The sequence below is a fragment of the Eubalaena glacialis genome, chromosome 4, assembly GCF_028564815.1.
Source record: "Eubalaena glacialis isolate mEubGla1 chromosome 4, mEubGla1.1.hap2.+ XY, whole genome shotgun sequence".
Taxonomy (NCBI): domain Eukaryota; kingdom Metazoa; phylum Chordata; class Mammalia; order Artiodactyla; family Balaenidae; genus Eubalaena; species Eubalaena glacialis.
Window position 1 is genome coordinate 174058876 of NC_083719.1, and position 270000 is coordinate 174328875.

At 54.8% G+C, this 270000-nt stretch overlaps 13 protein-coding genes across 30 annotated transcripts; 6 read left to right on the top strand and 7 right to left on the bottom strand.

Moving 5' to 3' along the window:
- The first annotated feature begins 13379 nt into the window (after positions 1-13379).
- JUND (JunD proto-oncogene, AP-1 transcription factor subunit) lies at positions 13380-15214 on the top strand. The gene has a single exon (XM_061190231.1). The coding sequence runs from the start codon at positions 13500-13502 to the stop codon at positions 14538-14540; it is 1041 nt and encodes a 346-aa protein (XP_061046214.1). The 5' UTR covers positions 13380-13499; the 3' UTR covers positions 14541-15214.
- On the top strand, positions 14558-36077 carry IQCN (IQ motif containing N). The gene is made up of 6 exons (XM_061189040.1): positions 14558-14818; positions 18264-18406; positions 19158-19251; positions 26009-27384; positions 27514-29533; positions 35159-36077. Exons 1-6 carry the CDS (start codon positions 14558-14560, stop codon positions 36074-36076), a joined length of 4812 nt encoding a protein of 1603 aa, XP_061045023.1. The 3' UTR covers position 36077.
- Positions 36078-36994: 917 nt separating this feature from the next.
- Positions 36995-41126, top strand: CIST1 (colon, intestine and stomach enriched 1). 2 transcript variants are annotated; one of them, XM_061188632.1, is made up of 4 exons: positions 36995-37171; positions 39259-39660; positions 40723-40868; positions 40986-41126. In XM_061188632.1, the coding sequence occupies exons 1-4, from the start codon at positions 37057-37059 to the stop codon at positions 41031-41033; spliced, it is 711 nt and encodes a 236-aa protein (XP_061044615.1). In that variant the 5' UTR covers positions 36995-37056; the 3' UTR covers positions 41034-41126. The 2 variants fall into 2 exon arrangements, with proteins under 2 accessions (XP_061044615.1, XP_061044616.1); XM_061188633.1 differs by having other exon boundaries at positions 37101-37181.
- A 1899-nt stretch (positions 41127-43025) lies between these two features.
- Positions 43026-69095, top strand: PDE4C (phosphodiesterase 4C). 6 transcript variants are annotated; one of them, XM_061190234.1, is made up of 17 exons: positions 43026-43156; positions 43549-43613; positions 48576-48781; positions 59733-59924; positions 60624-60660; positions 60746-60819; positions 61050-61102; positions 61398-61510; positions 61591-61684; positions 62222-62385; positions 62585-62683; positions 63115-63279; positions 63366-63465; positions 64100-64254; positions 65923-66045; positions 66302-66484; positions 67012-69095. In XM_061190234.1, the coding sequence occupies exons 2-17, from the start codon at positions 43572-43574 to the stop codon at positions 67399-67401; spliced, it is 2190 nt and encodes a 729-aa protein (XP_061046217.1). In that variant the 5' UTR covers positions 43026-43156; positions 43549-43571; the 3' UTR covers positions 67402-69095. The 6 variants fall into 6 exon arrangements, with proteins under 6 accessions (XP_061046217.1, XP_061046218.1, XP_061046215.1 ...); XM_061190235.1 differs by lacking the exon at positions 59733-59924; XM_061190232.1 differs by lacking the exons at positions 43026-43156; positions 43549-43613; positions 48576-48781 and adding an exon at positions 51180-51436.
- A 3670-nt stretch (positions 69096-72765) lies between these two features.
- RAB3A (RAB3A, member RAS oncogene family) lies at positions 72766-78415 on the top strand. The gene is made up of 5 exons (XM_061190239.1): positions 72766-72905; positions 74051-74278; positions 75425-75543; positions 76169-76293; positions 77548-78415. The coding sequence occupies exons 2-5, from the start codon at positions 74051-74053 to the stop codon at positions 77736-77738; spliced, it is 663 nt and encodes a 220-aa protein (XP_061046222.1). The 5' UTR covers positions 72766-72905; the 3' UTR covers positions 77739-78415.
- Positions 78416-78452: 37 nt separating this feature from the next.
- MPV17L2 (MPV17 mitochondrial inner membrane protein like 2) lies at positions 78453-81349 on the bottom strand. Its single transcript, XM_061190238.1, is given in 6 exon segments — positions 78453-78917; positions 78919-78966; positions 79286-79414; positions 79586-79662; positions 80319-80489; positions 81122-81349. Coding segments are annotated over 6 exon segments (723 nt in total). The 5' UTR covers positions 81309-81349; the 3' UTR covers positions 78453-78806.
- Positions 81350-92337: 10988 nt separating this feature from the next.
- Positions 92338-96123, bottom strand: IFI30 (IFI30 lysosomal thiol reductase). Its single transcript, XM_061190242.1, has 7 exons — positions 95946-96123; positions 94406-94588; positions 94241-94315; positions 93922-94014; positions 92950-93102; positions 92716-92769; positions 92338-92631 (listed from the first exon to the last, which is right to left on the bottom strand). Exons 1-7 carry the CDS (start codon positions 96057-96059, stop codon positions 92569-92571), a joined length of 735 nt encoding a protein of 244 aa, XP_061046225.1. The 5' UTR covers positions 96060-96123; the 3' UTR covers positions 92338-92568.
- Positions 96124-99020: 2897 nt separating this feature from the next.
- PIK3R2 (phosphoinositide-3-kinase regulatory subunit 2) lies at positions 99021-111461 on the bottom strand. Of its 2 annotated transcripts, XM_061190240.1 has the most exons (16): positions 111365-111461; positions 108815-109562; positions 105911-106003; positions 105524-105565; positions 105284-105415; positions 104984-105194; positions 104404-104489; positions 104145-104253; positions 103957-104055; positions 103628-103808; positions 103400-103525; positions 102221-102363; positions 101813-101989; positions 100913-100984; positions 100568-100738; positions 99021-100240 (listed from the first exon to the last, which is right to left on the bottom strand). In XM_061190240.1, the coding sequence occupies exons 2-16, from the start codon at positions 109134-109136 to the stop codon at positions 100033-100035; spliced, it is 2172 nt and encodes a 723-aa protein (XP_061046223.1). In that variant the 5' UTR covers positions 109137-109562; positions 111365-111461; the 3' UTR covers positions 99021-100032. The 2 variants fall into 2 exon arrangements, with proteins under 2 accessions (XP_061046223.1, XP_061046224.1); XM_061190241.1 differs by lacking the exons at positions 105911-106003; positions 108815-109562.
- Positions 111462-112913: 1452 nt separating this feature from the next.
- On the bottom strand, positions 112914-141855 carry MAST3 (microtubule associated serine/threonine kinase 3). 7 transcript variants are annotated; one of them, XM_061190249.1, is made up of 28 exons: positions 141675-141855; positions 141301-141390; positions 133246-133334; positions 133092-133164; positions 132882-132902; positions 132276-132354; positions 131654-131814; positions 131379-131454; positions 130875-131084; positions 130675-130776; positions 130268-130400; positions 128664-128728; positions 128155-128240; positions 127088-127296; positions 126303-126441; positions 124294-124426; positions 123969-124134; positions 123322-123423; positions 122489-122611; positions 121520-121629; positions 119737-119876; positions 118960-119204; positions 118299-118505; positions 117559-117785; positions 116998-117120; positions 116245-116381; positions 115951-116132; positions 112914-115005 (listed from the first exon to the last, which is right to left on the bottom strand). In XM_061190249.1, exons 1-28 carry the CDS (start codon positions 141719-141721, stop codon positions 114473-114475), a joined length of 4008 nt encoding a protein of 1335 aa, XP_061046232.1. In that variant the 5' UTR covers positions 141722-141855; the 3' UTR covers positions 112914-114472. The 7 variants fall into 7 exon arrangements, with proteins under 7 accessions (XP_061046232.1, XP_061046226.1, XP_061046228.1 ...); XM_061190243.1 differs by having other exon boundaries at positions 133092-133161; positions 141675-141760; XM_061190245.1 differs by lacking the exon at positions 132882-132902 and having other exon boundaries at positions 133092-133161; positions 141675-141760.
- A 13769-nt stretch (positions 141856-155624) lies between these two features.
- IL12RB1 (interleukin 12 receptor subunit beta 1) lies at positions 155625-173651 on the top strand. Its single transcript, XM_061188634.1, has 16 exons — positions 155625-155700; positions 156572-156634; positions 157547-157664; positions 158111-158280; positions 160238-160377; positions 162983-163016; positions 163491-163613; positions 164374-164456; positions 165300-165537; positions 168115-168282; positions 168959-169096; positions 169468-169623; positions 171009-171143; positions 172010-172157; positions 172469-172550; positions 173286-173651. Exons 1-16 carry the CDS (start codon positions 155640-155642, stop codon positions 173649-173651), a joined length of 2223 nt encoding a protein of 740 aa, XP_061044617.1. The 5' UTR covers positions 155625-155639.
- Positions 173652-205026: 31375 nt separating this feature from the next.
- Positions 205027-212275, bottom strand: ARRDC2 (arrestin domain containing 2). 2 transcript variants are annotated; one of them, XM_061190251.1, is made up of 8 exons: positions 211809-212275; positions 208572-208638; positions 208196-208343; positions 207565-207667; positions 207220-207476; positions 206912-207074; positions 206486-206643; positions 205027-206208 (listed from the first exon to the last, which is right to left on the bottom strand). In XM_061190251.1, the coding sequence occupies exons 1-8, from the start codon at positions 212065-212067 to the stop codon at positions 206155-206157; spliced, it is 1209 nt and encodes a 402-aa protein (XP_061046234.1). In that variant the 5' UTR covers positions 212068-212275; the 3' UTR covers positions 205027-206154. The 2 variants fall into 2 exon arrangements, with proteins under 2 accessions (XP_061046234.1, XP_061046233.1); XM_061190250.1 differs by lacking the exon at positions 211809-212275 and adding an exon at positions 208730-211770.
- A 1476-nt stretch (positions 212276-213751) lies between these two features.
- On the bottom strand, positions 213752-238219 carry KCNN1 (potassium calcium-activated channel subfamily N member 1). 3 transcript variants are annotated; one of them, XM_061188636.1, is made up of 11 exons: positions 238159-238195; positions 233240-233722; positions 232474-232569; positions 229767-230185; positions 229240-229248; positions 226633-226774; positions 222514-222624; positions 221815-221942; positions 217491-217499; positions 217181-217250; positions 213752-214314 (listed from the first exon to the last, which is right to left on the bottom strand). In XM_061188636.1, the coding sequence occupies exons 2-11, from the start codon at positions 233678-233680 to the stop codon at positions 214060-214062; spliced, it is 1680 nt and encodes a 559-aa protein (XP_061044619.1). In that variant the 5' UTR covers positions 233681-233722; positions 238159-238195; the 3' UTR covers positions 213752-214059. The 3 variants fall into 3 exon arrangements, with proteins under 3 accessions (XP_061044619.1, XP_061044618.1, XP_061044620.1); XM_061188635.1 differs by lacking the exons at positions 217491-217499; positions 229240-229248 and having other exon boundaries at positions 238159-238219; XM_061188637.1 differs by lacking the exons at positions 213752-214314; positions 217491-217499; positions 229240-229248 and having other exon boundaries at positions 217187-217250; positions 221840-221942.
- Positions 238220-252651: 14432 nt separating this feature from the next.
- CCDC124 (coiled-coil domain containing 124) lies at positions 252652-262888 on the bottom strand. 2 transcript variants are annotated; one of them, XM_061188641.1, is made up of 5 exons: positions 262847-262888; positions 257744-257913; positions 253875-254064; positions 253219-253333; positions 252652-253102 (listed from the first exon to the last, which is right to left on the bottom strand). In XM_061188641.1, the coding sequence occupies exons 2-5, from the start codon at positions 257900-257902 to the stop codon at positions 252895-252897; spliced, it is 672 nt and encodes a 223-aa protein (XP_061044624.1). In that variant the 5' UTR covers positions 257903-257913; positions 262847-262888; the 3' UTR covers positions 252652-252894. The 2 variants fall into 2 exon arrangements, with proteins under 2 accessions (XP_061044624.1, XP_061044623.1); XM_061188640.1 differs by lacking the exon at positions 262847-262888 and adding an exon at positions 262581-262787.
- Between the last annotated feature and the right edge of the window lie 7112 nt (positions 262889-270000).

Consider the following 270000-nt stretch of genomic DNA (forward strand, 5'->3'; position numbering starts at 1 on the left):
GCACGTCCCCCAGACTGCTGCCTCCCACGTCCTCCGGGCAGGCTTGATGGCCGGTGTCCTCCCCACCCATTCAACTGGACCCTGGGGTCCGCATGTCCTGGCATCAGCAGCATGTGGGCCCCTACTGGCTCAGCATGTGCTTTGCTGTCCTCTGACATCTCTCTGTGGACAAAGGGCTGCTTGGCCTGTGGGAAATGGTCTGATGTCCACTCAAACGATCTCAGTGGGAGAAGCTGCCTGCCACAAAGGGAGCAGAGGGCTGGCCGGGGGCGGAGGAACTGGGGCCACAGCTCCATCCCAGGCACTGGAGACTCAGCTGTGAATTAGGCAGAGAGTCCCCACCATGGTGGCCCTTACCTTCCATGGGGGTGAGCTGGCAACAAACAAGCCGAATGCATACATTCAGAGTAGAAAGCAAGGGTGGGGGAAAGAGGTGGTCCGGGCAGGCCAGGGGGTGTGAGAAAAGGGTTTGAGGGAGGCAAAGGAGCCAGCCATCTGGGGGAAGAGTGTTCATGACAGGGGAAACAGCCTGTGCAAAGGTCCTGTGCCAAGTGGTGACAGGAGCAAAGTGAGAGGACAGGAAATGGGGCGGGTGCAGGCCCTGAGCGAAATGGGAAGCCACAGAACGTTCTGGAACAGACTGAGGCAAGGGTGAAAGCCAAGAGACCAAGAGGAGGCAGTGCTGGGGGCTCAGCCCAAGGTAGAGGCCACAGAGGTGACAGGAGAAGGGGCAGGGGTGCCGTGAGGGCCCAGGCAGACAGGCTTGTTGTTCTGCAGGAAGCTTAGGATGCTGGGGTGGGTTCTTCCAAAGAGTAGAAGGGGGATGTGGTCAAACCAATTCCTGAACAACGAGAAGCCTCTGGCCTCGGAAAGAGAGCAGGGAACAACAGGTAGAGGGAACAGCAAGTGCAAATCCCCTGAGCTTCCATGGCCTGCTTGGGAAGGGCAGAGAGGATGAAGAGACCCAGGGCCGTGAACTAACAACAGTCTAGCATGTGCCAGGCAGTGCCCAGGCGCAGACACAGAGAGGGTGAGCGACCCTCCCCAGGACACACAGCCCCCAGGACACACCGCTCCAGAGCCTCCTCTGAGCTCCTCCCTCTGTCCCCTCCTTGAACTTGGAGGATCCATTTACCTTCTCTCCGGTCAGTTGTGTCAGGTGTAGAATTAGGAATGGGGGCAGGTGAAGTCGGCACCTGTTTTGTTTTTTTTTAAATATTTATTTATTATTTATTTTTGGCTGCACTGGGTCTTAGTTGCAGCACACGGGATCTTCGTTGCGGTGTGCGGGGTATTTAGTTGCGGCATGTGGACTTCTTAGTTGCGGCATGTGGACTTCTTAGTTGCGGCATGCATGTGGGATCTAGTTCCCCAACCAGGGATAGAACCCGTGCCCCCTGCAGTGGAAGCGCAGAGTCTTAACCACTGGCCCGCCAGGGAAGTCCCTCATACGTGCCTGAAAACATAGGAGAGGCGCTTCACCGAGCACCTGTGGAGTGTCTGAAACCTCACCCGGGACCCTCTTTATCTCCATAAGCCGTGAGGTCAACGTGATTGGCTTGCTGGGGACCTGGGCAGTGGTGCCACGCTACAGGGAATGGCCAGGCCACTGTCCTCTGTACCCTGGAGCCCAGCACCAGACGCCTGGCCCCAGGCCAGGGAGCCGTCACCTTACAGGCCCAAGGTCCTGCCCTGAGAGCCCCCTCCTGGTCTTTGCCCAGCCACCCAGCAGTGACTCACCCCCACTCTGCCCCCGCTGGGACCAGGCACCGAAATAGTCACCCAGCTCATCCTCTAGGAGTGGCCATGGAAATATTTCAGGGCTGCATTCAGTGCCTAAAAATACTTGGCGAGTTCTCATGCATCTTCCCCTCCCTCATTCCCTTCTCTGTTCCTTTGAAGACTGTCCCTGTAAGCACCCCCAGGACCTGTCCCTCCACGCTGCACCCCTCCAGCACGTTAAGCGTCCAAGGCCAGCAGGGCTGTGGGATGTCCCCAAGTGCCCAAGTCCGTGTGAAGTGTGGCGAGGTGGCCTCCCTCCCTCCCTGTTGCCATGGAGAGACTCGATAAGGTTCCCCAGAACTCTCTGGAAGGGCGAAGCCTTTTCCACAACCCCCAGAAGTCTCGGTTCCTGGATGGGGAGGCCCAGGCGCAGCAACACTGTCCAGGGAGATCTTCATTACTCAGCAGTTTTCCTTAAAAATTAGAAAATGGATCTTGTTGTTTGTGTTCATGAGGCTGCTAGAAGCAGGCCCCTAGGACAGGGCCCCCAGCTGGACTGAATTCCATTGCCTTCCCTGCCCACTTGCTTTGGGACCCCACATAGGTTACAGATCCTTCTCCCTCCCCCAGGGAAACAGAACGTTCCCTCCAAGGGACCCAAATATCTTTGATGTCATCCCAACCACTCAGCCTCCCGGGCACACTCCATCCTAACCACCAAGCCCCTTGACCTTTCTTGTGGCCACAGGAAGGTGAGGGAAGCAATTGGAGTCAGACTGTGCCTTGGCCCCCTGGGGTCTGATCCAGCTTCTCTGTCACTTGAAACCTCCAGCTAGAGGTAACAGCGGGCACAAAGGCCCTGGGGAAGATGCATGCTGGGTGTCTTGGAGACACAGCAGGTTGACCATTATTGCCTAAAGTCCACACTTTTTTTCAGATTTCCTTAGTTTTTACCTAATGTCCTTTAAAAAAAAAATGGAGGTAACATTCACTAACATAAAATCAACCATTTTAAAGTGAGCAATTCAGTGGCATTTAGTACATTCACAATGTTGTGCAACCACCACCTGTATCTAGTTCCAGAACATTTTCATCCCCCCAAAAAGAAACCCCACACCCACTCCCTCCTCCTCGGCCCCTGGCAACCACTAATCTGCTTTCTGTCTCTATGGATTTGCCTGTTCTGAACATTTCACATAAATGGAATCACATACCATGCAGCCTTTTGTGTCTGGCTTCTTTCACTCAGCGTAATATTTTTAGGGTTCATACATGTTGTAGTGTGTATCAGTGCTTCATTCCTTTATTTGGCTGAATAATATTCCGTTGTATGAATGGATCACATTTTGTTTATCCTTCATCAGCTCCTGGACATTTGAACTGTGTTGAGTTTTTACTCTGCGTTGGGCACAGTTCTAAGCACATAATCCCCACCCCCCACTATAAAGTCATACTGTGCTCACCATGCCAATTTCACAGTTGGAGAAGTGAAGGCATACCCTGGGGGGTAGACAGATAATTGGGAAACCAAGAATTAGAGAAGATAAATACACAGGTGAAGACCCTAAGGGTCTTTCAGGCAGGGAGAGCAGCATGTGCAAAGGCCCTGAGGTGGGAATGAGCTGGTGTGCTGGAGGAAAAGTGCAGAGGCTGGCGTGGCTGGAGTGGAATAAGTAAAGAGGGTGGAGGGAGGTGGGCAGCAGCTGTGGGGCCTGAGGGGTGTGGGGAAGGGTCCGGGCTGTACTTTGAGATGGAGAGACAGAGAGAGAGACTGAAAGATGCAGGAAGAGGGGGAGAGACTGAGAGCAGGAGGGAGAGAAGGGGGCCTCAGCATCTTGAGGCCTGGACCCAAGTGGCCGGGGGGTCTTCACCCACATCCTCCCAGCCCAGACCCCTCTCTGATACCTTGACTGCATGGGCATGAGGTAACTGCCCTGTGCTGAGAACGATGTGGGCACACAGGAGGTGGTCCATAAATGTTAGGCGGATGTATGAACGAGGGATGGACAGAGAGACAGACAGATGGGCAGGACAACAGGTGGATGGAGGGAGGGAGACCTGGTACCCAAGTCAGTGCAGTGAGAACATTGTCCCCCACCTTCCAGCAGGTGATTGGATGGGGGTTGTGGAGGAACTTATCCAGCTGCCACAGGGCCTCACCCACCCCTCTCTAGTCTCAGAAAATGAGTGGAGTGGAGTGGAGGCTACAGGGTGGGGGTTGGGGAGGGTGCTGTGAGTGCAGAGGCGGGCCGGCTGGGTACCAGATGCCGCTACCTGCCTCTGCCTCTGAGTCAGCATCACCATGGCAACACGGGCCCTGCCGGATGCTCCTCTGGGCACATCCCCCATCACTGCAGCCACCATCACTACCGCCTCCTCACAGGGGGCAGGGGCAGAGGGGACAGCTATTTTTACCCAGGTTCAAGGACCCTGATGCCCACCTTCTCCCATTTCTGTCAGCCTCTCTGTCTCCTAAGCCACCCCCTCCCTGCAGAGCTTGCAGCCAAACTGGGGGTGAGGAGGCTGAGTGAGGGGCCCAGTGGCGTTGGGGAGCCAGCCAAGGGAGAGTCTTTGGGCTCTGCTCGGTAGGGGAGCTGCAGTGTGTTTCCTGAGGTGGGCACTGGTGAGGGAACATCATGGGCAAGGGTTGGGTGGCTCGATGATAGCAGTGGGCAGAGAGCTAAGGGGTGGCAGGGAGATGGGCAGGGAGCCACAGAGAGTGTGAGGAGGCCAGGGTGGCACTCACAGAGGGCAGAAGATGGATCCCTGTGACCCTTGGCAGTCCCTATGCCCCCTGTACCTCCCCTGCATCCTCTGGAACATGGACACTGGTGGGGAAACAGAGGCAGGGAGGGTAGTCACGGGCTCTACCTGGGCTGGCAAGGACTCCAACTATCCCCCACTCCAGCTGCTGACAAGATGGATGCCCCTGTGATTCCCCCCCACCCTTACCTTCTCCCATCTCCCCTTTCCTCACCCCACTCCAGGCCTCTTCCTTGATTCTCTTCCAACACACCTTGCAGCCCTACCTCAGGGCCTTTGCACTTGCTGATCCAGCTTTCAGACACATCCTTCCCAGGTGCCTCCTCATGGCGCCCCCTTTGTCTGCAGGTGTCAAGGACCCTCTGTATTCACCACTCCCCTCCTCCCAGTGAGATTTCTTCATAGCTCTTGTCACTGCCAGATATTATATTATCTATGTTTTCACTTATTTCCACCCCAAGAATGTGGGCCCCTCTCAGAACCTCAGTTTACCCAGCTTGACAATGGCAGTAGCCAGTGTGCGGAGGGAAGGGGAAGCCAGGCAGTGAAATACCAGTGTCTGGGTCCTCTCCACCTGACCCAGAGCTGCAGGGGCATGGTGAGGACTTGGAGTGACCTACAGCTCCCTGGGCATTTCAGGCCACAAAGCCCTGTCAGAGGTCAATGAGCAGTGGGTGAGCCAGGCTGGGGCCAAAGACAGCATCAGGGATCCTGCCCTGTGAGCCTCCAGGACAGTTGGGGCCTCCAGCTCCCCAGGTGGCCTGTGAGTCCCTTATCACCACACATACTGATCATCCCTAGGAGACAGTCACTATATTTTCCTTGTACAGATTTATAATGTCACCTTCTCTTCATGCCAACGAGACAGAAGACTGGGTCCAGTCCCCAGCCAAGGGCCCTGCATCCCAGTGAAAAATGTGGCTTGATTTAAAAACAATCATTTGTCTCTTCCTGTGTCTCCTGCCTTCTCGAGCTGGTCTCTCTTCCCACCTCCTTTCTCTCTGGTCTCTGTCTCTGTGTTTCTCCACCAGACTTTGCTTCCCTCCCTCTCCCGCTCTCCCTCCCTCCATCTCTGCCTTTCTCCCTTTGTTTATTTCTCACTCACTATAATTTCCTTTTCCCTTCCACTATGTGCCCGCTCCAACCCCCCTATTAGGAGGCCCTGATAAATCCGGCCTTGCCCAGAACCTTGGGGCCGGCCCCTTAGCCTCTATCTACCCATTCATCAAATGGGCTTGTCCTAGGACCTGAAGTCCTGGGCGGAGGGGAGTTTGGCAGCGGACATGTCCCTCCCTCCCCGGCTGCAACAGCACTTCACGGCCCGGCAGGGAGGGGTTAACCGCGTGCCGTCCCCCTTCCCCCAGCCCTGCATTTAATTAGCGGCCCCGCGGGGCTGCCGAGCTGGGCGTGGGGCGAGGGGGGCCGGGCCGGGAAGGGAGGGAGGGAGGAGAGGAGGCGGGGAAGAAGTGGAGGGGAGAAGAAACGGAGGGAGAGGGACGAAAGGGGGCTGGAGGTAAGGAGTGGGGGCCGGGAGCCAGCCGGGGATTCGAATCCCGCCTGGCTAGTGTCCCCAGCTCGTACCTCAGGGCTCTCGGTTCCCTTCCCCGCCCCTCGGGGTGGGAATCCCCTCCCACCCCCCTCCAGAAGGCCGAGCCCGGCGCCCGCAGTAAATGTCAGCTCTCTTCCCATTGTCCGGTGGAGGAAACTGAGGCCCACGTAGATGTGGCGACTAACTAGGACACGGCTCGGGGCCGCCCAGCGTTTATCTGCGTTTGTCTGCGTGCTGGAGAACAAAACCAAAACACCAGTTCGTCCCAGCCAGGCGATCCCGGGGGCGGTCTCGGCTTGGGAGACGGTGACCCGGTGGGATAGAGGTGGGCTGGGGCAGAGGGGCGGGAACCTGGAGCCCAGAGGCCCAGGGTTTTCCCAGCTAGGCCACGCCCCGCGTGCCTCAGTTTCCCAGTCTATTTGCGCAACGTCGGGGAAACTGGCGGGCCGGGCCCTACCCACCACCACACCCACGGTCTCCCGCGCTACAGGGGCGCGGGCCGGGCGGCCAGAGCATCCGAGTCTACGCCGCTCCGCCTCGCCTTGACGTCGGTGCTGACGCCACCCGCCCCCTCGCCGCCACAGAGTCCGGTCGCCGCGCGGGGTTAACTCTTGCGCCGCCACCCGCCGCGCCGAGACACCCCCCCACCCAACCCAGTAACCTTTCTCTCCCCTACCCCCGCCAGAGGAGGGGCCAGGCTGCCCGGACCGACGTGGGACAGGTCCTGGGCAGCCCAGCCGCCAGGCGAGGCGAGAGGCCCCGATCGGCATCCAGGTCTTTGCCTGCGCCTGGAATGCGCCTCCCTCCCCAATCCAAGTCCTTGTTTACTGCGACATCCCTCCCTCCGGCCCGGCCCTGACCCCTCCAGGGCTGGGCGTGTCCTTGTCCGGCCGCGTCTCCACGCCCCGGGCGGGGGGCTCCTCAGGCCCGGGGCGGGGACCTGTCACCCAGCAATTCGCTGTTTCAAGGTCGAGTTTCTTATCCCCATTTTTAACATGAGAACCGTCGAAGCCTAGAGAACTTGTAAGTCACCCAGAGGTGGGCCGTGTAACCCTGGCCGAGCCCCAGCTCGTGCGGCTCCCCTGCCCCACCCCTGAGGGGGCGGGGGCTCGATTCCCTCGACGGGGGAGGGAACCCTGCAGGCCCCGCCCTGCCCCAGGGGAAGTGAGAATGGGGGGCCCTCCCCCGCATCCTCACCACTTCCTCCCGGGGAGAGGCGGTGGCGGAGGGGGCAGGGGGGAAGGGTGGGAGGCGACGGGCGAGGGAGTTCAGAGGAACGGCCTCAGGTTCAGAGTGGGGGGGTCTCCCTGCCCCCACGCCCAGGAAGGGCACGACTGGCGTTAATATATACCTCGCATGCAGCGCCCCCCCCGCAATCTGCTCCTTCCTCGGGGGCCCCTTCCCAAGCGACCCGGACTCTGCCTGCTCCTCCCCACCCTGGGGGCCCCCGCCGCCTCCTCCCTGCTCCCTCGGCCGCTTGCTTCACCCCCATTCGATCTACTCCCCTACAGGAGCCTGATCCTGTAGGGCTGCCGACCAGCTGCCGGCCCACAAGGTCCTTCCCCCCGCCCCCCGCAGGCTTGAGGTCCAGCCCCATTTTCTCTCTGCATCAGCCCAACTCCCTGAGCCTTGTCTGCCTGTAGAGATTCACCTGGATTCCAGTCTTCCCCCAAAGATTGGACCCATGCTTTGCTCAGAGCCTCAGTTTGTTCATGTGAAAAATGGGGACAGGTGTCACTCTTCGCGGTGCTGCTGTGGGGTTTTAAAGGAACAATGTCGAGAGTGGGTTTCCCATCTTGGCAGCATGGAAGCATCTGCTCATTACTTCACTAACTCATCCACTTATTCATTTAATTATTTATTAATGTATCCATTGATTCACACACACATCCTCCCCAATCCCAGGCAGCTTGGGAGCGACCTCAGGGGCCCACAGGACTGTGGGTGGGCATAGCCCCAGGGTCTTGAGGCAGAAATGGGAGCTTCCACTTAACCAACCTGAAGCCTCCTCAGAGAGGCCCCTGGGGTCCCACCCCCAAGAGGCCTCTGCCTGCCACTGCAGCCTCCACCTGTCCCCCCAAACAGGTCGGTACCTCTCAGGGCCTTGGGAGGATTCTGGCTGATGCAGGCAAACCCCACGTCATAGGTGCTCGTCACCAAGGCTGGGCACATTATTGAGCTCCTACTGCGTGCTGGGGTCCTCCCCTTGGGGACAGGAATGCCGGGTGGGTCCCTGTGGCCCCTCCTGCCCTCTGGACACACACGCCCCACTCTTGTTGGTTTGGGGCTTCCCTGCTTTTAATGCTTTCTGGATACTGGAACATTCGGGGTCCAGGACGGGCCCAGAGTGTCCCTGAGGAGTGAATGCCTGAGTTTTGCTCTCATTTCATCGTTTTTCGGTTTCTTTCTATTTATGGCAAGAGAAACTGGTTTTCCATTCCTGGTGGTGACTCGAAGCTTCCCTCTTGAAATGTATTTACTGAAGTAGAAACAGAAAAGGGGTCGACTTAAAGGAAAAAATTGTGACATTGACCTAAAGCAGGCTTCTATGTTATGGTGGTGGTTTCCCATCCCGGGTGAGAGTCTGGTCAGCTCAGAGGTGATGAGGGATGGCCCCAAACCCTCCCCCAGCACACAGGCCTGGGCATACAGCAGGTGTTCAATAGAGGGTGGTAGAATGGATGAATGATGGTGCTTGCACTTGACCAAAAGCAAAAAACAAAAACAAATCAGCTTCTGAAGCTGGTCTTGTGAAATCGAGCTCACCACCCTCTGACCCCCAAATCTTCTGGTTCCCCAACGTCGGCCTGTGAAGAGGCCTAACCTGGGTCTGGGCATACAGCAAGTGTACATAAAATGTGCACTGGATGAGTGCAGGAGTCCTGCCTGTCCTGGGGGGTGGAGGTCAGGGTAGCATAAGAAGTTATTTTCTTGTCCCATAGCCCTTCTGGACTCATTCAATCAATCAACAAGTGTTGGACCTAGTGACTCTTCTGAGCCTGCGGGAGCCTCGGGACACCACAACCTCGGGAAAGAGTCAACAGGGCCACCGGTCATAAAGCAGGCTCTGCCCGGTGTCCATCTGGTGCTGAAGGGGGCTGCCGGCGCATCAGCTTCCTCGTCTGTAAAATGGTCTTGTGAGACTGGAAAAAGCCAGAGGCAGGGGCTGAGTCCTCTCCCAGCGGCCTGACAAACACCTGCACTGGACGAGGGAGGAGGGCGGTTCCTGCTCCAGGCGAGGGCGGAGGCGGGACAGGAGGGGAAGGGCCGTCGCCTGCGCCTGTAACCCGATCCTCAGGAATGCGCCGGGGCCAGAAGCGCCCCCAGCCCGAGCCCGGCGCCCTTCCCCCGGCCCACCCGCGGGGTTCTGCCACCCGGGGACGGTCTCCGCAAGTTCCACCCCCACTAGACCTTGGGTCCTAAGCGCCGGGGGACTGTCCGCAGAAGCCCCATCCGGCTCCGCGGTGCTCTGAGCACCCCGGGACCATCCTTGGCAAGAGCCTCTGCCCCAGGACCCCTCCGCTTCACTCCCTTGGGCTTCCTGCTTAACTCTTTTTCTTTGGGACTTTCCGTTTTATTAAGTAGATTTTAGGTCTGTGGAGCTTCAAATAAAGACTAAACATTAAATCGAATTGCAGGTTGCTTTAAACAAGAAAGCAAATCTCTTCGCGCTGGGGAGAGGGCAGAGCTGCGGAGATTTCAACGCTGGCGAGGGGGCGTTATGTTCAGCCTCCATTTGGAAGGCTGGGGTGGGAATGGGGCTGAGGCCTTGGCTGTGTGACCCAGGGCAGGTCGCGCACCCTCTCTGGATGCTGCTCTGGGAAGTGGGATAACGTCCCAAGACTTAAGAAGCTGCAGGGAGAGTAAAGGCGAAAATGAAGAGTCCCGACCTAGCCCTGTTACCCTCTGGTCCCTCAATCCTATCCGCCACTTCTGCTGCCCTTGAGACAAATACCACCTAGGTTTCAGGGGAGGTACCTCCACGGCCCCCCCTTGCCTTCCTTCTCTCGCTCTGGCTCCCCTTGGCTCAGTGAATCCAGCCCCACTTGCCTCTCTACCCTCCATCGATGTGGCCAGCAGGTTCTGCCCCTGGGCCTTTGCACTTGCTGTTCTCACTGGGACACTGCCCTCAAATGAATTATCTCATGATTTGCTCCAGCTCCTCCTGTATTCAACATCACCTCTTGGGGTGACCCTCCCAGAGTACCCAACTCTAAAACACTACCCCCTTCATCCTCCATGAAGGAGGTACCATTTATTTTCCTTGAAGCTGTGCTTGTCAGGTTCCTCCTTCACACTGTGTGTCTGAGAGGTTGCTGGTGTTTGTGTCACCCATGTTGAGTCCCCATCACTAGGCTCACAGTAGGTGCTCAATCATTGTATATGGAATGAATGAATGGGAGTTTTCCCTAGTTCACTGCATGGGACTGTTGACGGATTTCAGGCCCCCCTTGACCTGCCTGAGAAGCCCCCTGTCTGGGAGTACTAAAGCTGGACACAGCTGCCCCCCAGCTCTGTGGGGTCAGCGCTGGTCCAAATGGAGGAGCAGGACTGGAGTGTCCCAGAGGGAGGAATGAGAGGATGGGGAAGGGCACTGGGTCACAGGGAACAGCAAGTGCACAGCAGAGGAGCCTGAGGGGGGTAGATATTGGAGAGTAGGGATGGCAGAGGCTGCCAAGGGCAGCTCCCCACACTTAGAGGCCAAGACAGGTCTTCCCCACCTAGCTCCAAGGACCCTCCTGGGGCAGAGAGAATCAAACACAGAGTGGACAGGGCTTAGTCAGATGGAAGGGTTTAGGGGAGTCCCTGGAGGCATGGTTAAGGAAGACTTCTTGGAGGAGGGAGTACTGGAGGTGGGTTTTGAAGGATGAGTAGGAGTTTGCCAGGAGGCTAAGGAAGGGCACTCCAGGCTGAGGGTACTCCAAAGAACTGCAGTTAAGTTTGGCCAAATGATAATAAAGTAAAACAATTATTATAGAGAACATTTATTGAGCCCTTACTATTTGTTCAAATACTTCCAATAAAAGTCACAATACTCCATGAAGTAGGTGGATTATTTGCTCCATTTTCATAAGCAGTAAACACACTCAGAGAGGTAACATGCCTTGGCCTTCCTGTGCCTCCATTTCCCAAAGCCTGTCTGTTGGGTGACCTCTCAGCTCAAGCTGGCCCTGCCCACAGCTTACCAGACCATCCTTACCTATCAAAGTCAAGGCCCAAGGTCAGGGTGGAGCCTCCCTAGGCCACCCACTCACCCTCCTGCCTTGGGGAGAAGCATGATCCCATCTCCTTCAGTTTAGCCCCACTGCACAGGTCCAGAGAAGGGTCCTAGGGCAGGGCTGGTTACAGGCTGGGGGCTGCATCCGCTCCATTTAGGGGTCCCTTTGCCCAGGCTGGTACCCAAGAGGACAGGTCTGGAGGGCACAGAGGCCCACATTCCTGGAAACACAGACACATACATCTACACACACACACAGGTACATAGATCCATATGCACGGATCCACACCGGCACAGACACCCACTCCCATGTGTGAACACATTTAGGTACACTGACCCACGCATGAACACACACAGGCACATGTGGGCACAAACAGACATTTGTGTGTATGTAGACACAAACCCATACCCCCAACCGTCTGCCAGCCAGGCCAGGCTTCTTGCTCGTGATGACAACCTCCCTCATGGCCTTCTTGCTCCACAGCCCAGTTAGGGGCAAGGCCAGGTGAGGAAGGGAAATAGAAGAACAGGTGCTCATGTCCATAGGCCAGTCAGACAAACTGAGGCCAGAAACTGCCACAGCAACCCCACCAGCCAGTGTTCTCCTTTAACACTGGCTATTGGATGCTAGGCCCCATGCAGGAAGCTGGGGACCCATCAGGCTCAAGATAGACAAGGTCCCTGCCCTCCTGGGACTTATGGTCCATCCCATCATTCTGGATGGTTCTGAGAATATAACGGAAACAAGGTGAGTGGGAGGGGCCTCTCTGAGGACAAGTGTAAGCATGGGGGGGGGGGAAGGGATCACCAGGCTGAGGGCATAGCACCTATCGATGAGGCAGCAATGAGTTGGGAAGACAAAGCTCAGAGAGGTTGAGGGTGATAGGTTAGAGGGGGTCACCCGAAGGAGCAAAGGAGCGTATGGGGCCTCCACCAACTGCTTATGGACTGGGCGCCATCCTGAGTGTGGTGAGAGCCATGGAGGGGTTCTGTGCAGGGGCTGTAGGTCAGATCCAGATGTCCCGAGGATCTCTTGGGAGTGTGGGGAAGGATCCCTCCCACCTCCCTCATATCCCATCGCCAGCCAGCCTTTATGGAGGCCCATTAAGCCTGACCTGACAGTCATGATAATAGTAATAAACAGGTAATAATTACCAGCTGGAATTCCTGCCTTAACAACCCAGTCCGGGAGTCACCGGGGTACCCACAGGAGGCCCTGGCAGACGCAGAGATAAAACGTAGGCGGCTGCCCAGGGGCACGGACGCCTGGGTTCTACCAGATGGATAAGAGCTCAGACCTGGTCACAGCTCTGGCCCCGAGGGCAGGTCACTCCACCTCGCAGAGCCTTAATTTCCCGTCTGTAAAGTCAGGAAGTCGGACTCCCGCGCTTTAGACCCCACCCAGTAAAGAGTAGCAGGATCAAAGCATTTCTAGCAACTTCTGGCTGAAACCTCCTCTCCCCTCCCCCGTCTTCCTGGGGCAAACACACCACCGGGGACTGGGGCGTGGGTGGGGGTGGCGTGGAGATAGACCTGGCCCACACCCCCGGCGAGCCACCCGGCACAGCTCCCTCAGGCCCGCACAAAGCCTAGGCAGAGGTGCGCTAAGGAAGGCACAGTCGGCACAGTCGGCACAGTGGAGCGGGAGGCGACAAGGAGTTATTTATCCATCCGGAGCCCCATCCCCCTCCGGTCTCCGGAGGTCGGCACCGCCCCCGCCCGGCCGGGGCCCCACGCGCGGACGCGGGGCGGGGCCGGGCCGCGGGGCGGGCGGGCGCCGGGTGGCCGGGCCCATCACGCCACCCGGAACGTGCCTTGGCGGGAGGTGGCGCTGGGGGCATTGGTCGTACACAGCACTCCTGGGGCGGAGTGACCGGGCCGGGCGCGCTGCTCGCCCCCATGACGTCAACCCATAAGGCAACGCGCTGTTGTGCCGTTTACCGCGCGTCACCCGGACAACGGCAGTCGGTGGGGGTTGAGGGGGGCGTCAGTGACTTGGCCCCGCCCCACCATGCAAATGAGCGACGTCACTCGTGCCCAATGGCGAGCAGGGACAGTGAGCTCATCGCGCCCGGCCGAGGCTATAAGGGGGCGCGCGGGACGCGCGGCTCAGGAGCCGCCGCCAGCGGAGGGCAGGGCGCAGCGGCCGCGGCGGGAGCAGGGCCGAGCGGACGGGGGGGCGCGGGCCCCCCGGGCGGCCGCGGCCACTCCTCCCCCCCCGGACCGGCGCGGCGGGGGAGGCGGAGGATGGAAACACCCTTCTACGGCGATGAGGCGCTGAGCGGCCTGGGCGGCGGCGGCAGTGGTAGTGACGGCAGCTTCGCGTCCCCGGGTCGTCTGTTTCCCGGGGCGCCCCCGACGGCGGCGGCCGGCAGCATGATGAAGAAGGACGCGCTGACGCTGAGCTTGAGCGAGCAGGTGGCGGCAGCGCTCAAGCCCGCGGCCGCGCCGCCCCCAGCCCCCCTGCGCACCGACGGCGCCCCTGGCGCGGCGCCCCAAGACGGTCTGCTTGCCTCGCCCGACCTGGGGCTGCTCAAGCTCGCTTCGCCTGAGCTCGAGCGCCTTATCATCCAGTCCAACGGGCTGGTCACCACCACGCCGACAAGCACGCAGTTTCTCTACCCCAAGGTGGCGGCCAGCGAGGAGCAGGAGTTCGCCGAGGGCTTCGTCAAGGCCCTAGAGGACTTACACAAGCAAAACCAGCTGGGCGCGGGCGCGGCCTCCGCTGCCGCCGCCGCCGCCGGGGGACCCTCTGGCATGGCTGCGGGCGCCGCGCCTCCCAGCGAGCTGGCCCCGGCAGCGGCCACGCCCGAGGCGCCCGTCTACGCGAACCTAAGCAGCTACGCGGGCGGTACCGGGGGTGCGGGGGGTGCTGCGACGGTCGCCTTCGCCGCGGAGCCCGTGCCCTTCCCGCCGCCGCCACCCCCAGGCGCGCTGGGGCCTCCGCGCCTGGCCGCGCTCAAGGATGAGCCGCAGACGGTGCCCGACGTGCCGAGCTTCGGCGAGAGCCCGCCGCTGTCGCCCATCGACATGGACACGCAGGAGCGCATTAAGGCGGAGCGCAAGCGGCTGCGCAACCGCATCGCTGCCTCCAAGTGCCGCAAGCGCAAGCTGGAGCGCATCTCGCGCCTCGAGGAGAAAGTGAAGACGCTCAAGAGTCAAAACACGGAGCTGGCGTCCACGGCGAGCCTGCTGCGCGAGCAGGTGGCGCAGCTCAAGCAGAAGGTCCTCAGCCACGTCAACAGCGGCTGCCAGCTGCTGCCCCAGCACCAGGTGCCCGCGTACTGAGCTCGCGTGCGGGGCGCATGCGCGGCCTCCTCCCAGAGAGGCGGGCTCGCGTGGTTGGGGGGGGCGTGGGCGCCCCGGACTCGCAGAGGGCGCGGCCCCTGGATCCCCCCCTTGAGGGTGCCAGGAGTCGGAGAGGGCGCCTCAGACTCGACAAGCTGGACCCCCTGCTGCCGGGGGGCGAGCGCATGACCCCCACCTCCCCCGCCCTCGCGCTGCCTCTGTCCCGGGCGCGCGGCCACCCAGTGTTGCACAAACCCGCGCGTCCTGGCCGCCCCTTTGTACACACCGCCGCCGAAGGAGGCTCCGAGGGGGCGCAGCCTCAAGCCCTGCGTTTTCTCTTCTTTTACTTTTTTTTTTTTTTTGACTTTGGAAGAGAGAAGAACAGAGTGTTCGATTCTGCCCTATTTATGTTTCTACTCGGGAACAAACGTTGGTTGTGTGTGTGTGTGTTTTCTTGTGTGGGTTTTTTAAAGAAATGGGAAGAAGAAAAAAAAAACTCCCTCCTTCCCTTTCCTCGCTCTCGCTTCCCTTCCCCTTCCATCCCTCCGACGCCCCCTCCTCCCGCCCTTTTTCTTCTGTTTGTTTTTTTGTTTCGTTTTGCTACGAGTCCACATTCCTGTTTGTAATCCTTGGTTCGTCCGGTGTTCCGTTTTGAGTAAAGTCTCGTTACGCCAGCTCGGCTCTTCGCCTCCTTCTTCTGCCGGGGCCTGACGAGGTGGGCGGGGCCTGGCCCGGTCCTCGTCCCCTCCTGCCTCCTTCGCCTCCTCCCTCCGCCCCTGCTCAGAGGAGGGAGTCGGCGTCCGGGAAGAACCTGCACATCTGGCGCTCAGCGAGCGCCATCTAGGAGCGCCTGGGCGCGGGGCCGACTCCTGTCCGGGTTGGGCGGGGGACATTGGGGTTTCCAACCTGAGTTTGGAACTAGCCAGCCCGCGGGTGTCCCCTTTGTCTCCCCTTTGCGGAGGAGGGACTGCGGGAGGGAAGGGGGACAACTTCAGCCCGAGGCAGGGAGGAAAAGGCAGAAACTAACTTTCCGAGCTTCTGTTTGCCTGTCTGTAAAATAGGCAGAGCAATGGTAAACTTGTTCTATAAAGTTGTGAGGATTAAGACAGTTCGTTTACAGAGCAGTTCTTGGCTTACAGGTGGTGCTCAATGTAAGCTTGTATTATCGTTTGTCGGATGATACGTGAATCTCAGGAACAGAAGGAAGGTTGGCACAGGTAGGATCTGACCCAGGCAGTCTGCCTCCGGGACTGGAGGTGTGGTTAGGTTCTGTGGGACCACTGACTTGGAATCCAGGATTTTTCAAGTACTGTCTGAAACACCCATCCCCCAAGATCGTATTCTCCCATTTTGAAGAAACTAAGGTTCAGAGAGGTTGAGTGATAGGCTTCAGGTCACACAGCCTTTTTTAGGAGACCGTGCAGGGACATTTGCATCTTGGGTTTCTCACTTCCACAGCCTTGACTGCCAGGTTACCCTCTTCCCCTGCCTGCTTTGGCCTTTGCTACTGTGGGGGCAAAAGACCCTGGACCTTGGGCTTCTGCCTCACTTCGGGCCCGAGGGACATGAGCATTGGTGGCCAAGGACACAGGGAAAGAGGGCAAGTGAGCTTTGAACTCCAATTGTGTACCCAACCCTGATAGGGAAGGTGGGCAAATCATGCCTGTTTTACAGATGAGGAAACTGAGGTGCAGAGAGGTGCAGAGAAGAAACGCCTTGTGCCCACAGTCCCTCAGCCATCGAAAGAGTGGGGCTTCACCACATACAAGTTCCCTCTTCCTCCGGATCACCCTGGCTGCCCACCTTTCAAGGCTTCAAGGGCTGCTTTGGGGTTTGTTTTTTTTAACTATGTGACCTCTCTTTGGTACCACCTTCAGGCAGATGTTTCAGGAGAGGGGTTTGAAGTGAAAAGAGGGCTGATGCTGAGTTTGGGGTGTCCACACAGAGGAGACCAAGAACCATGCTTGGGGATCAGAGCTTCACTCTTCAGGAGACTTGAGTCCCAACTTGGGTGCCAATTTGCCCAATTTGCCGCTGTAACCTCAGCCAAGTTCCCTCCCCGTTCTGGCCTTTATCTACTGTGCTGTGAAAAGGATATGTTTCCCGTGTCCAGGTAACATATCTCAGGTCAGAAGTTGGAAGTGCTTGGGAGATGAAAAGCAGTGAAATAGTATTCAGGCGAGGTGTACACTGTGCAGCCCCCAACCTATAGAGAAGGGGAGGCCCAGGGAGGTTACGAGATCTACCGGATACCCCCTGAAATGTTTTTACTCACAGCACTTCCGACACCAAATGAGTGGGTTTTTTTTTTCCCCACACTAACCAGTTCTCCAACTGCAGACATCAACTGGGTATCCTACAGTTCAATTCTGACACTCTCTGCCTGGAGTTAGCACGGACCACACAGGTGAAGAGTTCAAGACTGCCCCACTTCAGATGCCGATCACAGGTCCCAGGTTGCCACCTGTGCTTCTTTTTATTAAAAAAATTATTTATTTTTGGCCCTGGGCGGCATGGGCATGCAGGGATTAGTTCCCCCAGCAGGGATCGAACCCGTGACCCCTGCAGTGAAAGCGCTGAGTCTTAACCACTCCGCGGGAATTCCCCCCGCCACCTGTACTTCTTAAAGACCGGCTATAAACCCGAGGGTTCCCACCAACCCCTCCTTAGTTTCAATAATTTGCTAGAACCGCTCACAGAGCCCAGGAAAGCACTTGACTCACTCTTTCCAGTTTATTTTAAAGAATACAACTTAGGGACAACCAGATGGAAGAGATGCTTAGGGCAAGGTATGGGGGAAGGGCAAATGGGGGAAGGGCGAGGAACTTCCATGACCTCTCTGGGCACCTCATCTTCCCAGCACCCCATGAGTTCACCAATGCTTGTGCAGGATTGATGAAATCACTGGCGTTTGGTGATTAACTCAATATCCAGCCTGTCTCCCCTCCCAGGAGGTCTGGGAGGTGCGGCTGAAAGTTACAACCCTCTAATCATGCCTTGGTCTTTTTGGAGACCAGCCCCCATCCTGAAGCTATCTAAGGGCCCCGGCCACCGATCATCTCATTAGCATACAAAAGACACTTACCACTCCGGAGTTTACAAACGTTTTAGGAGCTGTGTGCTAGGAACCAGGGACAAAGATCCTGCTAAATGGCAGCACAGGGGCTCAAACCCAAGCCTTTTACCTGCCTAAAAGGAGCCTTGGGGCTAGGTGGAGGCCCTGTCTTTTCATTAGCATGTGACCTGAAGGGCTTTTTGGAAACCATAGATCTGGCCCCTACTTGCCACTTTTCTGGAAGAAAGGCCTTGACTGCACCTGGCCCTGGGCAGGTCAGTGTCTCTTTCCAGGCACTCCCCACCCGAACTATTTCCCTTCCTTCTGGCCTCGGGACCTTTGCACAGCTGCAAGCCTGATACACCTCTTCCCTCAGCCGCCCAGCTGAGCTTCACCTCTCAAGCTCTGCTGCAGATGCCCTTATTGGGCTCCATCAGTGCTCTGTGCTTCCACTATTATTGCCCTGATCACCCTGGATTTGTGTTTGGCTCACTCAGGTCATGGATGGGAACTGTCCTGGTCACTGCTGAAATGAAGGACATAAGTCTTGTCCAACTCCCATATCCCTGGTTTTGCCCAAAGCCACACCCACAGTGTGGAGAAGACAGGGGATCTTTGCAGAGGGAGGCTGGGCGTCCCTCTTGGCCTCTTGTTCTGATGCCCCCCAGTGGCTCCCCAGGGAGGCCAGGCAGAGGCCTCTGGGCCAGGCTGTGTGGCTTTGGCAGGACACGGCTGAGCTGAGGCCAGAGTGTGTGTCAGCCGTGGCCCAGCCAGCAGTGATTCACACCAGGCCTTGGCCCAGCCCCAGGAGGTGACCGGGGATGGTGGCCTCACTTCCCCTTCCAGGCCTGTGGCTCAGGGTCAGTGCCCACTTTTGCCAGGCAGTGGGAAGATCCCAAGGGGCCCGGGCCTGGCACTACCCTAAGGAGCCCCCATCCTCAAAGACAGACACTCTAGGCCCTTTAGGATGTAAGTCAGAGCACAAGAGCCATGGCTTACCCCTCACCTTCTCAACAAAACCCAAACTCCTATAGTCCTCTCTGAAGCCCTACCTATACAGTCACCCTCCCTTCCCTCTTCTCCCTCCCTCCAATGACTTTAGCCTCCTTCATGTTCCCTAAACATGCCCAGCTTGTTCCCACCGCAGGGCCTTTGCACATGCTCTGCTGTCCACCTGGGATGCCCTTCCCAGAGCACACCCCCAGCCAACTCTTTTTCTCTCTCTGTGGGGCTCAGCCCATCCCACCCCCGCTTTGGTTCCCTCGTAACAGTTTCACACCCCTAGATTATTTGAGTTGTTTGTGTCCCCAGGTCCAGATCAGATCCCAGCACAAATTAAGTGCTCAGCAAAGACCCAAGGTATGAGACTGAGGCCACCTCCAGACACATGGAGGGGGAGATTTTGGGGTCCCCTCTGTGCTCAGAGCCCTAACTTTCTACTCAGGATGGGCAGGCAAGATGTAGCAATCACCACGCCCTCAACCCTGACCCTGACCTGGGTCCTGCCCCCTCCCCCACCCCACTGAGTCAGCCTTCTAATACCCCCTCCCCCCACGAGATAGGATTGGCCAGAACCTGGCTGTGAGTCACAAAGCCACTGTGGCACCAGCGCCCCAAGGCCAGCCGTCGGGCTGGTGGGTTCAGCTTCAAGGGCAGGTGAGTGAGGGTGGTGGCAGGTTTGGTGGGGGGGCAGTACGTGGAGACCTGGTCATTCTCCCCTGGCCCCCAGTGCCTTCAGAGTCCTCCTGGGCCCTCCAGACTGCTTTGAGAGGTGGAACAGCTCCACAGCCTCTCACAGCAGGGGTGCTAGGGGCCCCCAGAGGCCTGATGGTGGGTTTGTCTGCCTTGGGGGCCCAGCCTGGAGAGCCTATCATGTCTTCTTGGGAAGCTGGGAAAGTGGTCTTAGCTCATGTGACACATTTGGAAGGCTCAGAGGGGTTTACTCAAAATTGCCTAGCTGGCCACTGAGCTTATGTGTCCGCGGCTCCTATTCCTTCTTTTCATTTCCTGCCATCCTGTTTCTCTCACTCTGTCCTTCCTTTGTCTCCTTATTCTGATTGAGTTTATCGAGAGGACTGAGCCATGTGGTTGAGAAAACCTCAGAACCTGGGATGGACCAATTTGGATCCTGAAGTGGCCGTCACCAAGTTCTGAATCCTGGGCCACATTCATCCATCCATCCATCGATCCATCCATTTATTTATCCTTCCTTTCATCCTTCCATTTATCCATAAAAATCTCTTGAGCACGTACTATGTGTACTGTTCTAGACACTGGGACAAGGGCAAACAAAGGGTCCTCCCTGGTGGGCAGCTCACAGTCTAACGGGGGAGGCAAATAAGAAACGATATAAAGAAGTAAGACACGGTATGTTGGCACTTCCCTGGTGGTCCAGTGGTTAAGACTCCGCGCTCCCAATGCAGGGGGCCTGGGTTCGATCCCTGGTCAGGGAACTAGATCCTGCATACCGCAAGTAAGAGCCTGCATGCTGCAACTAAGACCCGGCGCAGCCAAATAAATAAATAGATTTTTAAAAAAAGAAAAGAAAAAAGGACAGGCTGTGTAGCCTCAGGTTCCTCCTCTGACATGAGGACAGTGACCGTGCCCACCTCCGGGGGAGCCAGCTTCAGGCCAGTTTGCTGTTACGATTCAGTTCACATTGATGCCCATTGTGCCTGGGGTCTGGCCCATCTTGGGGCCAGATATTCTTTTTTTTTTTTTTTATAAATTTATTTATTTATTTATATTTATTTTTGGCTGTGTTGGGTCTTCGTTTCTGTGCGAGGGCTTTCTCCAGTTGTGGCAAGCGGGGGCCACTCTTCATCGCGGTGCGCGGGCCTCTCACTATCGCGGCCTCTCTTGTTGCGGAGCACAGGCTCCAGACGCGCAGGCTCAGTAGTTGTGGCTCATGGGCCCAGTTGCTCCGCGGCACGTGGGATCTTCCCAGACCAGGGCTCCAACCCGTGTCCCCTGCATTGGCAGGCAGATTCTCAACCACTGCGCCACCAGGGAAGCCCTGGGGCCAGATATTCTTGAAAACAAATCGACTGTGATCATCTCTGTCTTGAGATGTTTAGTCCATTATCATATCAATGATTAATATGATTGAATTTAAATCTACCATTTTACTAGTTTTCTTTCTGTGGTCTCCGAATTTTATTCCTCTGTTCCCCAACTTCTGCCTTCTTTTGGATTATTTGAATCTTTTTCAGAATTCTATTTTAAATTAACTACTGCCTTTTTTTTTTTTCCTTTTTAGGGGCTGCTCAAGGAACTGTAATCCTTAACGTATATCCTTGTCACAATTGACTTAGACTTACTATTGTTCTACTTCACCTAAAATGTAAAAATCTTCCAACTGTATAAGTCCTTTTACCCTCACCACTGTCCTTTATTCTCTTTGTCATACGAATGACATCTACCTAGATTATAAATGCCACAAGACAATGTTTTAATTTTTGCTTATACAGTTATATGTGTTCTTTAAAAGAGGAAAATAATAGTCTTTCCTCTTTATGAGGTATTTATCATCTCTTATGTGTTCTTCATTTCTCCCCAAAGATCTGTCTCCCTCACGTGTAAATCTCCTTCAGCTTGAAGAACTTTCTTAGTAGCATTTATTGTAATGCAGGTGTGCAGGTGACAAATTCTTTTAGTTTTCTTTTACCTGAAAATGTCTTTATTTATTTTTTTTTCAAAAAAGAATTTTTATTGACGTATAGTTGATGTACAATATTAAATAAGTTATAGGTATACAGTATAGTGATCCACAATTTTTAAAAGTTATGCTGCATGTATAGTTATTATAAAATATTGGCTATGTTCCCTGTGCTATATAATACATCCTTGTAGATTATTTTATACATAATAGTTTGTACCTCTTAATCCCCTACCCCTAGATTCTTAGGAAGCTAAAGGGACACACCTGAGAAGGTATGGTGGCATCAGACCCTCTAACTGATTAATAACAAGACACATCAACAAGCACTTACTCAACAAGCAATCTGTGTTGGTTGATTATGTGCCAAGCTGGCAATAGAGCTGGGGACACAGCAGTACAGCCCTTGCTCTCCAGTTAGCATGGTAATCATGGAGGTAATCACCCATGACTGCCGTCTGGGCACAAAGCATCTCTCAGGGCATAGGAGCTACACAAGCCACATAAACCAGGTTCTTTGCACATTTTGGACCAAGCAGAGATGACCAGTCACGTATCATCTTGCTTCTCTTTCTTTCTTTCTTTCTCTTTCTCTCTCCCTTTCTTTCTTTCTTTCTTATCCTTTGCGACTTTGCAGACATGACCTGGTGAAAATCTTTCTGTAGCCTTCTTGACTAAAAACCCAAAGCCCCCACGGTAGCCCACACACTCTGCAGGCCTTCTGTCCCCACCAGCAACTGGACTTCTGATGTGTGCTCATATCACCAGTTACTGATCACCTGTTCCTCCACGTGCACTTCAGGGGGTGGCCTTTTGCTTGCCTGGCAACTCCAGCTCTGCTTCAGTCTGGCCAAACCAGCAAATATCTCTGCCATCTGGTGGGTCAAACCACATCTTCTCCAAGGGGGTTTAACCTCTTCCAAATTTGCCTTTCCTTTGGGATACTCCCTCAGCCCTAGGAAACCACATTAGAGTTTCCTTTTGGCTGCGCTGGGTCTTCGTTGCTGTGCGCGGGCTTTCTCTAGTTGCGGTGAGCAGGGGCTACTCTTCGTTGCGGTGCGTGGGCTTCTCATTGCAGTGGCCTCTCTTGCTGCGGAGCATGGGCTCTAGGCGCGCAGGCTTCAGTAGTTGTGGCACGCTGGCTCAGTAGTTGTGGCTCGCAGGCTCTAGAGTGCAGGCTCAGTAGTTGTGGCTCACAGGCTTAGTTGCTCCACGGCATGTGGGATCTTCCTGGACCAGGGATTGAACCCGTGTCCCCTGCATTGGCAGGCGGATTCTTAACCACTGTGCCACCAGGGAAGTCCTGGGCTATTTTTTATTTTTTATTATTATTTTTAAAATTAATTAATTGATTAATTTAGGCTGCGTTGGGTCTTCGTTGCCGTGCGCAGGCTATCTCTAGTTGTGGCGAGTGGGAGCTACTCTTTGTTGTAGTGTGCGGGCTTCTTGTTGCGGTGCCTTCTCTTGTTGAGGAGCATGGGCTCTAGGTGCGTGGGCTTCAGTAGTTGTGGCACGTGGGCTCAGTAGTTGTGGCTCACGGGCTTAGTTGCTCTGCGGCATGTGGTATCTTCCCAGAGCAGGGCTCGAACCTGTGTCCCCTGTATTGGCAGGCAGATTCTTAACCACTGTGCCACCAGGGAAGTCCCCTGGGCTGTATTTTAAAAAGTCAAGTCCTATGGTGCCTGTGGTTTGCAACTTGCATTTTTCATTTAAGATTATGCTCTGATTATTTGCCTACCTCATTACATATTCCTCAACATCACTTAAGAGTATTTTGGCCTCTATATGAAGGTGATGCAGAGAGAAAAGACCCCAGGTCAGATTTTCACAATCTGAAGAAACCCACGTGACTGGTCTCCCAAGCCCCCTCATGTCCCCTCCCAGTCACCCCACCACAAGGGCAATCCCACTGTCCAGACTTTTAATAGCAGACCTTAATTTCTTCTGTTCCCTTTTAAATGTCGTATAATTGGAATAACCAATCTGTCCTCTTTTATGTTCAGCTTCTTTCACTCAAAACAATGTATGTGAGATTTCTCTATAGTGTTGACCTCATTCTCATTGATGTGTTGAACGGGTATAAATAAGTCAGTATTTCTATTTCTATTCGTTCATATTAATATATTGATGAATATACACTTGATATTCATTATTCTGTTGATGGGCATTTGGATGGTTTCTGGTTTGGGGTGAGTATAAACACTTGGACCTCTTGAGTATATTTGTCAGGGTGGAATTGTTGAGTTCCCTTCAAGATATGGATCGTTTCTGCAAGTGGTTGTGACATATTCACCTTTTAAATTTTAGCCATTCTTGTGGGTCTGGACACCATTTCTAATGGCTGGATAGCATACCACTGTATGAATGTTCAATTGATTAATTTAAACCACCATTTGGGTTGTTTTCAGTTTTGACTCTTCTAAAAAATATAGTGATGAACATCCTTGAGTACTTTTCTTTATGCGCTTGTAACTGCCCCCTAGCAATCACCTTTTTGGTTATTTCCAGTTTTGTTTTTAGGTACAAAATAACACTGGATATATGTAAAATAGATAACCAACAAGGGCCTACAGTATAGCACAGGGAACTATACTGAATACCTTGTAATAACCTATAATGGACGAGAATGTAAAAAAGAATATATATGCATATATATGTATACATGTATATATATTTATGTATGTATAACTGAATCACTTCTCTATACACCTGAAACTAAGACAGCATTGTAAATCAACTATATTTCAATAAAAATTAAAAAAAAAACAACACTGGAATAGACTTCCTTGCCCATTCATCTTTTCGTTTTTTTTTTAAATCCAAAAACATGTGTGTGGAGGAGATTCACTGACAATTGTAGCAGAAGTGCCAATTTTTAAAAAAATTAATTAAGTTATTTATTTTTGGCTGCATTGGGTCTTAGTTACTGCACGCGGGTTTTTCTCTAGTTGCAGCGAGCAGCGGGCAACTCTTCATTGCGGTGCGCAGGCTTCTCACTGAGATGGCTTCTCTTGTTGCGGAGCACGGGCTCTAGGCACACGGGCTTCAGTAGCTGTGGCACGCGGGCTCAGTAGTTGTGGCTCGCGGGCTCTAGAGTGCAGACTCAGTAGTTGTGGCGTACGGGCTTAGTTGCTCCGCGGCATGTGGGATCTTCCTGGACCAGGGCTCGAACCCATGTCTCCTGCATTGGCAGGCAGATTCTTAACCACTGCGCCACCAGGGAAGCCCAGGAGTGCCAATTTTTGATGGTGGCTTTATCCTACCCTTTTGCCTAACTGGTATTTCTGTAGTTTTACCTCTGAATGAGAGAGATTTGCAAAGAGAAAAAAAAAAAAGTTTGTTTTTTTTTTTTTAAGAGAATTTAGTTTTTTTGCTTTTAACATTTCTTTTCGTTTTGGTCTCGGGGACAGAGCCAGCCCAGGGCAGTGTTGCTGCACAATGCATGGGATGAAGGGCTGAAGGCTGCTTCTTCTTGCAAGTTGGCTTCTGAGATTGCACCTTCTCTTCCTGCTTTTCCTCCAGCTCTATGACCCTCCAAGGTATGAAGTCTGGCTGGTCCAGCCAGAAGGGGGTACTTCTGCAAAGTAAGTGTCTTATGCTCCAGGTTATACATCAGGGCTGCTTGACAGTGTCTGAACTCTCTCTGCATCAAGGTACTTCTGAAAGCCAGTCATCCCCTCATTCTTCCCTCTACCACCCTTCCATATGTCATTGATCTATCCATCATCTATGTTATCCCCCATTCATTCACTGATCCATCCAGCCATTCATCAATCCACCTTCTATTCATTGATCTCTTTACCAATTCCTTCAGCTTTCTTCATTCACACACACATTTATCTACTCCGATTTCATCCATCCTTCTGCCCACTCATCTATCTTCCCTCCCTCCATCTATCCATATATCCTGCCACCCACCCACCCATCCACACATCTATCCATCCACCCACCTACTCATCTATCCATCCATCCATTCCTCCAACCATCCATTCCTCCATCCACCCACACATCCATCCATTTATCTGTTTACTCACTCATCCATCCGTTCATCCATCCATCCATGTGTCCATTTCCTTATTTACTTATCTGTTCATCAATTCATTCATCAACTTCATTTACTCATCCATTTGCAACCCTACCCTTCATCCATTCCTCCAACCCATCCAGCATTCATTCATCCACTGATTTATCCATTCAGTATCTAGCCATGCGACCATCTATCCATCCAACTTCCAATCCACTCACCCACTCATTTACTGGTCAAGCTAGCCACCCAGCCAATACCTGTTCAAAACCTGGAGCCAAGCCCTGTGACTGAGATAGGGCCACAGAAGTGACTCAGACTTGGTTCCCGCCCTCTAGGAATTCACAGTCGATGGAGAGAAGCAAATAATAACACCAGGCTCACGCACACACAAACAGGATATTTCCAAAATACTGTGATCAGTGCTGTACTCACAGTATGTTCCAGATACAGAAGAAGGTCGAAAAGCAGATAGGTGGTCAGACATTCAGGTGAGAACGTGCCCTGTGTGCTGATGTTGAAGTAGCCACAGGATGATGAGGGAGACACGGGTACCAAAGGCCACCTGGGCATGTGGCTGGGAGAGAGAGGGCCTGCAAAGGAGAGGAGGAAGATTGCAAGGTGCCAGGAGCAAGAAGATGTAGGTTCGGGGATGAGTACCCGCCCCAGCCAGGAGGCCTCGTGTGTACATTATGCCGCTCCCTGACCATCTCCCTATAACCCCCCCACAGGCAGAGCTGAGCCACCTAGGAACCAAGACAATGCAGCAAGCAACACAGCTACAGGTGTCACCCAGTGGGCAGAGCTCCTATCAGCCCGTCTGCAATCTCCAAGGCAAAGCAGGGACACTGCGTCCACAGCTACAGGTGTCACCCAGTGGGAAGAGCTCCTATCAGCCCGTCCCCAATCTCCAAGACAAAGTGGGGACACCGCGTCCACAGCTACAGGTGTCACTCAGTGGACAGAGCTCCTATCAGCCTGTCCGCAATCTCCAAGGCAAAGCAGGGACACTGCGTCCACAGCCCCAGCATGAGCCACCTGCATCCAAGGAGACCCTTCTGCAACAGCCGGACAAGGACAAGATGGTGACTCATCGTATCCCACGCCTCCGGGCTGTGGTGGAGAGCCAGGCCTTCAAGAATGTCCTGGTGGATGAAATGGACATGATGCTGTCCCATGCAGCCACCCTCATCCAAGCCAAATGGAGGGGGTACCGGCTCCGGCAGAAGCTAATCTCTCAGATGCTGGCGGCCAAGGCCATCCAGGAGGCCTGGCGACGCTTCAACACCAGGTGCCTCCTCCAGTCTGGCAAGACGGTGGAGAAAAAAGCGAAGGTGGAGGAGGGGGACATCCCTTACCACCCGCCCCAGCAGGTGCGGTTCCAGCATCCAGAAGAGCGCAAGTCCCTTCTGGCCCAGCCCACCATGGTGAGCAAGGAGACCCAGTTTCCTTCCTCCAACAGCCTGGCCGCTTATACCCACCAGCTGGCCCTGCTGCAGTCCCAGGGCATGTCACAGCCGGGTACGTGCTCTGTCGGAGGCCCCAGCGTCGCCTTCCTTCCACACCAGACCGTTGCCATCAGACTTCCGTGTCCTGTGAGTCTAGAGGCGAAGTGCCGCCCATGCCTGCTGACAAGAACCGTCAGAAATGCCTGCCTTGTCCACGTAGAGGGGGACACGATGAAGACCAAGCAAGTAACTGCCAGAGCCAACAAGGCAGGAGCCCCAGGGCCACCACCACCCGGAAGGTGTGCCCAGGCAGTTCAAGTACAACTCAAGATCCAGACCCAGGCCCACATGGAAGCAGAGGTCCTCGAAGGGCCACCACAGACAGGCCCAGCACCTGTGATAATCAAGACCCCACCCCAGCCGGTGCCCACAATGACAACGACCAAGACCGCACTCCAGATGTACCCAGCAGCCCCGATGACCAAGAGCCCAGCCCAGACATGCCCGGCAGCCACAATGACCAAGACCCCACTCCAGCCGTGCCCAGGGACAACAGTGACAATAGCCAAGACCCCACCCCAGGTGCACCCTGCATCCCCAGTGACCAAGACCCCACCCCAGACGTGCCCACAAGCCACGGTGACCAAGACTCCACTCCAGTCATGCCTGGCGGCCATGATGAGCAAGATCCAATCCCAGCCGTGCCCAGTGCCCGTGATAACAATAACCAAAACCCCACCCCAGCCCTGCCCAGCGACCCCAGTGACCAAGACCTCAGCTCAAATGAGACCATCAGCCTCGATGACCAACACTTCACCCCAAACACGACCAGCAGCCATGATGGCCAAGATCCCACCCCAGTTATGCCTGTTGCCCTCGATGATCAAGTCTCCAACGCAGACACGCCCTGCAGCCACAATGACCAAGGCCCCGCCCCAGATGTGTGCAGTGCCCGTGACGGCCAAGACCCCGCCCCAGGTGCGCCCGGCAGCCACGATGACCAAGACCCCACTGCAGACGTGTCAGGTGGCCACGATGGCCAAGACCCCATCTCATCAGACACTCCAAGGCGTCTCGGTGACCAAAGCTCCTCCTACCCAGACACGCCTGGCGGCCATGGTAACCAAGACCCCAGCTCAGTTACGCTCAGTAGCCACCATCCTCAGGACCCTGTGCCTGCCCCCTCCAGCAGCTGGAAATCTCAAACCTTCATCTTCAGCAGCGGCCGCAGCTGGAATTCCCGACACCTCATCCCACACATGTCTAAGTGGACCGAAGGCCAAGGCTGTGGTGAACGCGAGGCAGGCAGCAGGGGTGACCAAGGTCTCATCCCACTCATACTTGACTGAGGGAAAAGTGAAATGCTTCCCCCCATCACATCTGGGGGCTGGGGATCCCAAGGCTCCAGCCAGGCCTCCTTCGGAAGGTGAGAAAATCAAGGCCTTCTCCCAGAAACGGGTGAAAACAGAAACAGCATCTAGCATCAGTGTGGCCATGGAAGTGCCCGTGGTTTCGTCCTGGGCAAAAGTGGCTGAGGACGGGAACAAGCAGGCACACCTGAGGACGGACGTCGTGAAGGCCCTACCCCAGGTATGTGAGCCTATAGAAACAGCTGTGGCACATCTGGGTACATGTCTGCCTCGGGCACAACCGGCCCCGTGTTCAACCACAGGCTCACCCCAGGCACATCTGCTGGCCGAGCTGACCAAGCCCCTGTCCCAGGCACATGTTTCTACCAAGGTGACCAAGGGCCCGTCCCAAGGACATCCACCCCCTGAGCTGGCCACAGCCCTAGCCCAATCACATCTGGGCATGTGTCTGTCCAAGGTGCGGTCCCAGGCACATCTGCCCACCAAGCTGACCCAGGCACAGTCCCAGGCACATCTGGCCACAGAAACAGCCAAGAGCCTCCACGCAGGCCGCCAGGCCGCTGAGCTCAGCAGCAAGACCCAGTCCCAACCGCTCCTAGTCGAGTTCAAGGCCTCCACCCAGCCCTGCCAGCATATCGGCGCTCTGCCCCGAGCCAAGCCAGAGGACAGACTGACCCAGCTCCTGTCCCACAGCTACGTGCAGGGCCAGGCCACCCAGGGCCCACGCCAGGGGGCCTCTGAGACCCAGAACGTGCTGGTGCCTCTGCTGGCCTCTGCTGGACACACCACATGCCATGTCGAATCCTGGGGGGACAGGGGGGCCGCCTGGGCCCAGCCGTCAACAACCAGCCCAGCCCCGCCCTGCCAGGAGGAGCTGGCAGCCTCCCAGCTCGCTTCCCTATGTGCCGAGCTGGCTGCCCTGCTGGGCTCCCAGGAGAACCTCCGCGCCCTGCTGGCCAAAGCCCTCTCCCAGGGGGAAGTGAGGGCGGCCCTGAACCAGGCCCTGTCCAAAGAGGTCTCGGGAGCCACAATGGCCAAGGCCCTGCCCCAGGGCATCCTGGGCACGGCGCTGGTGAAGGCGCTGTCCTGGGGCAAGCTGGCCACCAGCCTGTCCTGCGCCCTGTCCCGGGGTGAGCTGCGGGCGGAGCTCACTAAGGCCATTCAGGGCAGACTGGCGGACGTGCTCAGCAAGGCCCTGACGGAGGAGGAGCGGACCACCTTGAACCAGGCCCTGTGTCAGGGTGAGCTGGGCGCAGTCCTCAGCCAGTCTTTTTCTCAGGCGGCCCTGAGGTCTGGAGTCGTCCTCCCCAAGGCTGCCGTGAAAACGGCGGGAAGCAGGGTGACTGCGGTGCCGACCCCAGTGGAGGTGGACTGCAGGGGGAGCCCGTCGGCTGCATGGGGGCCCACCCTGGGCCCCATGAGACTACAGCACAGCAAGGTCAGGGTTCCCTGGGGTGGGGCCTGGGAGGGTTTCATCACAGGCTGGCCCTCCAGGCTCTTGGAAGAGGTGGGGGATGGGGCCATGCTCGGGGGGTCACCCTGCTCATCGGTGGTCTCTGTGGGCGCCTCTTGACTGCTGGACTCCTTGACCCCTTGACCATTCATCAGTATCCCCTGATTGCTGCCCTGGACCCCACTCTGTCACAGGAGATGGGACCCAGCAGAGACACCCTAAATCTGTACTTGACCCCCAAGGTCCGTGAGGCAAATGTGTGCCTGCACCCAAGGGCTAGTGAACTGGCATCAGATCTCAGTCCCATGGTGAGTGATGTGGACCCCAATTTGCCCAACTCGCCCCACCAGCAGCCGCCCCCCAGTCTATGGTAGCCACTCATTGCCAATGGCGTGGGCCCAAGCATGAGCCGGCCATCATTGGCCAGTGGCAGCACGACCCCAAGCGCCCACAATCCACACGAGGTCAGCAGGGTGGCCCCACGTCCATGGGCGGCGTTGGGGGAGGGCAGGGTGGTGGCACCGGGCAAGCTTCCCGGCACTATGGGTCATGGGAGGGGCATCCATTCTCACCAGTGTGCCGCCGCCTATGGGGGGTCGGCTTGCGGGTGTCAACCCTCCGGGGTCAGCAGGGTACCTCCTGGTGTGTGTCGACCCTCAGTGGCCAGAGGTCCGCAACAGCCATCTATGGTCCCTGAGGAGACCATGCAGAGAACTCGGTCCCCAAATCATAAACGAGCCTCCATGGGCACTAGGGAGATGACCAACAAGGTGACCCCAAGTCCACCACGTGCCTCCACGGTGAACAAAGCACAACCACAGGCCCCCAAGGCCTGTGTCATAACCCCAGATCTCTGGCCCGGCTCCATGGCTCCTGGTCATCACTGGGCACTCAAGACTCAGGTTGATCCCAGTCTGTTCCAAACGTCCCCAGGCAATAGGCTGGCGCCCACCCTTCCCCGGACCGCCATCCCTGGGCAGGAGAAAAATCAAACACGGGGTACCATTTCCAGTGTTCACTGCCCACAGGAGCTGATGACTAGCCATATACTTAATGAACTGGTGTCCACTTTGCCACAGGGTCCAGACAGTGACCTGGCCAGAAGCTTCTCCCAGGACTCCACAGACCACGGCCCCAATATGAGCAATTCCCAGAGCTCACTGAGCAACTGCAGTTCACTCAGCCTTTCCACCAAGTCTGTGGCCAGCGTGACCGCTGTTGACCTGGTGGAGGAGGAGTCCTGGGAAGCCAGCTTGGACAGGGACCTTCATCTAGATCCTCTCCTCTCTGGGGCGCCTGTGGAGAGGTCCCAGGAACCTGGGAATATGAAAGAGACTGAGAGAGCAGGCTATAGGCACATGACCCCAAACCTCCATGACCAGTCTTCTGCAGCCTCAGAACTGATCCCCATTCTGCATCACAGTTCAGTGGCCAGTCGCATGACCTTGAGTGTCCACTGGGGCTCAGATGATGAGGGAGATATGTCCTCAGGCCAAAGCTCCATGAATCTGAAGGAGAGCTTGTCCCAGAAACCCTATAGGACTGGGTTGACCAGAAGTCTGTCTTTGAGTAATGTGGTCCCTACGGTCTATTGGCGGCCATCTGTGGCCGGTAGGTTGACCCCATGCCTATCCCAGCCTACAGTAGCCAGTAAGGTCGCCCCAAACCCAGACCAGCTCTCTATGGCCAGTAAAGTGATCGCCAGCCTATCTGAGCCATCTGTGGCCAGTAAGATGACTCCCACCCTAAGCTTGCCATCTAAGGCCAGTAAGATAACCCCCAGCCTAAGCCAGACATCCGGGACCAATAGGGTAGCCCCTAGTCTAGCTCAGCCATTGGTGACTGATGGGGTGGTCCCCAGCTTTGCACAGCCATTGATGGCCTGTAGGGTGGCCCTCAGCCTAACCCAGCCATCCATGGCCAGTGTGGTGGCCCCCAGCTTAGCCCAACCACCTGTGACTGGTGGGGTGGCCCTGGGCCTAGCCCAGCCATCTATGACCACTGGGGTGGCCCCCAGCCTTGCCCAGCCACCTGTGAACAGTGGGGTGGTCCCTAGCTTAGCCCAGCCACCTGTGACTTGTAGGGGGACCCCCAGCCTAGCCCAGCCACGTGTGACCAGTGGGTGGCCCCCAGCCTTGCCCAGCCACCTGTGACCAGTGGGGTGGCCCTGAGCCTAGCCCAGCCATCTATGACCACCGGGGTGGCACCCAGCATTGCGCAGCCACCTGTGACCAGTGGGGTGGCCCCCAGCTTAGCCCAGCTGCCTTGGACTGGTGGCAGGGCCCCTAGCCCAAGCCAGCCACCTATGACTGATGGGATGACTCCCAGCCTAGGCCAGACATGTAGGGTTGGTGGGGTGGCCCCCAGTCTAGCCCAGTCATCTATGACCATTGGGGTGGCCCCTAGCCTAGGCCAACCATCTTTGACCATTGGGGTGGCCCCTAGCCTAGGCCAACCATCTATGACCATTGGAGTAAACCCCTGCCTAGCCCAGCCATCCTTCACCAATGGGATGGCTCCTAGCTTAGGCCAACCTCCTATGGCTTACGTGGTGGCCCCCAGCCTAGGCCAGCCATCTATGGCTGGTGCGGTGTTCTCCAGCCTAGCCCAGCCATCTGTGGCCAGTAAGGGGACGCCCAGCCTGGCCCAGCCATCTGTGATCAGTGGTATGGGTTGTGCACTCTGTCAGCCAAGTTGGGCCCGTAGGGTGGGTTCAAATCTACTGTCATCAAGGGTGAATGCAGTGGCTCCCAGTCAGTGTCATTCATCTTTTGCCATTGAAGTCACCTCATGTGCACCATATCCATCAGTGGCTAACAGCATGGGCCGGGGTCTGAGCCAGCCAACTGTGTCTACTAGGGTGGACCCATGTCAAGATCCTCTGATGGTTAGTGGGGTGACCCCAAATCCCCAGGCCCCTGAGTTCAGCAAGGTGGCCCTTGGGTTTCATCAGCCATCCAGTACCAGTGGGAGGCACCCAAGCATAACTGACCAATCTGCTATCACTGTTTCAGCTCCAAGTCTCTACCAGGCATCTGTGGCCAGTGGAGAGGACTCTTGTCTGGGCCAGGGAACCAGTATATCTCAGGGGATTCTGTTCAGGGGCATGGCTACAAGCATGTCCCAGGGCACCATGGCTGCTGGCATGCTCCCAAATGTGCCTCAGGGGACTTTGGCTGCTGGCATGTTCCTAAGTATGTCTCCGGTACCTATGTCCCCTGGCATGTCAGGGAGTATGGGGTGGAGAAGTGTGGTGACTGGTATGGGCCCAAGCCAATCTCAGGTGACCAGGGGCATGGCCCCCATTACATCCTGGGCCTCTGAGGCTGGTGCCCCCTTGATTCATGAACCAGTCTCAGAGGCGGGACCTGGCTTCTCTCCGGCTTCAGTGCCCGGTGGATTGGATGTGAGTTCATCCAAGTTTTCCCTCACCAATGTGGGCCCCGGCATATCTCAGGTCAATGTCGATCTCCCAATATCTTTGGACCAACAGTGTCCTTCTGTGTTTACAATCTCCAAATCCAGTTACCAACAAGCAGATGCTGTCAGCCAGGAGCCTGGGATGGGCATGGCCAGTGGTGTGGTGCCAGGTTCTGTAGCCAGTAGGATGACCACAACTGTGGCCCCAGGTACTATGGCCGGTGGCATGACCCCTAGTCTTTCCCCAGGGTCCGTGATCAGGGGTGTGGGCCAGAGCCTTCCTCAAGGGTCCATGATGAGTTGTGTGGCTCCCAGCCTTCCACCAGGTTATATGGTCAGTGGTGTGGTTCAGACCCTTCCCCCAGGGTCCGTGATCAGTGGCATGGGCCAGGGCCTTTCCCCAGGGTCCATGATCAGTGGCATGGGCCAGGGCCTTCCTCCAGGTTCTGGGGCCAGTGGCAAGGCCAGAACCCTGCCTCTGAGTTCTGTCACGACTGCAGTGTCCCCCAGTCTGATTGCAGCATCCATTGCTGGTGGGAAGAGGCAAGGTCTCTCTGTAAGACCCTCAGCTAGTCTAACTGCTCCAAGCCTGCTCCTAGGTTCAGCAGCAAGTGGGGTGGGCTCAAGTATCCCTCCTTGTCCTGTGGCCTCTAGTGTGGACCCAGCATCTATGCCTGGGGGACTGGATCAGAACCTAGTTCTGGAGTCCATGGCTAGTACAGCTGGCCCACCCTCCACAGTTGGAGGCGTGGCCCAGAGCCTTCCCCAGGGGCCCATGCTGATTGGGATCTCTCCTCGTCCATATCACGGACCCCTGGCAGGAGAAGCGTCCACAGCCTCCTTCCAGGCATCCCGTACCCCTGGCCTGGCTCAAGCTCATCTCCAGGAAGCTAATGGCACAGTCAAGGGAGTGTACCAAGTGCCTACGGTTCTTCAAAGAGCCTCACAGTTGAGCCAAGCTCTTGGGATGATGCGGTTTGAGACCACAGGCCACCAGACTGTGATGAAGCCAGAGGACCTGGACAAGACTTTGCCCCAGGGGTCCATATCCAAATGGGAGTCCGAGGTCCTTGAGGCAACCCCGTGGATGTCCCATAGTCCCCTGGCAACTGACATCGACCACAGTCAAGAATTCCCTGCAGAGGATGAGACTCTTCCCAAAGACCAAATTCCGCTCTTGGAGGAGGTGGCTCCCAGCCAAGCTATGTCTATGACCAGTGGCATGGCCTCTGTCCCTCCCCAGTCCCCGAGTTTTGCCAAGCACTCCATGGCCAGTGGTGGCACCCCAACTCTGCATCAGAGGTCAGCCAGCAATTGAGGGGCCCCCAGTTCCCACCCTGTGGCTGCTAGCGGGGTCCCCGGCGTGCAGACAGGGTCTGTCAAGGGCACTTTGGCTCAACAACAGACGTCAGTGTCTCACACTGTACCCCGGAGCCCCTCCGTGGTTTATGTTGTGCCCCGGAGCCCCTCGGCTTATCAAAAGGCTTTGGAGGCTCACATTATGCCCCAGAGCCCCTCGGTGGCTCACATGTCCCGGAGCCATTCCTGTGGGACGATGGCTTCTACTGTCATCTCAGGGTCACCCAAGCTGGCCCATGGCAGTACTATGGCAACCGGTTTACACCCAGGGTCTGTGGCTGGGATGGGGACCCCAAGCACTTCCCGGAAGTCAGGGGCCACCAGTGTGGTCTCACATGTGCCACTTCATCCACCCCTGGTTAGAAGGGTGGCATCCAAAGGGCTCCAGAAGGAAGCCATCCCCCGCGCGCTCCAGAAGCCAGTGTCTGGGGGTCTGATTCAGGATGGCCATGAGTCCCTTGGCCCTAGAAAATCCTTCAGGGCCATGCATGATGTCCCTTTCCCACAAATGCCAGACAATTCTGTGGCTGGGACTGTGCCCGCCCATCAGGAGCAGGATGCCCCCAGGTCCTCACAGGAAGTTCCTAAACATTCCACAGGTGCACCGCTGGCCATAACGCCAATAATCCACACTGGTGAGGTGGCACAAGGGACGGTCATCCCTAGGCTGAATCCGGGGTTTCGGAGGGTGTCTCTGGGCTATGAGTCTTCACCGAGTGGTTCCCGGCGGCCCCTTTTTAACCAGGAGTCGCCGCTGGTGTCTCGGAATTCCCTTAGCTCCGGGCTCCTGCAGACAGTCACGGGGCATCCCTGACTCCCGCTGTACTCCAGGGTCCTGAGGACGCTGGCGTGTCTGGCGGCCAAGCGTGGAACTCTGCCGTCCCCAGTGTAGCGGTCGGGCCCAGGAACAGCACTGCGGTCCCTGGCGGCGCGTGGGAGCCAGCCAGGAGCACTGTGCCGTGGGATGTCATGGCGGCGGTGGATCCCAGACAGCCGGGGGAGCTGGTGGCGTCGGTGCAGGCTGTGGAGAAGATAATCATCCATGCGGTGGGCATTATCCAGGCGTGTACACGTGGCTTCCTGGTGCGCCGTACCATCAAGGTGTGGCATCAGTGGGCCATCACCATCCAGGCTGCCTGGCGTGGCTACTGTGTACGGCGGAACCTGGCCCAGCTCTGCAGAGCTGCCACAATCATCCAGGCTGCGTGGCGAGGCTTCTGCATCCGCCGGAGCTGCACCCAGCAAACGCTTCTCCCAGGCATGTGGGCTGAGATGGGCAGCGGGGCCAGGACAACGTCTGACCACCGCTGCTTTCAGTCCTGCCGGCCACATGTCTGTAGTCTCTGCCAGTCACTGAGCTCCGGGCTGGGGAGCCCACCCAGCGTGGTGATGCTTGTGGGTTCCAGCTCCCGCACATGCCACATGTGCGGCCATACCCTGCCCACCCGGGTGGTGCATGGCACGGGCCAGGGTGCTGCAGGCCAGGCCGGCATGCCACGGGGCTGCATCACCCGGTCAAACCCCCAGAGCCCCCGGCAACCCCATCACCAGAACAAGGCAGCCACGGCCATCCAGTCAGCCTGGAGGGGCTTCACTGTACGCTGCCGGCTGAAGCAGCAGCAGTTAGCAGCCAAGATGCTTCAAGCCACCTGGCGCGGCCATTGCACCCGGGCCTCTCTCACCACGGATGCGCTCTTGGGACCAGCGGCGTGGGACAACTCACAGCACACGCAGTGGCCAGGTGTCTAGGACCTTGGCTTACCAGTGGGGGAACACCAGGGGAGGAGCCATGTGGCTCTCTGAGTCTAATGAATAAAGCCCTCCACAGTCTGGGTCTTGGTCTACCTGTGCTTACGGGGGTGTCTCCGGCATGGTGCGAGGGAAAATGAGAGGGATCTGGAACATCCTGGACAGGAGGGGCCCCAAACTTCCAACCATGCAGTTGGCACCTAGGGTCTGTGGCTGGGATGGGGACCCCAAGCCTTTCCCGGAGGTCAGGGCTGCCAGCGTGGCCTCATATGTACCATCATATTCATCCACGGCTAGCAGGGCAGCATCCAGTCGGTTCCAGATGGAAGTACTCCAGAAGCCAGTGTCTGGGAACCTGGCCTAGAATGGCCACCATGAGTCCCTTGGCCCTGGAAAATCCTACAGGTGCATGCATGGGTGCCTCATTCAGGAAATACTAGAGGGTTCCAGCTACATCCAGATTTGGGGGGATGCTAGGCCCACCCCCAAGGGGCCCCGATCTGGGTGAGAGAGAGCCGTACACAGACATCCCCAGCCGGTGGGATCAGGGACAGGGCAGAGAGGGAGAGAGGGGGCTCGGAGCCCCCAGAGGGGGCAGCCTGGCCAAGAGGAGGGGTAGGGGGGGTGACAGCGTGGGTTTGGGGCAGCCATAGAGGGGGCACAGAGTGATGGGGGTTCCAGGGGGAACTAGAAGGGGCAGAGGGTGTCCTGAGGGGATAGGCAGAGTGTAAAGACTTCAGGGTCATGAATCAGGAGGGTTTGTTAGGAGAGGTGGAGGGGTCCAAGTGGAGAGGGGGGGGTCAGGAATGTCGCCCCTGGTGAACCGCAGCGCCCCCCAGAGGCCCTGCGTCCGGAAGCCCTGCCTCCGCCTCGCCCCTGAGCAGCTCCGCGCGCCGCCAGCAGGGGGCGCACAGGTGTAAAGAACAGGCACCTGGCCACACACCTGTGCGGAGCCCGCAGTCCCCCCTCCCCACGCAGGAATGGCGGGCTCCCAGCTGCCGCAGCCGCTTCTGCGGCTCTGGTGCTGCTTGCTGGCTCTGGCGCTGCTACTGAAACCTGGTGGGAGTTCCGGAACTACCAGTGTCACCTCTACAGGTAAGAACAGGTAAGAAGGAGATCCAGCTTCCAGGAAGCTGGAGGGGGCATATGGCCTAGCCACACACCTGGCATCTGGACTCCTCCCTTAGGCCACGCTGCTCTGCCACTCCATCCCTCCCCCCAAAAGGGCTGCTCCTTCTCCCAGAAGCAAGGTGGGGAGGTCGTGAGAACAGTGGGAGCACCACCACCCTTCCACCCCCCGCCCCAGCCCTGAGGCTGCCAGTTCCGCCACCCCAGCATAACCTGAACCAGCGAGAGGCTGGTGAATGCCTCATACCCAGTTTGAGTTTCCGTTTCAAATCTCAGTTTTTCTTAGCCAGACCCCAAAGGGAGAAGTGTGAGGTCCCCAGAACCATGGGGGTGCGGGCGGGAGAAGGGCTCACTTCCTGGTCACTGAGCATCTATGGCTCCCAGGAGAAGTTCCTGGCGCCTGACTTAATTTCTTTTTGCTCCCCTATAAGACAGTTCCCAGGGTGGAGAAGTCATCGCTCTCTCTGACCCATGTCCCAGCCCCAAACCTGGAATATCAGAGTGGAGGCCACCACACGTGAGACTCTTATAGCAGACATAGGGCTTCACTCAGAAGGCACCACATTTATCCCCATTTCATAGCTCTGGAAACTGAGGCTCAGGCAAGCTGAGTCTCCCAGCCTGTCCCAGACCCAGATTAGAACCAGTTGACTTGGCTCATGCCAGTCTCCTGGTCTAGGAGTCTCTGGGCAAAGCAAACTCCTGGCACAGTGCATAGAAACAGCCCCATTTTACCTTCTGGTCAACTCTCCAGCAGCTCGTGAGTGCCTGCTCTGTGCCAGGCACTCAGTAGAGTTTATGTCCTCAACAACCTCCTCCTTGCAGGCCCACTGGTTTTCCTCAGTTTGCTTTAGAAGTTCAACTCCTCAGAGGTCTAGCTTGGCTTGGGGTCCACTGTGGCCCCTGAGTCATCTTCATTTCAGCAGAAACCTCTTGTCATCTGTATTCCTCCTCAAATAATGGTGGGAGGCATTTTGGGGAGGCTGAACTCTTAGTCCTTGACTCCTTGGAGGTCTTTGAGGGGCCTTCTTCACATTTTCCAGTCATCTGGGGCCAGACTCTCTACCATTCTGAGCCTCAGTTCCCCACCAGTAAAATGGGGATGAAGTCAGGCCAGTGCACCATGCCTCTTCTAGACTCATCTGTCATCCCCGCAGGGCCTGGGAAACTGGACAGAGAAACAGGGTCTGCATGTGGACCCTGCCCCCTCCTGGGGCCAGTGCCAGATATTATTTCCGCATTTCTGCTGCTTGGGGTGAGGCAGGGGAGGAAGCACAAAGATTGGTCCAGGGCAGAGTGGATGGGGTGGGGCAGGGAGTGGTTGATGAATGAACTTGCAAGCAGTTAAGGTGCCCAGCAGCCTGGAACTGGGAAGGAAGTAATTGTGGGGGGCAGCCCATGAAACCTTTACCCACCCTCAGCCTGGCCCCTGGGCTCCGTGTGTAGGATGGGGTAGAAGCTAGGCAGCAGCTGGAGCAAGGTAGTGGGGGTTCCAGAGTCTTAGAGCCCAGGCCTCTGTGCCCCCAATAAAACTCTGAGTTTAGCCATGGGGACCTTCCAGGTACCTGGGGAAGGAGATTAGGGCTGATCCTCCTTGGGAGCTCAGAGGTGGATCTCTGCCATCAAACATCACCTTGTACCAGACCTGCGTGAGCTCTCAGAGACTCTGACTTCCTGTGATGTCCATTTTACAGACAAGGAATCTGAGTCCCAGAAGGTTTAAAAGAGTTGCTCAGCATGCTGCTTGGGTTGCAGCCATTCCCTATATCCAGAGATTTCTAGACCCCTGAAGCAAGAGTAGGGGGCAGGGAGGGTCCACCCTGAACTGGAACCCTGGCTGTGGGAGTTCAGATAAGGAAATTCAGACAAGGGCACCTCAGTTTCCCACTGAGCACTCACGTGGTGCACTAAATCCTCCAAGTCTCCCTAAGTGCTGGGCGTCGTCTATCTGACATAATAGGGAAAGAGGCATCCAGAGGGGAGTCTGGGCCAGGGTCACAAGCCCTTGTTCCTAATCATCTCCTCCCTGCACCCCAATGGTGTTTTCTTTTCAGGTGTTACAATCTCAGAGATGGTGGACTTGGCTTCCAATCCTGTGACTTCTCCCTCCAGCCACCCCTCCCCTACTTCAGTGGAAAACCTCAACAGCCAAGAGAGCACAGAGAGAGGCTCCACCCCCCACCCTAGCACCCCTAGTTCAGAGGCAGATTCCATAACCCTCTCAAATTCAGAAGCAACCTCCACCATGCAGCCCACCTCCTCACAAGCAGAGACAGTCACCCACTCCAGCTCCGGCTCTCCCAGTTCAGAGCACACCCTCACCTCCCACTCTAGCCCCCTGAGTTCCATCTCCTTGACCACCCTGCATCGGAGCCCCACTCACCCCAATCCCAGCACGGTGCCTCCCTCCGTGTCCTCGGCCACCACTGACGGGACATCCGTGGCCTCTGACCTTGGTGAGTATTGGGACATTTGGGCAGATGGGGGATGGTTGTGGATACCAGGGTGCAGTTCTGAGATTGACCACCAGAGGGAGACACAGTCCTAAGAATATGCTGGGAAGGGCCTCTGCTCCCACCCCAGCATCACCTAAACCTCTTCAGACCTTCTTCATTCCAAGCACGTTTTATTAAGCACCTATCCTGTGTCGGGCCCTGTGAGACACAGTTATGTTGGGAGACAGGTTATAAGTAAATTACATATTTGTTTATAAAAGAACAAAGTAGAGCAGGATAAGGGGTTGGAATGTGAGTGCAAAGGATTTGAAATTTTTAAAGACTATTCAGCCAAGGTCTTGGTTTGAAGGAGGCGAAGGAGGGAGCCACACAGGTAGCTAGGGGGAGAACAGCCCAGGCAGTGAGCACAGCAAGTGCCAAAGCCATGAGGTAGGACTGTGCCTGGTGCATCTGAGGAAGAGTGAGATGGCTGGAATGGGGCGAGTGGGGGTACTAGTGGGGGGCAGTGAGGGTGGGGAAGTTGCAGGGTGTGATCATACAGGGCCCCAGGGGTCCAATAGAGGCCAAGCATTTTCAGAGGGTCTAGAAAAATCTGTCATTCAAAATAATACATTGTCTCCAAAACATGCAAAGAAGAGTGCAAACACGAAGCGTAATAACATTTTGCTTAAAGTCACAGGATATAAACCATCTTCATGAAGTGTCAAATTTTGCACGTATCCTCAGAAAGTCACTGCATTTGGGAACAGAGTTCTAGGCTGGATTATTTTTTTCACTTTGCAAGAACTCCCAGAAGTGGCCAACAATGGCTGTGGAAACACAGTGAACAAAATTGATTGCTTGTAGACAAATATATTCAAAAGAAAAAGAAAAAAGAAAAGAAAAGAAAAGAAAAACAAAAGTAAAAGGATAAAAATGTGCTTGAAAAAATGGTTACAGCAGAGACTGGAGAGGGAATTAAGCACAGCTTCCTGAGAGGGGACTTAAAAGGCACTGGGCCCTGGTGGGTATCTCAGCCTTAGAAGGGATGGGGTCTAGGGCTGACTCAGAGCTCCCCTCCAGGTGACACTGGGGCCCCCGAGTTGCACAGGAACCCAGGTGTGGTGGTGGCCGTGTGTCTGCTGGTGTCTGTTTTGCTCATCGGATGTGTGATAATGGCCGTGAGGTGCTGCCACACAGGCGTGTCTGAGTTCCAGAAGCTGGATGAGGTATCCATGGGGGTGGGGGGAGGCTAGGCTGGGGGGATTGCCCTCCCAAGCAGGGCAGGCCCCTGCTGCAAAGCCCACTGGTGCCTGAATAACCTCTTGTGTGTGTTCCTCCTTCAGGGGCTTGTGAGCCAAAGGTCATCCTCTGCCTATCACACACTGGAGTGATCCTCAAGAGGCTGGGATGGGGTGCTTGGATGGGGCTGGGGTGTCTGGAAAGGGGCAAGGCTTGTGGGAATAAAGCCCCTGCTGTTCCTCTGAGGCATCCTGAATCATGGATTCATTTGACAAACATTCTTGAGTGCGTACTATGTGCTGGGGTCACAGTGGGAACCATTTCTCCACCCTTATGGAGCCAACAGTCTCAAGGGGAAAGACTGACAACAGCCAGGGGATCAAGTGACATAATTTCAGATGGCTGAGGGCCAGAAAGTCACAGATTGGGGTTGTGGCTGGATCCCAGGGTCCCATGTGTCCAGGTTTGCAGAGAGGGTAGGGAGGTCTTTCTGGAAGGTGCACCACGTGGCTTGTGGGATCTTAGTTCCCTGACCAGGGATTGAACCCGGGCCTTCAACAGTGAGAGTGCAGAGTCCTAACCACTGGACCGCCCAGGGAAGTCCCTGGAAGGTGATATTTGTGCCAAGACCTGAAAGGGCGAAGGAGCCACCCTGGGGGAAACCAGGGAAGGTGTCCCAGGAAGCAGGCACAGCAAGTACAAAGGCCCTGAGGTAGGAAAAACTAGGGATGTTTGGGAAACAACAAAGAGGTGAGCAGGGTCAGAGCTGGGTGAGGGAGGGATCTGTGGGGCACCAGGTAGGCTATGGGAAGAAGTGTGTTTTAGCCAGAACACCATGGGGGAGTCTCCAGCCAGCAAGTTCCAGAATCTGACTGGTCTTCTTTCAAGTCTTTAGGAGGGCAGATCAGCAGGGGTAACCAGGAGGCAGGGACAGCCTGTGCAAAGGCTTAGACGCTGGAAAGGGCCAGAAGCATGCAGAGAACAGGGAGTCAAAATGCCCTCCCCTCCTCGACTCCCATTGTCTCAGTCCTGTTTCCCAGGGTCTGAGCATGGGCGTCCACTCTCTTCCCTCCCATTGTACAGGAGGGAAAACTGAGTTTGGGGAGGGGCAGGCCTGGGACTGGGGACCCTGGTGGGTCTGTGGGTTCTTCCTTCTACCCACTCCACCCACAGGGACTTTCCAGGCTTCTCTAGCAGATTGGGACACGGAGGCTCCAGGATGGGTCTCGACCGTGTGCCTTGGCCGTGACTCAGGCCTGGAGCTGCCCCCTCAAGGCTGAGTTTAACCCACAGTGAGATGGGTGGTCAGAGAGGCTGGGGGTCAAAGTCACCCAGCACATCGAGGTGAAGCCCGCCCAGGGGAGGGTCATGCTCTGATGATTCTTGGGGGCAGAGGGGACAGCAGGGCCTCCCAGGCAGGCAGCAGGTCTGGTGAAACATTAACTCATGGCAGCTTGGGAGGTGGCAATGCCACATGAACTCTTTTCCCCTGGCCACAGCCCTCCTCACCCCACAGCCTCTCCTGGGGGCCCCAGGTTCCTGCTGCAGCTCCAGCCCCCACTGTTTGTAGAGAGGGTGTTGACCAGAGGACCAGAGAGGGTCATCAATCTGCCTGGGGCAGCACAGCACGGTGGGCAACTTTCCCGGAGCCTCCAGGGACCTCCCGAAGGCCATCTTCAAACTCCTGAAGACATACCTCATGGGCTCTGGCTGTGAAGCCCATGTCCCAGACCCCAAGCTGGTAAAATCCTCCTATTCTGACCTCAAAACTGCACCTCTCTCTGCCTCTCTGTCTCTCTGCTCTCTTTCTCTGTCTCTGTCTCCATCTTTCTGTCTCTCTCCATCTCTCTCCCCGTCTCTCTCTCCTCTTCTCTCTCTGGCTCCCTCCCTCTCTCATAAGCAAACACAAGAACAATTCAACTTAACACCTGCCCACTCTGGGCCCGCCCCTCCCCCTCCCCCCCCCGCTCCCCCCACAAACACACGTGGTCACGCGCTCCTGGCCACTCTCTCTCACACCTTCTTGGTGACACCCTCACACCCTCCCAGTCGCTCTGCCCCCCACCTCCCGGCTGGGTCCTGAGGGTAGTATGTGGGTGTGTCCTGCTCAGGCCTGGCGCTCAGACAGTTAAGGGGCTCCACTTGGGCGGGGACCCTGGGCCGCCTCTTGGGCAGGCTAAGTCCTCCCCTCCCCCGCTCCCTGCGAGGTCACAGGACTCAGGCAGGACTCAGTGGTGGCAGTGAGCGTCAGGCCTGCCCAGGCCTCGCAGAGCTGGTATGAGTTTGGGGGGTTCTCAAGCAGTGGGCTGGGGTCCCTGCACCCTCCAGAGCTTGGCTGGGAGCTAAATGGATCTCGCATGGGGCCAGGGGACTTCTTCCTGAGGATCCTGATGTTCCAAAGCTGCTGACTTGGGCAGGGAGTTGGGAGGGGGCTTGGGGAGTATGTCTGGGCACCAAGCCCACTGACCTTAGACGGAGGCCCCTGCAGAGGGCCGGGTGGTTGCCGCACGCTGGTGCCTGTGGTCTGGCCCAGGTTACCTTGATTGAGTATCTGTGGGCTCCAAGAGAGGATGCAGGGTATGGGAGTGGGCTCCCTGTCTAGGGGGGGCTCTCACAGGAGTATAGCAGGGCTCTCAGAGCCCAGAGGTCTCACGTCCATCTCCCCAGGTTCAGAGACACCTCATGCTGCCATGAGGCGCAGCAGGACAGCGCTCTCCTTCCCGCTAAACGAGGTGAGCAGTGGGGAGCGGGCTGTGGCTGAAGTGGGGTGCCCTTGTCCAGGCCATGGGGGAGGGGGGGGTCCCAGTACTTGGAAACACCCAGAGCTGCCTGGAAACCCACTTACAGATGGGGGAACTGAGGCCCATAAAGGCCACTAAGACTCGATCCAAATATCCAGCCCAGGGCTGCAGCCATTGCTTTTGGGAGCAGGGGACCGGGGTGGGGGGCATGGGGGAGGGAGGGCACTAGGGACCCCTTGGGTCTGGATGCAAGGTTTTTGATTGCCCAAGGAAAGGGGGCCTGGATGCCCTCAGTCAAGGGTGGGGAGGGTGTGAGGCCAGACATTCGGGGCAGGGAAACTGAGGCAGGAGAATAAGACAGTAGTGAGTGGGGAACTGGTCAGAAGCTGGATTTGAATCCCAGGCTGATGCCTGAGTGGCTGGTAACTTCTCTGGGACTCTATATGCTTGTGTAAAAAAAGGGGGGGCTAAAATTTTGTGGCTGGAGAGAAGTCAGGATGAGGTGGTCCCCGGCAACGGGCAAGGTCCCACACGCTTTAACTCATTTAGCCACGCCCCAGCTGTCTGTGGGAGGAGGAGAAAGATAAGGGTAGCCCCAGTTTACAGATGAGGAAACTGAGGCCCAGAGAGGCTACCTCTCCCTTAAGGTGAATGGTTGAGCAATATTTGAACCTGAGTCTTTGGGACCCTTGTCTGTGCTCTGAACGCCTGCCATTGAGCTGAGCCCCCAACTGCTCCAACCGCCCAGGACAATCCCTGGCCCTCCTCTTTAATGTGGTGTGTGATCAGGCAGCCCCAGTGAACCCTGGCAGCTGGCTCCCTCTCCAAGTCGCACCTTCCTCCTCTGCAAAGTGGGGACCACATTATGCTCCCCCAAACACTCAGTTTACAGCATCAGTCATTCCACTTGCACGTGGAGCGCCTACTGTGCTGGGCCTGGGAACATGCAGGCTCACAGGCTGGGCAGACAGAAATTAAACCAAGATAACCTCTGGAGGTGGGTGAATGTGAGTGAGGCTGCCCAGGCTGGGCAGGGAGGGCTTCTCTGAGGAGGTGACTTTTGAGCTGAAGAATGGATGAAAACAAGCAGCCAGCCACGGGGAGAGCTGGGGGAAGGGAATTTCCTACAGAAGGCACAGCCTGTGCAAAGGCCCTGAGGCAGGTTTAAGGAGCAGCTACGACAAGGCTGGTGAGGCTGAGGCAGGTTGAGTGAGGGGAGAAGAGGAAGGTGAGAGGTGGTGGAGGGCAGGGGCTAGGGCACGTGGGGTCTTGGGGGCTGCGGTGAGGGGTGTGGATTGTGATCTAGGGGTGCTGGAGGCCACGGGAGGGTTAGGATCAGTCAAGGGACAGATTTAGGGTTTGTCTTAGAGGCAGGACTTGGGGTCGCAGCCAGAGCTAGCTCATATCAGGATTTCAGAGACAGGAGAGATGGACAAATCAAAAGACAGCTTCTCAGCCTCCCCGCAATCCCTTCCCCACCCAGGGCCTCCCGCCAGGCCCTCTGTCCCCACTTCAGACCCTCAAGGAGGAAAGCAATTAGTCTGGAGTGGCAGGTTGATTAACGCTGCAGCTGAGAGGCCCGGAGGACCCTCCCCTCCCCCACCTGCAGCTCTGAGAGCCCCCATCCTTACCTTACACCACCCCGGGGGAGGAGCAGCCGGGCTAGATCCTGGGAGTCGGGGCTTGCTGAAGAACCCACCACCCAACCCCCTGCAGATGCTGTCAACTGCTCCCCACAGGGCCTGTCTTTTCTGTTTCATCCCAAAACCAGCCAGGCCCCCCACAAGCCCAGACCCAAACATCAAGCTGCCTCCTCTGGCTCCCCCTGGGGGCCACGTGGAACCTGAATTCACCAGATCGTGGTGCTTCCTCCCAAATCTTCCCCATCTAGGTCATGGTGGCCCCACCCATCCAGAGAACTGTGTGACAAGTCACCCATCATAATCACGAGTTACCCTTGAATCTCCTTGAACACCCTATGGCCATGGCCCATCTCTCAGCCACCAAAACATGTCCCGCATCCACTCATGGGCCCCACCCTGGCCCACGTCCCACCCAGATGCTGCCCCAGCCTCTATCCTCCCCCAATGGTCCCTGATGCAGACACAGGAGGCTTCTTAAAATCATAAAGCAAGTGGTATCTCTTTTATTTTTAATTTTTAAAAACTCATCGGGGGCTTCCCTGGTGGCTCAGTGGTTAAGAATCCGCCTGCCAATGTAAGGCACACGGGTTCGAGCCCTGGTCTGGGAAGATCCCACATGCCATGGAGCAACTAAGCCCGTGCGCCACAACTACTGAGCCTGCGCTCTAGAGCCCGCGAGCCGCAACTGCTGAGCCCACATGCCACAACTACTGAAGCCCGCGTGCCTAGACCTCGTGCTCTGCAACAAGAGAAGAGAAGCCACCGCAATGAGAAGCCCGTGCACTGCAACAAAGAGTAGCCCCCGCTCGCCACAACTACAGAAAGCCCACGCACAGCAATGAAGACCCAACACAGCCAAAAAACAAATAAATAAAATAAATAAATTTATTTAAAAAAAAACTCATTGGTGTTTATTTATTTACTTACTTATTTTTGGCTGCGTTGGGTCTTCGTTGCTGCGTGCAGGCTTTCTCTAGTTGCGGCGACTGGGGGCTACTCTTCGTTATGGTGCGTGGGCTTCTCACTGCGGTGACTTCTCTTGTTCTCTTGTTGAGCACGGGCTCTAGGCGCGCGGGCTTCAGTAGTTGTGGCGCACGGGCTCAGTAGTAGTGGTTCGCGGGCTCTAGAGCGGAGGCTCAGTAGTTGTGGCACACGGGCTTAGTTGCTCCACGGCATGTGGGATCTTCCCGGACCAGGGATCGAACCCGTGTCCCCTGCATTGGCAGGCAGATTCTTAACCACTATGCCACCAAGAAAGTCCTGCAAGTGGCATCTCTTGAAAGCTCTCAATCCACTCCCAGAACCACCCCTGAGGCCCCACATCAATTCCCCACCAACCCACCTCCCCGCACTCCACTCCAGCTTCCCCTCACTGTTCATCAAACCACACCAGCTTGTTCCCACTTCGGGGCCTTTGCACATTCTGTTCCCTCTGCCAGGTATGCTATTTTCCTAATTCTCTCCTGGCCAGCTCCTTCTCCTCTTTCCAGTCTCAGCTCAAAGTCATCTCCTCAGAAGGGCCCCTAACTACACCTGAGCAATATTACTGGCCCCTCCCCCAATCACTCTCCAGGCCCTAACATGGTTTAATTTTCTTTTTAGCACCATACGAACTATCTTTTTGTACTGAATGAATAAATGAATGAATATAAATGTGGGCAAGTGGTTTTCCCATCTGGAACTCAGTTTCCTCAAGAAGAAAACAGACAGCTGACATCTCAGTGGGCCTCCTGTTCTGGGAGGGGCCCACTGTCTCCACACACCCCACCCTCAGCTTTCCCTGCACACCCTCCCAGCTGCCAGGAATCCTCCCCGGGGAGGCCTAGGATGGAACACTTGGATTTCTGCATTAGAATTCAGGCGCCCCTGGGAGAGGGTGGTGATGGTAGTGCTCAAATGGGGTGTGTGTCAGGAAAGAGTCAGGTATCCTAGGTCCTAGGAGGAGTAGATTCGTGCAAAGATCTGAAGGGAGATGGGGGAAATGAGCCGCCCCCAGCTGTGTGACCCTCAGCAGGTCATTTCCTCTCTGAGCTTTAACATCCTCCTGTGTGATATGGGAATAAGAAGATCCACCTCATAAGGAAGGAAATAAACATAGTAGACGTTCAACTGATGTCCCCTTCTCTCATCTTCTTCCCCACCCCCCTTACCCTGGCTCTTCCCTGATCAGCCTTGTGGTCTTGGACCTCAGTTTCCCCATCTGAATGTTGAGTTTGATGGTGGAGACGGACTCACTTTTGAGGTGCAGGGGCAGAGCAGGAGAAGGCTGGCTCTGAGCTCTGCCTCTCCCATGTTTGTTCCTTTGGCTCCCACTCCTACCCCCATGGCTGTGGGTTCCAGTTTTGGTGCCACTTCCTGGGGTCAGCACTGCGGACAGCTCCCAGCCTACGACTGGCACGTGCCGGCTGAATCCTTTTATTATCAACAACCCCAAGGAATCTGTTTGGATTTCATCACTGGTTCACAGATGGGGAAACTGAGGCATTCTTGGCCTAGACCACATGGCGTGGATTGAATCCAGATCTGTTGGGCTGGAGAGCACACACTCCCGACTCATCAACTCATCCCGATTCTGTTTGATTTTTAAATGTCCCAAGTGTTTACCCAGCACATGCTTGCAAACACTATCTCATTTAACTTTTCCTGTTAAGTCCTTCCTTCAAGAAATGAGTCACCAAAGCTCAGAATCCGGAATCCCATCTCCACCATTTACTTGCCAACTGCAACCTTGGGCAAGTTACTTAACTTCTGAGCCTCGGTTTTCTTGTTTGTACAATGAGGATAATCGTATAAAATGGCCTCATTGTGTTCTTGTGAGCTAACCCATGAGGGATCCTTAGAACACCACCTATGTGGAGTGAGTGTACAAGAAAGATTAGCTATTGGTACTGTCATTATTCACTTGTTTACTTATTGCATACCTTATTTTTATATTTTAATAAATAATATAATATGCTAGAATACAATTACAGTGCCTATTATTATAATAAATAGCAATATATTATATAATGTTATAAACAATGAATATACTGTGTATTAATTGATTGATAAATAAATATTTTTGCAAAGCCTACTGTGGGCCGGGCGCTATTCATATCCTGCAAAGTTGAGATCCACATCCCCATTTCATAGATGAGGAAACTGTGGCTCAGAGAAGGAAATTCACTCAGGGAATAAGTACGACTGAGACACAACTCTCCGGGTCAGTCCAGGAATCTGGGTGAGGGAGTCTCAGAGTCTTATGTTCCCCGGGGTCCCAGAGAGGCCCCAGGCCTGGGAACTTGCTCATATTTTGTCACTCTCTCCCCAGTCAGTCTGGGAGTCGGCGGATTCTGGCTTGGCCCCCATGAACCCCCTTGGCAGTGGTGTCATCCGGAGGTGCTTCTCAGGGACCCCATTGCTGCCACCACTGTCGAGCCGTCTCGGGACCACTGGAGACGTGGAGCCCAGTGCCTGTGTGGTGTTCAACATCGAGGCTGGAGGGAATGAGCAAAGCCGCAGCCTGGCCCCAGGCAGGTGAGGAGGCATGTGGGGATCAAGAGGGCCTGTCCCAGGAGAGGGAGAGTACTTTGTCTAGCTGAACCTTTCTTTAACTTGTTCAGCAAGCATTTATTAAGCACCTACTGTGAGCCAGGCCCTGTACTGGGAACACAGCCATGGGCAAGTAGGTGTTCACAGGGAGATGGTGGAGATAGACTCATACTAGCTGGAGAGATCAGGGCAATATGGAAACCCAGAGGAGGCTTCTGACCCAGCGCTGGGGGGTGGAGCGGGGGAGGAAGGGCTGGTTGGAAGAAGTGACATCTAGGCTTAGCCTAAAGGATGAAGAGAAGTCAGCCAGTAGGAGCACAGGGAAGTGTGTGCCAATTAGAAGAAACAGAATGTGCAAAGTCTTGGACTCAAGAGTATCAGACGCATGAGGAGTTGAACATGGGTCACTGTGGCTGGAGGGTAGGAGGGGAGCCTGGGGAGGTGGGCAGGGGCTTGACCACACAAGACTTCATGGGGTGTAATGGGGAGACATGGGTGGGTTTTCAGGGGAGTGAGACTGGCATTTTAAAAAATTCCCTGCGACTGCTGTAGGCAGAACGGTCAGGAGCAGGAATGGAAATAGCTGGAGCCCAACGAAGAGGCCTGGGCAGTTCTGGGCAGGAGAAAGTGGTGCCTGGACCAGGACAGGAGCCATGGGCTAGAGAGAAGTAGGTTATTTCTGAAGTAGACACATCAGGCATTGGTGGACACCAGCAGGGGGTAAGAGAGAGGAGGTACTGGTATGGGCAGCTCCTGGTCTTTGACCCTTCACATGTGACATTTCTTTTCATCCTTGCAACAATGCCAAGAGGTGGGAATACCATCATTATCCCCATTTTCTGGAATAGAAAACAGGTTTGTGGAGGGAAAGTGACAGCCAGCCAGTGACAGAGCCCACATCTCCCCCCACTGGACCAAGTTGTCTCCCACTGTCAGCTTTGGCGGGCAGGGGACTGAACCATATGTAATGGACAGAGAGAAGCAATTTGTTTTGCATCACCCAGCAAGGTGTGGTAGTACTGGGGCTGGAGCTCGGTCTGCTTGACTCCCTGGCCCAAGCATTTTCCATTCCTCCAACTTGGGGACATAACTGGGGTAGAGGGTAGACAGTCTTCATGGGAAATATCCTTGAGATGTCCTTGTGAGCTCTCTGAAAAGATCGGGGCTCTTCCTCTCCCAAATCTGCTGCACCAAATGGCTGCAAATGCTTCCCTTCCCCAGCCACACCCACCTTCTCAGCCCTGCTCTTGTCCATGTCTACTTCTGTCAACCGTGATGATAGAAAATATTCTCGCCCTCCCTTTGCCACTTCCCAGGAAATTACCCCTGAGATTAGAATGTCTTGTGGTCAGGGCCTTGAGTTTCTAGCACTGTGGAAGGTAGGGGCAGGCCTAGGATTTGAGGGCAGCAATTGTGACTGTGAGGTGGGACCCAGGGTGTCACAGGGCGAATGAGATCCTGCCATTTCTGCTGAGGATCTGGGTGTCGGTGTGGCTATAAAAGAGTGCCCCTCTCTACCCACCCCCACTGTTGGCAATCCCAACCAGAGGCAGCTTCTGTGTGCCCATCCCAGGCATTGGAGAGCCCTGCCACAGCCCTCCCCCATCTCTCTTTACTTCCCGGATTCCTGCCCTGCATGTATGGGGGTTTTAAGGTCCCAAAGAGACCCCATCTGGGGCTGAACCGCTAAGCCTACCTTCCTGAGCAGAGAGACTGCCATCTGTGCCTACCACTGAAGACCAGAGCCCTTGACTCTGCTTCCAGACTCGTCTTTGCTACAGTCATGGGGGAGGGTTGAGGACCCACCACTGCTTTCAGCACCTCCTGGGCTCTCGGCACCCTGGTCTGAAGGTTCTCCTGAACCCCTGTCTGTCTTCCTGCCCTGCCTTTCAGAACCGACAGGTCGCGGACAGCTCCTCTCTGTCTCAGCCACCCGGAGCTCCTGCATCTACTACCTTCTTTCCTTTCGGCATCAGGAGTCGGGGCAGTGCCTTGGTGTTGGGGGTCTCCAGAGCCCCTGTTTTCCCGCTCTCCATTCAGCAGCAACCGGGAGGATAATTTCTGTCTTCACTCCAAGTCCGTGTCTTGCCCCTATTTCGTTCAGCACTAGAGGGGACGTCAGGCCATTCTTGGCGCTGGGGATCTCCCCACACCCTGTCTTCAACCCTCACCCGCAAGTTCTTCTTCCCCTGCTATCTATCCTTCAGCACCATCTCAATGAGGACAGCTCCTTGATGTCAGCCCCACCTTGAGCCCCTGTTTCTACCTTCTCCCGCCTCAGCACCGCCGGCGCGGACAGCTCCTCCACCCCCGGCTCTGGCCGGACCCGGGCTCAGACACTTCGCTCCCGGGGACCGCTCCCGCGCCCTGCTCTCTGCCTGCTCCCCCTCTCGGTCGCATGGAGACCCCGGGGGTCCAAGAAGGGGTAGAGGCATCCCGCGAGCTGAACCGCGCTCGCGGCCGCCAAGGCATAGCCAGGGCTCCGAAGCACCTGTGGCGGCAGCCCCGGCACCCCATCCGCATCCAGCAGCGCTTCCACTCAAACCCGGACAAGTCTGTGGGCCGCAGGGAGCGGGACCTGAGCCCGCGGCCGGCGCTCGAGAAGTCGCGGCGCTCCTGGCCCTCCTCCTTCCACAGGCGGTAGGTGGGCGGGGGCAGGGCCCGCCCGCGGAGTGGGGGAGGGGCGCGCAGGGCCTGGCGGGAGTAGGGGAGGGTCTTTGCTTTTCCAGGGGCGGGGGTCTCTGCCTCTTGGCCGAGGCTGGCGCTTTAGAGGAGGGTGGAGGTGGGAGGTGGTAGTGCCATGATTGCTTATGGGTCTGTGTGACCTGGTGTGCCCAAGTGCCGTTGCATCCGAATGCGTGTGAGTCTGAGCAGTTGCGACCCCGTGTGTGCTATCTGTTGTGTGAGTGTCCACAGCTGGCTGTGTCTCTGTGGGTGATGGGATGTGTTCAGGTGTGTGTATACCAGTTACCTACGTGCTTGGGTGTTTCCCCTTGCGGTGCCCCTGTGTGTGTGGCTGGGCACGACTGCCCTCGCTCTGATCCAGTTGGGTGTCCAAGGGCCCTCCAGACCCTGGAGTGTCCTCGGGTGTTTGTGGGTTTGTGGCCACGGCAAGCATTTCAGGGGAGCTTGGGTTGGGTATATGAGAGGGCCAGGGCAGGCTGTCTGCTGTGCTGGGGGAGGAGCCTCCTCTGTGGCGTGTCCACACACACACACACACACACACATACACACACTCACGTGTCCGCTGATGTCAGAGGGAAGCCTCTTGGGGAGCCTGAGCACAAGATGTTTCTTCCACACAAGAATGAGGTGGAGAAGAGGGGAGCAGAGGTGGGGGAGGGGCTGCTCCCGTTTCATATAAACTGAGGGAAGGGGGCAGAATAAGACAAAGACAGAATAGAAACACAGAAAAACAGGGGCCTTAGTGGGGTCAGAGGGGCCTCAGTGCCACCAAAGAGCAGGGTCCAGGAGTCCCAGGCCCTCTTTGGATGGGAGGGGGAGCTAAATCAGGCCAGACCTAGAGCCCTGGGTTTGAGGCCAGGCTGAGTGACCTTGGGTGAGTCGCTTTCCTCTCTGGACTTTTCTCTTGCCTTGGTCCCTGGACCTCCAGGGGCCACAGGCTTCTTGATCAACAAGCCTGGCCTAACACCCCAGCCTGGCCCTCCAGCGGCCCTGGCTGGTGTCTGGGGCAGAAGGGCCCCACAGCCCAGAAGGGTTGGAGCTTTCCCAGGTGACCCAGCAGGCCCCTTGCCTCCACCCTCCAGCCCTCAGCTCCTCCTCGCCTCTCTCCCGGTGACTCATGATTTTCCATCTTCAAGAAAGAACAAACAGAGACTAGGTTTGGGCCCATCTCGGGGGAGAGCCACGTGGCTCTGGAAGGCAGGAGTGGTGGGTTGTGTGCCTGTGAGTGTGTGTGTGTGTCCCGCCTATGCATATACGTGCTGATGTGCTGGGAGAGGCTCAGCCTTCAGGGAAGCTGGGTTCAAGGCCAATGTTCTGTGCACTGCCAAGCAAGCGGTGGTGCTTCCCTGAGCCTCAGTGTCATCAGTGAGATGCAAACACAAACTCATAATTTCTGCATTCTGTTATGAACGTCCTGTGCCAGAGCATAGTCCTCAGCTGTGGCCCTCCTCCCCACTACCCCAGGTGGATCACATGGGTCTGGGAGGGTCTGAGCATCTTGTTCAGCAAGCATTTATTTAGCAGCTACCATGTGCCAGGCCCTGTACTGGGGCCACAGCCCAAGGGCAAGCAGGTGCTCATAGGCTAAAGGTAGAGACAGACTCATACCAGCTGGAGACAACACAGAGTGATCTGTGCTGTGATGGAGAGAGATCAGGGTGCCGTGGGGCCCAGAGGAGGCTTCTGACCCAGCTTTTGGAGGTAGGGGGTGAGGAAGGACTGCTCGGAAGAAGTGACATCTAAGCTTAGCCTGAAAGGTAAAGAGAAGTCAGCCTGGAGGAGTGCAGGGAAGGGTATGCCAAGCAGAAGGAAGAGAATGTGCAAAGCGTCAGACTCAAGAGGATCACATATATAAGGACATGAACACAGATCAGTGTGGCTGGAGGGTGGGAGGGGAGGCTCTTATTCATCTCACAAACATTTACTGAGCACCTACTGAGTGCTGGGCACTGAGGGCACAACTGGGAGCAAGGCAGACCTGGTCCTGCCCTCAAGGGGCTGGCAGGTGAGGCAGACACAGATCAAGTAATCAGGACAGTAAATGTGAAATTGTACCAATGAGAGGAGGGTGCTCTGAGAATATTTATTTACTTGGCTGGTCATGGAGGGCTTCCTGCAGGGGGTGATGCTTCAACTGTGACCTGAAAGACAAAAAAGTTAGCAGGGGGGACTTCCCTGGTGGCGCAGTGGTTAAGACTCCGCACTCCCAGTGCAGGGGGCCTGGGTTCGATCCCTGGTCAGGGAACTAGATCCCACATGCATGCCACAACTCAGAGTTCGCATGCCACAACTAAGGAGCCCATGAGCCACAACTAAGGACCCGGTGCAACCAAATAAATAAATTAAAAAAAAAAGTTAGCAGGGGAAGAGCCTTCAGGCAAGGGCATGGGATAAGAATGAGCCTGGATGCTTTGAAAAACAGCAAGCGGGGAGGGGATGATGAAGCTGAAGCAGAGTGAGCCAAGAGGAGTGTTCTGGGGAGGCAAGCAGGAGTGAGGCCACACAGGTGTCCTGGGAGGTGTGGATTCAGAAGTGAGGGCAATGGGGAGCCACAGGAGGATCTGGAGAAGAGGAGGGTGAGATCTGACCCATGTGATCATCTGCACATGTGACTCAGCCTCCACCCTCCTCTCTCTATCTAGATTCTTCAAAGGGAGACTTTCCTGGTTGTCCAGTGGTTAAGACTCTGCGCTTCTGATACAGGGGGTGCGGGTTTGATACGTGGTCAGGAAACTAAGATCCCACATGCCCTGGAGTGTGGCCAAAACTTTTTTTTTTAATTAGAAAAAAAAAAAAGATAACTAGATTCTTCAGGCGGACTTGGGCAAGTCATCTCTCCTCTCCAGACCCCTGTATACTTGTCCATAAAATGGGTGTAACAGCACCCACCTCCTGTCTCACGGGGGCCACCTGGTGGCAGAGGAGACAAGTGCTTGCCCAGGGAAGAGGCTCAAATAGGGGAAATTGAGACACCGAAGTGTTAAGGGCACTAGAGACTGCTGGGCACCTCCTCAGGTCACATAGCATGCAGGGACAAAGTTAGGGTGAGACAAAGTCATGTCAACCCCTCCTTTGGCCTCTGCCCCTTCCTGGGCGAAGCTTGGGGTCATCTCTCAGGGTCAGGCAGGCCAGGTTTTGAATGCTGAATCTTGGCTCTGTGGCTCAGTTTCTCCATCCAAAAAGCTACTGATAATGCATTACCGTTAAAACTGGTTATAAAGTATTTAAAGTTGAATCTATTAATGAAACATTAATATTAAAACCACTGATAAGGCATTAATGTCAGAGTAGCACCTGGGACTGCAGAGGCGATGGAGCCATTTAAGCATTAAGTGGGAGAGGCTGGGGAGGCTGCCAACCTAGGCTTGAATGACCTCAGGCAAGGAGCACACCTCTCTGTGCCTCGGTTTCCCCATCCACAAAATGGGAATAATAGTCCCCACTTTATAGAGTTACTCCGAAAATAAAATGACTTTTACATGCACAGCCCTTGGCTCAGCACCAGGAGAGCAAGGAGTGCTCAGTTCGTACCCATGTGTTTAGCCTTAACCTTCCATTTTATGTTTGTGAATTCAGGAGAAGGACTGCACCTCTCTGTGTCTCAGTCTCTCCTTGGGGATATGAGAACACTGTGAGTCTCCCCCATGGGGCTGAGGTGGTGTCAAGGCTCCTTGGACCCAGCCCCAGTCTCTCCACTGATCCTGGCAGCCTCTATCCCCTGGGGACCAGCTATAATTAGGTCTAGCCGCAGCAGCTACAGATGGTATTTTTGTCTTGGGGACAGAGAGTCTGATTCCCACCAGGTGTCCGGTTGCAGGGCCACGGGGACAGAAGGGGGTTCCCAGCCAGACCCTTGAGACTCTTTGTCCTCCTGGGCCCCAGTGTGACTCCTCTGTGAGCCTCCATTTTCTCATCTATACAACAGGGACCATAGTATGATTGAGATGTCAGGGGAGGGTCAGGGTCTCACCACTGAAGCCCTGATCTCCCGAAATAGTATCTCGCATCCCCCCAGGATTGCCAGAAACCTGGGTGGCATTTGTCTGGGGCTCCCAAAACTAGTGCAGTCCCCTGGGCCAAAGCCCAGGCAGGGGGCTTGTTATCCCACAGCAGGACACAGTCAGGCCCATAGCTTCTGTGTGGCCTCAGCTGGGAGGCCCAGCCTCCCTGGGCCTCGGTGGCTTCTGCCTGAGAGGTGGGTGTTCTGGGTCTTGTCTCCAAGTGTGACATTCTCCGAGACTTGGTTTCCTTTTCTGAAGAATGGGGCAAGACCACCCAACCCCAGCATTCTGAGGGTAGGCCAGCTGGTACAGACCCCTGAACAGCCCCCCTGATACCAGGGGCAAGGCTTCCCTTTCTAAGGGTCCTTCCTGGGGTGGGCGGTGGCAGCTGAAGCTTCACAGGACCGGAAGGCCTGGCAGGAGTAGAGTGCGGATGTTTGTCCAGTAGAGACAGCAGGAGAGGGGAAACGATCCAGAGACAGGGCCTGGGGAATGTCAGAGCAGGTGGAGGTCATGTGGGGACTTGTGGAGGGGGACAGGAAGAGGGGGAGCTGCCTTGCAGTGAAGACTTGCGACTGTTACCACTTTTCTCCAAGCCTCAGTTCCCCATCTGACAAAGGATTAAGGGTTTGTAGTTTCTGAGCAGCCCCTTGGTGGCTCAGTCCTCAGTTTCTCCATCTGGAAAATGGGTAGAGGGGTATTGCAAACACTGTGTGGGATCTGGGCAGCCCCTCAGCAAACTCTGTGTCTCGGTGACTCCCTGATAATGGAGAGCACTTACTTTTTTGACTTCCGTATCTCTCTTTTCAGCCGAGTTATCAGCTGAGCAAGCTGCACTACTGGGGGACATGGTGGCAGAGGGAAGTGGTATAAGATGCGGTTTCTGGGCTCCCCCAAAGGGGAAGCAGAGAGTGTCCCGTCTAGCTAAGGGCCTCGGTTTCTCCATTTGTCCCGGTGAGGGCGTCCCTGAGCGGTCCTGCGGCGAAGGCGGGGCGGGTGCGTCTCCTGCCCTCTCCCTGCCGGGCCCCGCCCCCGTGGTTGTCCAGAAAAGGTCCCGCGCAGCCTGTACTCCGTCCAGCCTCCACGCGGTCTTGGCGATGCAGGGCCCCCCTGCGCCCGCCCCGGCCCCTGTGCCCAGCTCCCCCCGGGGCTCCCCGCGCGGCTCCCCCGGGCTCTTCAGGAAGCTCCTGGTGAACCAGAGCATCCGCCTGCAGCGGCGCTTCACCGTGGCCCATCCGCTGTGGTGAGGCGAGACAGTGGGCCTCGCAGGGCTCATGGGAACCGCCGGGCTGGAGGTGGGAAGGGCAGAGTCAAGGACAGCTGGGGCCAGGTTGGGGGTCAGGGCATAAAGGCTCTGCCCCTTTGCCCTTTCTCGGTATCTCTCTCCCTCTGTCTTATCTCTGTCTCTTTTAGTTGATGACTGTCTCTCTCCATCTCTGTTTCCCTCCACCCACCGCCTGGACACACGCCCAGGGGACCAGCCGTCTGTCCCTCTCCAGCTGTGCGGCCTGGAGCAGGACGGGCTGAGGCTCACGTCTCCTTGTGACCCTCGCCAACCCGGGGCAGGCAGGCTGAGAGTCCTGGAGGTGGAGGGAAGAGGGTCACTCCTCTCCTCGGTCTGCCCCCGCCATCCGTTCTGGCGCCAGCAACGGGATGGCCTGGTGGCCTCACACTAAGCCCTCGATGTTCGCGGAGGAAGACGTGATGTGATGGAGGCCTTTGAGGCAGGGTGTTCGCGGTGTAAGAGAGCTTGTTGCGCACCCGTGCAGAGCGCCGCCTCTGCACAGCCCCACTCGGTTGCGTTCTCCAAGGACTCGTTCCACCGCTTTAGGTTTGAATTCCGGCCCTTTAGGAAGCGACTGTCACATCGTGGGTCGCAGGGCAGAGGCTGGGGTTGGAGGTGGGGCTGGTGGGCGCCGACTGGGTCTCGTACCTTGCGCTTGGCTCGTGCGGTTTTCGCACTTGGTAATTTGGTATCTTGCGGCTCAGAGACTAAAGGTCCCTTCTCCAAGGTCACACGGCCAGTGGCAGCTGGTGGAGAGGGGGGCAGTCGTGACCATGGTCCCTGATGGCGCCATTTCAGGCCGAGACTGGGGTCCCGGGTCCGGGAGAGCGCCCCCAGGGCACCAGAAGCTTGCGAAGAGCGGTCCCCGCCGAGGGCTCCGGAGTGAGCACAGGGGCGTCGAGGACGTCAAGGGCGTGAGGCTGGAAGAGGGCAGGTCTCTCCGAGGCCCCTGTGCTTCAGTTTACCTGTCTAACCGATGGACAGACGCGCTGTTCCCACAGTCGGTGCGAGCTCCTTCCCGCTGCCCGCGTCATGGAACCACGGCCTGACCCCGCAGCTCTCGGCTAAGTTTAGAGCAGAAAGAAAAACAGCTTCCCCCGCAGCGACAAAACCCCGGCTCAGCCCTTTACTCTCCGTGCTCGCTACTTGGATTCGAACCCAGCACGCTGTGGCCTCTCCTGGCCTCAGTTTCCCTATTCATCCATAGGTGTGCTTTTCCCAGACCTTTTGGGGAGATGAGAGGGAGGGGTAGGTGGTAGCCACTCCCAGGCCTCCCCCTCTGAGCACAGGTTTAGGGTATCCACCGCCACTAGCCCGACCCCAAGAGTGTCTCTCCTCCAGTCACCCGGCACACTTCGGAGGCCGGGTAAGCGCTAAGAAGTCCCGCCCCTCCGGGTGACGTCACGAAGCGGGAACTCAGAAACGCTGCTCTTTAGGGGCTTCTCCAGGAGCCCCAGAACCCGAACAGACCGAGAGTGGTCGGACATAGCCGAACACCCGACTGAGACCGGACTAAGCCGAATATGCCCGACCTGGCCCGAGCGCCACCCGGACTTTCTCGAAAACCTGGCGCTACCGAACACGCCGGAACGCATCCGAACCTACCCGAATGCGGTCGGTCGTAGCCGAATTCTACCGAACTCACCCGACAGAACTCAGGGGAAGAGGTCCAATCCTGTATGATCAGATCCAGCTTAGTCAAACCTGGCCGTACTTGACGGAGCCGGACCGAATCCAGCTGAACCGGACAGAATCCTGCCGAATTCCCCACCCCCAACCCAGTCTGAGCCGAATTCCCTGCTCGGAGTCTTCCGGCAGGCGCCGATCCCATCCGTGGACCGGGATGGGGTGACCTGGTGGGGGACCTGGTGTACACTGGCCCTCGGCCAGGAGAGGCGTGTCCAGGGGCGGCCCCTGGGGTCTTCCTGTCTCCGTCTTTCTTGCCCGCTCCCTTCTCAGAAACCTGTGACCCACTTGCAGCCCCTCTCCCTGGTTGCTAACTCCCCCTCCCACACTTCTGTTCTAGCCCCCTGCCCCCTGCCACTCTTTCTCTGACCTCTGACTCCAAGGGGGAGAGTCGTAGATCCCCCTTATTCCGTCAGGGTGTGGCTGGAGGGAGAGACGGGGCTGAGAGGTGGGAGGGGCGATTGGGGATTGCCTGGAACAGGAGGAGGACGGTGCTCTGGGGAGAGGACACATCCTGTGCAAAGGCCCAGAGGTGGAAGAGAACAGGCAGAGCGTTCAGGCCAAAAATAAAGCAGAAGAACTGGGGAGCTAAGGATAGGGCCAGAGCGAGCTGGAGGCGTGGTTGGTGAGATTGGGGCGGGGCCATATGGGCTGAGGGTGGGGGCCTGGAGCTGGGGTAAGGGGACAGGTGGTCCAGGGCGTAGCCAAAGCTGGCTGGGGATGGGGGCCTCTCCTGGCTGTGAGGAGCCTTCGCGTGTGCCCCGTCTACGCGGGACCCAGGTCCCCTCCAGAGAGGAAAGCCCAGGAAGTCGTTTCCAATCCCCATGAACTTACCCTGCGACCTGGACCTCAGTTTACTCCTTAGTAATACGGGAGCCCTGTCGCTCTCCTCAGGTGCTCGGTTGTAACTCCCTAAAAGCACCCTGGGGATGAAGTCTACCACACCCATATTAGAAACAAAGTTGTTGATGTCCATAGAAAAGCTGAGACCTACCCATGGTCACAACAGCCACTTGGAGACAGATCCGAAACTCATGTCCTGGAGTCCAGATTAGTCCCAGTGGAAAAGACTCTGGGGTACAGAGGTGGAGGTGGAGGCGTGAGGGGCGCGGTGTCCCTCAGTTGGGGTGTGACCGTGGGACAGATGGACAAGCTGCAGGCCACTCCTGCCCAGCCCACCGTGTGGCCCCAGGGAGGATGTGACAAAACTGATATAGGCCATGACCCAGCATCCATATGCCAGGACCCTCGGCTCTGACTATGACTCCTTTTCCTTCAGTTTGGACCTGGAAAATGGGCTCTCATGCAGAAGAAGCGCCCTGGACCCTCAGGCCGGGTCTGGCCTTGGCCGGGTCATCCAAGCCTCTGCCCAGCACAGCCAGAGGCGGGAGTCCTTCCTGTACCGCTCAGACAGTGACTATGAACTCTCATCCAAGACCATGTCCCGGAACTCCTCTGTGGCTAGCGACCTGTGAGTCTGAGGCTGGGGGATAATACCGCTTTCTACTTCCTTCCTTCCTTTATTCCTCCATTCGGCACACCTCCTTCAAATGACCGTTTGAGGTGGGCTTTAAAGTTTATGTAGGAGTTTGCCTATTTGCTTGTTCAGTCGGACATGCTGAGAATGATATCCAGTGATCCTCTGTGCTTCACTTTAGGCTGGGGTTGGGTGGCAATCCAGTGACATTAAGGCCAATTAACAGCAACCGAACAAACACTTTGATTTGAGCTTCCTGGTAGCCATAATTTCCTGCCTCTACTAAGACCCCTGTTGCCCCTGGGACTCAGATTCTCCATTTGTGAGATGGGGATAAAGTGAGTGGTTGGTCAGAGGGGCTGTGGCTGCTTTCAGAGAAGAGTCAGGTGAGGGGAGTCCAGGAACTACTAGGAAGACACCCAAAGGAGAGAGTCGGGACAGGAGGATGCACTCAGCTGAGGGCACAGTGTGGGTAAAAGCTGAAAGATGCGGGACTTCCCTGGCGGTCCAGTGCTTAAGACTCCGCGCTTCCACTGCAGGGGGCACGGGTTCAATAACTAAGATCCCGCATGCCGCGTGGCGCAAAAAAGAAGAAACAACAACAACAACAAAAAAACCCCACAAAAAACTGGAAGATGGGAACGTGTGGGAGGGCTCCTTCTGACCGCCCTTCTACGTCTGGTCTCCCCACAGACACGGAGAAGACGTGATTGTGACACCCTTTGCCCAGGTGGGTGCCCACCTCTTCCTTCTTCCGTGTGCCGGGCAGGTAGAGCCGACCCCTCCTTCCCAACGCTGACCGCTCCCCCTCGCAGGTCCTGGCCAGTCTGAGGACGGTTCGGAGCAACGTTGCGTCCCTTGCCTACCTGCAAGGCCGCGGGGCAGCCAAGTACGCAGGGGGCGGGGCGGGGGCGGGGCCTTGCGGAGGGAAGGGCAGGGCCTGGCGGAGAGAGGCGGGATCAGAAGACAAGGTGGGCGAAGCAGAGGCGGGGCACGGGCGGAAAGGGCGCGGCTGGCAATTCGGGGATGGGGGAAGGGGAGGAGGGGCCGGGGCCACGAGGTCTTGGGGGCGGGGCCCTATGGGTGGGGCAGGCCGCTCCTGAGCCGATTGTACTGCAGGCAGGCATGCGTCGGGAACACCCCATCTGGCAGTCAGCCCCCTCCACCAACAGGTAATGTGCCTGCTCCTATCCCCTCCTTCCACTGTGGGACAGCTGTGAACTTCCTCTCTATGGGGACCTCCCCAGCCCATGAATCCTTAGGCTGTGCTAATTGTAAACCTACCCCCCAACCCCCCCCCGCCACCCCCCCGCCCAAACACCCTTGGGGTTGCGGAGATCCTGGGGTCCTGAGTGGCCCCATTCTCATTGGGAAGGGATCCAGGGTCCAGATGCAGAGATGGGAGCAGGAGGGGCACAGGGTTCCCAAGTGGGGGTGGGGCAGGCCCCTGACCAGCTTGGCCCCCAGAGGACACTGGGCAGAAGCTGGCTTTGGAGACACTGGATGAGCTGGATTGGTGTTTGGATCAGCTGGAGACACTGCAGGCGCGGCACTCGGTGGGGGAGATGGCCTCCAACAAGGTTAGTAGGGCCAGATAACTGAGATCACTTGCCTATGTCCACAGTGCCCCCATCATCACTGACATCACCTTCCCCTGCAGTTCAAGTGGATGCTGAACCGGGAGTTGACTCACCTGTCTGAAGCCAGCCGCTCTGGGAACCAAGTGTCTGAGTACATATCCCAAACCTTCCTGGGTGAGCTATGGTGGGTCACTGACTAGGCCACATTACAGAGATAAGAAGAGGGAAGGGAAAGAAAGACTTCTGCTACAGACCTCAACTGAGGAAGATAGAACCAGACACGGACACCCCCAGCCCCATGAGACAGGGCTGGACCAGAGGGAGGGACAGGAGGATCTTCCAGGAGGAGGGGGACATTAAAGTTAGGGTTTTGAAGCATGAGTAGAAGTTTGCCAAGGAGGAGATAGAGGGAACCACAGAGCTGGGTCTCCAGCTTGGGAGATGGAAAGGACATTTGACTGTTTTGGGAAAAATACTAAGCTCCAGGTGCCCAGGGGCCATGTCCAGCAGAAGAGGTCACTGAGATCAACCTTGAACAGAGGAGAAGGGTATCTACAGGCCAGAAAAGACTTTACTCTGAGATTACTTTGGTCCAGGTAAAAAGGAAATAGGTTGATCTTGAGGCTTGGCAAGGTCCAGTACTTGAGGCCAAGCAGGCCAACCCTAGCAGGTGAATTGACTTCTCTGAGCCCTACCCTGCCCCATCTACAGACCAGCAGACTGAGGTGGAGTTGCCCAGGGTGACCCCCACGGAGCCCCCAAGTCCCATGTCCCAGATCAGCGGCCTGCGTGGACTCCCCCACAGTACCAGCCTTTCTGCAGCCACTGTCCCACGCTTTGGGGTCCAGACTGATCAGGAGGGGCAACTGGCCAAGGTGGGTTTACAATAGGAATGCTGAGACCCAGGTTTGAAACCTGGCTCTGTGTGGCTACCCTATTTTGGGCCTCAGTTTGCCCACCTATATACTGACCAGGTGGGGGTCAAAGTAGGACCTGAGGCCTGGGGATGGGGGTTGAGGCTCCAGAGTCCGGGGAAGTTGGGCTGCAGTTAAGCTCCAGTCCTTCACATTTTAGGAGCTGGAAGACACCAAGAAGTGGGGGCTTGATGTGTTCAAGGTGGCAGAGCTAAGTGAGAACCGGCCCCTCACAGCTATCATGTTCAGCATCTTTCAGGTACCTCCCCTGCCCTTGGCTTCTAATACCCTTGTGTTTCCTTCACTCCTTCCTACCTCCCGACCTCATGGGACACATATTCTTCAAATCCTCCCTAACATCCCTGAATGGGGTCATTTGAGCAGGGGCATTGAAGGATGGATAGGCATTTGTTAGGTTTAAAAGTTCACTGCTGATTGGCAACAAGACTCAAGCCTCAGCCTTGGGCCAGGCCTGAAGGGACCCAGTCTGTAGGGAACAACTGTGGGGTCAGAGATGAGCCAGAGGGGAAGGACAGAGACCAAGGGAGTTCAGATGGAGAGCAGGGAGGGCATCCTGGAAGAGAGGGCACTTGAGAGATGGATAGGGATTCAGAAGGAGAGAAGGCATAGGAATAGTGTGTGCTGCCACCCAGAGGCCGAGGCCCTGACTGGGGCCCTGTGATGGACCAGGAACGGGACCTGCTCAAGACATTTCGGATCCCAGCTGACACACTTGCCACCTACCTACTGACACTGGAGGGTCACTACCACAACGATGTGGCCTACCACAATAGCCTACACGCCGCTGACGTGGCCCAGTCTACACACGTGCTGCTGGCCACACCTGCGCTCGAGGTAGGGCCCTACAGCTGCAGGCAGCCCTGGTGCGTGCAGGGCACAGAGAGCCTACCCCTCACCTCTTATGCTCCGTGCCCACTCAGGCCGTGTTCACAGACCTGGAAGTCCTGGCTGCCATCTTTGCAAGCGCCATCCATGATGTGGATCATCCTGGGGTCTCCAATCAGTTTCTCATTAACACCAGTGAGTTGGGGGGGCTGGGCCCTGCCACCACCTGTCAATCAAGTGATGTTAGTTGGTCCCATTCCTGCTCTGAGTCTCCCTGTTTGTGAAATGACTGCCACAATCTTCCTTCCCTTAGGTGCTGAGAGCAGACCCAGATATACAGTAGACACTCAATAAATGAGAGAATAACAAATGTGGCAGAGCTGATTTGGGCCCACTGAGATTTTAAAGTTTAGGATCCTTTGTGGTGTCAGAAAAACTCAGTCAACAAGCAATTATTGGGTACCTCTTATATACATCCCTGAAGAGCTGGAGATAAGAGTGGAGCCCTCTCACTTGAGGATCCCAGGGTCTAATAAGACAAAGACTTGGTAGTTCATTCAACCAGCACTCAGCACTGTCTCCTGCCATGCCAAGTCCCCAACGAGTCACCAGTCTCAAGGAGGTAGAGCTGAACACAGATGCCGCCCCCCCCGCAGAGTCAGGGCAGGGCCATGGGGAGAGACAGGGTCCTAGAAGGCTTCCTGGAGGAGGGGGCATTGGAGTTGGGGCTTCAATGAATGGGTAGGAGTTTACTGAGAATTTACAGAACCGGCCTTTGGGTGGAGTGGGTTGGGCGGGCAGGTCTTGAGGTGCTCCACCTCCCCTACAGACTCAGAGCTTGCACTTATGTACAATGATACCTCCATGCTGGAGAACCACCACCTGGCTGTGGGCTTCAAGCTGCTGCAGGCAGAGAACTGTGACATCTTCCAGAACCTCACCATCAAGCAGCGGCTGAGTCTGCGCAGGATGGTCATTGACATGGTGAGACAACAACGATGGATGGGGTGGGGCGATCTTGGTATGGCTGGGGGTTCAGTTGGACCAGGGCATGTCCCCATTCTGAGTCCGAGCTTCCTGGTCTGTAAAATGGGGCAATGACTGTCCAAGCCTTGGGTAGGGGTGACTAGGCCCTTGGTCAGGCTAATCAGGTCTTGGATGTGATTCACGTGCAAATGATGTGGAAACTTTCTGGGGTTTCAGGTGCAACTTTTCTGACCCTTAAGTCTGTGCATTTGATATTTTTCAAGTTGGGAGACACCAGTACGTTTTGGGGTCTTATGCATCAATTCATTTATTTAACAAGCATTTATTGAGCATCTATTGTGCTTGTCCTGTGACAATGACCATTAGAATTCTGGCCTTTATGAAACTCACAGTCTGTGGGGGAGATGGGCACATAGGTGGGAGCCATGATGGGGGACCCACAGCAGAGCCATGATGGGGGACCTGTAGACAGAGCTGTGATGGAGAGATGCTCAAGGTTGAGGAGGGCTTCCCCAGGAGGGAACACTGAAGTCAGGGCCGGAAGAGTGTAGAGGACCATGGGGTGGGGAGGAGTGTTCCCAGCAGAGGGAACAGCATGTGGGGAGGGCTCAGAGGAAACCAGGCTCCAAGTGAAGAGGAACTAAAAGTTTGCTGAGGCAGAGTGGGGGCTCTGGGCAGTGGGCACTCCCAGTGGAAGCATCATTTGGGCCAGATGGGAGGTTTGGGGAGAAGTATTTTTTTTTAAATATTTATTTATTTATTTTTATTTATTTGGCTGTGCCGGGTCTTAGTTGCTGCACGAGGGATCTTCATTGCAGCGTGCAGGATCTTCGTTGCGGCGTGCAGGATCTTTAGTTGTGGCGTACAGGATCTTTAGCTGTGGCATGCGGGCTCTTAGTTGCGGCATGAGGGATCTAGTTCCCTGACCAGGGATCGAACCCGGGCCCCCTGCATTGGGAACATGGAGTCTTAACTGCTGGACCACCAGGGAAGTCCCCTGGGGAGAAGTTTTGAGACTTCTGTCTGGTTGTCAAAGAAGCCCGTGGGTCATCCCTGGGCTGGGTCCGCATGGGTCCAGCTAAATGATTTTTAAGCAGCTGTGCTCAGAGCTGAACTTCCTTTCCGGTGGCTGAAAACAGCCCTCCTGGCCACGCAGCAGCCACAGGAAGGTTTGGGGAGCACTGAGTCCACCTGTGGCTCCCACGGCCCTCTGGATAAATCCCCCACTCCTCCCTGAGGCCTTCCCCACTCTTGTCACCCTCACTTGCTCCCATGTTGCTCCTGCACTCGTTTGTTCTAGCCACAACTCTCTCCTCTATGTTCCTCAGCTTATTCAGCCTCAGGGCCTTTGCACTGGCCAAGTCATCTGCTGGGCTTCAGGCATGTTTCATGTCAACCCCCAGGTCTAATCTCCCTCCCTCATGCCCTGTCCCACACGTGGGATGCACCCCACAAGCCCAGCAACCTTGGAGAAGGGACTATTGACTCAGCTTCTCTTGTGAGCTGGGTTTACAGCAAATCTTGATACATGCCCCCATTTGACAGATGAGGACACTGAGGCTCAGAGGGCTGAGGATCCAAGTGGGTGTGGCATCTGGGAGGTGGGGAGTGGGGGTGGGGCAGGTGCTATCCTCATACCTGCCATCCTCCTTCACCTTCCCCCAGGTGCTGGCCACAGACATGTCCAAACACATGAACATCCTGGCTGACCTCAAGACCATGGTGGAGACCAAGAAGGTGACAAGCCTTGGAGTCTTGCTGCTAGACAACTACTCTGACCACATCCAGGTGTGTGGCTGGGCCAGCCCTAAGGTCTTGGTTTCCACACTCTCATTCAGCTGCATTTATGAAGTGCCAACTGCGTGCCCAACTTGAAGAAATGGAGGCACATACGGTTGCGTGGCTGTGCCTTAGCCACCCTTTCCCCTGCCCAGCCTCAGTTTCCCCACCTGTAAGATGGGTATGTCCATGGCGCCAGCCTCTGGGGCGGGTACCAGGCCTGGGGTGGCCTGGCCTGAGCCCTCCCGAGCCTCGGTCTCACCAGGTCTTGCAGAGCCTGGTGCACTGTGCCGACCTCAGCAACCCCACCAAGCCGCTGCCGCTCTACCGCCAGTGGACAGACCGCATCATGGCTGAGTTCTTCCAGCAGGGCGACCGTGAGCGCGAATCAGGCCTGGACATCAGCCCCATGTGTGATAAGCACACGGCCTCGGTGGAGAAGTCCCAGGTCTGAGGGTGACTGAGCCGAGCTGGTGGGCACTGGGGAGGTGGGAGGGAAAGGAGTGGCTGAGCTGACCCCACGAGTCCTGGCTTGACCCCTGGCTGGCAAATGAGGGGATGTGGCCTAAGGGTCTGCACTGGGCTGTGCAGAGTCAGGCCTGGGATGTATTCCCTCTGGGCTGCCGGAAGAGAGATCTTCACTCACTTGTGGAGTTTGGAAGTATCTGTTCTGAGTGACATAGGAGATTGTTGAGGTGCTCCCAGTCTGGGGGGACACATTCATCCAGCTCTGAGGAGTCAGGGCTGAGGTAGAGGGAAAGACTTAGGGGTTGGGGGAGCCCAAAAGGGGCAGAGGAGTCTTCCAAGAGGAGGGGTTATTTGAAGAGGGTTTCGAAGGATGTGTAGGAGTTGGGAAATGGCATCCCAGGCCGAGGGAACAACCTGGGCAAAGGTCTGGGGGCTGGACTGGGTCTAGGTTCCATGGTAACTCACCACCCAGCAACCTCTATCCCCCAACTCTGTATCACCCCACAGGTGGGTTTCATTGACTACATTGCCCACCCACTGTGGGAGACGTGGGCTGACCTGGTACACCCAGATGCACAGGACCTGCTGGACACTCTGGAGGACAACCGCGAGTGGTACCAGAGCAAGATCCCCCGCAGCCCTGTGGACCCCACCAGCCCCAAGCAGGGTGATCCCGACAGATTCCAGTTTCAGCTGACTCTGCAGGAGGCAGAAGAGGAGGAGGGAGAGGAGGAGGGAGCATTGGGTGGGAAGGCCTCAGAGTCACCTGACACTGAGCTCCTGTCCCCTGAGGCCAGCCCAGACCCTGGGGCCCTATACCTGGACAACCAGAGGACCATGGGCAAGCCCTGTGTGGACCATGAGGGCAATGTGATGGCTGAGCCTTTGGGCACCTAGTGGCCCCTGATGGGTGGGTGGACTTTCCAGGAAGAGGTCCCAAGTGGCCCCTGCTTTGCCTTCCGCACCCACTGAGGGAGACAATCAGGCTTTTAGCTACAGACAGTTCTCAGGGTTGAATTGGAGGCACCTGGCGGGGTCCACTCTAACCCTGAGCTCAGCTGAGAGAGCTCTCCAAGGAGCTGGGCTGGGAGCAGCCTCTTCCAGGGCCCTTGAGTTCTTCCTCCTGGACTTCAACCCCTGGTGTAGAAAGGGAGTATCTGCCAGGCCCCTTGTGTATCTTCTCCAGTGGTCACTCTTCAGCCACGTCCATCACTTTATTCTTTCATTCTTTATCCAATATTTACCGGGCACCTACTGTGTGCCAGGCCTGTGCCTGTTATGTGCCTCTGGGGTAGCCCTGCACAAGGAGGTGGGGAGTCAGCCTCAAGGAGATGCCCCCTCCCCTAGACACCTCCCCTTCATCTGCAAGGCAGCTCATTACAAGAGAACAAGAACTTGAATGGGAGAATTCTCAGCACCAAAGCTTCATCCAGACCCAATTCTGGCTCTGGAGCTCTGGTGGGGGGTGATAGGGGCCATGAAAGAGAGGGCTGTGTGTCAGGAACTGTCTCTGAAGACTGATTTAACCTTCATTGCTTGTGCACTGGCTGTTGCTTTAAGTTGCTGTGGTTTCTGTCTTCAGGTCTAAGGATCCTAATTCTCCCTGGTCCCAGGACCCCCTGCTGGCTCCCTTATACTTTCTCCCTCTCTAGAACAGCAACAAAAGCACAGACTTCTCCCCCACGGAAGTTCTCTCCATCTTCTGATTCTGAGGCTGTCTCAGATTCCCCGTAGGGAAAAGGAGGCCTCTGATGCTTTCTTGCAAGTCACAGCCCCTTCTGGGCCTCAGTGTCTCCCCTCCATGGCCTGATCCTTAGTACTTGGGTAAACTTTGGTTGGAGGGTGGTGTTTGTGACCTCCCTGAAATATCTTAGAAATATGGGGCATTCTCTGGGGTTAAATAAACTCTATCACCCATAATTAGTACCGTGCCCATTTCACGGATGGGGAAACAGGAGCGGAGAGGTCCTGTGGCCTGAGGGCTCAAGGCCCTGTAGGTGGGGGGCACACGTTAGCCAGCGGCGCCCTCTGGTGGCTGGAGGCGCAGCGGGGAGGCGGGGCGAATTCGGGGCCCTTCCTCGCTTTGCCAGAAGTCTCTCCCGCGCCCAGCTTGGTTGAGTTCACCCTGAGGGTGCGGGCCTGGCGCAGAGCAGGTGAGGCGGCTCTGTGCTCAAGTCTCAGATTCAATTCCCGCTTCCGGAGGCCTCAGTATCCCCCCATCCCACCACATCCCCCACCCCCTAGCCTCCCTCCCCGCGTGTCTGATGACTTATACATGGCACAAGTCATCACAGCAGCCCCTGGCTTCAAGAACAGCAGGCTTCATTCCTAAATAATTTCATTAATAATTTCATTCCATTGATGATTCATCGTCATCACAATTAATGATCAAATTCCACAGAGGGAGAATTAAAGGGCATCTGGATCATGAACTTGGTGCATTTCCTTCCACACGTTTAAAAGGCAGAGATTTATGGGATTTTTATTTATATATATTTTTTATCCTTTCCCCCTTGCAAGTAATACATGTCACTGTAGAGAATCCGAAAATAATGGAAACGTAAAGACGAAAATAAAATTCTGCTGTAACCTCACCCACAGATCATCTGCCTTCAGCATTTCACCTTATTTCCCTCTGTTTTTTTCTCTACCCATTCATAAGAACACTCATATGTCCCCCTTCATTTTGGGCCACAGGTATTCCTCCCTCTTACTGACTGCACACTACCCACACTGGTTTTTTAACACCCCAAGCACAGTCCCACCTCAGGCCCTTGGCACATGCTGTGCCCCCCTACCTGGAATACTTCTCTCCCTCATCCTCACCCTTTGGGTCTCAGCTCAGCATCTCCTTCTCCAGGAAGTCCTTCCTGACCCTCCCCCTCCCACCCCAGGCTGGCACTGGTGGAAGCTCTCTGGGAGTCTTTGCTTCGTGTCTACCACCCTCTCCAGACTGTGATTTTCAGAGTTCCCCAGAGATGGACTTTGACAACGTCAACAAATCTCTTAACCTCCCCGAGCCTTTGTCATTTCGTGGGTAAAATGTGCTCTTTGTGAGGCTCACAGAATTGTAACAACAGGTATTGTTTGAGGAAAGCATGTCCTGAGCTCTTTCTTCACACGTATAGAGACTGAGGCCCACAGAGGGTATGAGGAAGAAGTCACTCACATGCTCCAGGTCTCCCATTTTCTCCTGTTTAGGGTCCTTCCTGAGGGACATAGTCCTTGCCTTTGTGGCCCACTCTAGACCCAAAGAGGAGGGTGGGAGAAGATCTTTAGGGCCCCTGGGAACTTTCAGCCCTTGTGAACTCCTAGGGTGACTCGTAGGGCCTCAGTTTGCCCTCTGTTGAGGGGGAAAATGTTGCCTGGCCCCCCTTCCTCACAGAGCTGGAGAGGGGTTGTCCCTCGAGCTTGTTTAGTGAGTTCCAGCCTCAGGGCCTTTGCACTTGCTGTTCCTGCTGTCTGGAGCACTGTTCCCCCACTTCTCCCAGTGGCCAGCTCATTCTCCTCCTTCAGATTCCTGCTCAAATGTCACTTCCTCAGAGAGGTTGTCCCTAACCTCAGTGGCCAAAGTCACGCTCCTTCCAATCATTCATTTGTTCATTCATTCATGTCATACCATCACAGGGCACCTACTGTGTCCAAAGGTGTAGGTGCTGGGGACACCAATCCCCGCCTTTCAAAGCTCACAGCTGGCTATTGGATAAATAAGTCAACATGATCATTTCTAATGGGGATGTGTCAGGAAGGAGAACTATGGTGACACGATAGGAGGTGACATGGTGAAATCAGAACTTCTGGAGGGAGGTGGGTGTTGATTGGAGATCTGAAGGGGGTGAGAGAGCCAGGCACAGAAAGAGCTGGGGAAATACCTGGGGAAGAGGACACAGCAGGTGCAAAGGCCCTGAGGCAAGGTTGCACCTGGAAACTCGAAGAGGGAATGACTCACCTGAGGAGAAAGATGAGGTAGTGGGATGGGATCTGAGAGGGTTTGGGGCCCTTCTGCTACCCAGCTCTGTTGCTCGGACCACACAGGACACCTCCCCTCAAGTCTGTAGTCCCCACCTCCAATTCAACCATCCCTAATTCCAGAGCCTTATGCTGATTCTTAACAATAAATCCTTCCATTATTTTTATTTTAAAATACAAAATCCTGGGACTTCCCTGGTGGTGCAGTGGTTAAGAATCTGCCTGCCAATGCAGGGGACACGGGTTCGAGCCCTGGTCCGGGAAGATCCCACATGCCGCGGAGCAACTAAGCCCGTGCGCCACAACTACTGAGCCTGTGCTCTAGAGCCCACGAGCCACAACTACTGAGCCTGTGTGCCACAACTACTGAAGCCCGCGCGCCTAGAGCCCGTGCTCCGCAACAAGAGAAGCCACCGCAATGAGAAGCCCGCGCACAGCAACGAAGAGTAGCCCCTGCTCGCCGGAACTAGAGAAAGTACGTGTGCAGCAACGAAGACCCAACTCAGCCAAATAAATAAATGAATAAATACATAAATAAAATAAAATACAAAATCCTTTGTGCAGAAGCTGGTATACATTGGTGTGGGCTTTTACCCTTTGGGAAAAAAATAAGTGGGTGTTTCTGATCGACACCCACGTACAAAGCCGGAAGCATGCATTTGGGAGGTCAGGGAGCCTAGCTGCCTCGCACGCCCTCCCCACCACCTGGGCGGCGCCTGGAGCCCCCCCCCCAATCCCCCACCCCAAAGCGGGAACTCGACTGCTGGTCTTCCCGTGGGGAGAGATTGGAGGTGGATTTATATTTATTCATTATCTTTTTCTGAATCTTCCCAGTTCTCCGCAGTGGGTTTGTGATACTTTTATAGTCTGAGTGAAGAGGAGGGACAAAAATGTTATCCTTAGAAAAAAATAGATTTCCCAACTGCAAGGAGAGCTGGAGGGACGTCTCCGCACTTCCGGGGCGCTGGGGGCGGGGGTAGGGGGCGTGGGCGGCCGCCAGGCGCTAAGTTATTCTGGTTTCTAGGCGCCTCTGCAGCTGGCGAGCTCTTTATAAAAAAGACAAGCCCCGCCCCTCGTCTCCTGAGGAGGAATCAGGGAGATCAGAATTTTCCTGGGGCCACACGCCCCCTGCCGGGTGTGGGGACCGGAGCTGGGGCGGAGGGCAGAGACCTGGAATGGAGGCCAAGGTCTCGTTCTTCCTCCCCTCCCCCAATTCTGACTTTTTCACATGAAGACGGATGTGACGGGTCACCTTGGACCCCAAAGTCTCCATCTCTGAGTCTCATTTTGCCAGGATGGAGGAGGGAGGACTCTCTGTCCCTGTCTTTTTAAACTCAGGAACCAGGGAGGAGTAAAGCATCTTCCACCCCTTGTCTTTATTGTTGGGTCTTTGAACCTCGCTCGTATCCTCCCTGTTTCCCAGGTTTTTTACCGCAGACTTTGCGAGTTTAGGGGACAGGCCGTCTTTCTGCCCTACTTCCGCCATTTCGTTGAATTTTTCTCTGGAAAATGGGGAGCAGGAAGGAAAGGGGTTCCTGGAGCGTTCGTTAGCCCCTTCCTTTTTTCTGGAAATTGGTGGGGAAGGGTGACTCTCTTGATCCCAATTTCTTCTTTCTTCATCTCAGAAACAGGGTGGAGCATCTACTAGCCCGGCCTCTTTTGGGGGTCTTACAGCTGAAATTAGACGGAGTCTTTCTTGACCCCTATTTCCGCTTTTTCTTCTTTTCTACTTACGTTGAACCCAATAAATAGGAGACGTGGAGCATCTTCTCGAACCTCTGTTCCTCTTTTCTGAAATTGGGAATAGGGAGCGTTTAAGGAGAGGTCACAGCACCCTGGACTGAAAGGGGACCTGCTGAGTCTCCAACCTGGCTGCATGGGGACGGGGAAGGGGAACACCCCAAGAAGACCCAGGCTCAGCCCAGGCCTCAACCTCTCGCCCCTTCAACCGCTCGGGAACTGCCATTGGACAGGAGGAGGGAGTGACAATTGGCTACTTAGCCCGTCGCTCGAGGACTTAAGCCAATGAGAAAGCGCCGCGCAGCCCCGCCTCCCTAACGCTGAAGAGAGGCGGAGCCGGCAGGCGATTCCTCCCCTCCCGCACCGCTTCTGCTAGCTACTGGATGCGCTCTCTGGGCCCCGCCCCATTCTCGCGTCAATCTGCTTGGGAGCCCCGCCCCTCCCGGCTCTGCGTGCGACCGTGGACCACATCCCCATCTGTGGCTCCTCCCCAGAATGGCGTCACGACCGCATCTGCATGTGAAGCCCCGCCCCTCTCTTTGCAGGACGTCACCGCGGACTGCAGGGGCCTGAGCCGCTACCGTCGCCTCCGCTGCCACGCAGCCCCACATCAGCGCGCTGGGGGCCCTGTCACCGCCGCTGCCAAAAAAGTCGCTGCCGCTAGGGTCGCCGCCGCATCAGTGCAGGGCAAGGTGAGCTCCCGGACAGTCCGGTGCGCGCCCTCTCGGAGCACCTACATAACCTTCATTTGACTGATGGGCTGGGGTAGGGGGACGAAGTTGGCCGGCGTTAAATGAGGGGAAGGATGCGGCGGTCGCGAGCCTGGGGAGGGGTAGGGCCCCGGCTTCCTCTACCTGCCCTATCCTCACCCCCACCCCCATCCCTCCACCCCCGGCTCTGCGGCGGAGGGGGAGGGGAGACGAGACGAGTGCCTTGCGGGAAGCTGTGCGCGCGGGAGGCTCCGTGCGTGCGCGTGCGCGTGGTGTGCACACGCGTGTGTGCGCCCGCCTGTGCGGGCGGATCTGTGTGTACCCTTGCTTGTGTACCAGGGTATTCTCGTGTGACCCCTTGGAGGTCCCGATCCAAGTTTGTGCGTGTTGCAGGCATGTGGAGGGAGACGCGTGGACTGTGCGTGTGCGTGCACAGCAATGTGCATATATGCACGGAGATGCGTGCCCGTGTGGGTGACGTGTACTCGGCTGCATGGGTGGAGGACGCAGTGCGCACGGGTGGGTTTGCACATTTGTATATGCATGTCGGTGTGCAGACAGGCTCTGTCCCGTGCACCGAGTGTGTTCGACGCTCAGATATGCACGAGCGTGTCTGAGTGTGTGCCCTGCTGTGTGCACGTGAGCGTGTGCACGCCCCGCTCCTATCACGTGATGTAGCTGTCTCAGCCTGAGCTCTCCCAGCCTGGGAGTCTGGGAGGAGGACTGCGGACACGCGTCCCCGCGGTACCGTACACGCGTGTGCACGTGCGCCCGCGTGGCTCAGTTCTGAGGAACATGAATGATTGATGGGGGGCGGGGCCGGCCGTAGTCACCCCTCCAGGCGCAGCTGTAGTGCTTAGATTACAGCCGGACCTGGGGAGCAGGCCTGCTGGAGGGGCCTGCAGGGGTGTCTCCATCCCCTTCGCTCTGAGGTTCTCCGCTGAAACCTCGGGCCTTTCAAGGTCATGGCCCGCCCTCTGCCGTGGGCCGCACCGTTAGTACTGGGGCTCCTGATGGGATAAGGGTAATCTCCATCCCTCTCTGGGAGCTCTCCATCCTGAGCCTGGGCTTGGGTGTTTGGGGATGGAGGGAGACCCCTCACGCTCGCCTACGCCCCACACCCCCAGATGGCATCCGCCACAGACTCTCGCTATGGGCAGAAGGAGTCCTCGGACCAGAACTTCGACTACATGTTCAAGATCCTCATCATCGGAAATAGCAGCGTGGGCAAGACATCTTTCCTCTTCCGCTACGCAGACGACTCCTTCACGCCTGCCTTTGTCAGCACTGTAGGCATCGACTTCAAGGTCAAGACCATCTACCGAAACGATAAGAGGATCAAGCTGCAGATCTGGGTGGGTCCAGCTGGGGGGATTCTGGCTTCATCACTCTCCCTCCCGAGAATAGCAGCCCCAGCTTTGCCTATTTCTTTCCTGTCTAGATTCATTCATTACACACTGGGCATTTATCAAGCACTTACTGTGTACAAGGGGCTGGAGGCACTGAAGAGAGTGCCCCTGTTCTTCCATCAGTGCCTAATCAGTGCTCTTCAGGGGTGGGGAAGGAGCAAATGCTGGGTCCTCTCCTGAGCTTGACATCATCAGACGCATCATTTGCTTGGTGCCTCAGCTTCCCCATGTTCAAGTTCCTCCATGTGTGTCTGTATCAGGTTTCAGAGGGATCTTGACCCCCAACCTCATTCCCTGGGACAGGAGCAGGCTCCTCCGTCAGGGTCTTCTGGCCACTTCCCTCAACGCCTCCGAGGCCTGAGGAAGCCTGCTACATCCCAAGTCAGAACTGTTCGTTCCCTGCTCACAGTACTTCCACAGCTCCCACCTCACTCTGGGTAAAACCTGCACCCCTCCCCGCAGCCAGACCCTGCCTGGTCTGCCCCCGTTGATACCCCATCTCATCTGTCTCCTTCCATCTCTGTCTCAGCCTCTTCATTGTTCCTCAAACGTACCAAATGCAGTCCCACTTCAGGGCATTTGCCCGGGCTGTGCCTTCTGCCTGGGCTGTCCTTCCTCTGATCCCCACATGGCTCCCTCCCTCATCCTTCAAGTTTTAAAATTGAAGGCAGCCCACGCTGCCCATCCTTGTCGGGCTTTTTTCTCCTCAGTCCTCACCACCCTCTGACGATACATTTTCTACCTTTTCACAGGTTTATTGTCTGTTTCCTGCACTGGATTGTCAGTTTCACAAGGGCAGTGATTTTGGTCCATTTTGTTTACAGCTGTGTCCCCAGTGCCCAGCACAGGGTGTGGCACAGGTACACGTGTGTTGAATGAATGAGGGAACGATCCTGTAGGTACCTTAGGATGACTGGGTACCACATTCCCAGTGCAGGCAGCCAGCTCACTCTCCCTGACCCACTGTGCCTCTGGGCAAGCCCCTGCTCCTCTGGGCCTCGAGGGGGCTGGACTTGACCATCTCAGAGTTCATACCCACTCTGAAGAGTTTCCGTGTGTGTCCTCTCTGACACCCTGTCTCTTCTTCCCCAGGACACGGCGGGGCAAGAGCGGTACCGGACCATCACGACAGCCTACTACCGGGGCGCCATGGGCTTCATCCTCATGTACGACATCACCAACGAGGAGTCCTTCAATGCGGTGCAGGACTGGTGAGCGTGCCCCCACCTGCTCGCAGATGGTCTTCTGAGCTAGGCTTGGTGTAAAGCCTGGGGTACAGGCAGAGATCAGGGAGCCCCAGCCGCTTGGCAGAAATGTAAATAACAACATTGGGGTCCCAGCCCTGCTATCAATCTATAATCATTAAAACAGTGTGGCATCAGCTCAAAATAATGGTAAACAAGGTTTCAGGTGGAAAAATGAAACTGTAAACATATAGGAAAAAAAAAATCTGGGAGGGACAGAAAATATGAAGACAGTTTGCATAGGTTAGAGGATATAAACATTTACATTTTCTGACTAGAGTAATGATAAATTTTGAGAAAATGTCTGAATTTGTTTTAAGAGCGAGAATTCTTCTCTGGGGGTGGGGGGATCTGGGAAGGATGGGAAAGGCTGCTTGAAAGAGGACCTCCCAAGAGCAGTGAACTGTGGGAGCAGACACCTGCAGAGAGTGTTCCTGGCAGGACAAAGACAGGGAGGAGGACCGAGCCTGCCTCCCTCAAGAATTAATGGGAGGTGTGGGCTGGAGTGGGGTGAGGACAGGGAGAAGGGGGAGAGGGGGGCGGAGGTCAGATTCTCCAAGCCCTAACCCTCCTCTGTCACCACCTCCTCCAGGTCAACCCAGATCAAGACCTACTCATGGGACAATGCCCAGGTGCTGCTGGTGGGGAACAAGTGTGACATGGAGGATGAGCGGGTGGTGTCGTCGGAACGCGGTCGGCAGCTGGCTGACCACCTGGGTGAGTACCCAGCAAGGCTGGACACCCACAGGCTAGGAAAGGGACACTGAGGCCCTGAAAGGGGAGGAGACACACCCAAAGTCTCACAGCAAAGCCAGGATGGGGCGTGGATTCGAATCCAGATGATTCATACTTTCTGCAAGCTGGCCTTGATCCAGGGGCCATTTGAGGTGAGTCTTTTTTTTTTAAAATTAATTAATTTTATTTATTTATTTTTGGCTGTATTGGGTCTTCATTGCTGCGCACGGGCTTTCTCTAGTTGCAGCAAGTGGGGGCTACTCTTCGTTGCGGTGCGCGGGCTTCTCATTGCAGTGGCTTCTCTTGTTGCGGAGCACGGGCTCTAGGCACGCGGGCTTCAGTAGTTGTAGCACGTGGGCTCAGTAGTGGTGGCTTGTGGGCTCTAGAGCACAGGCTCAGTAGTTGTGGCGCACGGGCTTAGTTGCTCTGCGGCATGTGGGATCTTCCCTGACCAGGGCTCGAACCCGTGTCCCCTGCATTAGCAGGCGGATTCTTAACCACTGCGCTACCAGGGAAGCCCCTTGAGGTGAGTCTTGATGGATGCTTACGAGTTCACTCTGCAGGAAGTTTCTGATTCATTCTGATACTCTCAGTGCCCAGCCTTGTGCTGGGTGTTGCTGGGCCCCTGAGAGGCCTCCAGCTTTGTGAGAGAGGGAGGGACCTCAGCTGGGGGAGCCAGGCTCTGCCTGGCACAGGTAAGTCTTCCTGGAAGTGGGCCTTGGATCTGGTACTTGAAGAAAAAGGGTGGTCTTTCAGACAGAAGAAACAGTGTGGGCAAAGGCAAGACGTGGGAAAGATCCTTTTGGCAAACAGTTTTACGTGACTGGAACATGAGGGTCACTTGGAGGAAATATGGCTGATCTTGCAGGGCCTGAAGCACGAGCTGAGGAGCCAGACTTTTCAGAGGGCAATAGGGAGCCATGGAGAGTGTGTGAGCAGGGGAAGGCCTGGATCTGAATGTCAGATGCTGCCAGGGCCAGGGCTGGGCTGTATGGTGGAAGCAGCGAAGTGGGTCTTACCAGGGCTCTGGGGACAATGAGAGGGGACAGTTTTAGGGTGAAGAAAGGAGTGCAGGAAATAAAGGCTGACTCAGTCCAGTGTTGCTTCCCCAAGGGACCTGTCAGTGCCTTTAACATGCAGTTGGCACTGGGAATCTCCAGGTGTTACCTGCCCTCGGAAAAGTGTCTCTGGGCGTGGGGGGACCAGGGTCCTCACCCCTCCCTTCCCCGACCACAGGGTTCGAGTTCTTTGAGGCAAGCGCCAAGGACAACATTAATGTCAAGCAGACCTTTGAGCGGCTGGTGGATGTCATCTGCGAGAAGATGTCCGAATCATTGGACACAGCCGATCCTGCAGTCACGGGCACCAAGCAGGGCCCACAGCTCACGGACCAGCAGGCGCCCCCCCACCAGGACTGCGCCTGCTGAGAGCTGCCCCGCCCCATCCTGGCCCCGCCCCCTGCCCGCCCCCTGGGCCTGAGCCAGGGCCCCTACTGGCCATGGGCGTGAGTCCCCTGCCCTGATTTAGCCCATCACCCTATTTATTATCGTAGCTATTTATTTATTTATTTATTGGAGGTGTCCCCCAGGGGCTCGGGCACCCCACCTGCTCCGTGCCCCACCCTGTACATACAGCCCTGTTCCCGCTCTGCAGTGGCGTGTCGTGGCCCCGTGAACTCACCACTCACCCTTCTCTCCAGAGCCCACCTTTTTATAAATTCACCCCCATCAACAGTTAACAGTTTTGAATAGGGGGCCGGATGACACCCCAGGGCAGTCTGGTTGCGTGATGCAAGGTAGCCAGACCTGCCAGCCCCCTGGCTGTGACACGGTAGGTCCAGGTGGCTGCAGGCATCTCGACGTGGACCACGGGGTGGGTCAGAGCCAGGAAATGGCCCGCCTGGCTCCTCACCCCCAAGGTTGTACCTTTTTTTGGAGGGGGGCGGGGGCTGCTGTGGATATTCACCACCCTGGGACACCGCCTCCCACCTGACCTGTTCTGATGTCATGAGTGTCAAACATGCCCCCCAGTCCCCCCAGGAGATGTCATGACAACACTACACACACCCAATAAAGTGAATGGATGACACAGTGTCCCTATGAGCGCCGGCCTGCCAGTGCTGGCTTTGCTCATCCACAAGATTTTCAATTACAAAGAGAATTTAATTCTCTGTACTTCCATAGTCCACGAACAGAGGATGAGACTGGAGGCTACCCAGCCCCACCCAAGGCTCAAAATTCTGGGGGCCCTGCTCCAAGGGTATGGGCGATGTCCCCACCTTGGTCCCAGAGCCCAGCCCACAGGAGTGTTGAGGGCTTGGTACTAGCTGGCAGGCTGAGGCCCAGTGCTGAGGATGGAACATCTGTCACCAGTCACTTGAGGCTCTCCCAGAAGGGTTGGGGGATGACGGTCCATCTTCATGGTTGTGTTCCAGATGGAGAAACAGAGGCCCGGCAGTGGGCTTGGAAGGGGCAGCCCAACCAGATGCCTAGGAATCAGGGTGGGCCTAGGGCTGGGCCCAGCAGTCTGTTCCACTTCCTGCCGAGGCAGCTGGTCAGCTGAGGGTCAGTCTTGCCCTGTCTGGCATGTGGTGGCAGTGTGGGGCAGCTCAGTGCCCAGGGCCACACAGCCTGGGGGCGCTGGGGGGCCTGGGATCTGTCCACACAAGAGGATCTGGTTATAGGCACTATTCATCCCTCTGGACTCCTCACTGAACCCTCCTCCACCCGTCAGGGCTGGGGTCAGCCTTGCCGGACAGATGTGGCAGGGACCTGGCCGAGGTCACATCAGACAGAAGACGTGGGCTTGGTCTTCACCCCGCTGGTGATCAGCAACCCACCCACCCACCATGGGGTGTAGGTTGTCGTGGGCACAGGAGGCCCGCACCCTGGAGCTTAGTTGTACTGCCATTTGGGGCTCACACATGTGGCCCCCCAGGAGTCCCCTGGGTACTTGGTCTGCCCACTGCACTTACCCGGTATTTCAGATAGGAGAGGTATGTGTCCCAGCCCAGCGTCAGGCCGTTGATGTAGGTGACTCGGAACTGGGGGGGCACGAAGAGGAAATTCACCAGCTGCGCAGCGGGCCACACGCACCAGTCAGCCTACGGGGAGGGGTGGAATGCAGTGAGAGGCGGGGCCGGGAGGAACCTGGGTGGGGCCGGGTGGCTGTGAGAGGTGGGGCTTTGAAAGGGGGTGCCTGTGAAAGGGAGAGGAGGGACAGATGCAAGGGGGCGGAGATGAAGGACAGGCGGGGCCTGGGAGGGCACGCCCACCTTGTAGAATTCCCAGAACTTGTCCCGCAGCTCCTGGCGGCTCTCGCCCAGGGTCTGGCCCTCCAGGCAGCCAAGGCCTAGGAAGGAAACCAAGAAATCAGAGTGTCAGAGGCTGGGGAGTACGGAGTACGACGGTAGAGCGGGTGGGGTTGGACCCCTGAGGAACAGTGTCTCAGGCAGAGGAAACAGGACACTTAAAAGCCTTGCAGTGGGAAGGGCAGCACAGCAGGGTGGGTAGGGTGGGTAAACAACAGAACAAGTCGGAGAGAGGTGAGAGGAGAGAGGTCTGTCGTGAATAATCGCGTACCCTGACGGATGGGTACGCCACACACCCTTGTGGCTGGGGCTATTTTATTACCGGTCCTAGGATGATAGTGCCCTGTCACCATCAGTCTCAGCTCCCCCTCCTCCAGCCTCAGAGCCTTTGCATGGGCTGTTCCCCCTTCCTGCTGGCTCCTTCTTCAAGTCTCAGCTGAGTGTCTTCTCCTTTGGGAAGTTCTCCCAACCACTGTCCAGGGCAGCCCCATCAGACACTGTCTTCATCCTTCCTACATTTAGCATCATTGTCTGTAATTCTGCCATTCACACTTGCCTCCACTGGGTCTGCCTATCACCACTGTACCCCAGCCTTCAGGAGGTGCATCAGTAATGGGTCTCCACATCCTTAACACAAAGCTGGCTCTGTCCCTCCCGCCCTATGAGGGGCAAAGCCCAAGCTCACGGGGCTCCTTACCCAAGAAGTACCAGACGCCCAGCATGGGAGAAGCCACCAGTTGGTCGACGAGGACTTTCCTGAGGACGTTTGGGAGGCCACGGAAGCCAGATGCAGGGAGCAGGCGGTCCAGCCAGAGGTACCAGTAGTGCAGGAAAGGGCCCATGCTGCAGCCCACTGCAAACATGCTCGCTGTGGGCGGTCCAAGAGTCAGGGGGTGCATGTTAGGCCAGCAAAGCCCCCAATTCACTCTCTCCCTGTCTAAGACCTGGGTAAGCCTGACACCCTCCCGGAGCCCAACCCATTACTAGCCCCACTGCCACGTACCATTCCAAGAGCTGCGTTTGCATTTTCTTCCCTCATTCCCTCACCACCGTGGCAGAGGGTTCTACCATCGCCCCGCTTTCCAGAGGAGGAAACAGAGGCACAGCGGGTAGGGAAGTGTGGGACCAGGGCGCGATCCTAGGCTGGCTGGGGCCAGACGCTGCGCCCTTGACTACCCCGGGTGCAGCATCCTGTGCTCAACGCTAGGTCTCTCAGTGCAAGAGAGAGGGAAGCAGACCAGGGGTTGGGCGGGGACCTGACCCTCAGGATGGGAGCGAACAAAAACCCCACGTATGGTAGGGGATGAAGACCCCCGAGGGGGGAGGGGGCAGAGATCGGGGAGGGGCTGTCTAGGGTGCACGCTGAGGTCAAGGGTCTTGCCAGGGACTGAGGTCTCGGGTCATGGGTCACGGCACGCGGGCCCTGGTCACAGGTCTCCGAATTGAGGTTGGGGCCAAAGATCCTCTGGGGTCAAAGGCCAGCAGCACTCGCCCCCTCACCTGAGCGCCGCGGGTCAAACTTCTGGCCGGGCCGGGCGCGGATCTCCCAGGACTGGCGCGCTCCATCCCCTGCCGCCATGAGAGCGCCGCAGCCCAGCGTGTTGGTGACGAGCAACGCACGGCCTTGGAACAGGGGCTGCCCCGCGGCCCAAAGGCCGCGCAGCCAGCACCAGCCGCCGGACACCATCGCCTGCCGGGACCTAGGAACTGACACACCCAGCCGCCCTGCCCATGCCGGCCAATCTCCAGTCACCCCGCGTCCCGGATGCCCGCCTCGCGCCGTGCTACCCAATCGCACGCTGCCTTCGTGATTTGCATGCCGTCCCCAAGTCGCTGCAGCCAATCACCGACCGCTTATCTCTTCACTTTGCCCGCCCCGAGAGGTATTAGCCAATCAAAAGTCGGCATCCCGTCTAGAGGCTAATTGCCGAACGAAGCCGCACACCGCCTTCCGCGCCTTACGGGCCAATCGCAAATAGGCTTCGCGTCACACCGCGCATGCCAATTGCTGCCGTTCTAACCTCGTTTTCCCGCCCCTATCTGCTCTGGCCTATGGGTAACCGTCGCCACACCCTTATTTGCCTGCCCAGTACTGCACTGGCCAATTGGAGACCCTCGCTGACTATCGTTAGGCTGGCAAATCACTGACTGTCGTCCTGCCTCCCGCATTGAGATGGCCAATCTTGAACAACTCCACCGACTTCTCTCTTGTAGTTGCCCTCCAGATTTCCAGATTCTCCCGGAATTCCTGAAATGGAGATCGGACTGTGGCCATGACTACCGGGGCGGAAGTCCAATCCCGCAGAGACTCGAGAAAGTGGGGGCGGGGCTACAGTTCTGCGGCGCGCGCAGGCCGCTGGGATTCTTGTGTAGACGTTGACCTTGGTCCTGACTACTGCTGGGTATCTGACCTCAGTTCAAGAATAATATAATTAGGGCTTCCCTGGTGGCGCAGTGGTTGAGAATCTGCCTGCCAATTCAGGGGACACGGGTCCAACCAAGCCCTGGTCTGGGAAGATCCCACATGCCGCGGAGCAGCTAGGCCCGTGAGCCACAGTTACTGAGCCTGCGCTCCGCAACAAGAGAGGCCGCGATAGTGAGAGGCCCGCGCACCGCGATGAAGAGTGGCCCCCACTTGCCGCAATTAGAGAAAGCCCTCGCACAGAAACGAAGACCCAACACAGCCAAAAATTAAAAAAAAGAATAAAAAAAAAGAATAATTAAAACGTTAGGCACTGTTCTGGGCACATGATGTGCATTAAGATTTCACAGCAACTTTGTGTTGCTGCAGGGACAGTTTTATCACCATGTTATTTCCTGTGTTCCTGGAGGGGAAAATGTGAGTTTCAGTGGAAATCTATGCGTTACCTACAGGAGCAGGGTGTTGCAAACTGTCGCCTGTGGGCCAAATCCTGTCGGCGCCGGTTTTGGTGAGGCTCGCGAGCTAAGAATTCTCTTACCTTTTTTAATTGGTCGGTGAAAAAAATCCAAATAATATTCTGGGACATGTGAAAATTATATGAAATTCAAATTTCCGAATCCTTAAATAAAGCTATGTTGGAACACGGTCATGCCCATTTGTTTCTTTATTGTCTACTCTCATTACAATGAGCAGTTGCAACAAAGATTGTATGGTCTGCAAAAACTAAACTATTTACTATTTGACTCTTTACAAAAAAAATTTTTTTTCCTCTTTGTTAGAGGACACCCTTCAGGGTTTTCTGATTTTGATTCTATGGGAGATATTTTATAAACCCTGTGGTTATAACTGATAACAGGAAAAAATAATTCTTCCCTATAGACATGCAAATGAATTCTGCCGAGTGGAGAGATGCCCACCCCCAATTTTTTTGCCTTCATTTGCACATTCATTTTACTGTGCTTGTTTTGTCTGTTGTTTGGTTCTTCTTTGAAATGGGTTTAACGCCTGATCAGTTGCCTTTATTAACAACGAGTTAACAATTTTTAACACATGCTCATTTTTATTTCTGTATGAGAGTCGTGATTTTTACCTCTTTTGGGAAAATTATCCTTCAACACTTCCTATTGCTGTCAAGTAACTCAGCCTGGTATTCCAGGTTCCAGATTTTACTGCATTTTGGTGGAAAACCTCCAAAATGGTTAAAAAAGGGGGAAAAGTCAAATTATGATTCACGAAACAGAGTCAGGTAAACTTTTTCAGCAGAGAAGTGCATTTCATGGTGGCTGAAGCCCTGGCAACTTCAAGAGGTAAGAGAATCTTGCTGATTCTCTATTTTTCTCATCTGTGTTTTCCTCTCTCTAGATAGGTGCCTTGTTTTTGATGCTTTTATGATGGATAATGTCACCAGCATTAGAGGCATCAGGGACTGGGAATTTGTCTTTATGGTCTGACCATTTGGCAATCTCTATCAATGGATTACTGCTTTACTGGCTGAAAAGCAGTGGAGGATCCATTAAGAATTTAGTGCCCACCAGGAGGAACAGCTTTTGATGTCTAGACCTGTGATTTTGGGTGTTTCTGTTGAAGGAGTTTTCAGAACATGCCACCCCAAAATATGCTGCTCTGGCAGATTGATTATTTTGAGTTAAAGGCATTAATAAGACTGCAAGATGCAAGAAGGGCTCTTGGTCTTTCCTTTTTCTTACTGAAAGCAGGAAATAAAATTCCCATGGCAAAGGTGCCCTCCCTCTACTGGGAGGAAGAAACCCTCTTATCCCCAGAGACAGGGAGTCAAAGCTGAGAGAAATCTGTACAAACAGGTCTTGTTGAAATGACTCTTATCTTCCTTTAGTCTCCCTATGTATTTTAGTTGCTTTTCTGCAGGTGACGCTCTGTTCAACCTAGTAAATAACAAGTCTTTGGGTCTTAATTTTTCTTGCGAAGACTCCCACGTACATGTAAATAAATTTTTTATGCCTTTCCCCTGTTAATCTGTCTTGTGTGTCAGTCTCAGCCAGAGACTTGTGTGCCGAGAGCTTGGCTTGGCTTTCTGTCTGCTAGGGCATGCCGGTTTTGGTCCTACATGTCCATCAGGTGAGAGCCCTGAGAATATGTAGATGGCCAGAAAGAAATGTGGGTTGCACCCCATTTGTGGCTAGGGTCCTACCGACCACTGGACCACTGTTGCCAGCCTCTGAGGGGAATTGTCTAAGTCTTTCTCTCTTTTGGCCATCTTTGGGAGTGGCTCTGGACCTTGAGAGAGCTGCATTTTTTGCACCCTCTTTGGGGACCCCTCATGCATCCATGGTTTAGTCATAGAAGGCTGATTGGTTTTGGTTTTGAATCACTTGGAATAGGTATGCTTTTGGTTAAAAAAAAGAAGTTAAAAAATAAAAAGGGAGTTCAATACTGCCGGGAAAATTTACTGTTTGGGCTGAAACCTGATGATAAGATATGGAAAGGATTTTTTTTTTAAAGGAACTCTATGTCAGAAATTGGCTTTATTGGAGACATATTCAGAGCCTGATTGGAACTATTTTCAAGGCCTTCTTCTTTCCTAAGCTAAAATGGAACTATGTACTCAGAGGGCTATGTGGAAATACACCGGCAAGAAAAAAAGTTTAAAAAGGCTTCTTCACAAATATTAGTAACTTGTTCCATCTGCCAGAAACACACTTTGGATCCAACTTTTTTTTCTTCAATAATGAGTTTAAAATTCTTGTACCTGTCTCATGGCTAAAATTTAAAAATAAAAGTTATAAGATCTCTGTTTGCTTCTGTCTCTATGTTTATGTTTGTCTATATACATGTGATATTCTTCTACCTCTGGGAAGTATTGCTAAAAATTAACTTGTGAAAGAGCTCTATTTAATTGTCTTAAAAAAAAGTGCTTACGTAAGTTGATTAGTCAAACAAACTGGTTGTCTCTACTAGATGTTTAGATTATAAAACTGTAAATTCAAACTAAGAACAAAACAGACAATAAAAGTGAATTGCTTGATGTATATCAAGCACGACAGTAAATTTTAAAATAAAGGAGGTCATATATTTAACTTTTTACATTCTTTGCTTCTGTGATTTTTGATACTTGCTTGATTTATCAACAATAACAAGATTATGGCTAGCTATTTAATGACTCATGAAATTTTCATGAGTAATTTAAGCATAATTGTTAAAAACAAGTTAAGTAATAAACGTAAATGGGATAAAAGTTTATAAGTGAACTTCTCAACAATAATTTTGTTTTATAATGTCTCCTTAAAAATAGTTTCCAGAATCATTTTGGAAAATTGAAACCTTATACTAAGTTAAGTGAAATGGTGGATATTCATTGAATATGTAGACAATTTTCAAATATGAGAAAATACTAAAATATTAATCACTAAACATAAGTTTATCTTGTTGGCTTCTTAATTTTTACAAAGGGACTAATGATGTTTCCGTTAGTAAACACGTCCTTTGCCACATCAAAAAACTGTATTATAAGGAAGCATATGCCTCTAGAAATTATGAAATGATGTATTCATAAATTTGCTAATCTACTATAGAATGTTGGTATAAATGTTGGTATGGCCACAGGCAGTTTACAATTGCTTGCTTCCTAGTTTTCACTGGAACTTAGGGTTATGAATTATAATCAATGTAAGTAAATGAAACTGCTAGGAATAATAAAGGTACAGAAAAAAAACTCTGTATGTGAAGTGTGCAAGGAAAATAAGATGTGTTTCTGCAGGAAAAAGTATGAGGTATGAAGGATGCGCTCTTTTTTTTTTAATTAGCAAGTATTTAATTTATTTATTTTTGGCTGCATTGGGTCTTCGTTGCTGTGCATGGGCTTTCTCTAGTTGCGGCGAGCGGGGACTACTCTTCGTTGCGGTGCGCGGGCTTCTCATTGCGGTGGTTTCTCGTTGTGGAGCACAGGCTCTAGGCGCGTGGGCTTCAGTAGCTGTGGAGCACAGGCTCAGTAGTTGTGGCACTCGGGCTTAGTTGCTCCACGGCATGTGATATCTTCCCGGACCAGTGATTGAACCCTTGTCCCCTGCATTGGCAGGCGGATTCTTAACCACTGAGCCACCAGGGAAGACCAAGGATGCGTTCTTAGGAAGGAAAAAGAAGAGTAATTTTGTCCCTGTTTAAGGGTATTTAGTGATTGTTTCAAAATACAAAAGAGGAAAATAAAGGAGAAAAACCTAAATGGATTTAGAAAGTTGGAGAGGGAGAAAGAGGAAATCTTATCTTGTGTGGTCAAATTGGCAAAAATTAAATGGATTATTATAAGAATTTTAAAAATGAGCTTTATTTTAAAAAAAAATTTTATTGAAATATAGTTGATTTACAATGTTGCATTAGTTGCAGGTGTACAGCAAAGTGATTCAGTTATACATACATATATACATATATACCTATCTATTCTTTTTTAGATTCTTTTTCATTATAGGTTATTACAAGATATTGAGCATAGTTCCCTGTGCCGTACAGTAGGTCCTTGTTGGTTATCAACAATGAGCTTTTTTTTTTTTTTTTTTTTTTTTTTTAAAGGAACTAGAAGGGAAGGTGGGGAGGCTGGGGAAACTTTCACAATCTATCTTAGACCCTTCCATGTTATTTGAATTTTTTTTTTTTTTTTTTTTTTTATTTTTGGCTGTGTTGGGTCTTCGTTTCTGTGCGAGGGCTTTCTCTATTTGTGGCGAGTGGGGGCCACTCTTCATCGCGGTGCGCGGGCCTCTCACTGTCGTGGCCTCTCTTGTTGCGGAGCACAGGCTCCAGACGCGCAGGCTCAGTAGGTGTGGCGCACGGGTCTAGTTGCTCCGCGGCATGTGGGATCTTCCCAGACCAGGGCTCGAACCCGTGTCCCCTGCATTGGCAGGCAGATTCTCAACCACTGCGCCACCAGGGAAGGCCCAACAATGAGCTTTAATACCAATAATGTGACTATGCAAAACTAGAATTTGACTTTCTTTCTCTGTTAAAAGAATAACATTTTCTTGGATTATTGTAAAAGATTTTTCTTTACCTGTTAAGTAATTCATGTAGAAAACAAAGATTCTGTTTTATCCAAATGTTGTCTTTATCAAGTCTCTAATTAGGAAAACTGAATCGTCTCAAAATTAAAAGAGCTGGAGCTTTTTCTTTTATTATGTTACTGTATTTGCCTATAAAATCTTTTATTGTCACTTTGGTTAAATAGGTAACTAAGTATTGTTTCATAATAATTTGTGAGCTTATTTAACCTAGTGTTCAAATCTTTGACATTTTGGACAAACTTCCCAAAATCAAATTCTAAATTTTATTTCCCCTACACTGTGTTTCCTCTTGAACCATGGTTGAAATTTTAGAATTGGAGCCACTAAACTCTGTCTGCATACCTATAGGTCTGTAATTCAGAGAGGCCTTTACTTCTCACTATGTATGTTGTATTTTTCTACACCAGGAGGTGTGAGAGGCAGGATTCTAAGATATGGCCCCAAGATTTCTGCCTCAGATGTACATCAGTACATCCTCCTCAAGTGTAGGTAGAACTTGTGAATATGATAAAATGCAAATATGACGTTATGTTGTATTTTAGAAGGGATTTTTTAAAAACTTATTTTACTGAAGTATAGTTGATTTACAGTGTTGTGTTAATTTTTAGAAGGGATTTTGTAGGCATAAGTACCCTAGTCAGTTAATTAAAAAGGAGCTTGGTTAGTGCCCTCACTGTGATACATCTCTTTTTTTTAAATTGAAGTATAGTTGTATAATATTATATAAGTTATAGGTATACAGTATAGTGATTCACAACTTTTAAAGGTTATACTCCATTTGTAGTTATTATAAAATATTGGTGGGACTTCCCTGGCAGCTCAGTGGATAAGACTCCCTGCTCCCAATGCAGGGGGCCTGGGTTCGATCCCTGGTCAGGGAACTAGATCCCACATGCATGCCACATCTAAGAGTTTGCATGCCACAACTAAGGAGCCCACCTGCCACAACTAAGACCTGGTGCAACCAAATAAATAAATAAATATTTTTTTAAAAAAGGGCTTTCTTGGTGGCACAGTGGTTAAGAATCCGCCTGCCAATGCAGGTGACATGGGTTCGAGCCCTGGTCCGGGAAGATCCCACATGCCACGAAACAACTAAGCCGATGCGCCACAACTACTGAGCCTGTGCTCTAGAGCCCGCGAGCCACAACCACTGAGCCTGCATGCCACAACTACTGAAGCCCGCGCGCCTAGAGCCCGTGCTCCGCAACGAGGGAAGCCACCGCAATGAGAAGCCCGCGCACCGCAACGAAGAGCAGCCCCCGCTCGCCACAACCAGAGAAAAGCCCACGTGCAGCAACAAAGACCCAACGCAGCCAAAAATAAAATAAATAAAATTAAATTAAAAAAAATATTGGCTATAGTCCCCGTGTTGTAGAATATATCCTTGTAGCTTATTTTATACCTAATAGTCTGCACCTCTTAATCCCCTACCCCTATATTGCCCCTCTCCCCTCCCCCTCCCCACTGGTAACCACTAGCTTCTTCTCTATATCTGTGAGGTCTGCTTCTTTTTTTTTTTTAACATGTTTATTGGAGAATAATTGCTTTACAATTGTATGTCAGTTTCTGCTTCATAACAAAGTGAATCAGTTATACATATACATATATCCCCATATCTCCTCCCTCTTGCCTCTCCCTCCCACCCTCCCTATCCCACCCCTCTAGGTGGTCACAAAGCACGGAGCTGATCTCCCTGTGTTATGCGGCTGCTTCCCACTAGCTATCTATTTTACATTTGGTAGTGTATATATGTCCATGCCACTCTGTTTTTTTGTTACATTCACTAGTTGGTTGTATTTTTTAGCTCTGTGATACATTTCTTTAAAAAAATTTTTTTTAGTATTTATTTATTTGTTTATTTTATTTTTGGCTGCGTTTGGGTCTTAGTTGCAGCTCGTGGGATCTTTCGTTGTGGTGTGTGGGCTCCAGAGAGCGTGGGCTCAGTAGTTGTGCTGCGTGGGCTTAGTTGTCCTGCAGCATGTGGGATCTTAGTTCCCCGACCAGGGATCGAACTCCCAGCCCCTGAATTGGAAGGCAGATTCTTAAGCACTGGACCACCAGGGAAGTCCCTGTGATACAATTCTATTTGGCAGATTCCTGAAGGTGCATTGGCTGATGTTAGGGACCCACAGGACAGCATTATCAATCCTAATTCCAGTTATTCGTTCAAATGTGAACTTGGCCACGATCCCACCACATTGCGTTTAGTCATCCCCTCTCCTTAGGCTCCTCTGGTCTGTGATTCTTTCTGGGTTTTTTCTTGTTTTTCATGACCTTGACACTTTTGAAGAGGACCGGTGGGACATTTTGTAGAATGTCCCTCCATCTTGGTTCGGGTGCTGTTTTCTTGTGGTTAGACTGGGGTTCTGGGTCTTTGGGGAGAATCCCACAGAGGTGGTGTCCTCCTTGCATCAGATGGTGCGTGTGGTATCACATGATTTACCCCGGTGACGCTAACTCGTATCACATGATGTTAACCAGGATCACGTGAGGCTCACCTGGCTCACGTGATTAAGGGACGTCTGCCGGGTGTTTCTACTCCACTGTCAGGTTACCATTTCTCCCTTTCCCTACTCTTTGGAATTGAGTTCCAAAATCCAGTCCACTCTCAGGGCTAGAGTGAGGGGGTGGAATTAAGCTCCACCTCCTGGAAGACAGACTGTTTCCAGATACAATTTCACCAGCCATTTTCAAGAAACTAAGTTGGACTTTTGGGAGCCAGTGCTTACAAAACCCTCACAGGAAAACTGGCTTGTCCCTGGCTTGAGGGTCAGCCCTACAGGTCCAGCCTGGCCAACCAAGATCCTTGCCATACTTTGGGGACATCAAAGAAGAGAGAAATTCACCAAAAGGCACAGATGAAACTGCAGGTGAAACTCGAGTTATCTCCAGTTAACAAATGATAGAGGCTTTTAGAAGTCCACCCTGAGATTCTTTACAGAAACTTCCAGTAAAGCAAACTGAACTCCTGCTGCACCTGTGTAAAATAATCAGGGCAAATCCCATGAGACCTGTCAAGGAAGGACTTTCTTTGAGATTTTATTTTATTTTTTATTTTTATTTTTTTGGCTGAGTTGGGTCTTCGTTGCTGCACGTGGGGTTTCTCTAGTTGTGGAGAGCGGGGGCTACTCTTCACTGCGGTACGCCGTCTTCTCATTGTGGTGGCTTCTCTTGTTGAGGATCACGGGCTCTAGGGCATGTGGGCTTCAGTAGTTGTGGCCTGAGGGCTCAGTAGTTGTGGCGCACAGGCTTAGTTGCTCTGCGGTATGTGGGATCTTCCCGGACCAGGGCTCAAACCTGTGTCCCCTGCATTGGCAGGTGGATTCTTAACCATTGTGCCACCAGGGAAGTCCTGAGACTATTTTTAACAAAAGGCACAGCTCAAATATCATTCAGTCATTAAAAAAAAAAAGAAGGAAATCCTGCTACTTGTGGCACCATGGATGAACCTGGGGGGCGTTATGCTAAGTGAAATTAGACAGACAGTGAAAGACAAATTATGATTTAGTTTATATGTGGAATCTAAAATAGCCAAGCTCGGGCTTCCCTGGTGGCGCAGTGGTTAAGAATCTGCCTGCCAATGCAGGGGACATGGGTTCGAGGCCTGGTCTGGGAAGATCCCACATGCCGTGGAGCAACTGAGCCCGCGTGCCACAGCTACTGAAGCCCGCGTGCCTACTAGTCGTAGTTGAAGTTGAAGCCACCGCAATGAGAAGCCCGTGCACTGCAGCGAAGAGTAGCCCCTGCTCGCCGCAACTAGAGAAAGACCACGTGCAGCAATGAAGACCCAATGCAGCCAAAAATAAATAAATAAAATAAATTTATTAAAAAAATAAACATCCATTTTTATAAATAAATAAATAAATAAATAAAATAGCCAAGCTCATAGAAACAGAAGAACGTTGGTTTTCAGGGGCTGGTGGGGAGGGAAGGAATGGGGAGATGTTGGTCAAAGGGTACAACTTTCACCGTAAGATAGTAAGTCCTGAGGATCTAAGGTACAGCATGGTTACTATAGTTAAGAGCACTGTATTGTACACTTGAAAGTTACTAAGCAAATAGATCTTAAGCATTCTCACCACACACACCAACCATGGATCATGTAGGACTATAGTACATATTTAGTGAAAAAAATCCGTGTAGAAGTGGACCCATGCAGTTCAAACCCATGTTGTTCAAGGGTCAACTGTATTAAAATTAGAAAAACATAAAGCTGGGTGGGAAAAAAAAGGAAGAGCTCTCCCATCCCCTGCCCCTGTGAAAAAGTCGGTTTTGCACAATCATTTCAATATTCCTGACCTATAAATCTGTCTGTTCTTTGAACATCTGACCCATTTCCCTAATTAATCATGAATTAAATAAAATCTTTAACATGTATTCATTTTACATCAGTATGAGAATCACGATTTTTCCTTTCTTTGAAAATTATCCTATAGCATGCCCTGTCGTTCGCAGGTGCCTCAGCCTGGCATTCTTTTTTTTTTTTTTTTTTTCTTTGGCTGCATTGGATCTTCATTGCTGCGCATGGGCTTTCTCTAGTTGCAGTGAGCAGGGGCTACTCTTCGTTGCGGTGCATGGGCTTCTTATTGCGGTGGCTTCTGTTGTTACGAAGTACGGGCTCTAGGCACGTGGTCTTCAGTAGTTGTGGCTCACGGGCTCTAGAGCTCAGGCTCAGTAGTTGTGGCGCACGGGCTTAGTTGCTCTGTGGCATGTGGGATCTTCCCGGGTCGGGATCGAACCCTTGTCCCCTGCATTGGCAGGCAGATTCCCACTGTGCCACCAGGGAAGTCCCTCAGCCTGCCATTCTAACTCCGGATTTTGCTGCTGTCTGGGCCTTTTTACACTGGTTCCCCTTCCCTGAAACACCATGATTTCCCCCCAGTGAACATATTCTTTCACACTCCCCAGACAAGGTTCCTGCCCCATCCTCTGGCCTTGCCTGGCTCCAGTTACCATTCTCTGGCTTAACCCATAACACCCAATGTGAGGCAACAAAAAAGGGTAGCTAGGGATGTTTGCTGAATTAATAAATACATTTTCTGCCTAATGAACTCCTAGTCACCCTTCAAAACCCCAGTCCCAATGTCCCTCCTCCCTATGCAGAACGTTCACTCCTCCTCTGGGTTCTCTAGTGCTGGTGCCTCCCCCTCTAGCCCATCCCTGCCCCCATGGGACTAGGGATGTCTGTCTGGCTCTGCATCCCTTGGACAGGGGGCTTCTCAGGGGTTCCAGCATTGTGCAGATCCAGGAAAAGGGGATTTGCTGACTTATCAAATGAATCACAACATCCAGAAGTGTTTATTGAACTAGTTTCAGTGTAGCACCGTTCTCAGTGGGGCAAGATTCTTGATCTCAGGGCAGAATTTTGAGTCTCGGCTTCGTGGAATGTGTAGAAGTTATCTGGATGATAAGTGTTGGCTGCTGACTCAGGGATCAAAAAATGAGCGCAGGTGGGATCTTGTTCTTCCTGCATCAGTTCCCTCCCAGGGCACCGGCCATCACCTGAAGCAGACTTCCTTGTGGGAACTGGCTATGAGTTGGCAGACATCCGGCTTCTCGCCCTGGAGGAGATGGCCAGGAGTTGGGGTCCTGAAAGGAGACCCTGCCCCCACCAGCTGAATCCCTCTGTTCCCTGTCTAGCTTACCTGGTACAACTGGCAGATGAGGCGTAAGAGCTGGTCCTTCTCTTTCATGGGTTTCTGCACAAGCAAGACAGGAGGTCTTAAGTCCCACCTGCCCCAACCAACCCGTGCTTGGCCCAGAAGGGGCTGCAAATGGCCCCAAGTCTGGCCCCTGCCTCCTGCCTCCCAGCCCAGTGGTCACATCCATCAACCCGGTCCCTGCCTGGGGGATGACCTGAGGGCTGCAAGAGTTCTTACCCCATTGACGACGACCCAGGGCACATACTCGTGGGGTGGCTGCAGAGCGTCCGTGAGCTGGGCATTGATGTGCAAGAGCTGCATGCCACGGTCCCCTGTGGCACACTCCATGATGGAGTCAGGGGACACCTTTGGAGCATAGATCTGCAGGCACTGAGGGCAGAGGGGGAGCTGGCCAGCTGGGGTGCTGTCTCAGCTTCCTCCCTGTTATCTCCCCAGAGGTCCTCCCACTAGCACCACCCCACACCCCAAGCCAAGCTTTTGTTTCCTCACTAGCAACAGGAGACAGTTGGGTTCACAGGGATGCAGCAATGTCCATAAACAATGGGTGCTTAATACATGCCTGAGTGGAGGCCCCCAAGGTAGGGGCTCAGGCTGCTCCTGTCTCCCATAAGACCAGACCCGCAGCCCGACCCCTATAGTGTTTTATTTTCCTGAGAGCATCCATACTTGCTCTTCCCTCTGCCAGGAGGACTTTTCCTTCCCCTTCCCCTGAGTCTCCTGAGTGTTCCCTCATCCTCTGCACTCCATACTATGACTCTGCAGGGCCTGGAGGTGTCTCAGGGTGGCTCAGGACTCTTGGGTGCCCCAGATGTTTGATGAATGAATAAACAATCAGGGCAGATGGGTCACTCCTTTGGGAGTTCTTTTTCATAACCCCCCAGGGAGTTAAGTGGGCCTGTCCTGTCACCTCCTTACCCCAGAGAAGGATCACCATCTGTGTCCCTGCACATTCCTGTTCGTCCGAGCCCAGCTCGGAGGCATCTTGTCCAGGAAGCCCTCCCTGATCTACCCAACGTCCCCAGAAGATCTTCGTTCTCTCGATTCAGAGATCAAGGCTTCGAGAGGGAAGGCTGTTTTCCTGGGGCTGCACGGAGAGTGGTAGTCGTGGCCAGCACTTGAACCTGGGTCTGTCTGGATGCAGGAAGGCCAGGGCCCTCCAACCCAGGCTGAGTGAGGGGCATTGCTCACCGGCTTCAGATTTTTCTCCATGTCATCCATTTCTTCTAGGCAGACAATGGTCAGGAAGGCCGCGCTCCTCTCCAGCTGGTCCAACAGGCAGGCCTGGGGTAGGGGGAGCAGGCAAGGATGTGAGGGTGGCCCAGAGCACCCCAAGACCACTCCGGGAATAACCATGAGTGTCCACTAATAAAGCGGAGAATGAAGGCACACAGGCAAGGGACGGAGCTGGCTGCAGTCCATCCCTTCTGAGTCTTGATTTCATTTTCCTTATCGTGGGCAGTCTCCCCAGCCTCGCGTCCCCCACTCGGGAACTCTGGGGGCTGCTCACCTCCACCTTGTTAAGCTTGCACTCCTGCTCGCCGTGCTGGCACGTGAACTCCCACCTGCCGCTGATGTTCTGTTCCTGAGAAGCAGTGGGGTGAGTGCTGGCTGCCTCCCCGCCCAGACCCCCTTCCCCTGGCCACGGGCCTCAGTTTCACCTGTACCCACGCACCTGAGCGTTTCCGTAGGGCACCAGCGTGACATTGAGGATTTCCCAGACCATCAGCCACGTCGGGAAGAGCTCTCGGATCAGGAAGTACCGGCAGCCGGGGCACAGTGACTCATAATAGAGGCTCACATTGATGGGCGGAGGGTCAGACTTCCGGAGGGGCGCCTGCAGGCACAGCTCACCGGCCTGCATGGAAGGAAGGGGTGTGATTCAAATGCAGCTCTGCTTGGTTCTCTTGCAGGAAGGGAGCTGCAAACAGTAGGTGCGCCATCTCACACTCCTTCCGGACCTTGCCAGGTGGAATCCTGACTCTAAGGCTTTACGGCATTCCTAAATATTCCTAAATATCAGTCTGTCTGCAGAATGGATGTGACAAAGATTTGCAAACAGTAGGCAGTTAATGAATGCACAAGTCTTGCTTTCTTCCTCCAGGTGAGGTGAAACTCCTCACCCAGGGGCACGCCATGCAGTAAGAATTCAAGGCATGCACATTTCTGGTCTCTGCCGTCAATCCTGCCTTCTCAGTCCTGCCTTCTCGTGAGGCATACCACTAAGGCAGGCTCATTCGTTTCCACTTCATCCCTAGAGCCTTCGCCCTGAACTGAGCAAGGCCCTACATACCCGCTGACTCATTTATTCTTCCTCTCCACCGGCCCACTGAACCCCTCCCAAGGCTACTGCAGAGGCGGCGCCTAATAGGTGTTGACTTCCGACTACAGCTGAGGGGCGGCGGGCGGTCGCGTCTGTGAGCGAGTCGTTCAGCCTCCAGGGCATCTGCTTACTCCGCACCAGGAGCACGCGAGCTCTTCCCCGGCCGAAATGCACCCAATAAGGAGCCCCTAATGAATGCGGTGGCCACGCGCAGGCCGCTTAGCTAGTCTGGGCTTCCCCTGGCCTAAAAGAGGAGACTCTGATTCCTGCTCCAGATGTACACAGTAGGTGCTCAATGCACCCTGGGGGGGCGGGGGGTGTTGCGGGGGGATGGGGTGGGGGGACAGCTGAGCGACTCAGACTCCAGTTAGGGAAGCAAAAGGGAAAGGAGGGGCTTCCCTGGTGGCGCAGTGGTTGAGAATCTGCCTGCTAATGCAGGGGACACGGGTTCGAGCCCTGGTCTGGGAAGATCCCACATGCCGCGGAGCAACTAGGCCCGTGAGCCACAACTACTGAGCCTGCGCGTCTGGAGCCTGTGCTCCGCAACAAGAGAGGCCGCGATAGTGAGAGGCCCGCGCACCGCGATGAAGAGTGACCCCCGCTTGCCGCAACTAGAGAAAGCCCTCGCACAGAAACGAAGACCCAACATAACAATCAATCAATCAATAAATAAATCTTTAAAAAAAAAAAAAAAAGGGAAAGGAAAGTATGGCCAAAGTGTCAGGATTGAAGCGGGGGGTGGGGGGGTGGGGGGGGCGGCCGGCACCGACCCGGGCAGCGTCCCCTCCGGACCCCGGTCGTCCCCGTCGAAGTCTGGGGAGCGGGAGGAGCCGCGGGCACCTCGCCTGGGCGCTGGTCTCCGCCGACCCGCCCGCCGCGTCGCCTTCTCTACCTCGCAGGGGGCCGCCCCCTCGGGGAGTATTTCCAGCGGGGACGCCCGCGCCGCAGCGGCGACCTCCAGCAGCAGCAGGAGAGGCAGGAACAGCAGGAGAGGCGACGAGGCCATCACAGTGGGGGCGAACGTGCGACGGCGGAAGCAGCGTCCCGGGGAAGAAGCCGCCTTTAACCAGGCGGTGGCCCAGCCCCCAGGCCGGGCCCGCCTCCCGGTGCACACGCCTCTCGGGGGCCGGGGCTGACGTCTCTAGGGATCTCTACTTTTCTCTCTCTCTGGGTCTTTCTTTCCACCCCGACCCCACCCGCAACCCACAGCCCGCCAGGTGCTGGGCTCCCAATCACCTGGACAACGTGCTGCCCTTCGATCTTCCCCGACACTTCCCCGTAATCAGCCCCGTCCAGTCCTGTGAGGCTGGGGCTTGAGCACCTTGAGCGGAGGATAGGTGGGGGCTTAGAGACAGAGACACGGAGAGACCAAGAGATAGGAGGGTCTCTATGGGTCCACGGATCCCTCTGGGGGCCGCCAGGGTGCTCCAGGCCCCTGGTCCTAGCCCGGGGACCCCGCCTCCCCACACCATGCTCCGATGAGCGGTGATCCCTGGCCTGGGAGCGGGCAGGAGCTGAGCAGCCCGGGCCCTTTCCCCTAGCCTGGCCCGGACTCCCCTCATTCTCAACCTCCACTCCCTCCCCCTCTCAGGCTCCAGAGCCCAGACGCTCCAGATCCACCAGCGTGGTCCCGTGGGGCTGACTCAGGCTTGGCCACAGCTGGGCCAGAAAGCAGAAGCCAGTGCAGGGAGGGGCTCCCTTCTCCTGGCTCCCTCACCCCTGGCTGGGGGGTGGGGAGAGAAAAAAGCTGGTGTTCCTTCTTTCCACCGTCCAAAGGCTTGAGGAGGGGGGCATCCCTGCCCTCAGCCAGCGCCCTTGTCAGAAGAGAGGCCCGGGTTGGAGCAGTCATTATTACCTGAAGCCTGTACTCTGTACATGGAGCGGGGGCGGGGGATTGGCCCCATAGGACCCAAACCCACAGGAATCAGCCAAACCCACGTTTGCTCTGGGACAGTGTGGGCATCTCAAGTGATGAAGCCTCAACTCATTCTGTGAAACGGGAGAAGTGAGGTTTGGGGAATAAAGCTACCATGGAGGGCTCAGAGCAGAGGGAGAGTTGCCCCAGGCTGGGTGTGGAGGTGACACAGGTGAGCCTGGGGAGGTGTTGACGGGACAGCAGTGAGGGCAGGGAGAATAGCCCAGATAAGGGCTTGGCGGCTGGTAGTGTTGGGGGAAGTAACCGAGACGTTCAGACTTCAAGGCCTTGACACGACACAGATTCAGATCCCACCAGAGGAAATGCTCACCCGTGGTCCGGAAAACGGCCCAGTCCTCCGCTCCACAGCCCGTGTCCCGCTTCAGTTCTGGGGAAACCCTGGCCCGCGTGGCCACATTCATAGCAGCAGGTTTGGGAGCTGGGGTTCCCCTGAAGTCTCCACTGCTGGATGAACCCCCCACCCCATTCTTCTGAACCCTTAACAAAACCCACTTCCTTTGTGAAACCTCTGCAAGACTAAGCAACACAGCTTTGGGGAACTAGTGTGTGCTCGGTCCTGTACTGGGCAGGACAGAAAAAATAGCAATAAATATAACTGCTACTATTTTTCCGGTGGTTATTAAACACCAGCCCTATTGGAGGAATTCATAAATGTAACCTCACCCATTTGATTGTGGAACCCTCAGAGGTGTCCACTGGGGGCAGGGGTAGAAACTACTGACCCTACTTGGTAAGAGGAGACAGGATCAGAGAGGGGAGGCGACGTCTCTGAGAAAACACAGTTGACTGAGTGTGGGGACCGGCTAGAGGCTCTGTGGGCTGTTCTCTTGTGCCCCCAGGCTCCACCCGGCTGGACTCATGGGACTGAGAAGGTGAGCTTTACCCTGTGTCCACCCATGCAGTGGGTGAAGACCACAGTGGGGGCAGAGTCCGGGCTGGAGTTATTTATGGGGCGCCTCCTGACTGACCACTCAGCAGGGACAGTGCTTGGGAAGGACCAGAGCTCTGAGGCCAAGGGAAGCAAGCCCTGTCCCTCTGAGAGCCCAGTGGAGAGACGGGTCAGAGGCAGCCTGGTTCCTTCATCCACCTGGGGCTGCCTCAGGCGTGTTGGATCCTGACAGGTGCTGTGTGGGGAGAAGAAAGGTCAGAAGGTTCCCAGCCCTGGGGGTGTGAGAGGGGAGGGTAGAGTGACAGGGACCTTGGGGAGGGGGAAGATGGTGAACATGAATCTGCGTTAAAGACAGCATGAGGACCCAGCTCAGTGTCCCCTGGGACATGGCAGCTGGCGTCAGGGACAGGTGTGGAGAGGGGGTCAGTGGAAGGTCAGCAGGGAGGGGCTGGCACTGAAGACTCCTCTGGGTGTCACGGGAGGGGTTGTGACTATTGAGCCTGCCTGGCAATGAAGCTGCACATCAGAGGGGAGGTGACTTTCTGGAGGGTAGGGCTGGTAGCTGATTGCCGGAACTCCAACTCCAACTTGGGGGCCAGGGAGGAGCTGGGCCAGGGTCTGCCTGGGGTCCCCCCAGCAGGCCAGGGTGTGGGGCAGAGCTTGGGGTCTGAGCCTCTCTGCTGTGTGACGTTGGCGGGTCTCTCAACTTCTCTGGACGTGAGCATCTAAACTGGGGTTGGGGGACTTCCCTGGTGGCGCAGTGGTTAAGAATCCGCCTGCCGATGCAGGGGACACGGGTTTGAGCCTAGGTCCAGTAAGATCCCACATGCCGCGGAGCAACAAAGCCCGTGCGCCACAACTACTGAGCCTGTGCTCTGGAGCCCGCGAGTCACAACTACTGAAGCCCACACACCACAACGAAGAGCAGCCCCCACTCGCCGCAACTAGAAAAAGCCCGCGCGCAGCAACGAAGACCCAACGCAGGCAAAAAATAAATAAAATAAAATAAAAAATAAGTAAATAAAAAAAATAAACTGGGGTTGGGGGTGGAGGTGGGGAGGAAGCAGGGGTTGTCAGCCCTCATTTGGCAGCCCGGAGCTAAAGAAGCCTGTCACCAAAGACAGAAGCATCCATCAAGTTCAATGTTTTATATCCACATCAGTATCAACGTACCATACAAAACCCGCCTGCCAGCCTGGCCAGGCAGGCAGGAGGTGGGGTGGGATGGGGGTCCGTGGGCGGCGTAGAAAACCAGGGCTCTCGTCCCAAAAGAGGAGAGAAAAGAGGGCTTTACGTACAGTCGAGGAAAAATAAAATCAGAGCCCGACATGATTGAGAAGAAGCCTTGAGTCTGCGTCGCGTAGAGGTGCTGTGGGCAGCGCTGCGTGTCGGCTGCCCCAGAGGTGCTGGTGGCCTCAGTTCCTGGGAGGCCTGGGGTCAGCTCATGAGTTTATTTTTACTTATTTTCTTTTTGGGGGTTACTTCTTGGCAGCAGCCCCGTCATGGTGTTAACCGGGTTTCACTTCAGGATTTGAAGGGGAAGTTGGGGTCTGTGGGGCAGGTCCCGCCTGGCCCCAAATGTCATGGATGAGGTTCCTGGAAGTGGCCAAGCGAAGTTCCTTCCTGCCCTGATCCCAGGTCTATGGCTTAAAAATCGGGGTACCCAGGTCGGGGCCGCACAGCCCGGAGGCCTCTGTAAACATGGCAGGTGCAGCCAAGGTGGGGCTTTGGGGACCCCGGGGGCCTGTCAGGGGCAGGGCACAGGGGTGTGGGTGGCCAGAGCTGCAGGGAGGGCAGTGCTGGTGGGGGAAGGGGGATGGAGTGGGAGAGGCGGGACCCCCACCACAGATACATAGAGGGACAGAGACCAAGAGGGAAAGAGAGGACAGACAGATGAAGCTAGAAAGAGACGAAGTGTGACAGCGGGAGACGGACAGAGACTCAGAGAAAGAGACATGGAGAGACAGGCAGACACGGAGGAGAACCTGAGAGAGACAGAATTGCAGAGAGATGAAGAGAAAAACAGATAGACCTGGAGAAATTCACAAAGACGAGAGAGATGGAGAAAACCCAAGAAAGAAGAGACAGGTTCAAAAAGATGGAGACCGCGGATGTAGCTGCCACCCCAGCCGGGCCAGTTCTCCTGCTCAGAGCTCAGCGGGTGGCAGGTGGGGGCCCGGGGCCCGGGGCGCGCACAGGATGGGCAAGCGTGACGGTGAGCGCGTCATTGTGCTGCACCAGCGAGGCGTGCTGGTAGTGCAGCACCAGCTCCTTCAGTGACCCGTACAAGTTGTAGGGTTCTGCGAAGCCGAAGCCCGTGGCGGTGCGGTAGATGACGCAGTGCTTGGTGTCGCCATCCACCCTGTGGGTGCAGGCGAAGGGGTGGGTCAGATGGGCCCCCACCAGGCTCTCCCAGCCCCGTCCCCCTACTCCTGTCGGGTGACCCTGCCTGGGACCCATATCTCCCCATTTCCTGGATGCTGGATGCCGACCCGGTCCAGACCCCGCAATCTCCTGCTTTGATACTGTTCCAGCTTCCTCCCCTGTCCCCAAGAATCCAGGGCTTCTTCCTGACTGTCCTCCCGAGGCCTAACATACAGTTGGCACTCAATGAGAGCTCTCGGAAGGAATGGGCGGATCCCTCCTCCCCACCTTCAGTCCACTCTCCGTTCCCTTGCCAGGCACTCACACCACAGAACAGGCATAGCAGCCCCGCTGGCTGCTTTCACGGATGAGGAAGGTGCCATCCCGCTTGCCACTCAGCATTTCCTCAGCTTGGGTGCGGTTGATCTTGCCTACATACCACGTGCGTTCCTCATGGTGGGGGAGATCATCTTCATCCTCCATCAGTGAGTACTGGCTGCGGGGGAGGCAGGGAGGAGCCCTGGTCACTTACTCGTTAGCCTCCAAGGTCCCCCTGCCACCTGGACAACTCTCCCTCCGTGGTGAACTCCTACTCATTCTGCAAAGCCCACCAAAAATGGCCCCTCCCCTGGGACAACCCCTCCCCCCCCCCCACCAAGTGGTCACTCACTCCTCAGTCTCGTTCTTGATCCCCAACCATTCATTGATTTTCTTCTGCCGGGCACCTTTCTGAGTGAGCCACCTGGGGGGAAGAGGAAAGGTGGGCTCCTGCTGCTCCGCTGGTAGGGGAACAGCAGCTGCAACACAGGCAGGGTGAGCCACCATGGGCCAGGCCAGCCTGGCTGGAGGCAAGGGCTGACTAGTGCAGGTTCTGGGTGTGATACCCCTGGTTGCCACGAGGGGTCAGCCTTGGCCTGGCCAAGGACCACTTGAACCCAGATGGACTCCCCAAGCTCTGCCAGGGAACCCCCCTATTTATTATGTTTCTGTTAACACTTTTTGAGACCCTGGATTGTGCCATCATGGCAAGGTCTTGTCACTATCAGAGGCTCAGTCCCGGGGACTGCACAGTGGTGCGCCTTTGCACAGGGCAGCTTTACAAAGGACTTTGAAAGGACCAAGTGAGCTAATGTGTGCACGGTGCTTGGCACACAACAGGTGCACATGAACGTCAAAGACCCAGGCGGAAGAAGGAAGCTGCTGATGAAGTCCTCAGTGGGTCAGTGGGCAGAGGAGGGATCCTGGGCTCAGGCTGGGCACCGTGTGCTGGGCTGCACAGTTGGCATTCATGGAGTGGACCCTGTCGGAGGCTCCCAATGGCCCGGCCTCGTGAGAGCAGTGTTCCCATTCCACAACTGAGGCTGAGGCCGCCGCACAGGGAGCCCTTCTGAGGGGGATGGGAGGGGCCTGATCGAGAGGGAAGGGGCTGGCGGACAGAAGAGGGGGCTAGGAGACTAGGTGGGGCTAGCTGGTGGAGAAAGCAAGAGTGAGATGCATGCAGAGGTCACCTCGCCAGGTGCCCCTGCACTAACGGGGGGATCCACGGGTGAGCGCAGAGCCAGGCACTCACACGAGGTACTGGTCTCTGATCTTGCGCAGCTGCATGAGGTCTGGCTTGAGGCTGTTCATGCGCTTGTCAATCTCTCGGTTGTCGGAGGCCTGTGCCCGCAGCTCCTGTTCCAGCTTTGTGCGGCTCTCGTGGATCTCAGCAATGCGAGACTTAAGTCGCTCTGAGTTCAGCAGGATCCTGTAGGAGGAGTGGCTCAGAGGCCTCAGATGGCTTCCAGTATCTAAGCCTTTGGACATGCTGTTTCCCTGATTGCTCTTTCTGGCAAACTCCTATTCATCCTTCAAAACCCATTTCAACCGACCCTCTCTTCCCCTGAAACCCAGGCTGCCCCTTCTGTTTCCTTTCTTTCCCCACTTGCGCTGTGTCAGATGAAGGTGCGGTAGGGCAGGGCAGAGGAACCAGACTCACCTCTGCATCTCTTTCTCATTGCCCTCACGCCGGAAGCGCTCCAGATATTCCTTGCTGCACTTCTCCTGTGTCTGGCCCTGCTCTTCAAAGATCTTGATAGTCTCATTGAAGGCCTCGATGGCTGTGCGCTTCATCTGCAGTTCCTGGAGGAAGGGGTAAATCTGAGCACCTCCTGGGACTCCCTGCAAGTCCCTCAGGAGGGATAAAGGCAGATCCCAACCTGATATGGAGACTTTGCTCAAGCTGTTCCCTCCACCGCGTGCATCGTTCCTCTAGCCCCTCCTTCACCAAATGAACTCTTATTCAGCCTTCAAATCCCACACTCCCCAAACCCCCTCTTCCTTTAGATCCTCCTTTAGGCACCTTAAAAAATACCTGGGTCTGTGAGCACGGCTGAGAATTAATGATAAATCTAGTTGCTACAATTCATGGGGCTCCTTCTCGGAGTAGATGCTGCACCAAACACCTTCCATGCATCATCTCATAAAACCTCCCAATAGCCTCTTACAAAGTCAGAACTATTAATGGGGAAACTGAGGCTCAGGGGGCCTAAGCCATTTCCACGGTCATGATGTTCCTAATTGATCCCAGACAGGTATCTTGTCCACTTAGAACCTCAGGTGACCCATCACTAGAAAGGGGACAAGACAGAAATTGCTCAGCGACTACAGGGGAGACAGAGAAATTCCCTGCTTGAGATGGATGTTCAATCTGAATAAGTTGCATCTCAACTTACAAAAGAAATTTATTAACACAGTCCTTGAGTAATAAAACCTCCCCCCACTTCCCTGTTTTTAAAAGACACTGCTCTTTCCCATGACCTCTTGACCCTTTGTCTTAGGCAACTCTTCGTCAGGCGGTTATCATCATTTTGAATAACATCCAGGTTGAAGGGGATGGAGAAGTAATTAAGACTCACGGTTCCAGTTTCCAGATGGGGAGACTGAGGCCCAGAGGCTCAACCAAGACATCTCCCACAGCTCAGCCGCTCCTGGGAGGCTGGTTGGTGCCTCTTCATCTGTTTTGTTTTTTTTAGAAACACATACATTGATTTCTATGTTTTTAGGGTGGTCTCTGGTTGTAAGAGCCTGCTGTGACCTAGAAGTGGACGTCTGTCCCTGTGGCCTTGGCACTGCCCTTCCGTGCCTGGGTCTCCCGGGGTGCGCTGGCCCGCGGTACCTGGGAGGTGCGTGTGTACTCCTCGTAGAGCTGGTCATACTCGCGGCTCTTGTCCTGGTACTGCTGGTGGTAGACCTTGAGCTGGGCGCCCACTGCTTCCACACTATCCTCCTTGACGATCTGGTCCTGGGGATAGCCGGTGCTGTCAGGCAAGCTACCTGGGAAACAGGCCCAGGCCCGGCCAGGCACCACCCACCCCCGCCCCCAGCTCCCACCCCAGCCCTGCACCTGCTGGTACTTGGACACCGGGTAGAGGAGTCGCGTGTCCAGCTTGGCGTTGTACTGAGCCAGCGACTCGTGGCGGTAGTGGGTGATGAGGTCCACAACAGAGCAGAAGGTGAGTGGCTCCGAAAAGCCATAGTGTCCGTCTCGGTGGAAGACCTTGATCAGCTTGTTGTTCCCACCTTTCCTAGGGGTGGGTGAGAGGGGATGTCAGCGACTAGCAGCATCTGCAGACCCAGCAACGTCCCACTGGCTGTGCGACCCCCAGTCCTCTGACCTGGGTGTTCTCCCTCCCACCGCTCACCCCTGGTCTCCCTGAAGGGACAGGCCCCCACCTGAGGGTCAGCGTGTACTCCCCCTGGATCTTGCTAGATGCATCTCGGACCAGAAAGGTGCCATCAGGTGTGTCCCGCAGTTTCTCATTTACCTCCTCCCTGTGGAGACAGCCAGGACTGGGGCTGACCACTGAGAGACCCGACCCCTCAGGCTTTGCCCACCATGTGGCTCCACCCCACAACCCTACCTGGAGATGTCACCCCAGTACCACTCAGCATCCTGCAGGGAGGGCGGGTTGCCCCCATTGACCAGGCCTGTGGGGGCTGGCTTTGCCTTGGGGGGTTTTGGTGGCAGTGCTGGGGGACAGGAAAACAAATGCACACTGAGCACCAACTGTATACTGTGGCCAGCTCCCATTGCAACCAAGCCTGCCGAAACTGGCAGGGCTCCGAGTCAGCATTCTTGGTCCCCAACGACAGGAGCTAATACAAGGGGGTGGAGGTCACCTGGGGGCGCAATCTCCTGTTCCTCCAGATGTTCCTGAAGCAACTTCTCCACCAGTAGCGCAGGGAGGTCGGGGGTAGCCTCAGTCCTAGGGGGAAGGGACGTGTGGTGAGCGCTGGGTAGGGCCTGGTGTGCACAGGGCCCTGCATGTGCTTGCACGTCTGGCGGGGGGTCTATGTGAAAGCATGCGAGGGGAAGAAGAGTAGATGACGCAGGCTGGTGTGGGAGACCCACTACTGTTTATGCATATGCAGTTAGCGCCCAATAGGTATTCATACAACAAACAACAGGAGTCAGCATGTGAAGGAAGGTACAGACACCACCCAAGTGCCTGCCCTCCGGTCTAGGCCCCATCGCCTTGTCCCAAGCCCTGCTAGAGTCTTCCTGGACCTCAAGTCCCACCCCTTGTTACCTTTCCTAGCTCGCCCATCATGACAGCTCTGGCCTCTTCCCCGCTGGGCCCCGTCCATACTCCTTTCTCATCGTCTAGACCCCCGCCCTGGCTACGTCTCCAGCCCTTCCTCCATCTAAAGACCCACCCCTTTTTGCTCCGGCTCAGCCCCGCCTCCCCAGGCCTCTCACCCGTCGGGCGCGCCCCCTGGCGGCGGCGGAGGCGACGGCGCCCGCAGAAGCAGCGGCCCAAAGGCGGCGCTCAGGGCACGCACAGCTGGGCCCAAGGCTGGGGCGCGCCGGGCCACCCGGCCCAGGTGCTGGAGCAGGAAGCGCAGTGTGAGCGCGCTGTGCAGCGGCAGCGTCGGGGGCTCCAGCGCCGGCCCCACGGGCCCCGCGGCCTCTGCGGACAGACGGCCAGGGGAGGGTGAGCCAGGGCCGGCACCCGCTCGCCCCAGCGCCCTCCCCAGTCGGGCTTCCCGCCAGACTCACCCCGCAGGGCTCGGTGTGCCTCAGCCGCGGCCTCGGGTGTCACAAGGGGTGCGGGCAGCGCCAGCAGGAAGCCCTTCACGCCATCAGTCAGGGCTGCAGCGTCCCACTGCTCCATATCGCTCAGCGACCAGTCTGCGGGTGCAAGGGGGATACATCGATCCAAGGCGGGTGCAAGGAGGGGACATCATCCGTCCGGGGCAGGTTCCTCTCCCACTCTTGCCCACTGAAGCTTCCCCTCACCTGTGCGCGTGGCAGGTGCCTCAGGCCTGTAGCTGTCTAGCCCTGTGGGGAAGGGGATGGGGTAGGTTAGTGCCACCCCACGTGGCAAGGCCAGCTCTCAAATGCTGCCTCGACCCCCGTGTGGTGTCTGGGGTGGCTGCTAACCTCCCAGAGGTAAGAACAGGGCGAGGGGAGGGAAATGGTGGCAGAGGGCATGGCACATGCAATGATGGGGTCTACATTCCCCCGGGAGTTACTCCTTCCCCAACTCAACATGGAGGCCCAGAACATCCAGACTCAGCCTCTTCCCATACAGAGTGAGCCCAGCAGCCCTGTTAAGGAGATGAGTTGCCCATCACCAGAGGTAAGCAAGCAGAATCCAGGGGTTGCAGCCAGGCCGAGGCTCACCTGTCCGCTCAATGGCCTCCACAAGTTTCACCAGGATAGGGGGAGCCACATCAGGCGGGGAGAACTGCTCGGGTAGGTCAGGGAGTGTGAGGCCTGGCAGGAGGGGACAGAATGTTGGCAGGGTCCCTAGAAGGACCCCGGTCCCTCTCTTTGCCTGCTGCATCTCAGCCCAAGTGCCTGGCATCTGGACCACCACTCTGGGGGGGGAACAGAAGGCCCAGCTGGTGGGGCTGGGAGGGCTGAATTAGTGGGAAACGATTTTCTAGATTAAAATATCAATTCACCCAACTACACAGGCCAGCTAGAGTTGGCTGACTAGTGTCCTCCCAAATGGTATGTCCACTTCCTAATCTCTGGTACCTGTGACTGTGACCTTACTTGGAAATAGGGTCTTTGCGGATATAATTAAGGTAAAGATTTCAAGATGAGATCCCTAAATCCAATGACTGGTGTCTTTATAAGAGAAGGCCATATGAAGGGAGAGGCAGAGATTGGGGTGATGTGGCCACAAGCCAAGGTACACCTGGAGCCCCCAGAAGCTGGAAGAAGCAAGGAAAGATCCTCCCTTAAAGCCTCTGGACAGAGCACAGCCCTGCCCACACCTCGATTTTGGACTTCTGGTCTCCGGAACCATGAGAGAATAAACTCCTGTTGTTTGAGGCCACCGGTTTGTGGTAGTTCATTACAGCAGCCACAGGACGCCCATACAGCAGGTTTAGGGCTCTGCCATTGCTTGCTGTGCAACCTCAGGCACAGGACCCACCCTCTCTGTGCCTCAGATTCCTCAACTGAGAAACTGGTCGATGGCATCATCTCTCCTTTCTCAGTGGGAACAACAAAGTGGTTGAAGAGAGTAAAAGGAAAATACCCCAGCTGGATCAGAACACCTCATTCCAAGGACCTTTCTCCATTTTCTAAGTCATTTTGCTTAAAAAAAAAAAAAAATTCCCCCCTTTTAAAAATGCTGACCTCCTTCCGTGTCCCAACCCCGCCCCCCCCAGCCCCGTGTTTCTGCCCCGCCCAGCCTTTTGTGCTCAGGCGCACTCTGCCTGCACAGCCACCATTTGATGCAGCTTTGGCCCTTGGCGGGGACGCCCTGGCACACAGCAGGAGCAAGCTGGGGCCTGCGGGGCCTCCCTGAGTGATGGGCCAGGTGGTGCCTTGAGCCGAAGAAAGGCCCAGCTGTGTCAAAAATGCAAAAAAAAAAAAAAAAGTGAGCGAACAAGGGGAGGTGGGTGACATCCCAGCGGGTAGGGAGGCTCTGAAATTCAACTTTGAAATTTGCCTGTGACCAGTTTGCAAAGCATGGAGGGAGGTCCCATTAGAATAGGCATTATCCCCATTTTACGGATGAGGAACTGAGGCTCAGGGAGGGAGCAACCTCCCCGTGGGTGCACAGCCAGACGGGGGCACAGGTGACATCAGGGTTTGGCATGCAGCTCCCTGCGTGGAGTTGAATGGAGGGAAGGCAGCTGCAGCCTGCTGCCTGGTGGTCCCAGGATCCCGGAGGGTCAGGGCTTGAACAAAAGGACTAGTACCCCCCATTTCCAGATGAGGAAACTGAGGCCTGGAGAGGGCTGGTCCTAGCCGATGTCACATAGTCCTGGAAGATTTGGAGGGTGGGGCTGGGTGGCCGCCCGGAGTGGGGATGTGTGTGGTGTCTGGACCCAGGCCAGGCACAGGAGGGAGGCGGCTGTTACCAGGGGGAGAGGCAGATTCTGGCTGGGAGCCCGGATGGGGCCGCCTCCTGCTCCTCTAGGCCGAGGCGGGACGCAGGCACTGGCCCTGGAGACGCCAGATGCTGCAAAGCCCAAGCCAGCAACCATGCTGCCTCAGCACCCCGCCATTCCACGCCACGCTGTGGGACCCTGGCCTGACCCTCTTTGGGCATCAGTGTCCCTCGGGCACAAAACCAGGCAGGCCGTCGGGTGGGGCCACGGTGCCTCCCAGGGGCTTTGGCCTTCACTGGGTGACTGCCCCTGAGCGAGTGGTTCAACCCCCTTGCACCTTGGTCTCCACATCTGTACACAGGGCCTCACTGGGCGGCTGTGAGGGTCGGAGCAGACCACGCCGGGCGCTCAGCACTCATCAGCCTCCTCCCCACAAGCTAAGCCTCGGTTTCCCTGGTTGGAACCCACACGCCCTGCCCAGCATACAGCCCGGCACGCAGCAATTGCAGCCTACGTTCAGTGCCCTGATTCTCCACTCCCAGGATACTCTTTGGAAGTAGGGATGGCCGAGGGTCTCTTTGGGGAGGGATGTAGAGTCCTCACACGTCACTGTGCTGCGTGGCCTCGACTGAGTAGCCCACCTTCTTTGGGCTTTTTGGCTCTCTTCATTTTGGAAACCGGAAAATTAGGGTTACAACAAAGGGGGTTCCTCAAGGGATTCTGTCTGCAAACCACAAGATGAAGCTAAATTGAGCCCCTGAATCTTACTGGACACTCCCTATTGTCCTCAAAATCAATCACACGAAGTCCTTGAGGTGAGGACCCTGCCCCTTTCCTCACTCCGCTCCACCTGATGGCTTGTTCCCTGAACCCGTAATGACATTCCCACCTCAGGGCTTTTGTCCTCGATGTACCTGCTGCCCGGAGCCCTTTACCCCCATCTCTCCTGAGAGGCTCCTTCCTCACAGCATCTGTCATCACCTAATCATGTTCTCATCACTTCTTGAACCAGAAGCCCCATGAGGGCAGGGCCAGGCCTTGTGTCCACCACTCGGTGCCCAGTGCCATGAACTGCATCCAGCCCTTGACGGCAGTGTAATGAACACTTGCCGACCAACCAAATGTCCTTATTCCTCCTCTCCTAGAAGAAGCACCGTTGCCTCATGGGAGAGAAGAAGTCTGAGGGCACTCCCCCTTTCCCCCAGCCCTGCCAGGGGCCCTACCTGTTGCTCACCTGGCTCAGGGGGCCCATCTCGGGGCCTGGCAGGCAGTGGGCGTGGGCCACGTGGGCGAGGCCCAGGCCGGGCCAGGGTCACAGGCCCTAGGAACTCAACATAGGTGCCAGGGAAGTCGCCGCGCTGCCGTGTACGCTCATTGAGGCCAGGCATCCAGCCCACGCTCTGTGGGCAGCGCTCGCTGCCCTCGGCCACGCCCAGCGCCTGCAGGGCTGCCCTGCTCACCACCAGCACGTCGCCCGGCAGCAGCTCCAGGTCCTCTGGCCGCTCCCGGCGGAACGGGTACAACGCACGGTATTGGAAGCCCTCGGCGCCAGCCATGGCTGGGCAGGGTGGGGTATGGATGGTCAGGTGGCTGCTCGGGGCCCCAGTGGCCCCATCAGCCTGGGGTGGGGGCCAGGAGGGTCCGCTGGGTGGGCTTGGGGACTCAGACCTCTATTTCCACCAAGAAGTTACAGCTGACCACAGGGGATGCTCACGCCTTGCTTCCCACCATTGTTCCACGACCCTGACAAGGGTCACTCGTTGCTCGGTCCACCATTCGTCAACTGGTGGGAGGGGGGCGGCAGCAGCGTGATCTCAGGTCACTCAGCCGCTGCGTCCCCCCTCAATCCGTAGGGCTGGGCTGGGCCGCTCACTCCCTCACATGGGGGGCCATCGGCTCCCGAGGCTGGCGGCTCTTCCAGCTGCGCCAGGCGAGGGGGCCGAGGGCACAGGCTGTCACCATGCTCGGCTCGGGACACCGACCTAGGGGGAGAGGGGCAGGGCAGCATCAGCCAGTTTGGACTCCTGCCACCCCCAACTCAGAGATGGGCCCAAACACCAGGTTAGAATCCCCTGACTCATTGGGTAACGGGGGGGCCAGTCCCTGCCCCCTCAGTTTCCCCAGCTGTAAAATGGGTACAATAATAGCCCTCCTTTGGGGTTGTTGGGGGCAGAGCTCCAAAGAATCTGCCCCGGGCATATTGCATGCTCAGTAAACAAGCTCTTCATCATCCCTGTTAGAGATGGGAAATCTGAGGCTCAGAGCAGGGAGGTCTTTGTTGGACAACTCAATGGGCCAGGATGCCAGGACTCAAAAACTCAGATCCGTCCAACTTCAAAAGGCCCAGGATAGATGAGAGGAGGCAGCAGCCACATGACAGACAGTTATACCCAGAGTGGGTAGGGTGTAATGTGTGATGCTCAGGGTGCTGTGGGAGCCCCGAGGAGAGACTGGGCCAGCTGAGCACAGAAGGAGGCATCAGGGGCAAAAGGCGGTAGGAAAGGAGGTACAAGCAGAGGCCCCAGCACAGGCAAAGGCCTAGAGGTGAGTCCAAACAAATGGATCTCTGATCTCTGCGGGGGAGGAGGGAATGGGGGGGGGCGGTGTCCAGACATTGCTCAGTTTGGTGCCTACAGTAGGTACTCAAAACAGAAGGGAGGTGGTGGGAGGCCAAGAGGACCTTAGCCCCAGGGTAGACATGGAGCCAGTAAAGGGTGGAGGAAAGGAGGGCACTGCAACTGCCAAGAGGGAGGCTGCTGGATGCAGGGGCAATGATCACCCCTTAGGAGCCCCCAGTCTCAGGGAGACACAGCCCAGCACAGACACATTCTCAATCTCAGCCCTGCAGGTTCAGTCCTCCAGAGAGGTTGGGGGGTGGTAGGCGGTGCTTTTCCTAGGGGCGGGTCCTCACAGAGGAGAGGAGGGGGCACGGGCCAGAGGAAATAGTACAGGCAGACCTGACAGCAAGAAATGCTTGCCAAGAGTTCAGGGTGGCTTTAAGAAAGCCGCAGACCACGCAGGGCCCTCGAGTGCCAGGCAGAGGGTCAGACTGTATCCCTCGACCACGGGAGCAGCAAGAGGTGTCCGAGCAGGGGGCACAAGCTCCACATTCCAGGACGCCCCAACTTACCCGCTCCCTGGCCCCTGTACCCCCACTCTACAGGTGGGGAAACTGAGGCCCAGCGGGGGGGACGTCCAGGAAACCGCTTAAATCCGCTTGCCTGCCCACCTCCGCGCCCAGCTGAGCACACGTTTGCACACGCCCCGGTGTGCGCGCCTGGGAACCAGCGCTCCCCGAATCCAAGAGGCGGGTGGAGAGGCCAGGCCTGGCTGGGGTCTTGGCGGCTGGACTCAGGGCCTCCGCGCTCACGCGTGTGCAGACGTGCACTCGGGCCTGCGTGGACCCCGCAGCCCGGCCCAGGGGCTGGAAGTGGAGTCGACCCTCTACCGTCTTGCACCCCACTATGCCCCACACAATGCCTGGGCGCCCCTCATTACTGCTCGATGCCCCACTCCCGGCAGGGCCTCCCTCAATTCAGGGCCGCAGCTCCAACCCCTTATCTCTGCCTAGGGTCCCCCGTTCCGCCCCCATCGTCCGGGGAAGGCTGCAACGCAGCCAGGTCGAGCCAGAGGCCTCCCGCTCCCTGCGGCCCCCAGTTTCCGCGGGGCCCGATGCAGCCCTGCTCGCATTCTGGCTTCCACCGTGGCCCCACACTCTGCCTGGGCGCCCCGCATCTGACCGAACCCCCAGACCGGCCTGCCACGCGGACCAACCCGGACTTACCTGGTCGCGGCCGCCACCGCTGCTGCCGCGGCCGCCGTCACGCAGAGCCGAGCCAGACCCGTAGCTCCACCGCGGCCGCCGTCGCCGCAGCCGCGGGATCCCCACCTCCGCCGCCGCCGAGGTTCCGAACGGTCGGGCCCGCCCCCGGCGGAAACGGCCGAGCGTATTCGGGCCGGGAGGGTGCAATGAGGCCGAGGCGGAGCCTGGGAACGCTCGAATGCTTCCGGAAAGAGCCGAACGTACTCCCGCGGGACTGGAGGGTAACGGGGGTGGGGGTGGGGCGCCCCGAGATAGCCGATCATTGCCGGAAACAGCCGAACATACTCGGGTCAGATGAATAATTCCGAGGCTGGGCTCGGCTAGGCTCGGCTGGACTCAGAGATACCCGAGCGATTCCGGAAATGACCGAGCGCGCTCCCCCTGGACCGGCAGAACAGAGGCTGGGCCCCGAGACTTCGGAAAGTTTCTGGAAAGAACCAAGGGTGCTCGGTCCCAAATGAGGCCCTGGGAACTTAGATCTAGAGGCGACCACCAGCTTCCGGAAACTGCCGAAGCATGGACGGCTCCAGAGGGCGAGTGAGGTGGCCCAGAACTCAGGACATGGAGGCGGCAGAGTTGGGGGGAGGGGCTCAGCCGAAAGCTGCGCTTTTCAGGAAACAAGCTGAGAGCCGAGAAGGAGCCGGGGTTGAAAGCCGGGGTTTCCGTGGTAGCCCAGAGCGTCCGGAAACAGCTGAACTAACTCTCTCGGGTAGGGAGAACTAGTCCAACGCCTGTCCAGATGCACACTGTTTCCGGAGATAGCCGAAGACACTCGGAAACGGGGCGTGGCCAAAGGTTTCCGACCTACGGAGCGCTTCGGAAGTAACCGAACGCGCTCGGGCTGGGTTGGGTTCCAGCGGTGGCGAGGGGAACTTTAGGGCACAGCCCAAGCAAAGACCGGTTAAAAAAGGACACAAAGATGGTTTATTTATTTATTAACACAGCTTCAGGGCCCCAGACGGGTGTCTGGATGAAGCTTCTAAGGACAGAGCCCATGATGGGTACTCAATTCAGAGAGGGCAGCAGGAGGCCAGGACCAGAGAAGGCATCAGGAAGAATCTCAACAGTGAATTCCCAGCAGCCTTCAAAACCCACTTCAAGGGCTTCCCTGGTGGCGCAGTGGTTGAGAATCTGCCTGCCAATGCAGGGGACACGGGTTCGAGCCCTGGTCTGGGACGATCCCACATGCCGCGGAGCGACTAGGCCCGTGAGCCACAATTGCTGAGCCTGCGCGTCTGGAGCCTGTGCTCCGCAACAAGTAGAGGCCGCGATAGTGAGAGGCCCGCGCACCGCAATGAAGAGTGGCCCCCACTTGCCACAACTAGAGAAAGCCCTCGCACAGAAACAAAGACCCAACACAGCCAAAAATAAATAAATAAATAAAATTAAAAAAAAAAACAAAAAACCCACTTCAAGTGACTTTGAGCCAAGGGTCTGTTTTCATCCCGCCCCCCACCCCACTCTTCCCTTAACCTTTTCTTGGCCCCTCACAAATCCAGACATTGGACCTCTTCTTTGTAAATGTGGGCTTTTATTCACCGTCAGCTCCGGGATGGAAGGCGGGAGCAAGTCATGCACAGCCTTAATCTAGTTCCAACACCAGGCAGTGCTAGGCGGATGTCTCCAGAGAGAACACAGAGTGGGCTGCAGTGCCTGGAAAGTGCCCTCACCATTGTGGGGTACGGTGATCTTGCTGGCCACCTCTGAATGGGAAATGGAGACTCTGAGATGCCCAGTGGGTCACACAGCATTACAGGGGAGAAAGCTGGAACTGCAGTCGGCTATATCTGACAACAGATTCTCCATTCAAGCTCCCTTGACTACAATGCCCAGGACAGGGCCTGGCTGCATGACTCTTGCCAGGCAATGGTGGGGGCAAGTTTCCACGCCTTGCCAGGCCTTAGTTATTTGTCTATAAAATGGGGATGACGACACCACCTCCAGCCTTCTCAAGGTTGGCTGAGGGAAAAGCCACAAGTAAAAGCGCTTGGCATACAGTAGGTGCTTAATAAATAGTCATTGGGATTTGTTTTGTAAACACAAGGAAACTGAGGCACAGAGTGGGGAAGTCATTTTCCCAGAGCCAAACAGTGAAGCCAAGATTCCAACTTGGGCCTCACTGCCCCCCAGTTGGATTTTTCTCACTCGAATTTCATCCCTACAAGCCTCTGGCATATCGAGGGCACCCCCCAGGGGCTGTTTCAGACACATCATGGTCAAGTTCTCACCCTGGTGGGCATCAAACACAAAAAATCTTGTCCAGGGTGGACATTCTTCTCCTACCCTGGCAGTGTCCTTTGAGGCCTCTGCCTCCTGGGGCATCAGTGTCTGCTTGTGATGCGGGTGACCCCTCTGCCTAGATCTGGTGAACTTCTACTCATATATCAAAGCCCCAGTTCCCACACCTCCTAAGCCTATAGGACTGGAGGCAGACTCTAGCAAGGCTGGCCTAGGGATGGAGGCTATGATGGTGGGAAGTAGCCTTCAGAATCCAGTCCATCATCAAGATTACTTTGTTTTGTGGTGGAGGGGAATTGTTTACGGAATCTCCAAGTCATCCAAACTGGGCCTGGACAGGTAAGCTTGGCTGCATCCCTTCACATCTGTGGCTCTTGAGTCAGGGATGGGATCAAGTAACACAAAAAAACTTTAAAAGTACAGAAAAACCATAAAACACGAACACACGTTGACTTGTCCAAAGTGCTTCCTTCTCAGCCCAGGGGGCAGGGTCTACAGATGGGTCCCAAGTGCATGGGACAAGACCTGGGCAGCCGCCTTAACAGTGGCGGCTCAGTCTGGCTATCGCTTATAAAACGTAATAAATTAGCTGCAGGGATTTGCTGCTATTTACAATGCCACCCTAGTCTCCCTTGCCTGCCCCTATGGCCCCCGGATTGATCGGCTCCAGAACATGAGGGAGGCACCTTCCAGCAAGAAACGCGATCGCTTCTCATCTTCCAGGTGTCAGAGGCTGGTGGCTCAGTCTCCATCCAGGTGTCAATTTATAGAAAACACATTCCACAAAAAATGCGTTGACTTCCAGGCCAGGGAGAGGCTAGGTAGGAGGGATTAGTCTTTCTCATAGGGTCCAAGGGCTCCTGGCACAGCCTCAGCGCCCTCCACGGCGATCTGCGGCACCAAGGTGGGTGGCCCAGTGGCCTCCTCAGGTGGTTCGTCAAAGCTCACCTCCTGCACAGCCTCCTGCTTCTTGAAGGAGTCTCGGCGCTCGGACAGATGCAGCCGCCGCATGACCACCAGCTCGGAGTCTGGCCCGCGGCTGCGGCGCCCCAGCTCCCCATCGAGCCGCTCACCTGTACCCAGCTTGTCAGCCGACTGGCCTCGGCGCAGCCTTGGGGACCGGGCAGGCACAGGCGGATGCCCTGGCAGGGGCGAGGGTGAGCGGGGTGGGGGTGCTGGCACGGGCGGGCAGGCCAGCGGGGAGGGCGGGATGCTGCTGGTGGACTTGCGGCGGCCAGCTTTGGGGCGGGGTGGCCCAAGCTTGGTGGCCAAGCCATGCAGGGAGCTGGGTCGGGTGTGGCCAGCGGCAGCCGGAGATGCAGGGCTGCTGGAGCTTGGGGATGCGCTGGGTGGAGACACTGTGTCTGTGGGTGACAGGGGAGGGTCAGGGCCACCAGCCTCAATGTGCCAGCCTTGAGGTGGGGCCCTAAGACTGACTGCCAAAAGCCCACACTGTTCCCTGTGGCCACCCATCAGGCCTGGTTTTTCCTTTGTTTGAACAGGCTCTTCCTTTGGCTTAGATCTGGTGGACTCCTACTCATCCATCAAAGCCCTAGCTCCTCTTCACCCACTTCTCACCTAAATGACCCACTGAATCATTCAGCCAAAGGTACCTGCCCACCGTCCATCTATCCACCCCATGAGCCATCCACCCACTGGTTCTGGAAGTTATCCAGTAAGGGCCCTGCCTCTGCCTTTGTCCACTCCCTACCCCTAGGCCTCAGCCCCTGAGGATGCCTGATCTGAGAAAGACAAAGATGGCACAGATACCCCCAGCCCCATGAGGTCAGGGTAGGCCAGAGGGAGAGATAGCAGTTGGGGTCCCCAGAAGGCAGGGAGGGCCTCCTTCCCTGCCTCTGTGGATTGCCCCAGACTGTCTCTCTAGTCTGATGCTAACCCAGTGGGACTAGGGGTGTCCATCTCTGGCTGTCTCTCACAGACTGGGGACCCTCAGGGTTGGGCCAAGTCACCATCCTTTCCTGCTCCAGAACAATCTTTCCATGCCCTCTCTGGCTCACCCTCCATGGCTCCCTACTGCCCCCCAATTTAAGCCCAGCTCTTCGGCTTGATCCATCCCCAATCCCCTCTCCCTAGCCTCCCTCTAGATTTCACATCTCTCCTGTCTGGATCCCCTTTGTTCATGATGTTCCTTCTGCTGGGCACACCCTTCCCTGCCCATCCCAGACTGCCTTTGAGGCTGTCACATCAGGTCATTCCAGCCTCCCAACTCTGCTCACTCCCCCGCTGGGCTGACCACCGCAGCCCTAAGGGGCCGTTCTTCCCAGGGTGGTCCTGGGGGCTGCACCCACCTGCTGGGGCATCGGGAGCCGGGCTGCAGCAGGGCGTGGTGGGGCTGGGGGAGAGGCTGTGGGTGGGTGAGCCCGGGAGGCTCTCGCTGGATGACAGGGAGTGGTGGAGGCCGGAAGAGAAGCTGCGGCTGGTGTGCAGCACGGACGACTGTTTTGAGATCTTCTTGAAGAGCGACTTCCGCCTGGGGGTTAGAAACCCAGATTCTTCAGAACTCCTGCCCCCAGCGGCCCGGGCCGCCCAAACATGCCACAGGTCCTACATCAACCCTCCCCGGCAGCCAGCCCACCGCTCACCGGTCCTGCGTCTCCCGCCTTCGGCTCCGCTTGTTCCTGCGCGCCATGCGGCCCTTGGTCACATTCTTCCGTGCGGGGCCCACCTTGATGGAGGTGTTCTCCAGGGGCGTGGTCCGAAGGGCGATCTTGTTGCCACTCTGCAGGAGGGATGGCAAGGGGTCGCCTGTGTGCCTTCCATCCAACGAGCCGTCCATGCACCCACCCACCCATCTACTCATCCATCGGAAGCCCCGGATCCTAACCACCTGCTTCTTACCTAATGACCCCACCACTCACTGGGCCAAAGATGGATGTCTGCCATCTGTCCATCCATCCAATGAGCCATCTACCCACCCACCGGTCCCAGGAGCTATCCAACTAGGGGTCTGCCTCCTCACCTGTGCCCACCTCCCCGCCTCTAGGCCTCAGCCCCTGAGGACCCTTGGTCTGAGGGGGGCAGGAGGCAAAGATGGTACAGATACCCCCAGCCCCACAGAGTCAGGGTGGGCCAGAGGGAAGGTCAGGAGAAGGGGCACCCAGGGGGCAGGAAGGGCTTCCTGGAGGAGTGGCTCTGAGGCAGAGGGGACGGGGCATGCAGGGCCGAATGCGGAGTGGTATGGTTGGACGGGGAGAACCACACAGAATCGGGAGCTGAGGCCAAGGGGTAGGGATGGGGGTCACAGGAGCAGCCCAGAGGGTGGGCAGTGTTGGGAGATCCAGGGGCCCTGAGGATGGACAGGGGGTGGAGGCGGGGGTGGGGTTGGGGGCCTGCACCTTCAGCAGTAGCTCCACGACGTCCATGTGCACCAGGCCCAGGACCGACTCCCCGTTGATGTGGGTGATGAGGTCCCCGGCCCGCAGGCCTGCCTCCTGGGCAGGGCTTCCCTCCTCCACATTCTGGGGGTGGGGGCAGATGGCGGGGTCAGTGGCCTGGGCCCCAGAGCTAGAGACCCCAGCCCAGCTGAGTCAGCTACAGGCCCCCAGCAAGCTGCTGCCTTTCACACTGCCTGGTTTCCCAGACCTTTCAGAGACCAGTGGGGAAGGGACAGGTCCCGGGCTGGGGGAGGGAGGACAAAACACCCACTGTGCGGGAGCTTTGTGCCCACTTGAGTTCTCCATCCCTCTCACCTAATCCTCTCCCCAAAACTGACAAGGACCATTAAGACACAGGTGGCATCAGTTCCCTGCCCTGGGCTCCAAAACCTCATAGGCAATGAGTACTCGCCTACTTTCCAAGACTAACAAATGCAGCTCCAAAAGGGAAGCGCCTTGCCAGGGCAGAGCTGGGACTCAAACCAGGTCTGGCTGTTCCCGCCCATCCCAGGGCCAACTCACCCACACGACATGGTGCACGGTGTAGATGTCACTGTCACCCATGTAGACGCGGATTGCCCGCAGGCTGAAGCCGTACTTCTTGCCCGAGCTGTGGATGACAATGGGGGGCCGCAGGCTGCCACACACGGGGGAAGGGTCTCGGCTTGGAGAGGAGTCGCGGGACGACGGGTTTGAGGACAGCGAGCGTGGGGACAGGGGGCTCATGAGGGGGCCGCCGCTGCCGTCATCTGCAGGGATGAGGTTCAGGGAGGGGGGTCACTCCCTTGTGGGTCCCCTCACAAGGCACCTTCCCCTCCCTCCACACTGATCAGTCGGTTTGTTTTTGTTTTTGTTTTTGTTTTTTGGCCACATGGCGCAGCATGTGGGATCTTAGTTCCCGGACCAGGGATCGAAGCTGTGCCCCCTGCAGTGGAAGCTCAGAGTCTTAACCACTGGACCACCAGGGAAGTCCCCACACTGATCACTCTGGCTGCTTTGCTGCCGCTCCAATGCCCCAAACACCCTCCCCCTTCCCCTCCAGGCCTTTGCACATGTAGTGCCCGCTGCCAGGAATGCCAGTCCCCCAGCTGCTTCCCGTCTCCTGGGCTCAGCCCCGAAGAGCAGCCCTGGGAGCTTTGTGCCCAGGGACACATTACCTGGAGGGACCCCCTCCAGCTCCCGCTGGCCAAAGCAGCCCCCACTCCATGGTTAAAATGGACATGGACAGACAAGCAAAGACGAGGCTGGGCCATGGGCATCACCTGCCGTGATGATGAGCGACAGGGCAGACACTGAGGCTGACTTGGGCACGCGACCCCCGCTGGGGGAGGTCCTGGATTTCTCAGGGGCTGAGTCTCTCGGGCCCCCAAGGCGGCGGCCCCGGCCGGCATCCAGGGCCCTCGGCGTAGAGTGTCGTGCACCGGTGCTGTTGCTTCGTAGGCGTGCGTGGCTGAGGGCAGCTGTGTCAGCTATGGGGATCAGCAGGGTCAGGGGGTCAGTCTGCCCCTCCCCCATCTCACCACTTCGCCCCTCTGCCCTCAGAAGGCAAAGCCCCTTCTTCCCTGGTCGGTGTGTACACAGTCCAGCCTCCTGGCCTTTGTTCAGGCGTTCCCTCTTCCTGCACACCTTTCTTTCACTGCTCTCCCTGGGAAGCTCCACTCGTCAAGTCCCCTACTTCAAGAAGCCTTCCCCTCACCCCAGTCAGATTCCTAACTCCCACTCTTGGAGCTCTCCAGTTCAATTCCTCTCTCCCGTCCTAATCCAATGAAGCTGGGGGGTATCACCCTCAGACTGAGGCCTTTGTTACACAAGTGAATGTTGTCTCTAGAGAACTCCTACTCATCCTTCAAAACCCATCTCAAATAGTCCCTCCTGTGGGAAACTCTCCATGACACCATCCCTCCCACCCTGGACTCCACCTACCAGAAAGGCTTGAGGACTTGGGCATCACTGGGGTGGCTGCTGGGGGTGGGTCGGGCTCCCCTAGAATGAAGACAGGCCTTTTGCGGCCCACAGGAGCTGGGCCGGCTCCCTCATCCTCTGATGAGAAGGCAAATTTGGGCATCGTGTCCAGGTTGATGGTGTTCAGGAAAGATGGGCTAGGGCCCCGCTCAGGCTGGGAAAAGGATAAGTGGCAGGAGGAACCGGAGGATGTGCAGGACCTCAGCCTGTAGCAGGGAAGAGCCTGAGTCACACCTGCCAGGTGCCCTCACCCCAGGACACCCAGTCTCCCCTAGTGACCATACCTTAACTCTCAGCCTAGATTCAGAGGTAATTTGTAAATATAAGGTGAGCTCCCTCTGCCTGCTCTGTCCTCTGTGACTGCCCAGAGAACTCCTATTCAATTTTTAAAACCCAGCTTCCAACGCCCATCCTCTAGCAGACATTGATTATTTCTGTGAGTTTGGACATTGAAAGATGAAAGGGACTTCATGAGCAAAGGGTATTCTGGGCAGAGGAAACAGCGCAAGCAAAAGCCTAGCAGTGTGATGGTACATGGCTGCTTTAGGTTTAGTGTGGTTAGGAATGCAAAGCCAAAGGGAGTGATGATAGGGGCCAGGTTGGCAGGGGTCTGACAAGCTGGCCAATATGTTTTACCCTTTTCTACTGGGCCACTGGGAAGCTCTTTCCAATGTTAAGACTTTGTGGCTCCACCTCCCAGCAGGTTTGGAAGCTGGATCTGCTCCCCAGCCCACCTACCGGACCTCGGTGATGCTCAGCCGGCGCCCATAGTCCCCCTCACTGCTGCGCTCCCACCCTTCCTCCCGGTCCTCACTGAAGCTCCGTTCAGCAAAGGTTGGGGTGGGCTGGGCGGCCAGGAACTCAGAGCTGCTGTAGACCTGGGGAGCAATTAAAAATAACAGTAACGGGACTTCCCTGGCAGTCCAGTGGTTAAGACTTCGCCTTCCAATGCAGGGAGTGTGGGTTCAATCCCTGGTCAGGGAGCTGAGATCCCACATGCCTCGCAGCCAAAAAACCAAAACATAAAACAGAAGCAATATTGAAACAAATTCAATAAAGACTTTAAAAAATGGTCCACATCCGAAGGGGAGTTCTGGGCAGAGCTCTGGCCCCCGAGGCTTCTGAGGAGGGGCTGCTACCATCATGACAAGCATGGATTTCTGTACATGAGACCCTCTTGCAAACTGGTGACACCTACAGACCTCTTCTCAGAGTAGTATTTTTAAATGCATCAAATGAAATAGGTCAGGTTGCAAGCGAGGCTGATTATATTAAAATAATATTAGAATATTTTTTAAACCAGCAATATGGTACTATACGTGCCTCTTTAGTAATGCATTAAATAACAAGATCTAGCAGGTCTTATAAGTACCATAATTTTGAAGTAGTTTTGAACTTGAAAGATATTTTACAACGACTCCAGCGTGATGTGAAAAATCCATGATTTGTGTTGGTGACAAAGTCAAGGTCATGCTAATATTACTGTGATTTGTTGCTTATATTACAATTGGAAAACATGCCAAATTTCAGTTAGAGATTAGTGAAAATAAAGATGTAATTTATTCCCATGCAAGTTCACAAACCCTAGATTAAGAAGCCCTTCAATAAATTCTGATAGTACCTGAAAAAAAAAAAAGGTCTACATCAAAAAAAAAAAAAAAAACAGAAACAAAAAAAAAGTAACAACAACCGCATTCGTGGGGGACGGCTTAGTTGATTGTTTCCTACATGCCTGACACTTCCCTGAGTCACTTCCTCAGATCCTTACTTACCACATCTCTAAAGACGTAGAGTCTTTAGCCCACTGTACAGGTGGAGAAACTGAGGCTCAGAGTGGCCTGGCTACCAAGGGGCTACAGCTGGGGTTTCCTGCCTGGGGCCCAGACCCATAAGCAGGGCAGGTTTTTAAATCAAATTATAAACAAAGGAAGGAACTCAAGTTAAGCTGATGAGGCTATAATATAACACCCAGCATAGCAGGTCTATTCACAATTGCCCCAAAGTGGAAACAACCCAAATGTCCATCAATTGATGAGTGGATAAAACAAAATATGGTCCAACCATACAATGGAATATTATTCAGCCATAACAAGGAATGAAGCACTGACACATGCTACCATGTGGATCAACCTTAAGAAGCCAGACACAGGGAATTCCCCAGTGGTCCCACATAGCGTATGATTCTATGTATGTGAAATGTCCAGAACAGGTAAATGCATAGAGACAGAAAGCAGATTAGTGGTTGCCGGGGAGCGGGGGAGGGGGAAACGAGGAGTGACTGCAGCCGGGTACAAGGTTGCCCTTTGAGGATGATGGAAATGTTTTGGAACTAGATACAGGTGATGGCTGCACAACATCGTGAATGTACTGAATGTCACTGAATTGTATGTACAGTTTAAAATGGCTAAAATAGTCTATTTTATGTTACATGTATTTCACTACAATAAAAAAAAAGAAAAAAACCCCCCAAACATCTTGCCCTGTTTCCTGAGCACTAGCTACATCCAGGGCCCAGGCTCACCTTGCTGAACCGGTGGGAACAGGATGAGAACTGGGGGATCTCCGTGGATGACTCCTCATCATTCGTCTCGTCATCTTCAGAGCCCAGGTGACGGTAACGCTCTGAGCGCGCTGCGGGAGGGAAAGGCATGTGCGGCCCACCTGATGCTGGGAGGTGGACACAGGGGCTGTGGGGTGATGTGGGGAGGGCCTCCCAGGTGGGGAGACACTGTCAGGGCAAAGGCTTTGTGGTGGGACCAGGCTTGGTATGTTTAAGGACCAGAGGAGGCTTGGGAGGCATATTTAGTATCTGGGAATAAATCCCAGTTGTGTTCCTAAAAGCTGTGGGACTGTGGATGGGAATTCTTGTGTCTCAATTTCCTCACCCTTAAGATGGGTTACCCAGAGTTAGGTAAAATTGTGCATCTCAAACATAAAGGATGTTCCTCATCTTACAGAAAAGGAAACAGATGCTCAGAGAGGACCTCTAACATGCCCAAGATCACACATCAAGTTCTGGAGGAGGCACTGGAAGCCGAGGGCATTTACTCTGTGTTTGGCCAGAGCCCCGAGTGGGGAGAAGGAGATTTGTCTGAGCTCACCTGAAGTGCTTGAGGGGACCCCCTCCACCAAAGCTGAGCAAGGCACCCCACCCTCCTGTATGACAGGCAGGGCTCCATGCCTGGTCAGGGCTGACACTCAGGAGGCTGAACCTGCTGGGGGACCCCCAGGCAAGGGCTGCCGCACTCAGTGCCTTGGTTTCCCCTCCTGCAACCCAAGGTGGTGCGACAGCCTCCTGAGCTCAGACGCATAGGAAATCCACGCAGGGGGGCAGCCAGCAGACATGCCCCAGCTTCTTGGAAAGCTCAGGAAGTTGGAAGCTCCAGGCCCAGGGCGAGGCACCAAGCTGGGGTGGAGACCCTGTTAGATACACCTCACCACCCCAGGAGATCGTGGGACAGCACAGCCCGCCTCCTGGACCCCTGCTTACTGTCGAAGTAGCTGGTGTCGTCCTCAGCTTCAAGCTGCGGCACGAACTCGGCCTTGTGTCGCAGAAGACCCGCCCAGTCCAGTGTCCAGAAGAAGGGGTGCTGCTTTACTTCGTGGGTGCCTCCTGCAGACACGCCTGGCTGAGCCCTGCTGGTCCCCACCCCCCATGGCCCCCTGGGCCAATTATGAACACAAACTTGGCCAACAGAGAACCAGAAAGATGGGAGGGGAAATGAGCCATCCTTTAAGAGCCCATAGGGGAACCAAGCTAGGGCTAGAAACCAGGCCCTGCTCTTCCCTCTGCTGGATTCTGAGATCCCATCACCTGGAGAAACCCCAGAACCTTAGGAGGGGGCTTTTTCCACATGTTTCTACCCCATGGAGCAGAGCTGACTGCATGAAGCAGAGCTGACTGTATCCTGTTCCCCAACCTCAGCCCCCATAGTCCTCTCCAGTGGCCAAGCTTCATCCTGAATGTGATCTGTAGTGGCCACATAATGGGTGGCTGCATGAATATTAAATAGTCCCTTAACCACTATTTTGGTGGCTGGGGAAACTTGGGACAGTAGGATCCACTGGGCTGGGCCTTGGGGACCATAGGACAAAGCCCATGGCAACCTGGCAGGCTCATATACACAGTCTCAGTGCCCCTTGTCTGAACCAGACCCAGCTACCTGCTACTCTTCAAAATCTTATGCTCGTTCTTGGTGAGCTCCTATGCATCCTTCAAAACCCCAGTTTCAAGTCCCCCTCCTCTATGCAGCCTCTCAAATAGAGCCCTTGTTTACCCCAGCCCCCAACCCACCCACCCGGGCCCCACCCACACCTACGTACCAGTGCCCAGACGGTCCAGGGGGCTCTGTCGGAGCAACCTGGTGATGAGGTCCTGGGCGTCAGCTGGAAGGGCTTCGTCCCCCTCTGGCCACATGATCTCGTCTAAAATGAGAGGAGGGAATGAGGGACTGGGGACAGCGCTTCCTAGCACCTCCTACCACCTCCCCTTTCTATGCTCCAAGCCATCAGCCTCCTCTGCTCCTTCAGCATACCAGGCTTGGTCCCATACAGCCTTTGTTCTGGCTGTGCCCTCTGCCCTGAGCACCTTCCCTTCATCCATCTCTGTGGCTCCCTCTCGCTCCTTTAAGTCTTTGCCCACACGTTACCCCAGTGTGGCCCTTCGTGACTCTCTATTTAATATAGCACCCCTACCATCCGCCCCCCCGCCCCCTCCCTTCTTCCTGCTTCCTTCCCTCCTTGGCATTTTTTGCCTCTGATTGCTCCATAATTTGCTTCTTTATCTCCCTCACTGTCCGACTCGCCCTTGGCTGTGTCCCCAGGGCTCAGCTGGGGCCAGGCACGCCATAGGTGCCCAATCCACAAGTGGGCCTGCTCCCCCCAACCCCGGCAAAGGCAGGGGAACCACCGACCAGAGCCAAAGTGGGGCTGAGACTTAAACCTGGGCCTACAGGGCAGGGGGAACGCACCACTGACCACCTGGCCAAAGAGTTCCTCAGGGGTATCTCCGAAGAATGGCACGCAGCCCACCAGGAATTCGTAGAGGACGACGCCCATGGCCCACCAGTCCACTGGCTTCCCGTAGCCCTGTCGGAAGATCACCTCGGGGGCGATGTACTCAGGCGTCCCGCATACCTGGGCCAGGTGGGACAGGGAAATGAAAGACCGCCCCCAGCCAGGGAAGAAAGTGTGGGTAGAATTACAGGGATAGTTTATTTTCTCCTGCTTTTTTGCTGCAAAGTCTCCCCATGTCCTGGGCTCAGGCTTCAGGCAGAGGGAGGCAGCCCTGCCCACCTGCTTGTCCACGAACTCCCGAGTGTCCTTCTCGATGTGGCCCTCGTAGAGGTTGGTGGCCATACTCATGAGCCCGATCTTAGACAGGCCGAAGTCAGTTAGCTTGATGTGGCCGAGCGAGGTGATGAGCAGGCTGTGGGCAGGTGGGTGGTGCGCTCAGGGCTGGGGGGCCCGAGCTGCTTGGCTGCTCCCGCCCCCTCGCCCACCCAGAACTTGGTCCTACAGGAGGCGGCCCGACCCCTCCATGGATCAGAAAGTACTGCCCGTGCGTGATCACATTACTGAAAGAACCAACGGGTCTTGGGCAATATTACAAATTTGGCAAACATCTCTGTGCACCAACTGGGTGCATCTGGTGTCGCTCTTGAGCACCTGCTGTATACTCCACTGTGCAAAAATTAAGTTCCTGAGAATCACAGCATGTCCCCACTGGGCATTAAAACGTTTCGTGAACACCTCCTGGGGGGGATCTACAGCATGTTCTTGTACATACATCCACGATTTTAACAAACTGAACACTTTGTAAGCACCTATTGTTAAGTGAACATGTCTTTAGCACCTGCTGTGTACAAAAATATTTGTGCCCCTCATGGGCGCACCAGTTTTTTAAAACTTACACACCTACCATGTATCCCTGAACCCTCCAGGGCTGCACCTTCCCACCCCGTTTTTCAGATGAAGGTCCTGAGCTTGGGAGGGGCAGGTCCTGCCTTGGGGACACTTGGAAGATCCCACTCCAGGATGATCCCACAGAGGCCCGATGGGCACAAAGCAAGCAGCCTTAGAGCGTCGAGCACAGAGGCCCAGGTACACAGCAGATGCCAACACACATTTGCTTTGTTTTCTAAGCCACTCGCAAACAACAAGATGCCCTGAAAACATGCAGGGCTCTTAAGGCTTATGTTCACGCCTCCACATAGCAAGTACCTCCATTGGAGAAAGGGACCCATGTCCCTGGCACACAGTAGGTGCTCAATGCATGCTGACCTCAACATAAAAACTTTATAAAAAAACAGCTGCAGTGTTCGGGGACTGACACACAGTCATTGCCTAATAACTGTTGTTCCGATCACCTTTACACAGCTGGTGCCCAATAAATACACACCAGCTAAAAAATGTGCTTTATAAACTCAAAAGGGTCATCAGTGTGTGAGAAGTTAGTTATACTGCCGTCTGGGTTCCTTAAAACGGTGAGCACAGGCCCAGGTATACAGAAGGTGCCAAATACAGGTGCTTTGTTTTCTAAGCCACTTGCAAACTACAAGATGCCCTGAAAACATGCAGACTCTTAACGCTTATGTCCACACCTCCACATGGCAAGTACCTGAGAAACTCACACTTCTTGCCTGGTATCCAAAGGGCACTTGATGTAAGAGCAGCCCTTTCCTCTGTACACAGGAGGTGCTCAACTAATGTAGGGAAGAGTGCTTTGAAAATTATGAAAGGGTTACAAAGCATGAGGGATTATTCACACTCACACTTGCGTTTTTCAGTCACCCAGAGAGCACCGGGCACTCAGTAGGTGCTTACTAGAAGCTAGGATAAAATAAACACCCTAGGACTCTCTTTCTTCCCTGCACTAATACACAGCAGGAGCTCAAGACATGCAGTCCCTTTCTCTACACATAAGGTCTTGCAAAGCGCATGTCCCCGCTCTTTGTATATAGCTGGTGCCTCATAAGTGCATGTTCACTTCCCTTGTGTGGCAGCAGCTCTGTGAGTGCATGGTCCCTTCCCCTGTCCAGTCTGTGCCCCCTCACTTTGCCTGGCCAGCACCTCGATAAGTGCACTGTCCTTCCCCTGCGCACAGCAGGCGCCTATTAAATACCTGCTCTCTTCGGTACACACCAGGTGCTCAACATTGCCAAGATCCCTGCTTTCTACCAGCAGGGGGCCCATGATGCCAGCAGAATCTAGATGGTGGGGCTCCTGAGCAGCCCCAGACCCACTCAGAGGCCCCGCCCCCAGGCTACTCTGAGCCCCGCCCCCTGAGAGCCCAGGCCACTCACTTGTCTGGCTTGAGGTCCCTGTGCACGATGCCATAGTTGTGCAGGTACTCCAGCGCGAGCACTGTCTCGGCGAAGTACATGCGGGCCATATCCACGGGCAGCGGGCCCATGTTCTTTAGGAGCGTGGCACAGTCGCCGCCTGCAGAGGGGTGGACGTGCTCACAGAGGCCCTCAGCTCTACAGCCGTGCCCAGACTTGTGCCTATGTGCCCTCCCCACCTTCTGCAAAGTGTCTCCAATCTGTCCTGAATTGGGGTGGGGAACTGGGAGGGGTGGGAGGATAGGCAGACCCTGCCTTCTGATTTTCCCCTGGCAGGGCAGCAGCTCTGTTAAGTGCACAGTCCCTTCCCTTGTACACAGCTGGTGCCTCCTAAGTGCATGCTTCCTCTCCTCACCTGGCAGCACCTTGGTAAATGCACATCCTGCACCTACCTGAAGGCCCTGCTCTTTCCTGAACTGCAAACCTGATCCCACAACTCCTCACCCTGGTCCCCAACCCTCCTAGTCCCTGTGACGCACGCCTCCCTCCCTTCGCTGCTCTTGCTCTAGCCTCTAGGCCTCTGCCCACCAGTCCCTCCTGCCTAGGCTGTCCATCCGACCCCTATACCCTAGGGTCCTGCCCTCACACTTCTCTTTGGGATCCCCCAGTTCCAACTCCCTGAGGCTGGGACCCCATGGAGGACAGAGCAGACTGCGGGCTTGATCAAAGGAGGGATAAGGTATTTCTTCTGGATAAGGAGTAAGCTCTCCATTGCTGTGGAGGCATGCAAGCCCCAGTGACCGCACCTTCCACATATTCCATAACCATGCACAAGTGGCGCCGGGTCTCGAACGAGCAGAACATGCTGACCACGAACGGGTTCTCAGCGAAGGTGAGGATGTCGCGCTCCACGAAGACCTGCTGGATCTGGTTGCGAAGGATCAGGTTCTGCTTGTTGATCTTCTTGATGGCAAAGCGCTGCCTCGTTTCCCGGTGCCGCACCAGGTAGACGGCCCTGGGGCGGGGGGGCGGAGCCGGGCTCGCTGAGGCCCGAGATCCAGGTCCCAGCAAGCACTGGGACCCAACCTGGGTACAGAACCCAACCCGCCGTGCCTTTGCCTGTGCTGTGCCCTCCACCCGGGACACCTGTTCTCTTTACCCGGCCCTCCCTTCTCCCAAAGCAGCCACCCCGTGGGTTTAAGCCACTCTCCCTGGTGTCATATAAAGAGCCAAAGATGACCCCTAGGTTGTTTATTTCTTCACAGCCGACTGAGACCCATTAGCTCAAAAGCCCCGCTGCTACACACTCAAATTGCTTTAACTACAAGTCAAATAAGCAGATTTTTAGCCATTTAGAGCCTGCTGGTTTTGCATACCTTGTAGATAAGATAAACGCTGGGGCTACTAAAGACCCCAAGCTGCTCCTGCCCTGTGGAGCTCTCTGACCCAGAGACTCCCCACTGTGCTGCGGACACATAAGCCTGGACACAGAAGCCTCCTCTGCAAGCCCCCCTCCGTCCCAGACCCCACAACGGTCTTATGCTGTGAGGGACTCCTCCCCGCTCCCAACCCCCCCTCCCCCAAAGCAAATACGTCAAAGCGGCACTTAAAGAATGCTTGGCGCACGCTACTGCCATCGTGTGGCCATCTTTTTCCTTGCTCAGTCCCCAAATTCCTAGAACCCCAAACACCTGGGGCAAGTAAGGACCTAGATCACGGACAAGCCCTTCCAAGGCCATGCCCCTGCTGTTTTGTGCCTCCACTTCCCTCTTCAGGCCTCAGTTTCCCTGTCTGCACACTCAGGGACTGTGTGGGTTTCAGCCATCCCCATGGGCATCTGAGAAACGGGTCTACGGGGTACCCAAGGACTCACCCGTAGGCCCCATTGCTAATGAGCTTGATAGTCTCGAAGTCGCTCTCACAGGGCTTCCTCCGTGAAGGGCCGACCAGGGCACGACTCTGGGGGGGGTGGCAAGAGGGGTCAGGGTCCTGCCCCACCGCAGAGCAGGCTGTGTTCTTCCTGCCCCCAAGTCCCAACTGCTGGTCCTGGCACCTGATGCTACTTCTTCTCCTATACAAACTTCTCAAACTCAGCTTCCGAGTTTGAGCTTTTGCTTAAGCCATGCATGCCCTCCTTCCAGAAAACTCCTACACATTCTGCAAAGCTCCCCTTTCCAGTGCCCCCTCCAACCCTGCCCTGCCCAACCTCCATGGCAGGGCAATCTCACCTGCCCCCACCATCCCCCCCAAAGTCACAGGCGTTCATTAAGCACCTGCTATATGCAAAACCTCAGCAAACAGCAAACCCAGCCCTTCTCATGGCCACCTGGTCTACTGTCAAAAGAACAAGACAGGTAGGGCCGCCAAAGCTCTGCATCTTACTTCTGGGGACTCCGGTGCTGGGGGCTGTCCTCCACTGTCATCAAGGTGACTCAGAGGCACCATCTCTGTAAAGTGAGGGAGGAGCCTCAAATGGGGTTTCTGAGCCCTGCCCATCCACCACCCAGAGACTTCCAGAGGCCTCCAGGGCTCACCCTGGGCTGGGGAAATGGTGCCTCCCCTGACCAGCTCCCACGATACTGTCATTCAGCCCCTACTGCGTCCAGGTGTTGGTCAAACCCAGGAGGCTGGACTGAACAACGACTAAGGAACCTTCTAGAAGGGCCAGTGGGAAGCCCAGGCTCCGAATGCTCAGCCTACCTTGAACCCTGGCCCCAAGTCTTGGGCCTGTGAACACTGGCTGTGACGCCACCCCTCTGGGTGATGGCTCCTAACATCCTCCTCAGCTCAGGGCATGGCCCAGGGGAGCCCCCTTAGTTTCCAGCCCTGGGGCTTAGCAGAGGGGCGAACATCAGCAGTGACGGTGAACATCAGCAGTGACGGTGGCCATGAAGACAGTGTCTTGCGGTCACAGAGCAGGGCTAAGATGGGGCAGTGGAGCCTCAGGGTGAGGGAGGCCCGGGTTGAAATGCAGCCCGCCTGTCCCACTGTCAGTGGGCCCACTGCGCGGTGCTGGGTAGATGATCTGCCCCCGCAGCCTCAGCTGCCACCTGCCTGCCTGGCCACTTCGTGTTTCCTCTGACACCCGGGCCCACCCACAGTGCCACCTGCGTCATCTTCATGAGACAGAAAAGAGGTTGGCGGCAGCCACACGGCTAGTCCACGGGCGATCTGGCCTTGGGCACACATGGGCCTGAACCTCAGCTCAATCTCATCTGCCTGGAGCCTCAGTCTCTCCAGCTTTAAATGGGGACAATGGCAGCCCAATCCCAGTGGACGCTGGCCACTGCGGCTGGTCCCTGCTGACCCCGTCGCCTCCCCCCAGCTCCCCTCCTTCCTCAGCCACACCCCTTTCCTCGCTGCTCTTCCAACATGCCAGACACAGACCCACCTCAGGACCTTTGCCTTCACCATTCCCCCTGCCCATTTCATTTTCTCTCTCCCCTAAATCTGTACACCTTTCCATCCTCCAGGCCCCAGCCTGAATATCCTCCCTTCCCAGAGCTCCCCCAACCACCCCTGGACCAGGCCAGGTTCAAGTTCAATGCTCCCCTAGCACCATGTCTCGGTTGTTCCCCTGTCCTGGCTGGGGGGCTCTCGACCACCTCGGTCGTGCCCATGGGCTGCCCCGTCTGATTCCCACTTCCCAGGTCCCACTTCCCGGGCCACAGTAGGATGAAACTGGGAAAGTGCTTTGTGAATTCACAGGACAACGTGAATGCCACTGCTAAAGGTGGTCCCCTGGCACCCTGGCCCAACTTGACTTAGCATTTGAGGACTTGGCAGGTCAGGGGCTCCAACTTGTGGCCACCTTACCCCGGAATCCTGGGCACTTTCCCCATAATATGCCCTGCAGGTGGCTGAGGACAGGGCCAAAGAGAGGAAGGACAGTGTGGTGGCTCTGGAGTCAGATGGGCATGGGTTGGAATCCCGGCTCCACCGCAATCTCGCCCCAGTTTCTTCTTTCTGCCCCACCCCAAGCTCACCCTGGAGGGGGTCCTTAGCCAGGCCCAGCTGCCCAATGATGTACTGCGGCAGGTCCGTCTTGATGCCCTGGCCCTCGCGGGCCTGGCCCTCGGCAGCCTCCAGCAGGTGGTAAAACTCCTCAGGGTCAAACTCCTGGGGGTGCAGAGGGGTTGGTCAGCCGAGGCCTGGTCCCACCTGCAGGCCTTTGCACACGCCGCTCCCTCTGTCTGAAGCATCCTCACCAGTGGCTCCAACTCGTCCCCGGGATCTTAGCTCCCGGCCCCTCCTCTGGGAAGCCCGCCGCAGCCTGGCAGCCCCCAGCATTCCTCTCAAAGCCCTATACGATGGGGCCTGTCTCTTGTATCTCGGCAGGACTGTTGGGTGCCTGGACTCAGCCCGGCACCTGGCCACGTGCCAAGACACTCACCAGGCACTCGAGGAGCCTCGCTGGCCGCGAGATGATGATCAGCAGCTTCCGGACAAGCTGGACAATGAAGCCAACTTCCTCACTGTCTGAGCGCTCATGGGCCTGGGGGCAGATGGGTGGTAGCGTCATCCGCAGGCCCTTGGTCCTGCCCTGCCCTGCCTGGGGACCCCTAAACCCTGCGCTCCCCTGCCCCCACGCACATCCTGCAGCAGCCTCTCCAGCTTCTCCTGCATCTCCAGGAAGTAGCGGGAGGTGACAAGAGCCTCTCCAGACTTGGCCAGGCAGTCGCGGGCCAGCTCGATGATTTGGTGGTGGATGAAACCCAGGACGCCGTCAGCCAGTGCCAGCTGGGCGCCGGGTGAGAAGGTGGCCAGAAACTCCTGCAGACGGCCCTCCATCTGTGCTGTGGCCTGGGCGGGGAGCAGGGGAGATGGGGTGACCTGGTCATTGGACGGGGCTGGGGAGCGACATGCGCAGATGGGGGCGGGAGAGAGAGAAGATATGACGATGGGGTCCAAAGATTGGAGGAGAAGAAGCAACGTGTATAGGTGTGGGTGGGGGAGGGGGGAGTTTGAGACACAGAATTAGGGAAAAACAGAAATGGACAGATGGGGGGGATGCAGCCAGGAAGACAGCAGGTGCCACTGGAGGGACAGCAACATGGAGGGGAGCTGGGGCTGGTCTAGCCGCCAGGCGCTGCCCACCTTGGGGAATCTCTCCCGGTACACGTGATTCATCATGACGATCTCATTGTCGAAGGCCCCTGTTGTGCGTCCAGGGCTGAAGGAGGGGACAACTGGCTTATGACATGGGACCCAAAACACAGCCCAGGGAAAGGCAGCTGAGTCAGGTCTGAGGGCCAAGGGCCGGAGGCCAGGCTTGTGCATGGTCAGGACCAAAGGTGGAGGAGGAGCCACGATGTGGGTCCCAAAGCCAGCCCAGGGAGGGGCTGGGGCTGGGGTCAGAGGTCGAGGCCCACCTGAGGCTGCGGGAGCGGGGCCGAAGGCGAGGTGAGTGGTGGCCGCCCTCCTCATCAGCCATGCTCTCTGAGCTGCGGAAATGCTTGGACAGGAAGCATAGTTCGTCCGGTGTCGGCTGGAAAGGAAGCTGGTGGAGGCGCTCCCTGGAGGATGAGCTCGACTGGCAGGAGGGGGTATCGGGGCCATGGGTTCATGGTCAGTGCCACAGCCAGGACCCCAGCATTACCCCTCGAGGCTCAGGCTGTCTGCTGGTCATCAGATGGTAACTCTCCTGCCTGGCTCCTATGCATCCCTCAAAACTCCAGCTTTGATGTCCCCTCTTCCAGGAAGCCTTCCCTACCTGCTCCCTTGGCAGCCCCAAGACCCCCTCTGACCAGGCCTTCCCTGACCACACAAGGATGAGGATATCTGTGTACCCCGGACCAGAAGCCCCTTGGGGCTGAGGCTGGGTCCTTTCAGGGATGCCCCAACATTGCCCAAAATGGGGCACAGAGGGGCCAGCCAGGATGTTTGCTGATTGGATAACTATCCAACACCTTATAAAAAAACCCAAAGACGTGTCTCCCCCACCCCCAACCTGGCACTCCCCTGTCTGCCTGCCAAGGTAGGACTTGTGGGTACCGAGACAGTGGAGCTGGGCGTGTTGGTTCCATAGCCAGAAGACGGGAGGGACGCGAGGGACCATCTTCTGCCGTCGGCCCTGGAGAGAATGAGAAGTTGGAAGGAAGGCACGGCCCCTGCAGCTAGTGGGGACCAAGGGCAGGCACTGTGGCTGGCCGATCGTGGCCCCACTGGAGGAAGGACCTTCTGAAAAGGCCAAGAACAGGAATACAGGGTGAGCAAGTCCACTGTGTGTTTTCTCCTTGTTCTTCAGCTGCCTCCTCCGGGAAGTCTTCCCTGACGCCAGCGGCCAGTGCGTCCCCCATCAAAGCTGCTCTCTGAGTTGCAGCTGCTGGGGTACACGCTGGCCACTCCCACCAGACTGAGGATTCCCTGAGGGCCAAAGTCCAGCCTCCCATTCCTCAGCCCCCAGTGTAGGGCACGGCATCCAGCAGGCACTGAATAAATGTTGTTGAATGAATAAGTGACATCTAAGTGCCTGGCACATAACAGGTCCTCCATCAGCTCTTGTTAAGTGAATTAACAACTTTCAGTGAATGAGTGATTCCTGGACCAAGCCATGCCACCCCCTTCCCCTCCCCCTCCCGGAGGGCTCATAGAAATTACCTGTCTGTGCTCGGGGTGTGGCTGCAGGATACCGTGCGTGCATGCGTGCATTTGCCAGGGGCGGAAGCCAGAGGAGAGATCACAGCAGGGCAGAGGCCAGGGGTGGGGAAAAGGCTAATGAGGAGGCAGGTCCAGCCACCAAGTGCATGCCCCTGCCTGTCCCCTCGCCCATCATGTCAACACCATCCCCCAAAGCCGGAGACCACTCACCTCCGGGCAAAAGGGAAGTTGACAGCAGATGCAGCTGAGAAGTTCCGAGGACTATCCAGGGGGCTGCTGCCTGCTGAGGAGGAGGTGGGGGAACTGAGTCAGTGGGGGTGGAGACAGGACACTCCCACCCCGCCCCGCTTGCCCCTGCGCTCACCTGTTGGGATGGACAGTGGTGACAGGGGCCGGGAAAGGGTCGGCGAGGGCGTTCCTACCACCAGGCTCTTGCGGTTCCCGCTGCGGCAGCTGTTGGGGCGGGAGGTGGGGACAAGGTCAGGTCCAGGACTCCTGCTTCAGAGGACCACATTTTCAACTGGGAGCACATGGGTGATGGCTTCAGGGCAGGACAGGAAGCTGGGGGCGACCACTCTCTCTCTGCTCCCCAGGCGGACCGCCCCGCTCCAACGTCATGGCCCTGGCCCAGCTTCTCCAGCTTCTGTGTTCACAATCCCACGCCCAGGACTTCCCCGGCGGTCCAGTGGTTAAGACTCCACACTTCCAATGCAGGGGGCACGGGTTCGATCTCTGGTGGGGGAGTTCCGCATGCCGTGCAATGCCGGTGGGGGGGCGGGGGGGGGAAGGTTGCTCCACAATCCCACCCCCACAGCCTTGCCCACATCGTGGCCACTGCCAGGAACAATGGCGAATAAGGCAGAGGGTGGAGAGGATCCTGGAACCCACAGGTGGGTTGAGGCAGGCGCCCACTCCATTTTATGCACCTTTTCCCAGGGCCACTCCTCCAATCTCTGAGCAGACCCCCTCCCCAAGATCCCCCTAAAACGCCAATCTGATCCTTGGAAACCCTAAAGCCAGCATCTTGCACATTGGGTCCTGTTCTTGTTCTACCAAACTTCTTTTTTTTTTTCAAAGAATGTTTTTTCAAAAAAAATATTTATTTGTTTATTTATTTTATTTTGGCTGCATCGGGTCTTAGTTTCGGCACGTGGGATCTTCGTTGCGGCACACGGGATCTTTTAGTTGCGGCATGCGGGATCTAGCTCCCTGACCAGGGATCGAACCTGGGGCCCCCCCCTGCATTGGGAGCGCTGAGTCTTACCCACCGGACCACCAGGGAAGTCCCTGTTCTGCCGAACTTTTGTCCACATGTTTTCCTCCCTTCATCCCAGCTCCCTCCTGGCCACCAGACCCCTGGCCCAGGCGCCCTCCCCCCTTGCCCAGTAATTCCCATATGTGCCCTGGCCCCAGCCCCCGCCTGGCAGAGGGAAGTTGGGAGCGACACGGTCCCCCCCACCCACTCCGGCAGTCGCCCGGCAACGGCTCTGATTGCTCTCGACAAGTGCATCAGCCCACACAGCCTGAGCCGCCAACGCAGCCCAGCCTTGGCGGGAGAACTGCGCAGGGAGGGAGAGATGACACCTACGGGCCTCACAGGGCCAGGAATGGTGTCCCAGGCAGAAGGCACAGTGCAGGCAGAGGAGAGTGAGGTCAGCAACCGGCTCAGGAGACAAGACATGCACGGAGAAGGGGTTCAGCCTATCCATGGCTCCATGTGCAGCTGCTCTGCTGAGCCTGTTTCCCCAACTGTATACTTTGCAAAGGTGCATACACAGTGCTCAGCTTTGGGCCTGGCACTGGGTAAATTGTGGCAGGTACGTATATTGTCATCTTTCTCCTGACATTACTCACAGGGCCTGGTGCATGGTGGGAGAGCAAGCAATGCCTCTCCAGCGAATTAAATCACCAACATCTGCCAATAGCAATAAGCCCAAAGGAGGGAGAGACCAGCTGCACCCATTTCCCAGCCTGGAAAACTGAGGCCACAGATGTCATCAGCCACAGAGATTGTCCTCTAGTCTGAGGTGCAAAAGCAAAAGTGAAACCCACAGGTTCCTGCACAACTTCCTGTCACCACCACCCCCAACACACACACATCCGACAGCCCACATCCTCTTCCAGCCCCTCACCCGGCTCCTCACCCCCACACTGCACCCCAATGCATCATTTTTCACTTCCAACAGCATTTGGGAAAAACACTGGGAGCCTCCTTCTTGCTCTCAGGCAGGGCTTTCTTGAAAACAACCAAATCTGAGATCTCAAAGGGGAACTGGGCATCATCTGTTCAATTCCCGAGCATCTATTGAGCACCAACTGTGTGCTCAGCCCTCCCTGGAAAAGGCCCAGGACCCTGAGAAGCTGCCTAGTTTTTCAATAACCAGCCCTGTGGTACAACAGAGAGTGACAATTATGTCAGAAAAGAGGGGCCTGAGGCCAGTTTCCTGCACCTGATCCCTGAGGTGCCCATGAGCCTTCTGTGGCTCCCCACGTTCTGGGAGAAGAGTTTAAACCCTGGATTAGTCATTCAAGGTCCTTCAGCAGCTGGTCCCACCGCCCAGCCTTTGCCTGTGTTCCCCTCTGGGAATGCCCCGACCAAGCACTGGTGAGACCCTCAAGCACAGAGAGGTTAAGGAGCTGCCTGAAGGCACACAGCCTGACAGTGGCTGAGCTGGAATTTCAACGCAGGTCCAGCAAAGCTCACAGCCCTCACTTAGCTTCTCTGCCTTCCAGGAGAAACTGAGACTCCACTTTGCTCTGGATAGAACACCGTGATTTGCCCCCACCCCCACATAACCGACAAGCACACCATCCTCCTGCAGCAAATATTTGCTTCTGAACCAACGTTTCCGCTGACTGGGCCCCAGGGACTAAACAGCCTCAGTTTTTCCAAGAAGCTCCTCCCCAGCTCTGCCCCCAGGACAGGTTCGAATCCTGATTCAGTCCCAAATCCCTGCTGCTTCTGTCACCACCTGAGCTGCGACCCCGGCGGACAGACACCCCAATTTGGGTAAGGAGCGGTGAAAGGAGGGTGCCTGGGACCCCAGGGGATACCTGGATCCCAAAGCATCCGCCCACTTCCCCCTACCGCCGCACACAGTGGCCCTCCCCGCGCTGCCGAGACACACTTTTGGCAACTCGTGTCTGCTCGGTCGGCCGCCGCGCCTTTGCCCGCGCGAAGCCCCCTACCTCTTGGAGCGCTGCAGCAGCGCGCCCTTGGCCAGGCGGCTCCGGTGGCCGGGCGCCGCCACCGCCGTCCAGTAGCTAGGATCGGACATGCTGCTTCCCTTTGTGCCGCCGCCGCCGCCAGAGGCCCGAGAGGCGCGGGGGCACAACCAGCGGCGGCGGGACACGAACCTTCACGGCGGGATCTGCCCCGGGAGCCCCGCGGTGAGGGGCGGGGGCGCGCCGCGGGGCTGGGGGTAGGGGACGAGGAGGAAGCGCGAGCCCGGGAGCGAGGCCTGGAACCCCGCCCAGGACAGCGCGGGGGCGGGGCCTGGCCTGGCGGGGTGGGGCGAGCGACGCGGAAGCAAGGCCTGCGAACCCGCGTGCTGGCTGGCGGGCGTGGCGTTGCCATGGCCGCGGGCGGAGGGGCGGGACGTTGCCAGGGTTGCGGGCGGCGGGGGCGGGGCGTTGGCGGTACCTGGATGTAGGGCCTTGGAAGTTGGCTCCCTTCCCTCAAAATGTAAATCCGATCGCGCCCCTTTCTCCCCTACCTCGGCGCTAACCCCTTCTGGGTGCGGCACTCAAGACCCATTCAGCGGCCTGGCCCAGCTCATGCTACCGCACCCACGCTGGCTCTACTCCTTGGAATGCCTTTCCTGCCTGGCAAAATCCAGCGTCCCCTGCTTCAGGAGGTCTTCTCTTGTGTCTGTCCAGCTCTGTCTTCCCCAGGCTTGGGCTCCTTGAGGTCCCAGCATCTTCCAGCACTGGACTGGCACAGAGGATGTGTTTAGCAAACTGAGTCAGGGCATCTGATATGCTCTTCCTGTCTGTATGATGGGAAAGTTAACTTCTCAAGCCTCAGTATTCTCAACTGTAAGATGGGAGGAAAATGGGGCTGACATGAAGATTACACTGTGCCTCCCAAGAGTGCCTGGTAAATGTTCGATAAACGTTAGCATTAGGCAAACTTCCAGGCCTCTAGTTCCCCATATACATATGTCCCTTTGTGAAAATGGAATAAAATCAGAGGCACAGAAAGTGCCTGGTACAGAGCTGGGGGTACAGTTCATCTTCACTATGGAATGTCTCACACAGTAGACTGTGAATTAATGCTTCCTCCTTTCATGACAGCCCCAGGAAGTCAGGGACAGTGTCACCCTGAAGGTGGACCCTCCACAGGCCACACAACACTTTGGGAACTGGCCCAGGCAGGACTGACCTGGAGCCCAGACCCCACATCTGAGAAAACTGAGACGTACAGGGGGTGTTGCTGCCTGATGTGTAGCCCTAAGCCTGCCCATCCATCTTGCCACCCATTTTGCTTCTCAAGTCTCTCTCAGACTCCCTGCCTTGCTCCCTCCAAGCCCAGTGTCACCTTCAGGTGGCCCACACGTTGTGCCCCAGACATCTGCTGAGTGTCTCCCCAGGCCTGCTCCCACGCCCCCCAGACTGGGGCTCAAACAACCCATGTCTGGCCACTCATTCACTCAACCTACTGTGTGTCTGCCCTTGTACTGAAACCTGGGGATGCAGGCCACAAATAATCCCTGCCCCCAGGAGTCCCCAGTCTGGTAGGGGAGGCAGAGAGTGAACAGGAAACAATTAAATGAACAAGTTAATTTCACACACTGAAGTTGAGGAAGGAAAAGAACAGGGGTAAGGCTGGCAAAGGACAACTTTAGCCAGGAGGCCTCTCTGAGGTGACACTGCAGCCAGCAGTGAGACATTGAGAAGGAAGAGGAGCCAGCCATGGAGAAAGAGCAACCCAGGCAGGGAGCACAGCTCATGCAAAGGCCCTGAAGCAGCACTGAGGGGAAGATGCCAGCAAGACTCACCATGTGGGCCTTGTGGGCTACAGGGAGGAGTGCAGTTTTACTGCAGCAGCAACAGGAAGTCATGGAGGATGTGTGAGCAGCGGGAGGGTGTGATCTGGACTATGTTTGTAAAGCCCCCCCCCCATGTCTGCCATGAGGAACAGGAGCTGTTGGGGGCAGGAGTGGAGGCGGCAGGAGGCTAGTGAGGGGCTGTAACAGGGTCTGGGAGGGGAGGACACAGGCCTGGACCAGGGTGGGGCTGTGGAGTAAAGTGGGTGGATTCTGGGCTTATTCTGAGGCTAAAGAACAGGCTCTGCTGTGGGGTCATGTGTGTAGATGAGGATAAGAGAGGTCACCCATGATCCTCAGGTGTTTCACCTGAGCCACATACAGGAAACAGAGCCTCCTGCATGGGAGGAATTCGAGGTCCCATAGGTCTGGGGACCCAAGTGGGGATGCAGCCACGGTCTCATGCACCATAGGCTAACATGCTGTGTCCACAAGCTCCCCCCACCATGTGTGCTGGGACACTTCTGCACACAGTTAGTAAAGGAGCTGCCCATCATCCCCAGCCTGTGCTGCCTACATGCCTCCCACTATGCCCATTGTGTTGGCATCCCCAGCAGCTGCTTCTCCCACGCCCATCTGGCCTCAGTTTCCTCCTCTGCAGAACAGGGCTACAGCTGGCAATCCAGAGGGCCTGTGGCCATGGCAAAGACGTCCCACGAAAGGCTGGCTGATCAAGTGACCTCTGGTGCCAGCCCCTTGCCCACTAGATCAAGCCCCTCCCCTACTCACACACCCTCCACGGCTCCTCATTTTACAGCAAATTCACACTCCTGGGTAAATCCCTTTCCTAGAGCTCGAATCCTAACTCTGTGCCTCGGACTTTGCCTCTCTCTACTTGTGCCAGTAACTGTGTAAATAGGAAAGCCCTAGGTGGACATACAGACCCCCATCTCCGACCCCACATTGGTAGGGCCACCCCAGCCCTTCCTACCTGCCCATGAGCTGTCCACGCCCCTCCAAGCCCCATACTTTATGTGGCTCCCAGTGCCCTCAGTAGAAAATCCAAATTCTTCCCGTCCTTGGTGTCCAAGGCCCCAGAGGGAACACGCCTCTGACAATGCTGTTCCTGCCTGGAACAGCCTCTTTGTTGTCCCCTTGGCCATATGGGCCCAACTCATGACCTTCTCTTCAAACTGCTCCCCACCAACACCACAGGTAGAGCCCTTCCAGCTGCTTCCCATTTGTCTGTGCCACAAGCATTAATTGAGCACCTGATGTATAGCAGGCCCTGCCTGAGGCTATAGGATGACCAGGACAGATCCAGGTCAGGCTTTCAAGGGGCTCTCAAACCTTTGGATGAGAAAAACAACTCAATAATCACACAAGAAAACATGGAAATCACAACCATGATGGGGTCAGGATGAGGGAAATGGATGTGCATAATGGATGCAACTGGGGCTTGGGGGCCCTTATGGTGGGGTGGGGCAGGGGCGGGGAGGTTTCATCAGGAAAGGCTTCCTATCTGAGAGCTTGATGGAGACTTGACAAATGAATAAAGGAGTAAACAGAGAAAGCGGAGCTCTGGGCAGAGGGGACAGCAAGTGCAAAGGCCCTGAGGCTGGCCAGCTTATATTCTGGCAGTCCAGGAAGCCGCACAGCTAGAATAGGGTGACCACTGGAGAGGTGGATGGGAGGACGCGGGGTGGGGGTATGGTTCATCACAGGGGCTGGATCCACAGGGCCTTGGAGGCTGAGGGGACAAATGTGGGCTTATTCCCCTTGGAGCAGGGGAGGCAGGTACCCATTTCCTTGCCTGGCCCAAGTCAACGGGGCTCTGCTGCCCCCTGGTGGCGAGCAAAGGGGCCAGTGGACTCAGCTAGAGTCCCAAACTCTCTGCCTCCATTTCCTCCTGGTAAAACTGCCTTATCTGCTCTCAACAGGTCCCTCCCCTCATCTTGTCCTCACCTGAGGTTGCGGCCAAGGACCCAGAGTCAGATCTGGCCTGACACTCTCTCTCAGGGTGCCTCTGGACAACACACTCTGAGGTCCCAAGCCGAGTTTCTCCTCAGCTAAATGGGGGCGACACAGTCTCTGCCTCCCATTGGACACCCCAGCCTGGTCCAGGCCCCACCATCTCCTACCTAGATGTTGCCCTAGCCCCTTCCCTGCCTCTGCCACCTCCATTCCTGTCCCCTGTCCCCAGCCAACCTTTCTTCCCCCAAGGTAGCCACAGGGGCTTTAAAAATCTTGGTCCTGCCTCAGGACCTTTGCATGTGCAGTTCCCTCTGCTTGGTGCTTCCCTTCCCCTAGCTCTGCTCAGGTCTTGGCTCAAACACCACATTAATAAGTCTCCATCTGAATGTGTCTTGTTTGTCCATTCCCTTGTTCATTGCATACTTCCTGAGAACTGACTGAGAGGCTCATGAGGGAGAAACCATGTTCATCTTGTTCACAGCTATGCCCTTAGCACGTGGCATACAGTAGATGCCTGCTTAATGAAGGTACCTGCCTGTTGTCCAGCTCCCAGTGTGGGCTCCAAAGTGTTCTCTCTTCTCCCCACTAAAGGCCCATGGGAAGAGGCTGAGCAGCTCATTCATACTAAGGTGTAAATGGTTGATGGGCCATCAAATTCTAGACATCACTGACCTGTACATCTGTCCCCTCCCTGAATTTTTGCCCAAGCTGTGTGAGGCGCCCACTATAACCCTGATGTTCTCTCCCATACAGGGGCAAGACCCTGAGACCCCACAGTCGCAGGGAGTGGCTCAAACCCTCAACAGACTCTGATGGCAAAGCTGGCCCTGACTTGGCCCCCAGACGTACTGAACCAGGAGAACTGGTGTCTCCTCTCTGAGCCTCAGTTTCCTTTGCCGGGCAATGGGATCAGAAAGGGTGCTTCTCTCCCAGGGTTGCAGAGGGGACAGAAGGCACGTAGGGCACTCAGTCAAGCTGGTTCTTTTCTCCCTATACCACTTGGCCTGGTTGACTTCAGTGCACAGGGCTCTAATGGTGGACTCTCAGCCTTAGGAATGTGTGTGTGTGTGTGTATGTATATACATTCACAGGGAGGAGCTTTCCGGCCAGCTGAGCTGGGTCACAGCACAGGAGGCCAGGCCAATTCAGCAGGGCCCTGAGCAGGCTGGGAACTCAGCACCTGTATCGAGGAAGTCCTTGGGCAACAGCTCAAGTTCTGGCCTTGCCCTGACCATCTATCAGAAGGGGGAACCTGCTGGCTATGACTGAATATGGAATTTCCTAATCATGGTCCTAGTGTGGATCACAGTGCCATTTTATGGAGAGGTAAACTGAGGCCCAGAGAGTCCATGTCACCAGCCTACAGTACCTTGGGGGGGAGCTGGGTCTGGGCAGCTTCCAAGTCTCTGGGGTGCCAGGGCGATGTCTGAGCCCCGCCCCCACGCGCTGTCACTTACCTCCAGGGGTGCAGGCCCAGCGAGGGGCTGCAGGGGCTGCAGGGGCTGCTGGGGCTCAGCAAGGACGGGCTCTGGCTGCTTGGAGACAGACTGCAAAGAAAGAGGCCGGGGACGGTGAACCTGGCAACGGCCCCTGCGTGTGGCCGAATCCGGAGACGGGACCGGGGTTGTGGTTTCCTTAGGGAGAAGGGGCCTGAGGCCGGGGATACTAGGTCTCGCGCAGGCCGCGAGGGTGAGGCCAGACCGTTGACCCGGGAGGGCTCCCTGGAGGCGGCGGTGCGACTCGGGGCGACTTGAACAGAGACACGGAATAAGGGTGGTTGTCAGACTGCTCCTGTTCCCCCAAATCTCCCCTTCCAGGTCCAAGCACTCACTCGAGGGTCAGCGCCGGGATGTGCAGCTTGTCCCTGCGGGACTTCATGCCGAGGCCCGGGCCACGTCTACGCGACCGGGTACTGACGCCCCCTTCGTGGCCGCCAAGCCCTGATTGTGTCGCGATCGGACAGACAGACAGACGCGGACGCCGGGACAGCACGCCTGGCAGGCGAGACAGACGCGGAGTGGGGCCTGGGCCGCCGGGGGTGGGGGGGGAGGGGGGCGGGGTGGGCTCTCTCCGTCCCGGGGCGGAGCTCGGAGCCCCGCACCTGCGCGCAGGCACAGCCCCGCAGCAAAGGTCGGATTGTGCGAGGCGGGAGCCGCGGTGCCACCCCTCCCGGGCAGGGACGCCGAGAGGGCCGGGTATCGAGCCCCCGAGCTGCACGGCCGGAAAGGAAGGGCAGTCACTGCCTTCTCTGCCGGACTTATTGCTCCATCAACTGGCCCCGCCCCTTCCCGGTCGAGGCCGTACCTCCGCGCTCACCCAGCCCCGCCCCGCCCCGCCCCCGGGGGGTGTCTCTCGGACCCCGGATCTGAGCGTGCTCCGCCCCAATCCTCCCACCCGCAGCCGCTCAGCCCAGGCGTTCCCGGCCGCCCGCAGCGGGTGTCAGCATACCGGCGCACACCGGAGGCCCCGACCACGCCTCCAGCCCTTTGCTTCCCTGGGTTCCCTCTGCCAGGACAGTCATCCCCCTCATTCATATCCTAATTCAGCCCCACCAGCCTCCTCCCTACACGTGGACCCCTGGCGCTCCGAGCCCCACCCTCCCTCCTGCCCAGCCCAGACTCCGAAGGTTTGGGGTTGTCTGTGTCTGGCCATGGCCCCCTTGAAATCCTGGTTGGACCCAGTCAGGCACACCGCAGGTGGCAAAGACTAGACAGCCCGCAGGGAGTCTTTGTCTTTGTCCTATTCCGTGGCCCAGGACTTTGCCCTCAGTGGTTTGTACTGATTCACGGTCCACTACCCCGCCCCCAGCCTGGGCAAAGGCTGGGGACAGTGCCCGCCTTCCGGGCAGTGTCCAAGCCCTGCCCCTACTGGGGTCCTCAGGGCCCTCCCTACCAGGTGCACTATCCCCAGTCCAACAAGAGATGGTCTGGGCTTGGGGGCTACTCTGACACCAGCCCCACCATCAGATTTCAAACTCTCATCCAACCCCCAGGACCTAACCCTTCTCCTCTCCCTCCACCTCCCCTATGCTCACTTCACCCCAGCTACCCCTGTCTCCATGCTGTTTTTCCAATGCCAAGCTAGTTCGCACCTCAGGACCTTTGACCACGCTGTTCCCTCTGCCTGGAATGCTGTTCCCCCCACACTTTCCCCCTGGCTCTTCCTCCTCTTCCAGATCTAGTCTCAAATGTCACCTCCTCTATGAGATCCCACATCTTCAGGGCTAAAGCCACCCTCCAGCCCCCTCTGTCTGTCTCTGTTTAATTTCTTCCCTGTATAACATCTCTTCATCACTCTCCCCAAGAGAGTGCAAGCTCCACGGGCAGGGTCCAGCATTGACTTGTCACCGTGTCCCTTGTGCCTGGAACAGAGCCCAGCACACAGTAGATCCTAAAAAAATGTTTGTTGAGTGAGTGATTTCACTGAGGCGCAAGGGAATTCCCACCCCCAACTTAGGCAAACGCAGCCTCCAAAGAGGGAGTGTCTGCACTCACACTCCCCCAGACCACCAGTACAAGGCAAACTCCTCCCCCTCCTGGGCTTTGGTTTCCCCATCTGTAAACAGGGGAAGGCACTGAATAAATGTTTTTTGAGCTTTTGGGATCTCAAAATGCCAATCACCAGGAACATTAATGTGACCCTGAAGTGTATGATTTTCTGCCGGTGTTCCCCAAAATAGAGTGAGCTTCCTGTCATGGGAGGCATGCAAGCTGGTTCCAGGATACTTGACTGGAATTCTACAGTCTGGACTCTGGATGCCACCTTTTCAAGTTGGGTGCCTTAGAGCCAGTGATGCAACCCTTATGCACCTCAGTTTCCTCATTTGCAAACTGGCATGGTTTGCACCTCACCTCCCAGCCTGTGGTGAGGGCCACGTGAGGTGCCTGTGAAGTACTTTGCAAACACCGGGGCAGGATCAAGGTGAGAAGCTTTGTAGTAATTATTAAATAAATTCACAATTTGGAGGCTGCTGCTGAAATATCTGTGCCCAGGACCACAGGCCCCCACCCAGCCCACTGGTCCCAGGTGAACTCACCCACGTCCCCGGCGCGGTAGGCTCAGCTCCTTCTGAAAAGAAAACAGGGGTCATTCTCAAGGAGACAAACCCTTCACATCTCTAGCTTTCCACCCACCTCATTTACCAGTTGGCCCCTTGTTCACCCTGTTCCAATCAATGCCTCTTTTCTGCTCACCCCACACACTGGACTCAACCCTGCCTCAGGGCCTTTGCACCAGCTGTATCTTCTGCCAGGACCACTTTCCCTCCCTTCTGGTGCTTGTTAATTGAAGCTCATCCTTCAGGTTTCAGCTCAAGCGTCCCTTCCTCTAGGAAGCCCTTTCAGATTCCCAATCTACCTCACTTCTCAGCTCCCCTACTTACATTTAAAAAAAAATCATTATTTAAAATAAATTAGTTATATTTACAAAGAAGTATGTCAGTAGTGGCTAAATACTAATAATCTATTGAGAAAAGGGAGATTCCTGAGTCATCCTCACCCTGTCCCCTCCCAGATCTGAAAGCCATTCCCCGCTCACCTTCTGCAGAATCTATGCAGGTTTGGGTCCTGGTCATTGGTGGGGGCTGGGGACACTGACCAGTGACTCCCTATTGAAGACTCTTTTAGAGCTCAGCAAGCTGATCTGCACCAATCCTGGGTGTCCTCACCATACATAGGGCAGAAAGCCCTGTGCTTGGGTTCCACTGTGACCCCAGAGTCCACCCTCAAATGTGGCTTGCCCAAGAGGGCTTTTTAATTCTCAAAAGGCTGTGTAGCACAAGTTTAGAATCTGAGGACACTCAGACCTGGGTCCAGATCTATCATCTGTTCTTTCCTGGCCGTGGAACCTTGAGCCAAGTGACTGGTACTACCTGTGCTTTGGTTTCCCCATCTGTAATTTGGAGATAATGTAAGAGGGTTCTGGGGTAAAAATGATCAGAAATTATTGTTGTTGTGTTACTGTTGAGCTCAGCAAGGGCCTTCGCAGACTATCGCAATACTTGCTAAATTTTATTCACATTTACTGAGCCGCTACTACGCATCAGGAGCAGAGGCCTTTTTACAGGTGGGGAAACTGAGGCGCGGAGGGCAGCAGCTGCCCACATCTCTCGACGGAGGTAGGGCCGGGAATCCAGGTCTCTGGACACCACACACACACACACACACACACACACACACACACACACACACACACACACACACACACTGGGGCGGTCGCGTGGAGGATGCACGACTATTTTTACCTCGGTGGGCCCAGGGCTGCCCACATCCAGAGTTGGGCGTTCGTCATGGCAACCAATGATGTCATCAGCCCCCGCAGCTAATTGGAGAGGGCCGGAAGCTGCTGGGCTCGGGATGACAGGGCTGGGAGGGGTTAACAGGGTCTCCAGGCAGGGGAAGAGGAGGATCTGCGGGGGTGGGGCGTCGCCCTGAGGCTGGACCCCAGCTACCTTGAGCTCAGAAAATCAAGTCAGAGCCCTTCAAGGTGGGAGGAGGCTCACCTGCCACCCTGAGGTCTCCTTGTTTGCTTGAATACCTCTGGGGATGGAGAGCTCACTATCATTCTGTGCAAATGTTCATAGACCCACCACCACCACCACCACCATTAGGGTCTCCTTCCGCCCCCTCCGGTTGTTATGAGATCTCATGCCAGCTTCCTCCTCCCCTACTAACCCGCAAAACAGTGAGGAGCTGGGATCTGAACCCAGGGGTTCTTGCTGTGCCCACACGTGCCGCCCCCCCCACCCCCACCCCATCCCAGCCATTTCCTTCCAAAACACTGACAGTCCTGGGTTCCCAGTCTGGCTCCCTAATCTGGGCTGTGTGACCCCCACCAAACAACCTCACCCCTCTGTGCCTCAGTTTCTTCCTTTGGAAAATGGTCCAGTTACATAGGGCCCTGGGAGGAATCAAGTAGCAGGCTCAGGGCCTGGCGCTGGGGGAAGCTTTGATCAATCGGAGCCCAGACAATGATTTTGTGAGGTTAATAACTACCAATTTAACCACAAATTTTAACTTACTTCCAAAATACAAAAAGATGTGAAATGGCACAGAGAAGTGAGGGAAGGTCAGCAGCCCCCCTACAAAGGCTCAGTGGAACGCTGGGCCCACATGGAACTCTCCCGGCACCACCCCCGGACCCTCTGCTCCCTGCGCCATCTGCTTCTGCCTTCAGCCCCCTCTTTGCCAGCTGTTCCTCAGGGAGTGGCTCCCGCCTAGAAAGGGGGTGGGGGTGGGGGTGGTCTAACCCCCTGGAACTGCCCTTTAAAGATAATATTTATGGCATCCTCTTCTGGGCTTGACTGGGCTGGGTGATGCTGCCTCCTCACCAGAAGCCTCAGCTCTACCCCGAGGAACCCACATTCTGAAGGAGACAGGGTAGGGCATGGACACCCCCATACTGGAGGCATTAGCAGGGACCCAGAGGAAGAGAAGGGGCTGGAGGGAGAGGGGAGCCAAAAGAGTTCCAGGAGGAGGGCTTCAGGCTGGGCTAGCAGGCTAGTGGGAAACAGTAGGGTGGAGGTGGGACTCAGCCCAGTGGGCACCAAGTCTCATGGGAAGTTGGCAGCTGGAGCAAAGAGAGAGAGGTCAGCAGGGACCACATGGCACCAGCCGGAGGGCTTCCTGGAGGAGGAGAATAGTTGGAACTGGGCCGTGAGGATGCCAGATGGACCTTCCAGGGAGCTTCCCCAGCAGCAGGAGAGACAAAGTCCAGACACAGACTGGCCACCTTCTCTGTCCCTGGATGCTCTCTTTGGGGATCTGCTTTTAAAATTCTGTCGTTTGTTAAGCAAAGGGCCAAGTGGGAGATGATGAAAAAAATGATAAAATAATAGTGGTAGTAGTCCTAGTAATAACAGCTTACGTTAACTGGCGCCTACAAATGCTACACAGAAGACTGAGCTTAACCCAAACCAGAAAGGGCCAGTCTCCACTTCTTCCCCTTACCCACAGCCAATGCAAACTGGTGGTCCACAGGCCAAGCCAGGTCCTGTTTACAACCTCCTAGTACTCAGCCAACCGCATGCCCTGCATTGCCACAGTCAGATTGGCCAGGATACCCCCAGCTATTGTCTGGACTGGCCAATCAGCACCTGACTTCCTCAAGCTTTTATGAATTGACTCTTTGACCTTTGGCAAGGATCACCCTCCAGGATATCTGATTGGCTCTGACCTGATTGGCTGGGGGCGCTCTGGGCTCCAATTAAAGGAGTGTGTGACTGATGCCCCAAACCAAGGCCCTCAACATCTTTGCACCCTCAAGTGCCAGACCACTTAGAATTCCAACTCCCTGACTTCCTGGATGTTATTTTCCTTCTCTGAGCCTCAGTTTCCCCCTCTGAAAAATGAGGCTAATAATCTCTTGGGCTGTTGGAGAACTAAATGCATGTACAGGGCTTAGCATTTATAGATGCCCCTTAATGTGAGCAGTTATTTACACTTCTACTGTTATTTTAAAAATTATTTTCATTGTGTGTCCTACTTGGTCCTTTACTCTAGATGCGTTCCTGGTTTCTGGCCCCCTTTTTGGCCCCCACCTGCTCCAGAGTAGTCTTTCAAAGCCCTCAGATCTGACATGTCCTCCCCTGTTCCATCACCTTCCATAGCTCCCAATCACCCTAGGAAGAAAGTCTAACCTCTTCAAAATCGGCTATGGAAGCCCTGGAAGCAGATGGTCCCATCTCACATGCCCAGTTCTAGCGCTAAGAAATGGCTTCTAGCTTCCCCATAAACACATATGGTTGCATACCTCTGGGCATTTGCACGTGCTGTTCATGGACAGAATGCCCTCACTCAACTGGGCAAACCCTACTTGCCCCTCCGCCTCCTTGGATGGAGGCCTGCCAGTGTGGGGGTGGGCTGGAGGGAGAGCCAGACCTGCCTGGGTTCAAATCCTCTGTCGCCTTACACACTGTGACACCTGGACAGAGGCTATGATTCTATGAGCCTCAGTTTCCCCGTTTGTAACATGGGACTCGTCATCAAGGAATGGGTGCCTCTTCCCCATGGAACAGCAACCCCCCCGTTTCTGACGTCAGCTGCACCCCCCATTCGCCTACCCGAAGGCGGTTTCTCTATTTTAAGAGGCTGCAGGCAGGGCTCAAATCTATCTGGGGCTCCGGGCGGGGCTTGTTTCCCCACAACACCCCACTGCAAACCAATCCTGCTGCACCCCCTCCTCTATGCTCAGGCCCCCCACTCCTGACTCTGGCAACGGCCCCTCCCCCACCCCCGCATGTCCTCAGGGTCTCTGCCTTGCAGCTCTACCCACACCCTCCCTGACTCCCAATCGAAACACATGTGGCTCTTCCTTCACCTCCGGACAAGTTCGCAGTCCCGCAGCCCGGGTTCAAGGCCTGCCTTTCCCTCCCTCCTCGGCCTCAGGGCCCACCTCCCCACCCCACCTCCTCCTTTCTAGCTTCTCTCAGCCTCATTCATTTCCCCAAACACCTACCCCCTGCCCTGCCACCAGTGGCTGCTTCCTCTGTCCCAAGGCCACCCAGCAACCCTCGGTTCAGCCGCCTTCTCCAGGGGTACCTGAGCGTGCCCCATCGCAGCTGACACCTCTGCGAGGTCACTGCTGCTCAGGCATTCGTCTCCCCCAATAGGCTGGGAGATTCAGGAGGGCGGTTCCAGGGGTGAACCCCCCCATCCCCCGCCTCTCCAGAGGGGCGGGGGTGGGGTGGGCCGGGGGATGAGCAGGCACTCAATAAATGTTTGTTGGGTAAATGATGAATCCCGGGTTCCCCCACTTGCAACTGGTGGCTTCTTACAGGTGTGGTCTAAGCCCCAGAGGGAAACGGCTAGATTGTCTAAATTCCCACTGGACAGATGGGGACACTGAGGTCCAGAGAGGTCAAGGAACTTGCCGCCGTGGGGTCACGTGCGTTAGAATGTCAGCCTCTGCTAGGTCTGATGCCTTTTTTTCTTATCTCCTGGTGGCGCTGCCTCCCGAACACAAACCCGGGGCCAGAGGTCAGAAAAGGAGGGTCCTTCTAGTGAATGGGGAAACTGAGGTCGGGAGACGCAAGAGTGCCTTCCAACGCCCCAGACCCCACCCCCCAGGCCACAGAGCCAGTTGGCAGTGGCTTGTGCACCTGAGAGCTGGTTAAGGTCGCTGGACTGAATCCCTGCTGTGCGACCTCGGGTTTGTGACTTTCCCAGACTCCAGCCTCAGTTTCCTCATCTGACGAAAGCGCGGACTGACATCCCCAGCCTCCCCAGCTTGCCTTAGGGGTGAGCTGAGGCAGGGCTGCGGTGGCGCTGCGAAGGCACGAGGCATGTATGAATACACATTAATTAGTATTAATACAGCACTAGTAAAAGTACTGACACAACGAGATGAACTTATGGTGAGCGCTCAAAGCCTGTCGTTGCTCATATGATTAGAGCTGCTGGTGGAGAGGTCGAAACCCTCAGCCCCTTTCTCCCACGGAGCCTCAGTTTCTCCATATGTCAAATGGACATACCCTCTTCCCAACAGGCGAAAAGCACTTTGAGATACGGGTGGACAAGTGGGAGCCTCCGGAGCGCGCACCTCCCTCCGCCTCAGTTTCCCCGGGTCCGCCAAAGCCCCGAGCCCGGCACCCAAGCAGGTTCGCCAAAGCCCCGACCCCCGCACCCAAGCAGGTTCACTCCGCCAGCGCCCTCTGCTCGCCCGCGCAGGGGCCTCACCTGGAGCCCACGGCGCCGCAGGAGGCTCGGCTCGTCCATCGCCGGCTAGTCCGCAATGCCCGCTTGCGCCCTGCCCCGCCTCAGCCTGCCAAGCCCCGCCACACCCTGCCGTTGGCCAAACCGGTCAGCTGACGAGGCCTGACCCCGCCCCTCTCCAAGAGCTGGTCTCGAAAGGCCCGCCCCCTTCGGGCGAGTCTGCCCCGCCCTTTCAGGCCCCGCCCCACCCCTAGAGCCTAGAAGTAAACATTTTTCAATGAATCTTCCTAGAAGGGAGAGTTATCCCCATTTTGCAAATGAGGAAACTGAGGCTCAGAAAAGTTAATCCATGTTCCCCGCCCCTGGGGGCACACAACAAGGGTGAGGCGAGTGGGGCACTCATGTCTGTGCAAAATTTAAGAAGCGCCCACAAAAAAAGTCAGTAATGAAGATACACAACATTTTAATACAATAGTTTAACGAATCGAAACTAATGCAAAAATGCATGATGAGCTAGACATCAACATTTTAAATAAAGACAGGATCAGACTCTGCCCTTGCACGACCCTGCCTGCTTGCCTCACTCCAATCCTGGCCCTTGTCCCAATAAAACTTTATTTACAAGAATAGGCGGCCACTGTAGTTACCAGTTTCTTTTTTGAGGATGGCTGCCTTTGCTGAGCGCCAATTGGGCACCCAACTAAGTGCCTCATGAGGACCTCCTCTCACAGGTATCTGATGATAATTGTTCAGCTTGACTTTGCAGAAGGGAAAGGGAGGCTGGGAAAAGCCCAAAGTCCCAAGATGGCACCCATATTCTCTCTTTCACTGGGACTTCCACTGTATCTGCAGCTGCAGGGTCCCTTGGTTACCAACTGTTCGACCTGGACATTAGAGTATGTTCTCAGATTGGAGGGAACCCTAGCTAAGGTCTCCGGCTAATCGCCTGTGAGGTACAGTAGTATCCCACCAAGTTATGGTGGCCAGATTGAGCACATAAAAATGCAGGACTCCAAGGCCAAATTTGTTTTTCTCACACACGTTTTGAAATTGACATGTAATTTACCTACCATAAAATTCACCTTTTTAAAGTGTACAATTCTGTGGTTTTTAAACATATTCACAGAGATGTGCAATCATCACCACTATCTAATTCCAGAACACTTTCATCACCCCCAAAAGAAACTCTATACCACTGGGCAGTCACTCCCCATTCTCCCTCCCCCAGCCCCTGTTAAAGACCAATCTTTCTGTCTCTGTGGATCTGCCTGTCCTGGACATTTCACATAAATGAAATCATACAACATGTGGCCTTTTGTGTCTGGCTTCTTTCACTCAGCAAGACGTTTTCAAGATTCATTCTCATTGCAGCAAATGCCACTACTTCATTCCTTTTTATGGCTGAATAATATTTCATTGCATGGATAGACACATTTTGTTTACTCATTCATCCATTAATGGACATTTGAGTTTTTCCACTTTTTGGCTATTGTGAAGAGTGCTTCTGTGAACATTCATGTACAAGTTTTTGTATGGACTTATGCTTTCGATTCTCTTGGGTATATACCTAGGAGTGGAATTCCTGGGTCCTATGGTAACTCTACATTTATATATTCTCAAAAACTACCAGACCGTTTTCCAAAGCAGCCACTGTTATGGGTTGAATTGCGTTCTCCCAAAATTCATAAGTTGAAATCCTCACCCCCAGTACCTCGGAATGTGATTGTATTTGGAGACAAGGCCTTTAAAGAGGTAATTAAAGTAAAATGAGGTCATGTGGGTAGATCCAAATCCAATATGACTGGTGTCTTTATAAGAGATTAGTATACAAACGTGTACAAGGGAAGACCATGTGAAGATACAGGGAAAAGATACCATCTTCAAGCCGTGGAGAGAGACCCTGGAAGAAATCAAACCTGCCGACACCTTGATCTTGGACTTCTAGCCTCCAAAACTATAATAAAGTAAATTTCTGTTGTTGAAATCACTCAGTCTGTGATACTTTGTTATGGCAGCCCTACCAAACTAATACAGACACCTGGTTAAATTTAATTTCAGATCAACAATGAATACTTTTTCAGTATATATCCTGTGCAATAATTGGGACATAGATATGCTAAAAAGCTATGTGTTAGTTATCTGAAATTCTAATTTAACTGGGTGTTGTGTGTTTTATCTGATAACCCTACACTAAATGGACTTCAGCTGGAGCTTGCATACCCCAGGTGATGGTAAGCTCACACCCTACCATGGCCAACTTTCTGTCTCTGGCTAGTTCTGCCTAAAAGTTCTGTAATCCAGGCTGGGGTGGACATGTGACCTAGAGTCCTTATCCATCTCAGCCACTGTGATTGGTTCAAGATGGAGATGTGACTCAAGCTCAGCCAATCAGTCTTCCCTGGGACTTTGGCTGGAACCCTGAGGAAAGAGAGATTCCCTGTACCAGAGGTGGTTGGGCTGGACAGATGGGGAGCTGCTGGAGGGGAAGCCACCAGAGAGGTCTCAAATGCCCGTGATCTATCTGGAGAACTTCCTCCCAGAACTCCTTCCCAAATGACCTCTTCAAAGGGCAACAGGGAGCATTTATTGACGGACCGACTGGAGGACTGACTGAATGCAATTTTTCCACGGTGAACACCTATCCTTCAAAATCCACTTCAAATTCTCTTTGAGAAGCATCAGAGAACATTTATTGAATGAATAAATAGATTTTTTTTCTTGCCAACTTCTACACATCCAGCAAAACCCTCCTCAAATATCTCCATGAGGGGTATCAGGGAGTGTAATCAGGGAGTGAATGAAGGAGTTCTTTTCTTGGTAACCTATGTATTCTTTTTTTAAAAACTAAATATATATTTTTATTTATTTTTAAAATTTTATTTATTTATTTTTGGCTGCGTTGGGTCTTCATTACGGTGCACGGGCTTCTCATTGCGGTGGCTTCTCGTTGTGGAGCACGGGCTTCAGTAGTTGTGGCTCGCAGGCTCTAGAGTGCAGGCTCAGTAGTTGTGGCACACGGGCTTAGTTGCTCTGGGACATGTGGGATCTTCCCGGACCAGGGATCGAACCTGTGTCCCCTGCATTGACAGGTGGATTCTTAACCACTGCACCACCAGGAAAGTCCCACCTATGTATTCTTTTTTTGTGGGGTGGGGGTGGGGCCCCACACTGCGCAGCATGCAGGATCTTAGTTCCCCGACCAGGGATCGAGACCCTGCCGCCTGCAGTGGAGGTGCAGAGTCTTAGCCACTGGACCGCCAGGGAAGTCCCCCTATGTATTCTTTTTTAAAAAATTGAATTATAATTGACCTACAACATTATGTTAGTTCCAGATGCACAATATATAGATTTGATATTTCTATATCTTACAAAATGACCACCACTATGTATTCTTTAAAACATCCTCAATTGATCCTCTGGAGGCCTCAGAAAGTCCTGGTTGAGTGAATGAAAAATGTTCTTATTGGTGAAAAATGTCCTTATTAATAAATGTGTTTGTTAAATGAACTCATGGATTTTCTCCTTGCCAACTCCTACTCATCCTTCAAGATCCTCCTTAGATGCCCCTCAGGGGCACCAGGTCTCTTGACCACATGGAGAGAAGCTCAGCCCTTCTCAGGCTAAAGGTCACTACCCGCCCTTCCCACAGAAGGCGGAAGCTGAGGGGGTGGGGAAGTTCTGTGGTTCCTCCCATTACCATTTCCTGTGGAGGGGGGCCTATGACCCTATCCTTCCTGCCTCCCCCTCCCCCCAGTTTGTGCGACATCTGAAAGTGGGACAGCTCTGGGGACATATCCCAGCTGTGCTTCTAGGGCAGCTGGGAGGGCTTCCTGGAGTAGGTGGCAGGCAGGCCAAGAGAGGTGGGTGTACAAAGATTTGGCATGGGGAAGGTGGGCTGCAGTGAACCTCAAGGAGAGCTTCCAACTGTGACCTCAAAAAGGGTAGAAACAACACCTCACAAGTAGCTGGAATCCTACTCACACTCCTGCCATAGCTCCTTGGGAAAAAGCTCTTGGGAAAAAGCCCAGCCCTTCAGCCCAGCACTCAAGGCCCTGGCCCCCCCGACCATCTTCATCTCTCCCATGGAGCCCCAGACCTGCCACGTTCATCTTGGTGTTCCCCAAATCATGTCCCCCGAACTTTTGCCTCTTCTGTCACCTCTGCCGGGAATGCCCTTTAATTCTACAAAGCCAGTTCAAGACCTCCCTACTCTGGGAAGCCCTCCCTGGTCCCCTGCAGGGCCCCCTTAACCTCTGCCCCTCCCTGCACCCAGCCCCTGACCTCAAGGAGCTGGGGGCATCTGTGTCCAGCTCTGCCCCACCCACCTTGATGTTTTTCCAGTGACTGCTCTAACTTTGGGGGGATGGGAAAGAGGTGTGACAAGAGCAGAGGCCACTGAGAGCCCCCAAAGAATGACAAATCATACTGGCTGTCTGGTGGGCAGCAACCCTCTTTTATCCACACTCTAGCCCATTTGCACATGGGGAAGCTGAGGCCTGGGAGGCCCAACTTTTGGGAGGGGGGTTGGTGGGAGGTAGGGAGTAGCCCTGGAGCATGGGCCTTACTCTGGAAGGTGCAAAGCTCAGCCCCACTGTGGGGGGCGCCCTGCCTCAGGGTTTGCATCCATGTTTTCACCTCTAGCTGGGGCCCTGAGTGGTCTGGGTGTCTCTGGACTCAGTTTCTCCATCTGCGAAATGGGGCACCTGAGGTAGGGGTCTCAGGATCATTGAGGGGGGGCCATGGGTTTACCCCTATCTCCAATGGTCCCTTCTATCTTTACGTTTCTCTCCATTTGTGTCTCTGTCTCTCTCTGTCTCTGACCCTCCCCCAGGCCTCAAACCGACTCCGCCCCCTGGCCTGGCCTGGGCCCTGCTGCCTGTGAAGACTGCTCTGTGCAGGGTCACAGGGTCCCCGTCCCCACTGTGCCAGGCCTAGAACACTGCCTCTTTGTTCCGATGGCTCTGACTTCATGGCCTGCTGGGCGCCTGACCCTGGCCAGCCCAACTGCCCCTCAGGACTGGATCTCAGAGAAAGGGCTTCCTCCTGGCCTCTTGGGCCTCAGTTTCCCCAGATGCTTTCCCCCAGGAGAGACCCTTACCCTGTTCTTTGCCCACCTGAGCTCCGAGAACTTTTTTTTAAGGTGAAAATCACATAACATAAAATTAACCATTTTAATATATACAGTTCAGTGACATTTAGAATATTCACTATATGGTACAACAATTACCTCTGTCTAGTTCCAAAACATTTTCAGTACCCCAAAATGCAGCCCCATCCCCATGAATAGTCACGCCCCATTCCCCTCCCCCAGCCCCTGACAACCACTAATCTACCTTCTGTCTCTGTGGATTTGCCTGTTCCAGACATTTCTTATACATAGAATCATACAACATATGGGCTGCTGTGTCTGTCTTTTTTCACTCAGCCTGTTGTTTTGGGGGTTCATCCACTTTGTAGCATGAATCAGCTCTTCTCCATGGACATTTTGGGCCTTTGTTGACAGTGGGGAGAGAGGGTCAGAAACTGAGACCCCCCCCCCGCCCCCCAACCTCTCCACCTCTGGCTGAGAAAAAGACACAGAAAAAAGACAAAGTTGAGTCTAAAGGAAGCAAGGAGACTCTTCCAGACCTGGAACCCAGGGTGCCCTGAGGCTGGAGTTCGGGAAATGGGGAGGTGGACATTTTCGGAGGGCCCAGCCTACAGCAAGCACTTCATAACAATTTATTGGGAGAGTGAACTCTGACGTCTGAAGACCCTGGCCTCCCATTTAGCTCCTAAGTCTCAGAAGTGGGCCAGAGAGGGCTGGAGACCTGGCCAAGGGCACAGAGCCCCAGGCCACCCATGGGGCTCTCACCCAGTGTCCAGCTTCAGTCTGGGGCCAGCAGAGAAGACCCCCCGGACCTGGGGCTCAGGGTCCAGAGCTCGGGTGTGTTTGTGGTCTGAATGAGGCCACCACCCACAGGCTGACTTCCTGGGTTTCTCTTTCAGTTTGACTTGCCCTGGGAGGGGCCATGACACCTAACTTTTTTTTTCTTTTTAGTTTTTCTTGCTAAGCTTTAATGTGTTCCTGGGTGAGGACTGGGTGGCTGGGGCCTCTCCAGCAGCACAGAAGCTCATCTGGGGCTGCCGCCCTCTTCAAGGACCGGATGGGGCAACGGGTGACCAGGCTGGTCCCCCTCCTTCTCCTCCTGCTCCCCCGGCAGGGCAGTGAGTCCCCTACCCTGGAGTCACGGCTCCTCTTGCCGGGGCGGGGGGCTGTGTGTGTGTATGTGGAGAGCTGTGGACCCGGGTCCCAGGGTTGTTTCTGTCTCTGTGCCTCAGTCTTTCCCTTTGTCAAATGTGAGCTGGATAATCATGGATTCTGATGTCAGACTTGGGCATCTCCCCTCTGGTCTTGATTTTGTCTTCTGTGGAGTGGGCTGAAGCTCTGAATCTTTCCCACATCCCAGAGTTTAATGAGAAATAGCTAAGGAAGGGATAAAGACCAAGTATATATATAATATATATATATAAAATATAGTGTTATGTACCCAGTGTATGTAATATACATACTCTCTCTCCATCTTGTGGAATCGAATGGGAAGGGACCCAGCCCCCAGCAGATGACTAGGTTTGGACTCGCATCCCAGCTCTGCTGTTGCATGACCTTGGGCAACTTCTTTGTGCCTCAGTTTCCCTCTCTGTAAACTGGAGATCAGCAAGGTTTCAGGGCTTTTAGAGGTCAGGCAGGGCTGGAGACCAGCAAAAGGGAGAGGTACAGGGGACCCTGGATTGCTTTAGAGGAACGGCCCGAGAGCTGGATGGGTGGGTGGATGGATGGATGGGTGGATGTATGGATAGATGAGGGGGTGGGAGGATGGATGGGTGGGTGGGTGGAAAGATGGATGGCTGAATAGATGAGTGGATGGGTGGATGGACAGATGGATGGATTGATGGATGGATGGATGGATAGAAAGGTGGATGGGTTGGTGGGTGCAAGGATGGGAAAGTGGGCAGGTGCATGGATGGTCACTGGGCAAGCCCCTCTCCCCTGCAGTGAAAGGCTGAGACTGTCATTATCTCTTCATTGCCTTTGCAGCTGAAGCCTGTGGCACCATGGGGTGCTGTTTTCAGGACCCGCCGTATCCGGATGCAGACTCAGGTCTGGGGCAGTTCCCCATCGTGGGAGGAAGGGGTTGTACTGCACTCTGACTGACCCATCCCTAGCAGCCACTCCCTCAGCTCCCTCCTGCCCAGCCAAAGACTGGGGTCTCGGGAGCCCCAACCTGACAGCCTGATGGCCTGTCCTCACCAAACTCAGGTGTCCTGGAGCAGTCACCTCTGTAAGCCTCATCTGCTCCCTAACAGAGTCGCAGGACTGGTGTCTGTGTCCGTCCTGATTGGTCAGCATGTGGGGCTAAGCAGCTGTTAAACATTTTGAAGTTGCTCCGAGGCAAGCATTGCTGGAACATTCGTGCTTGTAACAAACTCACTAATCTACCACTGGGCAAGGCGTTTCATCTATTCTTTTGTTCAAGAAATATTTACCAAGCACGTACTACGTGCAGACACAGTTCTAGACATGAAGGAATCAGCTGCGAGCCCAGCTGTCCTCCTGGGGTCACAGCCTAGTGCAGGAGGTGAACAAGAGGCACACAAATGCATATCCTGCATACAATGACGTGCTATGAACAAAAACAGAGGAGGGTGAGGGATGGAGAGGGAGGGGGCTGCTTCAAATAGCCTAGTGCTTGAGGAGGTGACACAGAAGGAGAAATTGGAATGTCAAGATCTGGGGCAAGGACATTTCAGGCAGAGGGCATAGTACATGCAAAGGTCCTGAGGTAGGAGTGAGCCTGGTGTGTTTGAGGACCAGTGAGGAGGCTGAAGTGGCTGGAGGAGGAGGTGCAAGGGAGATGGCAGGAGACATGCGGGAAGGGCACAGGAAGGTGCTGGAAGTCACAGCGTGTTTAGGCCGAGGTGACACTGGATTGCATAAGTGTCACAAAGATTCCTCTCTGGGGTGTGTCAGTTTGGGGACCCCCCCCACTCTAGTCTGTTCTCAAACCTCCAGGCTTAGCTTCGGGCCCCCGGGACCTAAACTGCTACCGGATACTCAGCAACGCTGGTTATGAATGTTCCTGGGAATATGAGGGCCCTGTAGCTGGGGTCAGCCACTTCCTGAGATGCTGGTGAGGATCCTGCCCTTGCTCCTGACCCCCTGCCTCTACTCTCAGATGTATGACCTCGGCAGTGTCTTTGCCTCTTCCTGGGCCTCAGTTTCTCATGTCAGAAGGGAGGGTTGGGGATCTGTGTTGTGGGGTCAGCATGGGTGGGTATCCAGTTTGGGCGGCAATTAGGATCCCTGTGGTCCTTCCTTCATCCTCACCCTGTGACTTATTCATCCATCTATTCATTTCTTCCTTTTCTCATCCATCTATTCATTTCTTCCTTCTCTCTGTGGCAGCCCATGTTAGGAGATTCTGGGATCCTCTAAATCCCTTAGTCCCATGTTGATCCCTAAGAAGCCCCCAGGCTGGGGAGCGGGAGTAAAAGGGGAAGAAAAGGATACTGGGATGTGATGCACATCATCTGCTGTGGCCGCTGAGACTCAGTACCAACACCCTCCTTCCCACAGCCTCAAGCCTGGGCGCTGTTGCTACTTTGCCGCAGGCTCAGCCACCAAGCTGCAGTTCTCCGACCAGGATGGCATATCCGTGCTCCACGCTGTCACTCTCTGGGTGGAATCCAGGGCTGCCAACTGGACAGAGAAGTCCCCCAACATTACCCTGAACCTCTACAGCTCAGGTCAGCACCCTGTTCTCCTCCTCCCCACTACCACTTCCTCACCCAGAGAAGCCTCTGGTCCCCAAGCCTAGACCTGGGGGAATTCTGAGTCCCTGGCAAGGGGTTGGATACTGCCAGCTGTTTTTACATCCAACACTGTCATGTGACCTGGCAGAGTCTTTCATGGTCCCCTTACTGATCCCCTACTGATGAACGTTTAGGTAGCTTCCAGTTTCTCCTTGATACTGTAATGTGGCCAAGACCCTGCTGGGTCTTATAATTTTTTTTTTTTTTTTTGATGCATTGGGTCGTCATTGCTGTGCACGGGCTTCCTCTAGTTGCAGAGCGTAGGGGCTACTCTTCGTTGCGGTGCTCGGGCTGCTCATTGCGGTGGCTTCTCTTGTTGTGGAGCACGGGCTCTAGGTGCGCAGGCTTGAGTGGTTGCAGCACACGGGCTCAGTAGTTGTGGCTCGCAGGCTCTAGAACACAGGCTCCGTAGTTGTGGCACACGGGCTTAGTTGCTCTGCGGCATGTGGGATCTTCCCGGGCCAGGGATCGGACCCGTGTCCCTTGCATTGGCAGGCGGATTCTTAACCACTGTGCCACCAGGGAAGTCCCCCGTGTTCGGTCTTTAAAATCTGTTTTCACGAATCGATAACATACACTTAGTTTATACTTGTTGAACTGCTACTGTGTGCCATGCTCAGTCATAGGTGACATGGGCAAGGCCAATGGAGGTCACAGCACAGGGCTGGGACAAGGGTGAGATGAATTAGGCACGCTCCTTGGCCACAAAATGTTATGGGGGTGCCAAAAAACCTCAATAGTCATTATAAACCATATCATGATGCAACTTTTCTTTCTGAATATTTATTTATTTATTTATTTGGCTGTGCCGGCTCTTAGTTGTGGCACGCAGGATCTTTGTTGCCACATGAGGGTTCTTTGTTGCAGCATGCGGGATCTTTTAGTTGCGGCATGCGAACTCTTAGTTGCAGCATGCATGTGGGATCTAGTTCCCTGACCAGGGATCGAACCCAGGTCCCCTGAATTGGGAGTGTGGAGTACGGACCACTGGACCATCATGGGAAGTCCCATGATGCAACATTTAAAAAAAATCAATATTAATGCAAAAAAGCCATGACAAATCAAATATCAGATTTCTTTTTTGGCCGCGCTGCATGGTACGCGGGATCTTACTTCCCCGACCAGGGATTGAACCCACACCTCCTGCAGTGGAAGTGCAGAATCCTAACCACTGGACCGCCAGGGAATTCCCCAGAACTTCAAATAAAGACAGGATCTGACCCTGTATTTGTACAACCTTGCCTCACTCTCCTCACCCTAATCCCAACCCTGTCCCTGCCTTCATGGAGCCCAGATTCATGTAGGGTGATGGACAAGGCATGATCATTACACATGATGAGATACTGCTGGGAGGTCAGGGAGGGCTCCAGCTCAAGGATGAAAAAGATCCAGTAGGAATAAAGATGGGGAAGTGTGGATACAGCAAGACAGAGGATACAGCAAGTGCAAAGACCCTGAGCTAGAATCAGGCACAGTATGACCGAGATGCAGAAAGCATGATAGATGTCTCTCCTCAGGCCAGGCTTCTTGAAGTGGGGTTAAAAAGTTAGTAAGATTTCCCTAATAGTCCTTCAGAAAAAAATAGAATCAGTTAATTACCCTCTCATCAGCAATTTACAAAAGTGCCTGTCTCACCACAGCCTTGCCAGCAATGAGTATTAATATTTTAAAGACACCTTTACTAATAGGATCCTGTGTATAAATCTTAACTCTTTGACCCATAAAACCCCAGGCTTAGATGGGACCTGTAGAGGTGTCCCTGATTCAAATTTTGGAAGCTTGGTGGGTTACTCTGGGCCAGGAGGATCATGGGAAGATTTTCCAGAATTTTCAGGACCAACAGCTCACACACATGCCGGCTTCCCCTTCCCACCCCCAACTCTGCTTCCAGTTAAATACGACCCTCCTCCAGGAAACATCAATGTGTCCAGGTCAGCGGGGCAGCTGCTCATGGAGTGGGAGACCCCAGCCCACCAGGATGATGCTGAGGTACAGTTCCGGCACCGGACACCTGGCAGCCCGTGGAAGTTGGTGAGTTTATTCCCCAGATCAGGGGTTTGCACAGGCACAGGGCACCCTCACACCTCTCCCATCAGTTTTGCAATCTCTGTATCTATCACCCTTCCCACTTGGCCTCCACTCTTGACCCATGTTTAGCCTCCGGGTCTCTCTGACATGAAGATCTGATTGTGATCTCCCTTGCTCACACACCCTCCATGGCTCCCCACTACCCTCAGTAAGGCATCCTTATCTTCAGCTGGCCCTAGGTTCCCTCACTTGCCTCATGCTTCCTCTGGCCCCTTTTTGAATGGCCATCATTCTTTGCCCATGCCCTGGATTTCCAGCCTCTTTGCCTTGGTATATGCAGTTCCTTCCACCTGCATGCCCTCCTCTCCACCTGAGCACATGTGAATCCAACCCACCTTCAGGGTCCAGCTCAAGGGCTGCCTCTTCCAGGAAACTACCTTTCCACCATTCCTCCCTCCCTCCCTCTTTTCCTTTTTTTTTTTTTTAGGCCGTGCTGTGTCTTAGTTTAGGCATGCGGGGTCTTAGTTTCCCGACCAGGGACTGTACCCTTGTCCACTGCATTGTGAGCACAGAGTCTTAACTGGACCGCCAGGGAAGTCCCTCCTTTTTTAATTCAGATGTAACTGACATACAAAATTATATTAATTTCAAGTGTACAACATGATTTGATATTTGTATACATTGTGAAATCATCACCACAATAAGTCTGTTTAACGTCCGTCACCACACAGGCATGTTCCAGATTTTGCTTCTTGTAATGAGAACTTTTAAGATCTACTCTCTTAGCAACTTTCAGACAATACAGTTCAGTATTGTTAACTATAGTCATCATGCTGTACATTACATCCCCAGGACTTATTTATTTTATATTGATAACTTTGTACCTTTTGACCACCTTCACGCATTTTGCCCACCCGCTACGCCTCACCTCAGGCAACCACTACTCTGTTCTCTGTATCTATGAGTTTGGTTTTGTGTTCGTTTTAAATTCACTTGTAAGTGAGATCATACAATATTTGTCTTTCTCTGTCAGACTTATTTCACTCAACATAATGCCGTCAAGGACTATCCATGTTGCAAATGGCAGGATTTCCTTCTTTTTATGGCTAAATAATATTCCATTGATACATGTACCACATTTTCTTTATCCATTCATCCATCGATGGACACTAAGATTGCTTTCATCTTGGCTGCTGTAAATAATGCTGCAGTGAACATGAAGGTGCATGTATCTTTTCCAATTAGTGTTTTGCTTTTCTTTGGATAAATACTTAGAAGTGGTATTGCTGGATGATATGGCAGCTCTATTTTTAATATTTTGAGGAACTTGCACTCTGTTTTCCATAGTGGCTGCTGCAATTTACATCCCCACCAACAGTGCACAGGGTTCCCTTTTCTCCACATCCTTGCCAACAATTGTTATCTCTCGTCTTTTTGATGATAACCATTCTGACAGGTGTGAGATGAGATCTCATTGTGGTTTTGATTTGCATTTCCCTGATGATTAGTGATGTTAAACACATTTTCACGTATCTATTGGCCATCTGTATGTCTTCTTTGGACCTTCATTCATTCTTCAGCTACTCTATTCTCCCCTCTGTCCCCTGCAGGCAGGGCAACCCTTGGCTTGCAAGAAACCTCAGCCCTGACCAAGTCCCCAAGGAGTCCCTGGTTTGGGAGAGACAGAGACCCCCCCAGCTTCTGAATTGTGATGTCTCCCCCTCCCTCAGCCTGGGAGCATCTTGAGTCCAGGGAGTTGCCTCAGTTTGGGCCCCATCTTCCCTCCAAATGTTGTGCCCCTCCCTGAGGCTCAGTTTTCCCATCAAGTGAATGGGTTCGGATCAGTCAGAGGCAGGTGACATGGGACTCCTGTTGGGGAGGGACATCTCTTTACTTTTTATCTCCAGCCTCCTAACACACTCTGCAGTGGACCCTCTCAGCCCCCCTTTGCAGATGAGGAAACTGAGGCTCAGGATGTCCAGGGACCTCTCAGCATCAGCCGGGGAGTGTGGGGCTAGCTGGGTCCTAAACTTGCCTCTCCTCATCCATGACACCACAGACAGATAGGTTTTGTCTCTTAAAATATTTTTTTAGGAAGTTATAAAAATATAATTTTGCCTCCTAAAATAATTATTTTATTTTATTTTATTTTTTAATTTTTGGCCTCGACACATAGCTTGTGGGATCTTAGTTCTCTGACCAGGGATTGAACCCGGGCCCCGGAAGTGAAAGTGCCAAGTCCTAACCACTGGACTGCAAGGAAATTCCACCAAATAATTCTTTAAAAAAAAAAAAAAAACTTTTTTATTTTGGAATAATCTTAGATTTTCAGAAAAGTTACAAAGAAGTACATAGAACCTTCACCCAGCTTCCCCACAGGTTAATGGCTTTCATTCCCAAGTCCGTCTGTCACTGGTCCCTTGCAATGAAATAACTCCAGAGTTTATTTGGATTATCACCCACTTTTCCAAGAATGTCCTCTTTCTGTTCTCAGATCCAATCCAGGGTCCCATGTTGCATTTAGCAAAATAATTGTTGAAAATTTCAAAAGAGCTAGAATTTTCAACACCCAAATGTAAAACAATGTATAAATGTGGTCTTGTTTTAGGGCGACTGTGGACGTCAGGATGATGCTGGCTTCGGTGAGAATAATAGTGACAACGACAGCAGTAGCAAGTTAGCATTAATTAGGCACCCACTGTGTGCTAGGCCCAGTGCTAAATTCTCTGTAGGCTTGTTTGCGCCTCCCTGTAGTTCAGTATTGGATTATTCCCATTTCACAGGTGAGGAAACAAAGGCTTGGGCTTGTGAAGCCTTTGGCCAAGTTCACATCCCTAGTAGGTGGCCTTGCTGAGACTTGAACTCCAAACAGTAGAAGAAGTGGGTGATCCTTGAGGCCCCAAGAGCACAGGACCTGGCCTATTCTGGCTGTGTCCCCAGGGTCCGGCACATGATTAGCTCTCAATAAGTGCTTGTACACAGTTGACACTCAATAAGTGCATGTACACAGTTGGAACTTAATATGTGCATGATAGCTAAGTGACCAGTGCCAAGCCCTGGGCGCTCCTGGCTTTGGGACAGCCGCTTTGCTTGATGTTTGATCTGCTTCTCCCCAGAGTCATGCCTCTGCCCCTTGGAGACGGACACGGCCCAGGAATTCCAGCTGCGGCGACGGCTGAGGCCAGGGGTCCGCGGAGGTCCCTGGAGTAGCTGGAGCAGCCCTGTGTGCATCCCCCCCGGTGAGAGCACCCTGGACCACAGGAAGGGAGACAGGCGTTAGAAAGATGGTAGTGGTATTAGAAATAAGGTGGTGAGTGTTAGCAATAAGGTGATGGATGTTAGAAATAAGGCTGCTGAAGAAATTAGGGAAAATTAGTGCAAGGTGGCAGGGCAGTGGGCAAGTTTCACTTTGTAAAATGTGGCAAATCCGTAATAAAAAGAAAACATTTATCAGTCTTTCTCTCCTTCCAATTAGTTTGGTGGGTTTTGTTCTTTGAAAGCCAAACAAGGAGTCGATGGGTGCACGTGGCTGTGTCGTGAAGGCAGATTTTCCCAAATGATACAGGAAGCTGGAGCCAGGGCAGCTCCAGAGTGGAGACGTGGCCCGAGGTGGGGGTGGGAGGGAGAGATGGGGGGATGACTGTCAACATTTGTCCCCCTACCCTTTGAGCTGGAGCTTCCTCCTGCCCACCCAAGTGCGTATCTGCTGGGAAACAACTCCGACGGCTGTTTTCAGATTTTTTTTTTTTAATTGTAGTAAAAAAAGACATAATATAAAATTTGCCTTTTTAACCATTTTTAGCCAGTTGCATTAAGTATATTCACACTGTCGTGGAGTGGATCTCCGTGTTTGTAGATTTTGAAGACTACTTAACAACCCATGGAATCCTGTGTTTCATGGGAGGGAAGGAAAAGGTCCCGGGTCCCCATCCAGGGTCTGCAGGACGTTGTGAGCAAGGGCCCCACCCCCAGTGTCACTGTCTTGCTGTCTCATTGCAGAACCCCCCCCACAGGCCAAGGTGAGGTTCTCTGTGGAGCAGCTCCGCCCAGATGGGAGGAGGCAGGTGACCTTGCATGAGCAGGTAATGGGAACATCGCAGGCCTGTGGGGTGGCCTGAGGACAGAGAGAAGGAGACAAGAGGCTGGAGTGGAAGTGTTTAAAAGGAGGGAGATGAGTTGTGGAGGTGGTAGGGACTGGAAGGACTGTGGGTTGAACTCTGAAGGTAATGGGGAGCCATGGAGGGTGTGTGAGCAGAGGAAGGATATGGCTGGACTCAGGTGTTCACAGGCTCCCTCTGGCAGCCATTGGGGGAGCAGATTTTGGGGCGCTCACGTGGAAGCTGGAAGGCCAGGAGGGGGTTGACTGTGCTGGTCTGGATGGGAGATGATTTTTTTGAAGTCCCCCAAACAACTCATTAAGTACAGTCGAATGAACCCATTTTCCAGAGGAGGAAACTGAGGCACAGAGGGGAAATCCCCTGCCTGAGTCTGGGCAAACTCACCATACATTTCAACCCCTGGCTTCACCATAATTGATTCAGCCAGGTCCCCAGTGGGCTGGCATGATAAAGCTGTAGTGAAGCTCCTTCTCTTCCTAGGTTTCCTATAATTTGAATTCCTTTTCTTAGGAAAAATTTCCAGGCTCGAAGTAACTGGGTCCAAAGACGGAAATATTTTTTTTCTCTGGCTTTCAGTGGGTTTTGCCAAATTATTCCCCCCTCCCCCTAAACCAATGAGCAGTGGATGTGTCAGTTTCCCAGCAGCCTTGCCAGCACTGAGGTTTACTATTTTTTAAAAATTTTCATACACGTCATCAGCTGTGGCCCGTGGATGAGCCTGTGCTCGTGGGCAGCATCCTGATGTCAACCCACGGGGACGACGTGCATGTTCAGGTCCCCACAAACCATCTCTCACACTCACAACAGCTGCCCCAGCTGGAGCTTCCGGAAGGCTGCCGCGGGCCCGACTCGGGCATGGAGGTGACCTACTATGTCCGCCTGCATATGCTGTCCTGCCCGTGTAAGGCCAAGGCCATGAGGACTCTGCGCCTGCGGAAAAAGCTCATCCTCTCGGGTGCCGCCTACGACCTGGTTGTCGTTTCCCGGAATCGCTTTGGCCTCGGTCCCAACCAGATATGGCACATTCCTGCCTACACCCACTCAGGTGCCTTTGGCTGGGCAGTGGGGGGGCCCCTTGGAGCTGAGCACGTACTCTGAGCCTCAGCTAGACTAGGGTGAAGCAAGTGAGGCACAAAAATGTAATGGGGTGTCTAATTTAGGAGAGTGTAAAGTCAGTATTCAAAATGCATAGCATTAAAAAATGCATAGCATTATAGTGTAATAGTTAAAAAAATTCTCACTGGCAAACTGTGGCCCAGGCCAAACACTTGTTTTTGTAAATAAAGTTTTATTGGGACCAGGGCCAAGATCAGGGTGTGGCAAGAAAGGCAGGGTCGTGCAAATACAGGGTTGATCCTGTCTTTATTTAAAATCTAGACATTTTGCTCATTTTATATACATGTATACATATATTAAATATATACATATATTTATACACAATGAAAAAATCAATGGCGATGATGTGGATAAAAGGGAACCTTCATACACTGTTGACAGGAATGTAAATTGGTGCAGTCATTATGGAAAACAGTATGGAGATTCCTCAGAAAATTAAGACTAGAACTACCATATGATCCAGCAATTCCACTTCTGGGTATTTATCCAAAGAAAAAGAAAACATAATTGGAAAAGATATATGCACCCCTATGTTCATTGCAGCGTTATTCACAATAGCCAAGATGTGGAAACAACCTAAGTGCCCATCAATGGATGAATGGATAAAAAAGATGTGGTGCATGTACACAATGAAATACTACTCAGCCATAAAAAAGAATGAAATGTTGCCATTTGCAACAACATGCGTGGACCTTGATGATATTATGCTTAGTGAAACAATTCAGCTGGAGAAAGACAAATACCCTATGATTTCACTCAGATGTGGAATATAAAAACCAACCAACCAAACAAACAAACAAACAACTGAATAAATAAATGGACAAACCAAAACTAATACATAGATATAGAGAACAGATTAGTGGTTACCAGAGGGGAAGAGGCAGGGGGAGGGGAGGGGTAAAGGGGATCAACTGTATGGTGACAGATGGAAACTAAACTTTTCATGGTGAGCACACAGTAGGGTATTCAGAAGTCCAAATATAATGTTGTACACATGAAACATTTTTATTATTATAATATTATAAACCAGTGTTACCTCAAAAAAATAAATCTAAAATTTAAAAATTAAGATTTATATGTATGTATATAAACATATGTACTTTATTGAGGTAAAGTTCACATATCAAAATGAACCATTTTAACAAGTACAATTTGGTGCATTAATTACATTCACAATGTTGTGCAACTATCACCTCTGTCTAGTTCCAGAACCTTTTCATCACGCCCAAAAGGAGACCCTGTCCCCCTTAGCAGTCACTCCCCATCCCCCTCCCCCAGCCCCTGACAATCACCGATCTGCTTTCTGTCTCTGTGGATTTGCCTGCTCTGGACATTTCATAGAAATTAATCATATACTATGTCACCTTTTGTGTCTGGCTTCTTTCACTCAGCCTGATGTCTTCAAGATTCATCCACATTGTAGCGTGCATCAGTGCTTCATTCCTTTTTATGGCTGAGTAATATTCCATTGTGTGGATGGGCCACATTTTGTTTATCTGTTTTTCCACTGACGGACATTTGAGCTGTTTCCATTGTTTGGCAACCGTGAATAGTACTCAGTACATATTTTTAGGTTCATTTTGATTTTTTAAAAAATATTGCATTAGAAGAGTGTTATCTTGGTGATTGAGTTCTTTGGCGCCTCCTTAATTTCATGCCCGAGATTAGTGCCCTGCTCGCTTCACCTTAGTCCTGATCTTGCTGAGCACCCAGCTGGTCTGTTATGATCATGCCCATTTCAGAGATGAGATGACTGAGGCTCAGACAGATGAAGCCACTTGCCAGGGTGGCACAGCAGCAAGTTGGTCAGCTCCTGGTCTGGTTTGGGCCATGGCCTTGCTATGTGACCTTGGGCTGGTGGCTCTCCGGCTTCGAGCCTCAGTTTTTATATCATCATTGGGATGATCATGGTCCCACTTTGTGGGAAAGTGGCGCCCGTAAAATGCTCGGCACTGGCCTGGCGTATACAGTCGGAACTCAATAAATGATAGTTATTGTCCTTAGAATTGGAAGCAGTACCCACCTCTCAGGTTGGTACAGGTGCCCTTGCTGTAGGGAGTGGGAGAGATGAGCCCAGGGGGCTGAGTGGGTCTGTCCTTGGGGCTCCGAGCTCTGGTCCAGCCGGGAGGCTCCTCCTCCACCACAGCCACCCACCGCTGGGCAAGGTGGGTGGTGGGTGGCCAGGCATCTGCTGGACCAGGAGATGCCCACTAGCCTGACAGGGTAGTAGTGGCAGCATAGGGTGCACTGATTGCGGGCATCCTGGCAGGGAACCCACAGTCAGGCTGGGGGAGGACTCGATTCATTCAAACAGCCCTTGCTGTCCCCTCTGTGCTCAGCCCCCATCCTGGCAGCCCTCAGCGTAGGGAGACAGAGCCAGATACAGACACTCCTGGCCCTGGGGGGTTAGAGCTTGTCAAGAGTGTGGGATGGGGCTATAGGAGCCTTGGGCTGTGGGGGGAGCATGAGGCAGCTATTCTGATGTGCCTCCCTTGTCTTCTTCCAGAACCAGGGGTTCTGAATATCAGTACCGGAGCCAACAGGACCACCATGCATTGGCCAGCCCGAGCCCAGGGCATGACGTACTGCATTGAGTGGCAGCCCCAGGGCCAGGACGAGAGCCTTGCCACCTGCACCCTGACGGCACCCCAGGACCGGGACCCTGCTGGAATGGGTACCGTAATATCGGTTGCCCTGCATCCTCCATTAGAGCTCCTGGTCAGCTCAAACCTACAGGCATCATCCATGTGGGGTGTCTGAGGCCCAGAGAGGTCTTGCCACTTGCTCAATGTTACACAGAGGTGGGGACAGGCCAAGACAGACCCTCCCACTCATGCAGGTCTGGAGCTTCCTGCTGGGATCCTGGGGTGTCAGGGCTCAGCCCTGGGAAGGTTGCACCCCAGCGGGTAATAAGTCTCACGTCCCAGGGTGTTTGTTAAACATTCACCCGTGCCAGGAAAGGTGGCAGCTAGCAAGATGCAGGTGGCAAATTAATGAGGCCTCTGGAGGGAAAGGGAGGGTGCCAAATGGCCCAAGCAGCCTCTCACTCTCTGACACGGTCTTGGCCGGGGCCCCAGGAAGCCTCGGCCTCAGCCTGGCCCTCAAAGAGCTCCCAGCCAGGGGAGACAGAGCTGGATGCAGACACCCCGGTGCCATAGAGTAGGAGCTGTGCTGGACGGGGTGGGGACGGGTTGGGAAGGGGCATGAGGACGGAATCCTGGAGGAGGGGACATTGGTGCAAGGGCTTTGAAGCATGGGTAGGAGTGCTCTAAGAGTTCCTGGCAGATGGCACAGGTGCGGAGGTGGGGACACAATCTATTTACTGGTCTGGCCCTCGCTAATCTTTCTAGCAACGCACAGCTTGAGCCAAGGATCTGGGGCAATGTGGCAGAAGGAGTGTTACCGCATCACTATCTTTGCCTCTGCACACCCGGAGAAGCCCACCTCGTGGTCCACCGTCTTGTCCACCTACCACTTTGGAGGCAATGGTGAGTGGCCCAAACCTGCAGGGTGGTCTCCCCAGGGGACTCGGCAGTGTCCTTGGGTACCAGGAAGGGGGACTACCATTTAGAGGCACCTACTGCATATCAGGCCCTGGCCAGAAGCCAGACACATAGAAGTCAGCTCAGTCAACTCTTAAGATACCCCGAGAGGCATTGCCCCATTTTATAGTAAGAAAACTGAGGCTCAGAGAGGGGAAGTGATGACACCAAGAGTGGTGGAACTGGGATACAAACCCAGACCCAGCTGACTCTGTGGCCAAGGTTCCCTGGGTCTCCGGACAGTAGCAGGCTGGGCAGGCAGGAAGTACTCAACCAGCACCCTTGGAGCTGACCGTGGTAAAGGATGTTGGTTGCAGCCTCAGAGGCCGGGATCCCACAACGTGTGTCTGTAAAGAAACTCAGCCAGGATTCAGTGTCTGTGGACTGGACACCATCTCTGCTGAGCACCTGCCCCGGCGTCTTGAAGGAGTACGTTGTGCGCTGCCAGGATGAGGCCAGCAACCAAGTATCCGGTAGGTGAGGCAGCACAGGCCTGGCTGGGGGAGGAAGGGCTCTGGGCTTGAGTTCTGCCTTGCTGTGTGACCCTGGGCACCTCACTGTCCATCTCTGGGCCTTGGTTTTCACACCCATGGAACAATAGAGTTGGACTCAAGGGTCTTGACTGGCCCTTTAGATGGCAACTCCCATGGAGCGGGGATGACTGTCTCCATTCCACAGATGGGGAAACTGAGGCCTGGAGAGGGATTCACCTGCCCAAAGGTTAAACAAGCTTGGATTTGAGCTCCGTTAGGTGCCCCTTCCTGCCCCATAGGAGGGAAGGAAATGAGGATGTACAGGGCAGGTCTCACGAGGGCTGGAACTTCTTGTCATTTCCCACATTGGGAGCCTCACCCTCCCCACTGGGTAACATAGCCTTGCGAGAATACAGCCTTGCCCATCCACCTCCTGCAGCAACAGGCCAGGCTGCCAAGACCATGGGTTTATATCCTGCCTTCCCTCCTCGAGCCCAGCACAGGGGCGGGAGAGAGGGGAGGGGGGGAGGAGGGGGAGGGGGGTGGAACGGGGGCTGCTCCGGCATCAGACATAGACATTCTGCCATCAGCTTGGTCACCCTCCGTTGTTTAGAGGGGATAAATGAGGCCAAATGGGAGTCGGTGACTTGTTCACAGTGGCACAGCTGGAAGCAGCCCATTTGCTGAAAACCAGTTTGCCAAAAGTCAAATTGCTGAAGATTTATGCACCAAATGCCCATTTGGCGAAATGTACCAACTTCCCTGAAATTTCTTTTGAAGAATATTCCTCTTGAATATTTACAATGAATATGGATTTAGGGTTCTAGGAGTTTTTCTTCTGTATGACAGCCAACAACTGTATTCTCATTTTAGAGAATTTTATGGGGTGCTTTATTTTTTAAAAGTCATCCAATTCCACAGACACTTGCTGAGATCCTACTTTGTGCTGAGGTGCTTGGGACACTCGGGGAACAACTTAGACAAAGTTAACCCTGACCTTGTCCCTAAAGATAGGAAAGAGGTGAGGGAGGAAACCATGTAGTTATCTGGCGAAAGGGTGAACCAGGCCAGGGAAACAGCCAGTGCAAAGACCCTGAGGTTTGGGATTGAACCTGGTGCCTTTTAGGGAGCTCTGACAAGAAGGCAGATGCGGCTGGAATGGAGTGGGCTAGGAGCGAGTGAAGGGCAAATTGGTCAGAATTTGAGAAAAAACAGCATTATTCACTGAATATTTTGATGAAGAATATTTTCCAAATAAGCTTGATGTGAATGGGTGCATTCAGGGAAGATTATTCAGCAAAATGTCTGTGAGCCCCCACTCCCACCCCCAGGGTGGAGCCCAGAGTAAAGGGGGTTTAGGGACCCACGCTGCCTCCCGCACACAGAGCTGTCAGTGAAAGCCACAGAGACCCAGATGACCCTCCGGGGCCTGCGGGCTGCCACAGCTTACAAGGTGCAGGTTCGAGCAGACACAGCCAAGTGGCGGGGTGCCTGGAGCCACCCCCTGCGCTTCACTGTCGGTGAGTGAGGGGGCGGGCCTGGGTACTTACCCAGAATGCACTGCCCCATCCCACATGTCGGCAAGCAGTCCCGCCCTGACCCTCCATCCTTCCATGGCTCCCCATGCATCCCTCTCAGGAGAAAGTCGCAGGCTGACCTGCTCCCAACTCCTTCACCTCCGCTGCAGCTTCCCCTCATGAACCTTTTCTCACACTGCCTTTCCCTTGCAGGCCTCTCTGTCTGGAATGTTTGGTCTCCTTGTCAAACACCTATTCATCCTTCAAAACTCAGCCCAAAAGCTCTCTCCTCGAGGAAGCCTTCCAGGCTTCCTTCTGGGCACCCCCCCACTGCCCCTCCTTCCTGGCCTGACGCCTTGGGAGTGGGTGGGGGTGTCTGTGTGGGCTCTGCCTCCCCCAGCCTTGGGGCTTCTGGGGAGAGGAAGGGAGCAGGGGGGCTATTTATTGAGTGAATGAATGAATATGAATGAATGAGTATCTCATCACAAACATAAGGAGGTGGGCTCCGTTGTCTTGGGGTGTGTGGCAGTGAGAGATTTGGAGACCAAATGATCCCTGTTTCTGCCACGGTCCCTGCCTGTTGTCCTTGTTGTGAAATGTGGTCCCAAGAGAACCAGTGAGTCAGACTGGGTGTGCGGTGTGCTGGTCTGGGTCCGGGGGAGCAACCACACAGGCCCTACCTGCAGGCTCTTGGAGCTACAGTGTCCTGAGCACTTATTGTGTGCCAGGGCTTTATCCTGTAGTCACAGGGCAGGCGGGGTCCCACTTCACAGAGGAGGAAACTGAGGCACAGAGGGATTCACAGTATGCCAGGGTCAGCAGTGAGTTGATGGAGGGCCCGCCCCTCCCACTCCCTCCTCAATGAGAAGCAGGAGGTGGCTCTCCCCCAGCCCAAGCTCTTCTGCTTCCAGAAGTCCAGGTTTCTGAGTTGTCCAATTTGTCCATCTTCCTCACATCTTTGGGGAGCTTCGTGAGCATCCTTCTCCTGGGAATCTTTGGGTACCTCGGCTTGAACAGGTAACTTGCACCCCCTCCCCCGAGATGATCTGTAATAGCGATAGTAAGAATAGTAATAACTGCTCACCCCAAGTAGGTGTTTATGTCCACTTTCGAGATGAGGAAATTGAGGCCCAGATAGTCAGGCCCAGGCATCCAGCAGTGGGGACAGTGCTGGGATTTCAATCCGGGTCTGTCAGTCTCCCGTACCCCTGACCCCTTAGCCACATCCTCACTCCCCTTATTATAACCTAATGGAGATGAAAAAAATGTCAGAACAATTAAAAAGTAAGAACGAACAGAAGCACTGACCAGTTCTCCTCCCTCCCCAGGGCTGTAAGGCACCTGTGCCCACCCCTGCCCACACCTTGTGCCAGCACTGCCGTCGAGTTCTCTGGCAGCCAGGGGAAGGAGGTAAGGGCCCCCTTTCTAATTCCAGGTCTTGTTTATTGGGTCCATATCTGGACCAGGGCTCTGAAGAGTAATGGCCATGCATTAACTCATTTTACTTTCCCCCAACCCACTGGTGCAAGGACTCCAAAATCCTGCCCAATTTTATAGACAGGCAAATAGAAACCCAAAGGGGAACCTCGTGTGGGTCATTTACTAGTAGCAGAAACAGAACTGAAGTGACTTCCACAAAGGAACCTGATGGAAAAAAATTCCAGGGTGGTGGGCTTCAGGCATGGCTGGATCCAGGAACTAGGAATCCATCTCTTTGTGGTGCTGTCCTCCCTGCAGGCTTCTATCTCAGGCAGGCTCAGCCTTCCCCCTGTGAAATCAGGGTATCCATTTTTCCCATTAACTGGAGCAGAATTCTGGGACATCACCGATTGGCCCAGCTTGGGTCATATGCCCATCCCTTAGCCTATCACTAGAACCAGGGGGTAGGAGTGTTCTGATTGGCTGGGCCAGGATCACATGCCGATGGCAAGAGCTGGCGTGGGGCTACTGCCCTGCCCAACCACATCAACTAAGAGAGAAGGGGCAATTTTCCAAAGAGAAATGGGGGGCCCTTCCAACTGATCCTTGAATTGGTCTCGGGTTTTAGAGAATTAAGCCAGAAGGGACCTGGTCCACTCCATCCTTGGATGAGTGGATGAGAAATAGGGCCCTGCCCACAGCCTTGACCCCACCGTCCCTCTCCAGGTTTGGCAGTGGACCAGCCCAGCAGACTTCCCGGAGGAGGTGTCCCAGCAAGAGGCCCTGGTGGTGAACATATCCTGGGACAAAGGAGAGCGAGCTGACATGGACACAGCTGGGCTTCTCAAGGAGAAGATGGAGCTGCCTCTGGGTGCCCCTGAGCCAGCCCTGGACACGGAGCTGCCCTTGAAGGACAGGAAATGGGTGAAGGGATGCCCTGAGGCTGGGACTCTGGGGCCTGGCCGGCAGGACAGTCTGGAAGACAGCCCTGCCCAGGCAGCTGGACTCCCGCTGCTCCTGGGAGACCTAAGGCAGACCCCCAAATTCTGTTCCCAGGGAGAAACAGAAACATCTGCCTCCTCTTACAGATAGGAAGACCAATGATCGCAATCACGACAGCTGGTTATTAAGTGCTTATTGCATACCCAGCCTGTTCTTTCCAGACACGTGATGCCCTGAATCCCCATAACCGCCTTGAGGTACATGGCTGTCTTATTAACCTATTTCAAAAAGCCTCAGTGAGGTTCAGAGAGGGCGAGTGGCTGGCCTGTGGCCACACAACACAGGCAGGAGTCTAACCCAGGCGGAGTGACTCAGACCCCATCCCCACTGCCCAGGCTCTGGCGTCAGTGTCCCCCACCAACACCCACTCTGTCCAGCACTGGTTGCCACATGTCCTGTGGTGGGAACCCTAGAAACCGCCATGAAATGGGAGCTGCTACTCAGGGCCAGGGCCTGGCATCCATGGAGCAGGGCGCTGTTGGCCTGTTGGGGGTGTGTGGGATAGACTGGAGGGGGGCCCAAAGGGTCTCAGGCTGATCCCAGGGTCTTGGGCTGGGCATCCTGTCCCAGAAGCATTGGATGGGGAATCTGGGCGCAGAGTTCCTGGCTGCATTGCAGGGTCTCCAGGCTTGGAGGATCTAGGTGTGAGGAAAAGAATGGGGGCTCTAAGCATTCTGAGGGGGGCATTGGCCCTCCCTGGCCTCAGACTCTTCCCCTGTAAAATGGGGGTGAAAAAATAAAATAAAATAAAAATAAAAAGGAAATGCGGCTGCTGCTGTCACTATGGCTCATTACAAAGCCACCCATCAGTTCTGGAGGTAGTTGGAGAAGTCGGGGGTGCTGGACACACTGACCAAGGTATTGGTAGTCTTATATGAAGAACCAGAGAAACCTAATAGTGCTTTGGATTTTTTAAAACATTGCTTAGGAGCTGCTACCCTAGAAAATCTAGAAATAGAGCTGCTTCGCCTAGAATTGGCAGAAATGGAAGAGAAATATGAAGCTATTGTAGAAGAAAATAAAAAACTGAAAACAAAGGAGAAAGTTCAGTAAACTTATGGTGGAGAGGAAGAAAATACCTTACTATAAGCCACAACATCTTTGGGAAGATGTAGATTATTGCATATCAAGTATCTGTGCAGTACAGTTATGAATGAGATTTAAATTTTAGTTTCCCAGTAATTTTAAAGGTTTATATAAAAAGAGTTTTCATTAGGTTTGATTGTATTAAATATTAAAAATCACTGAGTGGTTTAAAAAGATAGGACTGGGACTTCCCTGGTGGCTCAGTGGATAAGAATCTGCCTGCCAATGCAGGGGACAGGGGTTCCATCCCTGGTCCGGGAAGATCCCACATGCCCCGGAGCAACTAAGCCCGTGCGCCACAACTACTGAGCGCACACGCCTAGAGCCCGTGCTCTGCAACAAGAGAAGCCACCTCAAGGAGAAGCCCGCGCACCCCAACGAAGAGTAGCCCCCACTTGCCACAACTAGAGAAAGCCCGCACGCATCAATGAAGACCCAATGCAGCCAAAAATAAATAAAATTAAATCTTAAAAAAAAAGGACTTTAATATAAACTTACTGATTCAGTAATTAAATTGAACGTAATAGTTAACTTGTTTTGTTGTTAAGTTTTTTACCCAATTTAGAATAAAATTCACCTAAACTCCAAAAATTAATTAATTAATTAAATGGGGGTGATAATAATGACCTCACAGAGCTGCTGGGTGGGGGGGGGGGACGGGTGTCTGAGGCTTAATAAATGTGTATCTTTCCCCTGACTAAAGCCTGAATGTCCTGCTCAAAATCCCCCAATAGGAGCCTGAGAATTAATTTATTCATTCCACACATTTATTAATCTCTCCCTCTGGGTGGCCCCAGGAGAACCCAATCTGGGGGAGACAGAGCTAGATGATCACTTGGAACTCTGCAAAGTTAGGACTGGGAGGCGGGGGTGGGGGTGGTGGACCAGCCCAAGGGGCACTGGGGCTGAGACCGCTAATAACAGGAGCCTTGGTTGTCCCCCAGCCCCGCCCCTCTGCCCAGGGCTCAGGCCGGGACCTGGGGTTCTTCCCTGGTCCTAACACCCAACGCCCCGCAGCAGGACCCGTGCCCCCCAGACACACCTTGAATCTGCCCGCTTCCCGTACCCTCGCCACGCGACCTCCCCTCATTCTATTTTTTAAAAAATAAATTTATTTATTTATTTATTTTTGGCTGCGTTGGGTCTTCATTGCTGCGCACGGGCTTTCTCTAGTTGGGGCGACCCGGGGCTACTCTTCGTTGCGATGCGCGGGCTTCTCATTGCGGTGGCTTCTCTTTGTTGCGGAGCATGAGCTCTAGGCACGTGGACTTTAGTCTTTGTGGCACGTGGGCTTCAGTCTTTGTGGCACGTGGGCTTCAGTCGTTGTGGCACGTGGGCTGAGTAGTTGTGGCTCGTGGGCTCTAGAGCGCAGGCTCAGTAGTTGTGGCACACAGGCTTAGTTTCTCAGCAGCATGTGGGATCCCGGACCCGGGCTCAAACCTTCGTGCCCTTCATTGGCAGGCGGATTCTTAAGCACTGCGCCACCAGGGAAGTCCTCTCCTCATTCTTAAACCAGTTGGTTCTGATTCCCCGCATGGCCACCAGGTGGCAGCAGCGGCGCGTGTCTCCCAGGCCCAGTCCGCCCAGCCCCCTCCCGCCTCCCAGGGAGTTTCCAAAACAGACTTTTCCGGTTTTAAACGAGGGCGGGGGTGGAAATTAAAACCCAGTACCGCTGAATTTTGTGGCAAAAGGAGGTGGGACCTCTGGGAGAGGGAGGTCTGGCAGCCGGTAGGGCCGGGAATCGAGAGGTCCAGGCCCCTCCCCTTTGGGGGTCTTCTGTTTCCCCATCTATGCATCTAGATGGGGAAACAGGAGACTTGGTCCGAGTGCTCCAGCTACAGTGCTGCTTACTGTTCTGCGAATGTTCCCTCCCTTGCATTTGCCACCTCGCAGCTTTTGCTCAAGCGCCCTCTGCTAGATATGCCCTCCCTTGAGGATCAACCCTCCTTATTCCTTAGCGCTGGGCTCCAGCCTGAGGAAGAGGCCTGGACAGTGGCAGAACCAAGTGGACAGGAAGGAGAGGATGCTGGGTCAGCAGCCTCATGAGAAAGACCAGACTGACCTGACCCCCAGGGGCTCAGAGCTACCCACCTCAAGTCCAGCATCTCCCCCATCCCCAACACACATACACAGCAGAACCTCCAGGCAGCTAAATGCCCCCATGCTGGCCATCCCATTCTTGGGCCCATGGGTAGCACACGACCCAGTTATGTGGTCTTGGAGTTGGCAAACTCACCCCCTGGGTCCAAGGGGTAGGAGTTTGGTGTTTATTGAGCACCACCAGAAATTCTTGCTGAAATGAATGGGAAAAATGAACACCCTGCTTCCACCGGGGGAAGGCTGAGCCTGTCCGGAAGAGAAGCTTGCGGGGAGGACAGCAACACAGAGAGATAGAGTCCTAGTTCCTGGATCCAGCCATGCCTGAAGCCCACCACTCTGGTTCTCTTTTTGTTAAAGCCACGTTGAGTTCTGTTTCTGCTGCTAGCAAATTACCCACAGGAGGGTCATTTTCTGGGCCTCTACTTGTCCATCTCTATAAAAGGAAGGGGTTCAGGGCACTGGCTTAAGGGCCCTACCTCAATGGGTTGGACAACCTTACTTAGCAGAACACTGGTCCAGTGTTTATTGAGCGCTTGCTGTATACTCATTATTCTGGTGCTCCCCTGAGTGTTGATCTCTCAGCTCCTCCCAGCAGCTCCAGGAATCAAGACTGGGGTAGACCCCCTTTCACAGCTTCATTCCTTCATTGATTCAGGAAATCAGTGTTGAGCACCTACTGTATACCAATTCCTGTCCCAAACAGGTCAGAATTGGTCCAGGCATGAGGGGTTCCTGATTGGGTAGGGAAGGCAGATGTTAATCTAATCATCACAAAGAGAGTTATAATAAACCTGGGAGAGTGACAAGTGAAAGTGTGAGGAACAGGAGTGAGGGAGGGCTTCCTGGAAGAGGTGGTGCTAGGGCCCAATGGTGAAGAGAGGCCAGAACAGCAAGAGCAAAGGCCCTGTGGCAGAAGTGGTCGGTGGGGAGTAGGTGAGGGGGGCGGATAGAAGTCACAGCCTCCAGGGGCTTGGGGACCTAAGAGTTTTATTCCTAAGTTGGTGAGGGGTGGGGGTGGACGTTCTGGAGCAGAAGAGTTAGAGACCTGATTTGTGAGTTGTTCAAAGATTCTTCCTGCTGCAGTTCAGCCCAGAACAGATGACTCAGCCTGTCTGGCCTCAGTGTTCCAGTCTGTAAAATGGGTAAGGTGGCTTCTCCAGAGCACTTGACCCCACTCTCAACTTCCTCTCCTTTGAGTCTTTCTCTCTTGAGAAAGAGACTCATCCCACCATGAGTCAGGATGCATGTTTCCATCAGGGGGACAGGCTGCCTCAGTTTACCTCCCCAGATACCTGCCTCTTCTGTCTCTCCAGCAGCCTCTGGGTGGTTTGGTCACAAAGACGTGTTGTCTCCGCCTCTTCCCTTGAACCAGGATGGGGCTGGGGTATCAGGGGCCTCTGGGGACAGTGGCTGCAGGAGATGACACAGAACAGGCCTGGCCTAGCTTCTTACGCATCACAGCCTGCACCCCGCAGATCCCAGGCCCTTGGCCTGAACTGAAATGCTCTTCCCCCAACTGTGCACCTTTGCCCATTCCTACTTTTTTTTTTTTTTTAAGGCTATGTTTGCATACCACACTATTCACCCTTTTAAAGTGAACAATTCAGTGGCATTTAGTACATTTACAACGTTGTGCAACCATCATTACTATCTAGTTCCAGAACATTTCCATCATCCCAAAAGAGACCCCAGCACCATGAGCAGTCACTCCCATTCCCCCTCCCCCAGCCCCAGGCAACCACTGATCTGCTTTCTGTCTCTATGGATCTGCCTGTTCTGGACATCTCATATAAATGGGATCATGTAACAGGTGGCCTTTTGTGTCTGTTCTTTTGTAGAAGAAACTCACCTTGATGTTCTTGATGTTTGAGGTTAATCCATGTTGTAGCGCATATCGAAACTTCATTCCTTTTTTTTATTGCTGCACTGCGCGGCTTGCAGGGTCTTAGTTCCCAGACCAGGAATTGAACCCAGGCCCTACCAGTGAAAACGCTGAGTCCTAACCACTGGACCACCAGGGAATTCCCACTTCATTCCTTTTTATGGCTGAGTAATATTCCATTGTATGGATGGACTGCATTTTGTTTATCCATTCATCTATTGATGGACATTTGGGCTATTTCCACCTTTTGGCGATTGTGACTAGTGCTGCTATGAACATTGTGTACAAGCATGAGTGTGAACACCTGTTTTCAATTCTCTTGGTATATACTTAGAAGTAGAATTGTTTGATCACATTGTAATTCTAGATTTAAATGATTGATGAACTGCCAGATTGTTTTCTAAAGTGCCTTCACATTTTCCATTCCCATCAGCAGTGTGTGAGGGCTCCAATTTTCCCACATTCTCATCAACACCTGTTATTTCCCACTTTTTGAGTCTGGCCGTCCTAGTGGGTGTGAGGTGGTATCTCATGGTGTCTTGATTTGCATTTCCCTGGGGACTAATGATGCTGAGCATCTTTTCATGTGCATACTGGCCATTTGTACATTTTCTTTGGAGAAATGTCCATTCAAGGCTTTTGCCCATTTTTCATTGGGTTATTTATCTTTGATTGAGTTGTGAGAGTTCTTTACATATTCTGGATATTAATCTCTTGTCAGATATATGATTTGCAAATATTTTCTGCCATTCTGTGGGTTGTCTTTTCACTCTCTTAAGTGTCCTTTGTCAAAAAAACTCTTAAATTTGGAGCCCAATTTATGTATTTTCCTTTGGTTACTTGGGTGTTAGACCTCATAGCTAAGAATTCTTGTGTTTGATGCCCCCTCTTGCAGGCGCCTCTCCCCATCCTCCCTGCCCCCCAGCCTCTCCCTCTGGCGGGCCCTGACCTACCCCCCTCCCCCGACTCCCCGCCACCCTGCACTAACTCGGGTTGGGGCATCTGCGTCCAACCCTGTCCCTGCACTGGGAGGCCTCTTGGGCAGGCACCAGGCAGCTTCCATCAATGTTTAATAACGGAGCGCTCGGAACCTTGGCACGGACGCGGGAAACCCCGCCAGGAGGCATCTGCCCCTTGGCCACACGTGGGGGCCCGCGACCAAGCAGGGCCCCGCTTTCCAGGTGGGGAAACCAAGATACGGAGGGAGCAGGAGGGAACCTGCCTGGTCCCCATGTTGGGGCGATGGCCGAGGTCGTGCCCTGGGTTCGGCCCCGGAGCTGCTCCTGGCTTCTGTCCCCTCCCTGGACTGACCCTGCCCGGCGGGAACCGCTTGAGGGCAAGGCGGTTCCTGCTGAAACCAAAACACCCAGGAGGAGAAGAAAAACACTCTGCGGGCTGGGATGGGGAGGGGCGGAGAGGGAGTAGAGGCGGGCCAGGGAGGAGGGGCAGGGCGGATTTTCTCCTCTGCCAGCTGGGGTGCGCCTTCGGGTTGGTGGGTGGAGGAACCGAGTGTCACACAGTAGGTGGACAAACGTCTCTCACATCCTGACCGAGTCCTGCTCGGCCTCCAACTGGCACTGCAGCCTGGGACTCTCCAGCCTAAGTGTCCCCGTCGGTGGAACAGGGGTGGTTAACCCTCCTTGGGGGTTGTGAGAGGTGAAGAGGGTGCCTGGCCCTGGAGGCGCGCACCTTAGGGAGCTGTCCCTAACATCATCCTCAATAATACACAAGTCACGGTTTGTTCAAGAGCACGCAGAGATTTGTTCCACGTAGGGGCGCCTCTGGCTGTTTTTACATCCCCAGCTTCCCGCGATTTGCCAGGTGGGGGGCGACCGTGTCTCCCTAACTGACCACCTCCCTCTCTGTCTGTCTCTTTTTGTCTCTCCAGCTCTCTTGTTTCTCTCCCTTTCTCTTCGGTCTCATCTCTCCCTTTTCTCTCCACCTCACCTCTCTCTGTCTCTCCCTCTCTCTATCTCTCACGGCCTCTGTCTCTCCCTCAACCCTCCTCCAGATCTCCCAGACTAGACCTGCGTCAGCCGGGGCAGCCCAGGCCTGGCCAGTGTCTTAGGCCCACATTTCCCTGAGACAAGCCCAGATCCTAATCTCCCCCCAGCCACCCCCCGCTGTGGCCTCAGGGTCGGGATCTAGGCATCTTGGGGCCCTCACTTGCCGCCTGGAAAACCCAAATGGCATAAGAATCCCTCTCTAAGCCTGAGAGCCTAGCAGCTCAAAACCCACAGTCTCAAGACACAAGAGTTGCCCCCCACCCCATTTATTTAGATGGGGAAACTGAGGCCTGCATCATGAAAAATCCCATCCAGAGCCCCCAGCTCCAGTGCTGTCACTGGTCACCCTGGTCCCCAGCCTGTGGCCTCCCTGGGCCTACCCCATAAATGGTCGCTATTGTTCCACCCAGACGGGCTGGGCGGTGACATCCCCACCTCCCAGAGCTGGTTTCCCAGTGGCAGATCTGGCAGGTGGCCCAGGCCGTGTCCCAGTGGCATTGGCAGCTGCCTGGTGCCAGCTGGAAATGGGGACCAGAGGGTGGGGTCTGAGGTGGGGCCTCAGGCCCAGGAGACTCCAGGGTCAGGAAGTCCCACAGTGTCCCCACCCTCCCTGGCTTACATCTTTGTGTAGGGAGTGGGACAGGGAGGGAGCCGCTTCTCAGTCCGAGGGTCCCTTCTTCAGGAAACATCCCTCACCACCTACCAGACTGCTGGGGATCCCCAGCTCAGAGTACCTCCCTCTGGGCCAGCCTTGACCCTGTGGAACTGGGGGTATCTATGTTGGGCCCGGACCCTCCCAAACTGGGGCCTTGGACATCTTCCCACACAAGGCAAGCACATGAAGGTGGCTGGGAATGAATGAGCAAATGAGTGGACAAACACATGATATACATGCATCCTTGAACCACAGAAACGCAGGCCATGAACACTGAAACTGGAATTCTTAGCACACCTAGGGGGCTCCCACCACAGCCCGCATCTGAAACCAGGAACTGAATAATACATTCCAGGGTGGGAGGGACATTTGACGGTATGTGTCTGCACCCCCAGACCACCCCAACTCAGGTAGAGTGCGGTCCCAGGACCAGGGTCTGGAGCCCTAAGTTCAGGGTTCACATCTCGCCTCTGCCACTCATTGACCTGGACAACCACTTCGCCTCTCGGAGCCTTAGTTTGCCCATCTGTAAAATGGGGATGGTGCCCTTGTCTCAGGCTTGTTGGGGGAAGTGAATGAATCTGTGTGAAGCAGGGTCAGGCCTATCTTCAATTGTGAGTGATGAGCCTCCTCCCTCTGACAAGGATTAAAATTATAGCGATAAAATCAAAGATGGAAGGAGGGTAATTGCACAGAAGGAAACTGACCACCCTGGTGACTATGGTGGGAGGTGGGGCACGAGGCTCCCTCCCAGATCCTGGTTGCCTCTTGACTTCCTACTGACCCTTTCAGCCTCTCCTTTACTCAGATATCTCTGCGTCCAGAGACTCAGTTCTCCCTCTGTGAAATAGGACCGAACAGGCATCACTGACGCTCTTCCTTCCCCACCCCATCCACCAGTGAAATTGTTCCCAAATCGCACCCCTCCTCACCACCTTGTCCAGCCCCGTCCTTGATCCCTGGACCAGAGCAGGCATTCCTGGCCTCCTCACTTTTGCCCTCGTCCCCCATAGACTCTGTAGTGACCAGAGTCAGACTCATCCTTCCTTCCTCCAGAGCCCTCTATGGCTCCCACCTCCCTCAAGGTAAAAGCCAAAGTCTTCCTCGAGGCCACAAGGCCCTGCTGGTCTTACTGCTCCCATTTCTTTTCCCCTCTTACCTGGCTCAGGCCACATAGGCCTCCTCAAAGTACCTCCAACAACAAGTCTGGCAATTTCTTGCCTCATGGACTTTGCACAGGCTGTGCCTCCGCCTGGAACCGTCTTCCCTGAGACACCCAAATGTTTCCCCCACCTCCTTCAGGTCTTGGCTCAAATGCCATTCTCACCCACGTGCCCTTTCTTCCTCTCCTACCATCAGGAGTCTAGATTTTGTTCACAGCAGTGTCAAATCAGTGTGCTCACAAATAATCACACTGATAATAAGAGTCATTTATCACATGCCTACTGTGCGCCAGGCCCTGGGCTGGTGGCTGGGAACACAGCTGGGGACAGTTGAGACATCCCTGACCTTGAGGGATTCATGGTCTGGAGGCAGGGAAGGAGATGGACAGTACGGATAAAGTGGGACACACGACCAGATGTGGCAGAGGGAGGGTCTTTTCAGATTGGGAAGTCATAGAGGGCCTCCTGGTAGAGGTGACATTGGAGCCCAGGCCCGAATGAAGGGAGGGAGAGAGTGGGAGGTGTGATGAGAAGGTTCCAGGCAAAGGTAAAGGCTCTGACCTGGGAATGAGCTTGTTTGCAAGGAGGCCATGGAAGGAGATGATGGGGGGAGGGCAGCAGGGCTGGACCTTATGGGGCCTTGGGGGCCACAGGGAGGGCGATGGTCTTTACCTTAAAAACAATCGGTGGACTTCCCTGGCAGTACAGTGGTTAAGACTCCCCACTTCCACTGCAGGGGACACGGGTTCTATCCCTGGTCAGAGAACTAAAATCCCACTGCTGCGTGGCCAAAAGAAAACAAAACCAAATAAAACAAAAACAACTGGGCACGCTGGGAGGGTCTGGGGTGGGGGGACGGCGCATAGGACTTGATTTGTGTCTCCCAAGGGAAAGACATGACTGCGTGTGGTTACTCTGGTGGCCGTGTATTTCTCACTAGTTCACAGATGGAGAAACGGAGGCTCAGAGACGCGAAGTGATTTACTCAGCATCCCCAGGTCCAATCTCCCCAACCTGGAGCTTGCAATCCCCTCCCCACCATGCACCCCTTCCCCCCCGCCCCCGCGGCCTAGATGTAGATGGGGAAACCGAGGCACAGAGGTGCTATCACTCCCCAAGGCCCCCCCTGGGAATGGAGTCAGCCCCTTCCACGCTCCCTGCCCTTCCCCTGCGTAGCCTCACTAGGGGACTTTCTCACAGGGAGGAAGCAGCAGCAGCTGTTTTCACAAATGGGTGGCCAAAGCTGCAGGCCTGGGTTTCAGTTTGCAAATGGCATCCGGCTCCAACCGCCCGCTGCAGCCTGGGAGGTTTGCTGGGCCGCTGCCTGCAGGAGACTATCTGTGCTAAGAGGACGCACTACCTGCTGACTTGGGGAAGCAGGGTACCGCCGGGCCTGGGGGCGGCCAGGGGTCAGCAGTCTGGGGGGGTCACTGACCCCTCATCCTCATTAAGCCTCGATCACTCATTCAATCAATAGCCAATGCTTACTTCATGCTTTGCTGTATTAGCACATTTTATTCTCCCAGTGATCATAAATTAAGTGCATATCAGGCTGTGTACCAGGTATTGTTCATTTAAGCATCCTAACAATCCTAAGAGGCAATATAGGCCTGTGACCGCTGTAACAGATGACCATAAACCTGGGGCTTAATACAATAAAAATGTATTCTCTGACAGCTCAGGAGGCCGGAAGTCTGAAATCAAGGCGAGGGCAGGGTGGGTTCCTTCTGGAGGCTCTGAGGGAGAATCTGCCCCTTGCCTCTCTCCTGGCTGCTGGTGGCTGCTTGCAACCCTCGGCATTCCTTGGCTTGTGGCTGCATCACTCCAATCTCTGTCTCTGTCTTCTCCTCTGTCTCTCTTTTTCTTCTCCTTTTCTGTCTCTTATAAGGACACCTCTCATTGGATTTACAGTCACCCTACTCTAGGATGATCTTGTCTCAAGATCCTCAATTACATCTGCAAAGACCCCTGTTCCAAATAAGGTCACATTTGGAGGTTCTGGGTAGGCAGATTTTTGGGGAGCCACGATTCAACTCTCTCCGGGCAGGTATTATCAGCTCTACTTTACAGGTCAGAGAACCAAGGCACAGAGAGGTCAAGTTGATGATCTGAAGGGCTAGGACTTAAACCTAGCTGGTTGGAGCCTAGATCTACTCATTTCACTGCTCTGGAATCACCTCAGTCTGCTGTGTTCCAGGTCCTTGCTGGGAGCTGGGGACACAGAAGGGAACAAGAATTGCAGTATCAGGCACGTGGCTTTTGAACTTCAGGCTGATGACTCTTCCATGTGTTAGAGAGTGATCTTAGGATCAAGGGTCTCTTCTGTAGTGGGCTGAATGGTTATCCTCCAAAAGACATGTCCACCTGGTACCAATGAATGGGAACTTATTTGGAAATAAAGTCTTTGCAGATTTAATTAAGGTAAGGATCTCGAGATTAGCTCATCCTGGATTAGGACGGGTCTTAAATCCAATGACAAGTGTCCCTATAAGATAAGAGAAAGGAGGGGAAGATGTGAGACAGAGGAGACAGCCATATGAAGGCAGAGGCAGAGCCTGGAATGTTGCTGCTATAAGCCAAGGAATGCTAAGGGTTTCCAGCAGCCATCAGAAGCCAGGAGAGAGGTGTTGGACAGAGCCTCTATAAGGAACCAACCCTGCCAGCACCTTGATCTCAGGCTTCTGGCCTCCAGAACTGTGAAAGAATAAATTTTTGTTGTTTTAAGCTACCCAGTTCTTGGTACTTTGTTTCGGTAGCCCCAGGAAACTTCCACACTACTCTCATCCCGAATAATGATCCCCCTGTCTTCCCGCAGGTGCCCCAGCCCTGAGAGGGCAGTGCCTACCCCCAGGGCACTCTGGCCAGGAGTAGGGAGGCATGTCTTTCTCTTTGGGGGATTTCAGGGGTTTGTGGGTTGTGGACTCTGATATGCTCAAAAACTCCAGATGCTTTTCTAAAGTGTTGGAAAGTCTGAGTTTCTCATGAGTATGTGACTTGGGAAACACTGGTTTTGTTGGATTTTGTAGCTTTTGTCAATCAAATGGCATCTCACTTGTGTTTTGATTTACATCTTCCTTATCTCCAGTCGATTCTGAACATCTTGCCACATGGGTTTCCTCCTTGGTTCTTTATATATGTTCAATACTATTCCTCTGTCAGTCGAGTATATTGCAAATATCTTCCTCTTGTTTGTAATTTGTCTCTTTACTTTCTTCAAGGTACTTTGATTAACGAAGAGTTTCAATCTTAATATATACAAATTGGTCAATATTTTCTCATGTAGTATACAATGCCTGTTGGCTCTTTTGGGGGAAGTCTTTCCTTAGTGAAGATCACCTATATTTTCTTTCTTTCTTTTTTTTTTTTTTTTTAAATATTTATTTGGTTTCTCCGGGTGTTAGTTGCAGCTCGTGGACTCCTTAGTTGCGGCACGTGAATTCTTAGTTATGGCATGTGGGATCTAGTCCCCTGACCAGAGATTGAACCCAGGCCCCCTGCATTGGGAGCACAGAGTCTTATCTACTGCGCCACTAGGGAAGTCCTGCTCACCTATATTTTCTACCAAGACATTTAAGCTTTATTCAAGCTTTTTTTTTTTTTTGCACTTAACCCCTTCACCCACATGGAATTGAGTTTTGTGTGATGTAGGGATTCAATTTAACGGTTTTTAGCGCGGACTCTTACTTCCCAGATCCTTTTATGAGATAGTCTCCCCTCCCCACTGCTGGGACAGACCCTCTCCATTTTGGAGCAAAATTCCTGACCTGCATTGGGTGTCTGTAGGCATTTAAATCCAATCCATTGCTAATGTGTCTCTCCCTGTGCCAACACCCCTGTGACTCAGTTACAGGTTTTGTAATGGATCCCAATATCTGGTAGGACAGGTAACAGCACCCTGCTCTTCTGCAGAAGCATCCTGGTTATTCACAACCCTCTGCTTTTCCAGATAAAAAATTGATTCATCTTAAGGTTCCCGGGGAAAAAACCCTGCTGTGACTTTGGTTGGGGTGTGTTAAAACGTCAGATGAGGGGCTTCCCTGGTGGTGCAGTGGTTAAGAATCCGCCTGCCAATGTAGGGGACATGGGTTCGAGCCCTGGTCCGGGAAGATCCCACATGCCGTGGAGCAACTAAGCCCGTGCGCCACAACTACTGAGCCTGCGCTCTAGAGCCCGCGAGCTACTACTACTGAGCCCACGTGCCACAACTACTGAAGCCCACGCACCTAGAGCCCGTGCTCCGCAACAAGAGAAGCCACCATGATGAGAAGCCCGTGCACCGCAACGAAGAGTAGCCCCCGCTCGCCACAACTAGAGAAAGCCCGCACGCAGCCACGAAGACCCAACGCAGCCATAAATAAATAAATAAATAAATAAAACTGTAGATGGAAGGAATCAGTGTCTTTTGAGCCTCAGCCTCCCTGTCTGTGAATATGGTGCATCCACCATCCCCGTTGCTTCCTTAGTATTTCTTTTTTTTTTTTTTTAAATAAATTTATTTATTTATTTTTGGCTGCGTTGGGTCTCTGCTGCCTGCAGGCTTTCTCTAGTTGCAGCTAGCGTGGCTACTACTCTTCGTTGCAGTGGGCAGGCTTCTCATTGCAGTGGCTTCTCTTGTGGAGCACGGGCTGTCGGTGCGCGGGCTTCAGTAGTTGTGGCACACGGGCTCAGTAGTTGTGGCTCCCGGGCTCTAGACCGCAGGCTCAGTAGATGTGGTGCAGGGGCTTAGCTGCTCTGCGGCATGTGGGATCATCCCGGACCAGGGATCTAGCCCGTGTCCCCTGCATTGGCAGGCGGATTCTTAACCACTGCGCCACCAGGGAAATCCCTTCCTTAGTATCTTTTTTTTTTTTAATCTTTATTGGAGTATAATTGCTTTACAATGTTGTGTTAGTTTCTGTTGTACAGCAAAGTGAATCAGCTATAAGTATACATATATCCCCATATCCCCTCCTTCTTGAGCCTCCCTCCCATCTTCTCTATCCCACCCCTCTAGGTGGTCACAAAACATTGAGCTGATCTCCCTGTGCTATGGGGCTGCTTCCCACTAGCCATCCATTTTACATTTGGTAGTGTATATATGTCAGTGGTACTCTCTCACTTCATCCCACCTTCCCCTCCCCCCACCCCCGTGTCCTCAAGTCCATTCTCTACATCTGCGTCTTTATTCCTGCCCTGCCACTAGGTTCTTCAGTAGATTTTTTTTAGATTCCATACATGTGCGTTAGCATTTTTTTAGATTCCATACATGTGCGTTAGCATACGGTATTTGTTTTTCTCTTTCTGACTTACTTCACTCTGTATGACAGACTCCAGGTCCATCCACCTCACTACAAATAACTCAATTTCGTTCCTTTTTATGGCTGAGTAATATTCCATTGTATATATGTGCCACATCTTCTTTTTTTAAAAAGTTTATTTGTTATTTATTTATTATTTTTGGCTGCATTAGCTCTTCGTTGCGGTGCGCGGGCTTCTCATTGCGGTGGCTTCTCTTGTTGCGGAGCACAGGCTTTGGCACACGGGCTTTAGTAGTTGTGGCTCACAGGCTCTAGAGCGCAAGCTCAGTAGTTGTGGCGCACGGGCTTAGTTGCTCCGCAGCACGTGGGATCTTCCCGGACCAGGGCTCGAACCTGTGTCCCCTGCATTGGCAGGCGGATTCTTAACCACTGCGCTACCAGGGAACCCCATGCTACATCTTCTTTATCCATTCATCTGTCGATGGACATTTGGTAGCTTCCATGTCCTGGCAATTGTAAATAGTGCTGCAGTGAACATTGTGGTACGTGTATCTTTTTGAATTATGGTTTTCTCAGGGTATATGCCCAGCAGTGGGATTGCTGGGTCATATGGTAGGAAAGAGGAATACATGAAGCAATTGGTGTTCTCAACCCCTCAGGGAAACAGAAACCACTGTATTAAGAGATACTAAGGTACCTTGGCATCCAAGCTTCATTTATTCCTCTTTCCTGATGCAAGGTGCCCTCCATCTGATCTTCCATTTTACCACTGCGTTCTTGATTCCACTATGAGGTTTTTTTTTTTTTTTAAAGATTTATTGATTGATTGATTGATTGCTATGTTGGGTCTTCATTTCTGTGCTAGGGCTTTCTCTAGTTGTGGCAAGCGGGGGCCACTCTTCATCGCGGTGCGCGGGCCCCTCACTATTGTGGCCTCTCTTGTTGCAGAGCACAGGCTCCAGACGCACAGGCTCAGTAGTTGTGGCTCACGGGCCTAGTTGCTCCGCGGCATGTGGGATCTTCCCAGACCAGGGCGCAAACCCGCGTCCCCTGCATTAGCAGGCAGACTCTCAACCACTGCGCCACCAGGGAAGCCCGAGGTTTTTTTCTTACCTGGTATTTCTGATTTCTGCCTGGTTCTTTTCTGAATTTTGTTTTGTTTTGTTCTGTTCAGAAGGACCCACTTTCACATGGCCGGCATATTCCCCTGCCTGGTTTGGGATGCACGTCAAGCTCATTTTAAGCTCTTGGCCTATCTGTCCTCCTGTTCTCACTCCTGGTGGAAGCCACGGTTCAGAGATTTTTCCTGGTGAAATAATGGGTTTCTCCAGATCTGGTCATTTTGATTCCAGCCCATTTCCTCAGGGACATCAAAGATAAGGCCAGCCCCAGTTCCCCCGTCTCAGGGAATGAGATGAGTCCCCAAGTCCCCTAAAACCTCAGGCCATTACTTCTCACTTCCCCTCCCTCCCCGAGTCCCGGCTTCCACCAGCATCTCCCAGGGAGGCAGCTCGTGGCGGGAGTAGGTGGGAGTCACTCTATTCTAAGTGCCCCCCTAGGGGCGAGAAGGAGCAGTCCCTGCTCGGGTCATTCTGCTGGCAGGTGCACCGTGTGTTCCTGCAGTGGCGGGGGCCGGGTGGAGGGGGGGAGGATGCCAGGAGCGGAATTCCCAGCCGCCCCCTCGAGGCTGTCTGGCGCCTCCATCTCAGGCCCGGGTCATTCTCAAAATTTTCTCGGCATCCCCACTCTGGCGCCTCTGGGCCAGTCTCCAGGAAGAGCTGAGATTTTCCTCAGTCCTGGACATCAGGCCTGGGATCGGCCTCAGGAGCCCAGAGGTCATCTCAAAATGCTCTGTATCATGGAAACTTTCAAACACTCCCTGCAGTGGAGAACACACAGTGACCTGTGGGCCATCCCCAGATTCACAGTGAGCCAGGCTACACTCACCACATGTCCACGGCACCCCACCCTCCTCGACCTTATTAGGTCCGTGCTAATCCCAAGGTCATGCTTCTCACCCAAGAGGCGGAATTCTTCTTACTGGACAAGTCTGGCTCCGAAAGCAAAATCACCCCTGAAACCCACCAGGAACAAGGGTCCCCTTCATTCCTTGCCCCCCAGCCTTTGGAGTCCTACCTGCACCTCTCCATGCTGAGGGCCCTGGCCTATGTCACAGCCTTGGAGCTGCAGGTTGAGAGCTTGGGACCTTGGTTTCCCCATCTGTATGTCCAAGGGGTGCCAGTCTGGTTTGGTGTTGGGGAGAGGTCCACGGGCCAGACCTGCGGGGTGGAATTAATGGCCCAAGAGCTCTCTCTGTCTCTCCCCACCCCCGTCTCTCCTACTGTCTCCCTGTCTCTCTATTTCTCTCTCCCTCTCTGTGTCTGTTTTCTCTGTCTCTCCACTGTCTTCCCCCACCCCCGCCATCTTCTTCTCTCTCTCTCTCTCTCTGTTTCCGTCTCTCTGTCTCTCCCTCTCTCTCGCTCCCTCCTTGTCTCTCTCTGTTTCCTCATCTCTCTGACTCTCCTTGTCTCTCTCTGTCTCTCTTTCCCTGTCTCTCATTCATATCTCTCTTCTTGTGTCTCTCTCTCGTCCTGTCTCTCCCTATCTCTCTCTGTGTGTGTCTCTCTCCCTGTCTCTCACTAACTCTGTCTCTCTATTTGTGTCTCTCTCTGTCTCTGTTTCTCTCTCTCCCTATCTCTCTGTATCTCTCTCCCTGTCTCTCCATCTCTCTCCTGTCTCTGTGTCTCCCTCTCTCTCCCACCGTCTGTCTGTCTGTCTCACAGGTGTATTGGGTCCGCTGTCTGACTTCCCTGCAACCCTTGCATCTGCCCTGGGGCCTCCAGTCTGAGGAGGATGAGCTCTTGTTGAACTTCCAGTGAATGGCTGATGGGCTGGACTTTCCAATGAGGCCAGAATTGCACACGCTGGACTCAACCGGCTATGGCCACCTTGCCCTGACCCTGTACATCCCCCCACCCTGGGGGCCACATTGCTGAGTCCCCAAAGCAGCCTCCCCAGGTCCCCTTGCCAGGTCATGAGCTCCCCCACTGGTCACCCTGAGTCCAACTTCCTGGTTATCCCGGGACTCCAGAGTCTCAGGTTACCGGCCTGGGCTCCTCACCACCCCCCAAGATTGTTCCAGAATAGAAGCAGCCCCAGGACTGGACCTTGTCAAGGGGCAGCTGTGCACTGGGGCGTGGCTGGGACAGTGCTGCTGCCTCACCGGGCTGGCCCTGGCCACGCAGGGAAGGCTCCTGCCTTGTAGATTATCAACCCCAGCATTTGGACAATGGTGAGATGTGCGATCTAGCCTTTGTTGACTTTCATTAGCATAAAACAAATAAATGCAGCAGAGAGAGCAGAAGATACTCAATCCAACCGAAGATTTATTTATCCTACCCTGACGGTACCTACTGCATCACCCCCAACCTACCCAGTCCCCAGTACAGACCCACACAGCGGGTGGGGGTATCATTACCCCCATAGTAGAGATGAGGAAACTGAGACAGCATCTCTGTACAGCTGTGACAACTGTAATATCTCCATTTCCAAACAACTGCTTTTTAACCTTTTTTCTGTGTTTATATAATGGTATGCTCACATATCTTTCACAAATACTTCATGTATAGCATGTTGATATTGACACAACTTAAAATACAGATGTGTTTTATTTTGAAGGGAGAAAAAGAATATTCACTGGCACGCCTGGACAGCTAGAGTGTATAGTAAGATATTGAGTACAAACACAGGTGATTGGAAATGCCTTTGAAATTAAGAGACCAGCAACTTAAAACAATCATGTATATATATAGACGGCTGTATCAAAATCACATGGTAACTGCAAATGAAAAAATCTAGAATACATTTGCACACAAAAAAGGAAAAAGAATCCAAACACAACACGAAAGATAGTCATCAAATCACAAGAGAAAACAATGACGAAAGAGGAAAGGAAGAAAAAAGACCTACAAAAACAAATCCAAAACATTTAACAAAATGGCAAAAAGAACATACATATCGATAATTACCTTAAATGTAAATGGATTAAATGCTCCAACCAAAAGACGCAGACTGGCAGAATAGATACAAAAACAAGACCCGTATATATGCTGTCTACAAGAGACCCACTTCAGATCTAGAGACACATACAGACTGAAAGTGAGAGGATGGAAAAAGGTATTCCATGCAAATGGAAATCAAAAGAAAGCTGGAGTAGCAATACTCATATCAGACAAAATAGACTTTAAAATAAAGACTGTTACAAGAGATATAATTAAGATATCACTTTTCTTCCTTGCACAAGTTTCCAAAACAGGAGACTTTGTATAATGCATTTAGATTTTGTTCTTATTTGCCTTTTCCCCGCAATCTCGAAATAAAATATCATATACCTATTTTTAAGGGCAGCTTGGTTAGGTTATAATTCACATACAATAGAGTACAGTTGGATGAGTTTTAACAAATGCATAGTCTTGGAACTGTCAATCTGGGTATAATATTTCCATCACCCCAAAAATTCCATCGGGCCCCCTTTACAGCCATTCCCTCCTGACTGCAGGTGTGCAGTTAATGATAAATCCTGAGTGAGCACATTTGTTTTTTCCCACTGGATACAGTAAGTTAGAGTTACAGATTCAACTGGAGGGGAGATGGGTGTTCCTCCTGCCACAATCCCAATCCCATTGAGCTGAGCCCAGAGTGGGCCCAGGGCCTGGCATGAAGGGTCTACCTGTGGACATCCACAGTTGACCAAAGTCCCATTTTACAGCCAGTACTACTGAGGCTAGAGACAAATGGCCCAGTGGGTCCAGTGGCTTCAATTTTGGTCCTGGACACTGGGCTTTCATCTCCTCACCTCAAAAGTGAGGATTAAAAGGGAAGCTGGGTGTTGCTATAGACTGAATGTTTGTGTCCCCCCAAAATTCATAAACTGAAATCCCAATCCCCAGTGTGATGGTTTTAGGAGATGTGGCGTTTGGGAGGTGATCAGCTCATGAGGGTGGAGCCCCCATTGATGGGATTAGTGCTCTTATAAGAAGAGACATGAGAGAGCCTGTTTCGTCTCTCTGTTCTCTGCCACATGAGGACATAGCAAGAAGGCAGCCAACCAGGAAGTGGGATCTCACCAGACTCCAGATCTGCTGGCACCTTGATCTTGGACTTCCCAGCCTCCCAAACTGTGAGAAATAAGTTTCTGCTGTTTAAGCTCGCCAGCCTTTAGTATTTTTGTCATAGCAACCGAAACTAAGACCTGCTGCATCCTGGGGTCACTACAAGTCCTCGGCCAGCAGCTTCTTCCTCCGGACCCTGTTTCCCTGTGTGTAAAATGGGGATAGTTATGGAACCAGCCTGGTGGGACTTTTTTTTTTTGAATTATAGTTGATTTACAATATTTTGTTAGTTTCGGGTGTACAGCAAAGTGATTCAGTTATATATATGTATTTTTTTCAGATTATTTTCCATTATAGGTTATTGCAAGATATTGAGTGTAGTTCCTTGTGCTATACAGTAAATCCTTGTTTCTTACCTATTTTATGTAGAGTAGTTTGTATCATAAAATCCCATACTCCTAATTTATCCCTCCCACCTTCCCTTTCCCCTTTGGTAACCATAAGTTTGTTTTCTATGTCTGTGAGTCTGATTTCATTTTTTTTAAAATTAGTTAATTAATTTGGCTGTACCGGGTCTTAGTTGTGGCACGTGGGATCTTCACTGAGGCATGCGGGATCTTTAGTTGTGGCATGTGGGCTCTTAGTTGTGGTATGCGGGATCTAGTTTCCTGACCAGGGATCAAACCCAGGCCCCCTGCACTGGGAGCCCAGAGTCTTAACTGCTGGACCACCAGGGAAGTCCCTGATTTGTATATAGATTCATTTGTGTTATTTTTTAGATTCCACATGTAAGTGATATTATAGAATATTTGTCTTTCTCTGTCTGACTTTCTTCACTAAGCGTAATATTCTCTAGGTCCATCCATGTTGCTGCAAATGGCAATATTTCATTCTTTTTTATGGCCTAGTAATAGTCCACTGTGTATATATATCTTCAACCCATCGTCTGTTGATTGTCACTTAGGATGTTTCCATGTCTTGGTTATTGGAAACAGTGCTGCTATGAACATTAGGGCACATGTGTCTTTTCAAATTAGTTTTCATCTTTTCTGGATACATACCCAGGAGTGGGATTGCTGGATCACATGGTAGCTCAATGTTTTGTTTTGTTTTGTTTTAAGGAACCTCCATACTGTTTTCCACAGTGGCTGCACCAACTTACATTCCTGGTGGGGTTTTTGTGGCTGTTAAATGAGGTCTGTCTCAGCAAGGCCTGGCTGGGCACTCATAGGTGTTAGCTGCTACTATTACTATTAGAGTGGTTGCTATTGTTGCCACCCCAGCCCTGGTTCTTGACCTTGAGACTTCCCAGCTGGGCATCCTGAAGCTCTTCTCTCTGCCTCCTGACCCCACCCAGCAGCCTGTGGCCCAGTCCCATTCCTCCCGAGCCTGTCTCCTGAGGTGGCCAGGGCATCATCGGAGAGGACTGTATACCTGGGGTACCTGGGAGGCAGGCGACTCTGGAAATTCCAGGGCAGAGACGTTGCTGGGTGCTCTTTGTCTCACCCCTGCCAGGGCTGAGGATGTGCTGGGGCTTTCATCCTTCTCTGTGTGGGCGATTCAGGACACAATGTCCTATCCTGTCCTGTCCTGTCCTGCCCTGCATCATAAACTTAGCTTTACCAACTATCCAATTTACAGTTGGAGACTGTAAATTGTCAAGAGGAGCTGGGCCTGGCATGAAAACAGCTCTTGAAATCATCATGTTCCCTCCCACCCTGGGACCTTTGCACGTGCTGTACCCTCTGCCTGGAACTTTCTGTCCTCTGTTTACACTTACAGATCTCCCCCTCCAGGTCTCCATCACGTCCTCCAGAAAGCCCTCCTGGACTCCATGCTGGGGGTCCAAGCACTGGGGGGAGGGGGGGGTCTTCCTTTGGCAGGTCCTGTCCAAGTTATAATTTTGCATTTACGGTGATGACTGGGTTAATATCCATCTCCTTCGTTGATGGGGAGTCCTGGGCAGGCAAGAATTGGGGTGCCTGGCATACAGTAAGTATTCAATAAAGAGTGATGGGATCAATCACTAAATTCATAACTACTTATTGAATCTCATTTGCCATTCACTCAGTAACTCTTTACCGAGTCCTGCAGGGCACCGGGCCAGACTCTGGGTTCTGGGGACACACTGTGAATGAAGAAACTCAGACCCCCTGCCCTCCTGTGGAACCCCTGTGGTCCTGAGCCTCTTGCTAATGGTTCTAGTGAAAACTCTTGAATAAGGGCACTATTCTTGTTACCCAGGCTCTGGTCCTCAGAGACAGATGATGTATTTATGAGCCAATTGTCAGAACTTACCCATCCCCATGAGCTCCTGGGAGAGACAAGGATGGTGAACCATCAGTGGTACACTTTCTCTGTGCCTGGGATCCCCTCAGGATCTTCACAACCTCCTGTGGTTGAGGCTTCATCAAAGTGGGGTCAGGGAATTCCCTGGTTGTCCAGTGGTTAGGACTCAGCGCTTTCACTGCCATGGCCCTGTGTTCAGTCACTGGTCGGGGAACAAAGATCCCACAAGCCATGTGGCACAGCCAAAAAAAAAAAAAAGGCCATGGCCCTGTGTTCAATCACTGGTCGGGGAACAAAGATCCCACAAGCCATGTGGCACAGCCAAAAAAAAAAAAAAGGGTGTGTGTGTGTCAGATTTAGCAAATAAACATCTAGGCACCCAGTTAACTTCAAATTTCAGAGAAGCAACCAATACATTTTTTTAGCATAAGTATATCCCCAAATGATGCATGGTCTAAATTTATACAAAAAAATTTTTTTTTATTGTTTATCTGAAAGTCAAAGTTAACTGGATATCCTGTATTTTGTCTGGCAACGCTGATCCATCATTGTGCCCATTTTACTGATAAGGAAGCGGAAGCCCAGAGAGGTTAATTGATGTCCCTGAAGTGGCACAGCCAGGGATGGGCAGATGGAGAATCCAAGTGGTACCATGGGACCCACTGCCTTCAGTGCTCAATTCCTGCCTCCAAAGATCCCAGCCTGAGGCGTGATGGGGCTTGAATGAGCAAAAGCCCCACCTCGCCTGGGTCAGAGGCACTTTCCTCACTCTCACTCCCGGTGCTGGAAGCAGCTGAAGGAGAGGAGTCCCCAGAACCAGGGCCCTCTGCAAGCAGGAGGAGCCCATCCCACCATCTGGATTCCGGCATCCGGAAGTAGGGTGGCTGGTCTCCTGTAAACAGCCAGTCTCATGTCACTGTAAACAGCTGGTGTCTAGAGTTGTCACCGTGCCCGAGTCTCAGTGTGACTGCCCTGTGACTCGATACCCTGCCGCCAGCCCTGTCACTGGATACTTGGTAAACAGTGTTCTGAGAATGGGTAGCAGTGCCCCATCTGGTCAGTACGGTGCTGGGGCCAGTGGCTGGGTCCAACTTAAACCCAGATCCTGACACCCCATTAGCCATCCCGGCTGCTTTGTACTGATACTTTGTAAATATCCAGTCCTGATACCTGTTAACTTGTCAATGGTCAGACACTGTTAGTCATCAACCTGCCCTAATATTTCTTAGCTGGAGATCCGGAAGCACTTTAAACAGAGTTCTGATACTTTGTAAACAATGAATCCTGATACTTCGTTAACCATCTAGCGCCTCATCAAGGTGCAGGCAAACTGCAGCTCTGGCCAGACCTAGAAACGGCTTCCACACTTTTCCATGATTGAAAACATACCAAAAGAAGACCATGTTGTGACCCATGAAAACTACATGAAATTCAAATTTTAGTGTCCACAAATAAAGTTTTATTGGGTTACAGCCATGCTCACTCATTTGAGTATTGTTTGTGGCTGCTTTCAAGTGAGCTGAATTGACTAGTTGCAACAGACGCTGTATGGCCCGCAGAGCTGAGAATATTTATAATCTGGCCACTTATAGAAAAAGTTTGTTGACTCCTGATCTAAGCTCTCAGGCAGTGGCTGTTCCTTATGTTATGCTTAGTATCCTGTTAGTAGTCAGTGGTCCATGGTGTTCATATACTGTGCAAACAGCGAGTTCAATGGTCCACGATGTTTGTATACCATGCAAAGCATCTCTTTACTTTGTATGAGTCACATTAAGCGTGATGTGATGACACTCTGGGTGCAGTGACTATTTGGTCTCTGACAGTAGTTAATGTGTCCCGAGACTGTGTCAACAGTCAATACTGGGAAATGCAACCAAGATGAGACCAAAAGCGTGACTGCGAATTAGGCAAAGGAAAAAGGAAGGATCTTGGCACACTCGGGCAGGACCTTGAACCCTGCACCGAGGAGCTGGACTTCCTCTGGAAGGTGATGGTAAGGTATGGCCAGACTATGAGTAGAGGAGGGGCACACTCAGCCTGGACGTAGGGGCGGAACCTCTTCTGACCTGGATTTCCCACTTGTGCTATGGGCTGAGGAGGTCAAAATAAGGGCCTTTCTAGGCCTGGAGCCTGGAAGGAAAGGGGGCTCTGGATCATGATGGGGAGGGTTTTATGAGAGGCCAGTGTGTGAATAACTGAGCAGGACCTTCTGTTCCACTCCCCCCCACCGCCGCAAACACCAAGCAGGCTCTGCGGGGGGGCGGCAACAAGGATCTGGAGGCCAGGGGTGAGGCTGGGGACTCTCCTTTAGGAGGACATGCTCTAGGTTCCTGCACTCTCCTTTGTTACTGCGTGTTCACTGGACACTCACTGCATGCTGCAGCCCTGCCCTCTCAGAGCTCCCATTACAGAGGGGAGGCGGAAGATGACCATGAACTCGCCAATACGTCATAATTATGAATTGTCAGAAGCACAAGGGAAGGGCTGAGAGAGGGAATGAGGCAGCGCAGCTTCGGTCAGGGAGGCCGAGGGGCCTGCGAGAAAGGGATGTTTGAACTTAGACCTGGAGGAGAAGGTGAGCATCTTGGGAGGAGTGAGGGAAGGGCTCTCTGGATAGAAGTAACAGCAAGTGCAAAGGCCCTGAGGTGGGACTGAATCTGTTGTGATGGAGGCTGTGGCGGCCGGCCCACATGGGACGTCACAGGCTTTGGGGAGGGTGTATAAGGGACGGGATCTGAGCCTTGTTTCATAGCTCCCATGGCTGCCCTGGAGCTGGGGCACTGAGACATCAGCAAAAAACCCGCACTGCACTAACGTCTCGGGTCCATTTCACAGATAAATCAGCCTGGCGCGGAGCTGATGTGAGCCAAGGCCAGGGGGGTTGAAGGCCTGGGCAAGGGAGTTTCCAGAACACATGGGCCTCTGGGTGGAATGGAAAAGTCTTGCCTGCCCTTCTAAACCACAGAGTTTGGCAGGTCCTGAGAGTGATAAGCCAACGGGAGGCACCTCCTGGGAATCAGGCATGGCAGGGGGGCCTGAGCCAGCTCCAGGAAGTTGGCATGTGAGAAACATGGTTCTGCATACCTGTCTGGGTGATGCTAGGCTCCTGAGAGGCCTCAGCCCTGACCTGTCTGGAGGGGATAGGCATGGCCAGACGTAAATGGCCTCAGCCTGTGAGGTCAGAACTGGGTTAGAGAAAAGGGGCATTGGAGATGGGGTTTTGAAGGATGAGTAGAAGTTTGAGAGCAAGAAAAAGGCATCCCAGGAACATGACCTGCAGGAGGCCCCAGTTTGGCCCCATTTGGTCCCTGTGGCTGAGTAACCCTAGACTGTCCTGGACCCTCGGTTGTCTCCCACTTAATATGGGAAAGGACAAAGCCTCTGAGATCAGGCTAGCCCAGGTTTGAATCCAGGCTTTTCCACTTTTCGGGTGACTCTGGGTGAGTGAGGTCACACCAAGATTGGCCCCAGGTTACAGGAAAATAAACTGAGGCTTACAGAGTGAGGCCACTCATCCATCCTAAGATGCAGAGAGAAGTGGCCAAAGCTGGGGCCTGTGGTCAGGACTTAGGGAAGGAGAGGAAGACAGTTGCAACAGAATCAGGAGAGGGGTGTCTTGCCCAAGGCCAGTGTCCTGAGGCCTGAGAGATGGAGAGGAGGGGAAGGAAGAGCAGGCTGGCAGTTGGCATAGCAGGTGCAAAGGCCCTGAGGCAGGAACATATTTGGCAGTCTCCAGGAACAGCAAGGAGGCAGGTGAGCCAGGAGCTGACGTGTGAGGGGCAGATGAAAGGAAAGGAGGGCGGAGCAGTCACAGGGGCTATGCAGGGCCTTGGGGACCAGGAGGAGCCACAGTGGGTTTGGAGCAGGGAAGAGATGGAATCTAGAGTGACCACTGGCAGCTGAATCAGGGCTTACCTGGGGATTCAGAGTCCTGGGGGTGTCGCATAGGCTCCTATCTGTCAGCCCGTACTGGCACAAGCCTGCACAAGCCAGTTTATTCCAGTTAGTGCTTACCAGGGCACACCAGTACCCACTGCTGACAGACACCCAAGCCTAACACCTGGACCCAGACTTGCAAATGCACCAACCAGCCCGCATCTGCTTCCTGAATTGACTGAGATGTGTACCACCTTCAAGTACATAACACTTGTGTGCATGCGTCCCTGGGCAACTCCGCAGACAAGGCAGACACACAAACACGTGCACACACTGGTGGCGCCACCTATTTCCAGGCCGCCTGCAAACACACATGTGTGTGAGCACACCCCCCAGACTGAGTCACTAGGAGGCTCAGGAAGCACTGCTGGGGGCTCCCTTGAGAGCCGGCTTCCTGTTTTCAAAGAGTCTGGGAACTGTTGATGGAATGTTCTGGACAGGCCCAGCCCTTCCCCTACTGCCTCAGCACCCCTCCCCCCCATCTAGCCCCACAGATCCTGCACCCCCTCTGTACCCCAGTACTGACCCTGTCCTACAGTGAGGTCAGACTCCAGATCAGGAAACTGAGGTTCAGAGAGGTACAGCCACTAGCCCAAGTTCACACAGGAAGGAAGAGGTGGTGCCTGGAGTCCAGACCCTGAGCTCTAGCCTGCCCCCCTCTGGAGCACCATTCCCGGGGTCCAGGATTCACAGACAGGGAATTGCCCCTTTCTGCCTGGACTGTGGCCCAGCTCCTCCTGGCTCCTGGGGCCACGCCCATGCAACCCCAGGCTCTCTTGCCCCGTGAATCCAATCCCCCAGTTCACCACCCACTCTACCCATCCCATCCTCTGTGTCTCCAAAAGGAGGGCCACCTACGTCACAAACATTAATGAAGCTTCAGCAGCTGACGAAGCAGAACTGGTCTCACCCTCTGGGGTTTGGTGAAGGTGGGGGAGGCCCCAGACCAGGAGCAAATAAACAAACACATCTGCAGCTGTCCCCTCTATGCTCCAGCCCCACAGAGCCACTGGGATGACTGAGGACGTGCTTGGCTCTCTTTTTTCTGCTGGGTTGCACAGGCTGTTCCCTCTGCCTGGAATGCTCTTCTCTAGTTCCCCAGTGAACTCCTCTTCATCCATCAAAGCCCCAACTCCAGTGTCCTCTCCTCCTGGAAGCCCTCCCAGGACCCTCCAGCCCTCATCCTTCCCTCTGGCCCCACCCTGACTTCACAGGGTGGCAGGTATTTGTGGACTCCACCATAATGCCTCTGGACTCTCTTCTGCTGTCCTTGTCATGGTGGCAAAGATGGTCGCTAACATCACCTCCAGGGAGTCCCCAAACTCCCACAGTGATTGGCCCAGCCAGAGTCACATGCCCATCCCTGAACCAGTCCCTGGGTCTGTGGTAAGAAAAAGCTCTAATTGGCCAGACCTGGTCACATGTCCACACCTGGAAGCAGGAAGTGGACCTGGCTCCTTTTCTTTTCTTTTATGTATTTATTTATTTTTGGCTGTGTTGGGTCTTCGTTGCTGCACGAGGGCTGTCTCTAGTTGCAGCGAGCGGGGGCTGCTCTTCATTGCGGTGCGCGGGCTTCTCACTGCGGTGGCTTCTCTTGTTGCGGAGCACGAGCTCTAGGCGCGTGGGCTTCAGTAGTTGTGGCTCATGGGCTTAGTTGCTCCGCGGCACGTGGGATCCTCCCTGACCAGGGATCGAACCCGTGTCCCCTGCATTGGCAGGTGGATTCCTAACCACTGGCCACCGAGGAAGTCTGACCTGGTTCCTTTTGCCCACCAAAAGGTGTTCAGGGAGAGTAGGTGCCCTCAAGACCCTTTTACCAAGGACTTAGGGATCCCCTGCCTGCTCCATCCTGGCTGGGGGGCCTTGGGCCAAATCACCTGTTCTCTTTGCCTCAGTTTCCCCACCTGTGAATTGGGCTCAGCATGGCTGAGGTGTTGGAGCACAGAGGGGCCATCCAGGCACTCCCCACCCCACCCCCCCACCATTCAGAGGTCCTGTTTACCACGCACCTCCTTCCCCCATCTTTTCTTGTTGCTCTCTGTGATTCCCCCCGAGACGGGGCAGGCACTGATGGCCACCAGCTGAGTCACCACTTCCTCCTGGGCCCCTTGCCCAGCCTGATGCTTTCTGGGGGCTTTCCTGGCCTTTCCCGAACATCAAAAACAAGGTGGGGGATGACTCCCGGGTTGGGGAAGCGAGGGCAGAAGCGCGTGTGGACAAGACTGCGTACACCTTGGCATGGGTTCAAATCCCACGTCCTGTCCCCACCTGTAAAGAGGCCATAACCTCCTCAGAGTTGGGGGACTCCACACGTGAACACCCCACAGACCCTCAAGCCACGGGCGCTCAGCGCTGGGATGAGCATAGTCATTGCTGTCGTACCTGTTTGGACAGGCGTTAGAGGGCATGTGGGTCTGTGTTAGTGGTTTCTGGGTTGCGTGTGCCCGAGTTCGCGGGCCCGTTTCTGTGTCTCTGCACGTGTGTGTGCATCATGGCTGGCCCTGTGTGTAGAGCCCAGCAGGCTTAAAAGACAGACCCAGCCCCTTGCTGGAAAAAGGTGCATCTGGTGGTGCAGGGAACTCCCTGGGCAAAGGTGGGAGGGCTGGGAGATTCCTGGTGGGGGGGGAGAGGGCGTGGTAAACAGCAGGGGGGCGGCAGGGTCAGGAGGAGGCAGAGGCTGGGGTAGATCAGGCAGGCTGAGGGGTTGGGGAGCCGTGTGTGTGAGCCTGGGAGGCTCGGGCAGACTTCAATTCTAAAATAGTCACCAAGCACCTACTGCGTGTGCCCAGTGCTGCGGACATAGTGGGGCCCTGGGGTAACAGACATGTAAATCAAACATATAAATACGGGACTTCCTGCTGGTTCAGTGGGTAAGACACCACAAGCTTCCACTGCAGGGGGCACGGGTTCGATCCCTGGTCGGGGAACTAAGATCCAACTGAGAGACTCTCTGGTCTAGGGACCAGGGAGGTCTACAAGGGAGACGTCCTGGGGAGAGGAGCTCCAGGTGGAAGACGCAGCAGGTGCAAAGTTCCTGAGGTGGGGATGAGCTGGCAGAGGGTCCCATTCAGGAAGATCTAAGCCCAGAGCAAGGAGGGGACGCGTCAGGAGGCAGCGCTGGTGGGGAGCAGGGCCACCAGGACAGGCTGTCCTGTAACTGGAGCCGGGCAGGAACACATCTGCCCGCCCGCTCGCCAGGCCCCAGCACTCCCTGCTCAGGACAGAATGTGCTGGGAGGAGAGGCTGGTGGTGGCTGAGCCTGGTGGCTGGAGCAGGGCGGCTGGAGGATTCCTGAACAGCAGCCCGGCTGGGCTTGCTGCCAGTGAGGGTAGAAAACAAGCAGCAGGCGCCCTGCCTGCCTGTCACCCCATGGCCCAGGCTTGGCCTGGCCAGGGCAGGAGACAGAGACGGTGAAAGAGTCAGAGACTGAGAGAGACGGAGAGATGGTGACCAAGAGAGAGGGTGAGCGAGAGAGACAGAGATGCAGAGATGGTAAGTCAGAGACAGGAGGAGATAGAGGATACGAGAGACAGTGACAGAGAAACAGCCAAAGAGACAGTGACAGAGCAACGTGAGGCGGAGATGGGGGAGGCAAAGATGGTGAGAGAGGCAGAGACAGAAAGACAGTGGTGAGAGACAGAGAACTGGCATTGACTCTGAACGGGTGACAGGTCTGATTCTAGGGGGTCCTGGGAAAAAGGGTGAGGCAGTGACACTCCCACCCCCATCAGAGTCTTTGTTCACACCAGAGTAGATGGGAAGTCCCCTCCAGTCACTCATACCTGCTGTGTGCTGGGTCCAGGGACACAGCCCTGACCCAGCCCCACCCTCAAGGTCTCAGACAAACAAGTGAATATCTAAATACGAATTCCAGAGACTGATGAAGGCTATGAAAACAGTAGAACAGGGGGATGGGGGAAGGAGTGATGAGGGGTGGTGACTTTAGGTTGGGGTGTCCCTGATAAGATAAGGCTGGTGGGTAAAGAGGAGCCAGCTATAGGGAAGAGCCTTTCAGCAGAGGGAACCGCATGTGCGAAGGCCCTGAGGTGGGAACCAGCTTGGGGTGTTTGAGTAGCAGCCAGGGATGGAGGGGGGAGTTGGAGGGAGAGGTGGGTGGGTGGTCTTAGGGGACCAAGGAGGGGAGGGATTTTATCTTAGAAGAATATTTGGCCACCCTTCTCTACACTCTGTGGGCCCCTCTCTATGTTCAGGGAGTTCCCCAAATTCTGGGCTGCCTGGGCCAGCTCCATCCTGGTTGTCATTTATCTGAACCAGAAAATCTGCCTCCTTTAGGGATCAGGTTCCAGATAGTTGCAGACGCAGGAGTCCTGGGGTCATGAGGTGGCTTGTCCTCCCAAGCCCCCTGGGGGAACCTTTCATAGAACTGTACCCACATCCGCTAATGCAATAAACACCTAAGACTCTTCTTAGTTTGGGAACATGGATCCGGAAACTGGGATCTTGTGTCTCCCACAATCCAGCTGAGGGGAAACTCAGCCCCTCCTGAGGCTGCCATCTTGGATCTGGGTGACTGTGTTAAGGGAACATCTCCTCTCTGCCGCCAGGCCCCAAGGAACCCCAAGTCTGACAAGCTCCAAGCTTGATGGCGTATCAGCGGCCCAGGGTGGATGCTGCTGGACTGGGAGGGCTGGGTGAACCCCACGACTAGGAATCACTGGGAATCAGGGCCCAAATTTAGACTGGTGGAGAGGAGGTGTTCCAGAGTCTCAGATGGAGAAACTGAGGCTCAGAAACAAGTGACCGGCCCATCATCACACAGAGAGCGAAGCCTGACCCCAGAGCTCCCAGTGTCCACCCCTTGTCCCTGCCCCTCAGCCCTGCCCATGGCCACTCTGGGCTGCTAGTTAATTTTCACTACCTTGGGCAGGCTGGTGGGCACAGCCAGGGCTATCAGAGGGTGGTCTAATTGGGCCCCGCCCAAATGGGGTGTGGCCTAGGGTCTGGGGTGGAGCCCAGGCTGCCAGGGAGTGTCACATGGGTGTCACATGGCCTGTAGGGTATGGATTCCAGAGTTCCAGGGGCAGTTTTGAGTGGCAGCTCCATCAGTCCCTACTGTGAGACCCTGAGCCAGTTACCTCATTCCGTTGGACTCACTTTCCCCACCTGCAACTCCAGAAAAATGACAACCTCCACGCCGCTAGGGCTGCCTTAAAGCCCTGTGAGTATTCAAACAAATCCTCGTACAAGCACGACCACAGCAGCATGAGCCACAACCACTAGGAGGTGGAAACGACCCAAATGTCCATCAACAGGGTGTGAGTGGATAAACAAAATGTGGTTCATCTACACGATGGAATATTATTTGGCCATGAAAAGGACTGAAGCACTGAGTCATGCTGCAACAAAAGTGGTTGAACCTCCAAATATGCTAAGCGAAAGAAGCCAGACACAACAAGCCGCGTATCCTATGATCCCATCTACATGAAATATCCAGAACAGGCAAATCCAGAGACAGAAAGCAGATTGGTGGTTGCCTGGCGTTAAGAGAGGGGGAATAGGGACTGCTAATGGGGACAGGATCTCCCTAGGGGCTGATGAAAATGTTCTAGAACTAGCTAGAGGTGATGGTGGCCCAACACTGGAAAGGAATGCTAAGGAATTGTACTTTCAAATGGTATATGAATTGAACCACAGTAAAAGCAAAACCAGCCCAGACTGCATAGACAGGCAGGCTCCTCCTGCCTTTGGCACCCCTCTGCTCCCTCATCTCCATTCTGTGAGGACAGATGAGGACAGATGAGGCCTCTGCCTGCCCTCCACCGTCCACGCTCCCAGCCTCTGCTACTGCATGAGGGGAAAGCATCCGGCGCCAGCCTGAGCTGTCTCCCTATGTGTCCCTGGGCCTCACCTTCACCATCTGGACAATGGGCCCCTCAACCTTCCTCAGCCTGGAATTCCATCTGAGATCCAGACTCAAGATGGTGGACAAGGCCACCCCAGGTTCCTCAGCACCTGAGGGCAATAAACCACTAAGCCCAGTCTCTTCCTCCGTGCTTTTATTTTTAAAAAATAACTGTACAAAAGAGAACAATTTAAGGCTTAACGGAAATGCAGAGTCCCAGGTGAGTGTCCTGCCTCAGCCCAGGCTGGGACTCTGCACTTGGGGGCTTGTCCAGCTGCCCCATTATGTTTTGTCCCTCCAGGACACAGGGGGTGCCCAGAAGAAGCACACTGGCCCTGTTGTGTCACCCCAGGCTGACCTCTGTCCCCGCAGCCTGGTTTAATGTTCTGCTGTCTCCGTCTTGAAATTCTGAATTCTTGAACAAAGGACCTCACATCTTCATTTTGCAAGTGATGGAGCCGGTCTTGTCTGTCCCACTCTGAACCTGGGTTTCTCGGGCCATACAATACCCAGGCAGCTCTCACGTCCTGGAGTGTGTGGAGGGGCCCCCAGGCAGCCTAGCCTGGGCCAGGAATCTCTGGCTTTCACAGGTTTCAAAGGCTGGAGTCGCTGCCCCTGTTGCCCTGTTGCCCCACACAGCTCTGATGACCTGCTTCCCTGAATGCCTCAGTCCTGGGCCCTCTCGCCTGCCGGACCTTGCAGTGTGGCCTCGACTGAGGCACTTGCTCTCTGAGCCCCAGTTCTAAGATGAAGGGGGCAGTCTCCAAACATCACTCAGCTCTGACCTTCTCCGACTTTTCCTTCCCCTTGCTTGCCTGTCCTCTGAGCTCTTATTCATGCACCAAAGCCTCAGCTAAAATGCCCTTTCCTCCAGGAAGCCTTCCTGCTCCCCCTTTGGACTCTCCCAGCTCTTGGTCCCTTCCTCTGGTCCTGTGGGCCTGGAAGTATTTATGTCTGGCTCTGTCTCTCTCAGACTGGAGGCTTCTGGGGGACCACAGGCTGGCACAGACAGGTTGAACAGTCTCTCGGATCTTACGGTGGGCATTTGATACCTTATGAGAACCAGTCCAGATATGTCAGACTCCAGACTGGCTCTTCCTCTGCTCTGTGTGATGTTGGAATGGCCCTGCCCCGTTCTGAGACTCGGTTTCCCCAACTTCAGCGCAGTCAGGCTGGTCTGCTCTCGATCCAGCCACGCCTCACTCATGTCCACGCTGGCTGGAAGCACGTGTACAGCCTCATCCCTTGAAGTTTCCACTTGCCACTCAGCAGGTCATGCAGCGGGGCCTCATGGCCTCTGAGGGTGGGTTTGGATCCTCCTGCAGGGTGGGGGGGGGGGAAATGATCCCATCAAGTCTCAGGAGGCCCTGGAGGCTCAGAAACACCCCCCCCACCCTCCTCATCTCCACTCCCACACTTGGCCGGGGGTGACACCTAGGAACAGACTAAGGTGCAAGGTGGGTTCAGGCCCTTGCACCTGTATGGGGATGTATAGGAGTTCCATCATTACTTAAAACTCATCCGTGGCTCTCCACCCTCATCTTGGCTCCCAGGGCCTGGAGAGCCACAGGGGCTTCTTGAACCCCCTAAGCTCACCTCGGAGTACAGGGGTGGCGGGCGGTAGCGGAACTCCTGGATGTAGGCAAAGAAGGGGCCTTCAACACCCACGTCAGGGTCCTGCAGTAGTCGGAAGGGGCTCTGCTCCATGGCTGCCACCTCCTCGTCGGCCACCACATCTGAGTACTCGGGAGGTGCTGGAATCGAGAGACAGGGTGGGTGAGGCTGGTAAAGGAGGCGGGGAGCCCCAGAATTGGGGACAATGGCTGGGAGCTGGCTTGTGTCAGTTCTGGGGCTGCTGGGCTGTGTGCCCTTGGATTGGGATTCTGGGAGAATTCATACTCCCAACATGACTGTTACTGAGCACTTTCACAGATGGGGGCTTCGAGGCTGGGGGAGGGAGAGTCAGCCAAGCACCTGCCTCTCTGCCCACCCATGCCCCCCATAGCAGGATGGAGAGCTCACCTTCAGGTCGCTCTGGCAGGACCCCCAGTCCCCAGTCCAGCAGGAAGCTGGCATGGCTGCCCACGCTGGACGAGCGGCTGCCGAAAGGATGCAGAGGGATGGTGCCGATGACCAGCGGCAGCTCCAAGAGCAGCTTGGATGAGCCCGGGATGTCCACGCAGACCTGGAGGAAGGAGCCATGACAGAGGGTGCCCAGGCAGCCTCGGCCACACCCTCCTTCTACAGGAGGCCTTGGTGGGCGGCGGGGGGACCCCCCAGCCTGGAGGACAGAGCAGACACAGCCACCCCAGCCCCCGAGAATACTCTACCTTGAGGGTGTAGTCCACATGTAGCACGCGGCAGTGCAGAATAGAAGGACCCACAGGAGGGATCCGCAGCGCCCGGCCCTGCCACAGTGCCCGCCGCCCGGGGCCCACAGGCTCCCCTGAGAGACTAGCCACCACTGCTCGTTTCTGTTTGCGGGCACCTCGCGCCATGAAGGTCTGTGTCTGGACCACGGCCGCCCGTGGCAGCACTGGGCGCGTGGAGCCGTTGTCGATCTCGGCGAAGACGGGGATCACCTCACCTGTAGGGTGGGATGGCAGGGCCTCAGTTTCCCCACCTGCAACCCTGACATGGGCCTTCTTCCCAATCCAGCCCCTCCCACCTGCTACCTGGTGTATAGCCCTTGCGGTCGATCTTGGCTGAGAGGGAGACAAGGCCACGGTTACTGTACCAGGATCGGGCGATCTTCTCCCGAGCTCCTGCTTGAGGGGCCTGGTGGGGTGGAGGGAAAGGACATGAAATGCATCCCACTGTGCCAACCACAGACCCCGTGAAGCTTCTAAACCACCCTCAGCTGAAGGAGGATTTGGAGCAGGGCCTAGTATCCTGATTTCTTTTTAACACTCTAGAAACTATTTGTAAAATGGATCCAGGAATATGACCCATCTCATTAAGCTGAAAACAAGCCAACAAGCCAAGCACTTAGTGCGTAATGAGTGCTTAGTAAGCCGTTATTATTGCAAGCTCTGACTGTGTCCCATTTCACGGAGGAGGCACAGGAGGCTCAGAGAAGGTGAGACACTCATCCAGAAACACACAGCCAACTGGTGCCCCTGGGACTTGCACCTGGCTCCACTGGACTCCACAGGCATTCCCATGCCTACCTCCCCCACTGCCTCCCTCCCTGCCAGGGCTCAGCTGTGACCCCCACTTTGAGAAGGGAGTGAGGAGCCAGTCACCAAATAGCCAGAACCCTGCCTGTGGTGCTCCCATCCCACCTCCCCAAGGGCAGCAACTCACCAGCAGAGCCGGTGTGTTGATGTCCACAGGCTCGATAACAGTAAACACCTTCCTTGCCCGGCGGGCAGGGACCCAGGGCCGGTGCAGGGTGGCTTTGATGCAGTATCGGACACTGCCATGTTTGCCTTCAAATGAAGTCACTAGCGTCCTGGGGGTGGAGGGAAGGGGCTTCAGTGGGTGAGATCCACAGACAACCGGGTGGGAGATTCCCAAAGACTTAACAGGGATGAGAAACACGAGGCACTCCTCGGGGGGCCCCCCCGGGAGACAGTCTTGCGGCTCGGGGGTCCCCAGATACCGAGCAGTGGAGTCCCAAACCTGGAAGGGGCTGCAGACTTAGGGACTCCCCTGCAATCCTCCACCCCATTTGACTTACGGTGGCAGCTGGAAGCTGAATGGGAACTCATGGCGTCCAGGAGGCAGCGTTGTCATCTCTCCGGTGTCTGCAGGTAGGAGCAAGAAGGGGAGGCTCAGTGGCTGTGAGGGGCTCCCGGAGCGCGCAGCACGCGCCGTGCAGGGGTCCCCAGGTGGTACCTGGCGCGAGTAGTGTGGCACGGTGGCTCACAACCTCTACGCGCTCGCTGTAGCTCTGCGTGTACGCGGTGCTCGAGCCCGCGCTGCGCGACTCGGTCCAGTGTACGTGGGCGCGACCCCGCGCGCGCAGCTTCAGGGCGCCCACGCGCGCCGGGCCCGCCAGCTCCAGCAGCACCCGGCCGGCCACCGCCTGGCCGCCGCTGAACACGGGCTCGGCGCCCGCGTTCGCACCATCCAGTTGCACCACGAACGCCTTCACCTTATCGAACAGCATCGCGGCTGGGATACGAACTCGCGGCGCGCGGTCCCTGGCTTCGAACCCGCGACGCGGAGGCGCGAGGGGCGGACGCTGCAGCCTGAGAACGCGAACCCACCAGGCGCGCGCAGGCGCACTCGCCGATCAGGCCAGAAACTCCTTACTGCCTGCGCCGGCGCCGCATTTATACGGCAGGGAGGGGCGGGGCGAGACGCAGGTCCCGCCCCCGGAGAGGAATACGCCAATGGCGCGCCGAGAGGCGTGGCTCCGCCCACGCGTGGAGCAAAATAACGCCCCGGCTCGCGACCCGCTGCCCTTTACCCTAGTGGACCCTGGGGTGAGACTAAAGAACTGCGGGACAGAGCAAGTATCTCTCAGACTCCGGGGGTCAAGAGGAAGAACTGAGGCCTGGAGGACTCGGGCCTGAGGTCACCCAGCAAGGGCATTCTGCCGTCGGTTTAATCATCAACCGGCCGCCACTTGCAGACGTGACTCGATGCACGTCCAGCCCGAGCTGGAGGGGTGTGTTAACAGCCAGGCCCCAATCGAGGCCCTGAGAGCCTAGGACTAACTACCTCGGGCCTCAGTTTCCCCCGCCCTGTGCAATGGGGGAGGGAGGAAGAAGTGGATGGGGCCTCCCTCCACTCGGGCGCCTACTGCCCCCTCCTCTGATTTGAAACCCGCTCAGCTGGCTGACCCGGGCTAGTGACAACCACTTGGAGCCTGAGTCCCCACGTTTGTAGAGCCAGAAGAAAATCATTCCCGACCTCAGAGGGTTGTGCATGAATCACGGTGTAGCCCCTACTCGACCCCTCCCAGAGCCTCTCTCCCGAGTCATCAGCCCGCTCCTGACACACTGCCAGTCGGCTGCGCCTCAGCGCTTTTGCCCCGACGTTCCTTTCCAAACCTTCAGCACCTGCCCTCCCTCCCCCGCCTCCGCAAACTCCTACTTGTCCTCTAGGCCTAGCTCTTCCCCTCACAGACAGAGCCGAGTACCGGGGAAGCTCACGGAATCCCCGGATTCAAGGCTGCGGTGTGCCCTTGGGGCGGTAACCCGTCTGTGGACCTCAGTCTCCTCGGAGAAGAACCACATGCACGGTTTCCTAGTTGGGAGCTGACTGATCGCGATTTGCGGAGCGCCTGCGCCCTCTGGTGACAGAGGGATGCACTGCTGCTTGAACCCACCCCCTAGTTTGGCCATCCCCTTTGAGTCTGGCTCAGGCCACACCGGGACCCCCTGAGGCCAAGGCACACCCAGCGGGCGGCAGCCATAAACGGACACAACCAATCAGTGATAGGGGTAAGGGCAGGCCGGAAGAGAGGGGTAGAGGCTGTACACTCAGTGATCACCCTGGGGGGGGGGGTACCCGGAGGAGGGGGCTCTGGGGCTGAAATAAGGGGCCAAATAGAGCCTAGAAAGAGGACAGGAGGCTATAAGCCCAGGAGGAGGTGGGGAATGGAGTGACCCTGGGGGGATGGGAAGGCTCTTTTGGGTTTTTTGTTTGGTTTGGTTTTTTTTTTTTTTTTTTTTTTGGCCACACCGCACTTGGCTCGAGGGATCTTAGTTCCCCAACCAGGGATGGAACCCTCGCCCCCTGCAGTGGAAGCCCAGAGTCTTAACCACTGGACGGCCAGGGTAGTCCCAGGAAGGCTCATTCTGAGCCAGTGCCCTCAGTCCGTTTCACAGATGGGTCCCCAGAGGCCCAGAGAGGGGCAGGGCCTCACTAGAGGTCACACAGCAACTCCACAAGCTTCACCCCTCCAGTATCTTAAGGAAGCTACCAGTGAGTGGGACCAGGAGGACTCTAGGGTGAGACCAGCCCCAATTTCCCTCGAGTCACAGGGAAAGGGAAGTGACTACAGGGCCCCTTCCTGCCTCACCCCTTGCCGGCTATGCCTCGGTTTCCACAGCTGCTCAGGCCCCCACACCTGGGGGCCGTTGGGACAAGTTTGCAAGCCTGTAGGCAAAGCATCTAGTGTGTGCACTGCTGGAAAAAAGGGGGCTGCGGGGGGGAGCCAGGTTCGAGCTGCTTCCTGCTTCCGCCCATCTTGCAGATGGGTATGGTGAGGTCTGCCTTCCCCAAGAGGAGGTGGCCAGGGCAGCCCAGAGAGGCCAACACCCTCCTCAGCCACATAGCACGGTGCTGGGGCACAGACTTACTCTTTCTGTTGGCCCTGTTCTGCTCCCGACTGGCTGTATGGCCTGAGGGTGGGGGACTGAGGTTCAGAGCAAGGTAGGGACATGCCCAACACCTAAGACTCCCAGCCTGATCTGACCCCACCCCAAGTCTTCTCCCTGCCTGGGATGCAGTCCCACCTGCTCACCTGCAAACACCACCAGAACCCCCAACCCAGCGAACAACCCTTCCTGTAAAAACTGGTAAGGGGCACTGGCAGGGCGTGAGACAGGGGCCTTCTCTGGGAATCAGAGACACCAGGCCTGGGGCTAACGTGGCATCCTAGGGTCCAGAGAGGAGGAACTCCCAGTTCCACCAAGGGATTCCCCCAGACTCCATATAGGGGGGGCTCCCCACAGGATAGCCTCTAGGTCGAGGGCGTCCCGGCTCTGGAGGGGGGGGGGCGCGCCCAGACCCTAGGAGGAGTTCCTGGAAAAGAGGGTTTTGGAGGGGGGTAGGTGGGTGGCTGTCCCACCCTGTAGGAGGGTCCACACCCTGAGGAGGAGGTCTCCACCTCTTGAGAAGGGTCACCCGACCACACAGCCTCTAAGTCGAAAGGCTGGCTTTCGAGAGGGGCGCCCAGACCTGGGTAGAGGGTCCCGGGGGATCCTGCCTCGGGGTAGGGGGGAGGGGATGAGCGGCTCACCTCGGAGCAGCAGCTGCCGCCGCCGCAGGTATGTCTCGGCGGCCGCGTAGTCGCTGGACACCGCATTTACACCCACGCTTCGGCCCTCGAGCCAGTGGGTGACCGCCCCGCCGCGCGCCGCCACCTCGAGAGCTGTCACCCGCAGCGGCGACGCCGCCTCCAGCAGCACCCGGCCGCACAGTCGCTCCCCGCCGCGGTACGCGCCGCCCGGGTCCCGCGCCAGCTCCAGCGCGAAGCTGCGCACGCCCCCCGGGCGCATGGCTCGGGCCGGGGCGCACGGCGGGGCTGCCACACCTGGCGCGGGCCCGCCGGGCACCCGGCGACCAGGCGCACAGCTGGGGCGCGTCTGCAGACCTCCCTGGTCTCAGTGTTGGTCTTCGCCGCGCCGGGCGCCCCCCGAGCGTTCTCTTGCTTCTGAGAACTTTGTGCGGGCACCGCCGGGCCCCGGCCGGCGCGTAGTTGGCGGACTTCCTGGTCCTCCGCGTCAGCCCCGTGACGCGCTCGAGCCTCCGGGGACGTGCCGCCCGCGTGTCCGCGCGGCTGACTTTGCTACCCCCAGGGCGGGGCGGGCCCTGTGTTTTTGAGTCAGAGGCGGGCTGGGGCGGTTGTGGCTGGCGCGGAGCGGAGGCAGCCACCGGGCTGCCTTGTGGACTCATTCGTCCACTACACGGCACCCTTGGACCAGGCGCCGCCCCAGCCTCCATCTGGTTGTTCCGCAAACACACCAAGCTCGGGTCTTGCTTCTTGGCCTTTGCACTGGCTGTCGCTGCTAGGAACGCCCTTCCCCAGATCTGCTCTCCCACCCACCCACGCCCAAATGTCACTAGAGTCATGCTCTGGACTTATTTCTTTACGGCTCTGGTCGCTGTGTTTGTGACTGCTGTGTGTTTACTACGCCTCCTCCGTCAGACTGGGTGCTCCCAAGGGTGAGAACCGTGCCCTATTTTCGGCATCCGATCTTACAGAAGAGGAAACTGAGGCCCCCAGAGGGGCAGCCACTGCCTAGGGGCATCCACCGGTGTCAGAGTCAGGACTCGAACTCACGTCTGACCACAGCCCACTGACACCTCCCCAGACCCTTCTTGCTCTTGTGCCCCACCTATCACTTCCAGCCAGGTGGCCCATCGCCTTATCAGAGGCTGCCAGAGCCTGGGCTCTCAGCTGGACCCAGATTAGCCTCCCTCTCCACCCAGGGCCCAGCATCTGCCTGCCGCCCCCACCTGACTCCAGCACTCCTTTTGATTCTACTTATGTCTAGAACCTTCCCCTCCATCCTGCCCCAGAGGGGCCCCTCAAACCCCAGGATCACACCACTCCCCTCCCCATGGAGTGCCCTCCACCAAGTCCATTCTTCCCTTTGGCCTATGGACCCCTGAGTTTAAATCCTGGCTCACCCCTCCTCACTCTGTAGCCCCAGGCAGGTGGCTTGACTTCTCTGAGTCTCCCTGTCCTACCCTGGTCAGGTTCTGGTGAAGAGTCAGTGTGAAAATTTACATTACATTGCCTGTATACAGCAGGTGCTCAATCCATGTCCACCTAAGACTTAATGGCCCTCCTCACTCATGTCACTTCCCCCACTGGACCATGACCCACAGCTCCGCTGGCCCCTAGTGGGTGCTCCAGCAAAGCCAGCTGGAAGGATGTCCTGATTCTCCGCTGCCTCCTGCAGGCCAGGGCTGGGCCATGCTCTCTGCAGGGTCCCTCAATCGGTGTCAGGTGGGACTGGCGCAGACGTCCTCAGGGAGGTGTCTCTGATTGAGTTCAGGCCCGGGAGACAACCTGCCTAGGATGGGGATGGGCTCACCTTGACCCCACATCCGGTCTGGAACCCCAGGGCCGGGTATCTACTTCCCATGTTGTGATTATGAGTGTCCCTCAGCCACGCACAACAGGCAGCAAGTGGGTGGGTCCTGCTTTATTTGGAACTGGCAAGGACCCCTCTCCTGGCTGCTCCGCACCCACCGGGAGCCTGGGGAGAGCCAGGGGTTGGGGGTGGCAGAGGACCAGAGGAAGCTCCGGGCTCTCCCAGCTCCAATCAGGGAGGAAGCCGGTGGTGGCTCGCCCCTGCCCTTGCCTGCCGTACGGCCCTGCCCTCTGCCCGGACAGTCTGACGGGCCCCAGTCCAATCAGCCCAACTCGGTTTCAGCTCCTTGAACTCCAAGAGGCGCCACTGTACAGGGCTTCTTGGGTGGCGTGGAGGTGGCGGCCACACGATGGCCAAGATTGAGGAGTCTGGTGGCAGGCAGAGCCGTCACCCGCAGTCTGAAGGGGCCGTGGGTGGCCGTCGGTGTGGGGGACTCCGAGCCACCTGGTCCAGTGGGCCGGAGCCAGGCCGGGGAGGCAGGGGTGGTGGAGGCGGGCGTATGGCTTGGGCGATGAGGCCCGGCAAGGCCTGCAGGGAGGCGCCCAATGCATCCAGGCGGCTTTCAAGGGCAGCCAGGCGGGCCTCAAGCTCCTCGTGCTGGGCGTGCAGCTCGGACATGAGGTTGTACATGACATTCTGGGTCTGTCAGAGACAGGGAGGGTGGGAGAGAGGAGAGGCCAGGTGAGAGAGAGGGAGGGGTGGTTGCAGAGAGATGGCAGACCAGCCCCGGTTGGGTGGGGGCCCACTAACGGGACCCAAGTGAGGAGCAACTGTGAGCGCACCCCCAACCCAGCTGAAGGTATCTTGCTAGGCCCCAGGGAGCGGTGGGAGAATAGGCGAGGGGAGCGGAGACACAGGTCTTGAGTGCCAGGCTCGGGGCCAGCAGTCCAGGGGAAGGTCAAGGGAGGTCTTGGGGCCCAGCGGATGTGACCAGAGTTGCCATGAGGGGATGAACTAGCCGCATGGCCTGTAAAGCCAGAGGGTGGTCTTGGGTGATTCTGGACTGGTGCTGCTCCAGGCTGGGGACACGGTCGAGGGGGAGGAGGCTCGGTTGTGAACTATCCCCTGCTTTCCACATTCGACTGGGGAGGGGATAGAAGTCTGGGGTGGGGGGAGAGGTGACCACCCCAAGAATCTGACCCTATCACAGACCGGGCAACACGACAGCCACAATAATTACATTACAGCAGGTGGTGGGGCATCCCTGCCACCTCGACGGCTCCCCACAACCCAGCAAGCAGGGGCTGGTTCTGCCACAGTCCAGATGGGCCCGGGAGTTGCAGGGGGTAGGCGGGACACGCAGAACGGCCCTAGGTGCAAATGCCGCTCTAGCCACCAGGTGGCGCTAGACCACCGTTCCGAGTCTCAGCCCAGCTCCGCGCAGGCTAGACCCCCAGACGGACCGCAGCTCACCGCCCGTACTGGGCCTCAGATGCGAGGGCTGAAGGTTCTGTGCCACACCATACCCCACCCCAACCTCTCGATCTGTGGGAGGGAGCCAGGTCATCCACCCCACAGCTCCTTCTTTCCGCACTGTACCTGCAGCCTCTCCCTTCCGGTCCGCAAGCCTTTACCTGAGCCGTGCCTTCCACCCTTTCCTGTAACTGGTAGGCCAACCCCATCCGAGGACGAACAAATGCCTCTGCCCGCCCCCCACCCCCGTAGGGCCGCAGACCCTCACCCCAGCCCGCCTCAAGGGGTCACAAAGTCCCCCGGGCCAGAGAGTAACATCTGGAGGCATCCAGCCCTTGGATGGTTCTTTTTTGGCCCTCTCTGAGGTTTAAATTTTTATTAGAATATACATTTTGTTTTTGTTGGAGAGATACAAATTAAATCAGCAACCTTGGAAAGCATTAAAATTTAATATTGGAAAACATTTTAACCTCGTTAAATTAAAAAAAATTAGAAACCCTATAATCCAATCCAGTGAAAGACTCACTTCGAAGAAGCCTTCATTAAATGTATTTTGAGAGGAGTATACTGCTGTAATTATAAGGTTTAAATAACTTTCATAAATTCACATTTTAATCATCTGTACTAATGAAGGAAGTGTGATATGGATAATCCAAACTATAATATCTAGTACCTGAATTTTTCAAAGGCATTCGATATGTATTTGGAGCTATAATCTCATATGACATCAAATTAGTTGGCCAAGGATTTCTACATGCTCTTAGGATTATGTTCTCTCTACTAACGATTGAATTATTTCTTCAGGGTTCTAGAATATGTTTTTTCCTCTGTAATGTTCCCTTTCAAATTAAGTTTATGTAGGTTAGTATTAAATTATTATTATTATTATTTTTTTTTTTTGGCCACTCTGTGCAGCATGAGGGATCTTAGTTCCCCAACCAGGGATTGAACCCCTGCCCCCTGCAGTGGAAACGCAGAGTCCTAACCACTGTACCTCCAGGGAAGTCCCCCATTAGTATTTAATTAAATTGCATTCTCTTGCTAATGGTGAAGAGAGCGAGTCCAAAATGTGATGAGTATAAGTAGTAAAATAGGAGAGAACTTAACATTTTCTAAAGATAATATTAAATTAGGCTCAGATTGATTAATTGATTAGGAGATGGAGCCAATTAGCAAAGCTCACACATGAACTATTTATGAAAGGGCAAAAGGGAGTTCAGAAGAGTGTGACAAATATTCTAAGAGCTTGCCCAACTGAAGTTGAGTCAGTTGACATATCTTCTAATGGATGAATAAAAAGCGGGAAATTGGATGGGACCTGACATTAGAACCAACAAATAGATCCATTTATAACACACACCGATCTTACAGAGCTCTTGCAATCAACCTTAATTTCCTGAAAGATGTTTAATTGCTATACAAATAAGCTTTCTCCTCCTGATGCTATAATTTGAACTTATAACCCTAGCAAAAGAAATTTGTTTTTCTCTTAGATTTTAGAGCTTGTATGTAGATGACATTTCTAAATACGAAAGTACCACTTCACCAATTTAGCCCACTAATTACATATTCTTATTAAAACTTTTTATTAGCTATTAATTAAAAATGTAAAATAGCTGCCAAAAAAAAAAAAAGCTGACAAAAATTGGGACTTCCCTGGTGGTCCAGTGGTTAAGACTCCACACTTCCACTGCAGGGGACATGTGTTCGAACCCTGGTCAGGGAACTAAGATCCCACATGCCGCATGGCGTGGCCAAGAAATTTTTTTAAAAAAAGGCTGATAAAATAGCTGCCAATGTTAAAAAGTAAAGATTTTACACACAGATGTAGATTTCTGGCATCACTCTAACAACTGGAGCCTCTGGTCACAGTGGACCCCTGCAGACAGGGCTCGTATTCCCTGGTGGCTGGTCCCTGCCTGCCCTGCATCACTTGCCTGGGTCACCTGTCTATACTATGGGCACCAGCCCTGTCCCTCCCACCCTGGCAGGAGCTGGGCCTTGTCCTTTACTGAACATCCCTCATCCTCCTCTGAGGGCCTAACCAACTCCTTCTGGCCCAGGGGGCTGCCCCACCTCACCCTGCCCTGCTCACCTTGGCCAGGTCTGCGAGCGTGTTGGTCTGGTCATTCAGCTTCCCTTGCTCAATCTTCACACTCCGGAGCCTGGGGGACAGGTGGGCAGGTGGGGTTGTGCAGAGGCTGCAGTGGGGTCAGGGGTCCTCCATGCACCCACCCCACCCAGAGTCACCTTGTGGGATATGCAGTGGGGGATGAGGGGCAAGTTGGAGGTTAGCCCCCTTGCAGCCCGTTCCCTCCTGGCATGCAGGGGACAGCAGGGCCTGGAGGGCGGTTCAGCCACCACCCACAGTGCCCACATGCACTAACCCCCAGGAAGAGACTTACTTCTGAGCTCTGGCAGGACCCGGTGGAGCAGGGAGAAACCACAAGGCAATTTTAATCTCAGCACACCTGGGCAGCCCATGCCCAACCCTCCCACGTGCGCCACCCCAGGGCCAGGCTGGGGGCCCTGGACGGCGGAGGGGCAGCTGCCCTTGCTCTAGGGAGAGGTCCAGCCTCTGAGGGGGTGGTACCAGCCCTCAGGGATGCATCTTCCCTCTGCCCCCTCCCTCCAGGAGTGCCTCACAGCAAATGCAGCTGCCTCCAGCCCTGCAGCCCCACTGTATGCCAGCCTGTGCCAAGCTCCTGGCCCTGGAGGTGGCATTTAGTCCAGAAAACTATGCCCATACCATTTCCCGAAGGGGAAGTCAAGGCTCAGAGGGGCAAAGCCAGTGCCCATTGGCATCCTAGCAGGATTTGCACCTGCGTCTGCCACTCAGCCTCTGAAACCTTGGCCCCCTGGACAGCTGCCTATGGGGTTGGGGGGGGTTGTCCTCACCCCTTCTCTCCACCCCTTCTGTAGCTAAACCAGCCCAAGGAGACCTTTCCAGGTAGGACTCTCCTTTCCTCCTCACTAGTCCAAACTCAACCCTCTCCCATGGCCTCACCCACATGTGATAGATGCTCAGAGAGGCCCCTTGGGGCCCACCCATGCTGGGTGTTGCCAGGACCCCTGAGAGGACCCAGCCCTCAGTCTGGAGAAGTGGAGGTGGATACAGACACCCATAGCCCTGGAAGTTGGCGGAGGCTTGCTAAGGAGCCACTGACATGCCTGCCCTGGGCAAGTCATTCTTGGCACCTCTGGAACCTTCCTGTTACAGGTTGAATGGTGTCCCCCCAGAAGATATATTGAAGTCCTAACCCCCAGAACCTCAGAACGTGACCTTCTTTGGAAATAGGGTCTTTCCAAATTTAACTAGGTTAAGATAACTGGTGTCCTTATAAAAAGGGGGAAATTTGGACAGACACATACAGAGGGAGGACAATGTGAAGACACAGGGACAACATCATATGAAGATGGAGGATTGGAGCAATGCTTCTATAAGCCAAGGAGCATCTGAGGCTACCAAAAGCTAGGAGAGAGGCCTGGAACAGATCTTCCCCTAATGCCTTCAGAGGGAGAACGGCTCTGCCGACACCTTGATTTTGGACTTCTGGCCTCCAGAGCAGTGAGATCATAAATTCTGTTTTAAACCTCCCAGTTTGTGGTACTTTTGTTAAAGTAGCCCTAGGAAATGTGTACACTTCCCAAACCTATGCTGTGTTCCTCAGTTTGTCCTCTCCAAGACCACTGTTTCCTTTTCACTGGCTGCTCATACTGCATTCCCATCATGGGGACTCTCCAGCTCAAGAAGATGCCGTGGCTCCCTCATACCTGTAGGTGGTACCTCTGGTCTCCCTGGCACTGTGCTCATTCCCACCTCCCGCCTTTGCCCAAACCGTGCACATTCCCTGGTATGCCTGCCCACCTCTCGGTTTCCTACCCAAATCCCATCCACCCTTCAGGCCCTAGTTCAAACTTGCTTGATTTCATCAGCTGTTCTCATAGGCCACTATTTTTTTGGAGGTGTTCAGGGGGACCTAAGGGTGAGCGAGATAGTCCTTCCCCAGAACAAAGGGACACAGGTAACTCACAGAGCAGGTGCCTTCTCCACAGACCTAACTCTCCTCAATTCCTACCCTCCGACTTCTCCCAAAGAACCTTCTGGGACATCCCTTGGGGCAAGGTCCAGAGCAGAGCCATGTCTGTGTCCCCCATGCCTGGCACACCAGCTGGTGCAGGAAATGCTTGTGGAATGACCAAATGAACATATCGAGGGTGGTAATAACAGCAACAATAACAGTTCCCATTTTCAGAAAATACTGTGTGACAGGCAGGTGCAGGCAAATCACCTGGGCACCCCAATTGTTTGATCCACACTCCATTCCTGGAGAAGAGGCATGTCACCATTGTCTCCACTTTACAGATAAGAAAATGAAGCCTGGACTAGTGTCGTCACTTGCTTAGGCCCCACAGTTAGGTGGCAGAGACTAGATTGGGACCCAGTGGTCAGTAAACAACTGTTGAAGGGTCAACAAGGAGGGCCTTGGGGTCTTATGAGGAAATAGGACTAACACCTGGGCACAGTGAAGTCAAGCAGGTGGGGTACCAACTCCTCTCCCTGCTTCATAGGTGACAGTTGAAGCAGAGGTTGGGGGTACCATGTGTTACTGAGTGCTTGCTCTATGCCAGGAACTATGCCAGGCATTTCTGCACATCACTCCATTTAGACCTCCCCACAGTCCCATGAAATAGGGACTGTTATCATGAGAAATTCATCCAATCATAACAGTAAACACAATAAATGTAAATGGACTAAACTCTCTAGCTAAAAGACAAGGATGATAGGGGCTCAAGGAGACTTTTAGGGTGATGAATCTGCTCATTATCTTGACTGTGGGGCTAGTTTCATGGATGTATACATATGTTAACACTGATCAAACTGTACACTCTAAATAGCTGCAGTTGAGTGTATGTCGATTATACCTTAATAAAGCTATTCTTTTAAAAGAGGCAAAATTATTAAATAGGATTAAAAAATTAAAGTCAAGCTGACTGAGCTTCCTCTCCCATGGCCTGATCTCGCTATGGTCACACTCTGTTACCCTCTTGTGCCCCAGAGCTGACTGCCCCAGCCACACCCTGGGGTCTCCCCACAACAAGCTTCCTAGCTCTACCGCTCACACCAGGGTTCTCTGTGCTGCCTCTCATCTCTGTTCCCTATGGGTGACTTGGTTGCCTTCCTTTTGTACTAGTTCAGACCCTAACATTGTTTGCCTCGCTTTCTGATTCATCAGCCCCTGCGTCTGGCCTAAGAGTTCTTGGGGCAGGGATCCATCTGATTTTCCTAGGGAAGCCCAATTGTGAATGAGGTTTTCCAGGATGTAAGAGCTGGGAATGCATGGGCTCATTCTGAAAAGTGCCTAAAAACACATTTTTTTCGATTTTAAATCAGCTACTACGTGACTCAACTGTAATTTATATTTGAGTGCCTGATCCCACAAGATTTGGAACTGTTTAAATTCTAGACTGTGTACTGTCCCATACATCCTATATATAGCTACTGAGCATTGAAATGTGGCTGGTCTGAATAAAAACAGGCTGTAAGTGTAAAATACATACCAGACTGCAAAGATTTAGTATAAAAAACTTTCTAAAATACCTCATTAATGATCTTTATATTAATCACATATTAAAATAATAATATTTTGGATATATTAGATTGAATAAATATATTAAAATTAATTTCACTTCTTTTCACCTTTTTAAAATGTGGCTACTAGAAACTTTTAAATTATGTATGTGGCTCACATATTTCTTGTGGACAGTGCTTGGCATACTATGGTCTATAGGCCAAATCTGGACAGCTGTTTGCTTTGGAAAATAAAGCTTTATCAGAGCATAATTACACCCATTCATCCTTGCTGTCTTCCTGCTACAACAGCAGAGTTGAGAGTAGCTGTGACAGAGACATTTTGGCCCACAAAGACTGAAATAATTAATATCTGGCCCTTTACAGAAAAAGTCTGCCAACTCTGGCTGCACATTGGACTCACCTGAGGAACTTAAACTTGAGCTCAGGTTGTATCCCAGACTCTACTGTAACTGGTGTTGGCTATGGCCTATGGGATTTTATTTTATTTTTTTCAATTTTCAGCCACTCTGTGCGGCTTCCGAGATCTTAGTTCCCCAACCAGGGATCAAACCAGCACCCTCAGCAGTGAAAGCGTGGAGTCCTAACCACTGGACCACCAGGGAATTCCCAGCCTGTGGGATTTTAAAAAGCACCCCCATGTGACTCCAATGAGCAGCCAAGATGAGAACGACTTGATTAAATAATTCTCAGGAAAAAGGGACAACAGAGAAAATTAAGTAATCTCTAATTATCCCACATGATCACATGAATCAGGCCACAGATTTAATTCTGAGCTTCCTGGAAGCCAAAGCAAAAAGGGGAAATTGCTTCAGTGTCCAAGGGGAAAGTCATTTTGGCTATTCCAGAGAATAAAATATGCTACCTGCCACTATGTTGGGTGGTTTGCATGATTTATCAGAGGTGACTGTTCTGGACAAGTGCTGGGCCCATCACCTGCCTCCCTCCGACCAACCCACTATCCCACCCAGCACAGAAGCTGCAGGCCCCAACCAACTGACCACCTGGCATGGGAATGGCCATGATGTGGCCATGACGAGCTGTCTGGCCTAGTCTGCAGCCTCCTCCCCGAGGGCCAGGGCTGCCTCCGTGCCAGGTGGACACAGAAATGCAAGTGGGAAAGGTGTTGGACTTACTGATGGATGGCTTGGAGGAACTTACGCTGGTGTTTCCGAACCCGGGCGTGGTCTGGCTTTTTCACCAGCCTGGTGTGTTTGTAGATGAGCCACGTCTCCCTGAGAACGTTAGCAGCGGCGTTTTTTACCTGAGGCCAGAGAAAGAACAGTTCCTTAGAGTAGCACAAAACTATGGAAGGCTCTGGAAACCTCCAGAAACTCCTGAAAATGCCCCTCTGGGGTCCTGGGACTGTAGGTCAGGACCATGTTTACACATCCACATCTGTGCTGTGTGTGTGTGCACGCGTGTGTCTGCCTAACACACATCACTCACCATGGGCCAGACCCTTTCTATACAACTTGCAAATGTTAACTCAGTGAATCTACACACGCCGGTATCTCTCTCATTTTATATGTGAGGAAACAGAGACACAGAGAAGCTGACCTGCTGAGTTCATCCGGCTTATAAATTGCATCTGGCTGCCTCACCACGAATCCCTGCCTCTTGCTGAGGGGCCCGTGACTGGGCTGTGACTGGGCACAGAAGTGGACACCTGTGCACAGCTTAAGGGTGCTCACATGGTGGCACAGCCCAGGGCAGTCTGGGCACACACAGGCAGCATGGCATGACCCATGGGCACGTGTGCAGAAGTAAGGTGAGGAGGGTCTGCCCTTGAGGACCAGGAGGCGAGGTGGCTGTGATGGGGCTGGCGTCCTTACCCGCTTGGTGAGTTGAGTGTCCATCATGAAGTTGTGCACGTGTTTCTCTGCCTTGGTGAGCTCCAGCTTCCGGGCCACCACGGCCACCACGAGCGCCGTGCAGCCAGCCCCCTGCATGAAGAGGGTGAGGGGGCATGTCAGGGTCCACCTCGTATGGGTTGCAAGTAGGATACCCTCCTTCCTCCAGGCAGCCCTCCTGGTTCCTCCCCCTCACATTTGCCCTCCAATCCTGCAGGGTTGGCAAATCCCATCTTCTGAGTTCACTGACTCCCAACCCCACTTGCTTAATATCCATCAAACATCCAGGGAGCCTGTGCCATAGATTAGTTCATTTGATCCCCAACAACTGCGGGAGGTAGGACCACTCTTAACCCCATTGGGCAGAGGGGGAAATTGAGGCTCGGAGATAAGAGAAAGGACAAGAAACAGGCAGGATCTGCATGTACATCTGGGGCTGAGGCCCACGGAGGTGGGAGGATTCGGAAGCATTTCCATCCAGGCTTTGGGGTCTGGATGATGGGGACAGAGACCCGGCTGACATGTTGCTGACCAGTAATGGGGATTCAGCTGGTAGGGTCAGAAGGTGGCGAGAAAGAAGGGTCAGGCCAGCTGCCTGCGGTGGGGCATTTGCAGGAGGAAAGAGGCAAAGTATTGGTCCCAGGATGCGGGGAAGTAAAGGGAGGGGACATCTCCCCCGTGATGGGTTCCCTGCTCCAGCAACCACCCTCCCCAGTATGTTCTGAATGGCAGCCAGTCCCCCGGCTAGGGAAGGAGGCCAGAGAGGATTTGCTTGCCCACTTGGGGGCCACTTGAGAGACAAAAGGGCAGGAGTGAGGACCCGAGGGGGAGAGCAAGGCTGAGAGGTAGGGGTGGGGGGCAGTGAAAAGTGATGCAGAAGGAGGGAGGGAAGGGGGACCTTCTGCCACTGAGTATCAGGAGCCGGGGAGCCCAGGACATCCAGGTGTCATCAGCCCCAGGAGTGGTGTGCAGCAGGTGGCAGGGGCCAATGAGGGGGCCAGAAGGCGGCTCCCCACCTGCGCTGGAGGCTGTCTGTGGCACCTCATCCACCTGCTGCTTCCTCCTGCAGCTACTGCATACAGGATGGAAGGAAGGAGGAGACCTGGGCTCAGCCTCTGAGGGCCAGGGGAATGGCTAGTTTTTCTTCCGGCTGGAAGGAAACATTTATGCGGAAGGGTGGGCACAAAGTCGCCCCCTGAGGAGACCCCATCACGCGTTCCTGGCCAGGACGAAGGTCTTGGGAAGACTCAGGAGTCTGTGTTCAAGAAAAGCCCTGTCAACTGGGGCAAAGAAACATACTGGAAACCTCCATGTGGAATACTATGCCTCCAGGAAAAGGATCAGCCAATAGCATGGATGCCACGTCCAGCAAAAGACACTGAGTTCAGAGGAGGCCATGCTGGGATGCCCTGAAGTTCAAGAATGAGCAAATGTGTGCTTTATAAGCTGTTGGAAGGGGGTGAGTCCGTGGGGCAGTGACTGGGAGGGGATACAGTTGGGCAAGGGTAGAAGAGGAGAGGTCTAACAGAAGAATTAGAAAGTGGCTTAAAAGACCAATGTGTGGGGAATTCCCTGGTGGCCCAGTGGTTAGGACTCTGAGCTGTCACTGCCGAGGACCCGGGTTCGATCCTTGGTCAGGGAACTAAGATCCCACAAGCCATGCGGTGTGGCCAAAAAAAAAAAAAAGAGAGAGAGAGCGTAAAGACCAACGTGTAGCTTTGTGTGATACCTGGCTGTGTGGTGACAGAGAAAAGCAAAAAACATCCCTGGGTGTAAACATTCCTGCATGTGCCGGGGGCGAGGGCCTGGAACGAGCCACAGGGTAAACACTAATTTTCTGGAAGGAGGCTCATCCCAGAGAAGAGAACATGGCTTTTCTGTTTCGCTGCAGGTTTTCTGGGTTTAAAGCCATCATCTTATCTGAGAGCTCTTCTTTTTTCGTTTGTAAAGTTCATTTGCCGGGGGTGGGGGTAGGGGAGTGGATTGTGGCCGATCTTTAGTTTTTTTCCCTTCCACTCTCAAAAAATAATGTAAGCAAACAGGCATAATGCCTTTTAACTGAGAGAGGGTCTAGGTCAGCTTGGCCAGGAGAAGCGAGGCCCCAGTGGGGGCCGGAGGAGGACGTGGACCCCCAGCTTGTGTCCAAAGAGGAGGGGACAAGAGGTGAAGGGGGGAGAGAGCCATGGGCCTCGGGAGATGGTGACAACGGGGTCAGTCTACATGCAGTGAAGGGGGCTGGGAGGAGCCAATGGAAAGACAGCCCTTCCCTCTGCAGGAGGAAAGGAAACCACGGTGGGGATGGCATAGTACTTTTGCAAGAACAAAAGCATCTCTCTACGAAGAAAAGGAAGTGGCCTGGGGCGGACCCTGGGGGGAATCGGGTTGGTTGACTTCCTTTGGCTTGTGGGTGTTCATTGATTTTTTTCACAAATTGAAACCGAGCAGGACCCTGTGGGGCTCCTGGGCAACAGAAGCCTTTCGAACAGTTGCTAATCAGGGAAGGGAAGGGAAGGGATGCAGAGACAAGGGAGGAGTAGCCAAGAAACCATACTGCAGCCTTGGGGCAGGGTCCTGGTTCCACCTTAAGGGATACACGTAAGAGTATCTTTGAGCTCTTCTGCAGAACTAAGGCCCCCAGCAAATGGAAGATGAACTATTTGATGAAGCAGTCTTCATTCCAGAGAGAAGGTCATAAGTTTGATAACCTCAAGAACCACAGAAGCTCATCAAGAGATCACCTGAGGCCAGATTAAAGGAATGCAGGCCCTGCACACACTCTGAGCCTTATCAGCAGCTCCGTCCATGAACCATTGTATAAAAGTCCTCACCAGGGCTTCCCTGGTGGCGCAGTGGTTGAGAATCCGCCTGCCAATGCAGGGGACACGGGTTCGAGCCCTGGTCCGGGAAGATCCCACATGCCGCAGAGCAACTGGGCCCGTGAGCCACAACTACTGAGCTTGCGCGTCTGGAGCCTGTGCTCCGCAACAAGAGAGGCCGCGATAGTGAGAGGCCCGCGCACCGCGATGAAGAGTGGCCCCCGCTTGCCGCAACTAGAGAAAGCCCTCGCACAGAAACGAAGACCCAAGACAGCCAAAAATAAATAAATAAATAAATTTAAAAAACAAACAAACAAACAAAAACTCCTCACCAAATCCTCCCGGGTTGCGACACACAGTTTTGAGGGGCATGAGCCTGCTGTGTCCCCCTTTGCCTGGCAAAGCAATACAGCTATTTTTTCCTACTTCACCCCAAACTCTGACTCCAAGATTTGATTCAGCACCAGTGCACAGAGGCCGAGTTTTTGGCATTAAAATGAACATGCTAACTGGGGGCAGGGGAGAGGAGTTCGCTACTGTACGTCAAACAATTCATAATTCAAAACATGGAAAAGCACTTGTGGAGATGAAAGAAACTTGGAGAGAAAGAAGGTTCCAGAAGGAGGGGATGGGCAGGGAACCTAATGATCAAATCAGGGTAAAGAGAAGGCACCAGACGCCAAAGTTTGCCCATACAAGCAGGCAGACTTGAGAAGTCTTTACGGAAGAAGGGGTGCTGCCTGGGCCCACAGGAGTCACAAGAGATAAACCTTACACCCCAGGGGCTCAGTGGGGTGCTCAGGACACCCCGGTAGTCAGGGAAGGATGGAGAATTGGGTTGTGATGGCAGGGCTCAGAGGGTATTGACTGGGTATCCGAGGCATTCATGGCTCTAGGCATTTCACATAAATGAATGGACTCAGTCCTTGCAACAAGCAGAGGGAGTGGTGGAAACCGAGGCACAGAAGCATCAGGCCCGTTGCCCTGGATCCAAGGGCTGTGAATTAAGCAGGTTGCGGAGCATAAAGGGGCAAAAATGACTCTTGGTTCAGAGTGGACCACAGCATCTGGACTGGAGAATACAGTGGAAGCTACATATCTAGGGCTGGAAGAACCCAAGAGGAGATGTCCCCGGGAAGCCTGAGGGTGTCTTCTGTGTCACATCAGAGGGAAGGAGCAGGGTGGCAGAGGGGTGGGCTGACACAGGGAGGAACTCTCAGCAGGTCCACCTTGAGACGGCGTGAGCTCCCCATCAGTGGGGATGTTTAAGGGCCCTTGCCCTTACCATGATGCCAGTGAGCAGGCACACGCCCTTCCCGCAGTAGGTGTGGGGCACCATGTCGCCGTAGCCGATGGAGAGGAAGGTGATGGAGATGAGCCACATGGCTCCCAGGAAGTTGCTGGTCACTTCCTGCTTGTCGTGATACCTGGGGGTTGGGGGGAGCCAGGGAGGGCCCAGTCAATCCACACTGGTCCCTCTGCCTTCATCACACCCCCAGGAAGGCAGGGCCCTGGGTCCACCTGGCTGCATGGGGGCCTTGACTGCAGGGAGCTGATCACTCTGGAGGCTCAAAGTGTCCAGGGCACCGCTATAGGGCAGGGTGGGGGGATGGTTAGTGCCGGGGGCAGCCCTGTGGTCCTCCTGAGGGTACCACAGGGCAGAGGGCAACCACTCCTCCCCAGCATCCCTTCCAACCTTCTCCTTTCACCTGACCCCCAAGCTGCTGGTTATTGGGCAGAAAGGGGTCCACATGTGGGGGACGCACATGAGCGTGCGCACATGAGGGGGCATGCACATGTGTTCACGCATGTGCACACAATCCCCCTCCCAAAGACAGACACACAGACAGATGCGAACACGGGTGGCCACGGGCACCAGAAGCGGCAGGAAGTAGAGGCGAGGATTCAGGTCAGACACCAGGAAGAACTTCCCCAGCCAGCAAGGTCCCAAGGAGAGAGGAGGACTCTACGGGGAGTCAGGAGCCTGGAGGACCACACCCTGGGGCTTGGGAGTATTAGGGAAGTCAATACGTGGAGGGCAGTTGCCCCAACCTCGGGCCTGGGGTTCTCCTGGCAGTCAGGAGGGAAGGGGCAGCTTGCTTGGCACTGGGGAGAGGTCTGGGACTCAACTTTTGTTATTCAGGGGGACAGACCCCAAGGCTTTGCAAGGACATGATTTTGTCCCAGTCAAAGCCAGGCCTGGGACCCTGGCCACACAGGCTATGAACTGGTTCTACCTACGGTCAGCCCAGGCTGGGGGGCTAAGGGGTTGGTTCTCTGGGTCTGGGGATGGCTCAAGGTTCTGCTCCAGCTCAGCCCCCTACCTGCAAAGCCCCTCCAGCTCTGGGAGGTCAGGAAGCCCTTTCCAGCTGACCCCCTCCTTCCTAGGCCGCAGGGGCAGGGCAGGGGGAGCTGGCGGGTAGGTCTGTTCCAGGCAGACGGGGCTGGGGTCAGGGGCTCAAGATAAGGAGGAGATGGAAACCCAAAAGGTGGGAAGGAGAGTTGGAGGCCTTCCCAGCAGGTCTGGGCTTTGAGAGTCCCTGCCCCACTGGAGGGTCGGGTGCCATTCCAGGCCCCTTCAGCCTGGACTTTCAGGCTGCTTGTTGGACAGGGGGGACCAGGGACTGAACCCCATCTTTCACTGAGGCATGTGAGCCCCAAGCTGCACCAGCTTCCACCTCTCAGGAGACCAGGGCTCCACACCCAGGAGGCAGGAGGAGTGGGGAACCCATCAGCCATCGGGGGAGGCTCCAGGTCCAGCTGGAGCTATGGTGGGTGCTACAGGACCACCCAGGACCAGGGAGTGGGGGGCATGCAGGAGGTGGGGTGGGACAGAGCCACAGGGGTGGAGCGAGGCAGGCGAGAGGGCATCAAGCAGTGTCAGAGGGCTCAGAATTTAGGATTGGCTGCCCCCCCCCGGGCCCTGCCCTATTCCCCACCCTTCCCAGGCACCCCTGCAGTGACCCAGCCTGGACCCCAGGGATGCCTGATGCAAGGCACCCTCTCCCACTCCCCAGATCTCAGTCCTGAGGTCTGTGGGAACTGGCACGGGGGCACATGAGGGGTCCAAGGAGCCCCTGTGTGATCCTCAGGCAGTAAACCTTGATGACAGAAAGAGCTAGACCCTCACCCCCATCAGCCCGACATCAGGCTGAGGCAGGGGTCATGGAGGGGGCGTTTGAAGGGGTGAGGACTGGGGATCTGGGGGCAGGTCCAGCCCAGGAACCTCCCCGGAAGCCCAGTCCCAGCCCCAGCTAGGGACAAGGCAGGAGAGACCCCTTCCCAGACAAGGCACCCCCATGCCCTGAGAGGTCCAGTGGGGCCCCTCCTTCTCCTGGAACCCCTGGGGGTTCCTGGAGACAATCAGGAATTAGGCCCTCAGGGATGTCCCTTTGCCCCTCAGAGCCTCAGTGTCCTCATATATAAGTCGGGTTGATGGCCCTGCACCTTCCAAGGCTGTTCAGAACAGACCCCTTACGGGGGTCTTAAAAGCTTGGACGGTTTTCTCATTCACCCCAGACCCAGTTAACTCTCCGAAGGAGCTGTCTGAGCCCCCTGGGGCCAGCTGCCCCGACAAGGCACCAGAGCTAAGTAAGCTCTTCTCCCCCGTTCTCCCCACCACTGCCCCCGCCTTGGTGACAAGGACCCCAGGGATGCCAAGTGCACATAGCCCGAGAGTGGCCTGCCTCCCGCTACCCTGGGCTTGACCCCAGACCCACGTGCCTGGCTGCACTGGGACAGGCTCTCCCCAGGGCCCTGTGGGCTCTGGGCAGGTCCCAGCCACCCGCCTCACCTCCCCACTCCCTCCCCTGGTGGCAGCTGATCTTAAATTCCTGGCGGGCAGGGCAGCTGGCAGCTCTGCACACATAGCTCGGCTGAGGGTAGGACTCACATGTTTTCCCTACAGTCCGGTGGGGCGGGCAGAGGGGAGAAGGAGAGCAGGTTAAATTGTGTGGGGGGGGATAGGTGGATGGGGGGGTCCCTGTTCCTGCTGCCTCCGCCACCCTGGGCCAGAGGTTGGGCCAGTGGAGGGGCCCCTGGGGGAGGAGGAGGAGGAAGAGGGATGGGGTCCTAGAGGGGTGCGGGGTAGGGGCTGGAGGGGAGTGGGGACACAGGGCTGGAGTCCCAGGGATGAGGGAGCTGCACTTGAGGGACTGTCACTGAGGCCATTGACTGTCACTGAGGCCAGGAACTGGGTATGGGGGGCGGGGTGTCACCAGGGTCAGAATCATGGGGATGGAGTGATGGCTGGGGGGAGGCCTTGGATGTCTGAAGTCATGGGCAGGCATGGGGTTCACCAGGGTCAGAAGTCATGGGGACAGAGTGATGGCTGGGAGAGCCCCGGGGTCACTAAAGTCGTGGGTGGGCATGAGGGTCACTGGGATCAGGGGTCAGGGGGTCAGGGGGTCAGGGGCGCACCTCTCACAGACCCGCACGGTCCAGGCGGCAATGATCCAGGAGGAGATGCTGAAGACAAGGAGCACGGTGCCCGGGCAGATGGTCATGAGTGTCTTCATGACGAAGCGCGTGTTGAAGGTGATCTTGTTGAGGGCGCCGATGCTGCGGCTGGAGGCGTCCGTGAAGATCCTGCTGTGCAGCAGCATGACGCGGCCCAGCAGGTAGAGACGCAGGAACATGGGCACAGACAGCAGCACGTCCACGTCGGCCTCGGCTGCTGCCGGCGCGTACGTGAAGGCTAGCCGCGCTGTCCACGTGAAGCGGTAGTGGCCGGGCACCGGGTGGATGGCGCACACAGCCAGCTCCAGGGAGATGAGGAAGACGCGCTCGCACGTCATGGCGATGCGCCAGTCGTCTGCCCCGTTGTCCACCATGAACAGCTGCGGAGGTCAGGCGGGCGGGATGAGGTGGGCCTCGGACACGAGACCAGGCCCCGGAGCAAGATCCCAGCCGAAAACCCCGTCGGCTTTTACAAGAAATATGGCCTCAAAGGCAAAACTCCCTAGTTCTCAGGGTCGGCCACAATTCAAGCTAAACGTGGCACAGATGTTCCCCCAAAAGTCAAACACAGAGTTACCAATGACCCAGCCATCTCATTCATAGGTATATAGGCGAGAGAGATGAAAACAGTCGTTCCAACACGTCCTTGTGTGCACGCAATCACAGCAGCAGTGTTCACAGGCACCCAAAGTGGAAACAACCCAAGTGTCCATCAAAGGATGAATGGATAAACAAAATGTGTTCCTTCCACACAATGCAACATTACTCAGCCATAAAGAGGAATGAAGCATTGACACATGCTACAATGTGGATGAACCTTGAAAACATTAAGCTGAGTGAAAGAAGGCAGTCACAAAAGGCCACCACTCAGGGCCGACGAGGCAATGCTGCCACCACAGTGGGCCTGGAAGGTGGGGCGTTGAGCCGAGGAAGATCATTCTCCAGTCTTCAAATCTAACGGAATTTGCCTGGTTAGGTCTGAGAGAAGTGTAGGACCTGTCACCCCTTTCTTCTTTCATATTTCTCCCTTCTGGAACAGGAACGTCTATCCTATGCTTATTCCACCATTGTATTTTGGAAGCACACAACTTGTCTGGTCACAGTTGGAGGAAAATTTTGTCTCAGGAGGAACAGTACCTCGAATCTCACCCATGTCTGATTTAGATGATATTTAAATGAGACTTTGGACTTAGAGTTGACGCTGGAATGAGTTAAGACTTTGGGGGCTGTTGGGATGGGATGAGTGCATTTTGCATGGGAGAAGGACAAGGATTTGCAAGGTGGGCCAGAGGGTGGAGTGTTATGGACTGAACTTTGTCCCCTCAAAATTCATCCGTTGAAGCCCTAGCCCCCAGTATGACTGTATTTGGAAATAGGGCCTTTAAAGACATAATTAAGATTAAATGAGGTTATAGGAGTGGGGTCCCAATCCTACAGGACTGGTGTCATTTTATAAGAAGAGGAAGAGATACCAGGGATGTGTGAGCACAGAGCAAAGGCCATGTGAGGACACAATGAGAAGGTGGCTGTCTGCAAGCCAAGGAGAGAGCCTCAGGAGAAACCAACCCTGCCAGCACCTGATCTTGGACTTCCAGCCTCCAGAACTGTGAGAGAATACATTCCTGTTGTTTCAGCCACTCAGTTGTGGTGCTACAAACACACAGCGCTTCATTCTTTTTTCATTTGGCTGAATAGTATTCCATTGTACGGATGGACCACATTCTGTTTATCCATACATCAGTCAGTGGACATTTGGGTTGTTTCCACTTTTTGGCGATTGTGAATAATGCTGCTATGAACATACGTGTACAAGTTTTTGTGTGGATGTAGGTTGTTGTTTCTCTTGGGTGTGTAACTAGGAGGGGGATTGCTGGGTCATATGGTAACTCCATGTTTATCTGTTTAAGGAACTGCCAGACTGTTGTCCACAGCTGTATCTTCAGAACTGCTTCCTTTAGTTCAGGGGTCACTGTCCGCCCCCCCCAACCCCCAGCCAGAGCAAGGACCCCTCCTGTGTGCCAGACCCTGGGTGTCCCCTGACAGGTCTGCATACAGTGTGACCCAGGTAGGATTTTCCTACACCCATCTCCTGCCATACTGTGGCTCCTTGAGGTCAGGGGTCAAAGGCCAGACTAAAGAGCCACATCTGACACCTTTTGGTGTCCCCAGGCCTTGGTGCCAGCCTGCTGTGGTAATGCCTGCCTGACAAGCCCTGAACTGGGCTCTCCAGGAGCCTGACCAGGTTTTGATCAACCCCTGAAATAGGAGAATAAACTCTCTGGCACATGATAAATCTTTCAAACACAGGGTCCGATGGACTAGGAAAAGGAACCTGGTGCTACAAACACTGGACCCCATGGCTGCAAAACCTCAGAAGACCCAGGGCTGTGAAAACAACCCACGTGCACCAGAACCCCAGCCCACCTCCTGCTCCTTCACTGTTGGTCTTCTTTACCAAAGAATCAATGAAAATTAAAATGAAGATATGCATTCCAAGGAAATTTAGAGTGATCTAAACAGTGTGTCTCCACAGAAGTCCTTTTTTTTTTTTTTTTACTATAAAGAGGCTACTGATCCTTTTATGTCTTAGAGGGCTGGGGTCCCAGGTGGGCTGGGGTCCCAGGTGGCTGGGGGGAGGGGAGCTGCCCCAACCCCACTGGGCACTGACCTGGATCTCCCGGGCGTGGTAGAGGACGACCAGGCCCAGCAGGATGACCGTGGAGAGGCTGATGAGGCATTTGAGTGCAAATGAGTACAGGGACTCCTGGACAAAGAGAGAGGGCAGGACAGACGCTGTCAGGGCAGGCAGCCCTCCTGACCCCCCACCTGGTGGCTTCACTCAGAAAGTGAAGCTCTGGTCCTTACTCCTTAGGCCTGGGCTGAGAGCAAGGTGGGCCCAGCACTTCAGCTTATAAGGCCTGGCTTCACATGGGTACAGCACTTTACAGTTTACAAAAACTGACCTCATGCAGACGTAGCACTTCCCAGTTTACAGGCTGACATGGCTCTCATCTCCCTCTGTCCTCACATCCACTTGGGGACCCATGTAACCTGGTCCTGACCGCTCTTGAAAAAGGGAAAGCTCTTTCCCTGCTACTCGGCGCAGCCCTTCTCTGAGGCTCCCCCATCCCTCCCCCCACCTTGACCTTGGGAGGCAGCCCCATCCCCACCTTCAGCCAAGGTGCAGCCCCTTGTTGCAGGGCAGAGGGAATGGGCTGGAGCCTTCTGGGCCTACCTGCTGCCCCCACGGGGTGGACACAACAGGAGGCCCAGGGCCCCCCACCTTCCCACCTCCAGGGACCCCTCAGCATCCCCCACCCCCCTCCCTCTCCTAGGGCTGATGTGGCCCCCCACCCCGTGCCCAAGGAGTCTCGGGGAGCCCAGTGGGACCAAAAGGGCCTCCCTGGGGTGCCAGGGGCAAGGGCCACGCCTACCTTGCTGTAGACCCCCCAGGACAGCTCCGTCTCCGTCACCATGACAACAATGCCGAACATGCCGAAGATGAGAGCGTAGTCACTGAGACGCTTCCGCTTCTCAAAGAGCGCCCGCCGGTGGCCCAGACGGTGGCCAACGCTGGGGGGCTTCCCTGAGCCCCTCTGCCTACCCGCCTCATCCTCCTCATCATCTTCCTCTTCTTCCTGGTCCTGGGGCTGCCCCCGGGGGCTGCCGGGTGAGGGCTGGGCCGGCTCACTCTTGGCTACCACCACCTGGATGCCTGGGCCATTTGGAGGCTGCGGCGGGTGGCCGGCCTCGGGGTCCAGAGGGTCTCGGCCCAGGGCACCCAGCCCGCCACCCAGTGGCCGTCCCCCGAAGCCATTGTGTCTGTGGCTGTTCATGACTATGTGGGTGCTGGGGTTGGGCTTGCTGCCGGCCATCCGGGGCCCGGCATGGCTCAGCAACTGGGCTCCCGCACTGACCTGCAGGGCATGGGGGACACGGTCATGTCAGGGCCTCAGCAACTGACCAGAGGGCTACAGACCCCACCCCAGCACATTCTGAGGCTGAAGAGGCCAGGAACCGATTGCGGCTGACACATGGATTGGCCACTCCAGAAATCTGCAAGTCAGCCTATGTCCCTCCCCTGCTCCAAACCTCCCCATGGCTCTCCAGTGCCATTGCATAAAAACTCAACTTCTCACTGTGTCCAGGAGGCCTCCGTGGTCTGGCTCCCACCCACCTTATCCTTCTCACTTTCCCCAGAGTCACTCCCTTCCAGCCACGGTGGCCTCCCCATTACCAGATCCCAGCAAGCTTGGTCCTGCCTCAGGGCCTTTGCACCTGCTGTGCCCTGTGCCTGGAACACCCTCCTACCAGACCTTTGCCCACTGACTTTTCTGTGTCTCCAGGTACCTAGAACAATGCCTAGCACACAGATGGCATTCAATAAACACTTCTGAATGCCTCAAGATGGAATCTGCTGGCTGGTTTGCCTGGGAGGACTAGAGGCCGTGTAAATGAGCAGCTGGGAGGTGGTTCCAATCCAGGCTTGTCTCCTTCTGACCTTCAGGCTCTTGGACAAATTAATCTCACTCTACTCCAGTTCCTCCCGTAGAGCTGTCCAAAGGCCTGAACACACTTACATAGTCACGGGATACGGCCAGGGGGAAATTGGGGACCATGGCTGTGGCTATGAGACCCTCAGCTCCCTCCTGCTTAGATGGAGGGAGGTCCGTGATCTCCAAACTCATTGCAGGACCAAAGCAGCAATCCAGGATTTAACTCTAAGATCCCAGAATTGATTCTACAGGGTCTTGGGAGACGTGCTTGGCCCGGTCCTGTGACCTCAGGCCAGACTCAGTTTCCCCACCAAGGAAACTGGCTACCAAGGAGGAGACTGTCTGATCTGCCCCCTGCTCCTGCACAGGGCAATGTCCCATGGTGTCACATGAAAGAGCAAGGACCTTGAAGACGATGACACACACATGATGAGGCTGCCTGGAGTCCGATCTCCTGGGTCCCAACTTGCCAGATCCTCCCCTGCCACGCGCCCCCCCCCCCAGCTCACTCTCTCCCTCCCCACCCCTGCAGGCACCCGCTGCTGCCACCACAGCCTGCGTTTACTGAACACCTACTACACGCCAGGCTCTGTCCTTCGCATAGATTTTTCTCCTTAATCCTCACAACACCCCCAAGAAGAGGGTCTTGGGATTTGGCCAGTTGTACGGATGGGGAAACTGAGGTACCATGTGGTGAAGGGACCATCTCCTTATAAGGCAGATTCTGGACCAGGCTGCCTTGTGGGATTCTCCCAAGAAACCACGCAGTGGTGGGCTGTGGGCCAAGTGTTGTCCCCTTGGAAAAGGCCAAGCTGGCATGTGCTGGGGGCCCGGGAGAGGGGGCTGCGTGCACAGACAGGACACCTCCCTGGCCCTGAAGCCATGTTCCTGGGGGTGACAGGCTCAGAAAGTGTCACATCAGGACACGCCAAGATGAGCCATGTTGTCAGGCGGGACATGGGTGACCTTGGCCAGGGCACCACCGCATGCATTGCAGAACCACCTGTGCCTGTGTCCGCGCCCCGCCCCAGGCAGTATCTGTCCCACTCACTACATGTCCCCAGAAGAGGGTGCCAGCACACGATAGGAACACAAGAAACATGAGTCTTAGAATGTGTCCCACTTCCATCCATCTCACCAACCAGGCTGTGGCCACCTGTGACCTGACGCTTCACAGTTTATAAGAGCTGGCCCCATGTGGTCCCAGGACATCGCAGATTATATGGGCTGATCTCCTGCAGGCCCAGCACTTCACAGTTTATAAGGCTGACCTTGGCCCTGATCTCTCTCTTCGTCCTCACAAGCACTCAGGTGCCACTCTCCTCTGGGCTAGAGCCCCTGCTTGCCACCTGAAGGGCTGTCAGCTGCTAGGCAGGGCTAAGAGCTTGCCACCAGGACACACACAGCGGCCCCAGACCCTGCCCTCGCCCAAGACACAAGGAAACCTCAGGCACCCCTCCCATCTTCCCTCCTGAAGGTGCAGAAGGTCCCTGCCCAGGGCTTTGGGAGCAAAGGCAGGAGAGGTGGTGGCCTGGCAGTCAGGACTGGAAGCAGGTGGGAGCGGTGCAAACGACCTTCCAAAATGCACCGATGAAGATGCAATTTGGGGATGTGACTCAGCCGCCCAACACACAGGCCAAATTCAGCCGTGTTTCCACCATGCTCCTCCTTGCCTGGCAGCCGTGTCCTAACGTGCCCTGGGCAGGGAGGGGGTGGGGTAGGGCATGTGAACAGGCGGCAGGTGGCTTCTGGGAGGGCCTTCTTAGTGCCCATGTTGTTAATGCGGACCTATTGCTTATTGCGGGCCAAAACCTTGATGAGAATTACCACATTTAATCCCTATTGCCACTCAGCAAGGCAGGTGGCATTCTTATTCCCATTCTACAGAGGGGAGACAAGGTTCAGAGAGGTTCAGCACTTTGCCCAAGGTCACACAGCCAGGAAAGGCAGGGACTAAGTTAGTGCAGTCTGGGGGCAGTGGATGGCAGGATCTGCCTGGGTCCCTCTTGATGAGCGGCTGTTTGGAAAGGGAGCCAGCCTGGCCCTGTCCTTGAGGGGCCACAGAGCTCAGGACACAGGCATGGTGACTGTCCCACCCCTCCCACGACCTCATAGGAAATGGAAGGACAGAGTGGCCTGCCTGCAATCCCTCAGGAGAAGGGGGCAGCCCGTTTCTAAAGACTGGGTGGGACCATAGGGCCGTGGGGACAAGAGACCACACCCCTCCCCAGATTCACCTTCCCCTCCCTCAATGCAACCTGGGCCTAAAGCTGGGGTCCCCGGGACCCTCAGAGATTTCCCAAAGAACCAGAAGTCCCTGTGAAACCCCAGCCAAGGTTTGGATGTCCATGAAAGGGTGTGTTTTTCTGGGTGAAGGCCCTGGGTTCTCCAAGGAGTTCCTCTAAAAAGCAACAAACATCCTATGGGTTGCATTTGGTTTTGAGGGTTCCTGGAATTCCCCAAATTGTCTAACATGTCTGGGGCACAAGACCTCTGTTCCTTGAATGCTGGGGTGAGGGGATGAGCAAAACCCCGCCTTCGTGTACCATCCCACGAGATGCTGTGGGAAACCTGTAGGCCGAGCAGGGCCGGGGGGACCCAGGAGGGCTCTTGAGGAGTGGGGGAAGGTGTGCAGAGAGCAGGGAGCAAGGAGGCTGACTCCTCCGAACTGTCCCACCCAACAGGAAGAGAAAGAAAATGGCCAGACCCGAAAGGCCCTCGAGTGAACTCTTTTACAAATGATGGGTCGATTGCAGAGGGACCTTTGGGTGTCCCAGCCAGGACGAAGTCACTGCCACTTCCTCATCTACCTCTTTAGTAAAGGGGTGTCTCGGTGCCATCCCAGCAGGGTCGGTGGCCACAATGGAGTGAGATCTCATGTGGAAAATGCTTAGCACTCAGCCATGGGTACGCCTGTTGTGGTGACACTACCGAACACCGTGATCTGTCCTTCAGAGCTGGACCAGGAGAACGTGACCCCTGCCCATCAGTCTCCAAGGCAGAGCCTCCTTGGGGCAAATGCCCACCCCACTGCTCCCAGGAACCATGGCCAGAGCAGCACATGGTAGAACCTTCCAGGATATGTGGGTGAATTGTGGGTTGTGTGTCCCTGCGGAGGGTGGGGTAGGACCCTAGGACACACCTCCACCAGCACTCTTGGGGCCCTAGCTCTGCAGGGTGGACAGGATCTGTTCGTCCTTCCACCCCATGGGCTGCCCGACAGTGGGTGCAGCAAGTCGTTGGCTGACTGCCCCATCCCTTAGGCATTCCCCCCATCACCACCCGTCAGGAACCTGCCAGCAGCCAACAGGGTGCAATTAGCCTGCCCTAGCCTGCTGTCCCCAGTGCCCTCCACTCTGATGCATCTCCATCAGCATCTCTGGCTCACCCCCAGCCTTCAGCGCTCACATGTGTGGCCCCACCCTCCAGGACAGCCCAAGCAGTGCACTGTGCTGGGTACCCGACCTCTGTCCAGGGAGAGCTGGGGGACCCGGCTTTCCGACCCCTGCCGTGCTGCCCCTAATGGCTGGATACAGGGGCCAGTGGTGAGGGTCTCCTTCCTCCCATTACCAAGTCAGTCCTGGGTCACTGCCTCCACCCCGAGAGCTCCCCCACCGTATCTATGGAGTTTGGAGACTCACTGCTCTGCCCCCGCCAAAGTGAACCCAGTACCCTCCCCCTCCAGGATGGGGGTCCGTGAATCTTTACTCACTCGGGCAGTGCACATACACACATTGCCCCCGTCGCCGTATCCCCTGGGTTGCGGACCCCACGGAAACCCTCCTAGCCCCTGCCCCAAACCGCATCTCACTCCGGGACATGCCGCCCTGGGTGCCCCTGCCCATCCCACTCAGTACCTGCAGGGCTCGTCTTGGGCAGGCGGACGAGGCTGGAGGGGAGAGGGTCCCGCGCGGCCGCGGACCCCCAGGCAGGGGCCGGGGCCGGGGTCGCGGGCGGGGCCGGCAGCAGCGGGCGGGAGCGAGGCCCCGGGTCGGTGGGGCCGGGGGCGGTGGCAGCGTGCGCATCCCCCGCCGCCCTGCCCACGGGCCCGGCCGGGGGGCGAGCGCCCGCCCGGGCAGGGAGAGGAGGGGGCGGTGCGACGCCGGCGGCGCAGCCGATTGGCCGAGCCCGGGTTGGCACCGCCCCCGGCGACCCCGCAAGCCCCGCCTCTATTTAAAGATCCCTCATTTCCCCGGTTCCCCTTCGCTCCCTAGCGAGCTGCTGCTCCTCAAACTCACCCTTGCCCCGCGCCGTGGAGAGGACCTTAGCGAAGCGAAAACTCCCGACCTCGACAGCCTTTGAGAACTAACCACCCCTTTTCCAAAATCAGGTCCCCAAACTCCAGCCACCTCTCAACATTTGCGCTCCTGGGGGCTGATCACACCACGCACTTGCTGAGGGGACAACTTTGCAAAGTGACTGGACATCTCCCTCCTGAAATGACCTCATCAAAGTCCTCTCCGTGTGGGGGAGTCTTGGGGTGGGAAGCAGGATGTTGGCAAGTAGAAGATGCCTCGGAGTTGGGTATGGGGGCTTCCAGGGGTGGAGGGGGTGCCTGCTGGGGCAAAGGTCATCTTCTTTGGAAGGAGAGGGCCCACTCAGACTTAGCCCCCTCCCCCAGTCCTAACTCCCCAAACCAATGCCAGGATGGCAGAACAGCAGGAGACTATTTTGGGGGTCCCGCAAACGGTGCCCCTTTCCCCTGGCACTGAGGATGGCCTTGGGCAACATTCATTCAATGTTAATGGCAGCTCAGAGGAGCCGTGGGGACTGGAAAGTGGGGAGCCCTTACCTCCTCCTTTCCCAGGCAGCCTCACTACCTCAGCCTCACCCTGTCCCCACCCTGTCACCCTGTCACCTGGGTCACTGAGTCTGGCTCTGCCCTCCCCAGCCCAGGGGCTCCTGGGGGCAGCAGCTTCCCCCCATCTCTCTCCCAGTCGCCCATCTGTTTTATTCCTGGCCCTGAGCTTTGGACCAGGTCAGGAACATCTGATTGCTCATCACTGCCTGAGGGCAGCTGATCTGTTTTGTTTCTTCTGCGGTACCCAGAAAATAGCTGGGCTCAATGAATACATGAGCAGACAGCTGCTTGGGCAGGGGGTAGTGTCATGGGCCAGTGACGGTGGTGAGGCTGAGCACAGCCAGGTGATGGCCAGGGGTCAGCAGATGGGACTCCTGTTCCCTCCTCTCGAGAGCCTGTTCTTTAGCCCAGGCTGTCGGGGACACCCTGAAGAAGGCCTAGCCACAGTGACAGTGCACAGGTCTGTGATAGTTGGGAAGTAGAGGCCTGGGGACCACCCATACCCTGCTGTATCCACAGGGGCTCCAGGAGTGGGGTTGTGGGAACCCTAAAGGGACGCATTCTCAACCATGCTCCATCCTGCATCCCACTCATCCACTCACCAGCCCCCCATCCCAGGCCTCCTCAGACTCCCCTCAGCTCATTCCAGGCCTTTGCACTTGCTGTTCCCTTGCCTGGGCCACTGGGGGCTCTTTCTAAAGCACAACAGTGATGAAGCCACCCACATCTCTCTCGGGGTCTGGCACACATCCTTGTGCCGCATTCAATGCCCTGTCCCCTGACAGCCTGAGCCTGCCCCCGTATGGGTCCCTGCCCAACGAGAAGCATTCTCACCGTGCCTACAGGTTGACCCTGGCCTGCACAGACTGCTGTGGGGTCCCTGCAGCATCTGATGCTTTCTGAATTCAAGTCCAACAGGTAAACATCCAGAAATTCACAAAAGCATGGGCCACAGCCCCCAGAGGCTTCTCCAGCCCTGCCCCCCTACCCAGGCCCTGTAGGCTCTGCATCTACCTTCTCTCTCTGGAAACATCCCTATTTCCCTTTTGGGCTCACCTGCCCTGAGGGATCAGGGACCTTCTTCAAGGAGCTGATAGTCAATCTGGTGACCGATCACCTCCTGCCCAAGTTGGCCATGCTATCTGCTTGAGTCTCACCCCTCTGAGACAAGGCTGGCATTGGTGGACAAAGGTAGAGGGTGGATGAAAGTGGAGCTCTGGGTGGGATATACCTGAGTCTCCATTCCAGACAGCCTCTCAACAGCCCACAGTCAGCTGGAAGGGACCCGAGGAACATGCAAATGAACTTCAGCTGGGAGGCCCTCAGGACTCAGCACCAGAAGATGACCTACAGACCAGTGAGGGGGTGGAGGCTAAACACAAAGCCCCTCCTCCAGGGGCCCGAGGGCTGGGCCACAAGTTCAGGGCAGTTGCCATGGGTCTGGGTGCAGGAGACCTGGGAGAACCTCCCAGGAACTGAAGGACCCAGAGGCAGTGGCCTGAGGAGGGGCAGACTGGCCACCTCCCCCCTCACCCCCAAGCTGCGCATTCACAGAAATCTCAGACCCATCCTGGGTCTAACCAATGACTGCCTGGAAGGAGGCGGGACCCTGAGTCCCCTGTGATTGTGGGGATGGCAGAGTGGGGAAGGTATTCACTCACTCTCTCATTCATTCATTCATTCATCCACCCATTCATTCATTCATTCACATACCCACTGAGCTCCTTCTCTAAGTCTGGTGCTGGGGATGCAGAGTCTGAGACAGATACAAACCTGCTCCTCTTGGAGCTGATCTTCTAGAGGAAGGGAACAAACCTCTTCACGTAAAGGACTACTAAGGCTTCCACACAAAAGCACTGGAAAAGGATCCCATGAAGTTGAGAAAAATAGGAACAGGGATGGGGAGCCTTTAACTACAATGGTCAGGGGAGGCCTCTTGGAAAAGAGAACATTTGAAAGGGGCCAATGGGCCATCCCAGAAGAGCTGGAGAAGGGTTCACCTGGCAGAGGGCACTGCAAGGGCAAAGGTACTGAGGTGAGACAGAGGAGGGTGTGTTGGAGGAAGAGAAGGGAGACCAGTGGGGCTGGAGAGAAGGAGTAAACAGGGTGGGGCGAGTCACAGAGCCAGGCAGGGGTCCCACTCACAGGGCTGTGTGTGGGAGGACTCATGGAGGGTTAAGCCCTCTAGTGTCCTGTGAACTATGAGGGCAGGAAGGGGACAGGAAGGTCGGGGGGGGGCGGGGGGAGCTGGGGCAGGCATCACAGAGGGCTTGTTCCTGGGCTCTCCAGTATTCAGGGACCTGGAGAAGCTTCATTTATTCTATCGGCATTCACTGAGCACCTCCTGTAGGCAGGGTTTGCACCCCAAGAGGGGGATACTTGTGGACAAAGTCACACAAAATCCCCCAAACTCACGGTTTCAGGCCAGTGGGCAAGATGAGACCTTGAATCAATAAATATATACAACTGGCCCTTGCAGATGGTTCACAGCGGAAATGAGGCTAGGGAGGGGTGGAAAGGGACTGTGCCTGGCATCCCCTGGTCCTCGCCACAGGCAGCCCAGTGAGGAGCCCTCAGTCTGTACTCTGAAGGAGGAGGTGGGAGCCTGGGGGTGACACGAAGGCAGGGAATCGGCTTTGTCATTAGCACGGAGTTCCCACAAGCAGCCGAGGTCTGGGAGACCCTGCCACATCCACCAGGGGACCTGCCCTGGGGCTGTCTTGTTCATTCAGCTGGCAGCAGCATCCCTGCTCCAGACACTTAACTTCTCCTCCCTCCCTCCTCACTCTCGATCTGGAAGGCTCCAGACTAACTCTTCCACCCCAGAGTCCCCCACATCCAACGGGACCCCAGGCCTGTCCACCTAAATTCTCTCCAGGCCACCCCTCTGTCCCCATCCCTACAGCCCCTGCCTTGGCATAAGCCCTGGGGCAAAGGCTCGATCGTCAAGCACAGCGCCCTGCTGCATGGCTGTTCTGGTTTGAACAGTATCTCTCCCAGATTCCAGTTCATCCAGGACCTCAGAATGTGACCTTATTTGGCCACGTTATTGGTCTTTGAAGATGTAGTTAAATTAAGGTGAGGTCATACTAGATTAGGGTGGGTGCTAATCCGATGACTGGTGTTCTTATAAGAAGACCACGTGAGAAGACACAGACACACACACAGGGCAGAAGACCACATGAAGACAGAGGCAGAGACTGGAGTGATGCAGCCACAAGCCAAGGAACATCTGGTGCCACCAGAGGCTGGAAGAGACTTCTCCCAGAGCCTCCAGAGGGAGTGTGGCCCCGCCAACACCTGGATTTCAGACTGCTGGCCTCCAAAATGTGAGAGAATATATTCCTGTTGTTTTAAGCCACCCAGGTTGTAGTCATTTATTACAGCAGCCCCTGGAAACTCATACAGTGGTCATGGACAACAGACTGTCCCTCTCTGAGCCTCAGTTTCCTCAGCAGGGCAACGAGGACCCTCCAAGGGCAGGGGGAGGGGCTAGGGAGCTAATCCCCATTAAACGTGCCAGGCATACTGCGATGGCTGACTGGATGCTCCCAGTTGCTACTGGCCTGATCATGACCTGGACCATTTCAAAAGCTCCTTCCTGACCTCTCGGGCTCCAGTCCAGTCTCTGCTAGGCCCCTGGAGGGATCCTTCGTTGCTAAAGTATGATCATGTTGCTGCTAATTCCTAGTGCTCAGTGGCTCCCCGTGGCCTGCATGGCATCTGTATGAATAGATCCCGGGCATGGCTCCAACTGGCCACTGGCAAGCTCCTATTTACCCTTCAAGACCCAGCTCAAAGAGCAAGAACACCTCCTCCAGGATGCCTTCCTAGATTTCCCCAGGCACAGTGACTCCCTCCTTCCCTCCCCATGGTCCCTCAGCATGAGGCAGAAACCTGGCCACAAACAGTTCGTCCTCCATGGCCAGCTCAGTCCCAGAATCTGCCCACTCTTCCCTATCCCTGAGACCCCACCCTGGTCCTGGCCCAGCTGACTACTCAGATGCCCCTTTGGCCTCCCCTCTGGCCTTCTGTCACTTCCACTCCTGCCCCAATAGTCCCTGTTCTCCACAGAAGCCACAGGGGCTTTTGAGAATCATAAATCAGACTATGTCTCTCCCCTGCTCACACACACTCCATGGCTCCCCAGTGTTCTGCAGTCCACTCCTTCACCTCAGCCCCTGCCTGCAGACACCCCTGCCCTCACTTTCCTCCTTGCTCATTCTGTTCCAGCCACACCAGCCTCCTCACTGTTCCTCAGACATGCCAAGCTTCTTTCCGCCTCAGGACCTTTGCACATGCTGTTCCCTCTGCCTGGTATGCCGCTCTCCCAGCTCTTGCCTGGCTGGCTACTCCTCCTCTTTCAGGTCTTAGCTCATGGCCAGCTCCCTGGAGAGGTCCCTCTGCCCAACTACAGGAGCCTCCCCTATGCCCCAGTCATTCTCTAATACATCTCCGTGTTTTATTTTCCTCCCAACACATATCACAAGGGCATATTTGGCCCTGCCTCAGTCCTTGCTGTGTTCTCAGTGCCCAGTCCCGGGCCCGGCATACCACAACTGCTTAGTCTTTGTTGCTTGACTAAATGATCCCACACATCTGGGACTGGCACTTCTGTCCTCTCCACATCGGCAGCTCACTGCCGACGCCAGAATGTCCATCAACATTTGCAGGAGAAAGAAGAAGCAAAGGAGCTGCTCCCCGAGGGTTGTCCCCAGGGAGTGAGGCCACGGGATCTGGGTGGTGGAGACTGTGGGGGTTAGGGTCCCTCCAACCCAGTTCAACTCCCTCCTTCTGGCTGTGTGACTCTGGGTGGATCACTGAGCCTCTCTGAGCAGGTTCCCCACCACCAGTGATCAAAGAAAGTGGATAGTGACTCTCCGGGGGGCTCTAGAACGCATAGTCATAATAATAATAATAATTATTAAATTATTAGTATTGTTTCAAAGGTTGGCACTTTTATCTTAAGTCACCAGTTTTTCTATCCAACTCCTGGCCCCCTGCCCCCGACCCCCAAATGTGACCTGAGTTTGCGATTCACTCACCCTCCCTCGGGTGCAGCGGTCTTCCTGATGAGGCACCACCAAACGGCCTGTCCCCTTCAGTCCCGCTGGGCTACCACTTGGCTGGCAGGGGGTTGTGGCCGCTTTTCTTTCCCCCCTGACCTGTAAGGACCAGACATGGGTTGTGGGGTGGAGCAGGGCCCCAGGAGGGCAGGGGGCGGACAGCTCCCAGACGGCAATGGTCTTTAGAACAGATCTACACTCTGACAAGCTGGGTTACCTTGTAAGTTTTAGGGAAACTCAGGATCAGTGGCGTTGTCTGTCCAGTGGAGCCCTGTTTCCTCCCGCATGCCCCTTGGTGAACCTCTGCTGATACATTCCTCCCATACCAGGCCCCCTCCCTGGAGGCCCCCCTCCTTCCCCTGACACTGAAGGCTCTATCTGCCTTTCCTCAGGCTGCTCCCTGTCTTCCTCTCCCCCCCTCGCCCCCACCAATTCCTTCACCACAGGGAGAGCTGGGTGGGTGAGGCTAGGATGGGCTGGTGTGAGGATAAAGGAGTCAGGAACCTCTGGCTTGACTGGCTCTATTCTTGGCCGCCCCTAAATCCTCCCCTTTTTGCAGCTGCCCTGGGAACTGTAGCTCCCTCACAGTATTCGCTGTCTATACAGGGCTGTTTCCAGAATCCCCATATGACCACAGTACCCAGGTCTTGCCCTGGAGGAGAGGGCAGAAGGGGACACAGGGCAGCCCCATGGTGCAGAGGGGTGGGGGAGACCCCAGAATGGGACTGAAGGGAAAACTCAGCTGGCTGTGAACATCACAGCTGTCCTTTCTTTTGCCAGCGTCTGGGGTGGGAGCCAATGGCCGCCTGCATGGCTCAGGGGCTGCCTTTTCTAGCCAGGGGGACTTGGGAGTTGACTCTGGCCCTGGTAGGGCAGGGGGATGGTAGAAGGTCAACCAGCAGGTGGGTGAATCAGACTGGACATTATTCCATGGGCTCACGATGCTCGGCTTGCCCATCTGGAATACCCTCCACGCCCCAGGGATTTCCTTCAAGGTCCTGGGCAGGCTTGGGGAGGGGGGCTAGAGGGCATGAGGGACCTCGGAGCCAAAAGGAAGGAGCCAGGTGGTGGTGGTGGTGGGGCTTCTCCATTCACTCCTGTCTGGGCCTCTAGCACGGTGGAGAGACTTGGGGAGAGTGAGAGAAACCCTCCTCCAGTTCCAGGGTCCCCCAGACAGGGCCCTCACACCTGTGGTTAAATGCAGGGAGCGGAGGACCCTAGAGCTGACACCATCCGCTGGGTTCTGAGGTTAGTGAGCCACAAACCCGGCTCTGCTCCTGCCCAGCTGCATGACCTTGGCTAAGTGCTAACCCTCTCTGGGCCTCTCTCCCTGTCAATGGGGGTGGGGGTAGGAGAAGAAGCTTAGGGAAGAGAGAAGAGCGTGAGCTCCAAAGAGCAGGCGCTCAAACGCACAGTAGGCTGGCAGGAGGGGGTTCCCTTCCACTCTGCAGCAAGGCCGGCCGGGGGAATCCCTGCCACACACTGGGAGAGAAAGGCCTGGGGGGAGGGGGAGGTAATGGGGAGGGGCAGTGGGACCAGTCCTCCCCCCCCAACACACACTGAGGGCGGCGCAGGAGGGTGCCCATGTCTCCACCCTCTCCTCCGTGGGAGGATGTCTCCGCATCCCAAATTCCGGGAGCGGGAGCCCCCTTCTCCAGGGGTTGGGGGCCCTGGAGCTGACTCGGGGCTTGATGTTGGGGGAGAATGGAAGGGGTTTCCTTTCCTCCCGCAGCTCCCCCTTTGAATTCCCCGAGTCGGGCAAACCCAGACCTATACTCCCACCGAGGAGAAGGGGAGCGCCGCTGAGACCTCCACCCTGTAACCCACCCCCCTACTGCCTACTCACCGGCCGGAGTCGGCCGCAGCAGCTGGAGCCCCCGCGCCTGGCCCGAGCGCGAAGACAAGTGCACCGCCGGGCAAGGGCGTGTGAGCCGGGAGGGTGTGCGCGCGCCGCCGCAGAGCTGACCCCCTCCCCGCCGTTCTGGGCCCCGCCCTGCCGCCCGGGGAGGGGGCGCCGACCGCGCAGAGGGAGAGGTAGCCGGAGGCTGCCACCGCGCGACCCCCTCCCCCGCCACGCTGCTCTAGAAGTGGGGGGCGGGAATCCCCGTTCTGGTCTCGCGCAAGCCCCCTCCTCGCAGGGGCGTGCCAGCGAATCTCCTAGGATGCTCAAAGAGCCGGGAGGACCCTCTGCCGCTGCTACCCCGCGGCGCTCATTTCATAGATGGGGAAACTGAGACCCAGACAGGGGGAGCCTCTGGCCAAGGCCCAGAGACCCAGCAGCACAGAATACGGCTGCCCCCCTCACTCTGGGGGCCGCTCCCGGGGTCCGGGGAAGGAGCAGAGGCCAGGGAGACAGAAGAAGGCAATTAACCTCCCCCCACACACATACCCTGAGTGGGCCTGGAGTTACAGGGGGAACCCGGGGGTTTCGAGCAGCTGGTGATATTGCCCGGGCTGGAAGGTCCCAGTGAGGGAGGAGGGACCCGGGGTGGTCAGAAAACAAACCACAGAAAACTTCTCCGTGTTATTGTTGCATAGTGATATCCTGATATCCGCCCTCTTCCCGCACGATTCCGGGACCCCGCCGAACATGAACCGCAGAGGCCTGGATGGCAGGGTTTGTGAAGGTCACTCTGCCAAATTAGAACAATGCGGCTCCCGAGGTCTGGGTCACTAGGGGATGGGAGACTGAGTCTAAGGCTCAGCCCTCCAATGACCTTGGCTCTGCCCAGGCCCCTCTCCGAGTCTGTTTGTCGGAGTGTCTGGATTGGACAGCGCCCACCTCTGGGGTCCCTACAGCTCTCGGGAGTCTGTAGGGCTGCCGGCTACGTCTTCCTGGTCTCCTCCAGCTCTGCCCCTTACCTCCAGGAAGCGCGGCGCCCTCCCAGACCACTGTCTTCTCCCTCTTCGCCTTCTGCCCCCGCTGCTCTGCCCGCCCCGTCTCTGAAACAGCCCCCACCCCCTTCTGCCTTGGCCTGGGGTGAGGGGGCTTTCCTCTTGGGAGCCAGAAGGCTTCTACAAGCCTCCATCCTTTTTTTTGTTTTGTTATTTTCCCCTCTTTTCTTCCATTCATTCTAAAAATAGCCCTCCCCCTTCCCCACCCCGAGCATCTCGCGAAAGGTAATGCTCTCCCGGGCGGGGTCCTGAGGCGGGGATTCCGCGGTGCGGGCTGGGCTGGGGGAGGCGGACCGCGGGGGCGGATGCGGGGGCGACTGGGAACGCTTTCTCCCCCCTCCCATTATGTGTGTAAGCCGCGCTCAGAGGGAGCCGCCAGCGTGACCGTGACCATGTGTGGAGGGAAAGAGAACAAAGCGGCAGGGGGCCTCTGGGGTCTGCATTGTGGAGGCAGAGAGGGGGAGGGCTGCGGGAACAGCGGGGACTCGACAGAGGAGGGGCCTCACCCAACACTTCCCTGGGGGTGGCTTCCAGCCCTTGGTGGGAGGCTGAGGCCCGTGTGAGGGAGAGTCACGAGCCAGTGGTGGCAGGGCACGCATCATTTGGGGTGTCCCCCGCCCTTGAACACCCACAATTGCCCTGTGGGTCCCCCAGAACGTCCCCTCCCAGTCCCGCAGCTCATGTGTCCCCAGTGTCTCCCCACAGTCCCTTCTCTGTGATGCAGCCACAGAATTCCATCCTCACCCATGTGACTGACTGGTCACGTCCTGCCCCACATTACAGGCAATCTCCTGCTTGAACCAAGAGGAGGATCCTGACTCGTCCCCTCCTGAAAGGGCCACATGGTCCGGCCCCCACGTGGGGGCCCTTTACCCCAGCCTTTCAGCTGTCACCCTGTCCAGCCTCGGGGCATTTGCATCTGCTGTTCCTTCTTCCAGGATCACCCTTTCCTGGCTCTCCTCACCTCTTATTGTCTTTCAGAAGCCCGGTCCAATGTCACCTCCTGCCTAGAGTCGTTCCTTATCTGGCAACATCATCCTAGGTTACTGTCCTCATTCCTGGTGGGAGCGGTCTGTTCACTTATTCACCTTCTGTTTCCCCCAGGGGAATGGGGGCCCCCGGTGCAACCTGGGCCTGGCTGATGAGAGGAGGGGGCCAACTCTGATCCAGCACCACCACAGGAGCTACCCAGCTCCAAATAAAGGGATGGCATCACCCTCTGCCCAGTGAGCTGCCCCAGAAAGCACCCCTAGGACATGGCACAAAAGATGCAGGGCCTGATTCTGCAGGGGCGTCGCCTAGGACATTGAAACTAAAAGCACAATCGGGCTCAAATGTTCCCCATCTGAGGACTGCTTAGCCCATTACCAGAATAACATGCTCCTGGGAAAAATGATCCATGGGGCCAAGTTTCTGGCCTGTTAAGCAGAAGCCAGGCGGGAGGTGCGACTTGTTCCAGTGGGAAATAAATATGAAGAGCAAAGATGAGAAGTGGGGAGAGGGGGAGGCAGTGAGGGGCAGCCCAGCTACAGGGGCTCTCAGGGGCTGACCTTTCCCGTTATTAGCTTTCCCATAATGTTTTATTATCTTATACTTTTTGAAACCAAAGGGGAGGATAAAAGGAAAATTGCTTTGCTGGAGGGTACAAAAGCTCGGAGAGGGTGTGTGCCCCTAAGGGATGGAAAATGCAGCTGTCTGTGTTGAAAAATCAAGTACTCCCCCCAGTACTTGCCTCCATAAAACTACCCTCCAATGTTTTTCCGAGTATCTACTATATGCTTATGTGCCCAGAGATTGAGGGGGAGTCTGGAGTAGGAACTTCCTGGGTCGCAGGCTGAGAGTAAGGAGCCCAGGAAGTTCAGGGAGAAGGAGGTGATGGCAGCTGGCATGGGCGGGGACATTATGTCACCTCAGCAGGGCCAGGCCCCAAGGCAGAGGGTTTGGAGGGGCTATGGGGGGCGGGGGGCGGAGAGAGAGAGCGCGAGAGCGCGAGCGCCCGCAGGAGAACCTGAAGGTGCTGTGGGAGCCGTGCCTTTGAGCATTTCACTGCCTGGCCAGGACTCCACCTCAAGGTGGTGTTCGAAGCCAGGAGGATGGGAGATGGCATGGGAGGGCACCAGTATGCAGGGCTGTGGGGCACCAGGGAAGTGAGAGACAAAGGCATCATCTGAGAGGTCCCAGTGGCTTTCAGAAAGGCTCAAGGGACAGGCGGGGGGGGGGGGGCGGGCGGGGGAGGGCAGGGAGGAGAGGGACGTGGTCCGACCAAGATTAGGGCTGCCAGTAAAAACAGTGCACGGAATGAGACATACTTAAAAATTATTCATTGCTTAACTGAAAGTCAAGTTTAACTGGTGTGTCCTGTACCTTTTTTTTTTTCTAAATCTGGAAGTCTTAGACTTGGATTTCCTGGCTCAGCAAACCTGGGGTTTGCTTTGTCCTGAAGGTGTCCATCCTCTCCCCCAGTCACCTCTACACCCCACCGTGTTCCCTTCAATAAGCTTCTCTTTGTTTCCCTCATATTCTCCGTGTCCTTTAACTGCTCCCCAACTTCCTCCTCCCTTCCTTCCTTTTCCTCTATTGTCCCCCTCCCTCTACTCTCTCCCTCACTACCCCCTCCTCCGATCTCCTCCGGTACCCCTCTCCCCACCACCCCCACCCTTTCCCGTTTCCCCCTACCTTCTTCGGCACCCACTCCGCCTCCTCTTCCCACCACAATCCTCCCCTATCCCACAGCCCCTCTCTCCGCGCTCACCCCCTTCCCTGGCGCCCACCTTCTCCAGTCCTCCCCACACACCGCCCCCACAGCGATCCCTCAGGCGCACGAAGGGAAACCCCAGCCGCAGGCGCGGAGCCCCACGCAGGCGCAGAGCCGCCCGGCTTCCCCGAGGCTGCCGCCGCCCCCGCACTGCGGCCGGCGCGCCCGGTTGCCAAGGCGACGGCGAGGGCCGGAGCGGGAACCTGGGGAAGACCCCGCGCTCGCTCCCTCCCCAGCCCAAGCCTCAGCGAACCCCACTCCAGTTTGAGCCGGTTTCCCCGCCCCGCCCCGCCCCCAGTGCGCACTGCGGCAGGTGAGGATTCCCTGGCCCACAGGGCGGGGGTCGGGCGAGGGTCCACGCATGCGTGCCGGGCGCGGCTTTCCCTCCCCGACTCGCGCACGACGGGAAAGCCCTGGCGCCGTTGAGACAACCCCCGCGCAGGCGCAGTGAGTGTCCGGCGTCCCCGCGGCACCGCCTGGTCGTCAAGGCAACGCGCGCGGGGAGGGCTGGGAGCGCACGGAACTCCCGTCTCACGCCCCCTCCCGCGCACTGCGGCGAAGCCGGGGATTCCCTGCTGCCTGCACGCATGCGCGAGCCTGGGATTCCGCGGGGATGAGGCCAGAAAGCGACAGAAGAGGATTTTCTTTGAAACAGAACAGTCGTTATTACCGTTGTCTTTATGTGTGAGGAATGAAGGCGGCCCTCTCAGCACCTGTCCTGAGTTTTACTTTCATTCTCTGGCCTACCAGCAGTCCCCCTACAAGTCCCCAGCAGAGCTTGCCACGCGCAGCTCCGGTGCTCTTCCTCCTCTCTGCTCACACACCTGCCATGGCTCCCCGTCGCCCTGGGGTGAAGTCCCATTCATCGCCCCATTCTTCAGCGGGGCGTCCAAGGCCCTGCACGCTCCGCTGGCTTCTTCCCTCCAGTTAATCACCATTGGTCCCCGACCTTCCCTAATCGCCGGCCACAAATACCCCAACGTGGCCATGCAGGAGGTTCCTTTGCCAAGCTCTTCTTCAGCATCTGCCCTTCCTAGGCACCATCTCGTTGATTCTCGAGATGGCCTAGGGTTAGATACTGTTTCAGTCCTGTTTTATATAGGCGAAAACAGGCTCAGACCCATTAAGGCCCTGGCCCAAGGCCCCCAGAGGTAAGAGGGGGCGCTCAAATGGCTCCACTTGTGGGGAGCCATCTGGGCTCCTCCACCCGTTATTCGGCTGACACCTCAAGCCCCAATTCCGGGCCCCACCTCCACCCCGCTGGCTTACCAACAGTCTGGGTGCTTCCTGGCTATGTGACACAGGCAGATGACTTAGTTTTCCCATCTAGAAAGAAGATCAGTATAACACAGGGCTGTCCCCGGGGCTCAGTGAAATGACATTACCATGTACTAGGCCAGGGCCCAGCATCCAGTGGATGCTTCGCACAGCATCTCACAATGGATTCTTCTCACAGTCCTCCCTGGTGAGGATTCAGCTCATTGGCACCCCCTGTAGGGCTCCTTCCGTCTCACTTCCCTCAACCCCCATGGGGTTTTCCTGGGGTCCATCCTAGATCCCTCACATGCCCCCTAGTCCTTGTCTCAGAGTTGGTTCCTGAGGAAATCCCCAAACTAAGCCAGTTCTCAATATATGTTGGTTAGTTTTTATGTCAGCTACCATTGTTTCAGGTACCTGCCATACTGCACTTCAGCTGTACCCAATTATTAATGGCACCCCCCCCCCCCACCACTGGAACAGGAGTTGTGAACTCCAGGCCTTTGCATGTGTGGTCCCTTCAGCCTTTTCTGTCCCTTGTCTGTGTGGAGAACTCCCATCCTTCAAGGCCCTCCCTCCATGAAGACTTTTACCTCCCTACTTCTGAGCAGAGCCTGGCTCCCTTAGGCTCAGCCGTGACCCCACAGAGTTGGAGACATCTGTGAGGATCTGCATCCGAGACCTGACACCTGGGAGAATAGAGTTCTTGGCATAGGCCTGAGAGGGAACAAGTCTGCTGTGTTGGAGAAGTTGGGAACAAGGAGATAGTGGGGCCAGAGCTGGGGGGCTGGTGGACAGTGAGGGGGGATAGGGGCCAGAGGTGCAGGGGCAGGCTTGTGAGTGCAGGGAGGGTGTCACTTGGATGGGAGCCCATAGCAGTGACCTGGTAAATGCGTGGACCCCGCCCCAGACACTTGGGCCCATCTCCCAGCTACCCTTCCTCTCCACTGACTCCCTGAGGCCAACTAAGCTCTAGGAAGCCAGAAACAAGTTGAGCTCTCACCCAGCCCTTCCCAGATATTCGGCCTCCGATGGGATACTCCTTTCTACCCGGATCCACCTGCCCACTCCAGCCTCCAGGCCCTTGCCTGCCCAGTGCCCTGCCTCTGCGATGGAAACTGACTCATCTTCCACTAAGGCCTGCTCTAAAGAAACCCTCCACCAGGAAGCCTGCGCTGTTATTCCAGAGGCCTCCCGTGTTGGAATAACAGCAGAGCAGCCTGCATCGCCTGACCCCAAGCACAGTATGTGACCTGGCTGCTGACTCTGAACCAGAATCTCAGGGTGCCAACAACTCGCCTCCAGCTCTCCTCTAGTTCCACCTCTGAAGTGCTGTGTGACGTGGAGCCAGTGCCTCAACCTCTCTGAGCTACCCCCAGCAAGGCTTCCGGGGATGATGGTACAGGTCTCTCACTGGATAACTGGCCCAGCCGGGAGCCGAGCACAGCTCTCAGCTAGCCTGCTAGGACAGGAACGCGGTTGGGGGCCCCTTCTCTGGCTGTGGCCTGTGCATTCCACCTCATTCCAGCCCTTCTTTCCCACCACCCACCCAGTCACGTAGACTTCAAGTGCACACTCTGCCTCACCGACTGCCTTTATTGGGCACTCAGCCCCAGGACACTGGCGCGTGCGGGAAGGGCGAGAGGTGTCACTGGAGCAGGGACCCTCGGGTGGGAGGTGTGGCCAGTGATGCCTCCTAGCCCCCAGGACACGCGCCGTGGCCCCCAGACATCTCTGTAACCCTCGGAGCTGACCCAGCGGAAGGGCGTGTGGGGTCGTGACCCTGACCGCCCACGGGGCGTCTCCCCCAGTTCCAGGCTCACTTGGGGGTGTTGAAGGGCACGGCGCGCTGATTCATGGGGTTGTCCGGCGAACGCAGCCACTCCTTCTTGAGCATCTGCTTCAGCTGTGACAGCCGCATGTTGGGGTTTTCTTGCTTGAGCCGTGGCAGCTGCGCCTCCTCGAAGGCAGTGAATGCCGCCCGCATTCTGCGCTCAGGGTGTCTGTCTGCCGCCTCCTCCGCCACGCTGGTAAAGACGCAGGCGTCAAGGGGGGGTGGGGCGTGGCCCGCCCCGCCCCCAGAGGCTCAAGCTCCCTTCCGGGCCCCAAGCCCCACCCCAAAGACCTAGGCCCTGCCCCGTACCTGAGCACTGCGATGGCATCCTCGATGGTGCGCGCCTCCACGCTGCCCTCCTCCAGCAAGCGGCGGTTCACATTCTCCTCCAACGGCACTTCCAAGTGGCTCTTGGCTTTCTCGGCTGGGGGCGGGAGCGGCCGGGGGACAGAGACATAACAGAAACAGAGAGAAATAAGCAGAGACGCAGAGTTCCATGGAGATGAGAGACACCATAGGGGAAGAAGCAGGGGAGAAAGGGAGGGAGGCAGGCAGAGAAGGATGGGGGAGGATGGAAACGCAACTTGAGCTCTCCGCCCAGTCCTACCTTCGGGATGGGCCAGTCCTGCCCGCCCAGTCCCCAAACTAACTTCCCTGCAGCCCACCACTCAGGAGACACCTCATACGTGGCTGCTGTCTCCTCACCTCGGGGCACCACATCAGCTGTGGGGACCCCGGGGAGCACAAGCCAGGGTCAGGTGCAGAGTAATTACACACGTGTGTGCCTATGGCGTCCGTGCTCAGAGCCAGGCCTGCCGAGACACCGCCCACCCACCCTTCACCTTGCAGAGCCCAGGCAGCTTCTCTGGAGGTGAGGAGGGGGGTCTGGATTCAGTCCAGGGGGTAGGCCCACTGCCTACTGTATCAGGTAAAAGGGCAGCTCCAGAGTGGGCCGAGGCCCCCACCTGGGTCCGGGGCTTCCTTGTGCTGATGGTCTCGGCGGAGCGTCTCCTCAATCTGGGCGCGGGTGACCTTGCTGGAGGTGGCCACTCGCGGGGCCTTGCTGCCCTTAAGCCTTGAGTCCTCCTCCTCCAGCAGCCGCTGTGCCTCCTTCTTGCGCTCCAGCTGCTCCAGGCGCCGCTTCTCCTTCTCCTCCTGGGGGATTGGGAGTCAGGAGTGGACCTCGTCCCACCGGCATGGGGTCCAGTTTGCATCTCAACCAGTGTGGATGGAGGCCTTGCTGTGTGCTAGACCCCGTGATGGGCGTAGGGAACACGGATGGGAGCACGAGCCTACCTGGGGGCTCCCATCCTATATGACTAGGGAACAACAGGGAACCTCGGGCAACGCAGTGGGTGGGTGGCTCTTGAAGAAAAAGTGATACCTGGGCTGGAGGAGGAGCTAGCCAGGAAAAGAGCTGGGGAAGAGGAGAGTCCTTAGTGGTGGGAATGGTGGGTGCAAAGGTCCTGAGGCAGGAACCACTTAGCATGACAGAGGAACAGCACAGAGGCTGGTGTGGCTGGAGGGAGGAGGCGAAGTGTGGAGGACAAAGACGTGGGGAGGGCAGAGGTGGTACCATGGGGAGCCTCAAGGGCATGGGGAGGGGTTTGTACTGGATTCCAAAGGCAACAGGAGCCACTGGGGTCTGGACCCATTTGCCAGCTGGGACAGCGTTTCTGCCTTTATGAGCCAGGAGACCTTGGGAGGCACCATCGAAGTGTTCCCAGCTGAGCGTCACAGGGGCTGGGACTGATCCCACCTTGGTTCCCCAGGGAGGCCCGGATGCCAGCTGGTCGAGGGGACATGTGGCCTGTAGGACTTGTCCTTGGCCGCTGCCCCTCCACTGCTCCAGGGACAGAGCGAGGCTCTGGTTCCTTTGTAGTGCAGTGTGGCTGTGTGGCCGTAGGCTTGGAATATTCTGCCACCTCCCGCCCAGCACCCCCAAAGGGCCCTGCACTGCAGGCACTCCCACCTGCCCACTCACTGCCTGCAACTCTGCCATCTGCCCGCCAGGCCTCAGGGACGGTCCCTATGCCTGCAGTGCCCCCCGTGACAGGGCCAAGTGCCCCAGAAAAGGGGTTCCTGAGGACACATACTGGGCCTCTGACCTCCAACCTGCCTGCATGATAGGAAAGAAGCCGGGGGGGGGGGGCAGGGACGGTGGCGGTTAAAGATCAAGGCTGTTTGGGCACAGCTGCTAAGATCCCATGTCTGTGGTCAGACGCCTGGGGTAGCGCCATCGTGCTCTGAGTCTCAGTTACCCCATCGGTCAGAAGTAATGTCCTCCTGAGGCTCCCCGACCACTGCGTGGTGCGTGTACAGCCCATGTTCACCCTGTCCACAGCACGGCCTTGCCTCAGGGCCTTTGCACTAGCTGTTCTACCCTGCTGGAGCACCACTGCCGGCCTCCTTTCCTGATTAACTCTGGCTCATCCTGAGCTCCTGGCTCCCTGTCCTGCTCTACCACACGGCTCTTTCCTGTGTTCCACAAACCCCTGTTTTCTAGTCTTCCGATTATCTGGTTAGTCCCTGAGGCAGGAGGCAGGCCCTGGCCCAGCACACAGTAGGTGCTTAAGTAAAAGTATGCTGGATGAATGAGTGAATGAATTCCAGAAGGCTCCAATCTCAGGAAGGACATGCAGAATGGGGCCATTAGTCTCTAGGGACATGGGACTGAGGCGGGAACATGAGCGTTTATACTTTGACATTCAGCAGACTTTTCTGAAAAAGACGCTCGCAGTTTTTAAAAAGGCCAATTAGCAATTGGCAGCATCTGGTGATGGGTGAAGGATGAGGCTGCGGGCGGAATATTCTGGAGCCATCAAAAATGAGCCTCCTAAATAATTGAGATGGAACCCAGAGAGTCAGGTGCTCATTGCCGAGTTGCTTAATATGGAACAAATGGAAACGAAATGCCAACCTCTGGGCGAGGTGATGAATTACGGCCCAGCCCAAGGCTGATGCCTGGCGGCTGGCAGAAATCTGGCTGTGCGATCCCATTTAACGGAGGACATGGCCTTTAGGGTATGGCATTGGGTGAGAAGAGCCTTTGGTGTCACATGGGTGGGAGGTGCTGGGTATTTTTTAGTGTTTTGGAACAAATGTGGATTTGTTTCTTTTTCATAAAAACAGTATCTTTTTAAAGCAGCTGTCACATAAGGAAAGAAAGAGGGCCCGGGTATGCTGTGTAGACTGTGGGCCCCCCTCACCCATCAGCAGGAAGAGGGATAAACAAAACCCAGAAAACCACCCCATTGGGAAGGAGAACCATCAATAGCTCCAGGTAAAACACTCAGGAGGGGGGACTGCCTGGGAGGGGCACGGGGGCTGGGAATGTTCTAGAGAGCAGGGGTTGGCAAACTCTGGTCCTCCACCTGTTTTGGTAAAGTTTTAGCCTATTTGCATATGGTGGCTTTGTGCTACAGCGACAGGGTCGAGTAGATTTGAGAGCCTGTCTGGCCGCTATTGCCTGTCGGACCTCTGCCCTGTGCATTCTTCCAGGTGTGTGCTACATAGGTGAGTGGACAGGCAAATGCTCCCTGGGCCACACCCCTGGGGCATGGACGCTTGCAAGGCTATTAGTCAAACCTCATCACAAACCAGAGGGCAGATCCCTGGCTTCAGCTAGCGCCAGCCTGGCTCCAGCCCCTCCTCACAGCCCTGTGACCTGGACTTCCTGCCTTGTCTGTGCCTTGGTTTCCTCATTTAGAGGATGGGGATGACACCGAGGCCCAAGATGCAGGCCTGGGGAGGGCTCCTGGGGCCCTGGGCTGGGCTGCTGCCTCTGGGACTGTGGAAAGGTCTCTGACTTTTCTGTCTAGATAATGGATCCCTGGCAGACATTAGTTTTCCTTTTGGTTTTCAACTTTCCTATATTGTCAAAATGTTGGCAGTCAAAAAGAAAATTTAAAGACCTCCATGGACCCAGTGCAACATTGGGGGCACTGAGGGGAGGGAACCAGGGATATTCAATTCCAGCTAAAAACAAGGCAGGATCCAGCCCTGCACAGAAAGACAATGGGAAAAACTCACAAAAGTGCCCAGGCGCCCCCTGAACTGGGCATGCAGGGATGGTGTGTCACCACTGCTATTCCAGAACTTTTAACAGTCCCAGCTGGAGCCTCTCACCAGCCCGGGGGACTAGAAGAGGCTAAGAATGGTTTCTGGTGCCACCTACTGGGCCAAGAGGGTCAGCATCAGCCCTGAACCACTCCCAGACACCAATTAAGCACCCACTGTGTGTGTGGCGCTGCGGCCCCACAGGAGACAGTCAACCATCCTTGCCCTCTTTTGTGTTTTTATAAACACCCGGAAATGCCTGCAGGCCCCGGGTCAGCAGGTCAGAAACAGGATCTATCAGCATGCGTCAGCCTCGGCACTGCTGAAGCCGGGCTGGCTCACTCTGCTGTGGGGCCATCCTGTGCGCTGCCAGGTGTTGAGCAGTATCCTGGGCCTCTGCCCACCAGATGCCAGTAGCACCCTCCAGCTGCCAGTTGTGACAACCAAAAATGTCTCCAGATGTTGTCAAGTGTCCCCTGGGTGCAGAATCGCTCCAGAGTGAGGTACTGCCAGTCTAGACCAACCCTGGCATCACACGAAGGAGAGAAACAAGCTCGTGGAGGGCTTGCCATTCCCTAAATGTGGCAAGTCCTGGCCACCCCAGGGCCTTTGCACGAGCCTTTGCCTCTGTTTCTGTCTCCCTCCTTGCCCTTGCTCCATGTCCAATGACTCCTCACCCTTCAGGCCAAAGACCCAGGGGCCTCTCACCACCTTCTACTGTGTTGCCCACCCACCTTGCTCATGGGTGGGGCGCGGGAGCCCAGGGCCCACCCACCTTGCGCTGCTCCTTCCTCATGACGTGTTTGTCCTCATCCTTCCAGTAGGCATCCTCCAACTCCTTCTGCTTCTTGGCATCAGCTGCTGCCTTGGCCTCAGCCCTCCGTGCCCGGGCCGCTGCCGATTTAGTGTTCTCGCCCTGGAACTTCTTGGGCATCCCTCAGAACGCTGTGAGTGGAGGGCAGGGACCAGTGACTCTGGGGCATCCACCCTCGGCAGCCCCAGACTCACACCTGTGCAGCTACGACCCCCTTGGGGCCTCAATAGCTCTGTCTATAAAACAAGGGCTTTGGATTTATTAATCCAAAGAGATTTATTAATCTCTCTTTTAAAAAAAAATCTACTGAGGTGAATTTTACAAATACAAAATGAACCATCTTAAAGTGCACAGTTCAGTGGCATTTAGCACCTTCACGATGTTGTGCAACCGCCACCTCTGTCTGTTCCAGAACATTTCCATCACCCCAGAAGGAGACCCGTCCCCGTGAGCAGTCCCTCCCCACCTCCCCTCCCCCAGCAACCACTAATCTAATTTCTGTCTCTATGGACTTGCCTATTCTGGACTTCTTTCACTCAGCATCATGTTTTCGAGGTTCATCCATGTTTGAACATCTGTCAGTGCTTCATTCCCTTTTATGTCTGAATAATATTCCATTGTATGGATGCGCCACATTTTGTTTATCCATCTGTCCATGATGGACACGTGGGTTGTTTCTACTTTTCAGCTCTTACAAGTCATGTTGCTCTAGATCCCTGTGGGCCAGTCTGTGTGTGGACCCTCCCACTCTGCCGGCTATGAGGCCTCAGTGTCACGGCCCCACAGCCCTGAGGCCGAATCCCCCTCGCCCTGGGTTAGCAGCTGCCGTGAACTGTTCCCAATGATCCAGCCCAGGCTCGCACAGCCAGGAGATTTTATAACAATCGTAAAGCTGCTGTCCAGTGGGCACCTGGTCTGTGTGAGTCCCATACTGGGTGCTGGGGAAATGATGACACCAAATGGGAGGTGCCACCCTCCCCACACCCGGTCCCCTACTAAGCATTTTATATGGCCCAACTACATTGAATGCTCTCAAAGCGTTAAACACGGGGACTGCCCTTATTCCCTTTCGAAGGTGGGTAAGTCAAGGTACCTGGCTAAGTTGCACAGGGCTGAGCCTGGAGTCTCACCTCCAAAGCCTGCCTTTCAGGTGAGGAAGGGAAGCCAAGAAATTAAGATCACCCCACCTCCAGAGTACTGACTGAGGACATAAGCACTGTGCGGTCAGGGCAAGCCTTCAGCTCTCCGGGCCTCAGTTTTCCTCATCTGGGAAATGGGCTGATGTCCCTCACTCCTGGTTGTCCTCTCCCCACTGAGAATCTTCAGCTCAGACCCTTGCTGAACCTTGGAGAAGTAGGCCCAGCATCGAGAATGAAGGGGAAAGAATGTGGGGCCATCCTGACTCAGGACCACCAGGCAACCCCCCACCACCAACCTCCTAGCTGTGTGGCTTATGGGGGAGGGGGCTCCCATCTCTGAGCCCTATCAGCTCCTGTTTGCAGCGGTCATGCACGCTGGGCTAAATGCTTTACATATAGCGTCTTGTGAATTCTCACAACCCTGGCAGGTGACAGCCAAGCTGAGACCTGAAGGATGGGTTGGAGGCAGCTTGGTGGGGATGAAGGGTTGAGACTTCTGGACAGAGGGCACAGGATGTGCAAAGACCCTGTGGCAGGAACGAGGCCATGCGCTACAGGCTGCATGGAGGCAACTGAATCCGGTGTGGGTGAGCAAGGGGGAAGGGGAGGGAAGAGAGTGAGTGGGAGGGTGTGAGGCTGACAAGGAGGGATGAGAAAGAGCAAGAATTTTATTCTCTGGGCACCAGGGAACTGTTAGGCGGCTCTGAGCAGGGCATGAACACATTCTGATTTACGCTGTCATGTGGGTGGGCAAGGGGCTGAGGGAATTACGATGGTGCAATGGGCAGAGCCAGAGGTTTGGAGTCAGATGGAGCTGGGCAATAATAACCGGAATGCTGACTGACATGTAGTCTAAACTATGTCATCCCCCGGCAGTAGCAAGGCCAGGTACTTTTCTCCCCATTTTACCGATGAAGAATCTGAGGCTTTGAGAGGGTAAGTGACATGCTCAGGGCCACAGAGTGGGTTAGGGGAGGGGCCCGGATTCCAACCGAGGCCCAGCCCCTCAGTCCCAACTTCGTCCTCCTAACCATTGCCCCACCACAGGGTCCCAGCTGGCCTCTCAGGGAACATCAATGCAGATCAGGTCTCTGAGGCCACTGGTGCCCCTCACGTGACACAGAGAGGCAGTTCCTCCAGGCTGAGACTGGGGAGCGAATCCCATGGGGCAGAGCAGGGCAAAGTAAGGGAGATCAATGGACCCAGGAGACTCAGGGTTGAGTCCTGGCTCTGCAATCGTGGCTGAAATGCTCCCCTAAGCCTCAGTTTCCTCATCTGAGAAGCGGGGTTGATTCCAGTCCCTCCCTGCACAGGATGCAAGAGCTGCCACGGCGGGTCTGGATATGCCAGCCTGATCCTGTACTTCTCCCAGCTGCTCCTGGGCCCCCTGAATCAAGCATTCATTACTGAGCATCTACAATGTACCCAACAGAAAACCTCACTTGGATTCCCCAGAAGAGCACTAAGAAGTGGGTGGGGGTCACAGTCTAAGTGTCAGGTGAGGAAACTCCCCACATGCCACCTCTCCCTCCATCTCCCCCTCACTCTCTCAGCAGCAGCCACACCAACCTCCTTGCCTTTTTTCAAGCCTACAAAGCATGTTCCCACCTCAGGGCCTTTGCACTTGCTCTGCCCACCACTTTTGCTCCTCTTTTTACCCAGTTAATTCCTATTTCAACTTCAGGGCTCAGCTCAGGTGTTGCCACCTCCAGGAAGCCTTCCCTGACACACCCCCTGACTCTCAGACCATAAACTTCTCTCTGAGGTACTTGTTTAGGTTGCTATCTATGTTCATTTACAGGATTATTCGACAAATGTCCATCTTCCCCACCAGGCTGGGAGCTCTATGAGGGCAGGGCTGGGACTGCTTCAGTCAGTGCCCTGCAGAGTAGGGGCTCAAAAAATGTTTTGCGCAAATGAATGAACAAGCATCTATTTCCAGGGTTCCCTCAGTATTTACTTCACACTCTGTGTTGTGTCCAAACTCAGCTTCTCACTTCTCTTCCCACTCACTTCCCTCTCCAGCCTCTGAGCCTTTGCTCTTGTTATGCCTTCACCTGATACACCCTCCTCTGTCCCCTCCTCCTGTGAAAACCTGCCCACTCACAGAGACTCAGCCCCAGCATCTCCTCCTGCTCGTGTTGCTTAAGACCCCCAATTCCATCCCAAAGCCTGACAGGGCTTTTCTGACCCCCTCTTCAGGCCAGGACTGAATATTTATATCCCTCCAAAATTTATATGTCGAAGTCCTAACCCTCAATATGACTGTATTTAGAGACAGGGCTGGGACTTCCCTGGTGGCGCAGTGGTTAAGAATCCGCCTGCCAATGCAGGGGACACAGGTTCGATCCCTGGTCCGGGAAGATCCCTCTTAGATGCCGCGGAGCAACTAAGCCTGTGCACCACAGCTACTGAGCCTGCGCTCTAGAGCCCGTGAGCCACAACTACTGAGCCCGCGCACCACAACTACTGAAGCCCGCGCGCCTAGTGCCTGTGCTCCACAACAAGAGAAGCCACCACAATGAGAAGCCCGCACACCGCAACGAAGAGTAGCTCCCGCTCGCCGCAACTAGAGAAAGCTCGCGCGCAGCAACAAAGACCCAATGCAGCCAAAATATAAATTAACTAATTTTAAAAAATGGTACCTTATCCTTAAAAAAAAAAAAAAAAAGAGACAGGGCCGGTGAGGAGGTGATAAAGGTTAAATGAGGTCTTAAGAGTGGGGCCCTAATCTAGTAGAGCTGGTGTCCCTATAAGAAGAGAAAAAGTCACCAGAGCTTGCTCTCTCCACCATGTGAGGACACAGTGAGAAGGTGCGCATCTGCAAGTCAGGAGGAAAGCCTGCACCTGGAACCAAACTGGCTGGCACCCTGATCTTAGACTTCCCAGCCTCCACAATTGTGAGCAAATAAATCTGTTGTTTAAGCCACCCAGTCAGTGGTATTTTGTTATGGCAGCCAGAGCTAATACAGACAGCTTTTCTCCTCTGTTTGATAAACACTCACACACATACACTTTGTCATTCAGTAAACACGCACTGTACACCTACTATGTGTGGGATGCTGGGGAAAGAGGCAGTGCTGATGGGCTTCCTGACAGAATGGGACTCCCAGGCTGGTTGGGAGATAGACAATAAGAGTGGTAACTCCAGATCAGAGCTGTGATGGGGCCATATGGACGCTGAGGAAGTCGGGAGGGGGCTTCTGACCCAGCCTGGGGAGGGATGGGGAGGGGGTGTCAAAGGGCTTCCTGAAGGAGACATCAAAGGAAAGACTTACGGGAGTGGGGAGATCCAAGCCCCCAGGGGTGTGGGGGAGGCAGGCTGGGAAGACGGGATTTGTATTCCAGGGTGATGGGAAGGTGCGGAGGGCGTCAGAGCCCTCTGGGGTTGGTAAGGAGGTGAACTGGAGGATTGAGACAGAAGCATGGAGCTCAAACAGGGGGTCTAAGGAGTGGCTTTGGCTAAGCGGTGGGTACACTTAGGGGGGAATCAAGACCTTCGTGGTTGATTGGATGTGAAAGTAAGAAAGAGAATAAAAGATGAAACTCAACGCTGCCTCCTCCAAGAAGTCCTCCCGCTACCCCCTTCTAGGCTCCCCCAGCCCGTCGTCCCTCTCCCCAGCCCTGATCCCATTGCAAGAGGCCAGGGACGTCCGTACCCAGCTCTGTCACCCCCAGGCCTGTAAGCTGCTCAGGAGCAGGACCGGAGATAGGTGGCCTCGAGCACGACGCTGTCCCTCTGGGTCTCAATCGTCCGGTCCGGGAAATGGGCATAGCCCCTGCGGGAGCCCTGGAGACGGTGGTCAAAAGCGCCTCCGTCTCCGAGCACTCCATCTCCAGCCCTCCCGGGGAGGTGGTCCCAGGCCCAGCAGCCCCACTGGGCCCCCCCGCCCCCCGGCTCCGCCCGCGCCGCTGCCGCTCCTACCTCCTTCCCCCGGCGCCGGCCCGGTCGCACCTCCGTGACGTCACCCCAGGGCTTGCGCGCTGAGCCCCAGGGGGGCGCGTGCTGATTACGTCTCGGCTCCGTCGCCATCTTGGTAGAGGAGATACTGCTCCAATCCAAGCCAAGGGCGTTAGCCGTCTCTTTTTGTCTTCAAGAAGAGAATATTTTATAAACCCTCATCCCTTGCGCTCACTTCATACGTTAGCTAGTCAGGAGAGGAGAGCAGAAACTACAATCTGGACTATTGTCTCTACCAAGATGGCCGTTGCCCAGACGAAAAATGGAGTCCTCGGTTTCACATGTGGGTCTGGCGGCGTCAGTCAGGAGTTGCTCGGCCGCCAGGGCGCGCCAGAACCCGCGGTCCGCGCGTGGTTAGACGCGCTTCGCCTGAGGGAGAGTCAGGCCCTTCAACATCGCTTTGTGGTTTGAAGACGCTCTCCTAGTCCACATTCTCTGCCTCCCTCCTGCGAAGTTGAAGTGGGAGGGAGCAGAAGAAAGGGACAGAGAAGTTAAAACACTCCGCGCTGTCCAGGTGGGGAAACAGGCTCAGAGAGACCAGGAATTGAATTTGACCAAAGTGTAATCGAAGGACTCAGAATCCCTCCTTGGATTGCTATCCATCCCCGCACACACCTTGCTCTTTTATTTTATTCAACAATTAGGTTTTGGGGACCAGTTTGTCCTAGGCACCTATACTTTAGATTTTCTGCAGTTACTAAGCCTCAGTGTCCTCATCTGTAAAAATGGTAGTACTAGGGGGCTGAGAATGATTATACTGGGCCTGGCTGTACGGAGAGAATCAGGGCATGGATTTAGGGGCAGTTTAGGCAGGACGGGTTGACTGCGGAGTCCATACTCCAAAAGGCAATCCCAGTGACACTGCTGGCAACTGAGTCGGATCGTTTACCTCCCCTGCTCTCAAGCCTTGAGTGGGTCCCCCTGCCCTGCAGGACTCACCCCACCTTCCCATCTCATCTCCCTCCTCTTCCCCACTCTCTCTCAGCTCCAGCCACACCAGCCTCCTTTCTCCCAATTGCCAGACACAGCCCTGTCTCGGGGGATTTGCCTGTGCTGTTCCCTCTGCCCGCAGCTTTTCGCACGGACGACTCCTTCACTTCTTTCAGGCCTTGGCTCAAATATCCCTTCCTGAGAAAGACCTCCCTGACTTCCCCAAGGATCAATAGTTGGTGCTCCGCCCCCAGCCCTCTTTATTTCCTTCGTAGCATCAACTTGCTTTGTTGGTTTACCTGTTTATTTTCAGTCTCCCCTATGGCTGTGATGTCTGGAGGATGGAACCCCTTCACCTGGAATGATATTTGTCACCAAGAAGAAGGAGCTCAGCACAAACATTTATTGTTGTTCAGTATGGGGTGGGGGGTGAAAGTGCCAAAGGCAACACCTAGTTAAGCTTCTACTGGTAAAGAACCAGGCTTTAAAAAGAAAAAAAAAATGTTTTTTTTTAATTTAAAAAAAGAGCCAGCCTTGTCACATCTTCCTGAGGGCGGGAGCCTCTTATGTCTGTTGACATATCTGAGGGGTGCAGGTCAAGTGAATCGTTCCAGAACAAGTTAAGTCTTCTACAAGGAGACTTCTGCCACCTCCAAGGCCACAGGGCATGGCTCCCATTCCTGAGAACTCTTGACTTCTATTGTTCTGACATTCTATAGCTCTTAGATGCTCACATTCTCAAGTAAGTATTGAGGGTCTACTCTGTGCCTGTGCTGGGAGCGCAGCAGTGAATGAGACAGACACAGTCCCTGGTCTCCTGGGGCTCACAGTCAGGAAGTCATACCAAAAATTATGATCCTAACCTTGGCTGGAAGATGTGCCCCGTGTTGAGAGTGGGCTATAGAAGCCTGCAGGCAGATTTTATGTGACACACATGGTTTTATCTGATACAATGATAAATTTTATTTCTCTATTATATATTTGTATATTCATATACCCCTGTATGCCTAAATACACACATAGAGAGCTATATTAACAAATACTGCACTGCAAATTGTTACATGAATAATGTACACAATGAGGAAAATTCAAATTTGGGTCTTTTTTTCCCTGTAAAGTGGCTGTTACTTCATGTTAAGATGCACAGACATTGCCTTTTGTCCCCCAAATATTGTTAACTCTTATGCTTTTTGAAATGTTCCCAAATTGTTTTTTGAAAAGATCCCTTACTTTTGAAAAAAATTAAGTCCCTCATAACCAGTGTTTATTGCTGGGAAAATATTTCTTGTCTTTATGACTTAAATCTTTTCTCCAGCAACCATCATGATTTTACCTTTCCCAAATTCAGGCTCCAAATTCAGAATAAGACAACTCTGAAGATGTCTTTTATGCCTCAACTCTCGTTGGGCATCCTGAGATTGCCATTGGTTAACACAGATATTTGTTCCTTCACCTATAGAAGCAAGGACAAAAGTATCATCAAGTTTGTCTAGAATTCTTGGGGACTTCCCTGGTGGCCCGGTGGTTAAGAATCCGGCTTCCAATGCAGGGGACGCAGGTTCGATCCCTGGTTGGGGAGCTAAGATCCCACAGGCCGCAGGGCAACTAAGCCCGTGTACCACAACTAGAGAGGAGCCCGTGCAGGGCAACTAAGCCTGTGCTGCAACTACTGAGCCTGTGCACCAGAACTACAGAGAAGCCCCCCACAATCAGAGAGAAGCCTGTGCGCTGCAACGAAAGATCCCACGTGCTGAAACTAGGACCCGACGCAACCAAAAATAAATAAATAAATAAATATTAAAAAAAAAAGTTTGTCTAGAATTCTCCAAATTTTAATTAATTCCAAACTGTTAGGAGAGCTTTTTCACTTACCAAGTTTAGGACTTTTTTAAAAAAGTGACAAAAAGAGAGCCATATTCCTCCATTGGTTGTACTGATGTAAAATTTGCTAAGATAAGTATCTTTCAATGATTGTATACTTTTCAGGTTACAAGAAGCATGGCCATGCAGAAGCGCAAAGATTGCTACAAAAAGCAGCTGCAAAAGTATTTGTTTCTTGGATTCTAGATCCACAAATTCTTTTCTCTTTTTGTTCAGTGAAAGGGCTGGAGAGGCAGTAGGGATCTTGACTCAGTCACATGGGAGTCGTCCAGCACCATTGTTTATTTCAATCTTTCATTGGATTCAGTAGCCAGGATTCAGTAACCTTGTGTAAGAACTAGGGCAGCAGCAGCAGAATTTGTGGAAGCTTCAGTGACTGGGTTCTGGGGTCTCCGCTCAACTAATTGGACCCCATGCCTGCAGACTGCGCTTCAAATAGAAAACACTCAGCATTCTCAGCTCCTGCGACATATTCCTGTTTTCCCCTTCACGTGTCACTCTCCATCACTGTGACACTCTAAACCCTGCCACCCTCCTTCCCTCCTCAAAGAAGGAGAATCCACAGTTGCCTCACCATGTTAAAGAATTATCCCGACTCAGGACTCCCCTGGTGGCCCAGTGGTACAGAATCCACCTTTCAGGGCAGGGGACGCGGTTTGATCCCTGGTCGGGGAACTAAGATCCCACATGCTGCGGGGCAACTAAGCCCGTGCGCCACAACTACTGAGCCTGAGCGCCTCAACTAGAGAGAGAAAACCCGCACGCCACAACTAGAGAGAAGCCTGCATGCTGCAACTAGAGAGAAGCCCATGCTCCACAACGAAGATCCCGCGTGCCACAATGAAGACCTGATGCAGCCAAAAAATAAAAAATAAAAGAATTATCCTGACTCAGGGGCGATCTTATAGAGCTGTGCTGTCCATTAGAAATAAAGGTAAGGTGGGCCACTGATTGGGTTTAATACTTCCTAGGCACCACATTAAAAAAGAAAAGAAACAGGTGGAATTCATTTCCTGATAAATTTCACTTAGTCCAATGGAGCCAGGATATTGTGACTTCAACAACTAATGGAATTCTAAAACAAGACATAGCAAAGATCTCAGAAATCTCCCATCTTCCAAGGTCTAAACTTGCTGATAGCCTTGTCGGCACTAAAAATCAAGCCCCTCAAGTTATCTCATTGTGAGTAAATAGTAGTCTGACATGCATTTGATGGTTCCACTCCCAATCCTGAAGTCTACCCTATCACAGGCTAATGTGACTAAATACTGCAGGCGACTCGGAGGATGCCCACACAGTATCACTGACACGTGCAAGCTGCTCTTCCACATTGTCCACGTAAGCAATCCCAGCATCACCTGAAACCTCAAGAGACAGTGTTCTGAAAAAGTCATCAGAGGAAATCTGCCCTTGAATCTTTTTTTTTTTTAATTTATTTTTTGGCCGTGCAGCGCGGCAGGCAGGATCTTAGTTCCCCAACCAGGGATCGAACCCGTGCCCCCTGCACTGGGAGCACGGAGTCTTAACCAGTGGACTGCCAGGGAAGTCCCTGCCCTTGAGTCTTGATGGAAAGAGTTTCATCAGGCTCTGTGATCTGTGTTTCCCAATTAAAAACAGTTCATCTTATCCTGACCACTGGCTATCGATTCCATTGGGAGACCTTAAACTGAGGATTCTTGGCACGCTCTAGAAACATACAGCTGCAGTAGATAGACAAGTCCCTGTGAAAATTAATAGAGGGAAATCTCATTTAAAATGGAGTCAGGAAGCCCTGAAGGGGGAGCTCTCCCTCTCACAGACATACCTTCTGTTGCAGCTTACTTTACACTCCTGGGCAGGAAGAAGGCTACTACCCCAGCAGGAGGAAGGAAGATTTTTTCTTTGCCCAGCAACAGCCCAGCCAATGAGAAACTACCACAACTCACCACTGTCACCACCCTGAATTCTTGCTTTCCTCCAGTGGACCTTCCTTCAAAGCAGCGCCCCCCCCGCCCCCCCCCCACAACTTCCCACTTTCCTCTGTAAAGTAATGTTCTCCTTTGTTCTCTGGACTTGCATATGATTTGCCATAGCTTGCCTGTGCTGAATTGCAATTCCTCTGCCATTCCCTAGTAAACTCATTTCACTAGTAAAATAACTGGCTCTTTTAAAGGTTGACACCCCCTACCCCCCCACCACATAACCGTCAGCTGTGGGTGACTTCCTCCCGAGAAGACAAGATTAATTTTCTGATTCCACAGTCATTTTTTTACTTTTCTTTCCCCCTGTTCATCTTGCGTATTATTGTATGTTGGCACCCTCTATTAAATGGCTAAAAGTTTTCTCAGTATGCTCTTTCTCATCTTCATCCTGGACTAGAGATCTCCTATGGTTTTCTTCTGCCACTTAAACAAGAAAAAAATCTCTGTTGTGTGTGTTTCACAGACTGCAGCTACTCTTCTGGATAATAGCTGATTGCTGTATCTTCATTCCCCACCTGATCCTGCTGACAAAAACGTAATAGCTATGCCTCTAAACAATTCAGAAGATAGATGTTGAGGGTTGACTTGTGTCTCCCCAAACTACCTATTCAAATCCTAGCCCCTGGTACCTGTGAATGCGACCTTATTTGGAAATAGGCTCTTTGCAGATACAATCAAGTTACAATGAGGTCATATTTGATTAAGGTGGGCTGTAAGGCAATGATGGTGTCCTTATGAGAAGAGGACAATTTGGACACAGACATACAGAGGGAGAAGGCCACGTGAGGACAGAGGCAGAGATAGGAGTGATGCTGCTCTAAGCCAAGGAACTCCAAGGACTGCAGGCAGCCACCAGAAGCCAGGAGAGAGGCACGGAACAGTTTCCTCTCTGAGTCTCCAGAAGGGTCCAACTTGCCGATGCCTTGATTTCAAACTGAGAAAGTCAAAATAAATATCTGTCAGTTTAAGCCACCCAATTTGTGGAACTTTGTTACAGCAGTCTCAGGAAACCAATATAGTAGATTTCCTTCTATAGGCCCCTCCTACTATGTACACTTTCCTCACCTACTTAATCTCAAATGTCATTCTGTAAAAATTGGATCTTGATCTAAGGTCAACAAAAGGCTTCTGCTGAGGTCATTACAACTGTATCAGCAAACCCAGCCCATCAAGAGTAGAGACAAATATTTGGGTTATCTCACGTATAATAATGTGTTCCTCTTAGAGACACCCCATTCTGCTCAGAAAAGCTCTCCCCTTAAGAGACTGATGTTTGATTCACGCCTGCTGTGGTAAACAGTACTTGTGTTCCCAGTCAACCTCTCCTTTTCTGTATTACTGCTTCTTAGGAGGTCCAGCTTCTGCGCTAGATGTCCCACAAACCCGTTTAAATTCCTTCGCCAGTGTTGATTTCCTCGTCGTAGCCAGCCCAGGGCAGTCTATGCTACTGGCAAACACTTCCTGCTACACAAGATAATACTGCAGGTCAAGCAGAACAGCCTGTGACCAGAAAAAAGAAAAAGCGGCTTGGATCTCTAGAACAGACCCCAGGTTGAATTGGGGGCATGTTTCCTTTGCCTGGATCTGGTCATCTAGGCTCCTGGCTTTGGCGCCCGTAAGGGGAGGCTTTCAAGATTGTCCCCAGTGATCCCCCACCATTCGGTATTTTATGCCTTTGTGTAAATCCCTCCCTTTGGAGCGGGCTGGACTTATTAACTTGCTATTTTTTTTTTTTTTTTTGGGCCGTACTGCACGGTTTGCAGGATCTTAGTTCCCTCACCAGGGATCGAACCCGGACCCTCTGCAGTGGAAGCGCAGAGTCCTAACCACTGGACCACCAGGGAATTCCCTTACTTGCATTTATGAATATCACACAGCAAAAGTGATGAGATGTCACTTCCAAGATTAGGTTTCGTAGACTATGGGTTCCTATGCCCCAAATTCCTAGCCTCCTTTGCAGTAAGGATGGCCATGTATGGAAGTATGCTGTGGGGATTTCTAGGAAAGCTTTTTCTATCCTGATAAAAGGGAGATGCATTTTTAAAAAAATATTTATTTATAAATATTTATTTATTTTTATTTGGCTGCATCGGGTCTTAGTTGTGGCATGTGGGATCTTCATTGTGACACGTGGGATCTTTCGTTGTGGTGCCTGGGCTTCTCTCTAGTTGTGGCCCACGGGCTCCAGAGTGCGCAGGCTCAGTAGTTGCAGCGTGTGGGCTTAGTTGCCCCACGGCATGTGGGATCTTAGTTCCCCGACCAGGGATCAAACCCACATCCCCTGCATTGGAAGGCGGATTCTTAACCACTGGACCACTAGGGAAGTCCCAGGGAGATGCATTTTTG

Bases quoted from the DNA above. Each gene is read 5' to 3' on its own strand.
- KCNN1 (XM_061188636.1), bottom strand. From the start codon at position 233,680: ATGGCCGGCAGCAAGCCCAACCCCAGCACCCACATAGTCATGAACAGC. The intron at 222,625-226,632 runs GTAAGGGCAAGG...CTCTTCATGCAG, and splicing joins GCCTGCTCACTGGCATCATG to GGGGCTGGCTGCACGGCGCT. The intron at 221,943-222,513 runs GTAAGGACGCCA...CTCTGGCCTCAG, and splicing joins ACACTCAACTCACCAAGCGG to GTAAAAAACGCCGCTGCTAA.
- ARRDC2 (XM_061190250.1), bottom strand. From the start codon at position 209,003: ATGCTGTTCGATAAGGTGAAGGCGTTCGTGGTGCAACTGGATGGTGCG. The intron at 207,477-207,564 runs GTAGCAGGTGGG...CCCACCCTACAG, and splicing joins CCGCAAGGGCTATACACCAG to GTGAGGTGATCCCCGTCTTC. The intron at 207,075-207,219 runs GTAGAGTATTCT...TCCTTCCTCCAG, and splicing joins ATGTGGACTACACCCTCAAG to GTCTGCGTGGACATCCCGGG.
- IQCN (XM_061189040.1), top strand. From the start codon at position 14,558: ATGCGCGGCCTCCTCCCAGAGAGGCGGGCTCGCGTGGTTGGGGGGGGC. The intron at 19,252-26,008 runs GTGAGTGAGGGT...ACCCCCCCACAG, and splicing joins GGGTTCAGCTTCAAGGGCAG to GCAGAGCTGAGCCACCTAGG. The intron at 27,385-27,513 runs GTCATGCCTGGC...AGCTCAAATGAG, and splicing joins GTGACCAAGACTCCACTCCA to ACCATCAGCCTCGATGACCA.
- IFI30 (XM_061190242.1), bottom strand. From the start codon at position 96,059: ATGGCCTCGTCGCCTCTCCTGCTGTTCCTGCCTCTCCTGCTGCTGCTG. The intron at 94,589-95,945 runs GTAGAGAAGGCG...CCTTCCATGCAG, and splicing joins AGGGGGCGGCCCCCTGCGAG to GCCGGTGAGCTGTGCCTGCA. The intron at 93,103-93,921 runs GTGAGCAATGCC...CTCTGCCCTCAG, and splicing joins TGGAGAAAAATCTGAAGCCG to TGCCTGCAGATCTATGCTCC.
- PIK3R2 (XM_061190240.1), bottom strand. From the start codon at position 109,136: ATGGCTGGCGCCGAGGGCTTCCAATACCGTGCGTTGTACCCGTTCCGC. The intron at 104,490-104,983 runs GTGAGAGGCCTG...CCTTCCCCCTAG, and splicing joins CCAGGGGGCGCGCCCGACGG to GACTGAGGCTACCCCCGACC. The intron at 104,056-104,144 runs GTAGGGTTGTGG...CTGTCTCCACAG, and splicing joins TACTGGGGTGACATCTCCAG to GGAGGAGGTAAATGAGAAAC.
- PDE4C (XM_061190234.1), top strand. From the start codon at position 43,572: ATGAGGCGCAGCAGGACAGCGCTCTCCTTCCCGCTAAACGAG. The intron at 59,925-60,623 runs GTGAGTCTGAGG...GTCTCCCCACAG, and splicing joins TCCTCTGTGGCTAGCGACCT to ACACGGAGAAGACGTGATTG. The intron at 62,684-63,114 runs GTACCTCCCCTG...GTGATGGACCAG, and splicing joins TCATGTTCAGCATCTTTCAG to GAACGGGACCTGCTCAAGAC.
- JUND (XM_061190231.1), top strand. From the start codon at position 13,500: ATGGAAACACCCTTCTACGGCGATGAGGCGCTGAGCGGCCTGGGCGGC.
- CCDC124 (XM_061188641.1), bottom strand. From the start codon at position 257,902: ATGCCCAAGAAGTTCCAGGGCGAGAACACTAAATCGGCAGCGGCCCGG. The intron at 253,334-253,874 runs GTGGGGGCCTCG...TCCCGCCCCCAG, and splicing joins CAAGGAAGCCCCGGACCCAG to CCGAGAAAGCCAAGAGCCAC. The intron at 253,103-253,218 runs GTACGGGGCAGG...CGTCTTTACCAG, and splicing joins GATGCCATCGCAGTGCTCAG to CGTGGCGGAGGAGGCGGCAG.
- IL12RB1 (XM_061188634.1), top strand. From the start codon at position 155,640: ATGGGGCAACGGGTGACCAGGCTGGTCCCCCTCCTTCTCCTCCTGCTC. The intron at 169,097-169,467 runs GTGAGTGGCCCA...TGTTGGTTGCAG, and splicing joins CTACCACTTTGGAGGCAATG to CCTCAGAGGCCGGGATCCCA. The intron at 172,551-173,285 runs GTAAGGGCCCCC...GTCCCTCTCCAG, and splicing joins CTGGCAGCCAGGGGAAGGAG to GTTTGGCAGTGGACCAGCCC.
- MAST3 (XM_061190249.1), bottom strand. From the start codon at position 141,721: ATGAAGTCCCGCAGGGACAAGCTGCACATCCCGGCGCTGACCCTCGA. The intron at 130,777-130,874 runs GTGCGTGGGGGC...ATCTGCCCCCAG, and splicing joins TGGAGAGGCTGCTGCAGGAT to GCCCATGAGCGCTCAGACAG. The intron at 115,006-115,950 runs GTGGGTGCAGCC...TGTCACCCACAG, and splicing joins GGCTCCCGATGCCCCAGCAG to ACACAGTGTCTCCACCCAGC.
- CIST1 (XM_061188632.1), top strand. From the start codon at position 37,057: ATGGCGGGCTCCCAGCTGCCGCAGCCGCTTCTGCGGCTCTGGTGCTGC. The intron at 37,172-39,258 runs GTAAGAACAGGT...TTTTCTTTTCAG, and splicing joins TACCAGTGTCACCTCTACAG to GTGTTACAATCTCAGAGATG. The intron at 39,661-40,722 runs GTGAGTATTGGG...GCTCCCCTCCAG, and splicing joins ATCCGTGGCCTCTGACCTTG to GTGACACTGGGGCCCCCGAG.
- RAB3A (XM_061190239.1), top strand. From the start codon at position 74,051: ATGGCATCCGCCACAGACTCTCGCTATGGGCAGAAGGAGTCCTCGGAC. The intron at 75,544-76,168 runs GTGAGCGTGCCC...CACCTCCTCCAG, and splicing joins TTCAATGCGGTGCAGGACTG to GTCAACCCAGATCAAGACCT. The intron at 76,294-77,547 runs GTGAGTACCCAG...CCCCGACCACAG, and splicing joins GCAGCTGGCTGACCACCTGG to GGTTCGAGTTCTTTGAGGCA.